This window comes from Lissotriton helveticus, chromosome 2_1 (genome assembly GCF_964261635.1).
Source record: "Lissotriton helveticus chromosome 2_1, aLisHel1.1, whole genome shotgun sequence".
In the NCBI taxonomy this organism is placed as follows: domain Eukaryota; kingdom Metazoa; phylum Chordata; class Amphibia; order Caudata; family Salamandridae; genus Lissotriton; species Lissotriton helveticus.
This window is the reverse complement of record NC_136059.1, coordinates 122,270,784-122,559,141: the sequence shown is the minus strand read 5'-3', so window position 1 is coordinate 122,559,141 and position 288,358 is coordinate 122,270,784. Positions and strand designations below refer to the sequence as shown.

The following is a 288,358-nucleotide window of genomic DNA, read 5'->3' as shown; positions in this document are numbered from 1 at the left end:
GGGAACAACACAGGGGGAACCTCTAGTCCCCAACTACACCCCGTCCGGTACACATTGATGAGGCTCGTACGCAAGCAATCTAAGCACAAGGTCTGATGCCCAATGAGTTGGGTCGCACCGGACACATCAGGTAACACAAGTTGCAAATTCTGTTCCTCCCTGGAAATTAGGCACTCTGAACGGTGCACACTGATGTAGGTTGCACCGGAAGATCCCAGTCACTCACACAGGCATGAGTTCAGCAATATCTCATTAGTTAGAATAGGACCATGCAACAGATACGCCCTCACTTCAGAGGGTCACAACGGGTGACTCGGACACTGCATGCAATAGGCATGCAGTCGGTGGGTCGCGCTTGGTAGATGCCGCAAAAGCAACAAAGCAGGCCTCTTTGGATCCCGCAACTGCTGAATCTGTGCGCCACCAACAAGAAGCTTATGCATGCCTAGGTCCCTGCAGTACAGGCCACTCACCTTAGAGGAGGGCAGGACTTCTGGGCTCTACACTATGTGCTCCGGTCTCAAGGCACGATTCTTAGCTCTGAGCTTACGCCGGGCTGTGCATTGGAATTCAGCAGGCACTTAAGAGTGCACCTCTTTCTAGATGACAAAGGCATGATGGTTTGTTCCCTCGGGGGAGGTCTAATCTTAAGCTCTCCAGGAGAACGGAAGCCCAGCCGACGTGTCTTTGGAGAGCACACTTTAGGGTGCCACACAGCAGCAGTTCGGCAGCCCAGGCCAATCTTTATTCAGGAAGGGTGCCCAGTCCCTGCCAACTGGTAGTTATCTTCCGGACACACAACAGAATCTTCTGGCAGAGTGCACCACGGGGAACAGGTTCTAGGATCCCACATCCCAAAAAGTGGATCTGCCAGTGTTGCCCCTGTAGTTATACTGAAATTTGCTTTTAAAGTCAAAGGTGATTCAGAGGTGTTCCTAATGTGTGTGCGGTGCATTGACCGCTTTAAAGTGGCCAAAGACCTTAGGCTACTGAAGAAATTCAGTAAAACCTAAAAAGAAAAAACAAAAAGGTTAAGGGGAACATGACCTGACAAATATCAGGTCTCACAAGGCACCACTCTTCAGTCCAGAGGAGTGGGCCTCTTTGAGCCAAGTTATTTATTTAAATTTTTCTGGAGATTGCTGTAGTCCCACCCCATACCACAACCTGAATGAGATAGACTTTTGTTTTGAATGAGAAAAGCAAAAGAATTTGAAACTAAACTTACTGTTCTTGGAACAACCTGAAAACAAGAATTTCACAAAAGGAGTGGACCATGTCAATAATTAGGAATGTGAAACCAAGCAAGGCAATCATTCAGGCAGAATCATCCCTCAGGCCTCAAACATTACAAATCAAGTTTACAAATTAGTTATAACACCCTCCCAGCCACAACATGAATCATCGAGCATTCAATATATCACTCGTTAGTGCAATAGTTACCTCTGCCAAACGTGGTTACATCTGTCTATTTGTATCTCTTTTTCCAGGGAAGTGAAACTCAATTGCAGTCTTGCATAATTAATTATCTTTATTGGCAGCCCAACAAAGGAGTTAAAAAAGGAAGGATGTGGACAAGAGACATTCTCTATAAATGAATGGGGAGGCTTTTTTTGTCTTATTGGTCCACTCCATATATTGACTAAATAAATGTGGCTGTGTAAGTCTAAATTCTGCTCACCTCAAATGTCTTAGAGTGCTGTTGGTATTGTAGGGGGCTCTATGTAGGAGCTGATTTCCTTCTAAACTTGGGAACTAACCAGAGATCCCTGCTTTGTTTTTACATAATATATGCAACACTATAAGCCTGAAGGGCATTGTTAACATATACTGGGCGCTCCCTTGTGTCCCTGGCTTTAGGCTGGAGAGGAGTTGAGTTGAACCTGCCCCTGTCTGCAGAGTTACCCCCAACCTTTTTGCCTTTTGTCCTCCATGTTTTGTGTATCTTATTCCTCCTTTTCTTTTTGTTTGGTACTGGAAGAGCTACCCCTGATGATAGAGCTGGCTATAGGGGATCCTTGTTGATTTTGGAGCGGTACTCTCTTGAGTCAGTCATTAGTGTCCAGAGTGGAGCTTCCCAGCTGGCTAGTGAGCAACTGCCTGGGGGAATGTGTAATCTGGCTACTCGGAGGGGATCGTCTGAACTGAATGGATGACAGTCCTGAGGAACTGGTTCAAAACCCAGGAGCAAAAAGGTTTTCAGCTAGATTTGCCATGGTCAGGGTAAGTTCAATACAGTCTACCTGGTGGGACGGAGGGGTGAGCCTGCGAGCCTTAACGATGTCATCCTTTATCACTGAACGGCATCTCCTGACATACCGTATCCAATGAAGGGCTTTATTAGTCAGGGAATCCGCATTCTCCGTGCCTTTTTTGATGTCATACTTGGGCATGTTCACCATAAAGATTATATGGCTACTGGGCGGGTTGGTGGTGTTCTGTTCGGACAACCTGGATTGGGAACTACACTGAGGATGTGGAATTTGAGGGGAAGTGCTTCTGATGTACAATGTTTGGTTCCTTGCTGATGCTACCCTATGAGTATTATTGGGATTGCTTACAATAGGATGTGGTAGGTGCTTGAACATCGGTGATGGTGTCTTTAATTTATGGGACCTAGCCATACCAGAAAGAAAGGGGGGCCGTTGGAGTTAGTGTAAATGCCCGTGGCAACTGATAAAAGTTCAGGATTGATGGCCTGGGAGAGCGCTGGGTAATGTCTTGCCGTAGTGTTAGCTCTCCCTGTGCGTGATAAATCCTCTGATGATAGGAGCTTAACCATAGAGGTTTTGGGCCATATGTATCATTGACCTGATTTGCGATTCCCAAATAGCGATTTTTAGGAAATCGCTATTTGAGAATCGCAAATAAGTATGTATGTACAAAATCGCATTTTTTGTGCGATTTCTTAAACTTCCTTAATTGCGATTAGCAAATTGCGAATCACAATTAAGGAATACTTTCCCATTCATTTCTATGGGCCAGGAAGCCTATAGGAATGAATGGGAAGTTATTCTCAATTTGTGAGTTGCAATTTGCTAATCGCAAATTGAGAGTAATTTCAAGGGTGCAGGGGTGCACCCTGTTGCACCCCTGAAATATGCATGGGTGCTCATGTGGCGCACATACATGTATTCAAAAATTGGCATTTTTTAAGGAATTCGCAACTGACCACCAACTAGAAGTTGGTGGTAATTTGCGATTCCTTAAGGACATTTTGCACATTTTTTTTGCTTCATACATTGCATTTAAGGAATCACAAAATGTGTGATTCCTTAAATGCAATTGCAATATAAGGAATCACAAATGTTGCGATTCCTTGTTTTGCACCACATTTTGCTTAATACAAATACATACCATTTACCAAATTGGCATTCGGCCTTTGCGAATGCGAATTTGCTTGATACATATGGCCCTAAGTCCTTAATCACAGTTCTCATAGGCCCTAATTCCTGCTATAGCTTGTTAACTAGTGGGATCATTTCTTAATGCTCTGAATTAGTCCCCGGCATCTACCTTTTAACTATTAGCAGCCGGTAACTGTGGTAACTGAGCAATCTGGGGCCTTTCTTCCCTATCTGCATTTGTCAGATCCAACAGAGAAATGTATTTGTACATACCCCTGTGATTTACGAAACATAGTAGGGATAGCGGGATGACAATTTGAGCTTCCATTAATGGATTGGGTTGATCTGGGAGGGGACTTGTCGCTGGTAGTTTGTGCCTTAGGCGCTGTCTCGCTAATGAGGGTTTCAATACGGTCTAGAGCACAATTACTACCTGGGTGCATGTGTACCATCCTGGCCTTTTTCCCCTTGCTTTCCAGCCCTGTTACCAGGGTTTGATGCGGCCCTGCAGAGATGTCAGGTGAGCTGATGTAACACCTTCGGATAGAGATCCCACCAGGGTGTTGCTGGTTCCACAAAGTGTCCCAACCAACAAAAAGCACAGCAACCCTTTTTGTGTATCATTTTTGTTGGCCTTAGTACTCTGTACACTTTACCAATGCTAATCAGTGCTAAAGTGCTTTAGCTCACTCCCCAAAACATAGTTTGATAGGCATACATCTAAAGGGCATATTTAGTTCACTCATAAATCCCTTGTAGAGTGGTATACCTTATACTGAGGGCCTGTAAATTCAATGCTACTAGTGGGGCTGCAGCACTCATTGTGCCAACCACTTCAGTAGTACCTTAAAACATGCCATTGCAGCCTGAATATAGTTGTAAACGAATGTGTGGACTTGGCATTTAAACCTCTTTGCCAAGCTTTAAAATCCACTTCAATTGCATATAGAGCACCCCTAAGTTGGCGCTGGGTAGCCCATAGGCCAGGGTGCTATGTAATTAAACGGTTGGACATGTATCATTGAGTTTTACATGTTCTGGTAACAAAAAACCCTACATTCGTGTTTTTGCACTGTATTGAGGCCTACCATTTCCACTGGATAACATTGGGTATTCCTTATTACATTTAACAAACTGTAATTCCTAATTCGAAGGAGGCAGAGATATATTATCTTTGGTACCTATGAAATTTAAAGGTAAAGTAGGATTATTCATTACACTTTTGAAAATGTAATTTTTTAAATAGTTGGCATTTGTATGCCTAAGACTGTTATGCCTGTCTTAGGTCATATGACTAGGTGTATCTGACAGTTAGACTTTGTGAATCCCTCACAGACAGTCAGACAATAGTAGAATTAGGTGTGCCTCAATGGGCCATCTGCTGGCAGGATGGTGGTGGAGCTGAGCATAGCCCCACTTACAACTCAAAAGCCTATGCCTGCCTTCACACAAGGGGCCTGATGACCCAGTATTGCCACTGTAGCCAGCTTGGAGATAAGGTAGAGGAGTTAGGAAATTCCATGCACTCCAAAGAACCTTTCCAGAAGCTCCTCCCACCTTCCAGAAGGAGGACACCACTGTATACAAATTGGACTTTCAGAAATACTCTTCAGTCCACTACAGGAACTGTAGAAGGACTCGCAGAGGAATGCCTGCTGCTGTCACATGCTGTGCATTCTGCCAGACTGTTGTTGTACCTGGAAGGACTGATTTGCTGCATGGAGCATACATTGAGCGCTCTGAAGCCAGCCCTGACCTTAAGCACTGCATCTTCAGCTGTACTTGGGACCACTAGAAGTGACTCCAATGGCTAGTTTGCTGGCCTCCTGTTCAGAGCCATATTGGCACAACAGGCTCCTAGCATCTTAAACTTGCACCTTCACCCAGCCTGAGTCCTGAACCCCAAGAGGTTTCTCCCCAGTCCTGGACCCTTGGTTGTGGTGCTAATGGTGCCCAGATGACAATTTTGCAAAATATAGGGCTTTCATAAAATTTGGAGACCGGAACAAACCTGCTTGCCTATCTGTGAATGGTGCATTGCCATTTGGATTGACTTTGCAGCTTCTCCTTCTACATTCTACTCTGCAGCAGAAAATAATTTTCAGCTGTCCTGCGCAAAAGGGGTATCTCACCTCATCAAACTATATTTGACTACAGCCTTCTGCCTCATTTCACTGTAGTTTTCAACTTCAATTTCGGCAACTAATTCAAAACATAGAAATCTTCACCTCAGCTTAGACTCATAGCCATCAGATGATGAAGCTCCATCCTCAGACACATCCTGCAGCCTTACCGCACTGAACTTTATAGTTGCAGATATTTTTCTTCAAATCTTTTTCTGAGTACTAAGGTAAGCACTGACTGGGTCCGATCCACTTCTTGTACCCGAATCGCACACCATCATGGTCGGCCTTGACTTTCGCCTTTGACCCAGTCTTGCGCAACTAGATGTCAATGGTTCGTGCTTTTATCTTGTAGGCACTATTTTGCAGTTTAAATTTATCTATGGTTCTACTGATTGGAATTTGTACATTTTGGTGTTGAATAGTTTATTTAAATCTACTCTTTTCTGAATTGGTTTGGGATTATTCTTGTGTTGTGTTTTCACGTTATTACTGTTTGTGTACTGCATAACTATTTTACACATTACCTCTTAGTTCTGATCGATTGCTTTTTGGGAAAGCTACCCATTGTTAAGAGCAGGTTCATTTAGTGACTTTATTGGTTCACCCTGCAAGGAATTGTAGCTGTTGCTTTGCCAAGGCTCACTCCCAAGTCACGTACATATAATAGGAGTCAAGAGGGAAAAACAGAACTAGGTCGCCCTCCACTCAGTAAATCAACAAAACCAAATGACCTAGTTCTTTTGGCAATTTACATCCAGATCTGTGAACACATTTGGATTGTCAAATGATCACTCCAGTCACACCTCTAACTCTAGAAATTGTTACCGTGTTCCAGTCTATTGCCATAATAAAAGGTAGCCATGCTCTGATCAACACATTACGAGACAGCACAGTACATACATTCACTAGAAGGACAACATTTGAAAAAATATGTGAATAGCTAGATGGCACCTCACGGGTACCGTAATGGGTTAAATGATGAAATTCCCTGGTCCACTCTGTAAGACATGAATATCTAACAGTCACACTTTCTAATACTGCCTTCTCTGATCATCACATAGCCCTGCCATGATGTGTTACCTATCTAAGTAGGCCTGGCATCAATAAAGGTAGTCTTGAAGTGTAGGTATGGCGCTTGTGTTCGTTTAACCCTATGGACACACCCGTGGGCTAAATTATAGTGACCTCCATGCAGCTTTGCATACAAACACACTGGTCAATCAGGGAATGCCCCATCGCCAATGATGAGTGTTGTAACTCCTTGGCACTTTGTTTATTTTTCTATTTCGCTTATATTACCATATAGCTGTAGGATGAATTACCTAAGTTTCTTCTGTGTTCAGTTGTGAGAACTTTTAAACCCCACAGAGAGATAACCTTTACGATTCCATACGGGACATAGCGGTGTCCGAGTGGAATCTGCCAGCTGATCCCGGATACTGTGCAATTTTTCTACAGTTAACCTTGTACGGGTCCAAGACAGGGAATAGATACAGCATTCTCCCTGGCCTCATAGACACAGATCCTCTATTGGATTGTACCGATCGATTACGGAAAGATGTGTCAAAACACAAGGGATACCAAGGGAACGCACCGCCACCAATGACGAGCGTTGTAATACTCTCAGCTTGCTATTTAACCAATCACGAGGCCGATGAGTGTGTCACGTGGTCGCGGCGGTGAACCAGGCATTTCCTCACCAATCGCTAGGCCGATGAGTCAGTCACGTGGCTGTGGCGGCGAATCAGGTTTCTCCTTTTATGGAGACAGGAAGCAACCGTTTGGTGCCTCCCCAGTCGGTTCAGACGCCGGCCAGGAAGTACCGACGGTTAGGTAAGGCTGCTACCCTTCTCCCTAGCATTCGCGCTAGATACCTTAAGCGACTGACTTCCGTTTTTTCTGAAGTACTGATTGTTAGAAGTTGGTTTAATAATCAGCATGCACTTTATCACGGAGATAGGAGTCTAATCTTCGGGGGAACTTTTATTACATGCTGAATCTATTAAACCACTCCTGGTAGACTCGAGGGACGGGTGTGGAGTTGTTTAATATAACTCTAAATCCTCCTTAGTTAAAAAGCCCCCTTTAGGCTTCTGTACTATGTAGGTGTCTGTACACTTTGGAAAAACATGCCTCTATTCATTTTATTTTTGTTCATGTTTCGTAGAGCGGTGCTTCACTCTACCTCTGAGCCACTGCCAGGTGAGGTGAGGTCTTCACATCTTACAAGCTATGGTAAGATTATATTTGGCATATAAATGATATATCCAGACATGGTATACCGATTACACTATTTCTTTGAGTGTTCCTAGTTAACACTACAGGTGTGACTGAGTTTAAGGTCTATCTTTTTCAGACCTAGCTCGTAAATGAGGTTTTGTGTATGTGGTCAGTCGGTCTGACTTGTGATTCTTTTTTCTGTTCTAAACATTTTTAGTGAACGACATAAGCTGTAAGCCAAAGACAAGAGTCTTCACCTGGAAACTGCAGGTGATCTCTGTACTTGTCTGCTATATTTGTCTTTTAGTTGTCACTTATTATTTGTTTTACTGATGCAGTAGCACTTATTTGTTATAAAGGTCCTGAAGAAAGCAAGGACTATTACCTCCACTTGTTGCTGAAACATGTCGACCCAGTTCCACCTTGAGACAGCGCATTTTTCAAACTGTCTTTAACACATTTTTAATATTGGTAGAGTGAGCATCACCCGAATAAAGTTTGTTCTATGCTTCCTCACCCAATTTTAAAACCACTCCCTTATGTTTATTACTTTTTCACGTTAAAACTTCTTTTGCACTGCACTTTCCCAGACATACCACACTTGACCACTCACCAGTTTCTAGGAGTGGTAAACCATACTATTGCTTGTTCAGCGGAAGGGACCTATTTACATCTTGGTCTCTTTCTGTCTAAACATAACACAACTGCATAGATGGTTTTGAAAAAATCCCAAATGATGAAGGGCGGTTCCGAGTGGTGACTGATGGGTACCTCTGACCATCTCTTGGGTTGTCATTGTATACCATTTTTTATTGGTTTAGTTTAAGAGTCCTAGGTCATTTGTCTGTTTCACACACACGTATAACCTCCTTTCCTTAGTCCCGCTGATAGAATAGAGACACTACACGTGTGAATCGAATAAATCAGGAAAAGTGTGCCGCAACCGAATGTTGAAGCCTGGAATCCCAATAAATCATATTAAACGTGATACCTCACTCGAAAATCTAACTTAATGGTGTGGGAGTTACAATACTCGCATACACAATGAAATAAACAATCACCGAATCCATGTGAATGGAAAGTAAGTCAGTGTTAAAATATCTCTTACCAACCGCTCAATATATGGTCTGCTGAATCCAATGTATGCCCGCTAAACAACACATAAGTAAAAAAAGCAAGAGAACCTACAAAAAATAAACAGTGTTCATTAGTACTAACTCCTGTTATGTCAATGGCCTCTACCACATAAACACCACTGCGTGGTTCATACCAGACTCCTCTTGCGTAAACCTATCAGGATTCACCACTCTTCTTCGTAAATGTATCTAAAAGTAATCATACACACAGACTGGGGTTACTACATTATCAGACCTTACTCTCTCAATTACTCACTCGAAGTCAGAGCGATATCTTAGCAGACACTCACCACAATATGCAAAACGCCGCCATACCGTCTTCTCAAAACTCGAACCGCAACAGGAGTCACGTGATCGGAAGCGTTTGGAAATCTAGCTTAAGAGCTTGAACATCAAGGAGGGACAAGGCATCCAGCAACACTAACATAGGACCACTATACTTAACTGTTCTAGATGGACAGCGGTCCAACAACACTAACATAGGACCACTCATTCCCCTTCTCTATCACAATCTAATGTACCCCTATGGTTCTAAAAACAAGCCTCACCACTCGCACAGTGCTTAAACTATAACCCATACCTGAGCAACACAAAAAACTTGTGAAAGAAAAATATAATGAAATAACCTCTTCATTGACAGAACTAGTCTATCATCTCAATGTATTACTGATTATAAAAAAGAAGTGTCATAAAATAAAAAGAATGAAAAAGAAAATAGACAACGCAGTGCATTCCCTCACAATCTATAGCTGTACATTTAACACTTTACAGGTAACATAAGAGTTCATAGTGATCATTAAGACCTCCTGGTATAACAGTGCCTAATAATTTTATCCAATGGGTTTCCCTACGTGCCAACATTGTGTTTGTGTCTGTACCTGTATTAGATTGAATGCATTCTAAAATTGTATATCGCAATTGTGGAATCGTGTGATATGTTTCTATCCAGTGTCTTACCAAAGAAGAATTAAGGTTCTTGTTTCTAATGTGGCTTTTGTGTTTCACTTTTCGTGTTTTAACCTTCCTGCTGGTTCTTCCCACGTATACTAGTCCACATGGGCATTTTATGGCGTACACCACTTTTTCTGTATTACAGTCTGATGTATGTTTCAACTCGATATTTTTGCCTGTGTGTGGGTGGGTGAAATTCTTCCCCAGGATTACATTACCACATTGTGCGCAGTTGTAACATTTCACCATTCCCTTATATTTAGAGTGGGATGGCTTTTTTGCAGGTTTCAAAAGTTCCCTTAAGTTACTTGCCCTTGTGTGCGCAAACATAGGTATTCCATGAAACACCTGTTGGAAATCCGGTTCATTTTCAATGAGTTCCCATCGGTTTCTGATGATCGCCTTAATTGCTGATCCCTGAGCTGAATGCTTGATGACACAAACTTCACGTTTCATTTTTGATTTGTCTTTCTTTCTTAAGAGATCTTCGCGAGATATTTCAGAAACTTTATGTTGGGCTTCCTTCAGAATTGTTTCCTGATAACCTCGATCCTTATACTCTGTTATTTGTTGCTCAATCAGTCTCTGACATGTTTCCGATTCAGAAGTAATCCTTTTTATGCGCATCATCTGAGAGATGGGTAAATGCTTCTTTAGAGCATGTGGGTGTGCACTTGAGTACAATAGAGCATTGTTCACATCCGTTGGTTTCTTATACACTGTGGTCTCTAAACCCAATGGTGTTTTCTTGATTAGTATGTCTAGGAAATTAATCGATTCCGTGCTAATTTCAAAAGTGAGTCTAATGCTGGGATTACATTGATTCAATTCTTTAATGCATTCCTCCAACAATAGTCTTGAACCTGTCCAGACGACTAAAATGTCGTCATTGTGACTGATCAAGATCTATCATTACAACAACCCAGTACATATTCCGTGCCTCAAACATCCCATCCAACTCCAATGGAGGCAGCAACCACATCTACTGTTACGACATCTTTTTTAGTGGAAGGCCCGGGCCAGGGCAGCTGATTTCGGAGCCCAGGGTTCACGGTTCGATCCCCGGCTCCGGCATAAGCTCAGCTCAGCACCATGTGACTCAGGTCAATAACTCACTTAATTTCAACGACAGCCCCCAGCTCCTTGAGACCCATAAGGGTAAGTAATTTGCGCTTTACAAATACAGATATATATCCTGTAGCCTCACATCCTGGCCATAACTATGCATTCGGGAGTGCTCCCACGCCCATTTTAAAATTGAACGACCACATCTACACACCTCCTTCGCTTTCCTGATACCTGCCTTCTATTGGAGGGTGATCTACTGAATAAATATTTTCATCTGCTCAACCTAACCTATGTGCTGCTGTAACATCCCCCATTCAGAAGGAACATGTCTCAAGCCATCCTCCACTCCCCAAACACTTATGAAACACAGTTAACTCTGCGCCACTGAGTGCCCCCCACTTCTCGCCCTCCTGACAGGGTTTCACACAAGTTATGATGGGTGTTGGTACCCCCACAGACACTGCATTCTTGATCCTTGTGATGTGGGTCTTGTACCTTGGCACATAATGGCTGCGTCTTAAGACATTGTCAACAACCTCCTTCCCATTACATTTCCAAGAGTGATTGAATAATCCCTTTTTGTGTGTGCATGCTAAGGAAGAGGCAGTGCTGCCACTTGGCCACCAACGTCCCCTGGTCAGGCTCCCACCAGCACAGAACCTCCTAATGACTGCGTGCAGAGAGTGGCCTTCCCAACCCTCTACATGGGGCACATTTTGTGAAGACAAAACCCAACTGTAATGAGTTATTTAAGAAGGATGCTTATCACCATTCCTAATTGAGGTGATGTCTTGAAGGCATTAAGGGCCAGATGTATGACCCCTTTATGCATGCACAAACGGGTTTGCGAACCCGTTTGCGCATGCAAAAACATCATGGGACATGTACAAAGCCTATTTAGCGAGTCGCAATTTGTTTGCAACTCACTATATAGGTTTTGCGACTCTCTATTTGGAAGGGGCGTTCAATTCCAAATAGCGAGTCTCAGAACCATGTACTAATGTTTTGAGACCGCGATTGCGGTTGCAAAACACTCGCAATTACCACCTACTAGGTGGAAATGCATTCACAAATGCGAATGCATGCAAAATTATTTTTTAAGGGCAGGCAGTGGTCCAAGGGACCACTGCCTTCCCTTAAAAAATAAAACAAAAACGTTGCTTTTTTTTAAAATGCAGCCTGTATTCCTTTAAAGGAAAACAGGATGCATTAAAAAAAAAAAAACGGGTTTATTTAAAAGCAGTCCTAGACATGGTGGTCTGCTGAGCCCAGCAGGCTACCATCCCTGGGAGGGCTGGTATTCCCAATGGACTCGCAAATTGCGAGAGGATCATTCATTTTAATGAGCCTTGCAATTTGTGACCCCATTGGGAATCACAAACAGTGTTAAAGACACTGTTGTACATTTCATTTAGCGATTCACAATTTGTGCCTCGCGATTTGGGACATGAAATGGTCGTACATCTGGCCTTAAGTCAACAGAATTATGGGCAAGTTAATTATAGGGCTACCAGGCTTCATGCAAAGGACAGCTGGATAACATTTTGCCATTTTGCCACTTTAGGTCAATCGCTGTTTATTGAACCCTTATCAACAAAATAACTACAAGGGAGGAGAGTTGGGAGTATGGGCAGGTAGTATTAGCCTTTGAATTGTATTTAAAAAAAAATGCATGTCTCAAGAATTAATTTGCTCAGTTGGCTGAGATACAGCATTGTGGCATAAGCTATTTCTTACCCATGCCCCGTGTGACCACAAAAACACACATCTAGGACGAGCCAAAGAGCACACAAACACTGCTTGTGATTCAAAACCATACAACAGCAAAACACCTGATGAATAGGATCCTGAAATAACCTGAAATAACCTTATTTAATAAAACTAAATCCAGCCGTGCAATGCAGCCACCAAACTCTTGGTCATGAACATCTATGACTTTTATGCTTTGAAGTTCACACTTTTACAACACAAAATATTATAACATTAGTCCACTAGCAACACTTGCATGTAAACTGTAGCAGCCACAGGAAACACTAAACTCCAGGTTATCAGTTCCTCCCAGAGTATGGTGTAGATTGCTCTATATGTTCAGCAGCATTACTCAAGCGGTTACTCTTCAAGCATCAGTTGGAATGCCTTCGCTCAATGTGATAAAGATAAAACATATTTTAAATTGAAACATGTAAAATGTCATCAGTTTTACCAGGGTGCCTTCTTCATCGAGGGAGATGACTTGCAACTGAACTGTCACAACTTCGAAGAGTAGAAGAGCTTGAGTCATGAAGAAAGCACCTGGCATCTCAAAGCAAGACAGAGGGAAATGTGGGTGGCACAAATGGACAGGATGCACCGGTTAATAGCAGCATTTTCACCCTGAGCACATCAACGCTGGTGCCCAGTAGACATTATGAGCTCAATAACGCATCGAAGCGGGGGTGCTCTATATGTTTGGCAGCCAAAGGTATGTGATACTAGCTAGTCTCAGTGGCTCAATCTGAGTTCTTATGCACAGTATATCACTGAAGCTCATGGCTTGGGAGAGTATCCATTTTCATAAATGTAAGTGAAGCTGAAATGAAGGCAGAGAGAGGTGGCAGGAGGCCCACAACAACAATACTCATCACCCACTTACCAGTTCTCGGTTATTGGAGATGGGACTTACAGGAAGGCCTAGAATCAGCTATCCGTTGGCACATAATTGCAAAGAACGTCAGTGCTGACATGCATCTTGAATATCTCACTGGTGGTGATCTCTGATTTTAATGTCCCTGTTTGAACTTCTAGCCCTAGTGGGGGAAGGGGGGGTCTACCATTTAAAGAGCCCATAACTAAGTGTTAGCCTACTTAAAAAGACCAATAAAACCAATAAAAACAAATAGCCTTCCCCACATCTCTGCCTTCTGATGTGCCAGGTAAAAGGATTGGCAAACATCAAAACTACCACTTTACATTTAAAATGGATTTCCCTGGACATTACTGTTCTTCAACAAACAAGAATAGGTACCTGCAAGTTCAAATAAGTGGGCTTTCCTCTGCTTCTTTGAAGATGATGCCCCTGCTCACATTCATGATGATAATCCAAGCCAAAACCATTACTCTACTTTTGCTGTGGGATAAGGTTTTTGTTTTTGCATGCCCTATTTTCAATAGCACCGAGCCTGGAGAGGCAAACTTTATGGTCTGTAAGTTGCATACCAGAACTTAAGAATTCCAGGCCCTGTTTTTGGGCTTCCTTGTTCTGACCCATAAATAACATATAACTGTATGTTTTCATTCAATTCCTCCTGCTGCACTATGATGCCCCTTATTCACCTTCCATGTACTCTATTCTCACAGCACACTGGCTGTGGAAATATGCAGCAGAAGTTTGTTGAAATGTTTGGCATAGGCTGGACCTTCCCTCGTAGCTTTTCATTTTCTACTTTTCTATCATAAATTGTGAATGTTGGTGCTTGTCATACGTTTGAAAACGTCAATTGTTTCAAAATAGTATGTTTCCAAGTACAAAATGGTCACCACATATTATAATATTAAGATAAATTGCTAATTTACATTGGAAAATTTTTCTTTTGTTACTTCCTTCCCCCCCCCACTTCTGAGTGCCCCCTAGCTCTGCCAATGGCTCTGATACCTGACACTGGAGCATATTACCAAGGGCCTTATCGCCGCTTTAGCGGGAATTTTTCCAGCTAAAGCGGTGATAATTTTATCTCCCTATTACCTAGCTGTCGCGAACACCAGTTACCGACAGCTAGTAGGAGATAGCGATCATCTTGGGGCCCACTTTGCATGTCAGCGATAATTATCGCTAATGACATGCAAAGTGGGCGTGCCAAGATGTTAACAAGTGGAAACAGTCGCTAACATCGCTATCTCCTATTACCTACTTTTGGAAATATTCGCGCTATGCGCGAATATCTCCAAAAGCTAACGCCTGCCCAGAGCAGTTCTTAGCCATGTTATTCAATGGTAGGTGGATAACATGGCTAAGAGCATTAGCTCGGTAATGCATGAATATCGCTGACTTTTCAGCGATATTCATGCATTTCCGCCGATTTTTATCGCTTAGGAGATAAACCTTGATATTAGCAAGGCTTCTAAGCGATAAAAATCGGCGAAGCATAGCGATAAAATTATAGCCGCTAACCAAGCTTAGCGATAATTATCGCTTATTCTTGGTAATATGCCCCACTGTGCCTTCCCTTAGCTCTGAATTATTTTTCCCCCAAAGGACAAAATTGTGATATTGACCAAAATGGCAATTTAGAAGATGGTCAAAAAAAATGATCCACTTCAACAATGAATCAGAATCCTCAAAAAATCAAATGTGGTTACCTGAAATTAGAACTTTTTTTTATTGCAGGTTTAATTGCAATTATATATGAAAGTGTTAATTATTTCAAGCCCACTTCAGCCATGTTTTAATCTATATTACTATAATAAAGTAAGAACTTTCAGGCTTTGAGGCGGGTAAACTCGGGAACCACAGCGCTAATCTACACACCCGATACACTGTTGAAATCGTCAGAGTGTGTAGATGGTTATAGGCTATATAAATGACAAAATAAAATGTTATTTACAATATTTATATATTTTTTAAAAGTAGTCCCCCCCAAAGTAGCACCGGCCGCGACGTGCGTGCTCACGTCAGCACGGAGAGGAGAGGCGTCCAAGGAGCGGCGGACATGGCCGACATGGTGCGGTGACGTGAGGCCAGCGGCGGTAGGAGCAGCGGAGAGGCAGACATGGCGCGGGGGAGGAGCGGCGGCGGACAGGCGGTGAGGAGCAGAGCGGCGGAGCGGAGAAATGAGAACCGGCGGCTGAGGCGCCAAGAGCGGTGAAATTAGGAACTGCGGCTCAGGTAAGGCTCCAGGGACAATATCGGGGCAGGCGGGTGTCGGGCCAGGCAGGGGACGGGAAATTGGAGTATGCTTTCATGTACAGCACAGATCAAAAGCACGCGCACCTTTTGAGTTTGGGCAGAGAGATTTATAATGCAGAGGCATGTTTCTTGTACAAATCATATGATAAAAGTCATACTCGCCTTTGCGTCATGTTGAGAGCCTGAACGTTGCAAAAGGCAAGCACATGACATGCAATAGCAGCAAAACTGTCTTTGTAGATATAGCTTGCACTGTTTCCCCCCTCCTTGCAATGCGCTGTAGTTAATGTGAATAGATTTTCTTTACGATCCACGAAACAGTGCAGATATATTAGAAAATCTAAAGAGTGTGACCTCCCCTGCCTCATTAACTTTGCCCCTATTCAACCCAAATAAAACATGAAGCGCCTGGTGTGATAAAGTGGGCTGTTGGTTAAGGGGGTGTGAACCCTCTTCAATCTTTCATACCCATCAGGATGAACCATCAAAGTCACTAAATTGACCCGTGCTTAACCCTCTGGTAGCTTGGCACAAAACAGCCAGATATAACTAAGAGGCAATAAATAATGTATTTATGCAGCACACAAACAGTAATACAATCCCGCACCGAGTAAAAAAAATAAAGTACACCAAAACAGTAAAATTCCAGTTTGTAAAACCAGATTCATGCAATTGTAAAGAACAAATAATAGCCGGAGTACTGAACAATGTCAAACATTCACCCCCAGTCACAGGTGTGGGTTAAACTCATTGTTTTTTTGCTCACCCTACCATTTCTATTTGGACCCAGCCATGTGCAATTGATCTTGCACTCCATTGGAACAGTTAAGCCAGTACTGCTAGGCCAGGTCCTCCCTGGACAAGAAACAGGCATCCTCAGACCGGGTTTTGGGGGTATCACCCCTCATCAGCCAGGCTAGCTTGAATCCACTGGCAAAAAGAAGAGATGATGGACGCAATGCTGAAACATTATCCTCCAATAAGAGATCAGGGTTAGATCTATTGTTTTTTGGTCTTTGTTTATCTGGTCGTGGTAGACCGTGTCAAAGTCATCAGTTCAGGCAGGCCGCGATGGTGTCACGTCCAGACACACGATTGAGATCAGTTCGCTGACAAAGTACCTTGTGACCTGGGCGTTGAGGTGCAAAGTCCTTGCATCGAGCTGCCTGGGCCAGCACTGCGTAGTCATTCGATGACAAGCTGTAATGCGAGGTCCAGGGCTTGGAAGCATTTCACACCAGCAGAGTTGGTGAAGCTCCAGAAGGAGGATTGCAAAGTGAGACCTTGAGCCATCATCAAGTAAGCTGTCAATAAGAGCTTGCAAGGACATGCATGTTATGGAATTGGCAATGAGTACAAGATGTGCTCGCTGGGCCTATGCTATCATCAAGCTGCGTCAAGGTTGAGAGAGCGGTCCCTTGCACTGTGATGTATTGGCGCCAAGGACATGAGAATAAATGTTGAAGAAGCCTGACATGTCCCTCAGGCTTTGAACAAGGAGCCAGCCGACTGACTCTTGGAGATTTTCTGGACTCCTGGGTCTATACAAGCAGAGAAGATTCAGGAGGGTTGCTCAAAGCACCAGTAGATTCATGGTGCAGCCTCAGCATGCTCTGGGCAGCATAGCAGTCCTTGGGTAGTAAAGTTTTGGCAACAGGGCAGACTTCACAGCTGGGCAGTCCTACTTCCTGGCAGGGTCACAGGGCCAGAAGTGATATGAGTTGGGACGTGAGGGTCTACTAAATATACCTGGTGCCCACTAGGGGTGGGTGTTAAATTCTGCTCCACTGGCGGATTAGCTTAGTTTTGTCCACTATGCGTGTCCTGGGAAAACTCTACCAATCGCTTGCAGAGATTTTTGTTGTGTGCAATGGTATGTTGGTGAGCACGAGCAAGAACTGGCATCCCCTAGTGCGATTCTTTTGGCGCTACGACAGCAACTAGTGAGATTTTCTTAACATGGGCAGTCGCAGGTGGTCATAAAAATCTTTTGTGAGAACACTGCAGCTTGAGTTGATAATCTACTCAAGCTGCATTAAAGAAGCAGTGCCCTTTGGTGCACTGCATAGTGATTTTCATGCTGATTTTGCAGTGCAGTGGAATAAGCTCCTGCCACTAAACATAAGCTTGACAAACCGATTCTGCCTGCTCACACAGTTCAGCGGAATCTCTCAGAGTTCTCATGTAAATCTGGGAAGTGAAACCCTGACACTTCTGCCCACCCCTAATATCTAATTTGAAGTGGGAGAAGCTTTAAGAGTCCTCTCCCTACAGAGGTCTCTGGAATTTTGTTCCTCTCTGTCCAGGCCCCAGCTTGTATGGGGGCACAAATGACTAGTGTTACTCCCTTTCTGAGTGGGCTGAGGCAGAGTCTTTGTGATGTGCAGTGTGGCAGTGGATACTTTGCCCCTTATCCTTACAGAGTTGGCATATCCTAAATACACCTATTTCCCTTCGACTCACTGTCTGGGAGCAATACAGAAAAGACCAGCTGCCAGCTACACCTAGTCATGTGACCCAGGTTACAAATAAATCCACAATTGGAACAGAATCACGTGGGTCAGCAGCAAATGCTCCCTCAAAATGTGCCTTGCTGCCGCCACAGGAACATGGCATAAACTTTTCATACGTAGAAAGAATTCCAGATGTTCAGTGGTCCAGTAAATGACTCAATTCATACTTTCATAAAAGTTTCTATAATGGTAGTGATGTACTTAAGCTACAAAATAAAGGCAGTTCTAGTTCTAGTATAGCGAGTAAAGTAACCAGCATAGTGCTGTCCCAAGATCAGCTAGGAACTGTTAAATAGGCCCTTAAGAGGAGATTGTTATTGTGAAACACATCATTGGTCAATTTGTTCTTGGACAATTATTGTATTGAGAATTCAATTTTCTTTTTGCCCATCGCAATTGGTTAGGATCAGAAAATAACTTTTTAAAGTGGCCATTTTCAGAATTGGGACTTAAAATATAACTTTACCATTAAAGAGGGTTTTAATGTGCAATTCTTTAGGCTCCAAAGTCAACATTTCTACCTGCTAACCATCAAAAGCTAGCACCAACTTAATGTAATAAGGTAACCCAAAGCTGTCCTATGGTAGAGGAAGACCTTACAGTAGTGACAAACAAATGTAAGATGTTTTCACTACGAGCACATATGAAACCTAAAAGTATATGGCCAAATTTTTAATACACTGCACCCGGCCCTTTTGGCTATGTAGGGACACTCTAGGCATGACTCACAGGTACCAAAAAGAAAGGCTCAGGCCTGGCAACAGGTTTTTTTTTCTGCTCAAAACTGTCACATAGTCTTCCATAGAAGGCCTGAGACATGTTTAAAGGCTGTTTAAGCTGGTGTAACTAGGAGGGCTTCAGGCCCACTCAATTTACAGGCCCTGGGTACACTTGGTACACCTTTATTTGTGTCTTACGAGTAAATTAAATGTACAAATTCAGTGTAAGACATTTTAACATGTTTATAAGAGAGAACACAAGCACTTTAGTAATGGTCAGTAGAAGTACAGTGCACAGAGTCCTAAAACCAACAAAAATGAGATCATTAAAGAACGGAAGATGAAAGCAAAGTGTTTGGGGGATGACTACCAAAAGGCAACACGTCTAACACCTTTACCTGGTTTCATTTGCTGTCTGCCTGTAGCATTTCATGCAGATTCATAACACAGCAACAAAGCAATTATTAAATCAAAATTTTACAGTTCCTCCCTTGATGGATCATCAGTACCATGACCTATTAATAGAAAACAAATTCTTCTGAATAAACAACAAATATGGTACTGGTTTGTCAACACAGTGCAAAAGCGATTATTAAATGAAAACTTTTGTAATCCCTCTTTCTAACTCCATACTTGAATATACTAAGTCCAATATACAAAGGGCCTTAAAGCAAGCTCCCCTAAGTGGTACATTGGGGAAACCACTACAGACAACTTTGAGATTCCCAGCGTCTTTAGGCCTGGGTTTGGAATTATTGGGTTAGTTAACTTCAGGCATCACAAATTAGCAACCACAGAAAGAGAGTGAAACAAATGATTTGTATTCCTCTATCAGAAAAAGCATTACATGTGGGCCGCAGTATACAAGACACATCAAAAGCATGCATTCTTTTTTAATTTGTCTGGGAAGAGGTTCCACGAATGGGCGCACATTTATCCAGCCTGCTCTGACAGGTTTTTATGCTGTTGCTCCTCTCTAGTTCTCCCTCTAGTACGTCAACCAAATACCCATTCTCATGCCTGTCCCATCTTTTTTCTTTACTTATTACATTCTGACTTTCCCTTTGTGTTCATTATTTAATATATTTTACATTACTGTGTGTGTTTTAGTGACTTTGTTACTTCCTTTCCTATTCACATCCCTCCCTGCTGCTATGGCAGAAGCATGCAGCTCTGACAACGATGCTGCTGGTAATGCTGCGTCTGCCACCTGCATCACGTGTAGTTATCAACAACCGAAGGGAATGCAGCCTTACATATTTTTTCCTGAGTCGGAGGTGGCTGCAGTCATCTCATGGGTACAGCTCCATCTCCTCTGAATACTAGTAGCAGGTGGCAGGGTTACACCATACAGAAGTGTTGGGGGCTCAGGTGACAATTGTGTTGCTGAATGCTCCGCAACACCGGTGTCCTGCACACTCAACAGCAGCTAAAGTGACGCTGAGCGGGATTCCTAGACTGGGAACAAGTCAACAGTAGGTAGTTAGTTCCAACCTGATTTTCTATTACACAGCTGATTTTCAGTTGCCTATATCTTTAGCTTTAGTTGATGAATCTTCAGAAAATTTTCCCACAACATTTGACACTCACTCTGTTGCTGTTTGGAAAGTTTTGGAGTGGTTCGTCTTGCAGAGGCTGAGGAAAAAGGGGGGCCACAAAATGCTTTTTCCCCCATGTTAAATCCCATAGACTCTTTCAGCACGACTACAGCCCTGAACATTGGCAGAAAGATATCTTTTGGTCGAATGTTTGATCTTTCACTTATTTGGTGTACATTTTTTCAGTAGTTTTAGAGATATTAAGTGAAGAATACATTTGCATATTTACAGGTGCTGATCTTCTGTTGATCAGACAGCCCCTATGCTCAAATGTGATTGTCTGCCAACACTTCAACAAGGAAGTTGTTGGCAGCCGTCAACTCGGCTTGGACTCGGCTCCCAAAATGTGAAAAATAAACCAGGAGGACAGGGTAGAAATACTCTGCCCCCCCAGGTCACACACCAAAATTGGGGAAAAAAATGCTGTCATTTAAGATATGAAGATATGAATCCAGGTGGGTCAGGTTCCGGGTGCCTATTAGGTATGTAAGGGGAGGCGGGCATACCAGGCCCCTGCCCAATAGCCAAAATTTGCCCCAGGATCTGCCACCTCCCTGAGGCTAGATTAAGAAAAGGGGTTACCCTGTGTCCCTCAGAACCTGGGTGATTATGGTTAAATGCAAAAGTGGTTCTGTTGGGTAAGGCAAATCACTTTGTTAATGCTAATTAATGCAAAACATACATATGAGAGCTCTCTGAAACACATATAAAGTGAGATAATGAATCCTCAAGCAAAACTAATAATCAATTTCTTAAAGCCAAGAGGTGATTTGCAATGTATTTATATTGTGAGTCAATCGCGTTACATTGGAATTAATTCATTCAACAATGACAATGACATTAGATATTGTTAAAAAGACTGTCGAACACAAGTGAAAATTATGTGACAATTGGTGACAAGTGCTTAGTGCGTGAAGCAATGTACAGTGAGATCCAAAAAATTCATAGATACAATAATGTACAGGGGTATAGTTGGTCAGAATATATTTCACATCTGAGGAAACCTAGCATTCATTTCAAGGATCCTGTAGTTTTCTGAACCATTGGTGGGCGTCTACCAATGGTTCAGAAAACACCAGGATCCTTGAAATGAATGCTAGGTTTCCTCGGATGTGAATTAATTCCGATGTAACGTGATTGAATCACAATATAAATACATTGCAAATCACCTCTTGGCTTTAAGAAATTCAATATTAGTTTTGCTTGAGGATTCATTATCTCACTCTATATGTGTTTCAGAGAGCTCTCATACGTATGTTTTGCATTAATTAGCATTAACAAAGTGATTTGCCTTACCCAACAGACCCACTTTTGCATTTAACCTCCCTGAGGCTAAACATAATACTAATGCGGGGCGGTCCGCCCGGCCCTCCTGCAGGCCCAGGGACTGCCACCTCTCTGGGGCACGTCAAATAATGTATCTGGTTGGGACCACTGGGCCAATTAACACCCTGGGGACTGGCACCCCCCCTGCAGCCCAGGGACTGCCACCTCTCTGTGGCTATCCATAAAATGAATGCAGAGTGGCCCTTATGGCCTCTTCCGCAGCCCTGGGTACTGACATTTCCCTGAGGCAAAAGATAACATTTATATTGGGGGCCTGTACACCCCCCCTGGATGCCCATGGACTGCCACCTCCCAGGACAAATAAAATAATTTAAGTGGAGGCCGCGCTGCCCCCCACAGCCCCAAGGACCAGCACCTTCCCAGGGCTGAAATACATTATTGTAACAGCGCAGACTCCCATCCCTGGAAACGACCACCTTCCCTGGGCTAAGATGGAAGGGGCCCGTGCGCACCCCTTGTGGAGTCATTTATAGCCCTGGGCCTCTCCATCCCCCAGGGCCGCCTCCTGCTACCTCGTAAGGTGCCCACCCTTGGAAGATAGCTGTTTGCTTTTGCTGACAGCTTCCACCAAGCCAAAACAAAAATAACTCCACTTTCTGCAAGTGGAAGCTGTCAATCAGCTCCTGCTTGCAGAAAGCAGAGTTATCCTCTGTTTCCCTTCATGTACATATGTGTGCAGGGACACAGAGGATACATTGCTCCCACAAGCAGGGAGCTTCTATTTAAAGCAGCTCCATGCTTGAGGGAAGAATCCTAGCTCCTGCAGAAGGCAGGTAGCTGACTGAGTCCTTGAGGTCAACCGCCACAGCACACGGCCAAAGGCCGTGCATGGTTCAGTCTGTATTAACATAATTTAAATTACGTTGAAAAAACCTTTGTAATTCACTGAATGAACCAAAGGTTAAAGGAACATTATAGCTGGGAAATAGAATTTAAAAACAGAGAAATTCACTTTAAAAAAAAAAAAAACATTACAGGAGCGTTATAGTTAGGCTCACATTTTAAACATTGAATACCATAGAAATTCACCTGTTAGAGTTATATCAAGCAACTATAACTTGTGCCCTAAGGTAACTATAACTTGCACCCTTTCATGCACAGCTAATTACACCAGATAGTACAACGCTCATAACATCTTTGATAACATCATTGATAATAACACTATGACATTTTCAGTAACATTATTGATGAGAAAACTGTGCATGGAGAGGATGCGCGTTACAGTTACTTTAGAGCAAGACTTATAGCTACTTGATAAAATTCTAACTATAACTGGTGAATTTCACTGGTTTTGTACGGGTAAAATCTTTTATGTACCTGTAACCTTTGATTTAAGGACGTTATAGTTGTGCTCAGATTTTACTCGTATAAAATCAGTGAAATTCAGCAGTTATAGTTAGCTGGGCTAACTATAACTTACATCCCACAATGCACTGCTTTTGTCTTCACATATTGTATTGTATTGTATTGTGAGTGGCTGTGTAACTGTATGTATCCTTGCTGTGTACAGGTATGTGAGTGGCTCGATGGTTGTATAACTATTAGTGTGAATGGAGGTGAGTGAGTTGCTGTGTGAATGGCTGTACTGGTCAGTGAGTGGATGTGTCAGTGGCTATATTAGTAAGTGAGTGGCGATGTGAGTGGCTCTAAAGGGTGATTAAGTAGGTGTGTGGTGACTATAGGTGAGTGAGTGGTTGTCTGAATGGCTTTATGAGTGAGTGACTGGATGTATAAGTGGCTGTAGGGGTGAGTGAGTGGCTTTTTTAGTGGGTGCTTGGTTAAGGGAGTTGGTGTCTGAGTGGCTGTATTGGGGCATGTGTGTCTGTTTAAATGACTGTAAAGGTTGGTGAAGAGATGTATGAGTGCTTGTATAGATGTGCGAATGGGTATGTAAGTGTGTGCTAGTACTTGTATGGATGAGTAAGTGACTTGAGAGGCTGTATGGGTGAATGAGTAGGTATGGGGGTGACTGTGTAGGTAAATAAGTGGGAGTGGGAGTAACAGTATGGGTGAGTGTGTGGCTTTGTGACTGTCTTTTTTCAGGTAAGTGACTGTCTGAGTAGCTCTATGGGTCAGAGAAAAGTTGTGTGAGTTGCTGTATGAGTGAGGGAGAGGGTGTGTGAGTGTGTATATTGAGGAGTGGGTGTGTGACTACTGGTATGGGTCTGTGAATGGGTACATGAGTGGTTATGTGGGTATATGATTGGGTGTACGAGAGATTATATTCAGGTGACAATAGGTATGTGAGTGGCTCTGTGGATGATGTCATCAGTGATGTCATTTGAGATGTCAGCTTAACTATAATGTCCCTGTAACCTTTGTTATTTTCAAAGAATTTCTGAGGTTATTTAAATTCCATTTACAAAATATACCGTCCCTGTAACCTTTGTTGTTTTAGGTAAATTTCGAAGGCTTTTTTAATTAGGATTAACGTGTGGTGGGGAAAGGGGTCATAGCCTTTCTACAACCTGTCAGCAATCTCACCGTGTAATACTTACTGAAGGTTAAAGGAAGAGTTGTTGTCCCCCAACCAAGAGCCTTCACCAGCCAAGGGAACTTCATCCCCCAAATAGTAGTGTGCCATTTGCAGAGTGGCGGAGAAAGGGGGTGGGCTTCAGACCAGCTCTCAGTGGTCATGCTCTGTGGGACATAATGGAGGTAATAGGAGGGGCACTTGAACCCCAAAAATGTTCAGCATCCAAGGGGACTTCACCCTCCCAACCCGTAATGCACCAGGAGGCACTTTTGCAGAGAGTTGGAGAAAGGGGATGTGACCTCTGAAAAACTCTCAGCTATCTCACTCTGTGGGATTTACTGGAGGTAACAGGGGGGGTTGTTTACCCCATGGACCCTCACAAGCCCAGGGGACTTCATCCCTCAATAAGTAGTGCAGCAGGAGGCGTGTTTGCAGAGCGGAGGAGAAATGGGGCTTGGCCTCTCACAATCTCTCAGCAATTTTGCTGTCTGAGACTTACTGGAGGTAACAAGGGGGGTGGTTGGGCCCCAAGGAGCCTCTGCAGCCAAGGGAACCTCATCCCACCACCAATAGTGCACCAGGAGGTGTATTTACAGAGTGGTCACCACGTCACAACCTTGATGGCCATTCTAATTACATAATTATACAAAGCCAGCTGTCCACGCACTTGTCAAACATGGGCATACTCTATTTATAAAGTCCTTACAATCATTAGAGTGAGGACTTCACCAACAAAGTCCTTGAAGGCAATGCACCTTATTTCATCAGACCTCTGACCTCTGAGCGACCTTTGACCCTGTTCTCAGGTAAGTCACCCCCCAGCCACCGTACGATCCTCCTGTGATGCTGCTCTTGTGCCCCTGCCATTGCCTTGCCCCTGCCGCTGCCTAGTGCGGCGTGAGCCTCCCTGGTTTCGCCACCTGTCTCCTGCCTTGGTTTGTGTCCTTGCACCGATCTGTGTCCTACATTGATTTGTGTCCTTGCCGTATTTTGTGTCTTTTTTCCTTGATTGTGTCCTTTTGATTCTCGCCTTCTGTGCCCCCTTCTGTGCCCCGCAGTGCCCCAGGGACCTATCCCCGCCCTCCCCCCGGCTTCCCTGCTACCACTCCCCGCCGCTGCATCCCTGCGGCCCCGCCCCCCGCTGCTCCCATTCGCCGCCCCGCCCCCGCCTCCCAGCTGCTCCGCCCTACCTCTTCCCCTCATATGGAGGCCGCGCAGCGGCCACGTGCCAAAGGCAAGCCCGTCTACGCCTGGACCGCACCGAGCGCCAGAACCCCTGGACCCTGCGCCCCCGCAACGCCAGACTGCACAGCTCCCTCCACGCACTCAACACCGGACAAGAACACCCCTGCTATTGGGTCACCCCGAAGTGCACCCAAGGGCCCTTCGCCTGCCGGAACTGCAAATTCACCAGCATCCAGCCAACTAAACCGCCAACCAGAGAACCCAACCACCTCCGCGCCATCCTGCTCAATACCCGCTCCGCTCGCAAGCACGCCATCGAACTCTGGGACCTCCTTGCCTCTACCGCCCCCGACTTCGCCTTCCTGACGGAGACCTGGCTGAACGCCGCCTCAGCACCAGACATCGTCATAGCCATCCCACAGGGCTACAAGATCTCCCGCAGAGACCGCACCAACGGAGTGGGAGGGGGAATCGCCATCATCCACAAGGACACCCTCAGAGTCTCGACCAACACCGACGACACCCTTACCACCGCCGAGCACATGCACTTCCAGATTCACACCGACCCCAACACCACCTTCAGAGGAACATTCGTCTACAGACCACCCGGACCACGACCACAGTTCTGCGACACCATCGCCGACCTCATCAGCAACCACACCCTCGCCTCCACGGACTACATCCTCCTCGAGGACCTGAACTTCCACCTCGAGAACAACAACGACGCAAACTCCACCACCCTGATCGCCAACCTTGCCAACCTCGGACTCAAACAGCTCGTAACGACCCCCACCCACGCTGCTGGACACACGCTGGACCCCATCTTCTCCACAAGCCCCTACGTGTTCTTCAACCACATCACCGAACCCCACTGGACCGACCACAGATGCGTCCACTTCACCTTCAGGAAACGCACCACACACCACCGCACCCAACAGCTGCCACACCGCTGCTGGGGCAAGGTCACCAAGGACCAACGGACTACCACCCTCGCCCTGAAACCACCCGCCGACCCCACCGACCCCGACACCAACGCGACCAATCTCAAACAGTGGATCAGCGACTGCACCAACACCCTCGCCGCTCTCAAGATCTCCACAACCAACCACACCAAAAAGAAAGCCACCTGGTTCACCAAAGACCTCCGAATCTCCAAGAGCACCTGTCGGAAGCTGGAAAGGAAATAGCTCCACGACCGAACAATTGACAGCCACACAGCCCACAAGCGCGCCACCCGCAGACACCACCAACTCATCAGGACCGCCAAGAGAACCGCCTTCAAGGACCACCTAGACAACAACGCACACAACACCAAAGAGCTCTTCAGCATCGTGAAAGAACTCTCCAACACCAGCTCCAACACTAACGACATCCCACCATCACAGGACCTGTGCGGCTCCCTGGCCACCTTCTTTCACCGCAAGATCACCGACATCCACGACAGCTTCAACTCCGACACCCCCGCACCCACCACCGAGTCCACCACTCCTGCGACCACCACCCGCACCAGTCGCCTGTCCGCCTAGTCCAACGTCAGCGACGAAGACACCATCAAAACCATGAACTCCATCCACTCCGGATCCCCATCCGACCCCTGCCCTCACCACGTCTTCAACAAAGCCAGCACAACCATCGATCCCCAACTCCGGAAAACAATCAACAGTTCCTTCGCGACAGCAACCTTCCCGGAAATCTGGAAGCACGCCAAGATCAACGCCCTTCTGAAGAAGCCCAAGGCGGACGCCAAGAACCTCAAGAACTTCCGGCCCATCTCCCTGCCTCCGTTCCCGGCAAAAGTGACAGAGAAGATTGTCAACAAACAGCTAACCCGCTACCTCGAAGACAAAAACATCCTGGACCCTTCCCAATCCAGTTTCTGCAGCAACCACAGCACCGAGACCGCCATCATCACCGCCACTGATGACATTAGGATCCTGATGGACAAAGGAGAAACAGCCGCCCTCATCCTCCTGGACCTATCAGCAGCCTTTGACACAGTCTGCCACCGCACCCTATCAGCACGCCTCCACGACGCCGGAATCCAAGAGAAGGCCCTAGCCTGGACCACATCCTTCCTCTCTGGCAGAACCCAGAGCGTCCGCCTCCCACTCTTCCGCTCGAAAACCACAGAGATCATCTGCGGCGTCCCACAGGGATCCTCCCTCAGCCCGACGCTGTTCAATATCTACAAGGCACCGCTGCCACGTCGCACAACAACACAACCTCAACATCATCTCCTACGCCGACGACACCCAGCTGATCATATCCCTCACCGAAGACCCCCACACCGCCAAAGCCAACCTCCACAGACAAATGAAGGCCGTAGCCGACTGGATGAAGTGCAGCAGACTGAAGCTGAATTCAGACAAGACGGAGGTCCTCATCCTCGGACCCACCCCATCAGTCTGGGGCGACTCCTGGTGGCCCAAATCGCTAGGCACAGCCCCGGAACCCACAGACCACGCATGCAACCTGGGGGTCATCCTCGACTCCACCCTCTACATGCCCAGACAAATCAACGCCGTCTCCGCGTCCTTCTTCAACACCCTCCGAATGCTCAGCAGGATCTTCAAATGGATCCCTCCCGACACGAAAAAACCCGTCACCCAGGCCCTCGTTACCAGCAGACTCGACTACGGGAACGCCCTCCACTCAGGAACGACAACCAAGCTACTGAGACGACTACAACGAATCCAGAATGCTTCGGCACGACTGATCCTCAACGTCCCCTGACGCAGCCACATCACACCCCACCTGAGAGGCCTGCACTGGCTCCCCATCAACAAGAGGATCACCTTCAAGCTCCTCATCCACACACACAGGCACTACACAACACTGGACCTACATACCTCAACACCCGTCTCAGCTTCCACACCCCACCCAAAGCCTCCACTCAGCCAACCTCGCCCTCCCCACAGTTCCCCCGTATCCGGAAGACCACCACCGGTGGCAGATCCTTCTCCTACCTTGCCGTCAAGACCTGAAACGCTCTCCCCACCAGCATAAGACAGACTCAGGACCTGCTAGCCTTCAGAAGACTCCTCAAGACCTGGCTCTTAGATCAGTAGCATGCCCCCCCCCCCAGCGCCTTGAGACCCTCACGGGTATGTAGCGCACTTTAGAAATGCATTGATTGATTGATTGATTGAGTGGGGGTGGCCCTGTGTGGGACTTACTGGAGGTAACAGTAGGGGTTCCTGTATTCAGGAAGAAGATGGAATTACATGAGAGGGAAAAATATTGGAGGGAGGCAAAAGTGCACATGCTGTTGGTAGATTTTTGACAGTTAGAAAAGCAACTGATGTTTGCATGGTGTGCAGTTATTGGTTACATAATATACATTTTACAATTTTTGTGAGCCTGATAGTCTGCTATGATCGCGCAAGAGTCTCGTAAAAGTCGTTTATGAGCTTCTGCAGGCAACACTTGCTGTGTGGGATTTTACAATCCAGTGAGACCCTTGCGAGAGTCGCATTGAAATGTTCTAAGTGACCGTGCTGTGAGTTGTCTTTACCATCCTACCTGAGTCTTCTGAGCTTGATTGGCGAGGGAGCTAAATGTATGTACTAGAACAGTGTAGGCCAATCACTGTTCCTTTAACCTCTTATCAAAGTAAATACAAAGGAGGAAAGTTGGAAATATGGGCAGGTAGCATCAGGTGTTTTATTGCATTTATAAAAAAACGTCTTAAGAATGAATTAGTTCAGTTGGCTGAGCTACAGCATTGTAGAAGCATATGCTATTTCATACCAATGCTCCATGTGACCCCAAAACACACCTAGGATGAGCCAAAGAGCACACAAATGCTGTTTCTGTTTCAAAATAAAACAGAAAAACAGCTGATCAGTGAGATCCTGCATAACCTGAAATAAAACAATATTAACACTTGAATTTGAATTACATTACTTAATAAAAACTAAATCCAACCGTGCAATGCATTAAACTCTTGGTCATGAAAATCTATGAATTTTATGCTGCAATGTTCATACTTTTATAATGCAAATTAATAAACAATTAATCCATTGGCAACACTTGCAGGAAAACTGTAGCAGCCTCAGGGACTACTGAGCACAAGGTTATCAGTTCCTCCCATTGTATAAGTATAGATTTCTCTATATGTTCAGAAGCATTACTCAGTTACTATACAAGCATCAATTGTTATGCCATTGCTCAATGTGATAAAGATGCAAAATATTTTGAATTGAAACATGTAAAGTTTTGTCAGTTTTAACATGGTGCCTTCATCATCAACGGGAGATGACTTGCACCTGAACTGTCATGACTGTGAAGAGTTAAAGATCTTGAGTCATGTAGAAAGTAACTTCCATCCCATAAGCAACTGAGAGGGAATGGTGGGTGGCATAATGTGGCAATATGCACCTTGAAATAGCAGTCCCTGAGTACATCATAAGGTGTGAGTCCTTCTGGTGTTCAGTAGTAATAGGAGCTTAATAATGTATCGAAGTAGGGGTGCTCTATAGGTTTGGCAACCAGAGGTATGTGATGCTAACTAGTCTCAGTGGTTCAATCCGAGTTCTTATGCACAGTATATCACTAAAGCCCATGGCTTGAGAGAGTATAATTTGTCATAGCTGTAAGTGAAGCTGAAATAAAGGCAGAGAGAGGTTGGCAGGAGGCCAACAACAGCAATGCTCTATCCTGACCTGATGACCCACTTACTGGACATGTGACTTACAGGAAGGCCAGGAAGTAGCTATCCTTTGACACATAATTGTAGGCAACATCAGTGCTGACATCTATCTAGAATCTCTCAAGGTTGCTGTACTCTGACTTTACTACCCTAGTGGGAGGTCTTCCATTGCTGAGCCTTTAACTAATGGCCCAATTGCACGTTTGGTGGTCCAATTTGACAGCCAAACTCGCGGTGACGGTGGGGCAACGGCCTCACAGGCAATCTGACCACCGGATTTGGCGATCAGACTGCCACAGGACTGCTGCAACCTCTGGAGATCCATGATCCCTCGGCGGTGGCATGGCAGTTTGAGGCCACAAAATGCAGCGGTACCACACCTGCAGCACCACCAAGCAGTACCACCCCTGCAGCACCACCAAGCATATTACGAGTTTTCCCACTGCCAAAGATTTAATGACAGTGTGCCTACCATGAAAAGTATGGTGTGAGGCAATTAAGGGGATCTTACAGAGGGCCCTGTTGCATCAGGGCCAGTAAATGCATGCAAGGGGGCACATGATGTGTCCCACTGTGTGCATGCACCCCCAGTTCCTGCATGGCATTTACTTAAGAGTCCATGCTGTGCAGTAATGCCCTTTATGTGGTCTTAGGGTGATGCCTTGCTAATGTCTCATATAAGCCTTAGCATGGCACTGCAGTAGGACCACCACAGCATTGCCTGCCAGACCATGAGATAAGTGTGTGGGAGTGGTGTGCTGGCATGACAGCCTACTCCCATACCACCAAACTTATAATCAGGTCTTAAGTGTTAGTCTGCTTGACTGAAATAAACAAATAGCATTCTCCAGTTCTCTGCTCTCTGATGTGCCAGGTAAAAGGATTGAAAAGATACTGGCAAAAATCAAATCACTGCAAGCTTTGATAAGTGGGCTTCCCACTGGCTCCTTTGAAGAAGATCCCCTTGCCCACATTCATGATGTATATACAAGCCAAAACCATTACTCTTTTTTTGCTGTTGATGGATACATGTTTTGTTTTTGCATGGGCCTTTGTCAAAAAGACTGAGCCTGATGACAGGCAAAAGTTATGGTTTGTTAGTTGCATACCAGAACAGGAGAATGTCAGGGTCTTTTGTGAGTTTCAGTGTGCTGAACCAACCATAACACACATTATGTTTAATTAAATCTCCAGTTGCATTATGATACACCTTAGTCAGTTTCCACATACTCAATTCTCAGAGCACACTGGCTTCAGAAATGACCAGCAGAGTATTTGAAATGTTTGGCACACCCTTATGTACCTTAACAGGACCTTCACTCCTAGCATTTCCATTTCCACTTTTCTACTGAATATTGTGAATATTGGTACTTCCAAAATTCCTGAAAATCTCAATTGTTTCAAATTAGTACCTGTTTCCAAGTACACAATGATGATCACATATTATGATTTTTTTTTTAAATAGCAATTTTACCAATGAAAGATTTCTAATTTTTACCTCTGTTACTTCCTTTTTCCACACTTCTGAGTACCCCCTAGTTCTATACTAGGCTCTGACACTGTACCTTCCAGAGCTGTGTATAGTTTTCCTCATAGTTTAAATTGTGATATTGACCAACAATGTGATTTACAAGATGGTTACAAAAAGTTATCCTTTTCTTCAGCTGTGATCATAATCTTAAAAAAATTCACATTTCGTTACCAGAATTTGCAACTTAAAAAAATAAATCCCACGTTTAGCTGACTGCATATACAAAAGAGTTACATTTTTCAAGCCCACTTGAGCCATTTGTGAGTCAGTAATATCGAAAAACATCTGAAAGAATGTACACCAAGCAATCAAACACCCACTTTTGGTATAAAGATCACCATTCATGCAAATTTTGGCTTTCATCCAATCTGTTTTAGTTGCAGCAGTGAGAAAAATACCCATGGAAGCTAAAACAAGAAGAAACTTCTTTTCGGCATGTCCTTTAAACTTGTCATTTAGTTCCACCTTACTTATTCTGCATGGACTCATGTATTCCTCCACTAGGCTTAATTTTTGATGGTCTGCTAAATTTCATACTGATTCATTTATCAGTGTCAAAATTGTAATTAGGTGAAATTTTAAGTGCCTGGTTTTTTATCTTTTAACTTTCTTGATGGATCAGCTCAAAATCTGACATGCAAACTAGAAGCTAAACCTCATGAACACATTTAATATTTTGTGCAGATCCATCAAACAATGCTATATTTATTAGCAAATAGACATTACATTGATCTCCCTTTAAATGTGTTCCCCTTGATAAGTTTGCTAAAAACAGGGCATAGCAAAAGTAAGCTAAATGTGCTGTCAAAGATTTGCTAAGCCCCTGTACGATTTCTAAACAATGCATAGTAGCTCCTAATAGTGCACTGTTCTCGATGCAAAACCAGCACAGATCAAAAGTATAAGCACCTTTTGAGATTAGGCAGAGAAATGTGTTGTGAAAAGGCATGTTTCTAGTACAAATCATATGATAAAAGTCAGACTTACCATTGCATTGGGATACCTCAAGAAGCACAGAGATTCTCAGCCTAACCTCTGAGCTCAAAACCAGACACAACCAGCTGCCCTTCATATTTATTTATTTATTTGCAGAGTTTTATGTAGCGCTGGCTAGACCCGGAGGTATCAGAGCGCTTTACGTGAGGATTAGCGAGTTACAAACATTACATCATGAGTTTCTAGAGCGTAGCATAAATTAGACACACATCCTATGGGGAATAGAAGGTAGAGGGTGAAAAGTGAAAAGGGGTTGGAATGCCGATCGGGTCACGCAGACCGGCAAAGGGCAAAGAACTTCAGAGGAACCAAAAAGTCAAAGAGAGTCAATCAATCAAACATATTTGTAGAGCGCGCTACTCACCCGCTAGGGTCTCAAGGTGCTGGGAGGGAGGGGAGCCGCTACTGCTCGAACAGCCAGGTCTGGAGTTGTTTCCTGAAGGAGAGAAGGTCCTGGGTCAGCCATAGGTGGGTAGGGAGGGAGTTCTATGTCTTGGCCGCCAGGTAGGAGAGGGATTTTCCTCCGGCGGTGGCTCTGCGAATTCATGTGACGGTGGCGAGGGCGAGGCTGGTGGAACGGAGCTGGCAGGTGGGTGTGTAGAATGTGAGGCGGTTGTTGAGGTATTTGGGGCCCATGTTGTGGATAGCCTTGTGTGCGTGGGTGAGGAGTCTTGCTGACGGGGAGCCAGTGCAGGCCTCTCAGATGGGCGGAGATGTGGCCGTGACGGGGAATGTCCAGGATGAGTCGTGCAGAAGCGTTCTGTATGCGCTGGAGTCTTTTCTGTAGTTTGGCTGTGGTTCCAGTGTAGAGGGTGTTCCCGTAGTCCAGTCGGCTGGTGACAAGGGCCTGGGTGACCGTCTTTCTGGTTTCGGTGGGAATCCACCGGAAGATCTTTCGGAGCATGGGCAGGGTGTTGAAACAAGATGACGAGACGGCGTTGACTTGTTTGGTCATCGTGAGGGAGGAGTCCAGGATGAAGCTCAGGTTGCGTGCATGGTCCGTGGGCTTGGGGGCGGTGCCCAGTGCAGGGGGCCACCAGGAGTCATCCCAGGCAGAGGGGGATCGTCCCAGGATGAGGACTTCCGTCTTGTCTGAGTTCAGTTTCAGACGGCTGAGCTTCATCCATTCCGCGACGTCTTTCATTCCTTCCTGGAGGCTGGCTCTGGCGGTGGCGGGGTCGTTGGTGAGGGAGAGGATCAGCTGGGTGTCGTCAGTGTAGGAAATGATGTTTAGGTTGTGTTGGTGTGCGATGACTGCGAGGGGGCTCATGTAGACGTTGAAGAGGGTGGGGCTGTGCGAGGATCCTTGAGGAACGCCGCAGATGACTTCGGTGGCCATGGATCGGAAGGGGGGGAGGCGGACTCTCTGGGTTCTTCCGGAGAGGAACGAGATGATCCACTCCAGGGCCTTCCCTTGGAATCCGGTGTTGCTGAGACGCTGTATTAGTGTGTGGTGGCATACGGTGTCGAAAGCTGCTGAGAAGTCCAGGAGGATGAGGGCAGCTGTTTCCCCGTTGTCGAGCAGGGACCTGATGCCGTCGGTAGCTGCAATGAGGGCGGTCTCGGTGCTGTGGTTTGCTCGGAAACCGGACTGCGAGGGGTTGAGGGATCCGTTTGTCTCGATGAAGGCGGAGAGTTGTTTGTTGATGGTCTTCTCGGTGACTTTGGCAGGAAAAGGGAGGAAAACAAACCAGCTGGGGACCAGCAATCACCACATCCTGTGTCGCAGTGACTGTACCAGATGAGAGGGGTGAAAGAGATAAAGGGGGTGTTGACTAGAGGTAAAGGACAGTCAGGCGATGCAGGGAGCAATCCTGCGGCAAGACAATTGGTCGTAGCCGCAAAGATGGTGGTCCCCCATCGGCAGATCATCAGAGAATTTGTCAGAAAGGTGGGGGAGGAAGGAGACACAGCGGAGTGACGAGGAAAGTATGCCCAATGTCCAGCTGGGTAGGTGACGGCCGAGGAGGTGATCCACAGCCAATCTCCTCTATAGCTGACTAGGCATCTCCACCAGGTATCGGCCATGTTACTAGTGGTCCGTGGCCGGTAAAAAATTCACAGTTCTTCAGAGGTTTCGAGATCAAACGCTGGAGTAGGAGAGTCGAAGCACCACAGTTAATAAGAACCCTAGGTGAGTATAAAGGTCAAAGGAGGGGGTAGCTTCAAGGCGATTAGGGCCAAAAAGGCAATCTCTAACCAGGGAGCTCCCTGCCAGAGCTCCTCACCTTGTCTCCTCACCTTGTCTTGTTTCCCCGGGAGCGTGAACACCAGGGAGGTTCCCCTCCTCCGTCATATGGCACAGACAATTGCAGATGCATATGAATGTCTTGCGACCATGGGGTGGGCCCAGGTCTCGACAGAGGTTCCCCTGTCGCTCACTCTGGAGGCCGATGTAGGCCAGTAGCAATCTCCGGGCCATTGGCTAACTTCTCACCTGTCCCTTCCCATGGTCCGCTCACCGACCGGTCCACCCTCAGGGCTGGGCCAGCAGTCTGGCACTGGTCACGGTTTTGATGCAGGGGGGCACTTGCTGCTTAGTGGCTTGCACTCTGCTGGTCTATTTGACGGGAGTGTCCTTTAGACACACCCATTTGAACTTTGGTCACTTATTCATCTGCCCACATGTATCTTCTATGATTAGCCATCATGTGGATAAAATGTGCTGGTCTTCTCTGACATGGGCATCAGATTGCCAGTTGAGTAAGCATTAGTTTGAACAATTTGCTCCTTGATCACCCTTTTAATATATTTATGAATTTGAGTAAATAAGACCTTTCAGATATTGGGTCTCTAGTTGGCAGAGCAATGCATCATGTCCAAGAAGAGTTCACAGACCTAGTCAGGGTAAGTCAGATACATAACCTAAATCAACCTGTGCTCATCCTCTGGTAGCTTGGCACAGAGCAGTCAGGATCAACTTAAGAGGTCATGTACAAAGTATTTGTGCAACACCTAAATTACGGTAACACATTAAAAACACCACAAAAAGACTCCACACCAGTTTAGAAAAATAGAGTATTTATCTGAGTAAAAGACCAAAACGACAAAGAAACTATTCTATGAAGTCGAGATATACATTTTCTAAGATTAAATGCAAAATTGTGCTTAGAAGTCAATAGCGGTCAAAAAGTTACTTGAGGTCTTTAGGTACCAGTGCAACTCCAAAGTTCAGGCCGACTGCAATGGAGGGCAGGCCGGCTACAGAACCCATGCAGGGTCCACTGCAAAAGTACCTTGTATTGAGCCACGCATTGACGCTGATGCTGTGGACACGATGCGTTAATCTCTCCCACGTAGTCGAGTCACTATGTTGCCAACTAACTCTACTGACATACATCGTCAAGCTGCGCAGAGTGCAGTCGTCGGGCCTCGCAGACTGTGAAACCACTGTCATCGAACAGCCTCTGTGTAGGCTTCGAAGGGCAATGCTTCAGATTTTCTCATGCTACCCGGTCAATGTGCTGATTTTTGCAGAAAACAAATGCAGAACCCACATCTTAGTCCCGGTCTGAAGGGGGCCTATCGGGCAAGGGTAGAACTCACAGATGGCAGAGTCAAGCAGCACCACAAGATTTGCAAGGAGTCTTTTCTGATCCTGAAACTTCAGGCCGGCTACAGAACCCATGCAGGGTCCACTGCAAAAGTACCTTGTATTGAGCCACGCGTTGACGCTGATGCTGTGGACACGATGCGTTAATCTCTCCCACGTAGTCGAGTCACTCGAGTCACGATGCGTTAATCTCTCCCACGTAGTCGAGTCACTATGTTGCCAACTAACTCCACTGACATACATCGTCAAGCTGCGCAGAGTGCAGTCGTCGGGCCTCGCAGACTGTGAAACCACTGTCATCGAACAGCCTCTGTGTAGGCTTCGAAGGGCAATGCTTCAGATTTTCTCATGCTACCCGGTCAATGTGCTGATTTTTGCAGAAAACAAATGCAGAACCCACATCTGAGTCCCGGTCTGAAGGGGGCCTATCGGGCAAGGGTAGAACTCACAGATGGCAGAGTCAAGCAGCACCACAAGATTTGCAAGAAGTCTTTTCTGATCCTGAAACTTCAGAAAATAGGAGGGAAGCCCTTACGGAAACCTGGGTTCAAGGATGTAGAGACCAAGTCCAGTTGTTCTTGCTCCCAGGTAATAGGTAGCAGGCCAATGCAACAGAGCAGGTAGCAAAGTAGTAGTCCTACTACAGCACTGCATCAGCAGGCAGCAGACTAACAGAACAATGTAGGTATTAACGTGGCAGTCCCTTCTACAGCACAGCAGCTCTTCTTCCGGGCAGGATGTTCTTGGTTCCAGCAACGTTCTATTTGAAGGTGTAAGGGGTCCAGTATTTATACCAAGATGTGCCTTTGTAGTGAGGGAGACGTCAAAAAGGCCTTTGAGGATCACAAGGTCCCTGCCATTCCTTCGCTGGCTCCATACTCACTACATGGGGGTATGCAGTTGTTTGTGTGGGTACAGGCACAGCCCTATTCAAGTGAAAGTGTCAGCTCCTCCATCCCAATCTACCTCAGGAAGGCTCATTAGTCGGGTGAGGGGCCATGAGATGCAAATATTACCACCCCAGCTCACTTTGTGTGACTATCTAGAGGGAATGCACAAAGCCCAGCTGTCTCCCAACCCACATGTATATTCAGAGACGAGAAGAGGCACAGAAAAGTTAAAGTGAGAAAATGCCAAATTACTAAAAGTGGCATTTTCAGACTTACAATTTAAAATCCAACTTCACCATAAGTTGGGATTTCAAATTGTGAGCCCAGAGACACTAAAGTCCAAATCTCTATCTTTTCCCAATTGGAAGTTACACATCGTAGATGTTGTAAGGCAATCCAATGGGAGTACATGTCCTAGGACCTACTTTAGGGGTAACTGTGCACCCACAGATTTTGTAATTACATAGCTGTGTGAAGTGGGTGGCACAATCAGTACTGCAGACTCATTAGTAACATTTAATCTACAGGCTCTGGGTCCATATGGTGCACTTTACTATGGATTTATAGGCACATTAAACATGCCAATTGTGGATAAGTCAATGCTTCCATGTTTAGAGAGCGAGGACATGTACTTTTGCTCAGTTAGCAAGGGTAAAGTGCCCAGAGTCCTAAAGCACCAAAATAAGGTTGGAAGAAAGGGAGAAGGGAGGCAACAAGACCCTAACCAACAATTGTTTCTCACTTAATACATGAAACATCATCTAAGATCTCAAGCAAAATCTGTACAGTTAGCAGTGCATGAATACCTCTTTTTCTTCATAGAATAAACAAACTCGTTATTGATGCTTCATGACTGTCACACGGTCCAATTTTGGAAGAAAAATATGTTTACAAAGTGGAGCGTCAGTCTAAAATCAGTAGAAAAATCATAAGGCAGCAGAATCATATGACTATAGAAACTTGTAAACTTGCTCTTGCATAAATTTACAGCCAACAACTTTCTGTGATGTTTATCCTGTAATAAATAATATTCATGTGCAATAATAAACAGATGCCTTCTGAGACTGCACGGTGCTACTCAATATGCTATAGATTATTGAAATCCATTCCATATAATATTGATTTATGCACAACAAAGTACAACACAAACCACAAACAACTCCTGTTAGGCGTGTATGATTTTCATGTTTTAATCAACCAATGGTCATCATAAAAGCTAAGGCTGCTACTTGAGGGTCTTGCATGCCACACAATTTTTCAACGAAAGTCTCTTGCACAAATACTATCTGGCAGATGCTTCAACGTAGCCTTTTGCTATTCCTAAATAGCGATTTTAAGGGATCGCTGTTTAGGAATAGCAAGGCCCATAGGAGTGAATTGAAGATTGCATGAGCAATTTGCGAGCCAATAGGTACTCACAAATTGCTCATTCAATTTCAAGGGTGCAAGGGTGTCAAAATGACACCCTGTTGCACCCCTGAAATTGATCTCTGCACATATGTTCCACACACACAAGCCCTAAGGGCATGTGTGTGCGCAACATGAAACTTTGAAAGATGCACAAAAGTGCTTTTTACAAAGTTTTAGCAAATTACCATGAAGTTCAACTTCATAGTATTTTGCTTCTCCTATTAGCGAATTCGCTATTTTTTGACTTTCATGCATTGCATTTAAGGAATCACAATTTGGGACTCCTTAAATGCAATCGCAATTTAAAGAATCTCAATTTAGAGATTCCTTAAATTGCGATTTTTGCATTTGGGATGATGCATCCCAAATGCAAAAATAATGATCGAAAAGGGGCAGATTCTGCGACCGGTATTGACTTTGATGGATATGCCTGTATGTCCTTTCCTGCTCCTTATTTTACTGATCCATATTTTATTAGTTCTGGCTAACTTGAAATTATTTCCTCCACAGGATACTTGTGTCTCTTGATCGTGCTTCAGAATTATGTCATCTGTTGGATATGGAGGTATAGCTAATTAAGACCTTCTTTCAACCTCGATATATATTATTTACATTTCCAGTAGGCCTGGGAAATATTTTAATTATGCTGGAGTACTTTCAGTAATTACGCATTAGGCTTGTAATGCGAAGTTACTGAAATTACATGTTTAAGCCAGCTTGAGTAATTAGGAGGAATTCGGGGCAACAGTCCTTCCACAGAAGCACAGGAACAATAAACTAAGAGAGAGTGACTGCTATTTGTTACCCGTAGCATTTAGTGCTGTTTTCATAGCACAAAAAGCATCCTTTGGCTAATTTTGGACACAAGGGCACATTTTGCACGTAGAAAATAGCCCTAAAATGCTGGGATTACGTTTTGCACATGCTTACGTATAATTACGACTAATTTTTGTGGTAATTACGAATAATTATGCTTTAGAGAATTATTCCAGTTACGCTCACCCCTAATTTCCAGGTCATGTCTAGAGGCAATTGTTTTGTCAACATGTGGTGCAGGTCTTTTTAACTTCAAACCAGATTTGCCCAAAAAGTAGGTGATTCTGAATTGGTATAGATGTTAAAAAAGCTGCCTCTGTTTCATCCAGTTGCATGTCCTCAAACCACTCTTAGGGCCTCATTTATGAGGCTATGCGCCACTTTTACGCCGCTGGTGCGTCACTTTTTGTGACGCACCAGTGGCGTAAAAAATGAGCCTTGTTGCGCCATATTTACAAAGTGACGCATCTAGGTAGATGCCTCACTTTGTAAACCCCTGGGCCACATTATACCTGCGCCAGGTATAATGTATGCAAGGGGGGTGTATTGACGCAAGAAAGAGTCGTAGAAGTGACGCAGTGAAATCTATGTGATTTCACTGTGCCATTTCTAGGACACAAATGCGTCAATTTCTTACGCCTGCCTCACAGCAGGCGTAAGACTGACGCAGGCCCTTTCACATGGGGCTTGCCCCATGTGAAAGGATACATTGCTGGAGTTGCGTCTCTTTTGTGACACACTCCAGCAATGCGTCACTTTTGCACCATACAGATACGTCAGAAAATACTGACGTATCTGTAACTCCTTGCGCAATGATGCGTCATATTGTAAATATGACGCATCATTGGTGATGCAAGGAGGGCGCAGTGAAAAGTAACGCATCACTGTTTTCATGCAGCGATGCGTCACTTTTCATAAATGAGGCCCTTAGTACTTGCACATCCATACCAAGCCTAATATTGCTTAGTTTGGTGGATGTTTGGTTTGGATCCACCAACACTGCAGTGGTGCAGGGAAGATATATTTTAGTTGCCTGGACAAGGGAAGAAGTCATGGCTGTTTGCTCTCACCTGTGACAAAAGGATGTGATCCTTACTGTTGGAAGTGGGTTATTAGTAGTGGTAAATGTGCATCTATCATTGACAATAAGGGTGCTAACTCAGTCTAGAGCTCAATATAGGTCTCAATAAATGATTCCCATGCTCAACCCTTAGTAGCTTGGCTGTGAGCAGGCAGGCTTAACTTAGGAGACAGGTATATAAACACTTAAAAACACCAATTCAGTAACCAATTAAGATTCCACACACAATAATTTATCACACATCAATATATAACAAATAGGAAATATGTGTATCTTTAAAATGACTCCAAAAGTTCAATGTAGGGAACCGGAGATATGAATTTTTAAAAGATGTAACACTATATAGCACTCAGAAACCTGTAGTGCCACATTGGGACATCTGGTCATGCTTGACACGGACAAAGTCAAAGTTTTAGGCCAACCGCGATGGAGCCCTTCTCGGATTCCCCGTGCAGTAAGCCTCCGTTGAGATTTTACCTTTGAAATTAGAACATTTTCTGAAGCTTTTTCTGATGGGACCCACTAAAGCTTGTCACCAGTGCGAGTTTGGTGAGGGTTCAACGGCTTGCTTTCCAGGGAGATCCTAGTCAAATTCTGCAAGTATGACCTCCAGAGCTTTTCAGTGGGACGAACCAGCAGAGCAGGATGGCTAGCGATTGAAGGTGCTCAGCTGGGCTTTCCCGGTTGAGTCGGCCCGATTATAGAGCTTTTTTACAAAGTTGCTCCAAAATTCTCCAAAGTTCTCTAACTTCTTCCTGAAGTTCCTCTTGATGGTCCAAAGTGTCCTAAACACAATTCAAGGGTCTGGAATCTCCATGACTGTTCTTTTTGACATTGGAACTTCAGTTCCCACAATCCACTTGGACAAAACCCTTACAAATCTACTGGACACACTCCAACAGGAAAATCTTGGTGGTGATGGTTCAGGTGAGCTCTGTTAAGTTGTTTATGGTAGCTGCAGCATGGACATGAGCCGGAGAGGGCGCACTTTGGTGTTACCACTGGTACATGCTCAGGGGATTTCTAGTTGCTGCTAAAGTTGTAATCTGACCATTTGCACATAATGTTTCACACTGACTTGAATCTGTCTGAATTTGAAGTTTAATCCAGTAGGATTTAATTGTATTCTTTGATTTGTGCTAAATTGCCTGTTCAAGCACCTGTTCTAATGTTAAATCCTTTTTTAATGTGAAGTGTTTTAAAAGCGCTTGTCTGATAGTTTTTGCCTTCCTACGTACTGCACTTTTCTCCACCTGACCATAGAGAGGATCGCCACTCCTCTCGGTCATGGAGTGGATAGGTTAGCAGTCTAGCTTCACCTGCTCGCCTATTTATGGCAGATGCAGAGCGGACGCTCAGCAGACACGCGCAGCGGGTGCACCGCTGGAACAACGAAGGAGCGCTAAAGGCCAGCCAATCTGCGCCATTCAGTACCCGGCCAGGACCAGAGGCCAGGAACCCTGGTCAAACTCTCCCACAGGATCTCAATTATATAAAGTATAACTCTGATGAATTATGGAAGCTCAGGCCCAATGTACCCCTACAATGTTTAAATTTTATTGAACCTGACAGTCTCCACAGAAACACTGTACACTGCCAGTACTGTGGTCTTATGCTGGGGAAAACCATATTCCACTCTGAGAACACACAGGGAAAGATAGCTCACTAGAAAATGTGGCTCATACATTATTGGTCCCTTCCAGGCCATAAAACAGAGATTGAGCTGTTTTTGGAAGAAGAAGCACCTGCCATTATGTTATGGAAACCTGGTTGAACCAGAGCTCTACTCCTGATATTATCATGGCCCTTCCCCCTGGCTATACCATTAGTAGGCAGGAGGGGGTGGGAAAACCAAGTGGTGGAGTGGCCATCATTTGCTCCATTACACCTCTGACCCTAACTAACTGTGATGCCTTGCAGTTTAGATTGACACTTACCCCCACTACTTCTTACTCTGGATCGCTTCTTTATAGACCCCCTGGTCCCTGTACAACTTTTTTAGACTCCCTGCCAGAGCTCCTTGCCAGTTTTTTCATAGAAAATGGAGCTCTTACAGTACTTGTTGATTTTAATATTCACCTGAATGATCCTGTTAATGTAACTTCCAATAGACTTCAGTCCGATATTAACGATCTGGAACTTCTTGAGTTAGCAAACAGTGCCACTCATGATGAAGGGCATATCCTAGACCATATATTTTTTAATGACCCTAAGATGCAGATGCTCTGCCCGGTCCTAGTCAAATGATCTGACCACAACTATATTCCTTTACACCAAGCCAACCAGGCAGACTGTGACGGGGTGACTTAAAGTCAGGCGGGAAGTGGCCTAAGGTTCCTAAAGTCTGACCCATTATTCCTAAAAGATAATCCCAACAAGGCCAATCTATGCTGGGCTAGACTGGATTAATGACTCAGCGGAAATATGCTTTAAGACACCTACTATGAAAACTCAATGTCATCCCAGAAGAGCACCCTGGTTCTACTGCCAATTAGCCTCCCAAAAGAAAATATGTAAGACACTAGAAAGGAGAAGTGTGGCTCACTGGTTGGAGAAGTGTGGCTCACTGGTTAGAGGAGGCAGACCTGGATGCAGACATCAGCCCGGGACCAGGGTTCAATTCCCGGCTCGGCGGGGTCTTGAGTCCTAAAATGTCCATGGACTTGACAATTCTCGCTCCGGTGCCTACTCGATTCACGGGTTCACACTCTGCGACTCTGGGCAATCGCTTGCTTAATCTCCACAACGGCCCCTCGCGGCGGGATGCCTGGCTTTCACCTTGCGGATACCCTGCCGGGGTTATCTCACAGGGAATACCAGGACGGGTTCCCTAAGCAAGCGCTTAGAAACCGCTTGGTGATTTGCGCTATATAAATTCCTGTACATTTACATTTACTTTTACATTTACAAAGGAACTGGAGGAAGACTTATGCCCTTGAACTTAAGAAGCTGTTCAAAAATGTGATCAGACAATATCACAATGATATTAAGGAAGCTCAGCCAAAATAATATGCAGAACGGATCAATATGGCCGCCAATTCCATCAAAGAGCTTTCTAGAATAGTAAATTCCCTTAATACCATGAAACAGAGCTCCTCCTCCCCCCAATCCTCGTGGCAGAGATGCAATGAGTTTGCCACCTTCTATAAGAATAAAGTGGAAATTATCTATAACTCACTGCACCTGAACCCCTTGACTGACTCTGAAGGTGTGCTGGAAATCGTTGACAGCCCTGGTCAGCACAATAGTCCAGACCTCTCTCCCTACTCAACCACCCCAACTCTTGACTCCTTTCCTGCCTTAGGTACATAACAGATGGATCTTAGCCTTAAGAACATCAAATCAGGCTCACCGCTTGACCCTGCCCTGCCTCATATTCTTCTCCAAGGAGGCGAGCCGGTTTTATCCACAATGGCAGATCTCATTTCGTTATCCCTGTGCTTCGGGATAGTGCCAAACAAATGGAAGCACTCAATTGTAAAGCCCTTCCTCAAGAAACCCCTTCTTGATCCCACCTCATTGGGGAATTACTGCCCCCATCTTGTTGCTCCCCATTCTAGGCAAAATCACAGAGAAACACGTTAATGGCATAATCTCACAATTCCTGGAGGAGAATAATATTCTGCACGAATCCCAGATGGGGTTATGCCCTGAATGCAGCACGGAATCCACTTTCCTCCTAGCTACTGAGAAACTTAAAATGATACTGGAACAGGGGGGTACTGCCGCCATCCTTCTTTTTGATCTATGCGCGGCTTTTGATACTGTTGATCACAGTTTCTTGAAACATAGACTAGGAGGCTGTCTTCCTTTCTAAGTGAAAGAACCTTCCAATGCATAGAATCAGGCCTCTTCTCGGACATGTTCAAGGCCCCATACAGAGTCCCTCAGGGATTGGCACTCAGTCCCACCTTGTTCAATGTTTATATGGGACCCCTGGCAAAATTTGTAGAGGAGTTTGGACTGTCAATTGTATCTTATGCTGATGACACACAATTTGGTAATTTCAGGGTCTGATGTTACCAAATCTCTAAATGGATGGCCAACTGCAGTTTAAAACTTAATGGGGAGAAAACTGAGATAATGTTCCTGGGTAATTGCACAGACCCTTGAAAAATAATCAGCTGGCCAGACAACTGAGGTGCCCCCTCTGACCCCCAAATCCTCGATCAAGAAGTTGGGGATGTGGCTTGACCAGAATATTTCTATGAATGCCCAATCTAAAAAACTTTCAGCCACTTGCTTCGGTATTCTCTGTTTGATTTGTAAGATCATAGACCTTTCCCCAGACCAGGCATGAAGAATGGTGATTTAGGCACTAGTGGTCTCAAGATTGGACTACGGTAACTCATTGTACTTAGGCGTTACCAAATATGTAGTCAAGAGGCTGTAGGTTGTTCAAAATGGGGGGTCCAAGATGAATCTCAAAATTCCCAAGTACAAGTCAGTAAAGGCCTCACTGAGCAAACTACACAGGCTTCCTATCCAACCCAGGGTCAAGTTCAAGGCACTTTGCCTAGCCCACAAAGCCAAGCATTCCAGGGGTCCAGCCCTGTTATGGTCTCTTGTCTCCCCTTATGTACCCAACAGGTCCCTCAGGTCCTCGTCTGATTCTCTAATGAGCACAACAAGAATAAAAAGAGCCAGATGGGGAGGGAGATCCTTCACTAACCTGGTCTCAAAACTTTGGAACTCAATGACCATTGAATTGAGACGTCTGAAAGACCTACGTAGCTTCATGAAGAAACTCAAAACGTGGCTCTTGCCATGATTGCCCCTTCACACTGATCTGGCACTCTCTCTGCAGTGCTTGGAAGCCCTTGGGCAGCTATGCACTCTATAAATCACATAAATATAAACATACATAAACCTGTTGTGGACTGGTACAGGATGTGCCGGAGGAAGGTACCCCTTGGTATATCAACCATACTCCTCCCCACCTTATCTGTACAAAATGCTTTCTCTCCACAGCCAAAGCATAGCCCGACTCTGTTTTGCAGGAGACTGTCGGGCATGAACAGTTAAGAAAAAATTGACCCAATGACCCTGACCCCAATCATAAGGCAACCCAGTGGCCTATTGTAATACAGAGAGGCACCCTTAAAGGGAGAGACACGGAAGCAGAAGGAGAGAGTACAGCAGTCCGTGACCTGGAATTTGCTGCAAAGGGGAACGCAAATCTAAACTGATTTCACTTCTGTGAGCGGAGAACAGGGGTTACTCGAGGGTTTTCAGCCCCGAAACAACATCCTTGGATTACCCGAGCCGCCCACAGATAGCAGAAAGAATGCTGACTACTCCTCCGGATCAGCCTCCTTATGGTCAGACGGAAGTGGAAGACTGTGGCAGAGCCCCTGGTGGAATGCACAGCCCAGCCACATTTCTGGAGAATCGTGGCTTAGTTAGGTACGGGCCGGATCGGGGCAAAGTTTGGGAAGAGGGACCTACAATGTCTATACCCATTAGAAAACGTTCATTACTTTCTTCTCTATCTAACATAAACAATTAGGCAACAAGCACAGCCTTTAACCACTTGGGAGCTAGTAAACAAACCTCCCCAGTGCTGCGCTGTCCATTATCCGGTGCTGAACTGGACGTCCAGCGGTCGCACGCAGCACTGGGGAGGTAGTGCCCGTGACGACCGTTGGCCGACGGCAGCACTTAAGGGGTTAAAAGTACAAAACATGTATCTGTTAGAGATCTTAGTTTGTGCTTAGAGCATGAGGACTTTGTGATGGTTAACAAAAGTCTTTATCTCCTGTCACAATTCTTTATCCTCTTAATAATGGCACACCATGTTACCTGAAACACAGGAATCAGTCTCTTTGGGAGAGAACTCCTAATATAATAGTCTTAGGAAAAACAGGCTTACACTGTTGTCTTTTTTCCACTTTGAAACTGTGGTGTAACCAGGATGCGAAGAACGAAGAACCGGGATGTTGGAAGCCTTGGGGAAAAAAAAGGAAGAAGAGAGGGACAAATAAAGACTGTCTTATTTTCATGCTTATCAAACTTCTGTTGATATAACAAAACAAAATAGCCTAATAAAACGAAGTGATAAGAGATATAGTTGTAAGCATATTAAAATTCCCCTTACTGTGACACCTGTAGCTTGCAGGGAGTCTACTCTTAATTTCTCTTGAAGCAAGGTACATACAAAGGGCTGTAGTTCTAGATAATACAGCAGGCGCATTCAGTCAGAATGCCGGGCTGATGTTGCAAATCAAGTTTCCAGCTTAGCAAGCCTTCTTATTCTCTTAGTTTAAGCAGCAGATCTGAAAGGCTCTGCTCCTCTCACATATTTATTCTGTGTTCTCTGGGTCAAGCACGAGAGCACTCCCATCCAATGAGGTGCAGGAAAACACCCTAGAGCATGACCACTTCCTCTAAACTGTGGCATAACCTTCTCCCAGTAAGCATTATTTATCCAACATTTAGTATGGCTGAAATCTCAGCAGAGGAGCAAGAACTAGTTAAATGAACCTCCAGTATGACTGATTTCCATAGCTCTCCTTCCCCTACCACCTGCAAATTCATGCCGTAAGTCTGCCATCTTGCTAGGTCAGCGAGGCGGGTGGGTAGATGGGCCCGGCATTCCCTGCCTGTCCTTTCCACCTTTGAAGCTTCATGCTTTACGACTCCTCCCCCCTGTTCTTACATTCCTGTGTTACAAAGCTCCCTCAAGATGACCTCTCTATGGGTGAGCCACTTATCACTTCATCAAAGCAGCCTGGCTAATTCTGTTAACTCTGACCAATCAGGGAAGAGGGCAGGAACACAGAATTTTGGCTTACAGGCAAGAAAGTCTCATAACTTCTTTTCTGTATAATTTAGGAACAATTCAACCATAGCATATTGTTGGATTTATCAATACCATTCTCCTATATCCTTGGAGGATTGTTACGTTAATTCCTAGCGATATGTATGCATTAATAAACTATTCACTACAATGAGAAATATGAAATGTATATTTTTTCCATCACCGGGGAATATAAATCGTAGTTTATACAGGTCCTGCTTATAGTTACAAGACCCCCACCCCTGGGTCACCTTGGAGAGACCCTTGGGGTCCTGAATATGCAAGAATAGGGTAGATCCTCACTCCACAGTGCTCATAGCACTAAAGTTGATTTTGGACGGCACTTTACTACAATGGCGGAAGTACAATGTGCAGTTTCTCTATCCCCAGGGCACATAAGGGTCCTCCTTATAATTGCATGACCTCCCACCTCTTGGAACACCTAGGGGAGAGTTTGGGGGTACCAAATATGCCAAAAGATTGTAGTTTATCACTTTTTAAGTGCTCCTACAACCAAAGTCGAATTCGGGCACAATTTACCGTAAAAGCAGTTCTGCAACACAGGGTGCCTGTTAAATATCCTCAGACTCTCACCAGTGCACACATGCAAGTACAGAAAGGGCTGCTGGCCTTGAAACCACCATGCCCTATTATACACTAGGAACTTTAAGGTGGTTTTTATCCTCCTACCCAATTATGTATTAGGGACTGATAGGGTGAGTCATGTCAATTTCAAGTATACCCTAATATAATGTGTACCCGCATGTATATGTGTGTTTCACTGTGTTTTCAACATAGCACTGGCCCTGAGCCGGGTTAGACAGAGTCCAGGGACAGTCAGAGTTAGTTACCACTAGTACCAGTCAGCAAAAAAAGGGGGTGCACAGGGCACACAGGAGGACTTTGCAACACTTACCCATCCCTGCGTAGCACTAGGGAGCGAGGTAATGCCACGAGAAGTAGTGGTGGTGGGAGTGGATAAGAGTGAGTTTGAGCCTAGTAGTAAAATTAGAGTAGGACTAGGCGATAGTAACATGTTTTTGATAACCAAAATGTATTTTCGGTCAAGTAGAAGAGGTGTCTGAATGTAAAAATATGTTCATAATACAAACTGGCTTGACTTTGGTTCAATAGGAAATCGTAGGAAGAAATAGGAAGATACTGGGGAGTTTTTAGAATGGAGGTGAAAGGGTTGAACATTTTAGTCATAGTAATCTATCTAACTGTGGCATAAAGAGCTTTCTGCAGGATTGTGATGCAGTTTTAGTAGGCCAGTAAAGAGGGTATTGACATTATCGAGTTTCGAGTACTACAGTCTTGTGGTTTGTCTCTGAAATAATAATCTAAATTGTCATCTATTTCTTATTAATATGGATGGTGTTGGTGATGTATTAAGGTAAAGCTGAGTATCATCTTCATATTGGCGGTTAAAGTTCTTCAAGTTCTGGTGCAAGTTCTCTAGCAAGGAAGCCTAAGTGTTTCAGCCCAGTTTGAAGCCCAATGGAATTTGTCCAATAGATTGTTATCAAATATGGGATAAATGACATTACAACCCATGCTATTACAACGCATGCCTTTACGACGCAAGTTTTACAACGCGACTTTTACAACGACTTGCGTTGGGGGGCGCTGGGTAGTGAATAGTTTAATTTACTATTCCAACTCCAGTCCCTGTGGATAGTAGGGAAGGTGTTGGAAACTATCCCCTATCCTAGAGCGCCCCAGCGCAAGTCGTTGTAAAAGTTGCGTTGTAATGGTTGCGTCGTAAAGGTACTTCGTTGTAACAGTTGTGTTGTAAAAGATGTTTACCTGAAATATGTATTGCTTTAAATGTAAGGGTACACAATTTTAAATTACCTTGGCAAGAATTTAAGTTATAGAATAAAGGCTAATGAAATTATCTGTATAGTTTGAAGAGTTATTCAACAGTGTAGATGCTTGGCAAATATTAAGGAAATCTGGGGCCTAGATTTACGAGTTCCATCCAATAGGGTAAATGCTGGGAACATAAGTACTTCAGACACTCAAAAGGTGGTGGAAGGAATGCTTGCAGTAGGTTTAACCACTGGATATGAGGTTCCGTGAATTCTGAACCCGTTTCATAAATGTCATCGTACCATGACAATTTTGGTATCAGCAGGCGAGTATAATATGTACGAGTATTTTCGTCATGTTCGAGTGACGAGATCACCATGAAATCAGGGATTCCGTTCTGAACCCTCGGGTTCCATTTTGTGTACGGCAGCCATTTTGTGGTTGCCCTCACATAGGCCGATGACACGTACACCTTAGCTGACTTCTGTGTGACCTGGGCAAGCTGACTCCGTTGCCCGAAGCCAAACCTGTTAGGCCAGTTCTTTTCCCAGTAGCTGGTCGAGATTGAAGATCAAGGCATAGGGCATCATAAACCCTTTTATTGCACACACCTATGTCTTATCTGACTCACATCTGTCTCTGCTCCTTTCTTTATGACCTGTTTACGATGAGGAGGTGCCCGTTTTTATTAGGGGGCCGTCCGATTTATCTGATGAAGAGTGTTGGGCCTTTCTAGGAAATTGATGGTGGGCTGGACAATGAAATGTGAGTTGTCATGTGTTAGACCCGTCTGCTTCTGAGAGTCCCCTCACCACTATGATTTATTTTGTTCCCCTGTACCTCCCAAAATTTGTCGCTTTTTATTTGTCTACCAGGACTTTTTATGTGTTGTCTCATGGGGTTAGATGTTCCTTGATGCCCAGTTGCTCACAAGGTTTGTGGCACCTATTTACAAGGCGCCTGGCCCAAACCTGTGGCATTACAAACTGGGGTTGTCAACCTGTATAAATGAACTTAAAATGGTGGACACCCTTTTTCCTCATGTGAAGTGACTCCCATTGGAGCCTTCATGAACCCTGGCCTTTTGAGGTTTTGGCGCCCTTTGGTTGGCGCGCATTTCTGACAGGAATTCCTTTATTTTCCTCAGGTACACAAAATGGCTGCTCTAGAACCCCAGTACGGTGGCTGTGAGTGTCCTAAATACCCCTCAAGAGTGCCTTGTCATTGTCACAGCCAGAGAAGGTTCTAGAACCTTCTGGCTCGTGCCAGTACCCCAGGGCACTGGCTATATAAGACCCAGTCCCTGGTGGCCATTTTAGATTTGAGGAGATTGAATGAAGGATTAGAAGAGTTCAGACTAGAGAAGAGATTCCAGACTTGACACCAGATTGACACCTGCCCTGTTGACCCCTGAGGTGGCTGGTAGCGCAGGCAGCAGAGCAGCAAAGGGTTGCTGGCGTTGTGTCTGACTGGCGTTCCAGTCAGCTACGTGAGAAGTGACCTAGCGCCTACAGCGCCTGCCCAGCGAGTACCTCATTGCCCCCAAAGACTGTGGCCCGTTTCGTGTGCCTCTCCGCCCCACCGGTGGTGAACTGTGATCGACTTATCGAGTCGCGAGGCGAGAGCAAGTTCGCCACGACAGCGATCGTCAGCTGTGCCCCCTTCGCGACAGGTGTCTCTAGAGGGGAGCTCGGACGTCTCCGAGTCCCACCAGCGTAGAGCGCTTCCTGCGCGGATAGAAGGTGAGGTGGTGCGCCGGGGCGGGGAAAGGCCGGCCTTCGTTGGGCGGGACCAGCGTCTCTGCCACTCCCCAGTGACCCGGGAGCTGTAGCTGTGGGCGGGAACCCCCCTGTATGCGGAAGTCGGAGGGAGGTCCGTGGAGCCCCTGAGAGCCCCGTCGCTAACGAGAGGAGTGCTGTGCCCGACTGAATCGTATCTTGACTGCAGCCGATGTGAGGTGGGCCCGTTTCCTCATAGTGAATGCAGCGTTGTGAAGGAACTGTGAACGGGCATTTATTTGACTGTGCGCGAAGGTTGTGTGACGTCTCCGGCAGCCCGTTCGTCGGTCTATTGACTTTGAACTGGTGCCGCCTGTGCTCAAGTGGTGCTAAAGCCCGTAGGCGCGCATAGACTTCACCGGCAAAGCAGAGATCCTATCCCGGTGACCGCCAAGTGCAAATGATGTATTTACTGTGCTTCCTTGCCTTCTAGCTATACGCGCATACGCCTTGAGTGATTATTAAAGAGTCCCAAACCTTATTTTTTGCTCAGAGAAGCCGTATACCTGGTCATTGAACGCAGCATAAACTGTAAGAGTTATCTTTCCCATTTGAAGCGTATTGCACATGTAATGATTCTAAAGTATTTAATTGGTGGCAGCGATACCAGAAGAAACATGTGGTTGATTATTTAAATGAACCAATATTTATTCTGATATTTATTCTGATATTTATCCTGATATTTATTCTGATATTTATTGTGATTCTCATCCCTGAAGTTATTCTATTTATTAATACTATTTATTACCAGAACTGTATGACCAAAAGAAATGTATATGTGCTTTCCCAGTCAACCCTATTTACAACAAAGAACTTTTATATAAAGGAATCGTATTTTTCTACAGAAGTGGTGTGGTGTCCTTCTTTTTGGTGTGGATGTACAAGGAGTTATTATTGGGTCAGAGCCGGCTTAACACTACAGCCTTCACTTGCCTTGTCACTTGAGCCAAGCTACCCCCTTTGTGCTGGGCTTGCCCATCGCAGGTACAACACCATGCAATACTTTTGTCGTGTACACATGGGATTGGTCAACTGTAAATAAGGAACGTTTGCCTGAAGCACAATATTTGGTATAAAAGGGATGACGCGCTTTGTAAGTTTGAGCAGTCTCCTACGCATATACAACCATTGTACTTCGTGGACCTCTGTTACTGGTTGCAGCCAATAAAATTGATCTTTGACGTCACCAAGAAGTTGCCGCGATTCTGTAATTCTGAGACAGGTGAATCCGGAGATTTCGGGTGTGTCCCCTGACACCGCTGGGTTCTAAATTACCCAGTTCTCCAATTGGCGCCCACCGTGGGGCAACTTAAGCGGTACCGGTCCAAGCCTGATGATCGTGAGGAGCTTCGTGTGAAAATTCTGGAGGAACCACTTCATCGACCCCTGTATGTCGTCGTGGTCCGAAAGTCTTTGCTGCAAGGTTCCCCGCTTTCCGACGGCTACGAAGGACTGCTGCCCTAACTGTCGCCCTGTCTTGGAGCCTTAGACGATTTGTAGAGCGAGATGAAAGACGGGTCTTCTGGTGACGTCATCGATACCTCAGTTAAGTATAAGTGGAGCGTCTCCCAGTCCTTAGTTTTGGGTATCCCTTGGGATCTTTGATTTGGGATCTTTGATTTGAGTTCTTTGATTTGGGTTCTTTGATTTGGGCCTTGCAAGTACCAAAGCCGAGGGACTCGTGTATTCACGAGACTATCGTATTCGATAATCCCTTGAAGTTTGAAGCTAGACTAGTGAGCGAAGATGCCTGGTCTTAGCAGACTTGGAAATTTGTTTTGTCTTGGTTGTAGTAGGGATTCCCGATTGGAGGACTCGTGTCCGGTTCCTCCGATTGGAACTCCGACCTATGAGCTTTATGTGAAGCATGGCGTGGGCCCTATCACGTATAATGAAGTATGGGTTAGGTACACTAGGAAAGATGTTATCCTAAAATGGCCCCAATATGGTAGTTTTGACACAGAAGTTCTAGATAATTTAGAGGTTAGACTTTTTAAGAAAAAGACCGGTCGGCGATGTTTGACTCTTTCCGCTTATGGCGAAAGGAAGCCAAACAGAAGGAAATTAAATTAGCGAAGAAAAATAAAAGAGAGAAGGGTATCTCGATAATGCAAGCTGCTATACAGTTTAAAGATAATGAAGAAGAACAGGCGAGTGAGCAGTTGCACAGGCAACGTAAAATGGCGATTGATGAATGCTACCCGGCTTTGCCGCTTCTTCAGCAAGATGCAGCAAAGGACCTTGAGAAAGATCCCTTAATGTCACATTTGTTGAGTTCGCCACCCCCTTATGCGCAGTGTGCTACAGCACCTCCGCAACCTTTAGTTGTGCAACCTCCAGTTGTGCAGCTTCCTGTTATTCCACAGCCGCCAGCTCCTCTTCAGTTGGCCACTACTCCTCTGGTCCAGCCTCCGCAAGGGCCACTTACTTTGCTACCTGCTCCACCTTTAATTTGTGCGCCGCCTGCGGCTTTTTCACCTGTTCTTGCTACCTCCTCTATTACTGCTCCTACGTTGACCTTTTCTCAGTCCGCTTTATCTCCTGACCTGTCGACCTCTCCTTCTGTTCGACAGAGAATGACCAACACTGTTACTAGTCTTTTGTCTCCTTTCTTTGGGTCGCTTAGTACGACCCCTGTTTCAGAGCGTAAACAGTTGCGTAGCCAACTGCCTGATTCTCTCTCTCGAGAGAGAGAAATATTGGATTATTTGGCACGTAAATGGGTCACTCGTCTGTTAAGATACGATGTAGAGTCTGTTATGGATGTCTTCCATCAATGGGAAGCACCGAAACAGAGATATGTTTTCGATAAAGTGTTTACTTTCCTTCGTGAAGAATGGGAAGATGACGACATGGGACAGACTCCGTCTGAGTTGTTCCATATACAGTCTGAGTTTGCGAAAGGTACGATTGTGGGTTCCGATGTTGAGAAAGCAGTTGCGACGTTGTTGTCATTTAGGAGCGAGTCTCCTTCTCAGCCACTGTTTGAACCTGATCCCTCTGTTAGGAGAAAGGTGCGACAATATCCAATGAGAGAGGTTCCTCCTGTATGGAAGGAAGCAGTTCAGGCCGATGCTGGTCTTAACATTGACGCCATACTGGCTCACTTTCAGCGTGTTTGGGTACATGTTCCATGGAAACGTGCCGAAGTTTTGTCTCTTAAACAGACTTTGCCTGACCCCCGTAAGAATCCTGCAGGGTATTATAAGGAGCTATCACAGACCGCAGACTCATGTGTTATGAATCTAGCTTATATAGACATGTTTGGAAATGTGGTCCCGCAGCCTTTATGGGGATTGATTCGTCATACGGATCATGCGCAAGAGTTAGGTGATTCATGGGTTAATATCGCTGCTGCAGATGGCCGACAAGTTGGTGGTGCTAAACCTGAGCCTTTAGTCGCAGAACTTCCTGGTAACATTGTTACCTACATGAAAACTTTAATGCCTGCGATGCGAGTAAACTGGGACAAATTGTCTGCGCGTAAGCAAAAGAAAGAGGAAACGGTGTCTGATTTCTTCACTAGGTTTGAAGAGACGTTCATCGACCATAGTGGTCAAGACATGAGTACTGAAGGTGGTCAACGCTTGTTCGTTGACAAGTTTGTACATAATTTACTTCGTGAATTATATAAGAAATTGAAGGATTCAGAGAGTTCTTGGGCCGTTTCCTCTTCAGCACAGATATTGGCTACTGCGCAGTACTACGAAAATAGGGATAAGGATGAAAAAGATAGAGCAGACAAAAAGACTAAAGAATTGAAAACGAAGGTGCTTTTACAGCAAGCGTATCCGCCCCGCAATAATCAGCGTGATTATCAGCAGCCTCAGCAGTTTCAGAGAAACTCGCAAAGGTTCGAGTCTCCTCAACAGCGTTTTCTGGTAGGCCCCAATCAGTGTTCATATTGTAAGGAAGAGGGTAATTTCAAATATAGTTGCCCTATTTTGTTACAGCGTATGAATGGTGTTTCGGGCGCAAGAGGTCAAGGTGTTCAGCAAGCTCCTAGAGGTAGGGGACGTGGAGGTTTTCCCCAGAATGCGCGATGAATAGTTTTGATCAGCAGAATAATGCATCTGGTAGAACAACTCAGTACTATGCTGACGACTACTACGTCAAAGGTGAGAATGTGGATGGTAATGATTGCTAGGACAGCCATGGACAAAGAGAGGGAGTTGTTTCAGTTCCAGTAGATCAGAGTGGACCTTATGTTGAAGTCATTACATCAGGTGTGTCAGAGCCTTTTCTGTTGGATACTGGTGCTTCGAAGAGTTCTATTATGCACTCTAAACTCCCTGGCGCACCTTTGTCTGGCTTGACGAATGTTTCAGTAGGTTTTTCTGGCGCCCCTGTTAGAAACCCAATTTCTAATCCTTTGTCTCTTTCTGTTGGACCTCGCGAACTTGAAGCACCCCTTATTCTGATGACAGGTTGTGGTGAAAACTTGTTGGGATTGGATCTGTTGAAAAGATTGTATGCAATGTTGTATTGTTCTCCTTCGGGAGTACAACTCACATTAGGTAAAAAGGTGGTCTCTCCGATGTATTTGTCGAAGGATAAACTTCAGACGGAATTGTCCTCTCTCCCTGATATTCCTTGGGCGACTTGTCCTAACGATGCGGGTCTCCTAGGGATACCACCATATGTTGTGACGTTAAAAGCGAACGTTAAAATGCCACGCATTCCCCAATATAGGATCTCTAGTGATGGTGAAAGGGCGTTGCTAGTGATTATCCATGATTTGATTGAGAACGATGTAATTGAAGAAACAAGAGGTAATGTCTGCAATAGCCCTGTTTTGCCTGTCTTGAAACGCACTGACTCTTCCCAGCCACCTGTTTACAGGTTTGTGATTGATCTTAGAGAGGTGAATAATATAGTTGTGCCACAGTTTCCTGTTGTTCCTGATATCACCGCCTTATTGACGATGATTCCAGCTTCAGCCACTTGGTTTTTGATGATTGATCTGAAGAATGCCTTCTTCAGCATCCCGATTGCCGAGGAGAGTAGAGATATTTTCGGCTTCTCTTTAGGAGGCGAAGCTTCTGGTTTAAACGCGCTCCTCAAGGCTATTGTGAGAGTCCATCAATATACAGTCAGGCTTTGAAAACACAGCTTGACACGATTGTCTTACCTGATGGTGCTGCTTTTCTCCAGTACGTTGATGATTTGCTAGTCGCTGCCGATACTGAGGAAATTTGTAAAAAAGCTACTTGGTCGTTATTGCGTCATTTGTCTGCTTTTCATCACAAAGTGTCTCTTTTGAAGTTACAATATTGTCGACAAGAAGTGACCTACTTAGGTCATCTCTTATCGAAGGAGGGAAAAAGATTGACCCCAGAAAGAATTCAAGCGATTCCGAGCATGAGTGTGCAGATTACACAGAGAGACGTGCGTGCTTTCTTGGGTATCACGTCATATTGCAGACAATGGATACCAAATTTTTCTCTGCTGGCAAAACCGCTAGTAGCATTGACCTGTAAAGATACACCGAATCCCCTCCCGTGGTCTGAAGATTGTCAGAAAAGTTTTTCCGAATTGCGCGACGCATTGTGTTCGGCTCCTGTGTTGGGTACCCCCGACTACAGTAAGCCCTTTACGTTGTATGTCCATGAGAGAGAGGGATGTGCATTGGCAGTGTTGACACAGTCTTTTGGGGACAAGCAGCGTCCATGTGCATATTTCTTGTCGACTTTGGATCCGGTAGCTAGAGCGTTGCCAAGTTGTTTGAGAGCTACAGCGGCAGCAGCTGTTTCTATTCGACAGTCTGCTGGTTTGGTGATGAATAATACGCTGGTTGTGATGGTTCCGCATGCAGTGGATACTTTGTTAAACAGGACCAAAACACAACACTTAACTAGTGCTCGATTGTCAGGTTATGAGTTGACACTTTTAGCGAGTCATGTGCACATAAAGAGATGCAATATGTTGAATCCAGCCACGTTGTTGCCGAAATCAGTAGAGACAGATGTTGTTGAACAGCATGATTGCTTTCTCAGGACAGAGGAAGAAACAAAAGGGAGAATAGATCTTAGGGACACTCCTTTTGCGAAGTGTGATGGTACCTTATGGGTGGATGGTTCATGCTTCAAGCTTCCGAATGGTGATACGACTGCGGCATATGCTGTTACGACTTTGTATACGATTGTTGAAGCTGCACGTATCCCACATAATTCAGCCCAAGCAGCAGAGTTGATTGCACTTACGAGAGCATGTGTGTTGTCAAAAGGAAAGAAAGTGACCATATATACAGACAGCCAGTATGCGTTTGGTGTGGTTCACAGTTTTGGACAATTGTGGAAGGAACGAGGGTTCCTTACATCACATGGGACAAAGATACAGCATGGTCAATTGGTGAATGAGCTTCTGGAGTCACTTACCTTGCCGTTGCAAGTTGCGATTGTGAAATGCAGTGCACACAAGAAGGTTACCGATGATGTTGGTCGTGGTAATGCGTTTGCAGACGAAGTTGCGAAAGATGTGGCGAGGGATGTGATGAGTCGAATGTATGTTTCGGGCCCTGCAAGATGGATTGGTGATGTTGGAATGTGCGAGGACACGATAGAGAGTGTAAGGTCGATTCAAGCTGAAGCTACAGAGAAAGAGTTGAGTGTGTGGAGAGAGAGCACGGGTAAATTGGATGCGAATGGTTGTTGGGTTGAGTTGTCAGAACATCAGCGATGGTTGTTACCCGATGCGTACGTGCTTGCAATGGTTACGATGGCACATGGACGGGCCCATATCAGTGTGAAAGGGATTTGTAAATTGTTGGCTCCAGTATGGCAAAATGCTGGAATTCCTAAGTGTGCTGAGAATGTGGTCAAGAATTGTATGGTTTGTCTGAAGTACAATCCTGGTAAGAGAACTCCAACTCCAGCTGGTCATTTTTCTCCTCCTACATATCCGATCGAGGTTTTGCAGCTAGATTTTATTCACATGGAGAGATGCAACAACCTGAAATACGTACTCGTGGTTGTTTGTGCCTTCTCGAGATGGGTAGAAGCATATCCTCTGAAAGATAATACTGCCTTGTCCACAGCTAAAGCCCTTGTCAAAGAGTTTTTCCCTAGATATGGTTTGCCGAGAATGGTCAGGAGTGATAATGGGAGTGAATTTGTGGGTCAAGTGATGAAGAGAGTATGTGAAGGGCTAGGAATCCGGCAAAAGTTCCACGCTGCAAATCACCCCCAATCAGCTGGACTAGTAGAGTGCTATAATGGCACTCTTAAACTGAAGCTGGGCAAAATACAAGCGAGCTCTGGTCTTAAATGGCCTGATGCTTTGCCATTAGCACTTTTGTCTACAAGGATGACTGTACATTCCCGAGTAGGACTTAGTCCTTATGAAATTGTGTTCAGTCGCCCGGCCAACATATGTGGAGTGCCGAGGCCGTCAAAATTCAGTGAGATTGAACACCCTGTACTGCTTGATTACTTGTATGATTTGACGGCTAAATTGCGTGTCTTACACCAACAGGTTCACGATACACTGCCATCGATCCTGGCTCGTGGGTGCTGATAAAAAACTTACAGCGAACGAAGAACGATCAGCCCCGCTGGACTGGTCCCCACTTGATGCTGTTGTCAACGCGATGTGAAGTACGGGTGCAAGGAAAAAAGAACTGGATCCACGGCGTACACTGTAAGAGGGTCCATTTGCCTCTGCCGTACGACCGGTGGGTCCAGGTGGGTATTGCTGATTCTGAGACTGAGACTGGGCCTCGTTTTCTGCCTTTTAGCGACGGACGTTTAATGGGGCCAAGTTCTGAGCGTGAAAGCGACGATCTTCTGCAAGGAGCCGTGCCACCGTCAGTTGGATCGGACACTTCCGAGCCTGAACTCTTGTTCTGTGACCAGACATTGCCCGGGAAGGGCCGTTATAATTTACGACCAAAGGTCATGGGAGTAATAAAATAATTCCCTTTGCTATTTTTGAACATACAGCTCTCCCATCTGAGAAACTGTTTTGACCGATTTTTGTTTTTCGAACCGCCATCCGGGTTCAGCTGTAGGGTCGCGGCGTCAAGTCTTTGGAGTGCAGCCGAAGACACAAGGTCGACGGTTCTGGTTGGTCCTTGGGCGTTCCCTGGACCGACAGACGCATTCCTTAGCACGGAACACCCTACCTCCGCGAGCAGCACGGTTTGAGGATGGAGTTTTTCAAGATGGAGAGACCTGTTGAAGAAATGAATTTTAAAGTCAAAGGGCCCGATTCACAGAACTAACTTAAGACAAATTCCTAAACGTACTACTTTTGGTATTCACAGAAGTTAGGATTTTGTCTTAAGACAGACTTAAGACAGACTTAAGACAGAATCCTAACTTAAGTCTGTCTTAAGTCTGTCTTAAGACAAAATCCTAACTTCTGTGAATACCAAAAGTAGTACGTTTAGGATTTTGTCTTAAGTCAGTTCTGTGAATCGGGTCCAAAATGTGTACAATCATGAGCAGAAAATGTTTTTTAATATTGTGTCTTTTTATGTTGCTTAGTGTAATGATGTTTTTGATGGGATACATAATATTCTCTTCCCAAGTGACATTTGCACCCACTACACAGCCCATACCTCCTTCTACTGTTTCCTCTCATTCCTTTCACCCTCTGCCTGAACATGAGTCCATTAGGAGATTGGAATTCGCTAATAACTCCTTCGTTCAGCTTCTACACCAACACCAATTAGTAGTGAACACGTCTAACTGTTGGGTGTGTGGTCTTATGCCTCATACTACTGATAGAGGTATTCCGTACCTGGTTCTGCCATCTAGCTACAATGGTTCTGTGTGGGCATACAGAACGATGTTCATCTATGCATGTGAAGTCCACCCCCTACGTTCTGTGAAAGACAATCCGAAGAATAGTGCTCTAGTTAAGGGTATAGTAGACATGATTAGAGGAGCTACTTCCTATGAGACTATCCCAAGAGATGAGACACTAGCATATATTGGATGGAACGTAACCGGATATGGAGTTAGTCTGAGTGAAAACCAACGAACAAAAAGATCCTCTCCGATCTGGATCGTACCCCATCAGGGTCATTACTGTCCGCAGGGTAATGGCAAGAATCCGAGAGCTCAGTTAGGGAAGAGTATCTGCACTGAGACGTATGTTTTTGCATCCCAGACTTCCCCATCGTTTCTAGCAGCTAAGGGTACCTATTTTGTCTGTCACGATAGAGCGTACACATGGTTGCCCCCTGATTTCTCAGGCACATGTTTTGTTTCGTTCCTGTTGCCTCTCACCTATATAGCTGCGGCAGATTACCACAAGACAAGAATTGTTAGAGGTGTCTTCGCTAAGGAAGATACTGCAGGACAAGAATTGGAAGATTTTCTGAAGGGTTTTCTGCCGTTTTGGGGACCTATGGTTAACAGCAGGAACATACGGCAATTGACAAGAGTGGTTGAATCCACCGTAATTGAAACTGCCGGTGCCCTTAGTAACTTGACTGCTGAGCTCCAGTCGGATCGTCTTATGACTCTCCAGAACAGAGTTGCGTTAGACGTCATACTTGCAGACCGAGGTGGGGTATGTAAAGTGATCCAATCCAGTTGTTGTGTTTTCATTCCAGACAACGCTCCGACAGTGTACCAGGCCATTTCCAAACTGCATAAGATCTCCGAATCTATACACGTGGATAAAGGAGATTGGTCGTTGACTGGATGGTTTTGGGAACTGTTATCCGCCTGGGGATGGAAGATTCTGATGGTCATTGGGATGATCTTAGCCATCCTTTTCCTGTTCTGTCTTTGTATACAGTGTGCTCCTGCTATATGTGGCCTCTGTGCTACATCGTGTGTAAGGAAACCTGTATCACGAGACGTGCTAAGTAATAGGATGATGCTACAGCAACACCTCGATGATCTGATGAGCATAGACCTAGATTCAGACTGACATGGGTTTAGGTTATTGCCTATGTAAGGGCAAAAGGAGGGTGTGAGGTTCCGTGAATTCTGAACCCGTTTCATAAATGTCATCGTACCATGACGATTTTGGTATCAGCAGACTGAAAATGGCGAGTATAATATGTACGAGTATTTTCGTCATGTTCGAGTGACGAGATCACCATGAAAGCAGGGATTCCGTTCTGAACCCTCGGGTTACATTTTGTGTACGGCAGCCATTTTGTGGTTGCCCTCACATAGGCCGATGACTTAGGCCCAACGAGTCCTTGAGACACGTACACCTTAGCTGACTTCTGTGTGACCTGGGCAAGCTGACTCCGTTACCCGAAGCCAAACCTGTTAGGCCCGTTCTTTTCCCAGTAGCTGGTCGAGATTGAAGATCAAGGCATAGGGCATCATAAACCCTTTTATTGCACACAACTATGTCTTATCTGACTCACACCTGTCTCTGCTCCTTTCTTTATGACCTGTTTACGATGAGGAGGTGCCCGTTTTTATTAGGGGTCCGTCCGATTTATCTGATGAAGAGTGTTGACACGACAAAAGCATTGCATGACAACTCACATTTCATTGTCCAGCCCACCATCAATTACCTAGAAAGGCCCAACACATGGGATTGGTCAACTGTAAATAAGGAATGTTTGCCTGAAGCACAATATTTGTATAAAAGGGATTACGCGCTTTGTAAGTTTGAGCAGTCTCCTACGAATATACAGCCATTGTACTTTGTGGACCTCTGTTACTGGTTGCAGCCAATAAAATTGATCTTTGGCGTCACCAAGAAGTTGCCGCGTTTCTGTAATTCTGAGACAGGTGAATCCGGAGATTTCGGGTGTGTCCCCTGACACCGCTGGGTTCGAAATTACCCAGTTCTCCAGATATAGCTCGGGTAGCATACCACTGTATCATTATTTTGCCCTACAATGACACATCAGTTGAGACTCAGCCAAATGCATATTAGTCCTGACCCTGCACCAATAGGAACAGTCCATCCGGAACTGCCTTGCCAGGTTTTCCCTGAACCAGAAAACAAGCAACCAAAGATGAGTGTTGCCCTAATTAGGGCTTTTCAGTCAGATATATCTTGCTCTCAGTGGCACACTGAGCACAGAACTGATGTCTAGGCATACCCTTAAACACTTTGGCTGTTACATCAAAAACACAAAAGGTGACTGACAGAATGCTTGCGATATTTCTAACCACTTGAAATCGCTCAGGTTAGCATTCCAACCTCTCATTATTTTGCCCACCATGACACCTAAGTGGGAACCCAGTCATATGCAAATCAGACTCAACCCTGCCTCAATAGAAACAGGCAAGCCCTATTGTGCCAACCACTTATGTAGCGCTCTAAAACATGTTCCAAGCCTGCCATTTTAGCATGAACAAAGTTTTAAACAGCCCTGTCGGCTTGACATTAAAATCACTTGCCAAGCCTTCATTTTCAATTTTATTACATATATGTCACCACTAATGTACGCTCTAGGTAGCCCATAGGGCAGGGTTAAAAGGTTGGACATGTCTTTTTAAGTTTTACATGTCCTACAGTGAGGCCTACCCCTCCTTTAGGATAATATGTGATTCCTTATTACATTTAATACGCTTACATTTCCAATTGAGAACAGGTAGCTACTTCATGTTTGGTGTCTATTTAATTGTAATGATAAACCCTCTTTAATGTATGGGTGGACGGAGTCTGCGGAGTTGCACTACATGGAATTCTGCAGAGTTGCATAAAAGTCTGTGGAATTCTGCGAAGTTCCGCAACACCCTAATTATAGGATTTAAATTAAGTCATTTCCAAAAGGTGCAGTCATTAAAACTGTCCCTAGCCCCTCAGTCCTTCTTTACCTTGTAACATTTGAAATCTGTATCCACGGTGCTCAGCCCAGCAGCATGCAAATGGACAATCATCCAGACAACACGCAGTGGTGGGAACGGGATGTCTGAGAACTGACCGATGCCTCCTGCGTAAGATCTGCGCATGTGCAAGACACAGTAACCTGAGAAACTACACTGTGTAGTAACTCAGGTCGCTGTGTCTTGCTCATGCTCAGATGTCACGCGGTAGGCACCAGCTAGGGATGGTGTTTAATGCCTGTACCTTTAAAAAAGTGCAAAAGTAATCCATGACCCAGAAGGTGATGATGAGCGCGAGAGCGCAGTCCAGAGTACCACCTTTCCCTTCCCCTACTGTTGTCTACACCCTGCTCTCTCCACCTCCGGGCAGGGGGTTGTGCAGCTTGGGCACCCCGAGAACCTGGGCATAGAACCTATTCAATGGCTGTATCTCCTGCCACCCTTTCATTGCTCATTCTTCGGAGGAAAAAGAATGCATAACTTATGAGGCTGACAAGTGCCTCACACTTCATTACAAGGAACAATAAACAGGATATCTGTTATAAAGAGTGGGAATGGATTACGTTCCGCAGGTGAACCAACATTTAGCTCAAGGGTCCGCACGTGCCTAGGAATGGGATACTGGGAGACGGCAGTTCGCATCCGTGCTGACCCATCTTTTTTATCTGTTATCAGTGGAGCATTGTGCTGTTGAAAAGTGGAACTAGAGACAGTGATTTTTGGACCCATCCTGAAGGCATATCAGTGTGGATTCCATAAAGGGATTGTGTCTGTGATCCGGATCCGTGTTTTTCGCTGCCCTGGACACTGTTTGAGTATTTCTATTTATCTGACTAGTCGCCTGAGGATCATGCACACTCCAGCACACTCACGTCCACAGTCCAACAACACCTTGAATTCATTCAAGCAGTGCCCCCGCTCTGCCATGGACGCTGCCCTGTCCCTGGCACTGTGTCTGCTGCCTGGGTGGCTCTGTGCGCAAGGTAAGACTTGGAAATTCCACTCCAACTTTTTTTTAAATTGAAGTTCAGCATCATTGTCAGCGTTGATGGGAAGTATTGTAGGGGTTTGCGGATATTTTTCTCACTGTGGGAGGGTGCATCAGCAGGAGTGGTGGATGGCTACAGGGCAGAAGGTTAGGTGTGTGCCTCTTCTGGAGCAAAGAAGTACCCCCACATCAGGTGTGAGCAGCTCATTTAGCCGCGTTGTTTCATTCTCTGCTGCCTGGCACTTGGGGTATGACAAGGGTGTCATGAGTCATAATTAAAGCAAGGGAAGTGCCACCCCCTATTGGCGAGTAAACCAATTACAATTGGGGTCTACTTGCCCCTCACTTCCCTTAGCCATGATACAGCTGCGCCTGTTGCATTAATAATGTATGTGTTAGCCCGAATTCGATTGTCACTGGCAAGTATTGACAACTTGTATTTTAATCTAAGCTTCCCCACTTGAATAAACGGTTTGCTTCTGGGCAGATTGCTTTATCTCCTTTGTGCCTCCTCTGCTTTACTAGTGGGGACTGGAATATGTCTTATGCCTGCACCGTAAATGATTCATGTACCCCGAGTCTCACTCCTCTGGCCAGCCTCACACAGATATTTCTTTATTGCCTTTTAAAAACAGAAGAAATTATGTCTGAGTTTTGTAAAGCACCAATCTGCTTCCAAGCTTTTACCAGTCCCGGGCACTTTCACTGTTCAGTGAGGATAATGACTGAAAAGATCCATAATCAACATGCAGCAGAGGGATGGCCATCTGGTCCCATGAAGCCAGTGAAAGAAGCGTCTGATTGTTGGGTGCAGGTCCTGCCCGTTGAAGAACAGGGGTGCTCTTAGCGTGGTAAGTTCAGTTGGGAATGCGGTCCCTAAACAGTGAAGTTTTGAGATCCTTACTGTGGGTGATGGATGCCTCACAGGAGGAAGCTCTCAGATGTATTAAGTTATGCCTTAATATGTCAAGTGCAGAGGTAAGTTGCATTACCCCCACTTCTATGATCCAAGAGTGCTCTACTGCTCTAATATTCTCATTGACTGGTGTCAAAATGGAGTGGGGCAAATTCCGCTACATTGCGGATTCAGAACTTTTGCCAGAACTTTGCGCTGTCAACGGAGTGCGGAGTTCATCGCCGACCCTTACTTTAATGGTAAAGTCAGATTTTTTAATACAATGTTGAAAATGCCACTTTTATAAAGTTAACAACACGAAAAATGCCAATACTGACTCTTTTTACACATTCAATTTATTGAACACTCCATTTAATATTAGTGATCACGTGATTAATCTTTTCCACATTTTTCTAATCAGTTTTTAAAAACATTCATCGTATACAGGAGCACATTACAACTGAATCTGCCTAACACCATTCACATAAACCCACCCAACCAACATATACCACAATTTGTACACAAGTAAATCTGAAAAAAATCAAAAAACACTTTCAACTTTCACATCAATGATGACAGTATACACACATTCACAGTTCTGAAATGTTCTTGCATAAGCAGGAAGAAACAGAAGTTGACAACAATTTCAATTACTTTCTATTTCTACATTAATGAGCTACACAACCTTGCAATGCACTATTTTTCCAATAGAGAAACACTTTCTCAGGTTTGGTATTGTTTTCCTGATTGGAATGCTTCACTTATATGCTTGTAGGATACAATGTAGTCGATGTGTTACAAACCCGTGGCTTTATTTGAGGGTTCTCCTCTGAACTCAGAACTGGTACTCACTACAAACATAAAAATTAACAAACTCAATAACTAAGGCACTATTTCTAAAAATTCAGGTGATCATACGTATTACCTCCATACGTATGCTGACACCTGTATGTTTACCTTGAGTTCATCAAACACTTTGCTGACATTTCTTGCAAATCCTTCGTCATCTCTCCAATCGTCTGATCTAAATATAGCAAACATGAGTCCTGATTGGTATATCACCAATAACAGTCAGTAATTAATTCATTTTCAGCACTTCTCTATATTTTTACAACTGTTGCTACCAAGAACCATTCTATTCACATTATTTCTCTGCTCTAGGCAATTGAACAATTAAAGAAGGAATTGCAAAAAATGTTGGCAAAGTGTTTTTCTTACTTTTGGATTTCGAATGAGGAGAAAATGCAATAAAGACTGTTTTTCAATATGGATACAAATTCACTGCAGAATTGTGGTCCAGGCTTGGCTCAGCTGCCATCTAATGAAACTTACAAAACTCACACTTTTCTGTAAACTAGGGGAGTGCATGGTAGTTTGATTTGCATTGATTCCATCATCGTTTCCTACCAGAATGTCCTGTTTCCATTACATGTAAGGAAAGTCAATCAGAGAACTATTGATAGAGTAGTGGAAGCATTCAAACAATGCAAAATGGATGTTGCACCATGTCCAACTGATCTTCTCTGTCTATTATTTAGGGAATATTCAGAATTTTGATTGGGATAGCTCAGCGGCATTCCATTTATTAAAGAAAAGGATAGAGCAAGAGTACAGACTCGGCGTATTTCAGTCTCCATTACAAATATCAACACAGACAAATAGGGAAGGGGGTAAGTACTTGTCGTGACATGACCCAGAACCAACCTGGTTTAGCGTATGCATTTATAGTGTGTTTATTAGTATTACAATACTACTACTAACATACTACAAAGTGCTATTCACAAACATATGTGTGGAGGTCTCCATCTCCGACTCTCGTATCTTTTATAAGCAGAGATCTCTGTCTCAGCTGTGAAGAACTTCTACGCACACGTAGATATACATTTAGTAGTAAACATGGGACAGACAGGAGAGATTGGCTGGAAAACAGAGAATCATTTTTACTAAAGGAGAGGGGTTATGGAACGCATAAGGAGGGGTCATGGGAGAGCTAAGAATGGGTTTAAGGAATAACAAGTACTCTTCTACAAAAGAGTCCACCCATTACTGTTAACAAACTGAATTAACGACAAAAAGGAACCAAAACTGTCATATATATACTCCAGCTCAGAGCTGGAGTAAGCCCAGCACTACCCATAATCTCTCACAGGTACAGCATCACCCTCCCATAGAAAATATTTGACTTAAAATAGGCCGCCCTTAGGAAAACATATTCAAATAAATGAATTTCTTTAAATATGTATAAACATACACATGTATTTTAATGTAAAAACATTTAAAATATATTATAATTTAATATTATTGTATAAAACACAATTTTAACAACATTTTTAATTTAACATGAAATGGAACTAAAATAAAAGAAAAATAATAATGTAAATAACTTGTTTACATAACTTTAGTAACTTATAACACATCTTATATAGATATAAACATATTACCTAATTTTTTAAAGAAATTATTTTAATGTAATGTATTATATGCAAATGTATGCAATTTATACTTTTTAATTTAGTCAATAATACAATAGCTTTTTTTACAAAATATTTGTACATTTAAAATATGAATAGAAAGTTAATTTCCATTATTATTTCACTTACAAATATTTAAATTAATTTGTTTTTAACTTTTACATTTTCTAAATTTTCCTTTATTTTACTACAGAGATATCACAGCCTGATTGCAAAGTTATCCACCAAGTGTGTGAAATATCAAATATGATTGTGAATGTACTACTAGTAGTGCTAACTTTTCAGTAAGTTTGGGCTGAAAATCCGTTCCGTTTGCGGAATTTGTGAATTTTTGGCAATTTTGCGGTCCGCGAATCGCGCGAAAATGTCAAAGAATTCACAATTCTCAAGCTGGTGGATTTTTTTGCTTGGTCGCGCTTCAAAAATACAATCTCCCGCGTGTGGCGTTGACTTACCGTGATTCTGAGTTCGCCGAGTTGTTTCCTCCCGGTTAGCGTGCGCTGCGCCATTTTTGGATCTGGCTGCGTGATCGCATGAGACTTTTCGACCACGAGTACGTCATCGCGGGCCGCCATCTTGCACTGCAAGAGTTTGAGAATGCGACCACGTCATAAGGGCTTGCGATCACACATTGCGGGAGTAAACAATTGCGAACACGTAGATGAAACACGCAGCTGATTTCTGGCGGTAGATTTGAACAGCTCGCTTTCCCGAACTTGCAAAAATTGCAATTCTGCACAAGAAATCCACCGCAGGTAGCATAAACCTTCTGAAAATTATGATTTGGATCAGAACAACTACTCAGATTGACATTTGGCTGCACTTTTTTTGTGCAAGGAGTCCATTTATGGGGGGGTGGGAGGAAGGAAGTACCCCAGAGTTTCCAACTTCCTGTTCCTGTCCAGCAGGCTCCTCCCAGTGCTTTGTCCATGTCCTGGTCACTTTTCATTTGGATATGGAGCTGGAAGGGTTACTTTTTGTGGCTGCTGCTGGATATTTGTATTTGAGGCTTTTTGTTTGGATCACTTTTGGATTACATTTGGATTTGAGATTTTACAAGTAAGTTGGTGTTGTTTGTTTGGGGCATTGCAGTTGCTGAAACTACAATTTTTAAACTTTTTCACAACTTTAAAAAAAATATATTGTGGGTAGCCACAGTATCCAGTAGGCCCAGGGTTAGTCATGTGTGCTTGATACAACTGTTTCTGTGAGTTTTGTTGAACTTAAATATCATTTTGTCATGGAATTGAATAGCTCACTGTTATTTATATGTGGAATTTTCTTTTAATTTTGGTGTGCGTGTAAAGCCACACAAGCCAGTAGGCCCAGGGGTAGTGAGTGGTGCATGGACCAAGACTTTATGTGGGGTTTCTTGAATTGAAACATAATTTAGGGCATGGATGGCATGGATGCATTGGATTGTGGTGATTTGTGTGTGTTTTTTCGATTTTTTGGGGTGTTGTTGGGGCCTGGCCATGTGGGTGGGAGCCATTTTGAGGCCTGGTCCAGGCAGGGCCTGGCCATGTGGCTGGGGGTGAAGGGGGCATTTTGAAGCCAGGCAGTGTGCTTTGTGTCTTTGGCCTGCACCCAGTCTGCCTTGCTTTCATCCATTATGCCCAGGGGTACTCAGTGGTGCATGGACCAAGGCTTTCTGTGTGTTCTCTTGATTTTAAACATAATTTACGGTATGGATGGCATTGGATTGTGTTGATTTTTGTGTGTTTTTCGATTTTGTGGGGTGTTGTAGGGGCCTGGCCATGTGGGCGGGGGCCATTTTGAGGCCTGGTCCAGGCAGGGCCTAGCCATGTGGCTGAGGGTCAAGGGGCCATTTTGAAGCCAGGCAGTGTGCTTTGTGCCCTAGGCCTGCACCCAGTCTGCCTTGCTTTCATCCATTATGCCCAGGGGTACTCAGTGGTGCATGGACCAAGGCTTTCTGTGTGTTCTCGTGATTTTAAACATCATTTAGGGCATGGATGACATTGGATTGTGGTGATTTGTGTGTGTTTTTCGATTTTTTGGGGTGTTGTTGGGGCCTGGCCGTGTGGGTGGGAGCCATTTTGAGGCCTGGTCCAGGCAGGGCCTGACCATGTGGCTGGGGGCCAAGGGGCCATTTTGAAGCCAGGCAGTGCGCTTCTATTAATGTAAACATCCATTTTTGATTAGAAATAATTTCAATTTTCATTTTTGGTCTTTCCGTTTTTGGGTGTGTTGTAATAATAATAAATGCCTAGTTGCAAATATTAATTGAAGCACAACATTTATTTAACTGATGTTCCTCTGGCTTCCTTTGCTTTTAGGTGCACAAAGAGAACCACGAATCATCCTCATCGTTCATCATCAGTGCCAGGAAGAAGTCCTGCTGCGGTGTGTGCACAACGTCACGTGACATCACGTGTGGCCACAGACAACTCTGCAACTCGTGCAACTGTGGCCTGCTGTTCTGACATCTGAAGAAGATGGCCGTAGCTCCTCTACCAAGAAAGTTGCCAGTGCCACTGCCAGTAAGAAGGAGCAGAAGAAGCAAGTGGCACCACTTACCAAGGAGACTGGTGTGCCCACAGACACTTTTTTTGGGGGAAAAAAAACTACGCCTGCAGCAGCGGCGTCTGCCGGGGACCAAGCTGGGAGCAGCACCTCAGCTTCATTGGTCTCAGTGCCACCACGCCAAGCTAGGCCCAAGGCCATGAGTGCCACAGAGGCAGCCACTTTAATTGCTCAATCACCATCGACCAGTGATGTTGGCGTTGACTCATCGCAAGAAAGTCGCATCCAATCAACTGAGGGTGTAACTCATCTGACGAGTGTTCAACCACAGCCGCAACGACAACCACAGGTGCAACATGGAGAGGCGCAAGAAGAGTCACAAGAAGAGGAGCAAGGAGAGGCGCAAGGAGTGGCGCAAGGAGTGGCGCATGGAGAGGCGCATGGAGAGGCGCATGGAGAGGCGCATGGAGAGGCACAACTGCCCACAATGCCTGTTCCTCCAGAAGTAGGGGCACATCAGGAAATCGATATTGAAGCGGAGGTATCATCCGAGGAAGCCACTCTTCCTGATCAACCATTGTCTTCCAGATCCAAAGCAAGAAAAAGGTCAAGGAGGGCTAGTACAAGTTCTTCTTCAAGGCCCCTTCGTTCTGATGATCTAGATGTTGATTGGAACCCACAAATGCAGTCTAAGAGGGAGGCACGCCATGAGTCGACAAAGGTAGCTAAGCCTAAAAGGAAGGTTCCCGCAAGGCTTTTACTTATGGGTGATGACGACGAACAAGAAGTAGAAGTGGTGTATTCTGCTCCTGATGAATGAATGAATGAATGATTACGTATTTGTATCGCGCATGGCTACCCGAAGGCATCCCAGCGCTTTAGACAACGTTCATTCACCAAGGTTTAGACGAACAGCAGGGTCTTCAACATCTTCCTGAAACTAGTATGGTTGCTTTCCATTCTGAGGTGAAGTGGAAGATTGTTCCAGAGTCTAGAGGCCTGTAGGGAGAAGCGTCGGCCACCCATACGCACTCTCCTTATTTTAGGAATTGTTAAGAAGTTTTTGTTTGAGGATCTTAATTCCCGCCCAGGAAGGTATGGGCAGAATATTGATTGCATCAATGCGGGTGCTGTTTTATAGATTACTTTATGGACCGTTACCAGAGCTTTAAATTCGATCCTCTGTTGCACTGGAAGCCAGTGCAGTTGGCAGAGTGCAGGTTTGGCAGATGTTCTCCGTGGGACTTTCAACAGCATGAACCGTCTGACGATGACAACCCAGTCATCACAGTCGTCACTCCAGCCTCAGCGGGCAGGCAGCAAACAGACCTTTTTACCCTATGCCGAATTGCTGCTGAGTGGGATGTGGGCGGTGTGGCACTGGTACCACCACCAACACAGGTAACTACTACACCAACATGACCTACAGCTGCCATATTTTCTGTTCAGAATGGCCGGCAGGGACTTCCATCCAGCTCGACCTCCATTTCCTCAAGTAGTGGTGCTGTAACTGTAAGTGCACAACAGAGTCAAATTCGGCCATGCCCATCCTCCACTTCATCTGCATTGAAAGTAGCACCTCCACCACCACCACCAGAAAGCTCAACTCCCATTTTGGGACTTCTTCAGTATTAGCACAAAGGCGGAAAACCTAGTTATTTGTTCGATTTGTAAAACTGTAGTTAGTCTGGGTAAGCTTGGTACCAACTATGGTACCGGAGGCCAGAGAGGTCATCTCCAAAAACACCACATATCCAGTGGGAGGCGCACCTAAGTAAGATCTGGGCAGCCAAAAGTACAACAAATCCAAATGTATCCATTGATATTGCATCTGATGATGACGAGGGGCTGATCGGGCAGGGGGGAGGTGAAGAAGCGACAGACATTTTTTCTGGTACACACAGTACCCCTGGCAGCGGCACTGCAGTGGTAGCCCCCACACCCTCTACTCCAGCAACATCTATGAGGCACACTAAGAGTCTGGGAGAGACACCAATGCGAAAAAGTACATCAATGGGCCCAACTGGGTTGAAGAGGTCTGGATCCTCCTCATCACATATGAAAACGTTCCAGACCACCATTAAAATCATGTTTTGGTCAGAGGCGCCATTTGAACGCAACCACCCAACGGCACGTCTTTATAATGCAATGCTGGCTAAAATGTTAGCGCTGGACATTTTCCCTTTTTCTTTCGTGGAAGGGGTGGGGTTTTCGAGAATTAGTGGCAACAGTCTGCCCTAAATGGACGGTTCCTAGTCGGTCCCATTTTGCCCAAGTTGCGGTTCTTGCACTACATCAAGATGTGCTGGAGGTGATTGGGGCAGCTTTGCAGAAGAGTCCTGTTCACACTATTCACCTGGCAACAGACATGTGGACCAGTTGACAAGCCCTTGATTACATGTGCATCACTGCACACTGGGTCTCTTTTGCAGGGGTTAGAGAGAAGCTACCTGCAGGTGTTGACTGTGACACAATTGTTCAAGCTACTCGGAAACATGCAACAGTAGCCATGTTTGCCAGGGGGAAATCTCATGCTGCAGTACACATTTTGGAGGAGTTTAACAGTAAGGTTTTTGAATGGCTGCATCCAAGAAAGCGCATGATTGGTTATGTTTCCACGGATAATGGCAGTAATATAGATAGGGCCATGAATGATGGTGGCTATTTCAGAGTGCCGTGTTTGGCGCACAGTATTAAAATTGTTGTTCAAGATTTCTTGAAAAAAGAAAACCCAGTCAGCAAGTTACTGACCACCTGCCAAAGAATCTGCACACATTTCAACCATTCTTTTAAGGCACGGAAGCAGATGAGGATCATTCAACGTGACCGTAGAGTGCCAGTCAAAGGACTCAGCCAGGAGGTGGCAACACGTTGAAACTCAACCTTCTACATTCTTGAGCATCTGTTTAAGCAGTGCTTGGTAATCAATGAGTATGTCTTTGCACTGGGTTCTTCTATGAAAGACATGAGGCTAGAGGTGGAGGAATGGGACCTAGTTAAAAGCCTGACAGACATGCTTCGTCTTTTTGAGGTCTTCACGCGTGAAGTCAGCAGGGAGGACTGTACTTTGGGCAAAGCTATCCCATTGTTGCGCATACTAGAGCACCAACTGAAGGAGGTGTCTTCAACTTTCAAAGATGATACTGACAAGCAAGACGCATATCAGTTGACGGAGAGCTTATTAACCCGCCTACTTGACAATGCAAGGCTTAAAGCAATACATTCAGAACAACATTACATTTGTGCCACTATTCTGGATCCACGGTACAAACAGGCAGTGGCCAGCAATAGATTAATTCCTTTTAAAGAAGCAGATGTTTCAAAGTACAAACATTGGCTAGCTCTGTCAGCCACTCGGTTCGAAAAAGAGCGGCAGGAAATTGAACAAAACGCCACAAGTACTACTGAATCAGCAGGCCATCCAGCATCAAGGACCACTTCTGTGACCGAAGGCAGTCACTTTCCCTCAGAGCCATTACCGACAGCAGCAACCGTATCATCATCATCCTCCTCTCCTGCACCAGGCCCAGCCATAATATTGTCGGAAATGGATTGGATAACTCATCAAGGGTTTGCTCGTTCCAGTGCTGATGCAAAGGCCACAGATGGTACGCAAAGTGGAGCACCCCTGGAATCCCTGGACGGCCTTGAGTGGATGGTGCAGGCCTATCTGGATGACCCAACAAAGGTCTACATTGATTACAACCCATTGATGTATTGGTTTGGGAAAAGGGGTCAATGGCCACTGATCACCAAGCTGGCTCTAAAATATTTGTCTTGCCCACTCGCAAGCATGTCTTCTGAATGTGTTTTCAGTGCTGCTGGTGCCATTGTAACTTCAAAAAGGACCCGCCTCTCACCCAAAAATGTAGAGAGGTTAACAATGATCAAGATGAATCAGCACTTCATACCACCAGATTACAAAATACGTGAATCCACGCAGGAAGAAGAGGAGGACACCGACTTAGGTGGCAGAAGTTCTTCTCTGTTAGCGGACCTACTCCCATTGCAAGTCACAGAGTTGAGGACAAGCTCTATTTCCCTGACACCTAGGTCTGAAATACTGACTTCCTTTTTTTCCGTCCTTGTTCACATTTTATGCCTGTGTGTCTTTCTTTGTTTTGCAACTTTTACCACAAGAAAACTCTAATCACAACAAATCCATAACCAGCAATGTCTTTGTCTTATTTCCTTATTGAAGGTGCTGCTGTCTGCATTCCTGAAGTTCACAATTTCACAACCCAGTCAAGCTCCTCTATCCTCCTCCTCCAGACTCCCCCTATCCATTTCCCTCAAGGCAGATGGCTGGATTACACAGAATCAAGAAACTGTTGCTTCGTAGACGAGTCCCCTCAAAAGAAATGGGACTGGAATTACTGACTATATGCTGATTGCTGATGCTGACTGTTACTTCGGAAATTGGCACGAGAGGCTGCCCTGTGGGGCTTAACTTTAAGAAGAAGATGCGGATAACAAGTGGAACAGGTAATGAATAATAATGATGAGATGGCATGCACTGCAGTGGACAACACTGGCTGTCTGGCTCTGTTGAAAGCAATTTGCAATTGCTGTTTGTTTGTTGTGCATGAAATAAATGAATCATATGTGTTCTGTTAATATTTAATCTTTTACTTTTACACACTAAATCTAACTCAAGTCTACTCTGTTTTTACCTTGTTTAATTCAATTTGTACTTGTACTGTAGGGGCCACTACGTTGCATTCTTTATATGGAAAATGTCCTTGGACTCACTGTGTGTAGACTGTGACTGCATGAACAACATTGAGTCTGGCAATATACCATGATGATGATGAGTCTTGATGATCAAAGTTACATAATATCTTTATTCTTTACAGTCACTCACTGGGATGGATGCTGGATCATCATTGTTGGTTTACGGAAGAACTATGGCCATTTCGTGAGTGGTAAACAGGTAAACAAGTCAACAACAACCACAGCAGAACTACATGTCTGTCTAGTCGTGGTATCGAGTGGTCGAGCCAGTGTAGTGTTGTTATGCCAGAGTCCAGACATCAGTTCATGTAAAATTGCGGGTGTGTGGCTTGCTGTATACAATTAGATATGATTTGTCTGTCAGTGTAAAAGAGGTATGCTACATCAGGTTGGTTCACTCAGTGGTGCCTGCCTTGACTGTCTGCATGGCCCTGGCCTGCTGTGTGCTAATTATATTACTATCCTTGAAAAGGAGACTGAGAGTACCCACTTTAGAAATGATGCTTGTTGCATGTAATACTGTTGCCTCTGAAACTGAAAGTGTTAGTTTTGCACTACACACAGTACCTTATATTTTTTCACTGTGGTGTTTTAATATCACTTCCTGTTTTTCCCTCAATAATTACAGGCCGGCTTTTACCATGTTGCGATGCCCAACGCGAGGTTTAATAGACGGCAAGGTAACTAATACACAGGTTGCTTTGTAGTGTTAGGAGTAGAAAATACGAACAATTTAAGTTGGAAGGGGAGTCTATACCCTGAGGAAGAAAACCTACTTCACGTAACTGCGAGCGACAGGTAAGATCCTGTCTCTTGTATGGAGTCATTAGCGAACTAAGGAAAAGGATTAGAGGTTGGTTGGTCTCATGCCTCCATTGTTTTAAATCCTAATTAGCGTTGTCATTGATTTGTTATCCACAGTAATCTGGCGTTCGCAGGATATATAAGGTATCATTGCCTTTTCTCTCTATGATTTGCACGTATCAAGAATTTCACGGGAGGTTGATTATTGTAATTGCACACTGATCAGTTGATATGTGCAATCACTTACTCACTAAGTGGATTATAAGGTTCATGATTGTAATTAATGTAACCATGAGGGTATAAAACTCAATGTATATAAAAATATTATAAACATAGACACATAGGCCCTCATTAGGATATCGGTTTTTCCGCATCTTCCGGGCCGGCGGAAGAGTCCGCCGGCCCAGAGGATGCGGAAAAACCGCTGCGGAGCCTTCACAGACCCCCCGCCAGATTAGGATGGATGGGGGGTCAGGAAGACCGTCCGCAGCTTTTCCGCCGCCGTTGCTTTCCGACCGCGGCGGAAAAGCTCTAACATGTCTGGCGGTGTCTATCAGACACCGCCAGGCATATTAGGATGTCAGCATTTCTATGCCTTTCCACGGCGGCATGTCCGCCGTGAAAAGGCATACGGACTTTTGTTTGGGGGCCCGTTGCGTGCCCCCAGGGGTGAAGGAGGGGTGGGGGGTGCACATGGGGGGTACCTATGGTACCTCCCTGCATTTGCGTGCACGAAGCGGCAGGCACCTCGAGGTGCCTGCCGCTTTGTGCATGCAAATGCACTGCATTCATTTTTAACCTTGCGGCGGGTGCTGCTTCAAGCAGCACCCGCCGCAATGTTAAAAATACAGGATGTGACCGCCAGGGTGGCGGTCACATCCTAATTGCACAGGAGGGACCGCCGCTGCCCCTGCGGACGGTCCCTCCTACTCTGGGGTGGCGGACGGACGCAGGTCCGTCCGCCATCCTAATAGACCCAATAATATGCAATACAATATTGTGATACTGCACTGGTTTGAGTTATCCCCTTACGCACTTAGAGGGGGATTAGTCGGTTTTTGGTGACTGATGAAATTATAAAAACAAATACAATACAATACGAAACGCATTGGCATAAGGGAGTGGAAGATTGTGATCAAGTGAAAGAAATAAAGAAACATGACAAGCATAATAATTTGGAGATCGATCAGTTTATTGTTGTATTATCAATTTATATATTACTTGGCTTGTGCTTCAGAAAATCATTAAAATTTGTATTCAATCTTTGATTAATTTGGAGGGATTGGGTGTACACTCTCCTTTTCTGGAGGCACAGCGGGACATAGGAAATGTCATGATACTGTTGGCTCAGTAAATATTTGTGTGTAAACTTTACATGAGCGCCCTGAATCTCTTTAGACACCCATTGTTCATTATTTATGACAGGGGGTGCTTAAACGAGGAGTTAGAGGTAGCTGGTCAATCAATCACACGTTTGTTAAGCACTACTATTTACCCATGAGGATCTCAAAGCACTGGGGAGGGCGGTTTTGCAGGTTCCAGTCCATCAAGGAGGGGGTCTGTCGAAGGGCCAGGTTTTGAGGTTTCTTTTGGAGACGGGAGAGATGTTGTCTGTCTGAGGAGGAGAGGGAGGGCGTTTGAAGCTCTGGCCGTGAGGAAGGAGAAGAAGCAGCTGCCTTATTTGGTCTTTCTGGTGAGGGGGACCATGGTGTAGGCAAGCTGGGCTGATTATAGGGTTCTTTGGAGTGCTATTCAGGTTTGCTGGTCCGGAATCTTGGAGGGCCTTGTGAGCGTGGGTGAGTATCTTGAAGGTAACTATAGCTTCGATTGGGAGCTAGTGGAGTCTGCGCTGATGCTGGGAGATGTGGCAGTGTCTTGGCAGGTTGAGGACCAGTCTTGCAGCAGCGTTCTGATGTTCTGTAGCTTGTGTGTGAGGTTTTTGTTTATTCCGGTGTAGAGTGCATTGCCGTAGTCGAGTCTGCTGGTGACCAGGGCAAGAGTGACAGTCTTTCTGTGTTTGAGGGGCATCCATTTGAAGGTCTTGCGTAGGAGGCGAAGGGTGTGGAAGCAGGAGGATGAGATTGCATTGATCTGGCGGTCCATTTTGAGTTCGGAGTCCAGGATGATTCCCAGTTTGCGTCCGTGGTCCGTGTGGGTGGGTGGATTTCTGAGGGCGGGGGCCACCAGGTGTCGTTCCATCGTTGGGGTGTGGGCCCATGATGAGTACTTCTATTTTGTTGGTGTTTAGTGGAAGGCAGTTGTTTTTCATCGATTTGGCGACTACTTCCATGCCTTCTCAAAAATTGTGTCTGCACGTGTTCGGTGCATTGGATAGGGAGAAGATGGGTTGGGTGTCGTCTATGTATGTCACAATGTTGAGTCCGTAGGTTCTGACGATGGGGGTGAGCGGAGCCATGCAGACATTGTAGAGTGTAGTGCAGGTGGTTGGTGTAGGGTCTGAGAGGAAAAGGGGAGTCTGACCCACTGCATCCTGCCGGAGAGAAAGGGGCGGATCCAGTCTAGGTCCTTGACTTGAATTCCTGCATTGTGGAGTCTGTGTATTAGGGTGTGGTGGGAGAATGTGTCGAGCGCCGCTGAGCCGTCGAGGAGGATGAGGGCTGCTGTTTCTCCTTTGTCCAGTAGGGTGCAGATGTCATCTGCTGTAGCGAGGAGGGTGTTTTTTTCTGAAGCCGGATTGGAAGGAGTTGGGGATGTTGTGCTCTTCGATGAATGTGGCGAGTTGGCTGTTGATGGCTTTCTCTATAACTTTTGCATGGAAGGGGAGCAGGGAGATGGGTCTGTAGTTTTTGCGGTCAGTGGGGTCAACTGAGTATTTTCTTTGGAGGGGGTTGATCTTGGTGTGTTTCCAGTCATCAGGGAACGATGCAGTTGCCAAGGAGCGGTTGATGGTGTGGCGTAGCATGGGTGCGATGGTGTCGGTGGCTCTGTTGAAGATGTAGTGGGGCCCCAAAGTGGATTGAGTTCATCGTCTTCAGTGTGTCTTCCGTGGTGAGGGCTATCCAGTTGTTGATCGTTGGCTTTGTGTCGGGGTGGTTGGTGAGCGTTCAGTGTGTTGGTTGTCTTCATCGAAGTAGTCATGGATGCTTTTGATTTTGTGGTGGCAAAAGGTGCTGAGTTTGTCACAAAGGTCTTGTGAGGGTGGTATGTCGGTGGACTCGCTGGTAGGTTGGGCGAACTCCTTGATGATGTTAAAGAGTTCTTTGCTGTTGTGCATGGGTGGAGATTCTGTCTTCAATCACTTTTTCCTTGTTTTTCTGATGAGTTGTTGGTGGACTTTGGTGGCTGCTCTGAAGTTGTTGTGGGCTGCTGTGCATTTGGTGTTCCTTCAGTCCTTTTCGAGGTGGCGGCAGATGCGTCTGGACTCCCGAAGTTCGGTTGTAAACCATCTAGCTTTCTTGGCATGGGTGTTGTTATTTTTCTTGAGGGGGCGCTGTTGGTGATCCATCTGTGCAGGGTTCGGGCAGCGGCATTGGGGTCATTTTTCGAGATTGTAGGGGTGGAGTTGCTGAGTGATGAGGTTAGCTGGTCGTCGGTAATTCTGGCCCAATTTCTTTGTGGGAGCAGGTGCTGGTGTCTGGCGATGGTTGGTGTTCTGACGATGAAGTGGACACATTGATGGTCGGTCCATGAGAATTCAGTGGTGTGGCTGAAGGTGATGGAGTTTCCTGTTGTGAAGAGGGGGTCGAGGGTGTGTCCTGCTGAGTGCGTGGGATTGGTCACGATCTGGCGGAGTCCAATGTTGTGGAGATTGTCCAGGAGGGATGTGGTGCTGGGGTCCAGTTGGTTGTCGAGGTGGAAGTTGAGGTCTCCCAGCAGGCTGTAGTTGGTGGATGCGATGGCTTGAGGGGAACTGATGAGCCCTATTTGGGAGAGAAAGTACTTATACCTTGTAACATAGGAATAGTATTGAGCCATTACTAAATACAATCAGGGACAATTGAGGCAGGTTGGAGTCAATTGGTTATTGGGCAATCCGAAACAATGCTTTTATCCATTCCTCAGGGGAAGGTGTAAAGTGCTCACCAGAGGCATAATGAATACAGCTTAAATGCTCCTAGGGACAGCCTTAGCAATCTGAGATAGTAGGTAAAGCCCATTGATGTAAAAGGTGTCATGAAGGAGAGCTATGGATGGTGATGGAGTGATCTCTGATACTGATTGTTGCCAGTTTAGACTGTGAGCCCTCCAGTATGTCTCTAAGCTAGCACAGTCCTATAAGAAGTCTGAAGTAGATTGCAGGGTCACTGGCCACACTGCTTCCAGTCGAAATAGGTAAACCAGCAGTTTAAAAGGCAACCAGTACCAATTGTGTAAGATTTTTGAAAAAGAGTACTTCAACCTAGTTATGCTCTGAAAATAAAATGGACCAGTCATTAGGAGCGATCTCTTATTTTAATGGAGCTTAAAACTTAAATCTGGAGCTAGGCTGCATTTAATTGGAGCAGAGATAAAAAATAAATACACTACGTAGGCCCACAACATTCCCACAGTAGTTTCCCCATAGAACAAGGTTTTGCATCATACGGGAATCAGATACAGCCAATCCACTTTTACCCAAAGTTTTCTTTATGCTATGCCTGAATTGTCTATACTGTTAGATCTCAGGCCCATATAGGTCATATTCCTCAGCAATGATTTAAGAACTCCATCCTGATAAATTGATCCACAGTGAGTAAACCTCAAGCAGACTGCTTTGCCCCCAACCAAAATCCAAACATAATTCTAGCATTATGTTATTCAGGCACTCTGCAAATTGATTAATCTTGAGCAGCCTTCAGGATGTATGCCATGTGGGGAACATAGCCTTATTTATTAGGTTGCAAAAAGAGTACAGGATAGATTTGTGTGCATATACCAGGATAATGTGCAATGGGCAATGTAGCAGTGTCTTTGCAATGACTACCTAATGGTAATGGCACTTTTGCCAGGGTCATCCCAAACTTTTTGTCTTCCTCCTCCCAGTTTTGCTGAATTCTTTTTTGTTGGCTTTCGGACTCTGGGCAGTTTACCACTACTAACCAGTACTGAAGTACATATGCTTTCTGCTTAATACAAGTCAACATTGGCTTATCCTCAATTGGCATACTTAATTTACTCATAAGTACACCTCATGTGCCAATGGCCCTTAAAGTAAATGCTACTTGGGGGCATGCAACACTGATTGTACCACCCACTTCAGCAGCCATTTAAACAGGAAACATTGTTTACATCGATGTCTTTTTCACAAAATGCCATTACAACAAAGGCATTTTCACGATAGCATAATTATAAATCTTGCTATTGGAATGGAAGTAATTATTACTACTAAGCTGTTGATGAATGACGATCCCGTTCGGAATGGCCCTAAATCTGAATCCAATTCGGAACCCTTGTTTCCAACCGAATCATACACAGTTCCAAACTAGTGATTATGATGCCCAGAAAGCATTCAGACTGTCCGAATCATTTCCGAAAGGCATTCGTACAGATCGAGCCATTCGGCGCCGATTCGTACAGCTCTATGGACACGATTTCCAAGCGAGCAATTACGATGACAGGTTAGGACTGCCGTTCTGAATCGGGATACCTCAGGGAACACTGGGTGGTAGGAAATTTGTGTCAGCCCGGTGATCCCACAACTTTCCTACACACAAACATGAGAAAAATTTGATTTTTTGCAGCTAAATTTGAGGTTTGCCGGGGATTCTGGATAGGAAAACATTGGGGGATCCATAAAAGCCATACCTCCCTGGACTTCTCTGTGTGTCTAGTTTTCAGAAGTGTGTGGGTGTGCTAGGTTTCTCTAGATGGCCACCAAGCCCGGGGCCAAAAATCCTAGGTGACCCCCATTGCAAAACCAGGTCGTTTTGTGATAGATAGGTGGTCACCTGTGTTTTTCGTCCCGGGCTTGCAGAGATCTAGGGGAACCTAAAAGTAAGCATGAGATGATATTCCACTATCGTTTTGTGACCCTTTAGTGTTCAAAATCCCAAGGTAGGTTACTCCCTTAAATGTTCCCCACATGTTCATAGGTAATAGGTGTCAGCAAGGGTGCCTCACATTTTCCACAACTTAATCTGAAGCCCAAGAAACCATAAGGAAGAGGAATGGACCAGTGACATAACAGTGGGCAGGGATTTTTTGAGTTAACTAGCTTAAAAGTATGTCCTTTGCATAAAGAAAAACAACTAGCTACTGACAGATGCTCTACAACCAAAAACAGATGTGGTGACAAGACGCTTCTCTACCATATCCCCAATTCATGCTGATGGCCCTGGATTAGAAGCCTCCTAGCTGAAGGAGGCCACCTGTGAATCATATGAAGCTTGCACCGAGGTCGATCATTATCAATGTCTGAAAAAATGTCCCCATTCATGTTGGTTGAAGGCCTTCTGCTCTGCTAAGTCACTGGCTAGTGCCTGGGAGGACATTGTCTGAAGTTGATTTCCAGATGGCCTCTCAGCAAAAAATAAAACTGATGTCTTATGAATCATGAAGGATGACTTGTTGCAGTCTCGTCATCAGAATCTTGGTCACAATTTTCAGGGAGATTGGGCAGTAGCTAGCACAGTGTAATGGGCCCTTCCTTTTTTTGGGAGCAGCAGAATAATACCTCTATTCATGATAGATCCTATAAACCCTATAGATTCTGCCTCATAATGCATTATATCCCAGAGAAACAATTGCAGAGTCATATATTACATAGACTTAACTTCAGAAGTGCTCCTTGCTGGTGACTTCACGAGGGTAGGTTGAATATGGCCTCTTCAATTTCCTCCCTGGTTATATCCACCCCCTGTAGGACTCTACTCTTATCTCATCACAAGGGTTAAATCAAACAGCACAGAAGACATCTTCTCCTGCTATTTAGCCTGGCTTTTAGGCCACAGACAATTTTTCATAGAAAGAAGCGGACACCTCTACTATATCACGAAAATGGGAAAACAGGGTCCCAGTTGCATCCTGGAAAACCACTATTGAGCACTTGTATTGTTTCTTTCATAATGGTGCCATTAGCAATCTGCCAGCCATTTCCCCATGCCCACAGCATATTTCCTTTAGTTTTACAAGTATCTGTTCAGGGCTTCCAGCTCTCATCTATAGTTGTCCATGGGGATGGTTTGGTATCACATTGACACTGAACAGCTGTTTCAAGGATTACTGCTCTTCTTTCAAACTCTGTTTTACCAGTCTTGTATCCCTCATCATCATTCCTCATCAGTTAGCCTTGTACACCGCCCCAAGTGCCTGAATTGACCCTACAGAGTGTTTGTTGTTTGTGATATATGTAGAAAAATATGACCTAATCATATGCTTGTCAAAGGTATACCTTTACACTGTAGCCCACATGTGCCAATATGCTGGGGGTAACTGTGCAGCTCAAGTCAAGGCTCATCAACATAGGGACGTCATTGGTAACACTACCCTCTGTAATATGACAGTAAGTTACCTTGGACAGGAGATAATTTTGGAGAATGGAATTTTCTATTTTGGGCTGGCATCATTAGGGCACATTTTTAAGTATAATCCCTGTCAGTGGGGTGAAGGACGCAGCTACTGATCTGATACTGGGTCCACCAACATGGTCCTGTAGTTTCTAGTACAAACATCAGGATAACCTATTTTATCCTGGAGATGGTTGGGTGCCAAGTTCCATATTCCACCCACATGACCTGCTGTGTACTGAATTCTTCCATCAATCTTTAGGAAAGAAGATAACCTTGTGCATGTTTGGAGCATTCATTTTTTGAGACCTAGGATTATATTAAATATTTTAGGTTGTGTAACGGCATAGCAATGTTCTGAGTTGGCTCTACCACCAGTGAACAACCTAAGTTTGTAAAAAGGATAGGGGGATGTAGTTATTTGGTGTGTTTACCCAGGCAGTCTAGACTGCCTGATTGAAAAAAGAGATAGCATGCTACGTAACTTTGGACACGAAGCTAAACTCCAGTGAAACATGTAGGCACCAGGGGGTCAAATGCCAGTGAAGTCATGTCACATGCATTGTATGAGGAAAAGTGGCACTGAAAAGAGAAGCCTAGAGACCAGGGAAACGGGACAGGGCCAAGAAACAAAACTATACCACTTAGGATGGTGTCTATATGGGGCATCATTCAAATACATCCACAAATATGTTGAAAGTAGGGAGATACAGCCCAAAAGAAGGTACAATGGGCTCAGTGTAGCATTCAATACCTAGAAGTATAATAGGCACCATCTGGAAACAAGCCATATAACAATACTCCCTTTATCAAACAGTTATATATGAGGAGATCAGCATGTCGACACAGAGCCCTCTAAGAAGTCCTCTAAAAATTGTATGTTGAATCAGCAGTATGTACATCATGGAATAATATTAGAAATATGAATAGCGACAGGTAGAAAGTAGCTGGGGATCCCGCATTATGATAGGGTGGAGAAGATAATGTGAGCATATGAGAGGCAGGTGAGTGATAAGTTGAATAGAATTTGAAAACGGTACTCAGAGTACATCATCATGCCACTGTGTCACCCTTGAGTTGTCCCTGTCCCTGGCCAACATTTCCAAAATCTGGTGTAGTTCTGCCCTGTTGGTAGTCCTGTGAGAAAGGTCTGGTTGAGAAGGCTTGTGGTGTTTACTGGGGCAAAGCCATTATCAAACATTAGGTAGGTCTGTGGGTAGGCATTCATTTGGAGTGACAGTGGTATAAATATGTGGGACATTCAGGACAATAAAGAGGTTCTCTAGAACTCCAGACTCCACATACTCCATATTCCACCACTCATAGGCGATAACCAGTAGTGCTGGACCCACAGTCCTTTGTTCAAAATAAACTAAAAACCTTTTTCATTTGATATTAGGACTGGGTAAAACTTGCAGAGTGTTGCTCCACTGACTTCAGCGAAGTAGCAAAAAAACACCATGAGATTCCACGGAACTCTGTGAGCAGCCGGAAGTGCTCGTCTACCTGTGATAAGTGGCTCTGGAGGAGGAGGCGACTGAGGCATCTGCACCTGCGCCAGATTCCAGTTTCCCAAGTCAGCCGTCAGCACCTCCAGCCTCCCATCAACAATATCGCCATTGATGCCGGCATCCACCCATGCAACTACCACTGCTGCCCCTTCATGCTATAACTGCCAATTTCAATACTGTGTTCTGCACCAGCTGCCCCGGATGAGCCATTAGTTGGCACATCTAAAATAAAACCAGGAGAATCTCTGGACCCGCATACAGAACAGAGAAGGGGTGATTTGTTTGGGTAGTTGGGTGTGCCTGTGCAGGGTAGAGAGGGTGGTTTTTAAAACTTTCATTTATATTGTTGAAAATAAAGGGAAAAATATTCTTCTGATACTTTATGCCCGAAGCATTTTTTTTGTGTTTTATGTTTAAATTGCACTGCTGCCTTTTCGTGCAGCCTGTTTTTTTAATCTACTGCTCGAAGTGTAGGTTGACCTGTTAGTTATAGTGAGTTACACCCTTGTCCTACTACCCTCTGTAACTATATAATTCACCATTCGGGGGTAGGATATACTGCTATTGCCTATATTGCCCACAACAACCTAGATAAACAAGGAAAATCAACTTACATGTCTGCAGTAGAAGTTAGTTACCTCAATAGATGAAGCGATGGCTGCTACCTCTCTTAATCTCCCAAAATTACTGCAGGGTTGCCAAGTGTGCCTTCTTAATGGTGGTGTTAGTAATATTAGGCTAGTACACTAACAGGGAATGCATCACATTCACCACAACAAGTGAGGTCCCACTCCTGTCGTGTGTTTCCTGCATGGCCCCTTGTAGTTCTCCCTATGTTAGCTGAACTATGTGTATTGTAGGCCTAATTTTATTTTTGCAGACGTTACTATATAAACACGCTTGCTTTTGTGCCTCATTGTACTTTCGCACGAAACCTGCATATGTTTTCGCTTTCTATTCTTTTCCTGGGATTTAGTCTGAACAACAACGACAAGGTCAAACTAAAATGCCCCTTGTTATTCTTTCTGGCTAAGCAGTAGCACCTTGACATAACACCAGAATGCAGCTGTTGTTAATGTGCACACATGTCCAATCATATAATCCCAGAGATCTTTCATATATAATCATTTAACTTTAGTAGTAGGGGAGGGGAGTTAGGTCACTCTGTCATATAAAATGGCTTTTCATGGTATATGGACTATTAACCATGCTAACAGTATTTTTATTATGCATTTGTTTTCTAATTGTGGCACATATACTGCATTTCAGAGCACAATATGTTCAATAAATATTCTAAACCTCTATTGTGTCTCCTGGTTATCCTATTGTGGGTAGTTTGAGTGAGAATGTTAAAGGGTGAGTCCTTCTTACCACGATCCATTAGAGGGTCGAGAGTATTGTGTTCTGGGGTGTCAATTCACTTGTTCCTCTGGTAAGGTTAGGAGGGCTAGTGAGGCACTCTAGCTAGTCAAACTTGGACTCATATATACTGAGGTGGTATGGGGACGTAGTCCCTTCATACCAATGTTTTATGGTTCCAAACATAGTTCCTGTCCAGAGCAAAATCCCTTCAACACTCTACTCAAAATTCAACTCTACCTTCAACTAAGCTCCAGTAGCCGTCACTAGTATGGTGACATGGTGCGGAGGAGGGGATGCAAACTAAAGAAAAAATATATAAATATTAATATTACACATACCATCTCTGACAGCCGCCACCTTCCTTACGATCCTCACCTCCAGACGCCCAGGAACTGCTGCACAACGCGCAGACTCTCAGCTTCCAATATCAGTGCTGCTAACATGCTGGAAATGCTACTCCCAGCATGTGAGCAGCCCTGGCATTGGTCTGAATGCCAGACTTGGACTGGGAGCCTGGGTTGTTTTCTCCACCCAGCTGTACAGCACAGGTTGGTGGAGAAAGGCTAAAAGATGATTTAGTCAGACCCAGAGGGCCATCCAAACTGTCATACACACTTGGCAGTGCCCATCACTCTCCCGTCCTATCTGGTTCTGCATCTGCAGCATCAGGATGAATGGCCTCACCCCTCCCTTGATCTGAGCCTGTCGGACAACAAATAAAATGATAATAAAAATGTTTTATTCTGCATTTATTTTTGTTGGTGGCTTCTGCTGGCTTTCAGTAGGGGAGCAACCCTCCTCCGCCATAACTGAGGAGCCGCCCCAGGGCTCCTCTGATATGGGGTAAGAGTAACGTATCTTCGTTGACCGGCTGGGCAATTATTTGTTGAAGGAACTTTGGCCTAGATGACCATCCGCCCAGACTGGGAGGGGGGGGGACTCAGCATTAAACCCAATCAGTGGCCTGGGCGGGAATGGGCTGAGACAATGAACCACCTTAGTACTGAGGGAAATGGAAACTTTATATTACTGGTGGACAGATTAATTGTAAGACCCAAGATGGGATGGGGGAAGAGGTGTAGGGCAAGTATACATTCCCTATGTTTAGTATATTGGGTAGGGTCAACAGGCTCTCTGCTGAGTTGGGGGTGGGCAATTGGGGCATCGTCTGGCAGGGTTGCAGGGTGTGGGGTGGTGGGGGGTGTTACATGTTTTTTCCCTGCTTTGTTGTGCAGTTTTGTAAGTTTCATGGAACAAGGAGATAGTACTCTTCAACACGACCAAGACACTGTGTCCCATACAGGAGGCCCGAAGGTTGCATTGGGAGGGAACATACCCAGCAAAGCCCCAGCGCACTGCTAATGAGAAATACAGATCAGCAGCCATATGACAGGACGAGTGCAGGCTTAAATAAAAGTAATTTCCTGGAACTTAAATGGGCTAGGGAGTAAAGTTAAGCTAAGCATAGTGCTCCAGTTTATGAAGAGACACTCCCAGGATGTGGTTCTCTTACAGGGGACCCATCTTATGGGAAATAGCTTCAGGGCCTTGAATTGCTGGGGTTACAAAATGAAGGCACATGCAGGTTTCACATCTGGATCAAGAGGTACAGGAATTCTCCTAAAGAAGGGATTACCCCTCACCATAGAAAAAACATGGACCCCCAGACTGGGTAGATACGCTGAGATTTCTGGGGTATGGGCAGGAGAAGTAACAAATATCCTGTCAGTATACGTCCCTCCCACGTTAAGAGACTTGACCTTGACGGATCTGGGGCACAAATACTGGAACTCCCAGTGGGTCTTCTATATATGGGAGGAAATTTTAATATGATGGGCTGCGAATTTCTGGGCATAATTCCTATGCCACCCAGGGCCCAAAGCCCCAAGCAAACACGATTGGCAGAATTTCTCTCAGCTTTAGCTCTGATAGATGTTTGGAGATCTCTAAATCCCATGACACCAGAGTGGACTTTCCACTCAGGAGCACATGGTAGTCAATCGCGAATCAACTTCTAGATTTCTCTCCCCACGCTCCTTCCCCACTTTTCGGATGTTTGACACTTAGCGAGAGGTATCTCAGACAACTCTTCCTTTTGAGCAAAATACAAGGTGGGTGGAGCGTGGCACTGAGGCTTGGTGGCAATAAATCCCTGGTACATTAAGGTACCTAAAATAAGAAAGGGTCTGGCGGAAGGCAATAACCCTTACTATCAGGAAAATGTTATTACAGTTACATCGCCACAGATATTATGGGAAGCATATAGTATGGGGATTAGGGGTCAGGCTCTCTCATTTATATCTAGACACAAAAAAGAGAAAAAAGCTACAGTTGTGAAGCTTGAACAGGAAATCCTTGATTTAGAACTTCAAATTGCAAGGAACTACAATGGTGATTTACAACATACGTTAAAACGCAAACAACAAGATGTATGTGGAACCGCTGGCTGCAGTCGTCAGACAATGTGGCCTTACCATGACATCGTATGCCGACGACACGCAGCTGGCGGTGACACTCAGCGGTGATCCCGAGGTGAACGCTCCCAGATTCCGTGCAGGACTCATAGCCGTGGCAAATTGGATGCGAACCAATTGTCTGCAGTTAAATGCTAAAAAAACTGAGGTCCTGATTTTAGGAAAGCAAGCGGAGCTTTGGGGAGACCAGTGGTGGCCTCCAGAATTGGGGGTGACTCCCATCCCAGCTGCCGAAGTTAAGAACTTGGGGGTCTGGCTGGATCCTACACTCTCCTTTACCAGCCATACGAAGAAGGTCTCAGCTACATGCTATGGCATTCTGCGTGGGCTGAGACCGGTCCTCAAATTCTTCGACCCCCCCTACTCGGCAACTGGTGGTCCAAGCCTCCATTCTTTCTCGGCTGGACTATGGGAGTGCGCTGCTGCTCGGAGTGAATCAGGCGGAGGCTACTAGACTGCAAAGGGTGCAAAATGCTGCGGCGCGTGCTATCGTGGGCCTCCCTAGACAGTGTTCTGTCTCTGCAGTTTTGACCTCGATCCACTGGCTGCCGGTCAGACAGAGAATTAAATTTAAAGCTCTCTGCCTGACATTTAAAATCTTGAAGCTCTCTTCTCCCCCAGCCCTTGCTAAGCTCGTTTCCTCCTATGTTCCTACGCGGTCTCTTAGATCAGAATCTCTCCATCTGGCGGTTGGTACACGGTTTAGACTAAGTAGGATGGGAGGTCGCTCCTTTCGAGTATTAGGGGCTGGATTATGGAATTCTCTTCCTGTCCATATCCGAGCCTTGAACAGCCTTACTTCCTTTAGGCGCGCCATAAAAACCTTTTTGTTCCCCACTGCTGACTGAGTTCTCTTCCTTTCCCAGTATCGACTTGTTGTGTTGTGGTACTTGATCAGGCGCCGGGACGCCCCTTGGCTGGGGCAGCTGCGCACCATATAAATACTACTAACATAACATAACATAACATAACATTTGCACAGTAAATTGACCCGCAGTTGGTACAATGGAGGAATCGCTTTGCCACACATCCAAACATAATACAAGCCAGCTTAACTTGCAATCATTAACCAATGGGTCCACCAACTGCTTTAAGAGCCGCCGCACCAAATGGATAGGCTAGTACTGCAACTGAGAAGCCATCTCCACGAACTTTATACTGAACCATGGCAACTCCCTTTGGAAGGTCCCATGGCGGTGACGGTGTGCCAATGGCACTCAGCTCTATCCAAATTAGTGTGTAAGAATAAACTCACCAACGCCACACCACTTTGGGAATCCCACCAGTGGGGTACTTCAGAAATAAGAAAAGGTTTCGCTAAATGGGACTTAATAGGAATCTTGAGGATGGTGGATCTTCACTCTGGGGTAGGTATGGTCTCAATTTAACAACTACAGAAAACACATGAACGGCAAAGACCAGATGAAAGTGGCCTGAGGCTGCTCTGAAGGGCAGACAAATGTGGGTCTGCTTCATTCAGTGGATATTGGAAAGTTAAATAGTTTTATATAAATTATTGTTCTAAGTAATGCACCTTGACAAACATTGGTAATTCGGCACAATGCGTGCCTTGCATTTATTCTCATTTTGCCTGGGTGAATGTTGTTATTGCGTAAAGAACGCTTAACATCTGCCAGAAGACAAACAACCCAAGACCATTTGGCATAAATTTTATGTGTCAGAAAATTTGCACAATCATATGACTCTGCACAATAGGTACCTTTAATGAAGCAAGCAAAGCTTATTATTCTGCGGAGATATGTGCTTCAAATTTGACACTGAAATATTGAAAACTAATTTCAGTCGCAGTGTTTAAATCTAGAACTAGCACCTGGAAAATATCTGCTATGGAACACAGTCAAAATGCTGAGTGTAAATTGACAAATTTATCGGGGCATATTTACGAGCCCCTTTGATTGGCTCTTGAACTACGCAACGAGATTTATGAAACCAACCAAGGCTCGATTGCATAGTCCTGGGTGGCTTCATAAATCTAGAGTAATGCAATGCTGCGCAAATCGCTGCTTTGAATTACTCAGTGCCAGGGAGGCGTTTCACTGGGCATTGTGTGGATGTTCCCACGCAGCATTCATGGTTTTTGAAGCATTCCGAGATTTACCAGAAGGGATAGACCTGGGAATGCGCCAAAAACTCACACTTTTTCAGGTGAGGCATAACAAGGAGAAATATGTTTATTTTTCCTATTTTTATCTGTGCTGCAGAATGCATTGAAAAAGGAAAAAGTCTCAAGGTATTGCTTTTGTGCAGGGGGTAAAGAGAGTTTGAAGGGGGTAAAAAGAGTTGGGACCTTGAAGAAGTAAAGATCCTAAAAAGACTACTCTCTCTCCCACCTTCCTCAGTGGTGCAGGCAGTAAGAGTGGAAACAGGCCTTCCGGCATGGATACATTTAGCACTTACACAGATAATACAATTCTGGATGTGTATAGATAGCGTGGAAACCTCTAAAATCTCCCTGTTTTGTCAAAGGGAGATTTTGCACATTGAGTTAACTTGGGACCCTAGAGTTGGAGAGAGGATTCAAATATTTTGTAGGGAATTAAAAATGAATATTGCAGATGGTACCAATCCGATAGCAGTGAGTAAGGTGGAGCTGAAAAAGAATAACAGAGCATGACTCAAGGGATGAGGATCTTACTTACTTACTTTAAATTTGAGTTGTCATCAGTGATGTCATGAGTGGTGTCACTGACCATGTCATGAGTGATGTAATATGTGACGTCATCAGCAGTGGATTGCGGGCGTGCGAGTTATAGTTTTTTTTTTTATATAGCGCGAACTAGACCCGAACTGAATCGGGTATCAGAGCGCTTTACATAGCACCAGTTACATTACATGAGGACACGCATTCATTTTAGGCACGGGGAGATTAAGTGATTTGCCCAGAATCACAGGAGGTTTTTGGCGTCGTTACCGAGACTCGAACCCAGATCCCCAGGTCCGAGGTCGAGCGCCCTAGACGTTAGGTCAACTCCTCTCCTAAACTAAGCTAACTCCTAAGCTAAACTAACTATAACGGGGGAATTTCAATGTTTTTGTATGAGTAAAATGTCCAGCTAACTATAACATGTGTGAAACCTATGGTTTTTTCAGTGAATTTGCAAGGTTTTTTAAATGCTAATTCCTAACTATAAGGTGCCTAAAACCAATGGTAAACACCCATTTTTATTTGTATTAATTGTTATATTTTATTTTTTAAATTACATTACATATTTTTAATGTAAATTAATAAAATAAATGCTGAAATTATTTTTTTTATTTTATATTTTTTTCAATATATTAAAATTAATTTCTCTATATTTTTTGTATTTTTTTGTAGTAAACGTAGGGTATGCGTACCTTCATCACACACTCCAAGAAACATAGCCACCATTTTAGAATTCATATTTGGGTACGTGTAGGATAAGCGCTCGGCGCGTGGTGTCCTGCCCATCTCTATTTGTACTATATGCGTAACCGCCAATACGTCACAAATACGTTTTGACGTTACGGGTCGCATCGGCGCTTCCGTGTGACATCATATACGTTTGTACGGCGCACGGTACGTGTACCCCCAACATTTTTTAATGTTTAAAAAGATATATGTATGTGTTTAATGTAAATATTAAGGCAAGACTTTACCTTAGGTAATCATGAAAATAGAATTCATTTAATTTTAATAAGCGTATATTACTTTTAAAAGCAATTACGCGAATCGCGGGGTACATCGTATATCCGAGCATCATAAGAGCAGCCTACGCGTACCCCATGTGACTTCAAAACAAGAGATTTGATTAGTTTATAATACTTCCTAGTCTAACTATTGAAGGACCCCACCCATTTTAATCATTCTTCTTTGACCTTCACTGAAGAAACATCTTTTTGTGAAGCAGCTATTTTTTGCAGATCTTTAATATGACTGCACAGCAAGATGTAGATCTTTCAGAACACTCTTCTGATGATCAATTTATTGCAGAAGATCCTGTCCCCAAAAGAAAAGAGGCACTCATTTGGAAGTTTTTTTCCTTTCCTGATGCAGAGAAAAAAGTGAATGCGGCAAAAGGTGACCTGCAAGGTGTGTTCGGCAGTGCTGTCCAGAGGCAATCCAGACAAGCACTACTGTTTTGGGACTGCCAGCATAGTTAAGCATGTTAAAACCCAACATCCCCGCAACTATGCTTGTGCTGCATGCTACAGACTTCGGGATGAGACTCCAGCACCTGTACCCAGCACATCTGCAGGAGCATCAAGTCCTCATCCGGACATCGATCCAGATTTTGGAGTTTTGATTACTTTGTTCAAATTTTGCAAAGAGATTCTTTGCTATGGAGAACAATCCATAGACTTAATATGCAGGTGCAAACAAGAGCACTATTGATCCCACTCTTATTTTTTGTTGTTTATTTGTTCCAGACTTTTTTGTTTCTGCAGTTCCCTTTTTTCCTCTTAAAAAACAACAAAAAAATTGTTTAGAAAAAACCAAATAAATACAAAACAACAAAAAACACACAGAACAAAGTTCTTTTTAGAACTAACTTCACTGGTGAAAAAAGAGTTATATTAGTATAATAGGGTGTAAAAGTTTTTTTTTAATGAATGCGTAGTGCATAATTGAATGATATAATACATTGGTAGTGTATGGTGAATGTATAAGTGCAGAACCTTAAGGAGGTGCTACAGCATACCTCCATAAGGTGTTTACTTGCAGTGTACTGTAGTACTTCCGAAGCACAGGAATGTAACATAAATTTGTTACAAGTCTATGCTTCCCTCTGCACTGCTGGTGAAACTGCCTGGGTGAATTTATAAGTGTTTGTGTTTTGACGCAGTGAATGGATTAGTACATGCTGCTAAATGGATTACTAGAAGAGTGCAAAGGGAGTAACAGTGTGTAGGTGGATAGAAGACTGCATGCATAGTACATAGTGGTTTGAAGCAGTCCATGTCCTAAGGCCTACCTCGCTGCATGAGTACTAGATATTGACTGAATGATTAGAGTACTGTAAGGAGTGTGTGTGAGTGAATCTATGAGTGCTTGAGTTTTAGTACAGTGAATGGATTAGTACATACTGCTGAATGGGTCACTACAAAAGTGCAACAGCAGTGACAGAGTGTTTGGTGGAAGTGTAAAGATACAGACTGGGGAATTGAAGATGTGAACGACAAATGTGCAGGTGGATAGAAAACTGCATGGATAGTGTATAGGGGTTTGTCGCAGTCCATGTCCTAAGGCCTACTTCGCTGCATGAGTATTTGGGTACTGACTGAATGATTACAGTTCTGCAAGAAGAGTGCCTAATTGAATATATAAGTGCTTGAGTTTTAGCACATTGAATGGATTAGTACATACTGCTGAATGGGTCACTACAATAGTGCAACAGCAGTGACACAGTGTTTGGTGGAAGTGTAAGGATACAGACTGGGGAATTGAAGATATGAAACACAAGTGTGCAGGTGGATACAAGACTGCATGAATACTGCATAGGGGTTTGGACCAGTTCTTACCCTAAGGCCTACTTCACTGCATCAGTACTTGGGTACTGACTAAATGATTACAGTTCTTCAAGGAGAGTGCCTGACTGAATTTATAAGTGCTTGAGTTTTAGCGCAGTGAATGGAATAGTACATACGGCTGAATGGGTCACTACAACAGTGCAACAGCAGTGACACAGTGTTTGGTGGAAGTGTAAGGATACAGACTGGGGAATTGAAGATATGAAACACAAGTATGCAGGTGGATAGAAGACTGCATGCATAGTACATAGGGGTTTGGAGCAGGCCATCTGCTAAGGCCTGGCTCACTGCATGAGTACTTGAGTATTGACTGAATGATTACAGTTCTGCAAGGAGAGTGCCTGACTGAATTTATAACTGCTTGAGTTTTTCACAGTGAATGGATTAGTACATACTGATGAATGAGTCACCACAATAGTGCAACAGCAGTGACAGAGTGCTTGGTGGAAGTGGAAGGATACAGACTGGGTAATTGAAAATGTCAAAGACATGTGTGCAGGTGGATAGAAGACTGCATGCATAGTACATAGGTGTTGGAAGCAGTCCATGTCCTCAATCCTACTTCATTACATCAGTACTTGGGTACTGACTGAATGATTACAGTTCTGCAAGAAGAGTGCCTCACTGAATTTATAAATGATTGAGTTTTAGCGCGGTGAATGTATTAGTACATGCTGATGAATGCCTCACTACAACAGTGCAACAGCAGTGACAGAGTGCATGGTGAAAGTGTAAGGATACAGACTGGGGAATTGAAGATGTGAAAGACAAGTGTGCAGGTGGATTGAAGACTGCATGCATAGTACATAGGTGTTTGAAGCAGTCCATGTCCTCAATCCTACTTCATTGCATCAGTACTTGGTTACTGACTAAATGATTACAGTTCTGGAAGGAGACTGCCTGACTGAATATATAAGTGCTTGAGTTTTAAAGCAGTGAATGGATTTGTACATACTGCTGAATGGGTCACTACAACAGTGCAAATGCAGGGACAGAGTGTTTGATGGAATTATAAGGATACAGACTGGGGAATTTAAGGTGTGAAAGACAAGTGTGCAGGTGGATACAAGACTGCATGCATACTGCATAGGTGTTTGAAGCAGTCCATGCCCTAAGGCCTACTTCGCTACATGAGTACTGGGTACTAACGTAATGATTACTGTACTGTAAGGAGAGTGTCTGAGTAAATCTATAAGTGCTTGAGTTTTAGCAAAGTGAATGGATTAGTACATACTGCTGAAAGGTCACTACAACAGTGCAAGGGCAGTGACAGAGTGTTTGATGAAAGCGTAAGGCTACAGACTGAGAGATTGAACGTGTGAATGACAAGTGTGCAGGTGGATAGAAGACTAGATGCATAGTGCATAGAGATTGGAAGCAGTCCATGTCCTAAGTCCTACTACGCTGCATCAGTACTGGGTACTGACTGAATTATTAGAGTACTGTAAGGAGAGTATGTGAGTGAATCTATAAGTGCATGAGTTTTAGCACAATTAATGGATTAGTACATACTACTGAATGGGTAACTACAACAGTACAACAGCAGTGACAGAGTATTTAATGGAAGTGTAAGGATACAGACAGGAGAATTGAAGATGTGAAAAACAAATGTGTAGGTGAATAGAAGACTGCATGCATAGTGCATAGGTGTTTGAAGCAGTCCATCTGCTAAAGCCTGGCTCACTGTATGAGTACTTGGCTACTGACTGAATGATAACAGTTCTGTACCTGACAGAATTTATAAGTGCTTGAGTTTTAGCGCAGTGAATGGATTAGTACATAGTGATGAATGTGTCACTACAACAGTGCAACAGCAGTGACAGAGTGCTTGGTGAAAGTGTAAGGATACAGCTTGGGGAATTGAAGGTGTGAAAGACAAGTGTGCAGGTGGATACAAGACTGCATGCATACTGCATAGAGGTTTGAAGCAGTCCATGCCCTAAGGCCTACTTCGCTGCATGAGTACTTGGGTACTGACTGAATTATTACAGTTGTGCAAGGAGAGGGCCTGACTGAATTTATAAGTGGTTCGGTTTTAGTACAGTGAATGGATTAGTACATACTGCTGAATATGTTACTACAAGGGTGCAAAAATGACGCAATAGAACAATGAAGAGGTGCAAGGGGCTATTAATTACGGTGGAAGGACTAAAATGACTGCACACATTCCAGAAATGCAAATAATGCATTTTAGTGAACAACCATAACTCATTTTCCAAATACAAAAGCAATAACTGGTTTCTAATTCTATCACAACTTAAAAAAAGGATAGGTTTTTAGGCAGTTATGTGTCTGCAAACACAAAACGTATAAAAATGCTTCTCTCGGAATGATTCCTAAATGCACACAGACTCACAGTGTGATTCTAGACAAAAATATTAAACCTTGCATTTTACAAAAACACATTTACTAGTCTAGAAACAGCAAGGTGACTAAACACATTCCATATACATGACTGCTGCATTTTACTATACAATCCTGACTCATTTTTCAAATACATAAGCAATTTGCTGCATTATTGGCGCCAATATTACATCAAAAAAGTGACGCAATAGAACAACAAAGAGGCGCAAGGGGACTTGTAAATCTGCCCGAGAGTGTATGCAGCAGTGTATGTATACTGACTGGGGAATTGTAGATTTGAAACACACGCCTGATTCTAGACAAGCAACACTATTAATTACTCTTGAAGGGCTAATATGACTGCACACATTCCAGAAACATAGGGCCAGATGTATGAAGCTGTTTGCGATTCGCAAACGCCGGAATTCTCAGAATTCCGGCATTTGTGAATCTCAAACTGTGTTTTGGTATGTATGAGCAAAATGGCAAAATAAGGAATCTCCAAAATTGAGATTCCTTATTTTGCTCAAGCATTTAAGGAATCACAATTTTGCGATTGCTTAAATGCTATGCATCAAACATTTTTTTTTGCGAATTCACATTAAGAAATCGCAAATTACCACCAACTAGTAGTTGGTGGTAATTTGCGATTTCTTTTACAAATGCAATTTTTGGCATTTGTAAAGGTGCCATATGGTGAGGGCATGTATGTACGCCATATGCGCACACATGTAAATTTCAGGGGTGCAGCAGTGTGTCCTTAAGACACCCTTGCACCCTTGAAATTATTTTCAATTTGCGATTAGCAAATTGTGAATTGCATATTGAGAATATCTTCCCATTCCTTCCTATAGACTTACTGGCCCATAGAAATGAATGGGAAATTATTCCTTAATTGTGATTATCAATTTGCTAATCGCAATTAAGGAATTTTAAGAAATCGCAAAAAAATAGCGAATTTCTACATACATCCCAAATTGAAATTCTCAAATAGCGATTTCTAAAAAATCGCTATTTGAGAATCGCAAATGATGGTGATGATACATCTGCCCCATAAATACTGCATTTTACTGTACAACCATGAGTCATTTTGCAAATACAAAATCAATAACTGGTTTCTAATTCTATCAAAACTTGAAAAAAGGATACGTTTTTAAGCAGTTATGTGTCTGCAAACACAAAACGTACAAAAATGCTTCTCTCAGAATGATTCCTCAATGCACACAGACTCACAGTGTGATTCTAGACAAAAAATATTAGACCTTGCATTTTAGCAAAACACATTTACTAGTCTAAAAACGGTAAGGTAACTATACACATTCTATATATCTAACTACTGCAATGTAGTGTACAACCCTGATTCATTTTGCAAATACATAAGCAATTTGCTGCATTATTTGCACCAACGTTGAGTCAAAAAAGTGACGCAATGGCAGCACAAAGAGGTGTAAGGGGCTTGTAAATCTGCCCCAGAGAGTTTGCAGTAGTGTATGTATACTGACTGGAAAATTATAGATTGGAAACACAATTCTAAACAAGCAACACTATTAACTACTCTAGAACTGGTAAAGTGACTGCACACATTCTAAATTTTTAAGTACTGCACTTTACTGTACAAAGCTGACTCACCAAACACATTAACTTACCAAATGCTTTTATCACAATGGTTATCCAAATGCAGACAAACTCCCCCCATTATAATAAAGCACATTGCCTCCTACGCGCATCCCATGCTTTCTTTACAAAAAAATGTTTTTTTTGGCCTTGGGGGTTCTTGTAGGACCCTCTGAGCAGGCCTAGGGCGTCAGGGTGTTTCTACCCAGCCCCCTTTTTGCGTTTTTCGCCTTTCTTTTTTTTTTCTTGTGCCTCCGTTCTACCGAAACACAAGATAGCTGCCAACACTTCCTGTTTTGGAGCATTGACAGACAGCTGACAGCCAATTAGCAAGCAGCTCATGCTCGTAAAGCTACGCTCATGATCCTTGGTGGATACGGGTACCCTGCTTCATCCTTAGATATATCTATGATTTTACTTTTGATTTACTCAGGAACTACTGCATGGATTTACACTATTTAACAAAAAGCGTGATCTGTGAACCAAACTCTACCTTTTTGCCAAATTTGGTGTAATTCCGTTCAGCAGTTCTGGCTGTAGCCGCGGCTAAAGGTCCCTATAGAAAATTGCATGGGGAAAACATGTTTTGGGACCCCCTTTTTTCTCAAACCCCGCTTGACGTATCACACCGAAACTTTCAGGACAGGAGCGGAGCGGAGCGCCCCATCTTCTTGGAGAATTTCGCAAAGATTTATCAACCGGTGCCAAAGTTATTCCAAACAGAATATTTCGGATTTCCTATAGAAACTAGATCTTAATACATATTTATATGTATTATCTACTGGCGGTTGCCAGTAGGTAGTTATAGTTAGGACCTATTTTCCACACGAAATCTGCAACATGCTATTTGGTATAACTTTGGCGCCGGTAGACGAATCTTCGCGAAGTTTTCAAAACTAATGGCCAGCTCAGGTCAGCTCTTATCCTGAAAGTCTCTGTATTATTCATGTAGTGGGGGCCGAGAAAAAAGGGGGGTCCCAAAACGTGGTTTCCCCATGCAATTTTCAATAGGGACCTTTAGCCGTAGCTACAGCCCGAACTGCTGAACAGAATTACACCAAATATGGCAAAGATGTAGTCCTTAATCCAGACTCGTGCCTTTTGCTGAAATGATGTACATCTGTTCAGTAGTTTCTGAAAAAATTACAATTAAATGTAAATATATATATATCTATGGCCGCGCAGGATCCGCGCACCCGGAGCGCACCCTGAGCGCACCCTTCTGATCACGCGCTGAATGCTAATTGGCTGTCATGTGGGTGTCAACATTCAAAACCAGCAACTGTTGGCAGCCATTTTGTGTCTCGGTAGATGCGAGGCTGAAGAAGTCAGTGGAACTAGTGTGCAAAATGTATAAAGGGGGCAGGGTAGATAAATCCTGGTCCTTTTAGACCTGCTTATGGGCCCCACAAGGACGCCCATGGCCCGAATTCTTTTTTTTTTTAACCAGCAAGTGGCGCAGGGTGCGCGGATCCTACCGTAAAGAATAAATAAATATAAGGGGATTTCTTATATAATTAGCCACCAGGGGGCCACATCTTGGGGGTAAATTTAAAAAATTTATGTGGGGCCCAGAGGGGCCCCCCAGCCCAGGGGACCGCCACCCCCGGGGCTATAAAATAAATGCCCCCCCCCAGCAAAATTAGTGGTTGGTGGCCTCAATGACCCCCCCAAGGCCCAGGGACCACCACCCCCTGGAGCTTTCTGTATTGTTGGAGGGGGGCTGCGTGGTCCCCCTCCTGGAGCCCTCAAGGGCCCTGGGGACCACCACCTCCTAGGGCCGGCTCCTGCAGTGTCCCGGGGTTCTCACCCCAGGACACTGCTGTTTGCTATGAGAGGGCGGGAGTCTTGTGGCTCCCGCCCTCACGTAGCAAACTTGGTTTAGATTTTAAAAGAAACCTGCTCTCTCCTTCAAAATCCAAACCAAATTACTTTTCCACACGGGGAGATGCATGTTTGCAGCTCCCCATGTGGAAAAGCAATTCCGGCTCCCGAATGACGCGGGGAGCCGGCGGGACAGTGGGGGCATTGGGGCTCCCCCCACAGTCCCCAATGTTTTTTATAAGCCCTGAGGGATGGGGTCCCCGGGGATATTAGAAATTAGTGATAGGGGCTATTTTTTTTTTACAGTAAAATTAGGAGTCTCGCACCCAGCACGGCACACTGGTGTGCACGCGTTAGATGCACAACTCATAAGATGTAGGTTGTGCGACTCCAATGCGTTTGGTGCATGATACCAAACATGTCATGTTTTTTGCAGCCGTTTTTTGGGATAGCATTTTACACGAGCATATAATGCACCTCTACCTATATGTCGGGCTGCAACACATACAAACCAGGAGACTGGTTTCCGAAGGTTGCAGAGGAGCTCTGCTCATGCAGGGGCACCCGCTCACATAAAATCAAGCACCCTGCCATTCAGAATAGGTAAGGCCTGCTATAGGGGTGACCTTTAGATATAGTAAATCTATATATTTCATAATTGGTGCAAGCACCAACTTACACAGGCTGTAATGGCAGGCCTGTAGTTCCATTTTGCATGACCTCTCATGAGTGGCATAATACATGCTACAGCCCATGGAAGGCCTCTGGGGTACGTATGCCCTGGGTGCACGTGTACCATATACTAGGGACTGACAAAGATACCCCAGTATCCAATCTGGAGTGTACCTAGTATATGACATAATCAATTTAGGGAGAAAGCAGATAGACTGGGGTCCTGATTATTAGGATCCCAGTCAGACATCAAGCAAAAAGTGGGGGTAACCATAGGAAGCAGATCCTACTTTCCGACAGTATGTTAAAAATATTAAATTCATCATAACGGGGAAGCCTTCTTAAAAATTACACAAATTAAAAGATCTGAGCTAAAGTATATTTTACTAATGGCTTGGTTCATTTTTGGCTGTAGCAACTCTCGAAGTACAATTTTTAAATAGCACTTTTGTCAGTGGGTGTCTGTAACTCTCTAAACCCCATCTTATCCCTCCCTAAAGCTTGCCTCACTCCTCTAAGCCACACTGTTTAAATAGTATGACGTCTCATTTTTCTAGCCACTCCTCTGGCCCCTCCCACATTCAATACTAAGCTGTAGATACATTTATATGTCTGAAGATGTCCCCTTTATTTAGTAAGTAGTACTTTAAATACCATAAAATGCATTTTGTAAATCTAATCAGGACCTTGGTCTTCAATGTGTGCAATGAAAGCTCAAAAGAGATAATATGAACAAGCATTAGTGTCTGGGCACAACTACCATACTAACACACAAAGGCTCAGATTTACTAAGAGCAAAGTTGTTCTATTGCGTGAACTTGAAAGACCAGACCTGTGCCATACCTACAAAGAAATGTTGCAGTTCAGCTCTCTTCATGCACAGGCACACTTGCACTGTAGTGCTAGGCTGTCTGCATTGTGGTAAAAATTGATTTTGTGGAGAGTGCAGCACACATGCAAATAGAAATAAATGAGGAAAAATAAAGATACTTCTCCTCATTACTCAAGCTTCGGCAGGAGCACCATTTTAGCATAACCCCATGTCTACACCCAGGGGCGTAATGTCGGCCCCTACAGCCCCTCGGGTGCAGTAGAGGCCTTAACCATTAAGGGGCTCCTGGTCTTTTCAGGAGCCCCACATTCAGCTCAAAGTCAATGAATATCGTTGAGATATCAGTGGCTCAGGGGCACCTCTTTACCTTTTGCAGGGAGGCCTTATCACTTTGCATTATGCCACTGGTCTTCAGCTCTTTTTAAATATGGGTTTCCATCACAATCCTTGGGTAGATGCAAGGAAGTCCACCCATAGAAGCCACCCTCAAGTAAAGTAAAGTAAGGCAGCACAATGTACTGCGTTACTTTTTGTTGTACAACATTTGCATTGCTTAAACACCAAAATGGATTTTGCAACAGGTCTCTGTCAAAATAGTGGGGCAGTCCTAACCAAAATCTTTTTAAATTTGGTTTAAAATGTCAATATTAGTATTGCGTTCCACATAGGGTGTTAGAATCTCATTAGTGTATCGACAATGGTAAACATTGATGCTGGTGAAGGAATCTGAAAGACTTCAGTATCATCAATTTCTGTTTCTTGTCTCATCAGCTCCCCTAGCAGTTTGTGGTAATTACTAATCAGCAGTACGGTTTAATATGGTTTGTACTGTTTTCATGTGTCTGAGCTGTGTTTATAAATATGCTGAAAATGCAGTGTTCAAGAACACTCATGTGTTGTTGTTGTGGGTGTTACATTTGTTGTGGGTAAGGCATGACTTTCACCAATGCCAAATTGGACTTCTTTCTGCTGTGATTCATAAAGTGTGTTTTTTAGCAATTTTGCGAACATGCATTGCTGATGTTTTATTTGCTGATCAATATCAGAATTTGGGTTGTTGCTTGGTACAAAAGCGGTCAGGCTTAACTTAGAGGCAATGTGTAAAGCATTTATGCACCACACAAACAGTAATAAAGTAAAAACACAACAAAAGAAAAATCCCACACCAATTAAACAAAATAGAGTAAATTATAAAAAAATATTTAATACCAGAAGATCAAAAATCCAATTAGAAGATCCGGAGTTATGAGTTTTCAAAGTTTAAAAACTAGTGCCTTTAAAATCAAAGCACACACCACAGACATCTAGTCCTGTGAGACTGAGTTAAAATGTGGCAGACCTATATGGAGCGTGGGTCACATACAAAGAGTGGATTGGGCAGCACTTACCTTTGGAAATTTGAAGAAAAATGTTCTGAAAAGGTAAAGCTCATTGGGGCATGGCTGCAAGTGGTGTCTGAAGAGGGAGCATCATTGTTGAGGAGCCACTGGATGATGCTTTTCATTTGGACGTAGTCACTTTTTTGGAACTTAAACATCTCCAGCGGAACAAGGCTGTAGCCGACAAGAGTTTGATGAGGCCGGATACTTCTTTGCTGAAGGACCGCATTTCAGAATTTGCTTCTACAGAGAGGTACGTAGTGGCAGCTGCTGTGTAGTCAGGCAGGCCTGCGAAGCACCGTGGGTGAATAGACAAGCAAGTTTTCTCTTTATTCTCTAGGTTCTCAGGGTAGTTTTAGTCAAATATACCCACGTTTTGACTTTTGGCTATCTGACTGCCTTTAGCGTTACCACCAAGGGTACAGGATAAGAGGGGGAAACACTAGGAGGGGCAGGAAGGTTAGGACTCACTCAGTCTGGGTCCAGCTGCAGCTTTAAGATGGCTGGAGCCTTTCCTGTCCCTGCGGCTCTGATAAGGAGGACAGCTAACCTTTGGAGTCACTCTGGTAGCCCTGGGTTTAAAAGCAGAGCAATGGTCAAACAGTGGGCAGGCTTCTGAGGGTTCAAGGCAGTTTTCAGGCAGCAAAGCAGTCCCTCCAGTTATAGAAAAGCAGCCTGGTGAAGTGCACATGAGGTCACAGCAGCAAGCAGTTTGTAGAGTATTTCTGCACGTCCAGAATATGAACTGAAGACCAAGTCTGAGGATCCTATTGGTATGCCTGGTACCTTCTTTGAAGTAGGATATGTGTCATAATAATTTCCAATGAATGTGCTGCTTCCTCTGCCCTGGCTCCAAGCTGGAGGCATGAACAATGCAGGGCGGCAATTCCTTTGTATGAAAGCAGAGAACAGCTTATTCAGTTGTAAGTGGTGCTGTATCAACTCCGCCCACCTCCATTCCTTTATTTTTCTTTTTTTCTTTTTGATCTTCATACTATCTCTCACAAGCTATCGTCCTCTTGATCTCCACTGACCCATGTGCTTGTATCAGGGTTCCGTTCTCGCAGATGTTTATGCTGGGTGGCGCCAGCTCCTCACACTACAAACTGACCTACAGGTTTATTCATAGGACTTCGTGCTATTCTGTTAAATTCCAATAAATTCCACATTGACTCAAGTCCAGCCTTTCCTTTTATTCATATTCAACTTATGAGCCAGGTCCCTGTAGTAACACACAGATTTTGGTTTGCTCAAACGCTCCGTCCATCATCCCCTTTTGTATCGCTTTGTTGGCCCTAAGTGTGGCAGGGTATGCTCAGACGTGAGTCCCTTCCTTACTTGGCCATAGGATTCAAGATAGCCTGGCTGATGAGGATTATGAATCCGAAACCGGTCCCAGGATGCTTGTTTCGGTCCAGAGAAGACATGGCTTGGCAGTTCGGGCTGGACTGTTCCCATGAGGCACAGGGTCAGACTGATTTGCATATGGCCATGTCTGAACTGGGGTGGCCGAGTGAGCTAAAGAATGGTGATGGATTAAACGCAGATCAGTTGACTGAGGGTGAGTGTTTGATTTGCTCAAACGCTCCGTCCATCATCCCCTTTTGTATCGCTTTGTTCGCCCTAAGTGTGGCAGGGTATGCTCAGACGTGAGTCCTTTGCTCACTTGGCCACTGGATTCAAGATAGCCTGGCTGATGAGGATTATGAATCCGAAACCGGTCCCAGGATGCTTGTTTCTGGTCCAGGGAAGACATGGCTTGGCAGTTCGGGCTGGACTGTTCCCATGAGGAACAGGGTCAGACTGATTTGCATATGGCCATGTTTGAACTGGGGTGGCCGAGTGAGCTAAAGAATGGTGATGGATTAAACCCAGATCAGTTGACTGGGGGTGAGTGTTTGATTTGCTCAAACGCTCCATCCATCATCCCCTTTTGTATCGCTTTGTTGGCCCTAAGTGTGGCAGGGTATGCTCAGACGTGAGTCCCTTGCTCACTTGGCCACTGGATTCAAGATAGCCTGGCTGATGAGGGTTATGAATCCGAAACCGGTCCCAGGATGCTTGTTTCCGGTCCAGGGAAGACATGGCTTGGCAGTTCGGGCTGGACTGTTCCCATGAGGCACAGGGTCACACTGATTTGCATATGGCCATGTCTGAACTGGGGTGGCCGAGTGAGCTAAAGAATGGTGATGGATTAAACCCAGATCAGTTGACTGAGAGTGAGTGTTTGATTTGCTCAAACGCTCCGTCCATCATCCCCTTTTGTATCGCTTTGTTCGCCCTAAGTGTGGCAGGGTATGCTCAGACGTGAGTCCCTTGCTCACTTGGCCACTGAATTCAAGATAGGCTGGCTGATGAGGATTATGAATCTGAAACCGGTCCCAGGATGCTTGTTTCTGGTCCAGGGAAGACATGGCTTGGCAGTTCGGGCTGGACTGTTCCCATGAAGCACAGGGTCAGACTGATTTGCATATGACCATGTTTGAACTGGGGTGGCCGAGTGAGCTAAAGAATGGTGATGGATTAAACCCAGATCAGTTGACTGGGGGTGAGTGTTTGATTTGCTCAAACGCTCCGTCCATCATCCCCTTTTGTATCGCTTTGTTTGCCCTAAGTGTGGCAGGGTATGCTCAGACGTGAGTCCCTTGCTCACTTGGCCACTGGATTCAAGATAGCCTGGCTGATAAGGATTATGAATCCGAAACCGGTCCCAGGATGCTTGTTTCCGGTCCAGGGAAAACATGGCTTGGCAGTTCGGGCTGGACTGTTCCCATGAGGCACAGGGTCAGACTGATTTGCATATAGCCATGTCTGAATGGGGTGGCAGAGTGGGCTAAAAAACGGTGATGGGTCAAACCCAGATCTTTTGACTGGGTGTGAGTGTTTGATTGGTTCAGATGCTCTGTCCATCACCACCCCCTTTTGTAACGCTACGTGATTAAGCACAGTTGCACATACCCTACTCCACCATCCCCTCCCACTATGTTAGTCCACAGATTTTCAGGGGTAGTGTCAGACAGTCCCACACTGGTGCCTACTCACTAAATTAAGGAATACCTCACAGAGATCGTCAATGGTACCACATTTTTTACTGCGGCCTTCAGAATCTTTACCCTGATTTTCTTGAAGAATTGAGGAGCTCTGAATTTGTGCATAAACCCTCCTCTGATGTATTAGCCAGCGTAGCACAAAACATGTAGCCCACTAAAGTATTAACCGGCTGGTACGGAGGCATTTTACTATTCTTCATCCGATATGCCCTACAATAAAGTTGAAAATCCGGGAGCCCCAGTCCACCACTTCCTAGCTTCTTAGCTTCTTCCTAGAAAACCCTACCTCCATTCGGACAGTTGATGGCTCATCCAGGCACCTTTAATCCCTCTATTTTGTGGCTCTCTGGGAGGAATAAACAAAGTCCAACTGCCAACTCCCAGTCAAGTGACACTGTAACAGGCTGCAGGCACGAAATAGGGCAGGAAAATGCCAGCTCTCTAAAGCTGGCCTTTTCAAATTTGTAACTTAAAACTCAACTGCACCATTCAAGAGGATGTTTTATTACAATTTCTCAGAGATCAAGCAGTATATAATTATCTGTTCCTAATCAAAAGTTAGTACTTATTAAATGTACTAAGGCAACCCAATGTTATTCTCTGGGAGACATAGAATCCACAGTAGAAAAAAATAAATTTAGGAGTTGTTCACTATCAGGACATATAAAACTTAAAGGTACATGGCCGACCTTTGAATTACAGTGTACTCTGGGCTACCTAGTGCCTACCTTTGGGGTGACATATATGTAATGAAAGGGGAGTTTAAAGCTTGGCAAAGGTTTTCAATCGCCTAGTCGTATTGGTAGTTTAAAACTGCATTATTGCAGACCTGGGACATGTATTCAGGGACTATTAAGTGGGAGGTTCAATAAGTGCTGCAGGCCCAATTGTGCCATTTGATTTAGAGGCCCTGCGTATATGGTAAGCCACTCTATTAGGGACTTTTAAGTACATTAAATATGCCCATCAGGTTTAAGCCACAGAGAACACATACAATTGAGCACTGGTTAGTGGACAGAGTTCTAAAACCAACAAAACGAATTTCAGCAATAAGGGGGGGTAAAGGAAAAATGTTTGGGGGAAGACCATCCTAAATCTGACAGGTCTAACAACTGCATATGCAGGATGTGTTATACTTGATGTCAGTATGGTGTGTGATTTGTCCATGCATCATTAGAAGATACTTTGTTAATATTCATGAGGATTGCCAGCTTTATTGTTTTTTCATAAAATAATTTCCGTACGTGGCCCACATAGGAATTATGTCTTGGATTTGAGTTGATAAATGTGGACTTCACCTAATGCTGAAAAGCGTGTTTACATTTTATTTTCACAAACATACTAAGATGAGATCTGGCCTGGCAATTCAGACTCTGATGAATGGGGCAGTATAAAGCCTGATTTGCATACAGCTGGTCGCCATCTGAAGGGGCATATTGAGCAAAAAGTGTAATTTGCCCATAATGTATTGCCATTGGCTGAGAAGTTTGCAAGCATTTCACCTATTATCATTATGTTTACATTACATTATGTTTTAGTGCTCTAGTTGTGTGGGTCATATGCTGCAGGGGTTGCTGATGGCAGAGCCCCAGCTTCCTTATTGTAAGTGTGCCAATTGTTTTTTTTGCTGTTCGACAACTTTTTTGCATTTTATCTTTGTGCAAACTAGAGGTCACAGCTGCGACCCTTGACTAACTCCAAATGGCGTTCATGGGCTTATGGTGATATTCATTGTAAATGGATGGAAACACTTGGGAATATATTTACGAGCTCCTTGCACTGCTGTAGCATCATTTTTTTTTATGTCCCAGCAAGGCAAACCACGTAATCATATTTATGAGGCCATGCAAAGCCACTTTACCTGGCTTTGAATGGCTTCATAGATATGAAGTAAGGCAAGGCAGTGCAAAGCACTCTGTTGCTGTACTCTGAATCAATCAATATGCATTTATAAAGCACAACAGCTACCTTGTTGGAGGTGTCCCAGCGCTAGTGCCGACTTGCGAATAATCAGAATAGAAAAACGACATCTGTGAGAAAATCAGAGTCTTTAAGGCCTTCCTGAAATCTAGCTCTGACTTGTTCAGGCGCATATAGGGGGGCAAGGTGTTCCAAAGTTTGGCTGCCCTGACCAAGATGGACCTTTTCCCTTGACGCTCTTTGGCATATCATGGCACACGGAGCAGACTTGAGTGCCTAGATCTCAATATGCGATCCTAAGGATACATGCTAAGCCTCTGCTTAAGATAGCAGGGTCCAAGCTTCTTATAGTTCTGAAAGTCAGCATCAAGGCCTTGAACTCAATGTTCTTGGTCATCGGGAGCCAATGTAACTGTCTCAGGTGAGGGGAGATATGATGTTGAATTGGCATCCTGCAGATCAGCCGGGAGCCCAGTATACAGTTTGTTTGCATAGTCCATCTGGGAGATACCCAGGGCATGTATGATGATCTTACGGTTCTCCTTGGGTAGATAACGTATGATTTTTTCTCAATGACCGTACCTTTCAGAAGCATGTTGCTAAAACCTGTTGGATGTGTGTCATAAACCTGAAACCCAAATTTCTCGTGGACTCGGCGGGCATTGAAGGGGGATTCAATTCCTCTGGCCACCAGAGATTAGATGGTGGTGGAGAGATCTGATTGAAGAACAAGACCTCTGTCTTATCCGCATTCAATTTCAAGCAATTACCATATTACCACGAAAAAATCTGCTTCATACATTGTTTCAATTTATTTAATGCTACCAGGGAGTGCTCTTTGAAGGAAAAAAACAGCTGCGTGTCATCTGCGTAGGCCACTATTTTTACACCCCAGGATGGAATATTAGTGGATAAAGATTAAAAAAGCAGCAGGCTTAAAGTCAAGCCCTGAGGCACAACACACACCAAAGTTTTTTGGTCGGGATGTGAAAGGTTGTAATAAAACTTGTTGAGAGCGGCCATCCAGATAGGAGAGAAGCTATGAGAGTGCTTGTCCCCTCACGCCCATATGATATAAATGCACCATCACGATTCAATATGCAGCCACGCTATCAACCGACTCTTGCACTGATTCGAAAATTTCCAACAGTGCGGTTTCTGTGCTATATCCTGCTGGGGAGGCATTCCATGGACATTGTGGTGGGTGTGCCCACGCAACACCCATGAATTTTGATGTTTACCCTGATTTACAAGACCATGTGGCACACATAGAAAGATAAAAAAGCCTCCAAGGGTGACGGCATTCGCTCTAGGCTGCTAAAAAGGCACCAGGGCAGAGTGGAAGGACAGAAATGTTGTGTATGCCATAGATACACTGCATTCCTACCCTTTCCCTTTGACGCAGGGCAGCACAGCAAGGTGACTTGCTGTGCTACTCTACAATAAATCCCCATAAATGTTCCCCTTGGTTTGAAATCTCTGCTCGTAACTTTCTACACTTTTGAGCAATCTGTATCAACAATCTGCTGTCAGGGTGAACAACAGAAAGTCGCTAAGTTAATCTCTACTTAACCCTCTGGTAGGTTGGCACAAATACAGTCAGGCTTAACTTTGAGGCACTTTATGAAGTATTTATGTAGCACTGAAACAGCAATAACCAGAAAACACAACACAAGAAAACTCCCACACCAATTTGATAAATATAGTACATTTTCATAAACTATTTGACACCAAAACAACAAATGTCCAATCAATAGAACCAGAGATATGAATTTTTACAGTTTGAAGTAAAAAAGCACCCAAAACATCAAAGTGCCAATCGCAGACATAAAGTCACAACTAGACTGGAGTTAAATATGTATGTGATTGTATTGTTATCATTTTGTGATGTCAAAAAGTGTGTTTTACAATATTTTGCCATGTCTGTCGATGCATGTGCTGTATATTTTCAATAAATGTATTGTGATGTTTTCTACTGAAAATTTCTTGTGATGTTATCTGTTTACGGCTTGCTAAATAGTTTTTTCCATTAATAATTGATATTAATATATTGTTTTAAAAAAATGAACATATGATTTATGGTTTAGGGGGTTATTTATTTGTTGTGTATTTTGTACAGATCCCTCCCCCTTATTCCAGTATATGGATTTAACTCTCTAAATATGGCATTTTCAAAGTTGTGACCTAAAATCCAACTTTACTACTAAAGAGGAAGCAAATTACAAATCTTTAGACATCAACCAACCATGGAATTCCCACCTGCTCCTAAATAAATGTTGTTGCGTATTAAATGTATTAAGGTAATCCAATGTTATCCTATGGGGAAGCTAGCCCTCACTGTAGTGAAAAAACTAATTTGGGAGTTTTTCACTACCAGGACATTTAAAATTTAAAAGTGCATGTCCAACTTTTTAAATACAATGCACATAGCCCTATGAGATGTGTAGGGACTGAAAAGTATAAAAAAGGGGAGTTTTCGGCCTAGCAAGAAGTACAGTTTAAAACTACACACAAGATGAAATGGCAGGACTGAGATATGTTTTAGGGGGCTACTTATTTAGGCGGCATGATAAGTGCTGCAGATTAACTTACCATCCCTAAGGCCAACAAAAATGATTTCAGCAAAATAGGGGCGAGTAAGCAAAAATATTGGGGCAATACCACAATAAGGTTGACAGGTCTAGCAGTGCTCTTTCACCTTTTGGCTCATACTGGTCAGATATGGAAAAGAAATACATTAGGAAATCAAAAGTGGGTTTCACAATGTGTTGTGTCACAGATGACATTTTCAAACTACCTTCCAAGCCACTTCACTATCATGGAATTGTTGATAGGTTTCTCCTATCAATGGGAGGAAAAATTCCTTTCCATAGTGGGGATGGGAAGAGAATGCACTCAAAATACAGGGTGATAGGGAAAGGAGTTATGATCTTGTGTATTATATTTTTCCAGAAGATAAATTCATTGTGCCATTTACAAAAGTGATACAACTTCAACAGGAATAGTTTTAAATCATAGAGAATTACTCCAACTTAAATGCTAGTGCCCTGACAGGTCGAAAAATAAGTTTACGTCCTTGAGGAAGGCAAGCAATGTACATTTCTTAGGAGGGGGACAACACCATTCTTCACAGCCTCTGTGCCAGGATGAGAATGATTACTTACTTGTAATATCCTCACTGTGTGGCAAGGATGGTGTGTATTTGTAACTCTCCCCGGCCTGGGCACACAACAGTTGTGTTGAAAAGTAGACACCTGCTTTTTACTTAATACCTTAGTAGTAGCCAAATGTGACACCCCTAGATAATCAAATCATTTCTTTTTGCGAGACACAATTCATATGTGTGACTGCATTTGAAAATACCCAAGGGCAAGTGTTTCCTTTTGGCAAATGCCATGTTTTCATTTTACCCTAAAAGGGGGCACAAAGTAATCCACAACCTCATCTTATCTGGAACTGTGAGTTTTGAACCCCTCCGTCCCCTTTGTCCATGGTGTCCTTTGCAGCCATTCCACATCACTCAAAAGGGGGGATTGCTAATGTCATGCTCAGTGGCGATGGTATTACGGGTCATCCACCTTAAACAATTGTGGAGGTTTCTGTTGTAATAATGCTCAACTAGTCTATATCAGGTGTGGCATCCAGAGTTGTTTGTACTTTCTAAGTCCGAAGATCACAACCTTGCCTTGCGCAAGGGTAGAGGGCAACCTTCCTTAAGGGAAGGCTGGGTTTGGTACCCCACCATGCAGTCCAGCTGAGTAGTAGTGGCTGCTTTGATCGACTCATCAACCTCTCAATGATGGGGTGATTCAGTATCCGGCACCCTGACCTTGTCCAAGGGCATGGTATGCATTTTCTAGATTGTACCTTGAATAGGGGCATAAGGGTTGTCAGGTCGCATACGATTCCCAAACAAGGGATAATTTTGGTAACCTGCCTCTTCTGCACCTTAATGTAATGGAGTGCATGTTCTAGTCCTCACCTTGCTTAAGGGCGAGGCATGTACATTGTGCAAAGGGCAGAGGCAGTATGCGTTTCCACTCCATCGTGTAATTGCTGTGGTACAGCTCCCTTCCCAAGGATAGGCAGTATTTCTTTTGCCCTCTATATTGCAAAGGTCGGTGTATATTTAGGGTCACAAGGGAAAACTGGTTATGTCCTATTCCTTTGACTTGTTTAAAGGTAGAGTGCATATGTTGTGGTCTCCCATAAATTCCTGATGGCCATGGTGGCATTTTATGCCGTCTCACCATGCCTATGTGAGTAGGGCCACATTTTTAAACCCCTTCTTTCATAGGGCAGGGAGCGAGCAATGTCACCTTGTTTTCTGTGTAGCAATGATTCACCTTCTTCTATGGACAATGTTCCCGCACCAAGCCACAAAGACCAGTAGTCAACTATTCCTCACAGGTTTGGCACTCAAACTGGAGTGGTATTATAGGGATGAAGTTGACCAAGGATGTTTATAGCACCACAAGCGATGCACACGAGAATTGCCAATATTTAATTTAGATGAGGGCTTCTGTCACCAAAGGGCTCTCTGGAGCAAGGCAGGGTTTGTAATATCTCTTAGCTGGCCTCAGGCAAGCCTGGCAGAGACTGCTGTAGGTACACTGTGGCTTCTTAGGAATATGTTCTCCAAGGAACTTCTCTCATTAACCTGGATAAGAAGAGATTTTGCCATGAAAGTATCATTTCTGTGTCTATTCTTGTCTGTTGGATTTCAATAGCGGAGCCCCTTTCTTTATGTGGTATAGGTTTCACCTTTATCCAAGAAGAGGTATGTGGTAGATCTGGAAACTTCTTTGTGAACTGTGCACACTACTGTGTACACATTTTAACAGTTTTTAAGACAATGCAAGTCTATGCATGTCATTATTTATTTAGGAGTTTTCTATTGAGCAGGCCACATCCATGGGTGACAGAGTGTTTTACACGGGTGTGGTTTCACATATATGAGATTCAGAGAATAACAAGAAATACATACACATATCGGTCCTCATTTACAAGCCGCTTACACCACTGGTGCATCACTTTTAGTGACATCGGCGGCGTAGTGTGCCTACCCATATTTACAAGGCCACGTGAAGTCACCCTGCATGGCTTTTCATGGCCTTGTAAATATGGCCCCTTTCACACATTACTCTGCATGAAAGGGACGTTCCATGGAGGTTGCTGTGGGTGTTTCTACACAACATCCAAGGAATCTGACTAATTCCCAGAATTACAAGGTTTCGTAAACTTGAGAATGTGTCATGTTTCTACCCCTTCACAGGGGAGGCATAAGGGAGGGGCAACAATGAAAAATACCTTTATTTTTTTTCCTTGCACACATAGGAAGAGGAAAATGTCTCTCGCGATTGTTTTTGTGCAGGAAGGTATGCGCCAGCGCTGCGGATAAGGACAGGAATGAGCCATATCTCATAGATAAGGCACATTCCTGTCCTTTTCTTTTGAGGCAGGGCAGCAAAAGTCCTTGCGGCACTGCCCTGGCCAAAACCTTGTAAAGGAGGCATATAAAGTGTCCTACAATGAGAATATTTGTAGATCACTGTTGGATGACCTCACTACTAACATTCCTTAGCCAAACACATATGAAAGGGAAGGAGTGCCCTTGTCGGGTAAGGGATTGTAAGGATAGTGTTGAATATCCTGGTGAAATACCATGTCCAGTCAAGACTCAACAACAATACTTTTCCAGGTCTCTTGAGTGTTCTGGTCAGTGTTGTGGTTTTCTGCATGACTGCTGCTCAGAAGGGAAGTGTGGCAGAGCTGCTCAGTTGGTGCTGACGTCCTAAGACATGCAGTGGGCGAGCAAGGTATTTTGGGGTGCCCCTCTGGACTGCCTTATCTGGGGTGCCTTCCAGTTGCAAGATATTCCTTCAGTTGCAAACACTTGCGGGGAATTTAGGAAAGGGGAGATGGCCTCGAATTTTCTGGTCGAATGTTGTCCAATTTAGGTCAATTTTTTCATCTAATCAGCTAAAAAGTGTAATTTCTTTTATAGGTGATTTTTGAAATTGCTGAATTTGCGTGAGCAGCTTGGATTGCTTTTCGTTCTGTGTGTCACCTGACATGCGAGTCATGAGAAATGGTGTGTATTTACTCAATGAAACTCAGCCAACTGCATTAATTAAAATGTTTATCTATAAATGCAGTGCAGCACCTCATACCAGCTATCCACGCCCTCAGAGTGCCTGTGCAAGACTTCTACCCAGAAGAGAACAGGCTAAGAGAGACTCGCAACAATGGACACCTTAGGTAAATACCTTGCTTTTTAGCCTTACAGAAAAATTATATATTTTTAACTTCTTCACAACACAGGTATGTAGTTAATTTCATTATATATTGCAACAGAAAATGAAAATATGATTTAATTCATAATAATTGTTCCATATTTTTGGAAATTAACTTTCTAATTATTTTGGGCCCGATTCACAAAGATAAATGTAGTCCAAAATTCTAAGCTCATGACTTTTGGTATTCACAAAGAAAAGTTGCAGGGAGTATCTTTACTCCTCTTTTTTTTTTAAAGGAAGAAAAGTCACAAATAGAACATAGTTGGCCTGATTCACAAAGGTAAAAGTCTAACTTTACTTCTTTTTGGTATTAACAAAGGTAAGTTCTGAGTAGTGTCTTTACATCTGAACTCGGGGTGGAGTTTCCGCACTTGGGTGGAGTTTCCGCACTCAGGGCGGAACATCTGCACTCGGGGCAGAACCTCTGCACTCGGGGCGGAGACTCCACCCTAGCGCAGATGTAAAGATACTACTCAGAACTTGCCTTTGTTAATACCAAAAAGAAGTAAAGTTAGAATTTTACCTTTGTGAATCAGGCCAACTATGTTCTATTTGTGACTTTTCTCCCTTTAAAAAAAAAAAGGGGCTCATTTATAAAAAAATAAACATGCAGTGCAGCGCAGCATGTCACCGTGCTGCCCTGCACTGGATGACAGGGAAAGGGCAGGAATGCACCATATTTAAGGGGAAATGGCGCATTCCAGTCCTTTACAATGCACTGGAGCACAATGGGCTGCTAGCGCCAATGCAGTCACCCTTGCCCCATGGTGCAGGGGTGCTTGCCAAGCATGCAGGATTGTTTTTTGTGCTGGAAAGAACACCTTCTTGCACTAATACAATCCTGGGAGGTATATTCCTCTTTCTCTGTGTGCGGCAGAATGCAACACACATAGTAAGAGGAAGAAAGGAAGAGGAATCGAGTTATTAATCCTGGTTATACCTCCCCTGGGAAAGTGTAAGATTTTGGCACATCCCCAAGTTTACAAGTTCTTCTAAAATCTGGGGATGCGTCAAAATTCATTGGAGTAGCGTGGGCAAAACCATGGACCACCTTCCAAGGGCAGAGTACCGCGATGCAGAGCTTAGCTCTCCACTTTGTTACTCCAGGTCTTTGAAGCCACTCAGAGACATGCAGAGTGGCTTTGTATGGCTTCAAGAATCTGACTTAGAGGTTTGGGTCACACAACTCCCACTTTGCATGGTACATGCCTCTCGTAAATAAGATCCTAAGAGTTGAGACTGTAGGATGATTGGCTGAGCGCCTGTTTTTATATGTCACTGAGACTTAAGCTCAGTGATTTGATCACTCAACCATCAGCAAATATAAAGAGAGGCATAAGGTGTCCGATGCAGGGACTAGTTTATGCTCACACTCTACTCTCCAACAGCAGCACTCAGGGCAACAATAAGGGATTTGGGGGAGCACTCCAATAGCAGCAAAAGTACAGGGAGGCAGAAGGCGTCCAAAGCAGGTCCAGACTGATGAACACTCCCCACTCTAACAGAAACCACAGGCCCACATTCAGTGATTTGAGCTCTCCAATGGCAGCAAAATTACATTGAAGCAGAAGGTATCTCGGGCAGGTACAGGTTTACACACATTTCCCACTCACCCACATAAGCACTCAAAGCCACATAATTGGGGGAATGCTTCGATGGCGGAAAAAGTAGAGTGAGCAAGAGGGCATTCAATGCAGGTCCAGGTTTACATGCAGCCCCACACTTCACTCAACCATATCAACACTCAGGACCATAATCAGTGCTTCTTGCGGTGCTCCAATATAGATTGAATAAATAATTTTCAACCCAGATTCAGGTTTTTCCAGAACCCCGCTTAGCCACAATAAGGGATTTGGTAAAGAGTTCCAATGGCAGAAAAGTAAAGTGAGTCAGAGAGTATCTGAGTCAGGGCCAGGTTCACTCAAACCCCTCTACTCACTCACATAAGATCCCACTATCAGAAATGTAAGCACTCCAACAGCAGCAAACGTACAGTGATGTGGAGAAGTTCTGCATAAGAATACGTTTACACAGATCCCCTACTCACCCACGTAAGCAACCAAGGCCACACCAACAGCTACCAAAGTACAGTAATGCTGAGGGTGTTCTACTCAGGTCCAGGTTTACGCAGCACCCCATACAACCACGCCATAACTCAGGGCCATATTAAAGAATTTCAGAAAGAACTCCAAAAGAAGCAAAAGTAGAGAGAGGTGGAGAGTATCGTACAAAGATCCAAATTTGTGCACACACCCTATCCACTCATATCAGCAGTGAGGGCCTCAATCTGGAATTTGAGGAGTAAGCCATTGGCAGCAACATTTGAATGAGGCAAAGGGTGTCTAATGAAGGCCCAGGGTTATGCACACACACCCATTCACTCATATAGCCACACATGACCACATTAAAGGATTTGATCACTCTGACTGCAACCAAAATACAGTGAGATGGAGGGTTCCTGACACACACCCCAGTCATCAATATCAGCACTCAGGAACAAAATCACAGAATTGGTGCTTCAATGGCATCCGAAGTATAGTGAGGAACATGGTGTCCCACGTAGGTCCCGGTTCATGCACACACATAAATTACCCACAGCAGCCTTCGGGGCAGAAATCATGAGCTTTTGGGCAGTGTCAGGACGTTGCGCGATCGTATGCGCTCGCGTGCTTCCTGGTGCGCTTACCCAGTGCGTCATATGACGCATCACGCGGCTACGCGAAACGTCACGATGTTGTTTCCGTTCGCGGGAACAGCGCTAACGGGACGCTCCCCGGTACGCGCCCCGGGGCGCGCCGCAACATTGCGCTTACCCGTGCGTTCACAGGTACGCGCCCCGGGAGCGCCCCAGGGCAAAAAAAAAAAAAATAATAAATAAAATTACATAATTATACAATATAAAATTCGTTATAAAAAATATTACTTTTCATACCTATAGAGATTTGCTATTAAAAAACCATTGAAATTCACTGAAAAAACCATAGGTTTCACACCAGTTATAGTTAGGAATTAGCATTAAAAAAAACTATGAGTGATGTCACTGACCATGTCATGAGTGATGTAATATGTGACGTCATCAGCAGTGCATTGCACGCGCAAGTTATAGTGAGTCCAACTAACTATAACGTGGGAATTTCAATGGTTTTATGCGAGTAAAACTTCCAGCTAACTATAACTGGTGTGAAACCTATGTTTTTTTCAGTGAATATATATATATATATATATATATACAACAGTAGGGAAAGTGTTGGATTGTGGAAAGGTGAAATTTACTATTCCCACTCCAGTCAGTGTAACAGTAGGGAAAGTGTTGGATTGTGGAGGAGTGACATTTACAATTCCCACTCCATTTAATTTAACAGTAGGGAACGGTGTTGGATTGTGGAGGTGCTCAACTTACTACTCCCACCTGGGGAAAGGAGTTGGCCTAATGGTCAGGGCGGTCAACCTCTAATCTGGGAAACTGGGTTTGAGTCTTGGCAATGATGCTGAACATCCTGTGATTCTTGGTAAATCACTTAATCTCCCATGCCTAACAATAATGAATGTGTCCTTATTTAACGCAACTGGTGCTATATAAAGCGCTCTAATACCCAATACCTTTGGGTCAAGTTTGTGCTATATAAAACTCCATAAAAGAAACTGTAGAAGGGTAAAATTAACCATTCCCACTCCAGTTAGTGCAACAGTAGGGAAGTGTTCGATTTTGGAGGGGTAAAATATATTAATCCCACCCCAGTATTTACAACAGAACAGACAGCGTTAATTTGCACGGGGTGGTGTGGTAAAATTGACTATTCCCACTAGAGTCACTCTTTACAACATTATATGCACAGTAGTTCACTTTAAAAAAAAAAAATGTAATAATTAAATGGAAAAATGATATATATAACTCTATTTAAAAAAGAAACAAATTACAAATTACAGATTACATACAATCTTTAATCCATAAATTAATACAAATATTGTAATTAAAATACCAAACAATTTTTCCATAATTATTACAACAAATAAATGCAATATTTGCACATCAAGTCAAGTCAAGAGATACTTTATTTCGGCATGTTATGACCATAAATGCACAGGTAAAACATATAAAAAGACAATAAAATCAATATGACTTTTTCAACATTAAAATTAGGTGTACACATTAAGATATTTGATTGCTAAAAAATTGTAGGGTATGATAAATATTCTAAACAAAGACAAGTATCTCAATCATTCTATACAAACTCATATATTAAAAAAGAGAGATTACTGATCATAACCGGGAAAGAGAGTGAGTTAATTGGATCTTAAAACTGCTCGGCGTGCACACCACATAGAAAACAGATAGCGGGACACTGAATAAACAATAGGTGTACTACAATTATGTTTTAGGATCTCAAATGCCTGTGAACAATCAGAAGTTCCAAGATTCCTACATAGCTGTCGTAGCCAGCGATGTCTTACTTCCTTACATCCTGGACACAAAATCAGGACATGTAGGTCAGTCTCCGTACTATTATTACAGGTAGGACAATTTTTTGTGGAGCTACCCCTCCAATTATGAGTGATGGCAAGTAAGGGAAGTGCACCATGCCTGAACAGCAAATAACGTTTTTTGGCAAGAGGTATATCGTCTATGCTCGGTTCTAAACTATATTGCAGTTTACCTTCTAGGTAGGATGATGTAAGTGTACCTATCCTGGGACCTCTCAGTAATAGGTAAAGATTATGATCCTTGAAATTCTTTATCAATAACTTCTTAGGTGTTGACAGACAGCTAGCTTTGGCACTGTCCCATAAATCTCTCATTCCAAAGGATATCAAGGAGTTCTTAATGTGGGTAAGCCAAGATATTTTACTTACGCCATTAAGGTTTGCCACTTCCCTCAATTCCTCTCTATATATAGATAGTTCTGGAGTGCTCCATAAATGGCGCCAGTATAGCAAGGGTCTGAGGGCAACCTCCAGTGCAATTGGGCTAACTTCAAGATACATTCGGAGCGGGGTGAGTGGTGTGCTTTTGGAAAGTCCTACAAGTTGTCTGAGGAATGAGTTCTCGGTCTTAACAAGTTGTTCAGATGACCGATGGCTCCATATTTCTGCCCCATATAAGGCCGCTCCTCTCGCTTGTGCCTTATAAATTTCCAGGACCTGCCCCAGCCTCATATGAACGCATTTCCTCTGCTGTTTCGCTAGCCCCCTCATTTTTGTGCTAATCTTAGACAAACTTTCTTAATTTGAACACCCCACTCCATTTTCTTGTTTAGAGACAATCCCAAGTATTCACTCACAGGGACTTTCTCTAAGAGTTTGTTGGGTCGTTTAGATTGCCCTGTGTTGAAAACCATGTATTTGATTTTCTGGGTATTTATTTCCTGACCCCTATTCTTTCAAAATGAGTGAAAGATGTCCAATGCCCTTTGTATGCCCATCGGTGACCTCAACAGCAGGAGGGTATCGCCTGCGAACATCAAGGCAGGTACCTTGTGGCCCGCTAACTTGGGAGCATCTATGTCCCCTCCTGCTGTCAGGGCCCCCACTATACCATTAATGAAAATACAAAAGAGTGTTGGAGCCAGAACGCACCCTTGCCGCACACCTCTCTCTATAGGTATGGGATCAGTGAGCTCTCCGTTCTTTCCATATCTGATTTGGGCGAAGTTATGTCCATGCAATCTTCTAAAATGTGACATAAGTACTGGGGCACTCCCAAATCTTATAGAATAACCCATGATTTCTGGTGACTAAATTAAAAGCCGATTTTAAGTCCACAAAGATCATATAGAGTCTGCCACCTTCCAAGATTCCTGTTTTCTAGTCGAATAATTTCAAACTGAAAACTTGATCGATTGTGGACATTTTTGCTCTAAAACCGACTTGATAGGGACTTAGAATGGAGAATTCTTCCAGCCAGTTCTGTAAACAGTCTAGGAACACTTGAGCAAGAATTTTCTGTGCGACATCAATGAGGCTAATGGGCCGATAATTTGCAGGATAGAAGGGTGATCCCTTTTTAAAAATCTGGATGACTTCCGATATTTGCACATAACAATTAACACATAGCATAATAAAAAACAAAAAATGCAAATATTTTTACATTTTTTATTACTTAAATTACTTACTACCCTATACCTATACAAACTACACAACACACACCTAAAAAATATTTATTACACATTTTACATAATTATTTATAAATTAAAACATTACTAATATTACCTAATAGTACATTATTTATAATTACTTCCCTTCCTGCACTTTATCCCATGAAAATAAAGAATCCACACCTAATATATATATTTAAAAAAAAAATCTTAATTAACTTGATTAATTATCAATTAAACAATTAATAATCATAAACGAATAACAAAATAATTATATTTAATTACCTCCCCACCCTTTATCCCTACAAATACATCTGACACCTAATATATTACACAACCAATATCTTAATTGCAGAATTACAAAAGTAATGAACAATTAAATAATTTGTATTTATTAACATTATTTAAATACTATAATTGATTTCCTGCATACCCTTTACCCTTCGAAAAACAATAAGCTTTACAAAATAATTTTTTTACACAATTTACATAATTATCGTTTAATAAAGTAATTATTATAATAAATAAGTATGAATTAATTATAATTCATTTACTTCCCACCCTATACCCCTACAAAACCCATAACCGGCACCTATACTTTAAATTAAAAAAATTGTGAATATACAATTGAGCTATAATGATAGCGAAACACTTGTCAGGGAATGCTTTTAGTTATTCCAGGATGGCTTGTATGGCATTTTACAAATCCAAAGCTAGTATACTGTGCCTGGAGTGGTAAAAGGTTTTTTTTATTTTACAGCTCGGTGTGGATGGCACTATGCCAATCCTATGCTTAAAGACTTTGCTGTAGAAATAGCAAAAGACTTTGGGCATGGTTAGACATTTTGGCAGTGCCGAAACTCACCTTCACCCGCCTGCCAGATTACGAGTATGTTTGTGCTATGTGGGCAGGCAGCGTGGTGGTCCCACAGCGGTGCAGTTTAAAGGCACATGGTGACCCTTAAGCTGCACCAACGGGGACCGACTGTGCACGTTCCTGCACAGGAAGGAATGCACGAAGTTGTGCATTCCTTCCTGTGCAGGAACTGGGGGGTAAAACTACAGGGGGGTACAGCATGTGCCCACCTGTATGCACCCCCGTGCCCAGGGGAAAGGGGGGCCTGCAAAGCCCCTTTCCTTTCCTCTCTTTGTCAGCAGTTTCATGGAGGAAGAACATCCATGAGACCAGACCGGTGGCGGTGAGTAAAGTCATGATATGCTTGGTGGTGCCTGTATATATATATATATACACATAGTAATCCTGGATTTATCCGGCAATATGAATTGGTGCCACATTGTGATTAATGGAACTACTAGTGGCAGTATGTTTTCACTTTTTATTTATGTCACATGACACATTACGTCACTGTGAGAGGGTGTTCCCTTCTAACACTGCATTTAAAAGTAGCATTCTGTCTTATATGCATGTTGCGGCGTGATCAAGGGCATAATTTGCCAGAAACACGTAGCTGCTCTGTGCATAAAATAAAATCCTGCTGATGCTGAATTATCGTGGTCCGTCTCCCTTTGTTTGCTGGCGTGCGAGGCTGTGCTGGGTCTGACACGCCGAGAGATTCGAGGAGGAGTCACGTGGTATATATATATGAGCGGAAGAATTTATACATTCGCTAAAAAATACGACCAAATAAGAAAACAACCCCCCAAACCACATACAAGTGAAACGAATTTGACAATGGTAGTGAGTGAGAATGAAATCAGCTCTGAGTATGAAACTGATGGGGAAAGCAACTACAGCACCGGCACTAGTTCAGTGGGCCCACCACCAACTCCGGCACAAGAACTGGCTTTTTTACGAACACAGCGCCTCAGAACGCTGAGGCCCCGTTTCCCATCGAAACAAGACTCAGGAACAGACAGAGGGAAAACACACAACAAAAACCAGAAACAAAAACCAAAAGCCGGAGAAGAAAAAACCGACGGTGGAGAAAAACAAGGCCAAAATCGACAACAGAACAAACAACAAAACAGACGACACAGACGCCGATAATGGAAGTACAAAATGAAATAGACAATACAGTCATCAATCTAACAAATATGGAATTTAATGCACAAGAACTCTCAATTTTATCCCTTGGACTTTCGTATTGCTCTAACACAAACTTTGATTATGCTCAGACTCGCATTGATTTATTTCAATATGTTCGTAAACTGAAACTGCAAAAATATTTTATCAATACTAAAAAACGTCCAATCATAACAGCACAAATGGAAGACTCAGACCGAAATCTATCAGTGGCTAACATGGAAGCTCTACAAACTTTAATTGATTTGGAACAAGAAACAGTAGGTGATGGTATCACACCAAGTGGAGCAGCCGCTAGGTCAGAACTTAACATATATGAGGCAGTCAAAACAACATTCAAACCCAAATCACAATTTATGCCTTTGATGCCCAAAGACAACTTAGATCTATTCTCAGACAATGTCATAAAAGACCTCAAAGACCTGTCACTACAAAGCACAACAGAGTATTGGACAGAAAATGAAGACCACAGAAGGAAATACAACAGCCTCATGACAAGAATCAAATCAAGATCAGATGTCGTGGTCAGATGGTCAGACAAGGGGGGCAATGTAGTACTGTGGCCCCTACAAATGTACAACATGGAAGCCCTTCTTCAACTCCAAGACAAAGACTGTTACATGCGGGTAAGCCCCACCCACAACGTGGGCATTCAAGAAAAGTATCACAACGAACTTTACAGATGGAAAGGAATGGGCCTCATCAGTAAGGAAGAGTTTAATTACCTGAAGAATGACTACCCGGTGACACCTCAATTGTACTTAATTCCCAAGGTCCATAAAAATGAAGAAAAACCACCCGGGAGGCCGATAATATCAGCAATTGGCAGCCTCTTTGAAAAAACCAGCATTTTCATTGACTCTTTCCTACAACCTGAAGTAAAAAAGCTCCCGGCCTACATTAGAGACACGAGTGATTTTTTGTCTAAAATCTTTGACATTGAATGGCATGACAACTACAACTTCATGACTTTGGATGTCCAATCGCTGTATACCAGCATCAGACACAACGATGGACTCAAAGCAATGAAATACTACTTGGGCAATAGACCTATTGAACTATATAAACACACAGAAATGCTTTTAGAAATGGCTGAGTGGTGTCTAACAAACAACACGTTTATCTTTGATAGATTACACTACAAACAACTACAGGGATCAGCCATGGGAACCTGCTTCTCTCCCAGCTATGCGAATCTGCATATGGGCTGGTGGGAGGAGCGGGTACTAAAAGTCCAGCACGCAGAAACTATGACTAACAATGTAATGATGTACAAACGATACATTGATGACATTTTTATCCTATGGCAGGGCAGTGTTGATGAGGCAGAATGTTTCGCTTTGGCGCTAAATGAAAATGCCCTAAATTTGAAATTCACTTGTAACATCAACGCTGTAAGTATCCAATTCCTCGATCTGGAGCTATATGTGCACAACAACAAAATACAAACACGCACATACAGAAAACCTACCGCAGGAAATTCCCTACTACATGCGCACAGCTTTCATCCCACACCACTCAAACAGTCCATTCCCTATGCCGAGTGCCTGAGAATGACTCGGAATTGCAGCACCACTGAGGGACTATCCAGTGCTAAACAAGAACTTTTTTCAAGACTCAGAAAGAGGGGATACACAGACAGCACTTGCCAGAGGGCCGAAGAGAAATGTAAAAACTTAAACAGGAAAGACCTAATTTTCCCCAAACCTGTGGCGAAACTAGGGGACGAGAACAACAAAAACCCCCCAAGACTCATAACTGGGTACAACAGATACCATAGTAACCTAAGAAAAATCCTGAGAAGACACTGGCCACTAGTTCGTAGTGATGCAAGCATAGGGGACATAGTGGGAAAAAGCCCCTCAATAACATTTCGAAAGGCAAAATCAATGAGGAATGAGTTAGTCTGCAATGCGCCAATTCTCAAAAAACCGAAAAATTGGCTAGATTCTCAGAAAGGGTTTAGAAAATGCTTTAAATGTAAGGCTTGCACGCATGGCATCAACACCACCACAGTGCAGGTTCCATTTAGGAAAAAACCTTTCAGCCTGAGGGACTCATTCACATGCAAGACAGACTTTGCAATATATGTGCTGGTATGCACATGTGGCAAAAGGCATGTAGGGTCTACAATTCATCCAGCTCATGTACGGATTTTACAACACTTGAGAGCGATCGCCAACAATGATCCGGCGTATCCTGTGGCTAGACACATACATGAGGCTCATCAAGGCAATGCCAATAACATACAATACTTTGTTATTGATAGCATCCCCAGAAACCCAAGAGGAGGCAATCGCCCATTGGCGTTACGCCGCCTGGAGTCTAGGTATATCCTACTCCTAAACTCCAAGATCCCATTCGGCCTGAATGCGGATGAAGCCCTTAGTGTCCACCTGTAATAACGGCATCACCCTATAACCTCTTCTCTCCTAGTACCATTCGTAGAACATCTGCAGTTCACGTACTAACAATCTCACGGGTTTACACTTGGGCGCACCAGAGCACACTACTAGTTATGTCCATGCTAGTAGCACAAATCACATTTTTTACACTCACTTACAATTATAATTTATTTAGATCCACGACCACGGCTCTGTAATTTCCACCACCCCATGTCCCATAGCTACCTAGTTTTTAATGAGAACTAACCCTAGAGAACTTGACTCCCGAACATGCCCCTCTTTGTCTTCGCCCACTAGGGCAGCATTTAACGTTATGTTTGCTTCATGAACTAACGACCCAGAAGTAAGCCTTTATGCAACACGGCTTCTTTTTCTGGTGCCTTTGTGAGTAATAATCATTGAGGTAAACACACAAGCCACGCATCCACTGGCAGCGGCTCTCTAACTTAGAGGCATGAATAAACAACTGTATACATAATACTCAGTACAATGTTAGCTAATCTACGCGCACTTGCACATCAGCCAGCTACTTAAAGAGAGGGAAACCCATCATGTCAAAGGGGACCGCACGCGCTAAACTTTCCCGGTACACTTACCTTGTCTCTTGAGACACGCACTCAGCGTCCACACGAGGCTTCAGCGCTACACTGGCATACAGGCAAACCAGATGGGCTACCACTAGGGGACCTTTATTGGGAACAACTATGGGAAGCAAAGTATGTTAACTGTAGCATGTTGTGGTAATTATTACTTCTATTTTCCGTTTCACTAAGTAATGTCACTGAGGTTGAAATAACGACCTTATGTCAGCTGTGAAGTGAACATGCTGTACAAATAGGTCATAATTATGATGACACACAAGGGTTGGGTGTTAATCGTAATAGTAGTAATGTGTATAAAGCGAAAAATGAATTCTGTAAAAAATGCTCGTCTTGATGCAAAATGTTAAAAAATTATAAAATGTAAAAATATAAAAATGCAACATGAAAGGCACAAGACAGGTTTGGCCACATTGTAACCATGGCAATATCCAGTCTCAACCTGTACTGTAATTGAATGACACGCCCATTATTCAGTGTATATATAAACGCCCTAAATTCTAATGCAGATGTAGTGAACAAGGCGGCAACGCCGAAACGCGTCTAAGCAGACACTGATCAAGAAATAAAAAAGTTTGGATTCAGACCCACGGAGTCAGCGCCTTCTTCAATCGCACGAGTTTGGTTTAAAGGAATATATATATATATATATATATATATATATATATATATAAAACCTACTGGCGGTCGCCAGCAGGTAGTTATAGTTAGGGCCTAGTTTCCATAGGAAATCTGCAACATTCTATTGGGAATAACTTTGGCGCCGATTGATGAATCTTCACGAATTTCTCAAAGAAGATGGCCCGCTCCGCTCTGCTCCTTCCCTGAATGTCAAGTGGGGGCTGAGAAAAAAGGCGGGTCCCAAAACGTGTTTTTCCCATGTTATTTTCCAATGGCTGAACGGAATTACAAGAAATTTGGCAAAATGGTAGAGTCTGATTCGCAGATCACGTTTTGCTTAAATGGTGTAAATCCCTCCAGTAGTACCTGAGAAAATCAAAAGAGAAAAAATATATATATCTATTAGCGCGCACCGTACGTATACTGTACGCGTACCGTACGGTACGCATACGGTACGCGTACCTTCGCTTGCACGAGCTGCATGTTGATTGGCTGCCACTGTCTGTCAACACTCCAAAACAGAAATTGTTGGCAGCCATCTTGTGCCTCGGTAGACTGAGGCACAGGAAAGCAAAAAAACAAACGTGCACCGTACGTGCGCCCCGCGATTTTTGAGAAAAGAAATAGTTTTGGGCCTTGGCGGTCCTTGTGGGACCCCCTGACCAGGCCTAGGGGTCAGGGTGCTTCTACCCTGCCCCCTTTTTGAGTTCTAAACCTTTCCGAGCATGAGCCGCATGTTCATTGGCTTTCAACACTTCAAACCAGGAAGTGTTGGCAGCCATTTTGTGCTCGGTAGACCGAGGCACAAGAAATCAGAAAAACAAATGTGTAGAACACAAAAAGGGGGCAGGGTAGAAACACCCTGACCCCCTAGGCCTGCCCAGGTGGTCCCACAAGGACCCCCAAGGCCCCAAAAATGTTTTTTAAAAATCTGGTCTGTTTTATTTCAAATTATCCCCCGGGGGGACCACATCACGGGGGCATAGTGATAAAGAAGTGTGGGGGGGCCCCAATCCCCCCCCCACTGCCCCAAGGACAGCTGCCGCCGGGGCAAAGCAACGCAGCCCCCTGGCCCATACTGGAGGCTCCTGGTGGCCTAGTTGGCCCCCAGAGACCCCCAGTATGCAAGGGGAATTAGTTCCCCCTCTGCAAACGCGCCATGGGGCTGCATTGCAGAGAGGTGTAAAAAGAGGCTTTGCCTCATTACACCTATCTGCAAAGCAGCCCCCTGGCGCATACTGGAGGTTCCAGGTGGGCTAGTTGGCGCCCAGGGACGCCCAATATGCAAGGGGAATTAGTTCCCCCTCTACAACCATAGGTTTTTTCAGTGAATTTCAAAGGTTTTTAAAATGCTAATTCCTAACTATAATTGGTGTGAAAGCTATGTTTTTTTTCAGTGAATTTCAAAGGTTTTTAAAATGCTAATTCCTAACTATAACGTGTGTGAAACCTATGGTTTTTTCAGTGAATATATATATCAACAAATCTTTGACAGAGCCCCAAAGCCTCGGATAAGGGAGGTAACATCGTGGTCCAAAATATTGCAGATTATGTGGAAGAAGCTAACCGTCAATTGGAAATTGGAGAACATTATGAACTCTTGAAAGATGATCCCAGTGAAAAGTGGATGGAATAATATCACACCCTCTTACTGGGATGGAGAGAGAGGGAACTAATTGATTTTGACGAATATGTGTACTTAAGAACGGCTAATCCCATCAAGGCAACAATTTGCTTTCTACCGAAAGTACACAAATCAGTAAACAAACCACCTGGCAGACCTATAGTTAGCTCGATTGGCTCCCTACTAGAAACAACTTCAAGGTTCATAGACATTTTCTTAATGAATTATGTGAAGGAACTACCCTCATATCTACGAGACACCATGGACTTTGTGAATAAGTTGGATAAAATAAAATGGGACACGGGCTACCTAATGGCAACAATAGACGTCTCTTCGCTCTATACGTCTATACGACATCAGGACCGTATAGATGCGGTTCAGACCTTTCTAAAAGAAAGATCAGTGAGCTTTCTGGAACACTCTGCCATGTTAATTGAGATGTTAACCTATTGCCTGACACATAACATCTTCCTCTTTCTGGGCAAGCTGTACTTACAGCGACAAGGGACGGCGATGGGGACATCATTTGCTCCCACGTATGCAAATCTACTCATGGCCATCTGGGAAAAAAGGTGCTATTGGAAGAAAATAAAAAACATTGAAAAATTAAAAGTTTGTGTCGCTACATCGACGACCTCTTTGTAGTCTGGGACGGGAACCAAACAGAACTACAGGCATTCATAGACTCTCTGGAGAACAACGGGTACAATCTACACTTAACATAAACCACCAGCAACACCTGTGTAATTTACTTGGATGTGGAAGTAAGCATACGGAAAAACAAACTATGTACCGCAAAACGACATCCTGTAATAGCATCCTCCATGCCAACAACGGTCATCCCTCAAATTTAAAATGGAGTTTACCGTATGGAGAGATGTTAAGAGCAAAAAGAAATTGCTCGGAAAAAGAAGATTTGGATGCAGAAATAGAGAGAATGTTTAGCCGGTTCCTAGCTAGAGGATATCGGCTAGAAGTCCTGATAACAGAGAAATCCCGGATGCATCTGAAGAATTATTATTATTATTATTATGTGGGTTTTATAGAGCGCGTAGAAACCCGGTAGCATCCCAGCGCTAGAAAAGAGCCAAGGCAGCACATAAGGTGGGGGGACAAAGGAGGGGAAAAAGAAAAGGGAGGTTCAGGGGAAGAGGTGAGTTTACAGTAGTTTCCTGAAGCGGAGATGATTGGGTTCATTCCTAAGTTTGAGAGGTAGGGCGTTCCATAGTTTAGCCGTGTTCACCGAGAATCGCCTTCCTCCTGTGCGTGTCTTTTTTACTCTGTGGACAGTGATAAGGTGTTCGTGGTCTGAGCGGAGGGGTCTTGTGGCTTTATAGGGCGTGATAACGTTTTTGAGGATGGGGGGGCCCTTATCCTGAAGAAGTTTATGTGCCAGACAGAGGGCCTTTAATTTTACTCTTTCTCTAATGGGGAGCCAGTGTAGGAGCTTCAGCGCTGGCTTGGCCGAAGTTCTGGCCGGGGTATTCGTCAGAAGACGGGCCACGGCGTTCTGGATACGCTGTAACTTATTGAGGGTGGCTTCGGGTGCTCCCAGGTAGATGGCGTTACTATAATCTAACCTGGAAAGAACAGATCAGATCTCTTGATTTCACGGAAAGAACAAAAACGAGCGACGGGGGGAGGAGCTTGGCGGGCATCCGTGATGGCCGCGTGAGCACAGCGCTCTCCGGACCCCCGCCACTCCCGGCATGATATCCTGAACGTATCCTGATTAATTACAAGGACTCTTGTAGAGGAACCTGAGCTGATCTTTATACTGCTTTTGGATTTCGAATTGGACCAGGGGCACCGAAGCTACGTCGACTCGAACTTTCGGGGCCCGCCCTGGTGGTGTGCCCGGGACTTGGTGAGGCTCTGTTGCCGTGTCTGAGTTGAACAACAGCGGCAGGGGGATTCGACTTGTGGGTCCCCCTCTAAACTTTCGGTTTCGATTTGACTCGGACTACATCTTCCAGCGGAGGTGTCTGGCCGGTGTTGCGATCAGCGGCGCGAGGTCGCAGTTGCACCTTTTGCCTGCTTTGTGTCCTCCAGGCCGGTTCACACCTCGATGTGCCCTCGCGGCTGACTTTTGGTTCCGGCACACTATCTTCCTGCGGCCATTTTTACCAGGTCGCGTGGGTCCCTCGGGGACGCGGTCTCCACTATGACTGGCAGAGGGGACCAAGAGAGGCGAAAGACCAAGACGCCCCTTCGCGGGGGCCAGGTCCAGTCTAATATCATGGACCGGTACACACAATCGAAGGGGTCCCCGGGAGCCGCCTTGCCTGGCCCAAGTGCAGTGGGGCACTCTTTGGAAGCTTCGGCGGAGCCGTCCCTGCAGGACATCATGGGCGCCAACTCTGGCATGAGAGAAACAATCGGCCAACAGTATGAAGCTCTGGCCCACAAAATCGATACTGTGGCTATTGACGTGAACTTGATCAGGGCCGACTTATCTAAAACCAATGAGAAGGTGAAATCGTTGGACCTCAAGTCATCTAGCCTCACGGCCGACGTCTCGGAAATACAGACGGAGATTGGCAACCTCAGAAAAGCGAATGATTTCATGACTCAACGCTTGGAGGATTTTGAAAACAGAGCACGGCGTTGCAACGTGCGTGTGGTTGGTGTTCCGGAAAATCCTGACCCACATTCTGTTGATCTCCTGGTCGAGGACTTGATACAAAACTACCTTTCTCCATCTGGATTGACCAAATTCTTTGCGGTGGAGCGTGCCCATCGCGTTCCGGGTGGCCAGGGCAAGCCGGGCGCCCCTCCAAGGCCCATTGTTGCAAAACTTTTTCACTATAGGGACCGAGACGCTATCCTGCAGGCCTCGCGAGTTAAGGGCCCGGTGGCCTTCGAAAATGCCACGGTGAACTTTTATCCTGATTTCTCACAGCTTGTGCAGAGACAGCGAATGGGCTTCCGTGGAGTCAAGAAGCGTCTTCGGGACTTGGGACTGCGATATGCCATGCTTTTTCCTACCAGGCTGCGAGTTGAGTACAATGAACGGACCCTTTTCTTTGATCGGCCTGATTCGGTGAATGACTGGCTGGACTCTTTGCCGGGCCGGCCTAATTTGACTGAGCCCACCGAGCACCCGGGTGGTGCCGAGGGTGGCGTAGAGAGCTGAACTTACTGTCTGAGCCCCTGTTTCCATGTAATGTGATTCTTCCTGGGTTCTATACTTGAGCGCCTCTATTTTCTGTGTCTTCTCTTCTCTCTTTATCGCTGTCGGGGTGGCGGGTGGGGCAGGGCCTTTTCCTCCTCCGGGGTCTTTTTGTCGAACGGGGGTTTCTGGGCGACAGGCACACTGCATGTTGGGGTGGCTTTTTTGCTTACTGCAGGGGTGCAGGGTGGGGGGTGTTTTCTTGGATGTTGGGGGGTGGATTGGTGGGGTGTTTGAGGTTCGTGTTTTGTTTTTTCAAGGCGATTCTATCTTGATAATGGAATTTTCAGTGTCATGCTCATTGGGGGATGGTTCCTGCATCACTTTGTGGGATGGGGGGTAGCGGGTTGAAGTTTATTTCATGGAATGTCAATGGTCTAGGGGATCGTATAAAGCGGGGGGTGGTGTTGCGATGCCTGCGACGTTTGTCTCCCGATATTGTCTTTCTGCAGGAGACACATCTAGTGGGTAATACTTGTCATGCAATGAATAGGTGGGGCTATCGTCTTGTTGCGCATTCAGGGTTTACTACGGGTTCCAGGGGGGTGGGCATCCTTGTCTGGACTTCCCTTCCCCTTGCGATAGATGATGTAATCCTCGATGATCGAGGGCGTTATGCCGTCCTCGTGGGACGATATGAGGGGCAAACCCTTTCTCTGTTCACCGTCTATGTGCCCCCCGGCTTACAGACCTCTACCTTCTCCGATTTGGGCCGAGTGCTGTTGGGACTCCCTGATGGTGCTCTTTTCATGGCTGGCGATTTTAACTCTGTTCTCTCCGGCCTGAATGATCGTTACCCCCCTAGGGACACTCCTTCGGCCCAATTGTGGCTGGGTGGCTTTTTGGATACTTTTGGTTTGGTGAACTGTTGGAGACTTATGCACCCCACTCAGCTTCAATACACCTTTCATTCTGGGGCCCATGGGAGTTTGTCTAGACTGGATTACTTCCTCATGCCAGCTGCACAGTCAGCGGCTGTCCGGGAGATTAGACACCTTCCCCGGGGCATCTCGGACCATTCTCCGCTCTGGCTTTGTTTTGATGTGGGGGTGGAGGCGGCGGGCCGGGTGGCCCCTATCAACCCTTGGAACTTGACTTCCCCTGAGACCCGTGGTCTATTGATTAAGTCCCTGGACAACTACTTCCTAGATAACGAGGGATCTGTCTCCTCTGCGGTGTCCCTTTGGGAGGCTTTTAAGACAGTAATCCGTGGGCAGGCCCTGTCTCTCATTGCTGAAACTAAAAAGGCGAGGAATCGGGAGGTGGTGGAACTTGAAATGGAAATCCTTGAGCTGGAGGCTGACCTGGAATCGAATGTTACTCATGACAAACTCCATGCCCTGTGTCTGAAGCAATTTGCCTATAGGTCTCTGGTCACAGATGCGGCTAAAATGATGTTTCGTGAGCAGCAGGGTCGTCTGTATGATGTTGGGGACAAAGCGGGTAAATTGCTTGCCTGGTTGGATAAGAAGGAGAGGGCGAATCGAGTAGTGCCTGTGATTCAGACTTTGAATGGTGTGACTGTGACTGACCCAGTTGAAATAGTGGACTGTTTTGCTGACTATTTTCGTGCGGTTTACTCCCCAGTGTCGGAACGGGATGCAGACGACTCTCGCCTCTTGTTGCGCGACATAGCTTTGCCCTGCCTCTCTGACTTGGAGCGGGTCTCTATGGAGGCCCCGCTCTCTACGGACGAAATAGCGATTGCAATTCGCTCTCTCCGTTCGGGCAAGGCTTTGGGCCCGAACGGTTTGCCAATCGAGTTATATAAACTGTGTCCTGATAAGATTGCGCCCTATCTTCGGACAATGTTTTCGGAGTCCCGTGAGCGGGGCACTCTCCCTTATGACCAACGCCTGGCTACGATTGTTGTAATTCCTAAAGATGGTAAGCCCCGGGATCTTTGTTCGTCGTATAGACCCATTTCCCTGTTAAATGTTGAGCCCAAGGTTCTTGCCAAGATCTTGGCTACTCGCCTCCTAACGGTCATTAGTGACTTGATTCATCCGGATCAATCCGGATTTATCCCGCACCGTAACACAGCTCTGAATCTGCGTCGCCTCCATGGAGCCATCGCGAGGGCGGGGCTTCTGACAGAGCCGGCCATTTTGGCTCCGTTAGACGCCTCGATGGCCTTTGATACGATAGAGTGGCCCTACCTTTGGGCGGCTCTTGAGAAGTTTGGTTTTGGCCCGGGGTTTATTGGATGGGTGAAGCTGCTGTACACCGACCCCCTGGCGCAGGTTGTGGTTAACGGTCGAGTTTCTGTTCCCTTTTCCCTTGGTAGGGGGACCAGACAGGGCTGCCCCTTGTCTCCACTACTGTTTGCTCTCGCATTAGAACCGCTGGCTGCGTGGCTTCGCTGGGAGCCTTCTCTCAAGGGTATACGTTGGTCCCCGGATTTTGAGGACAGTGTTTCGCTTTACGCGGACGACATTCTTCTTTACCTTACTTCCCCGCGTAAATCTTTGAATGTCTTATTTGATGTTCTCACCTCGTTTGGCAAAAATTCTGGATTGGTTATTAACTGGGCTAAATCCTGTGTTTATGTTATTTCGGGTGATCTGCCCCCATTGCCGCATAGAATTCCTATCCAGGTTGTTCAGTCCGGGTTCAAATATCTGGGGATTTTTATTACACTGGATTCGTCGCTCCGGTTTGAACGTAATCTCCTTCCCCTACTTCTTAGACTGAGGCTGGACGTGGCCCGCTGGCGTAAATTGCCCTTGTCGCCGCTGGGCTGGGCCGCCCTTTTCAAAATGATGTCCCTACCGCGATTCCTTTACGCACTCCAGAATTCCTATGATGATATCCCCGCTACCTATTTCCGAGAGGTTGAGAGTCTGCAGAGGCAACTGATTTGGGACGGGCGTCCACGTGTCGCCCTTGCGAAGCTCACCATCCCTTGGTATGACGGGGGCATAGCACTTCCTGATATCAGGAGATATTACTGGGCTACCCAACTATCTGCCATTAACCACTCAATGTATTCCCCAGGTCGGGACCCGGCCTTTGAAATGGATAGACTCCAACTGCCGGGTGGGGACTTTAATAGAGCGCTTTATTCTAGGTCGGCTGGCCGCCATCTTACGGGGCCTACCAGGATCGCGGTAAGTGTATGGCGCGCTGCGAATGTAAGCCTGGGGTGGGATGAACGAGTGACGCTTGCTACTCCGCTCTATGCATCTGAGCGTCTGGGATGTCTCTGGACGACGAAGGGGTTTGACTGCTGGGACATGATTGGTATTTGTAGAGTGGGTGATGTATGTATGAATGGAGCAGTGAAGTCCTTCGAGGCCCTTCGGGATGAATATGAACTGAGTGATAGAGAATTTTTTAGATATTTGCAGGTCCGTCATGCCCTCGCTTCTGTTCTGACTTCTAGTGCCGCTATCCCCGAGTCCTCCCCCCTCGAAGATCGTATCCTGGATGGCCATCTCCCCGATAGCACTATCTCCTTGATTTATAAGAAGCTGATTCACAATCGCGCCGACTTGCTTGTTCGACTCAGGGAGGCTTGGGTCGACGACGGGCTGGAATTGGATGACGAGGATTGGCAGTCGGCGCTGTCTTCTCCAAAAGAGGTCGCCATTCCTGCCCGCCTCCGTCTGGTTCAGCTTAAGATCCTCCACCGGGTGTACATTACTGGTCCTCGTTTGGTTGTGATGGGGTTTTCCCCGGATGGCCGATGCAAGCGTGGGTGTGGGATGAGTGCTACGTTTCTTCATATTATTTGGGAGTGTCCGAGGGTGGCTGCCTACTGGACGGAGGTGCTTGCGGTGATGACTGACGTGACTGGAATTGCCCTAGTGCCAGAGGCCCGGAGATGCCTGTTGAATGTGTGGGAGCCTACCGACTATTCGGTGGCCCAGACTAGATGGGCGACCCTGGCATATATGATTGCGAAGCGAGACATAGCGCAACTCTGGGGCTCGCATAGGCCCCCCAGTGTCTCTGTGTGGGAAGACAACATGGATTGGTCTATGTTCCGCGAGAAGACTGTTTACACAGCCAGGGGCAGACCTAGGGCATGGGCGAAGATCTGGAGTCAGTGGAATGCTTATCGCGGTGATATTTGTGCTCCTCCATTGGCTGAAACCCCTGATGTTACCCTGTCTCCCTAGGCCGACGTTCCTGAACTTTCTTATACTGTCCTTTGATTTGATTTACCTCCCCGCTGTCCCCCCCTGCCTTGCCTTATCCTACTGATTGTGACTTCGGATTCCTGATTAGTGGGGTTCCCCTCCCCCTCCTGGGCTGACTCAGTTTATTATGCATTCGCCTTTTTGATGTTTGTTATTTTTGTATGTATAAAAAAAGAAAATTGTCTTCTCCTGTTCTATAGCGTGGGTGACACCCTGTATCCGGTTTGTGCCTGCCCACCGGAGTGGCTATCATTGTTTTTATCACATTGTGCCTTGTTCTTAGCGGCCAGCCCGTGCGGTTGTAGGCCCATCTCTGTGAATTTGATTTTGTTGCTCAATAAAAGTTTTTAACCAAAAAAAACAAAAAAACGAGCGACGGAAGCTCAAGCGATCGTGAAAGATCTACAGATGGAAAAATCAGAAAACATAACACGTCTCATTATGGACTTTGACAACCAGGGCCAAAATCTGAAGAAGATGCTAAAAAAGAATTGGGATATTCTTCTATTAGATGAAACTCTCAAGGAACATCTAACACCCTACCCGATTATCACCTATAGGAAGACATCGTCCCTAAGAGACATTCTGACACAAAGCCATTTGGAGAATAAGCAACCAGAAAAAGAAAAAATATTGTGGTTGAGTACACCAGGCTTTTGGAAATGTACCAAGTGCAAAGCTTGCGAGCATGGCAAGAACATCAAAGAATATACTTTGCAAAATGGGAACATTGAAAAGATCTCAGACCACATCACCTGCGAATCAAAGTTTGTAATTTACAGAGTTGGATGCCCATGTGGAAAAGAGTATATTGGGAGCACCATCAACAAACGAAAATAGGGGATCCTCCAACACCTGCGTGCGATAAAGAACAACGATTCGAATTACCCCATGGCAAAACATTTCAATGAACAACACAAAGGGGATTGCACTAAATCAACATATTCGGGGTTGAAAATCGCCAAGATATCTGAAAGAGGAGGGGACCGTACTTTGAAATTAAGAAAGATGGAAGGAAGGAGGATTCTCTGAATCCCCACATGGTCATAATTTGGATGCAGAGTTACATGTACATTTGGAGAAATAAAAGAACAAATAACTCGCATAGTTCAACCAATAACACTTGCAAGCCAATTCCATCGAAAACAATGTACAATGAATGTACTCACCTTTCTTTCCCCTGTCTTTGAAATGGAAGCGAAACAGAAAGAATCTCACCAACAACAAATCCCTTAAGAAGTGCATAAATAATGTGAATATTTAACAAATTGAAAAAGACCAAAAAACTGGAGTATAAGAAGTGATAAGTGGGACTGACATGAGCGAAGAGCTTTTTTTGTAACAGAACACATGGCTGGAAACATTCTTGAAAAGAAATAAGAAGGAAGTGATCTTGAGTGTAAACTTTGCAAAAGTGGGAAAGAGCATAATGATCATTTTTCCACATTATGAAATGAACCACAATGAAACGATATAATATAAAAAATTTTTTTAAAAAAAGCAAAAACGAAGAAGACACTCATCTAAAGCCATTTTGAACTCCAGAAAAGAACAATAATTTCTACTTGGACTCCGGCTGACTTTGATCAGAGTCTGATTGAATTAGTTATTCCCAACATTCACCATTCTTTTCTTTTGTTCTTTTTCATCACTTTTTGTCATTCTTTGCTATCATTTCCCATGTCATTAAATAACTTACACCTCATAGGAATTCGAGTAACTACAAGTTCACACACAATTGTATGAACTTTTTTGGTCTTGACATTGATTGCACTACAAATGTGACATATGGTATATCTATGAACACACACAAAAAAAAGAAAGACATACACAAAGAAAATTCTTTGTATTATGCACTCTGCACTTTCCTAGTATGTCCTAAAGTCATACTTTACTAGAGAGAGAAACAACAACAATTTTTATCTTGAAAAATAATTAGGAAATTGTGCAATTGCATAACAATGATGAAATAGATTTTAGTTGCCGTAGACCAGATGATTGGATGATTTAATCACACTTTTATTGTTTACTTGTAACATATACAGATATGAAAATCATGTACTTCACATGAATTTGAAATTAAATGTATCGATGGTTGTAACATATGCAAGAATTCTGGAAATAAGCACTGAGCACTTTAATATGAGTAATGGGAAATCAAAGAATGACTTCTTTCACATTTTTGCACTTTGCACTTCATTTCCTTTCCGTATACATTATATAAAAGTACACAAGGATGTTTGGAATTGAAAATCAAGTGCAAAATGGCGTTGACAATGTGCCTTGTACATATGCTCAGGATTGGTAGTCTAGTTGTATTTTTAAATGTATGGAAACTGACGACGAGGGTACTAACACAGAGCACAGTATAAATTATCTATACACATAGGACTCTATGGTCCAGTTAAAGACTAAGTATAGTCGAAACGCGTAGGCCATCCTGTTGCTAATGTACATGGTGTTGTAAAGAATAAATATTTTAAACTTACTGCTGCTGTGGCGCTGTGACTTCTGTGAACAAATGTGGAAACCAGGAGATTCGAAGTAATATATATATATATATATCAAAACAAACCCCTTTCAGGCATAGAGTGACGCATAAATTATTCAAAAAAGAAGGAGAGAACTCTGGGTAGTTCTCAAGTTTAGGTGGAAAGCAGCTCCTGTTAGAGCCCTCTCAACATTAGCGACACTCTAGATCTACTCACCTCAAATGTCTGTTTTTCTATCAAAGTCTTTAAGCATAGGATTAGCACAGTGCTATCCACGCCGAGATAGAAAATGACAAAGTCTTTTGCTATTTATGCAGCAAAGTTTTTAAGCATGGGACTAGTACAGTGCTGTCCTTGCCGAGCTGTAAAATAAGAAAAGCCATTTATCACTCCAGGCACACTATTACAGCTTTGAATTGGTAAAATACCAACTCAAGCCAACCTGAAATGAGTAAAAGCAACCCCTGACACAGTGTTTTGCTCTAATTAGAGCTCTTCAGAGAGGTATAGCTTTGTCCAGACACAAGGGAGCACCCAGTATAAGTCAAAACAAAACCCTTTCAGGCATAGAGTAACGCATAAATTATGCAAAAAAGCAGAGAACTCTGGGTAGTTCTCAACTTTAGGTGGAAAGCAGCTCCTGTTAGAGCACTCTCAACACCAGCGACACTCTAGATCTGCTCACCTCAAATGTCTGTTTTTCTATCAAAGTCTTTAAGCATAGGATTAGCACATTGGTATCCACGCCGAGATAGAAAATGACAAAGTCTTTTGCTATTTATACAGAAAAGTCTTTAAGCATAGGACTAGTACAGTGCTGTCCTTGCCGAGCTGTAAAATAACAAAAGCCATTTATAACTCCAGGCACAATATTACAGCTTTGAATTGGTAAAATACCAACTCAAGCCAAAATGAAATGAGTAAAAGCAACCCCTGACACAGTGTTTCGCTCTAATTAGAGCTCTTCAGAGAGGTATAGCTTTGTCCAGACACAAGGGAGCACCCAGTATTAAGTCAGAACAAAACCCTTTCAGGCATAGAGTGACACATACATTATGCAAAAAAGAAGGAGAGAACTCTGGGTAGTTCTCAAGTTTAGGTGGAAAGCAGCTCCTGTTAGAGCACTCTCAACATCAGCGACACTCTAGATCTGCTCACCTCCAATGTCTGTTTTTCTATCAAAGTCTTTAAGCATAGGATTAGCACAGTGCTATCCACTCCGAGATAGAAAATGACAAAGTCTTTTGCTATTTATACAGCAAAGTCTTTAAGCATAGGACTAGTACAGTGCTGTCCTTGCCGAGCTGTAAAATAACAAAAGCCATTTATCACTCCAGGCACAATATTACAGCTTTGAATTGGTAAAATACCAACTCAAGCCAACCTGAAATGAGTAAAAGCAACCCCTGACACAGTGTTTCGCTCTAATTAGAGCTCTTCAGAGAGGTATAGCTTTGTCCAGACACAAGGGAGCACCCAGTATAAGTCAAAACAAAACCCTTTCAGGCATAGAGTAACGCATAAATTATGCAAAAAAGCAGAGAACTCTGGGTAGTTCTCAAGTTTAGGTGGAAAGCAGCTCCTGTTAGAGCACTCTCAACACCAGCGACACTCTAGATCTGCTCACCTCAAATGTCTGTTTTTCTATCAAAGTCTTTAAGCATAGGATTAGCACAGTGGTATCCACGCCGAGATAGAAAATGACAAAGTCTTTTGCTATTTATACAGAAAAGTCTTTAAGCATAGGACTAGTACAGTGCTGTCCTTGCCGAGCTGTAAAATAACAAAAGCCATTTATAACTCCAGGCACAATATTACAGCTTTGAATTGGTTAAATACCAACTCAAGCCAACCTGAAATGAGTAAAAGCAACCCCTGACACAGTGTTTCGCTCTAATTAGAGCTCTTCAGAGAGGTATAGCTTTGTCCAGACACAAGGGAGCACCCAGTATTAAGTCAAAACAAAACCCTTTCAGGCATAGAGTGACACATACATTATGCAAAAAAGAAGGAGACAACTCTGGGTAGTTCTCAAGTTTAGGTGGAAAGCAGCTCCTGTTAGAGCACTCTCAACATCAGCGACACTCTAGATCTGCTCACCACAAATGTCTGTTTTTCTATCAAAGTCTTTAAGCATAGGATTAGCACAGTGCTATCCACGCCGAGATAGAAAATGACAAAGTCTTTTGCTATTTATACAGCAAAGTCTTTAAGCATAGGCCTAGTACAGTGCTGTCCTTGCCGAGCTGTAAAATAACAAGAGCCATTTATCACTCCAGGCACAATATTACAGCTTTGAATTGGTAAAATGCCAACTCAAGCCAAACTGAAATGAGTAAAAGCAACCCCTGACACAGTGTTTCACTCTTTTTAGAGCTCTTCATAGAGGTATAGCTTTGTCCAGACACAAGGGAGCACCCAGTATTAAGTCAAAACAAAACCCTTTCAGGCATAGAGTGATGCATACATTATGCAAAAAGGAAGGGGAGAACTCTGGGTAGTTCTCAAGTTTAGGTGGAAAGCAGCTCCTGTTAGAGCACTCTCAACATCAGCGACACTCTAGATCTGCACACCTCCAATGTCTGTTTTTCTATCAAAGTCTTTAAGCATAGGATTAGCACAGTGCTATCCACGCCGGGATAGAATATGACAAAGTCGTTTGCTATTTATACAGTAAAGTCTTTAAGCATAGGACTAGTACGGTGCTGTCCTTGCCGAGCTGTAAAATAACAAAAGCCATTTATCACTCCAGGCACAATATTACAGCTTTGAATTGGTAAAATACCAACTCAAGCCAACCTGAAATGAGTAAAAGCAACCCCTGACACAGTGTTTTGCTCTAATTAGAGCTCTTCAGAGAGGTATAGCTTTGTCCAGACACAAGGGAGCACCCAGTATTAAGTCAAAACAAAACCCTTTCTGGCATAGAGTGACACATATATTATGCAAAAAAGAAGGAGAGAACTCTGGGTAGTTCTCAAGTTTAGGTGGAAAGCAGCTCCTGTTAGAGCACTCTCAACACCAGCGACACTCTAGATCTGCTCACCACAAATGTCTGTTTTTCTATCAAAGTCTTTAAGCATAGGATTAGCACAGTGCTATCCACGCCGAGATAGAAAATGACAAAGTCTTTTGCTATTTATACAGCAAAGTCTTTAAGCATAGGACTAGTACAGTGCTGTCCTTGCCGAGCTGCAAAATAACAAAAGCCATTTATCACTCCAGGCACAATATTACAGCTTTGAATTGGTAAAATGCCAACTCAAGCCAAACTGAAATGAGTAAAAGCAACCCCTGACACAGTGTTTCACTCTTTTTAGAGCTCTTCATAGAGGTATAGCTTTGTCCAGACACAAGGGAGCACCCAGTATTAAGTCAAAACAAAACCCTTTCAGGCATAGAGTTATGCATAAATTATGCAAAAAAAGAAGGAGAGAACTCTGGGTAGTTCTCAAGTTTAGGTGGAAAGCAGCTCCTGTTAGAGCACTCTCAACACCAGCGACACTCTAGATCTGCTCACCTCAAATGTTTGTTTTTCTATCAAAGTCTTTAAGCATAGGATTAGCACAGTGGTATCCACGCCGAGGAAAGAAAATAACAAAGTCTTTTGCTATTTATACAGCAAAGTCTTTAAGCATAGGACTAGTACAGTGCTGTCCTTGCCGAGCTGTAAAATAACAAAAGCCATTTATCACTCCAGGCACAATATTACAGCTTTGAATTGGTAAAATACCAACTCAAACCAACCTGAAATGAGTAAAAGCAACCCCTGACACAGTGTTTCGCTCTAATTAGAGCTCTTCAGATAGGTATAGCTTTGTCCAGACACAAGGGAGCACCCAGTATTAAGTCAAAACAAAACCCTTTCAGGCATAGAGTGACGCATACATTATGCAAAAAAGAAGGAGAGAACTCTGGGTAGTTCTCAAGTTTAGGTGGAAAGCATCTCCTGTTAGAGCACTCTCAACACCAGCGACACTCTAGATGTGCTCACCTCAAATGTATGTTTTTCTATCAAAGTCTTTAAGCATAGGATTAGCACAGTGCTATCCACAGCGAGAAAGAAAATGACAAAGTCTTTTGCTATTTATACAGCAAAGTCTTTAAGCATAGTTACGGTTGGGCGAAGGGTTATTCGTTTCCAGAAATTAGATGGCGCACAACATGTAGTGGTTGGGTAGTTGCAAAAAGGTAGTTGTGGTTGGTGCTGCTTGTACAGAGAGAACCCTAAAACTCTGAAACCAAAGGGTGTGAGAACTAGCCCTTATGATAAGTTAAACAACCAGTCAAACTCACACAACAAATGTAATGCTTTGAGTGTTCAAGGTATGATGTCGAAGGATAAGATCACACACGATGGTCTTTCTGTTGTAGTTTAATGGGTATGTGAGTGGTCCTCCTGTCAAAGGAGACACCACCAAGAAAGCGAACCAGCCGACACGTGTTTCGTCAGTTAGGGTGTTAACCCATTGACTCTTCAGGGCTGGAAGTGATACAAAAAGGAAACTGGAAAAGGGTTCGGGAATAATACCATAAAATTGCGAAAGAACACATTGCAACTCTAAATTGAGCAAGGGGAAGGGGTACCTAGTGTGAGTGGAAACCAGAGAAAGAAAAGGTGAAGGGACGAAAGAAGTGACTTTCAAAGAATAATAACCACCTAAAGTGCGAGAAAGCAATATGGTTAACATGTGGTGATTGGTGTCTTGGTAAGTGAAACATTTTTTTGGGGGGGTTAAAACAGCGTATTGAGTATGGAAAAAAAGAGAAACAGAAAAACACGGTTGGAAGAAACACATTGGATCCTAGGAAACTAGCTTAATGTTAACCGCGGACCTACTGGAGTACCTGTAAAAGAAGGGGTAAAGAGTAGAACAAGGAACATTTTATGGATCTCAAATGCGTGCGGTGATGTGGTCCCCAGTGACAGAATCATTTAACTGACTGCGGCGCATGTCATTGTAAAAACATTCTTCAGTAAATATAGTATTGCATTGTCGAACGAAAGACCTGCCGCCCTGGGAGAAAGAAGGAAAGAAAGAGTGTATGCATTTAAATCACTTGAATGCACAAGTAGTGTTGGTACATATACATATGGCATAATGTAAGCTGACGATTATCCATGATTCTTCCACCTAGTTGAGGGGAGAAAAAAAACAAAGGAGCCTGTACTCTTTTTACAGCTAGGCTGGTAGGTTGAACTTTTGGCAGATGAAGGAGAAAACATTCAGTACTGTCCCAGTTTACACATAGTAAAAAAAGCGCATTTCGTGTACAGTACCGAAAAAAGGGGACAGCAAAGAGTCACAAGTACAGGGATAAAAGATGAGGAGAGTGGTGTCAAAGAAGTGTAAAAAAGAGAGAGAAAAAGTCTTGTAATGAAAGGGGTACCTGAGAAAGTGTGATATATCGTCGTGTCTGTGGGGGAAAAGGTGAAAAGGGCCGCATTATTAAAAGGAAGGAAGCACAATGTAAATTTATGCTCCTGCGTTGTATCAGAACCACAAGAACAAAAGGGAATCTGACTCACCCGGGGACCGGTGATAATTCCGACCCGGTCCTGATCGGGTGTTTACGGAAATTGTGCAGGTCAGCACAAAGTGTATTTCGTAAAGGGGTAAAAAGGCTCGTCTTGGTGAAAGGCGGGTAATGCCTGGTGTCAGGAAGACGAGCGGCTGCAGGGAATAAAAAATATGATGTTGGGTCAGTAAACCCAGGTTAAGGGCGTCTAGGGAAACAAGTCCGAGAGAAACACTTCGAACCAGTCTTACCGGTATGCTGACAAGTAGTGATGACGGTATTACCGGATACAGGAAACACCCCGAGTGATGCTAGGAGCGTCATATATACTCAACTAGCAATGCGTCAGAGGAGAGAACTAGAGCGCTAAACACTGCAAGAGTGCACTCAGCGAGGGTCGAAAAATAGAAATCAAGAAAAGACTGGGCCCGGGAGTTGCGAGGCCAGTCGGGGGAATGAGGGCTTAATGATTAAGGTGTTTAGTAAACAGAGTAAAGGAAGAAAAAGGGGAGAAAGAAAGGGGAGTGGGGGGAGAAAAGGCATGTAGATGGAGTCACGGAGTCCCCTAAGGAGAAACTTGAAAACGTATTATTAGAAACAAGAGAAAGTGTGGGTTAAAGCTTTAAGGGCACAGAGTCACAGCATATCAAAATTGCAGCAAGAGAAGAGAAACAGGAAATAAAGATCACATGGAGTATTGGAGTATAGACAATAAGAATGTTTTTTACGGATTTGATCAAACAGTGTTTCTAAGGTGGAACAACCAAATGTCTCATTTCTTTTTAGATTATGGTCCTAAAAAATAATGAAGCTCATCATCAGTGTTCTGTCCGTGCTTGACTGTATGAAAGCGCATGATCCACGTTGCCTCCTGACGTCTTAACCTTAGTTCTCGATTACCACCTCTCATATTCGCATCTGTTACATCAATTCCAAAGAAGGTGAAGTTCTTAGTTGTTCTTTGTGAGGGGCAGGTGGCCATGTGTGTTGACATTGGTTAGCGGACATCTTGTTGTAGAATGGCCCGTGCATGTTCTCTGATTCGTTCTTTCAAGGGTCGGATGGTGCTTCCAACGTATAGACTGTGGCACATGCATTGAATAATATATACCACATATCTGGTATTGCAGTTTATGTTAGTGTTGATGGTAAATTGTTGATTGTGGAAGCCACTGAAGGTCTTTATGCCATGGTTGGCCCATCTGCACATTCCACAATTTACACATTTGTAGAAGCCCTTGGATCTTTCTGTTAGCCAATCTGTGTTACTCGTGCCATGTGGAACTGTAGGGCATAGTCTATTTCTGAGGTTTCTTCCTCGCCGATAGGTGATCTGTGGTCTAATTGAGATCGCATCTTTCAACGTGCTGTCAGCTAGTAGGATGCCCCAATGTTTGTTGATGCTTCTTTTTGCTATTGAGCTTACATCATTGAAGTCCATTACTAATCTCACTGGTTGATGTACATCCGTTGGCTTCTTTTGTTTAGTAAGAGTCGCATCCCTGTCTATTCATTTGATCCTGTTTTTTGCTTTGTGTAGTACTTGCGGTTTGTATCCTCTTTTGGAGAAGCGTCTGGTCATATCTTGGATGCATGAATCAAATTCTATATTGTCACTGCAGTTTCTTCTGGCACGGATGAATTCTCCATATGGGATAGCGTTGATCTGATGAGGAGGATGAGAGCTGCCAGCGTGTAACACCGCATTGCAAGAAGTTTCCTTTCGAAACAGTCGACTGTGAAGAGCATTGTTTCTGATGTAAAGTTCCACATCCAGGAATGTGACATTGGTGGTGCTTATATGGCTGGTAAATTTCATGTCCATGTTGTTTTCGTTCAGATATTGACAGAAATCTTCCAGTTTTTTCTTTGTACCGGACCAGATGAGTAGACAGTCGTCGATATACCTGCCCCAGTACACAATGTGGTCTACCCAGGGCAGGCCTTTGTTGCCCCAGATGAATTCTGCTTCCAGGGCTCCCATGTATAGGTTAGCGAAGGAAGGGGAAAATCTAGACCCCATAGCTACTCCCTTGGTTTGCCTGTATCATTGTTTATCATAGAGAAAAAAGTTATGCCTGAGTATGATGTTCATCATGGACATGAGCATTTTGGTGTGTTCCCATAGAGTGATGGGTCTGCTTTTCAGAAATTTGTTGACTGCTGTAAGTCCCATTGTCGGATTGATGGAGGTGTAGAGGGAAACTACATCAAGGGTGGCCATTATCAGATCTGGCTGCCACTCCATGTCAATGAGAATGCTTAAGATGTATTTGGTGTCCTGTATGAATGACGGCAGGTTGCTGACCCTTGGTTGAAGAATACATCCACGTATTGTGATATTCTCTCAGTTGGACCTCCAATACCTGATACTATCGGCCTACCTGGTGGGAATGTGCCTTGTTTGTGAATTTTAGGCAGAGTATAAAGCCAGGGATAAGTAGGTCTTATTACTTTCATGTACAGAAGTTCATCATCATTAATGAGACCTTGCATGTTCCATTCACAAAGGTGTTTGTTAATGAGGATTGTGAGAGGTCCCATTGGGTTGTGGTCCAGTTTAGCGTAACAGCTGGTGTCTAACAGTTGAGTAAGAATTTCGTTATGGTAGTCAGCTTTGTTCATGACCACAACATTCCCCCCTTTGTCTGCTTCTCTAATTATGAGGTCATGTTTGTTGCTTAGAGACTTTAGTGCCAGTCTTTCATCTCTAGATAGGATGTCAGTATGTCTGAATTTGTTTGTATTCAGTTTTTTTCATGTTTCTCAATGTCACTAAGGCCTAGGTTATAGAATATGTCCACTGGGTTGCCTCCTGGTAGAGTTGGAGTCCATTTCGACTTCTTTTTGAGACCACTCTCAATTGTCTGCTGAGTATCTAATTGTAGATCGTTAAGTAGATTCTCAAACGAGTTCGGCGGATCGTCAAAGTCTGTTAAGGAGAGCAGTAGATGGGTTGCTTGCACATCACTTATAGTGAGTGCGTTGTGGAGATCATTTTGAGGTGGACTGGAAGACCTCACTGGTTTGTCTTGTTGACCAAAGAAGTGTTTCTTTAGTTTGAGTCCTCGTACAAATTTGAAAAGATCAATCTTAACCCTACAAGGGTCCCCTTGTTCCTGGGGGTTAAAACTGAGACCTTTGCTTAGGAGTGAAGTCATGTTAGGATCTAATTGTTCAGAGGAAAGGTTGACAACTTGTACTTCTTTGTTGTTATCACCTTTTATTTCTTGTTCACTGAGCGTAGCTTCTCCCTGTAGTTGTCTTTTGCCTGCTCTGTTGCCTCTCCGGGTCCTCTGACCATGGTATTTGGTCGTGAGCGGGTCTCTCGTCTTATCGTTTGTATTTCCCGTAAAAAATTGTTTTTAGAAGATACTGATGGGGTAGTGCTGGATCCTGCGGCATTCGTGGGAGTGGTCTGATTCTCGTTTTCACTATCGCTATTAGGGATGCTGTTGAGTGAGGTCAAACTAGAGGAGATTGATGAGACTTCTGCTCTTGCGCTCTGATTGGAGCGTGGTGTTTTCTTGATGAGTGGATCATATTTTTTGGCGAAAGTGAATACTCGCCCTTCACGGTAGTCTGCCTCGTCCCTCTTTAGTTGTCTTGCTTTGCGTTCTTTTATTTCATTTTGGTGTTTCAATAGGATATCATTCATTATTTAATGATTTTTTTCAGTTGCATCTTTGAGGTCTAAGTCCTCGATTTCCTTTTCCAATTCAGTAATCTCTACCTGCAACTTTGCCATTTTGCGCTCTGCACTCTCGATTAGAATAAGTATTAGGGTATTAGAATTGTTAGTTAGTGTTTCTTCCTATTTGTTTAATAAGTCGTCGTCCAGATCCTCAAAGGTGGGAAAGGTTTGTGAGCGTAGTCCTCTTGGTACTCTATGGAGCCTGAGATACTGTTTAAGAGTGGCACTGTCCCACCATCTGGAGTTTTCGTTTTTTTTTAGTTTTTCTAGTTTTATGAATTTTTCTTTCAGACCTTGTCTGCTTTGTTGGTTTCCACTGGAAGGGGTGCTTGTTGGTTGGGCACCACTGGCCAAGTTGTCAAACAGTTCTGAGGCGACCTTATCCCTATCCATTTTTTTTAAAACAATTAAGTATATATCGTGTTTACCACTGTGGCTGCCTTTCTGAGACAAATGAGTTACGGTTCGGCGAAGGGTTATTCGTTTCCAGAAATTAGATGGCGCACAACATGTAGTGGTTGGGTAGTTGCAAAAAGGTAGTTGTGGTTGGTGCTGCTTGTACAGAGAGAACCCTAAAACTCTGAAACCAAAGGGTGTGAGAACTAGCCCTTATGATAAGTTATGATAAAATAATGAAGCTCATCATCAGTGTTCTGTTCGTGCTTGACTGTATGAAGGCGCATGATCCACGTTGCCTCCTGACGTCTTAACCTTAGTTCTCGATTACCACCTCTCATATTCGCATCTGTTACATCAATTCCAAAGAAGGTGAAGTTCTTGGTTGTTCCTTGTGAGGGGCAGGTGGCCATGTGTGTTGCCATTGGATAGCGGACATCTTGTAGAATGGCCCGTGCATGTTCTCTGAGAGAAGCACGGACAGAACACTGATGATGAGCTTCATTATTTTTTAGGACCATAATCTAAAAAGAAATGACACATTTGGTTGTTCCACCTTAAAAACACTGTTTGATCAAATCCATAAAAAAACATTCTTATTGTCTATACTCCAATACTCCATGTGATCTTTATTTCCTGTTTCTCTTCTCTTGCTGCAATTTTGATATGCTGTGACTCTGTGCCCTTAAAGCTTTAACCCACACTTTCTCTTGTTTCTAATAATACGTTTTCAAGTTTCTCCTTAGGGGACTCCGTGACTCCATCTACATGCCTTTTCTCCCCCCACTCCCCTTTCTTTCTCCCCTTTTTCTTTCTTTACTCTGTTTACTAAACACCTTAATCGTTAAGCCCTCATTCCCCCGACTGGCCTCGCAACTCCCGGGCCCAGTCTTTTCTTGATTTCTATTTTTCGACCCTCGCTGAGTGCTTTCTTGCGGTGTTTAGCGCTCTAGTTCTCTCCTCTGATGCATTTCTAGTTGAGTATATATGACGCTCCAAGCATCACTCGGGGTGTTTCCTGTATCCGATAATACCGTCATCACTACTCGTCAGCATACCGGTAAGACTGGTCCGAAGTGATTCTCTCGGACTGGTTTCCCTAGACGCCCTTAACCTGGGTTTACTGACCCAACATCATATTTTTTATTCCATGCGGCCGCTCGTCTTCCTGACAACAGGCATTACCCGCCTTTCTCCAAGACGAGCCTTTTTACCCCTTTACGAAATACACTTTGTGCCGACCTGCACAATTTACGTAAACACCCGATCAGGACCGGGTCGGAATTATCACCGGTCCCCGGGTGAGTCAGATCCCCTTTTGTTCTTGTGGTTCTGATACAACGCAGGAGCATAAATTTACATTGTGCTTCCTTCCTTTTAATAATGCGGCCCTTTTCACCTATTCCCCCACAGACACGACGATATATCACACTTTCTCAGGTACCCCTTTCATTACGAGACTTTTTCTCTCTCTTTTTTACACTTCTTTGACACCACTCTCCTCATCTTTTATCCCTGTACTTGTGACTCTTTCCTGTCCCCTTTTTTCGGTACTGTACACGAAATGCGCTTTTTTTACTATGTGTAAACTGGGACAGTACTGAATGTTTTCTCTTTCATCTGCCAAAAGTTCAACCTACCAGCCTAGCTGTAAAAAGAGTACAGGCTCCTTTGTGTTTTTTTTCTCCCCTCAACTAGGTGGAAGAATCATGGATAATCGTCAGCTTACATTATGCCATATGTATATGTACCAACACTACTTGTGCATTCAAGTGATTTAAATGCATACACTGTTTCTTTTCTTCTTTCTCCCAGGGCGGCAGGTCTTTCGTTCGACAATGCAATACTATATTTACTGAAGAATGTTTTTACAATGACATGCGCTGCAGTCAGTTAAATGATTCTGTCACTGGGGACCACATCACCGCACGCATTTGAGATCCATACCATTTTCCTTGTTCTACTCTTTCCCCCTTCTTTTACAGGTACTCCAGTAGGTCCGCGGTTAACATTAAGCTAGTTTTCCTAGGATCCAATGTGTTTCTTCCAACCGTGTTTTTCTGTTTCTCTTTTTTTCCATACTCAATACGCTGTTTTAACCCCCCCAAAAAAATGTTTCACTTACCAAGACACCAATCACCACATGTTCACCATATTGCTTTCTCGCACTTTAGGTGGTTATTATTCTTCGAAAGTCACTTCTGTCGTCCCTTCACCTTTTCTTTCTCTGGTTTCCACGCACACCCTTCCCCTTGCTCAATTTAGAGTTGCAATGTGTTCTTTCGCAATTTTATGGTATTATTCCCGAACCCTTTTCCAGTTTCCTTTTGTATCATTTCCAGCCCTGAAGAGTCAATGGGTTAACACCCTAACTGAGGAAACACGTGTCGGCTGGTTCTCTTTCTTGGTGGTGTCTCCTTTGACAGGAGGACCACTCACATACCCATTGAAGTACAACAGAAAGAACATCGTGTGTGATCTTATCCTTCGACATCATACCTTGAACACTCAAAGCATTACATTTGTTGTGTGCGCTTGACTGGTTGTTTATCTTTAAGCTTAGGACTAGTACAGTGCTGTCCTTGCTGAGCTGTAAAATAACAAAAGCCATTCATCACTCCAGGCACAATATAACAGCTTTGAATTGCTAAAATACCAACTCAAGCCAACCTGAAATGAGTAAAAGCTGGTGTTGAGAGTGCTCTAACAGGAGCTGCTTTCCACCTAAACTTCAGAACTACCCAGAGTTCTCTCCTTCTTTTTTGCATAATTTATGCGTCACTCTGTGCCTGAAAGGGTTTTGTTTTGACTTAATACTGGGTGCTTTCTTGTGTCTGGACAAAACTATACCTCTCTGAAGAGCTCTAATTAGAGCGAAACACTGTGTCAGGGGTTGCTTTTACTCATTTCAGGTTGGCTTGAGTTGGTATTTTACCAATTCAAAGCTGTAATATTGTGCCTGGAGTGATAAATGGCTTTTGTTATTTTACAGCTCGGCAAGGGCAGCACTGTACTAGTCCTATGCTTAAAGACTTTGCTGTATAAATAGCAAAAGACTTTGGGGCATATTATCAAGGGGGTTTATCTCCGCTTTCTTTGCTTTAAAAGCCAAGAAAGCGGAGATAAAATTATCTTCCTAATACCTATCTGTCGCTAAAACCCGTTAGCGACAGCTAGTAGGAAATAGCGACCATCTTGGGCCCCGCTTTGCATGTCAGTGATATTTATCACTAATGACATGCAGAGTGGGCGTGCCAAGATGTTAGCGACTGGAAACAGTCGCTAACATCGCTATCTCCTATTATCAACTTTTGGAGATATTCGCGCTAAGCGTGAATATCTCCAAAAGCTAACACCTGCCCCTGAGCAGTTCTTAGCCATGTTATCCAATGGTAGGTGGATAACATGGCTAAGAGCATTAGCTCGGTAATGCATGAATATCGCTGACTTTTCAGCGATATTCATGCATTTCGGCCGATTGTTATCGCTCAGGAGATAAACCTTGATAATAGCAAGGTTCCTAAGCGATAAAAATTGCCGCAGCTCGGCGATAAAAATATCGCCGCTAAACCAACATAGCGATAATTATCGCTAGTTGTTGGTAATATGCCCCTTAGTCATTATCTATCTCGGCGTGGATAGCACTGTGCTAATCCTATGCTTAAAGACTTTGATAGAAAAACAGACATTTGAGGTGAGCAGATCTAGAGTGTCGCTGGTGTTGAGAGTGCTCTAACAGGAGCTGCTTTCCACCTAAACTTGAGAACTACCCAGAGTTCTCTCCTTCTTTTTTGCATATATATATATATATATATATATATTACCTACTGGCGATAGCCAGTAGGTATATATAGTTAGGATTGTTTTCCATAGGGAAATCGCAACATTCTATTGGAAATAACTTTGGCGCCGGTTGAGGAATCTGCCTGAAATTTTCCTCAAATTTGCCTCGCGGCTCTCCGGGGGATTCGTCAATCGGGGGCCGAGATAAAAGGGGGGTCCCAAAACGTGTTTTCCCCATGTTAATTTCCATAGGGCGGTTGGACTCACTTTTAGCTCGAACGGCTGAATGGTTTTCCACCAAACTTGGCAAAATTGTAGGGACTGGTAGCCCGATGTGCCTTTGCTATGTCTCAAGATATGTGCTCCAGTGGATTTTGAGTAATTTAGGTTTAAAAAAATATATATATCTATAGCAGCTTACCCGTGAGCTTACCCGTGCGCTTACGGTACGCGTACCGTACGCGTACCGCACGCGCACCAGCTGCATGCTGATTGGCTGCCACTGTCTGTCAACACTCTAAAACAGAAATTGTGGGCAGCCATCTTGTGCCTCGGTAGAGTGAGGTACAGGAAAAGCAGAAAAACAAATGTGTAGAACTCAAAAAGGGGGCAGGGTAGAAGCACCCTGACCCCGTAGACCTGCTCAGGGGGTCCCACAAGGACCCCCAAGGCAACAAAATTTTTTTTTTTTAAAAGTCGCGGGGTACGAGTTCCGTACGTGCACGGTACGCGTACCCCGCGACTTTTTTAAAAAAAACATTTTTTTTTTGCCTTTGGGGTCCTTGTGGGACCCCCTGAGCAGGCCTAGGGGGTCAGGGTGCTTCTACTCTGGCCCCTTTCCGAGTTTCACACCTTTGCTTCACTGCTTTCTTGTGCCTTGGTTCTAACAAGGCACAAGATGGCTGCCAACACTTCCTGGTTTTGAGTGTTGACAGACAGTGGCAGCCAATCAGCATGCCTTCCCGAGAAAGCTGCATGGTCATTGGCTTTCAACACTTCTAACCAGGAGGTGTTGGCATCCATCTTGTGCTAGTGTTGACAGACAGTGACAGCCAATCAGCATGCCTTCCCGAGAAAGCTGCATGCTCATTGGCTGTCAACACTTCTAACCAGGAAGTGTTGGCATCCATCTTGGGTCTTAGTAGACTGAGGCACAAGAAAGCCGAAAAACAAACGTGTAGAACACAAAAAGGGGGCAGGGTAGAAACACCCTGACCCCTTAGGGCTGCTCAGGTGGTCCCACTAGGATATTAATATATTTAAACATTATCCGCTAATAGAATTAGCATTTAAAAAACCTTTGAAATTCACTGAAAAAACCATAGGTTTCAGGCCTTATATAGTTAGGAATTATCATTTAAAAAACCTTTGAAATTCACTGAAAAAACCATAGGTTTCAGGCCTTATATAGTTAGGAATTAGCATTTAAAAAAACTTTGCAAATTCACTGAAAAAACAATAGGTTTCAGGCCTTATATAGTTAGGAATTAGCATTTAAAAAACCTTGCAAATTCACTGAAAAAACCATAGGTTTCAGGCCTTATATAGTTAGGAATTAGCATTTAAAAAACCTTGCAAATTCACTGAAAAAAACATAGGTTTCAGGCCTTATATAGTTAGGAATTAGGCACAAGAAAGCAGAAAAACAAACGTGTAGAACACAAAAAGGGGGCAGGGTAGAAACACCCTGACCCCTTAGGGCTGCTCAGGTGGTCCCACTAGGATATTAATATATTTAAACGTTATCCGCTAACAGAATTAGCATTTAAAAAACCTTTGAAATTCACTGAAAAAACCATAGGATTCAGGCCTTATATAGTTAGGAATTAGCATTTAAAAAACCTTTGAAATTCACTGAAAAAACAATAGGTTTCAGGCCTTATATAGTTAGGAATTAGCATTTAAAAAACCTTGCAAATTCACTGAAAAAACCATAGGTTTCAGGCCTTATATAGTTAGGAATTAGCATTTAAAAAACCTTTGAAATTCACTCAAAAAACTATAAGTTTTAGTGGTGTTATAGTTAGCTGGACATTTTACTCATACAAAACCATTGAAATTGCTCCTATATAGTTAGTTGTACTAACTATATTTCGCGCACCTGCAATCCACTGCTGATGATGTCACATATTAGATCATTCATGACATGGTCAGTGACATCACTGATGACATCTCAAATGACATCACTGATGACATCATCCACGTGACAATCACATACACCTTTTTATACACTATTACAATTTTTCATCACTCTTTGTAAAATACAGAGTATCATATTTAAATCCATTGTCACAGCAATACAAGTATCTAAAAATCCACTCAGTGATTCATAGATGTATACACACATCTAATCACTTACCTATGGATTCACTCATACATGCTGTCAATGAACAATAGAACACTATCAAAAATACTTATACATCTATATCGACATTAAACAACAGCACGCATCCTATTCACATATGAAGTCATCCTACTCACTTATGCAAACAATGGATCATATTTACATATTTACTTAGCAAAACACTTATACAAACACCACTTCTTCTATTCATTTAGATAGTAAGTCATACTTAGTGAATTATAAAATCATTATTACAAGTATACAGTTATCCATACAGTCACTCACACAATCATTGTGTCTTATGTATACTTATTTATATACAACAACTGACACATACACTGCCTTTTATTTTTCTAGTTTGTTGTACCTGTACCTTTGAGAAATATATTTGCTCATCACCACACCCATAAAGAGATTCCCTCACCCAAACTGTTAGAACATGTAGTTTTAACTTCATATATCTACTGAATCAACTATTCACACATCTTTGGACAGTCACACCCCCCCACCGAACCACACACACTTTCAACTCCCATACAAATACTCAGTTAACTAATCAATAACTAATATAGACTTTCACATAGCTAGTAACCAACTGTAGAATCAGTTTACACAACAACTGACAAAGTGATACAGATATTCACACAGTTTAGTCACTATCCACTATATTTAGTGAGACATTATAAATTGGTCAAGTAAACAGTCAATTACACTGCTACTAAATACTCCATCCAAATATTTATTTATATATATCCACTCATTCTTTAATGTAAATTGCTATATATATAATGCATATTTAAATAACGAAGCAAACCACATTCACTGGATGATGTCATCAGTGATGTCATCAGTGATGTCATTTGAGATGTCATCAGTGATGTCACTGACCATGTCATGAATGATCTAATATGTGACATCATCAGCAGTGGATTGCGGGTGCGCGAAATATAGTTAGTACAACTAACTATATAGGAGCAATTTCAATGGTTTTGTATGAGTAAAATGTCCAGCTAACTATAACACCACTAAAACTTATAGTTTTTTGAGTGAATTTCAAAGGTTTTTTAAATGCTAATTCCTAACTATATAAGGCCTGAACCCTATGGTTTTTTCAGAAAATATATATGTATATGTATATATATATATGTATATAGTTATGTTAGTAAATTATTTAAAAAAGTGAAAATCATGATATAAATGAAAACATATATTTTTAATATTAGTTTTACATTATATATATATATATATGTATATATAGTTTCAAATATTATATTACATTATATAATTTACATTATATTAATGTTACATGTTAAAATTTTTAATATTTACTATTTTTAACTATAAAGATATTTTAAATGACATTTTTGTAACATTTTAAATGAGATTAATCTACAAATATTTTTTGTTGTCGATATTTTTGTACTTACCTGTTTTTGTACTTACCTGTTTAGGGAGGGTATTGGGAGACATTATTTTTTGCATTGATGTTTTTCACAAAATATTTTGGGAGATAGATATTTGTGGTGTCGATATCATGTCATTGATCCATCGCTGTAGCAAGTCTTGCTGTTACATAGAGAAATAGTGGAATGCTGTATTACATTTATTAATGCTATGTTCAGCTAGGAAATCCTTAGAAATGTAATTATTTGACTCTTAGTAATATTTCTAAAATGCCAAATTCACGGATGAAGTCAGATATTTTAATAAATATAAAAAAAGGTATTTTTAGAAAGTTAACTTTTCCCTGTCTAAAGCCTTAGGAGGCTATTTTGCATTGGCCTACAATTGCAGCCCTCTGAGTGCTCACCCTTGACTGTAGTATAAAAACCTACTTCCAGAGTACAGACAAAGGCTTGGGTGTAGGGTGGTGCTTCTGTTACTCCAGCTAGATGACCATTTGGACAGTGCTCAGGAACCTATTCAACGTCAAAGTGAGCTCCCGTTCCAGGCATACGTCTTCTGCACAGGCCTCTTCTTTGATTCTCCAGATAGGCAGGCTCCAATCACTTTGAGAAGGGACCTAACCCTATAATTGGTTTGGAATGATCACACAGGAGGGACTGCTATTTCCCTGATTGCACATCAGGTGAGTACACAGGTTGTGGGTTTCACTAAGGGGGCTCTTTAACCACTTGACTGCTAAGGCAATTCCCCCCCTGTGCTGATTTTACTTTTTCTCCATTGTTCATGACAAGGTCAGCTCGTCATAAGCACACGACCAGTGTACTGCATGACGAGCTGAGCTCGTCATGAGCATCGAAGGGGTTAAAGTAGGATGCACAGAAGATGCTGTAAGAGTAGTCAGAGTAACCCCTAGGAACTTGTAACCCATTTGTTAGCGAGATGCCAGGGGTCACCTCCACCCTCAAGCTAGTATCTCCCATAAAAGCGACATCCTCAATTCCTTCCTTACAACACCTATTGGACCTGAGGAAGACCAGAAGAAAACTTAACTATCTACGTAGGACCACAATTGAAATGAGTACTGAGAAACTAGACCTGGTCTCTGTCTTGCACTGAGGCGGAGAACTGGATTCCAAAGATCAGAAGGCTGACCTCTTGTTCAAACTACATGGACACAACAATCTAGAGAGACCTTTTCTGTAACAGCCCAGGTGACCAGTTCCAAGTCAACCTGCCATGGATTCTGCTAGTGGCTTCTGGTGTAGTGAGTCTTGACCCTCAAGTGTTGTTCCTGAGGTCCTAGAGCCCTGGACTGTGACCAAGTGTACGCCTCCTATTAGCATCATGAGAATTCTGGGACTATTGTCTCCAAAAACATCTGCAAGACCAGGACTAATCTGCCAATCTGATCCGACCAACGTGCTTTGCTGCTTGACTACAAGATTCACATTTTCCTGCACCAAGCTTATCCACAGCAGCAAATCCAATTCCAATGGGCCTCACAGAGAAGGTAATCAGTCTCATGGAGCCCTCTTCGGATACTGCCTGCCATCTCTCCTCCCTGGAGGAATATGAGCTAAAAAAGTGAATAAGATCAAAAGAAGAACTCTTGATCAGGTGTAGGCCCCAAAAGTATCCCGCTTGCACAGGACCTTCCTTGGTCTCAAAATTTCAATTTCTCCTTGTCCGAGCTTTTCCGTCCATTTTCAGCAAATTCACCAGGACCTTGCCCAGCAGTTAGCCGATGTCATGAAGCCCTCTTTACACACAGCCTGCTGCCTCGCCCACTGAGGATTGTTGACATATATTTCAAAGACTAAATACGAAGGTAAGACTGTCAACCAAGTTGAACCTAATTTCTTTATTTGACCCATGTTCCATATCAATCTTCCTGAACTTGCATTTAGGTATCAGGCAAGTGCAACCAGATGACTGTGATTAACTTTTTTGGGGTTTATTTTTAGGCTTGAGCGTGAAAAATTCATACCTCTGATTTCCCTTTTTTGATTTTTGTCTTTTTATTTAATAGAATGCACTCTATTTGCCTAACTGTATTTATCATCTTTCTTTTGTTGCATTGTGAGTTTAGTACTGTTTGTTACTGCATAAATTATTTACAGATTGCCACTAAGTTAAATCTTTCTGCTATGTGCCATAATTAGGAGGTGGTTGAGCTCAGGTTCATTTAGTGATTCACCCTGACAAAGACAGTAGTTATTGCTAATGGGTATTTCTTAACTAAATCTGCATTTCTTAGACACTTTACCTCTGGTGGTTCTCTGCATACTTGCTGGCAGGACACCATCAGACCACAGGCTAACAATTGTAAACAACAAAAAACGAGACATCAAGTCTTTTACATTTCTGCTGCGAGGATATGGAAAAGCATCACCTTTTACTCATCAGGACTGCCTCAACAATGCTCACCTCTTTAAAAAAAACTCTACATTATAATTCATCAGCTGTCCAAAATCCAGTTTCCTCTCCTATTAATTGTTACCTGTATGCTTGTCTTTGACCATGTACAAAATTCCACAGCCATTTGGTTTGGATCGTACAAAGAAATACAATATACATACATATATACATCTCCCAAGTGTGTCCAAATAACGAGGACTCACTCACAATAGGTGGCTCTTTGCTGAGCTCTTTATTCATTACTTGTGAACTGCCATTTACAATCAGACAATTGCTCTGCCTATCTGCCTATTGCACAATCTGCTCAATATAATCTGTGTGATCACCACCACCACTCTACTTAGTTATGATAGATATTGGGTTCGCCAATTGTGAAGGTACTGTATTATGGTATGAAAGATATGTTTCTTTTTTCTCCATGTATAGTTGGTGGCATAAATCTCTGCTTATTTAAGTGTTTGTGTCAACTGGAAGAAGAGGGAGATGTCTGTTCAGTGGGTGACAGTGGTCAGTGTGAATCATATATGAAGCATTTCTGATTTGTTGAGAATACTTTGAAGCCAGAGACCCTTCCATATATTGCTAGGGTGACCGGGATAACAGAAGACTCAATGGCATTCCATTAATGAGGGGTGTTGTCTGATTGTTGCTGCCAGTGATTCTACAGTGAGGGTGAATAATATGGGGGATAGAGGGCACTCCTGTCTGTTTGCTCTAGTTATCGCAACACTGACAGTTTGGTTGTTATTGACTGGCACTCTAGCACAAGGATTTTGGTAACTAGTTGCAACTCATTTCATCATATTTGGACCCACACCTATTGCCTAGAGAACCCAAATCAAGAAGTCCCAAATGACTCTGGCAAAGGCCTTTTTGAGATCTAAAGAGAGGAGATCCATAGGTTTCTCACCAATGTTAGCTTTCTCTACCAGGTGTAGAATATGATAGATATTGTCTGCTTCTTGTCTTTGGGGAATGAACCATGATTGATCAGGGTTGATCAGGAAGAGCATGTGTGGTTTAACCATATTGGCCAATATTTTTGTATAGATCTTAGTGTCTTTGTTTAGTAATGCAGCAGGACAGTAAGTTCAGCAAGTTTACCTAGTTTGTGTATGATCTTTAACATAGAAGTCGCTATCTACTGGGATGCTGTGCAGGATGGTAACAAGGCCAGTAAGTGTGGGGGCGGGTTTGCACTAAAATATTTGTAAAATGTATTTGTGAGCCCATTAGGTCCCAGGACTTTCTCTGGCAGAAGTTCATTGATCACACTTTGAAGGTTTACTGCCGAAACAAAGCAATAGACCTCCTCCAAGTCACCTCAAATTAAGTCTGAATAAAAGTTATGGAGTGGTTTCAACTTGTTTAGATTTTTACAAAGAATCTCCCCTCCTCCCCCAGTCAGAGTGGAGATTCTGTGAGTTACTGCTCATGCGTTGAGACAACTAGCAAGAAGAGAATTCATCTTGTTTGCTTGTTCATAGAAATGTTGTCATAGAAACAACATAGACTTCTCCAACCCTTCGGTGACTATAGGTTGATCTGGCCTCTCACCTGTCGCAGTGCTTTAACAGACCCAAGGTCATGTCGTGCTCAGTCACTTGCTGCAACTCTTATTACAAAAGTAATTTTTGTCTCTTGTGCATCTGGCTTTGTCTCACTCTTTCCATGATGCATTGGCCTTTAAACACTGCCTTCTCCTATCTTGCTGTGAAGACTTGGAACTCCCTGCCTCTGCACCTCAGGCAATCGCCATTGCTGTGACAATTCAGGAACGATTTTAAGACCTGGCTGTTAACTGAACCGCAGACCTACCCCCTCCCCCACTTAGCGCCTTGAGACCCTTACGGGTGAATAGTCACACTTTATAAGATTACTGAATGATTGGAGGCATCCCACAAGATGTTCATCTCAACCTCACCTGTGTGGTTCTCCTGTAAGCATACTGAAATAGTGTTTCTGAGCTCCTGTGTGATCAGCCATTATTTAAGAAAGGATGTATTAAATGAGTAGGGACTACTTTTATTTTGGTTCCTCTTACTTTTTCCTTTTAACAACATCGCTGAATGGTCTAAGAGTGTTTTTGTGCCTTGAGATAGTGAGGTGGTATCTCTGGGAACTCTGCAGTGCCCCACATCAATTCTTTCCTTGAGCATAATCTATGAGCACAGGAAAAAAGCCCTCCTGGCTCTCCATGTGTCCTTCAGGCTCATGTCTCCTATTTTCTGCAGAAAAGTCAGGGACATAGATCCCTGGGTTTGTATTTCATTGGAATGTCTATCCAAGGAATTGCAGGGCACTATATTAAAGTGATACAAAAGGGGATAATGGACGTAGCGTTTGAGCAAATCAAACACTCAACCCCAGTCAACTGATCTGGGTTTAATCCATCACCATTCTTTAGCCCACTCAGCCGCCCCATTTCAGACATGGCCATATGCAAATCAGTCTGACCCTGTGCCTCATGGGAACAGTCCAGCCCGAGCATACATGCTCAGATGTGAGTCCCTTGCTCACTTGGCCACTGGATTCAAGATAGCCTGGCTGATGAGGATTATGAATCCGAAAACGGTCCCAGGATGCTTGTTTCCGGTCCATGGAAGACATGGCTTGGCAGTTCGGGCTGGACTGTTCCCATGAGGCACAGGGTCAGACTGATTTGCATATGGCCATGTCTGAAATGGGGTGGCTGAGTGGGCTAAAGAATGGTGATGGATTAAACCCTGATCAGTTGACTGGGGGGGAGTGTTTGATTTACTCAAGCGCTCCGTCCATCATCCCCTTTTGTATCGCTTTGTTCGCCCTAAGTGTGGCAGGGTATGCTCAGACGTGAGTCCCTTGCTCACTTGGCCACTGGATTCAAGATAGCCTGGCTGATGAGGATTATGAATCCGAAACCGGTCCCAGGATGCTTGTTTCCGGTGTGGTTCTCAAAAATCCGGACCCTGGTGTTTTCCCGATATCGAGGTCCGATACCCGTGTCACAAAACCTCAACGTACCATGACGATTTTGGTGTCTATGAACCGATAATGATTAGGACATCATTCCTATGTATTTTCGTCACAATCGAGGGTTGCCAACACCCCATAATCGTAGTTTCCGTCCCCATCCCTTAAGCTCCATTTTGTGAACGGCATCCATCTTTCATCTTGCCCTCATGATAAGTCAATTAAAGGTCGAGCTTGATCAAGAGGGACACGTCCACCTTTTCGTGATTTCCCCCTGACCTGTCCCAACTGACTCCATTGCCTTCGGCCAAACCTGTTTGGGCAGCTCCTCGCCCAGTGGCCGAATGCGATAGCATCAACACATAACATTCCACAAACCATTCACGACATACAGACCATGCTTTCTGCAAACATGCACCTGTCCACATTCCTTGTTTATGGCCAGTTTTATGACTGGGTTGTACCTTTCTTTATTAAGGTTTCATCGATATCTGATGGGAGTTCCAGGCCTAACTGGGTAATCTATCAACAAACTGGACATCTAAAATATGGGCTTGCTTACATGACTTTGCTCTTTGTATTATTGTAGAAATATGTGTATAGCCATATCATAAACTCAGGAATTCTTGCTTGCAGCTATTATTTTTGTATATAAGGAGACGGCTGGTTCTGTAAAAACGAACAGTCTCCCAAGAACATACTCTCCGTGCAGTGTACTTCTGGGACACGTGTTACTTGGTAGCTACCAATAAAACTTGATCTTTGACGGTAACTAGAAGACTCCGGGTTTCTGTGGTCCGGAACAAGGGAGAACTCAGAGGTGTTATCCCCTGGCACCACCGTGTTCCTAAAAACCCGGCACCTCAGTTGACGCCCAACTCGGGGCGATATCAAGCGGTGACGGTCCAAGCCAGATGTTCGTGAGGAGCTTCGTGTGAAAATTCCGGAGGACGGCCAGCCACTTCAGCGACCCCTGTATGTCGACGTGGTTCCGAAGGTCTTTGCTGCGAGGTTCCCCGCGTCCCGACGGCTACGAAGGACTGCTGCCCTGACTATCGCCTTGTTTTGGACCCAGTGATCCTTGGTAGAGCGAAACGATAGACGAGTCTTCTAGCGACGTCACAGATCTTCAAATACTTCAGTTAAGTATAAGTGGAGCGTCTCCCAGTCCTTAGTTTGTCCTTAGTTTTTGGTATCCTTGAGATACACTTTGATTTGGTACTTGCAAGCCCCAAAGCCGAAGGACTCGTGTATTCACGAGAAATATCGTAACAGATAATCCTTTGAAGTTTGAAGCTAGACTAGTGAGCGAAGATGCCTGGTTTTAGCAGACTTGGAAACTTGTTTTGTCTTGGTTGTAGTAAGGACTCCCGATTAGAGGAATCTTGTCCGGTTCCTCCAATTGGAACTCCAACGTATGAGCTCTATGTAAAGCACGGCGTAGGTCCTATAACATATAACGAAGTATGGATAAAATACACCCGCAAGGATGGTGTTTTAAAATGGCCCCAATATGGTAGTTTTGACTCAGAAGTTTTAGATAACCTAGAGGTCAACCTATTCAAGAAGAAAGCCCGACCGGCGATGTTTGACTCTTTTCGCTTATGGCGTAAAGAGGCCAAACAGAAGGAAATTAAATTAGAAAAGAAGAATAAGAGGGAAAGAGGTATTTCAGTAATGCAAGCCGCGATAAAATTTAAAGACAACGAAGAGGATCAAATAAGTGAGCAGTTGCACAGGCAACGTAAAATGGCAATAGATAAATGCTATCCCGTTTTGCCATCTCTTCAGCGAGAGACAGTAAAAGAGCGTGAGAAAGATCCATTAATGGCTCATTTGCTAAGTTCGCCACCACCCTATGCACAAAATGCCACAGCACCTCCGCAACCTTTAGTTGCACCTCTGGTAACTGTTATGCAGGCTCCTTTACCGCACTCACCAGCTACTCTTCAGCTGGCTCCTGTTTCTCTGGCGCAGCCTCCTCAAGGCTCACCGATCACATCTACTTCTCCTACTGTTCCTTCTAAAATTTCGCCTAGCACATCTTCTAGTCTCTCTGATACTCGTTCTACGAACATTTCTGTTTCTACTTTGCGTGACTCTGTTCTACCACCAGTTATTCCCCCACTTTCACCTTCTGTCTGGCATAAAATGGCCAGCATTGTTACTAACTTTCCTTCACCACTTTTTCGGTCGCCTAAAACGACCCCTAACACGGAACGAAGACAATTACGAAGCCAAATGCCCGATTATCAGGAAAGGGAATCATTGAATAAGTTAGCACGAAATTGGGCTATGGACACAGCAAGATATGATGTAGAGTCTGTCATGAACGTTTTCCGTCAATGGGATGAACCAACGCAAAGATACGTCTTTGAGCAGATGTGTGTTTTTCTGTGTGAGGATTTGGTAGATAATGGTCAGAAGACCAACGAGCAAGAGTTGTGTAGTGTACGATTTAAATTTGGGGAGGGTATGATAGTTGGTCCCGACGTTGAAAAAGCAGTTGAGATATTATTATCACATAGAAGTACGGGTGGTAATTCTGGGTCATCCTCTGACAGTGGTACATCCAACAGGAAAAGAGCGAGACAGTACCCCATGAGAGAGGTTCCTCCGGTCTGGAGGGAAGGTGACGCAACTGCAGTTCCACCGGTTCTGCCTCATTTCCAGCGTGTATGGGTACATGTCCCCTGGAAAAGATCCGAAGTTTTAGCACTCAAGCAGACACTACCCGATCCCCGTAAAAACCCGACTGGGTATTATAAGGAGTTGTCCCAAACTGCCAGCTCATGTATAATGAATTTAGCGGATATAGACATGTTGTTTGGGACCGTTGTTCCACATCCTTTATGGAGTAAGATACGTCATACAGATCATGACCAAGAATTAGGTGACTCGTGGGCGAACATTGCGACTACAGATGCTAGACAAGTCAGTGGTTTCAAGCCTGAGCCGTTGATAGCTGAACTTCCCGGTAGAAATATTGCGTACATGAAGACAATTATGCCTGAAGTACGCGTAAACTGGGACAAGCTATCCGCGTGCAAGCAGAAGAAAGACGAGAATGTGTCTGACTTTTTCACGAGATTTGAGGAAACTTTCACTGACCATAGTGGTCAGGATATGGCTACCGAGGGTGGCCAAAGATTGTTTGTAGACAAGTTTGTACACAATTTGCTTCCCGAACTGTGTGCTAAACTAAAAGATTCAGAGAGTGCTTGGGCTGTCTCTACGTCAGCGCAGATTCTAGCAACAGCTCAGTACTACGAAAACAGGCGCAAAGACGAGCTAGACAAGGCAGACAAAAAGACGAAAGATTTAAAAACTAAAGTTCTTCTCCAACAGGCCTATCCACCTCGTATGGCTAGCCAGCCCAATTATCAACAGAATAAGCAGTATTCTAGAGACGCGCAAGGAAACGAGTCTTCCCACCAGCGTGTTCCGTATGGCCCGAATCAATGTGCGTATTGCAAGGAAGAGGGTCATTTTAGGAATAATTGTCCGGCTCTTGCGCGACGCTTAAACGGTGTTTCCGGTGTAAGAGGGAGAGGTGTTCAACATGCCCCCAGAGGTAGGGGCCGTGGAAATTTCTCCCAGAACACAGTTTCTTTTCCGCCTCAGAATTCCATGAATAGCTTTGACCGACAGAATAATGCATCGTCTAGGTCAGCTCAGTACTATGCTGACGACTATTACACCGAACACGACAATGAGGGTAACGATCGCTAGGACAGCTTTGGACAAAGAGAGGGAGTTGTTTCAGTTCCAGTAGACCAGGATGGACCTTATGTCGAGGTAATTACCTCAGGAGTGTCAGAGCCATTTCTGCTGGATACTGGTGCTACAAAAAGTTCTATTATGCACTCAAAACTTCCTGGCGCACCTTTGTCTGGCGAAATGAATGTCTCAGTAGGCTTCTCTGGCACCCCTGTTAGAAACCCGATCTCTAGTCCTATATCGCTTTCTGTTGGCCCCTGTGAATTGGAAGCACCCCTCATTCTTACAACAGGTTGCGGTGAAAATTTGTTAGGATTGGATTTGCTAAAAAGGTTGTATGCAACTTTGTACTGTTCTCCCTCGGGAGTACAACTTACCTTAGGGAAAAAAGTCATTTCTCCAATGTATTTGTCGAAAGAAGGTATTCCAACCGAATTATCATCACTTCCTGATATACTGTGGGCTAATGGTTCCAATGACGTAGCTCGTTTGGAGATAACACCATATGTCATAACTTTGAAAGCCAACGTCGGATTGCCACGTATTCCCCAATACAAAATATCTAACGAATGCGAGAAGGCGTTGTTAACGATCATTTATGATTTGATCGATAAAGATGTTATTGAAGAAACAACAGGGAACGTTTGTAACAGTCCAGTTTTACCGGTCTTAAAACGTACTGATCCTTCACAGCCCCCTGTGTATAGGTTTGTGATTGACCTCAGAGAGGTAAATAAGGTAGTTATCCCACAGTTTCCAGTTGTCCCCGACATTACTGCTTTATTGACAATGGTTCCAGCTTCAGCAGACTGGTTCTCGGTGATTGACCTGAAGAACGCTTTCTTCAGCATCCCGATCGCCGAAGAGAGTAGAGACCTTTTCGGCTTCAATTTAGGAGGACGAAGCTTCCGCTTCAAATGCGCTCCTCAAGGCTACTGCGAAAGCCCATCTATATTCAGTCAGGCACTGAAAACACAACTAGACACAATCGTGCTGCCTTATGGGTCCACTTTGATCCAGTACGTAGACGATCTACTGATCGCCGCAGACACTGAGGAGATTTGCAAACAAGCCACGTCGTTATTATTGCATCACTTATGTGACATGAAGCACAAAGTCTCCCTTTCAAAGCTGCAATTTTGCCGACAAGAAGTAACCTACCTAGGTCACATCTTATCGAAGGAGGGAAGGAGACTGACACCAGAAAGAATACAGGCAATTACAGAACTAAGTGCCCCAAGGACACAGAGAGAAGTTCGAGCCTTCTTGGGCATTACATCGTACTGTAGACAATGGATACCGAATTTCTCACTACTAGCTAAACCCTTGCTGGCACTACTCCGCAAAGACACGGCTAATCCTATGCCTTGGTCTGAAGATTGTCAGACGAGTTTCCACGAGTTGCGTGATGCATTGTGTTCGGCCCCTGTGTTGGGAAACCCCAACTACAGTAAGCATTTTACATTGTATGTGCACGAAAAGGAAGGTTGTGCATTATCAGTCTTAACGCAACACTTTGGGGACAAACAACGCCCATGCGCGTATTTTTCGGCAACTCTGGATCCAGTGGCTAAGGCACTACCAAGTTGTCTAAGAGCAACCGCCGCAGCAGCTGTCTGCATTCGACAGTCTGCTGGATTAGTCATGAATAACACTCTGATCGTTATGGTTCCGCATGCAGTTGACATTTTGCTAAATAGGACCAAGACACAACATCTTACTAGCGCTCGACTATCCAGTTACGAACTTACTCTGCTAGCAAGTCACATCCACATAAAGAGGTGTGATACACTCAACCCCGCTACGTTATTACCCATCCCGACAGAGACAGACAAGATTGACAAACATGACTGCTGTTTCAGGACAGAAGAAGAGACAAAAGGGAGAGTAGATTTACAGGACACTCCCCTTCCCGAATGCAATGATACTTTATGGGTTGATGGTTCATGTTTCAAGTTGCCGAATGGTGATACGACCACAGCATATGCCGTAACGACATTACACACCATTGTAGAGACTGCACGCATTTCCCACAATTCTGCACAAGCTGCAGAGTTGATTGCGCTTACTAGAGCATGTGTGTTGGCGAAAGGAAAGCGAGTGAATGTGTACACTGACAGCCAATATGCCTTTGGTGTGGCTCACAGTTTTGGGAGATTGTAGCGTGAACGTGGGTTCCTTACGTCCCATGGTGCGAAGATACAACATGGCCAGCTAGTTAATGAGCTCCTTGAGTCACTCACCTTGCCCCTACAAGTCGCCATTATAAAATGCAGTGCACACAAAAAGATTCAGGATGATGTTGGCCGCGGAAATGCATTGGCAGATGAGGTTGCGAAAGAAACTGCAAGGAACACAATGAGTCGGATGTATGTTATGGGTCCCGCTAGATGGACTACTGATGTGGGAATGTGTGAGGACACCATTGAAAGCGTAAAATCGATACAAGCCGAGGCCACTGAGAACGAGGTGAATGAATGGAGAGCAAGCACAGGTAGATTGGATGCGAATGGTTGTTGGGTCGAACTATCAGAACACCAGCGATGGCTATTACCTAATGCATACATACTTGCAGTAGTAACGATGGCTCACGGAATTGCGCACATCAGTTCGAAAGGAATCTGTAAACTATTGGCCCCAGTATGGCAGAATAGCAATATCCCAAAATATGCAAAGAATGTGGTTAAAAAGTGTATGGTGTGTTTGAAGTACAATCCCGGTAGGGGAACCCCAACTCCAGCTGGTCATTTTGCGCCTCCAACGTACCCGTTCGAGGTTTTACAGCTCGACTTCATCCACATGGAGAGGCGCAACAACCTAAAGTACGTGCTCGTTGTTGTCTGCGCCTTTTCAAGGTGGGTGGAAGCGTACCCCCTTAAGGACAATACCGCTTTATCAACTGCCAAAGCACTCGTCAAAGAGTTCTTCCCGAGGTTCGGTATGCCTAGAATTGTCTGGAGTGATAACGGAAGTGAATTCGTAGGATGCGTGATGAAGAGAGTGTGTGAATGTTTAGGCATCCACCAAAAATTCCACGCTGCAAATCACCCCCAATCAGCTGGATTAGTAGAGTGCTACAATGGCACTCTAAAACTCAAACTAGCCAAGATCCAAGCCAGTACAGGTCTTAAATGGCCTGACGCACTGCCTCTAGCGCTTTTGTCAACCAGGATGACTGTCCACTCCAGATTAGGACTTAGCCCCCATGAGATCGTGTTTGGCCGCCCAGCCAACGTCTGGGGCGTGCCAAGACCCAAGAAACTAAGTGAGATAGAACACCCCGTACTACTTGACTATTTGTGCGAATTGACAACTAAATTGCGTGTTTTACACCAACAGGTTCACAGTTCCTCTCCACCAGCCTCTGACGATCCAGGTCACCTCATCGTGCCCGGTTCGTGGATTTTGGTGCGAAATTTCCAGCGCACCAACAACGGACAGCCGAGGTGGACCGGACCGCACTTAGTGCTGCTTTCAACGAGATCTGCTGTTCGGGTGGAAGGCAAGAAGAACTGGGTACATGGGACCCACTGCAAACGGGTCCCTCTACCACTTCCATACGACCGGTGGGTCAACAAAGGACTTGCCGACTCCGAGACAGAATCCGTACCTCACTTCATCCCTTTCAGCGATGCACGTTTGAAAGAAACTAGTACCGAAAAAGAGAGTGATCATATTTTACAAGGACTTGTGTCGCCGTCTATGCAATTGGACACTACCGAACCTGAGACGCTGTTTGAAGACCACACCATACCTGGGAACCAACGATACGACCTGCGGTCTAAACAAAGAGACTAATAAACGATTGACCTAATGTGATTTCCCTTTTCCCCTAATAACTATTTCTTTTGACTTTTCAGCTCTCTCGTCCCAAAGGGAACTAGCTCATTTTTGATTTTTCGAACCGCCATCCGGTTCTGCTGCTAGGGTCGCGGTTGAAGTCTGGGGAGTGCAACTGGGAAGTTCTAGGTCCACGGTTCTGATTGGTCCACGGGAGTTACCCCGGACTGAGCAGAGCGCGCTCCCTGGGAGAATCAATCAACCACCGCGGGCAGCAACTAGAGGATGGAGTTTCCAAGGGTAGAGAGACCTGTCAGACTCACGAACTTTGGAAAACAGTTAGGCACAATACTGTCCAAAAGAAGATTCCTGATACTATGTGTTTTAATGTTATGTAGCATACTTATGTTTTTTACTGGTTATACACTATTCGTATTTAAAGTTACCTTTTCGAATGACACCCAGCCACCATCTCCTCCCACTATTTCTCCACACTACTTTCACCCTCTACCTGAACACGAGTCTGCCCAAAGACTCGAATTTGTAAACAATTCTTTCATTCAGCTCCTACACCAACACCAGTCCATAATGAACACATCAAACTGTTGGATATGCGGACTCATGCCACACACAACCGATAAGGACTCCCTTATCGGGCAGCAACTAGAGGATGGAGTTTCCAAGGGTAGAGAGACCTGTCAGACTCACGAACTTTGGAAAACAGTTAGGCACAATACTGTCCAAAAGAAGATTCCTGATACTATGTGTTTTAATGTTATGTAGCATACTTATGTTTTTTACTGGTTATACACTATTCGTATTTAAAGTTACCTTTTCGAATGACACCCAGCCACCATCTCCTCCCACTATTTCTCCACACTACTTTCACCCTCTACCTGAACACGAGTCTGCCCAAAGACTCGAATTTGTAAACAATTCTTTCATTCAGCTCCTACACCAACACCAGTCCATAATGAACACATCAAACTGTTGGATATGCGGACTCATGCCACACACAACCGATAAGGGAGTCCCATACTTCATTTTGCCATTCAGCTACTATGGTTCTCTGTGGGCTTTCCAGACCATGTTCCTATTCGCCCTAGAACCATACCCGACCCGTTCCACTACGAGCGATTCCAATAACAAGGCACTAATCGCAGGGATAAGAAATATGAGTAGGGATATCGACACATATCTGACAATGCCCAAAGACTAACTCAGTCCCTACACCCGTTGGAACGTGACTAAACATGGGGTTTACCTGGTCAAGAGCCAGGCAGCAAAGAAATCCCGCCCAGTTTGGATAGTGCCCCACCGAGGTCGCTTATGCTTACAGGGTATTGGTATTGGTAGGGACCCCACAGCACAGTTAGGAAAGAGCATTTGCACGGAAACATATGTATTTGCTTCCCGAACTTCCCCTCTACTTTTGCCAGCCAAAGGCACGTATTTCATTTGCCACGACCAAGCCTACACGTGGTTGCCCCCTGATTTCTCAGGTACATGTTTTATCTCATTTCTGCTGCCTCCCACCTACACGGCCAGAGCAGATTACCATCGGACAAGGACAGCTAGGGGTGTCGTGAGTAAAGACGACACTGCGGGTCAGGAATTCGCTGACTTCGCAAAGGGTTTTCTGCCATTTTGGGGGCCTATGGTGAACAGCAGGAATATTCGACAGTTAGCGAGGATAGTTGAATCCGCCGTGACTACGACGGCCGGAGCACTTGGCAATCTGACAACCGAGCTTCAGTCGGATCGACTTATGACCCTTCAGAACCGAATTGCCTTAGACATCATACTCGCCGATCGTGGTGGTGTGTGTAGAGTCATCCAATCCAGTTGTTGCATAGTCATCCCTGATAACGCACCAACAGTATACCAGGCCATCTCCAAACTACACGAAATATCTGGTTCCCTTCACGTTGAGAAAGGGGACTGGTCCCTGCTGGGGTGGTTCTGGGAGCTGATCACTGCCTGGAGATGGAAAATTTTGATCTTCATTGGGATGACCCTGGCACTTCTGTTCATGTTTTGCCTATGTATACAGTGTGCTCCTGCACTATGTGGCCTCTGTGCTACCTCGTGTGTACGGAAGCCTGTGTCACGGGACGAGCTGAGTAACAGAATGATGCTACAGCAACATCTCCACGAATTTCTTCATACCGATTTGGACTTAGATTAGCATGAGTTATTGCCTTATATGAGGGCAAAAGGAGGGTCTGTGGTTCTCAAAAATCCGGACCCTGGTGTTTTCCCGATATCGAGGTCCGATACCCGTGTCACAAAACCTCAACGTACCATGACGATTTTGGTGTCTATGAACCGATAATGATTAGGACATCATTCCTATGTATTTTCGTCACAATCGAGGGTTGCCAACACCCCAAAATCGTAGTTTCCGTCCCCATCCCTTAAACTCCATTTTGTGAACGGCATCCATCTTGCATCTTGCCCTCATGATAAGTCAATTAAAGGTCGAGCTTGATCAAGAGGGACACGTCCACCTTTTCGTGACTTCCCCCTGACCTGTCCCAACTGACTCTATTGCCTTCGGCCAAACCTGTTTGGGCAGCTCCTCGCCCAGTGGCCGAATGCGATAGCATCAACACATAACATTCCACAAACCATTCACGACATACAGACCATGCTTTCTGCAAACATTCACCTGTCCACATTCCTTGTTTATGGCCAGTTTTATGACTGGGTTGTACCTTTCTTTATTAAGGTTTCATCGATATCTGATGGGAGTTCCAGGCCTAACTGGGTAATCTATCAACAAACTGGACATCTAAAATATGGGCTTGCTTACATGACTTTGCTCTTTGTATTATTGTAGAAATATGTGTATAGCCATATCATAAACTCAGGAATTCTTGCTTGCAGCTATTATTTTTGTATATAAGGAGACGGCTGGTTCTGCAAAAACGAACAGTCTCCCAAGAACCTACTCTCCGTGCGGTGTACTTCTGGGACACGTGTTACTTGGTAGCTACCAATAAAACTTGATCTTTGACGGTAACTAGAAGACTCTGGGTTTCTGTGGTCCGGAACAAGGGAGAACTCAGAGGTCTTCGGGTGTTATCCCCTGGCACCACCGGGTTCCTCAAAACCCGGCACCTCACCGGTCCATGGAAGACATGGCTTGGCAGTTCGGGCTGGACTGTTCCCATGAGGCACAGGGTCCGACTGATTTGCATATAGCCATGTCTGAAATGGGGTGGGTGAGTCGGCTAAAGAAGGGTGATGGATTAAAGCCAGATCAGTTGACTGGGGGTGAGTGTTTGATTTGCTCAAACGCTCCGTCCATCATCCCCTTTTGTATCGCTTTGTTCGCCCTTAGTGTGGCAGGGTATGCTCAGACGTGGCCACTGGATTCAAGATAGCCTGGCTGATGAGGATTATGAATCCGAAACCGGTCCCAGGATGCTTGTTTCCGGACCATGGAAGACATGGCTTGGCAGTTCGGGCTGGACTGTTCCCATGAGGCACCAGGTCAGACTGATTTGCATATAGCCATGTCTGAAATGGGGTGGCTGAGTGGGCTAAAGAATGGTGATGGAGTAAACCCAGATCAGTTTGATGTGTACAGGCCTCAGCAAGGCCTGTGAGTGCGAAGGCTTCACCTTCTGTGCACGAAGTCCTCAGACTACACAAAGAAATTGGCACGGAAACTGGAAATACAAAGACATAGTTTAATAAATCTTTAAAGGTGGTACTACAGCCCACACAACACTCTACAGCATTGTGCAAGGTAGCACAAAGAACACGAGTACACAGTCCCCTTTTATACACAAATAAGGGGCTCATAAGTAGGAGGGTTCAATTCAGGACATGATTTACGACCATATAAGGACATTTTTGAACATGGTTGGTACATGGGCGGAGCTAACGGTTCTTGGAGCCCACGGAAATGCACATTCCTATCTGAGCTGATCAAACACAGATGTGGCTTTCACTGAGCCTGCGCTAGATGCACAAAGGATCATTTATAGCCTGTTGCTGGGCAAACTTCCAGAGGTGACTGGCACAGAGGTAGGACTCGCCTCATGACGGGCACATGGCAATACGTAGCAAACAAAATGGAGGACAGAAAACAAGATGGAGTCTGGCCCAGAAGAGATTTGGGCAGTAAAACGCCACAAGTAAATCTCGATCTCATGTCTTCAGCTAATGCTTAACACTTATCGCTGTTTTATTTACAACAAGTTGACTGGGGGTGAGTGTTTGATTTGCTCAAACGCTCCATCCATCATCCCCTTTTGTATCGCTTTGTTCGCCCTAAGTGTGGCAGGGTATGCTCAGACGTGAGTCCCTTGCTCACTTGGCCACTGGATTCAAGATAGCCTGGCTGATGAGGATTATGAATCCGAAACTGGTCCCAGGATGCTTGTTTCCGGTCCATGGAAGACATGGCTTGGCAGTTCGGGCTGGACTGTTCCCATGAGGCACAGGGTCAGACTGATTTGCATATAGCCATGTCTGAAATGGGGTGGCTGAGTGGGTTAAAGAATGGTGATGGATTAAACCCAGATCAATTGACTGGGGGTGAGTGTTTGATTTGCTCAAACGCTCCGTCCATCATCCCCTTTTGTATCGCTTTGTTCGCCCTAAGTGTGGCAGGGTATGCTCAGACGTGAGTCCCTTGCTCACTTGGCCACTGGATTCAAGATAGCCTGGCTGATGACGATTATGAATCCAAAACCGGTCCCAGGATGCTTGTTTCCGGTCCATGGAAGACATGGCTTGGCAGTTCGGGCTGGACTGTTCCCATGAGGCACAGGGTCAGACTGATTTTCATATAGCCATGTCTGAAATGGGGTGGCTGAGTGAGCTAAAGAATGGTGATGGATTAAACTCAGATCAGTTGACTGAGGGTGAGTGTTTGATTTGCTCAAACGCTCCGTCCATCATCCCCTTTTGTATCGCTTTGTTCGCCCTAAGTGTGGCAGGGTATGCTCAGACGTGAGTCCCTTGCTCACTTGGCCACTGGATTCAAGATAGCCTGGCTGTTGAGGATTATGAATCCGAAACCGGTCCCAGGATGCTTGTTTCCGGTCCATGGAAGACATGGCTTGGCAGTTTGGCTGGACTGTTCTCATGAGGCACAGGGTCAGACTGATTTTCATATAGCCATGTCTGAAATGAGGTGGCTGAGTGGGCTAAAGAATGGTGATGGATAAAACCCAGATCAGTTGACTGGGGGTGAGTGTTCGATTTGCTCAAACGCTCCGTCCATCATCCCCTTTTGTATCGCTTTGTTCGCCTTAAGTGTGGCAGGGTATGCTCAGACGTGAGTCCCTTGCTCACTTGGCCACAGGATTCAAGATAGCCTGGCTGATGAGGATTATGAATCCGAAACCGGTCCCAGGATGCTTGTTTCCGGTCCATGGAAGACATGGCTTGGCAGTTCGGGCTGGACTGTTCCCATGAGGCACAGGGTCAGACCGATTTGCATATAGCCATGTCTGAAATGGGGTGGCTGAGTGGGCTAAAGAATGGTGATGGATTAGACCCGGATCAATTGACTGGGGGTGAGTGTTTGATTTGCTCAAACGCTCCGTCCATCATCCCCTTTTGTATCACTATATTAAAGTTACACACCCACAAAAGATTGTCCAGTCCCCAGTCCCTCTAAAGTGCAAGAACGGGTTAAGAGATAGGAGTCTTGTACCTTTTCTGGGTCATCTACAGTCAGAATTTTGACACTATTTCCTTGGTGACATTCCTCCAGATATATTTCTATGCCCTCAAAAGTGTGCCAAAAAACTCTATGTTCAAAAAATTGAAAGTCTTTGTATAGACCAATCATCACCCACCCCTTATTGTGGGATGTTTCTGCATAGTATTGTGTTGGGTATAGTTTATTTGCCATTAGACATGTATCAGCGCATTTAAGGTTTGTCTCTTGTAGGCAAACACAGCCTGGGAGTACTTTCCTAATATCCTTCTACATTATGTGTTTTATTAATTGGGTAAATAAGGCCTTTAATGTTTCAAGATATTATCTTAACCATTGGCCCTGAACTTAAAACATAAATCGGGAGCTTTCCCCTGAGATCTTCCCATCTGCTACTCTATAGGTGATGGGTCGTATGCACTGCATTCCTTTATCCCGCCTGGATCCTCCCCATTCAACCCTGTTCCTCCTATCACACTATGCCCACCCATTCCTGCCCTTTCGATCATGGAGCCTGTTTGGGTCCCCATTGTCCTTAAGGCATGTGTCACGGATGCACTAAATGTCCTTGTGCCTTCAAATCAAATACCACTTTAGCAATATCCTACCAGTTATGAGCCATCAAGTGTCAGTTTTAATGTGCCCATCACTGCATGAGGTTACCTCAATTACGGCTTCACATCACACTCGATTTATGACAAACAATTCCTGACACTCAAATGGTACTAATAATGGGGGATGTAGGGGAACTCTTGGTAAAGATGCCCCCTCTTTCCTCAGCTGTTGAGCATCTTTCATATGTCTTCGAATTCGTTGCCACCAAATATCCAGGTTGCCCACATCCATGGGGCAGTTTCTTTGTGTGTCACCCGTCAAGAAGTTTTGGTTTTCTCCCATTTTTCCTTTGGTTTCCATGGTTGTTTTGTTTCCTTTGGATGAGATTGAGGGTGCTCTTTTGAGAGACTTAGACTTTTCTGTGCTTGTTCAAGAGTATGAATAAGTGAAAGAGTTAAAAGCGAACTTGACTCATAGGGCAGAGGGGCCCAGCCATCATGTACCAGCTCTGCCTCCAACGCAATTCTGCCATTATTCTTAGGATAAGGTGTGTTACTTATTTAAAGTGCCCTGGAAACAGGTCTTGATACATTTCAAAGACTGCTCCTGAAACCTAAGCTGATCCCCACTCCTGGCTTCTCCAAGCATCCTGCCTTTCAGGAAAGAAGAGCTGAATTTGGCTACATTGTCTCTGGGACTAGTTCCTGGGTCAGTTTGCGTACCTTCAACTCTGCACACCCTAATATTGGAGACTGTCAATGGATAATCCGCTTTTACTATTGCACAAACCATCTCTTGAAAGTAATGTACAATAACATCTCCGTATTCCATCTCACAAACGTGTCTTATGCAAACATTATCTCACCTTGATTTGTTCATGATGGTGTAGAAAGCACTTAACTTCTTCCTCTAGTCTCACATTTACCTGTATTACTTTCTCCAGCTCTTGACTTATTGGGCTGGTGTTATTTTTGCTGGTGGATACACTGTCACCCAGAGACAGTATTTCTTTTGTGACCTCACCCAAGTCTGCGGCTAAATCACATTTCAAGGCCTGCATCTTTGTGGTCACAATTGTGAATGTTGTTCAAGCATTCTTGGAGATCTCCTTTTGTGAAAGGAGCTGTTGTATACCCTGTGTTCCTCATCATAGTGCTTGGAGGCACTTGATGTATTAGATCCAGTGGTTGAAGCTTGTTGGATCAGAGGGGGCACATGTGCCCATGCTTTTTTGATTTATGAAAAACCGTTCCCCTACTTTTTGTAGAAAGACAACTGTCCCAGAATGGGTAATTTTTTTAATAGTTTAAATGCCTCCGCTGAAGTGCCATTCCATGAGCCTCTGTTATATTCCCAGGTTAGGCCCGTGTTACGAAACAGCTTATGTCTTACATTGTCCTCAGGAATATCATTTCCAGGCTAAGACTTGCATACGTTTTCGCGCACGACAATGTTGGATTATTTTTTCTGAAACTGAACTTGTTTTACATCTAGCTTAGCACAGAATTATCACAGCGCCCTAAACATCATGTACAAGGTCTTGTTCCTACTATCGTCATCCACGAGGCAACAGGGCTATCTACATATCCACAACATCACTAATTTATGTGTATATCGCAAGGCTACTTGCTATTATAAGATGAGCATCCCAATAGATTAGTAGAGGAAGTACTACTGCTTATACAGAGGGTCCTTGCATTCTGAGAAATTACCACGCAGTGTTTTGACATCTCATGAGCGGTATCCAGTTTGTGACCAAGACAGGGTATTTCCCTCTATTCCATCAGGGATTGTCCCTTGGGGGGAATTCTTAGCTTCACACCTACACACACTCTGGATACACTTAGAGTAGGGTTTGCATCATAGGAGTACTCATTATTACCACCTTGTTTTATATGCCTGCATGTATGCATTGCTTTAGCACCATGGTAGAACCCTACCTACTATTTAAGCTTTTGGTGCTTATAATGACGTTTATCTGCTTCTGTCTCCTAATCATGTTATGCCAGAATAATGTTGGCTCAATAAATATTAATGAAAACACCCCATAGTGTATTCTCTCTACTTCTCTGAGAATAAGTGAGCACGAGTGATTGAGTGAGAGGTTCTATAATCTTTGCAAGATCCCTGAGGGAACAGGGTTGTCATGTTCAGGAGTTGCCAGAAACCATTCACTCCCTGTTGGGTTTGGGGGGGGGGCTTATGGTGGCACTGTGAACTAGCTGGTTTATAGGCCAATCCTGCAGGGGTGTCTGGTATCTGACTTGACATAAAGCCCTTAGTTTATATTGTTCGAACAATGCGCAGATCCTACGTATTAGAAGGAACTACACCACATCTCCTGTGCTGTGAAACCAAAACCAGGCAGACAGCTAAGCAAACCTTCCTGCCAAGGTGCCTGTTGCCTAAAAGAAATGCAAATGTGCGCAATGAGTTAATTCTGCAAATGTAAAGGGTAGTCAGCAAATGTAAATGATGCTTGGAAGCCGGTACTGGTTTTATTTGATTGTATCACTTGAACCTTTGTGATGACAAAAATTATTCTTTTTGATTGGCAGTGCAAAGAGTTAAGAACTGAGCTGTGAAGTACATGCTTTTAACTGTAATTGCTTTAATATAAGACTTACTACCCCAGAAGTGTTGAAGGAAGAGGTATAATAAGGTTGCATTACGTACAGTCTGGCTATTACTGAAAATCTATATTTTCGAAGGTCCATTACATCCTAAACCTTTTTTGCACATTTTGCAGTGGTGTATCTTATACTGTGTATAATGAAAGTTTAAAATAATGGCACACATATTCACAGTGTTTTCTGTCATGTGTTGTGACCTCATAGCACTAAAACTACACAAGTCAATCTTCTCCACTGCAGCAACCAAGATTTAATTCTGTGGATCTATGCTTACACACAGAGCTCTGCAGTGCATTAACTAATAGAGGTTTCATAATATACTATAGTGCATTTCCCAACTAGTAACATCTTTTTTTAAATGTATTTTCATTTATGGTGTCCATTGTTTTCTATGTAGCTATCTGATGGTGAAAGACCAAAATACATATTTTGTTTTTTAGTGAAGCCCTTGACCCCGTTCCCACACTCATTGACCCCTGACACATTGCCGCAGTGTTGGGAAAAGATCCTTTAAGCAGTTGAAAATCATTTAATCACCACATCTGCAACAAAAACAGTACAAATAGGTTTATTACATGTGCCAGAGTAAAACAGCCGGGAGAGCGACCATGCTCTAAGAAAAGCATACGTCGGTCAGAAATTACACACACTTTATCATGCTAATTTTGGCCAACTTCCATAACTTTAACACCATGTGAACATTGGAAAAAGCTTCCTGCTTTTCTGTTATGTCCCACCCATATTACACACATTTATTTTAAGAACAGCTCTTTCCTGTGTTTGTGACTTCTCACACTACACTTACAGACTACAATTGGAACATTCTTGCTGCTCCGAATTTCCTGTTACATATGCAAGACAGGAAGTTTCTCAGCAAACATACAATGAGAAGAAAAAACACTTGAGCCAGACCGCATTTAGACCTTTTTTTTTAAAAACAGGCTATAGGTTATTTCCAGATACAAATGTGCAACTTAAACATGCACTTTTAACCACACATTTTAACCACATAATACTGTTTTTCTTTCTTTACATGATATTTCACAATTTGTGGGCAAGGGATAGGTAAAACAGAATAATTAGGGCCTAAATCTAAGTTAGTGTTTGGATTCCTTTCAGCAGCATTACAGTTCCTATCCTTTTTTAAAGCATTTGCTAGATGGAATTTTGGTAAAGATCAATCAATCAATCTAACATTTGTATACCGCACTAATCACCCGTGAGGGCCTCAAGGCGCTGAGGGTGGGTGCAGCTACTGCTCAAACAGCCAGGTCTTGAGACTTCTCCTGAAGGTCAGCAGGTCCTCGGTCTGGTGCAGTTGGCTGGGGAGGGTGTTCCATGTCTTGGCGGCGGGGTAGGAGAATGATCTGCCACCGGTGATCATCCTGTGGATGCGTGGGACGGTGGCGAGGACGAGGTCAGCAGAGCAAAGCTGGCGGTTTGGGGATTAGCAGGTGAGTCTTTTGATGAGGTATGTTGGACCGGCGTTGTGGAGTGCTTTGTGAGCGTGGGTGAGGTGCTTGAAGGTGATCCTCTTGTTGACTGGTAGCCAGTGCAGATTCCTCAGGTGGGCTGTAATGTGGGTGTGGCCGGAGACGTCAAGGATGAGGTGTGCGGAGGCGTTCTGTATACATTGTAGTCTTTTCCAGAAGTTTGCCATAGTTCCTGCATAGAGGGCATGGCCATAGTCTAATCTGCTGCTAACGAGGGCCTGGGTGACCGTCCTGGTTTCAGTGGAGATCCATCTGTAGATCTTGCGAAGCATGCAGAGGGTGTTGAAGCAGGAGGAGGAGACAGCGTTGACTTGCTGGGTCATTGAGAGCAATGAGTCCAGGACGAACCCCAGGTTTCATGCGTGGTTGGTGGGTGTTGGTGCCGCTCCCAGAGCGGTCAGCCACCAAGAGTAGTCCCAGGCGGAGGGGGTGGAGCCGAGTATGAGGGCCTCCGTCTTGTCTGCGTTTAGCTTCAGGTGGCTGTTCCTCATCCAATCATGGTTGTTCATCCAGTTTTGCTCCGGCAAGGTCTCTACATGAGTTGCAGGGTAGGCGGCACAGAGTCAGCAGTGTCTAGTATGCTAGTCTCCTCCTCCTTTTATGTCAATTCCCACCATTGCAAAAAAACTATGGGAAGTATCGATAGCTAGTTCTGGGCTGAGCAAAATTGCTGTAGCATCGACTCAGAGTCAGCTGCATCCAGCTGATCTCATCAGTAGGGTTGCATGGATGTGCTTGTAGCGCTTAGCGATTACCCTGTTCATGTAACTGCTTCCAGTGTTCTGATGGCATCGGCCGGGTGTTTATGATACTATGGGTTGGCCTAGTTTTTGATCCTTTACAGCAATGTAGGCACCAAGATGGCATCTGCGTTCAGCGCATCAGGTGGGGTTTACCAGACATTTCCCCTTCCCTGGCTGCAGCTGTTGGCCATCCTTATTGTGGTTTTTTGAACCCACTTACTTCCATGGGATGAATCCCCGGTTTCAGGCGCTCAGACTGGTGTCCTGGGCATGTGGGAAAGCTATCACCATATCCAGAGTTGAACATCTTACTCGTCCGGCTGCAGACAAAGCCCCTCATGAGACAAGGTTTAATGGGTTACTCAGTGGTTTAAATGGACTGATACTGTCCGGTACAGAGTACTGACACTTTTTATTTTGAGAGGGAGAGTACTGGCACTTCTCAAGAGAAATGCTATACTTTTAATGGGAGAGTACCGGTGTTGTATAGCATTTTAGGACCCTAGTGTAATTTTCCTGATCCATGCCCTTATATAGTTATAAAGTACCGTATCCTTATATAGACATAGAAATCATACCCATTTTAAGACATAGCTCAAGTAGTCCTAATACGGCTTGGCTACTTCCACTAGTTCCGAAAATCTACAACGATTTCTTGGAAAAACCCGCCTTCAGAAGTCAGGGACTTCCCCCTGCATGAATATTAATTTATCCAAGAACTAATGGAGTTTTCAGAGAATTAAGGGGCAGATGTATCAAGATACCTATTTGCGATTCTCAAATAGCGATTTTTTGAGAATCGCTATTTGAGAATCGCAAATGGTATGTATCAAAAAAATCGTAATTTGTTTTGCGATTTCTTGATATTCCTTAATTGCGAATTTGCAAATTGCGAATTCACAATTACGAAATACTTTCCCATTCATTTCCATGGGCCAGGAGGCCCATAGGAAGGAATGGGAAGCTATTCTCAATTTGCAATTCGCAATTTGCTAATCGCAAATTGAGAATAATTTCAAGGGTGCAGGGGTGTCCAAAGGACACCCTGCTGCACCCCTGAAATTTACATGTGTGTGCATATGGCGCACATACATGCCCTAAGGGCATGTATGTGCGCCACATGGCACCTTTACAAATGCCAAAAAGTGCATTTGTAAAAAAAATTGCAAATTACCACCAACTACAAGTTGGTGGTAATTTGCGATTTCTTAATTGGAATTCGCACAACTTGGGTGCCTCATGCATAGCATTTAAGGAATCGCAATTTTGCGATTCCTTAAATGCTGACGCAAACTTAAGGAATCGCTAATTTTGCGATTCCTTAATTTTGCGATGCGATTTCCATGTTCATTGCATTTTCAGTTTTTTTCTCACAAACGCTACTTTTTTGCGAATCGCAGCGTTTGCGAGAAAAAAAAACCAGATGATACATCTGCCCCTAAGTCTCTAATGATGTTATTATGTCAAACTCGGCACCTTCAAGGTATAAATATGCCCACATTTGTCCAAACAAACACACGGGGGTTTGGAGCATTTCGACTATGTACTTGCCCGACGCGCCCTGCTGCAGCAAGTGCCGAAGGAAGCCGACCCTCCAGCTGAAGCACTGAGAGACGCTGTACTTTCTCCAGTCGAGAAATCCAGCTCCAGTGTTTCCAGGCTACCCTTGCGGGGTGCTGGGAAATCGAGTCCTCAGAGAGAGATACCAGACCTCCTACAGTCTATAACCAGGGTATGGAGCTGATTAGACCCTAAGAGAATTCTTGGATTAGATTCTTGGCAAAGAATACTGAAACTAAGCTATACCTCAATTACTTCTTCCCTTGTACTAGACCTAGGTTAGGTACACCGGGGCAGACAAATTTTAGAAGCACCAGTTGAGTACTTTTAGTCATTATTTATCATTGTATGTGTTTTATGTATTGTATGGATTAGAAACCATATCATGCTTTTACAATATTATTTTATAATACTCTTCGTACTGTACGCTTTGTACTTTACCACAAGTATTACGATTGCAGCAGTTCATTTCTTATGCTTGAGAAAGAAGACTGTTCAATAAAAATAATTTATTGAAAACGCCCGTTTCTCTATTTCTCTGCACCTCTGGTGAAACGAAGCATGCACGATTGACTGAGTAAAATAACTATCTATTGTTTCCGCTACTCTAGAGATATATTTCTTATTCTTGGGAAACAAAGTTGTCATGTTTTAAGTGGTTGTCAAAACTAATCCCTTTTTGTTCATTCGAGAAAGTTTCTAGTGACCTCTGAGCTAGCTGGCACACACACAATTAAGTCTAGTACATTCGGTAGAGACCTAGTAGACCTCAGTCCTACATCTAAACTACAGTATATACTATTCCAATGCGCAGAGCATATTGGGAATATAGGAACTACACTACACCGGAACTTCTCAGAAACAAGTACCTGTTTGCAGTTTCAAGCACTGGGGTTACTGTAGTGTGTGGCCCAATGAGTGATACAGGCACACTAGGAGAATATTAAATTACATGCCCTGGGCACATGTATTACCATATATTAGAGTCATATAAGTACATTAAATGTGGCACTCAAGCTGAAGCCAATGTTATCAAGTTTTAGTGTGGAGGGCACAAGCATGTTAGCAGTGGTAAAGTGCAGAGAGCTCTAATGTCAACAAAAATGAATTCAGAGGACAGGAGGGATGAAGATAAAAAGTTTGGGGATGACCCTGTGGCGAGGACCAAGTCCAACACTTATAAAAAGACTTTGTAATGTAAATGACTGGACATCTAATCATACCACTCAGACCCATGGATGGGTGGTCATTAATAAAGCAGCCTATTCAATGGCAAAATGGAGACTGGCAGCACTAGGTTTGTGTTACTTAAAGAAATAGTAGACTTATATGACTTCAGCACAGACAGCTTTAAAAATGTTATGCAATAGTTGACGTAGTTAGCATCTTCCTTATGTAGAAGGATCATTAAAAGTGAATTCAGCACAGAGAAAGCCAAAAGGCATATGAAGTCATGTGGGGACGATATTTGAAGGGAGCTAAAACAAAACTGAACAAATAAATGGGAATAAACATGAAGAAAATGAATTAAAGTGAATAAAATGGAATTAAGCGGAGCCAAGGCGGCACATTTTCGCAGTGCGTTTGGTTTGGGGCGGAGAATACGTCCCACTTCTCAATTCTGTTAACTATTCAGTGTCCTTTGGGCAGGACACTGCAACCTAGCTGCACGCAAAAGGAGTACATTGAGATAAACCGAAATTAAAAGCAGTACGAACAGGAGTGCATTCCACACCCCCTTACATTGTTTATACCAATGAGTGATACAGGCACACTAGGAGAATATTAAATTACATGCCCTGGGCACATGTATTACCATATATTAGAGTCATATAAGTACATTAAATGTGGCACTCAAGCTGAAGCCAATGTTATCAAGTTTTAGTGTGGAGGGCACAAGCATGTTAGCAGTGGTAAAGTGCAGAGAGCTCTAATGTCAACAAAAATGAATTCAGAGGACAGGAGGGATGAAGATAAAAAGTTTGGGGATGACCCTGTAGCGAGGACCAAGTCCAACACTTATAAAAAGACTTTGTAATGTAAATGACTGGACATCTAATCATACCACTCAGACCCATGGATGGGTGGTCATTAATAAAGCAGCCTATTCAATGGCAAAATGGAGACTGGCAGCACTAGGTTTGTGTTACTTAAAGAAATAGTAGACTTATATGTCTTCAGCACAGACAGCTTTAAAAATGTTATGCAATAGTTGACGTAGTTAGCATCTTCCTTATGTAGAAGGATCATTAAAAGTGAATTCAGCACAGAGAAAGCCAATGATTTCCTGTGGCATATCAAAATACCAGTGTCACCCAATGAGTTAAACTTATGTATTTATGTGTGAAACATACAACTATATTTTAAGACGAACAAGGGATTACCTTAGGATGTGTGGTTAAAGACAAATATGCATATTAAATTAGAAGGGGAACATTTATATTTGAATATAGACACACAGAAGGGCCATGGCATACAATTGATGTAATATGGGAAGACAGTATTAGTCATGAAATTCCTCTGTGTACTCCTGAGCAAACTATAATTTATGTACAGCTCATGTGTGCTTGTAGTTCTGTTAGATGTCATGGGTATTCTGCTATTTTTAAAAGCTAAATTACTCCTGTTAAACATACAATTGTAAATTCTGTATTGTGTATTATATCAGTTCATAAAACAAATGTTTGTTTATGTTCTTTTTCAGATGTTCTTTTCACTGTTGATAAAGGAGATACCTGTAGAATAGGCTTGCCTCCAAAAGATGCAACAGATGATTTTCATACAAGAGCCATACAATTTGGAACATTTGAAAAAGCTAGCCACATCTTCTTTGGTCCAGACGACAAGATATATGTTGTGCGTGGAGCAGAACTGTACCAAGGATCTCTGCCAAGATCTAAGGGGGCTGATTGGTTTAGTGAGGCCAAACTTATTGGGGAAAGTGGTTGGGATCAGTTCAAATTTGTATTATTCCACCCTAAAGGGAGAATCTATGCTGTCACTCATGAAGGGCACTTGTTCAGAGGTGTACCACCCACTCCTGATGACCAATCCTGGATTGATAGGAAGGCAAAGAGGCTGGACGGAGAGAGATGGAATGAGTTTAGCGCTCTCTGTTATGATCCTGTGGGAATGTTGTACGGAGTGGCTTCAGGAAAGTTAGTAAGAGGCCTTTATCCCAGCTCAACAACTAGGAGCTGGTTGGATAACGCTGAAGAGATTGGCAATAGTACAAGCTGGGAGGTATTAAGTCACTTCATGGCTTTCACCCAGGATGGCAATTTGTGGTGTGTCAACAAATCTACCGGAGAGATGTTGACTGGTCCACCACCCACCAACAGCACCGAAAACTGGGCGGATAGTGCCCAAAAGTTGGGTAGTGGCTTCCACGTTTACAAGCACTTAGCACTGATGCGGGATACAACCCTCAATACAATTCAAAATCTCAATTTCCTAGTAAATATTGGAGAAACAAGTGACCAGCAAGTAGTGGAAGTGAAAGAGCAAAAGTATGACAACAAAGGGGGAAGTGCTGGCTTGTCATGCACGTTGGAGTAAGTACACTGCTAAAACCTTTTGCGGTACATGATGGGGTATTGTTTGATTTTTTAATATTTGTTTTTTTCATCTGGTATAATATAACTAATTGCTTTCATTTCACATATCATTTTAATGCTAAGCTGCTAGTGCATTTACCAAGAAATATAAACAAAATCTAAAGAAAATATGAAAGAAGAACTGTAAACCAAATCTGAAAGTACCTTGTGTTCTTTGGAGAGATGCAATAGAAAAACCCTGCTGGTCTTACAGATGGTTGCAGGATTCTTCTGAAGAAAAGTTTGTAAAATGCATTTGCACTAACAAAGCAACTGCCTAAGCTAGGCAGTATTAATTCTATTTCATGGCTATTACCCAAGAGGCCAATTTGTGGTGTGTCAAGATATCTAACAGGGTGCTGTTAACCTGTCCACCAATTAACAATAGTACAGATCATGGGGATGACAATGACCTACAATTAGTTAGTAGCTTCCTGGTTTCAAACCAATGATCATTTATGAAGACTAAAACTCTCAGTCTGATTCATGACCTTACATTCCTGCTCAGCTTCAAAGGGTTGTACTGACCTCAGTTCACTGCTAACACTACAGGCTATATTCATCCCTTCCGCAGTTGGTCCAACCAGCTCTCAGCTGCTAGATCAAAAACCAAACTACTAATGGGAGTACTTGACCCAGAAACCGGTGTAAATACCTAAAAAGAAAATGTTGACTTTTAACAGCTCATCTTTGACATTACAGAGGAGAACAATCTTATGCATACCAGTCCAATTCTACTGTAGAAGAAGAAACATACCTGATAATCAACCTTTGTCTCCCAATTGCAAGGAGAATCCTGCATTGCACAAAACGTAGGAGTTGGTTGAGCCAGCGAGAAGCAGGTGCCCATGCTCCCCACATTTCTGGACTGGTTCTCCGACCAGTAAGACCTCTTTCCAACACAGAGCTCCGCTGCACCAGCAACCTCTTCCTCCTTTTTCCTTAGCCACTCCCCTTCACATCTGTGCCTGCTTCTCACCTTATTGCTTTTTCTCTTTTCGGCACTTTTTTCAGCTCCCTTTGTCACCTTTTTTTGCCACTTTTGATTTTTACTGCTATTTTTGCTGTCGTCTTTTTTCTACTTTCGCCTCCTTTTCTGAGTACTTTCAACACCTTTTCCTGCTATTTTTGTCATATTTTCCAGTTACTCTCACCTCCATTTCTCTGCTACATTTGCCCCCTTTTTTCTGCTACTTTTACCTCTTTTTTCTAAATATTTTCTCTGCATACTTTTGCTACTTATTTTTGATACCTTTGGCACTCTGTCTATGCCCCCTCTCTCCCCCCCAAAGCCTTTTCTTCCATTCCCTTATGTCTCTCCTCCTGCCTCACCCCGCTCCTGCTCTGCTGCAGTTCTTCGCTCCTCTTCTTCCTGTCTCAGGAAGCCCCAATCACTGTTCCCCTCCTGCCTCCCAGAACCTACTTAATGGTGGCTGCAGCATGACCTAATTGAGAAGATGTACAAAAGGAGGTGGTGATGGACGTAGCATCTGAATCAATCAAACACTCACACCCAGTCAAAAGATCTGGGTTTAATCCATCACCGTTCTTTAGCCCACTCTACCACCCCAGTTCAGACATGGCTATATGCAAATCAGTCTGACCCTGTGCCTCATGGGAACAGTCCAGCCCGAACTGCCAAGCCATGTCTTCCCTGGACCGGAAAGAAGCTTCCGAGGACCGGTTTCTGGCATTCCAGCCGTCTTCAGCCCGGCTTGCTTGAATCCAGTGGCAAAGTGAGCAAGGGACTCGCGTCTGAGCATACCCTGCCACACTTATGAGGGCCAAGAGCGTACAAAAGGAGGTGGTGATGGACGGAGCATCTGAATCAATCAAACCCTCCCACCCAGTCAAAAGATCTGGGTTTAATCCATCACCGTTCTTTAGCCCACTCTGCCACCCCAGTTCCGACATGGCTATATGCAAATCAGTCTGACCATGTGCCTCATGGGAACAGTCCAGCCCGAACTGCCAAGCCATGTCTTCCCTGGACCGGAAACAAGCTTCCGAGGACCGGTTTCTGGTATTCCAGTCGTCTTCAGCCCGGCTTGCTTGAATCCAGTGGCAAAGTGAGCAAGGGACTCACGTCTGAGCATACCCTGCCACACTTATGGCGGCCAAAAGCGTACAAAAGGAGGTGGTGATGGATGGAGCATCTGAATCAATCAAACACTCACACCCAGAGAAAAGATCTGGGTTTAATCCATCACGTTCTTTAGCCAACTCTGCCACCCCAGTTGAGACATGGCTATATGCAAATCAGTCTGACCCTGTGCCTCATGGGAACAGTCCAGCCTGAATTGCCAAGCCAAGCTTCCGAGGAACGGTTTCTGGCATTCCAGCCGTCTTCAGCCCGGCTTGCTTGAATCCAGTGGCAAAGTGAGCAAGGGACTCTCGTCTGAGCATACCCTGCCACACTTATGGCGGCCAAAAGCGTACAAAAGGAGGTGGTGATGGACGGAGCATCTGAATCAATCAAACACTCACACCCAGTCAAAAGATCTGGGTTTAATCCATCACCGTTCTTTAGCCCACTCTGTCACCCCAGTTCAGACATGGCTATATGCAAATCAGTCTGACCCTGTGCCTCATGGGAACATTCCAGCCCGAACTGCCAAGCCATGTCTTCCCTGGACCGGAAACAAGCTTCCGAGGACCGGTTTCTGGCATTCCAGCCGTCTTCAGCCCGGCTTGCTTGAATCCAGTGGCAAAGTGAGCAAGGGACTCACGTCTGAGCATACCCTGCCACACTTATGGCGGCCAAAAGCGTACAAAAGGAGGTGGTGATGGACGGAGCATCTGAATCAATCAAACACTCACACCCAGTCACAAGATCTGGGTTTAATCCATCACCGTTCCTTAGCCCACTCTGCCACCCCAGTTCAGACATGGCTATATGCAAATCCGTCTGACCCTGTGCCTCATGGGAACAGTCCAGCCCGAACTGCCAAGCCATGTCTTCCCTGGACCGGAAACAAGCTTCTGAGGACCGGTTTCTGGCATTCCAGCCATCTTCAGCCCGGCTTGCTTGAATCCAGTGGCAAAGTGAGCAAGGGACTCACGTCTGAGCATACCCTGCCACACTTATGGCGGCCAAAAGCGTACAAAAGGAGGTGGTGATGGACGGAGCATCTCAACCAATCAAACACTCTCACCCAGTCAAAAGATCTGGGTTTAATCGATCACCGTTCTTTAGCCCACTCTGCCACCCCAGTTCAGACATGGCTATATGCAAATCAGTCTGACCCTGTGCCTCATGGGAACAGTCCAGCCCGAACTGCCAAGCCATGTCTTCCCTGGACCGGAAACAAGCTTCCGAGGACCGGTTTCTGGCATTCCAGCCGTCTTCAGCCCGGCTTGCTTGAATCCAGTGGCAAAGTGAGCAAGGGACTCACGTCTGAGCATACCCTGCCACACTTATGGCGGCCAAAAGCGTACAAAAGGAGGTGGTGATGGACGGAGCATCTGAATCAATCAAACAGTCACACCCAGTCAAAAGATCTGGGTTTAATCCATCACCGTTCTTTAGCCCACTCTGCCACCCCAGTTCATGGATTAAACCCAGATCTTTTGACTGGGTGTGAGTGTTTGATTGATTCAGATGCTGCGTCCATCACCACCCCCTTTTGTACCGCTTTTGGCCGCTATAAGTGTGGCAGGGTATGCTCAGACGTGAGTCCCTTGCTCACTTTGCCACTGGATTCAAGCAAGCCAGACTGAAGACGGCTGGAATGCCAGAAACCGGTCCTCGGAAGCTTGTTTCCGGTCCAGGGAAGACATAGCTTGGCAGTTCGGGCTGGACTGTTCCCATGAGGCACAGGGTCAGACTGATTTGCATATGGCCATGTCTGAACTGGGGTGGCAGAGTGGGCTAAAGAACGGTGATGGATTAAACCCAGATCTTTTGACTGGGTGTGAGTGTTTGATTGATTCAGATGCTGCGTCCATCACCACCCCCTTTTGTACCGCTTTTGGCCGCCATAAGTGTGGCAGGGTATGCTCAGACGTGAGTCCCTTGCTCACTTTGCCACTGGATTCAAGCAAGCCGGACTGAAGACGGCTGGAATGCCAGAAACCGGTCCTCGGAAGCTTGTTTCCGGTCCAGGGAAGACATAGCTTGGCAGTTCGGACTGGACTGTTCCCATGAGGCACAGGGTCAGACTGATTTGCATATGGCCATGTCTGAACTGGGGTGGCAGAGTGGGCTAAAGAACGGTGATGGATTAAACCCAGATCTTTTGACTGGGTGTGAGTGTTTGATTGATTCAGATGCTCCGTCCATCACCACCCCCTTTTGTACCGCTTTTGGCCGCCATAAGTGTGGCAGGGTATGCTCAGACGTGAGTCCCTTGCTCACCTTGCCACTGGATTCAAGCAAGCCGGGCTGAAGACGGCTGGAATGCCAGAAACCGGTCCTCGGAAGCTTGTTTCCGGTCCAGGGAAGACATGGCTTGGCAGTTCGGGCTGGACTGTTTCCATGAGGCACAGGGTCAGACTGATTTGCATATGGCCATGTCTGAACTGGGGTGGCAGAGTGGGCTAAAGAACGGTGATGGATTAAACCCAGATCTTTTGACTGGGTGTGAGTGTTTGATTGATTCAGATGCTCCGTCCATCACCACCCCATTTTGTACCGCTAATTGAGAAGATGGCCTGGCTCCTCACCTAACTCGACTGGTCCCCAAACCAGTCAATGACCTTCAGACCCAATGCTCTGAGGCACCAGAAACCGCTGCCTCCTCTCTCCTCCTCCGCTTCTCTTCACCTCTGTACCTGCTTCCCACTTTTTCTCTTTTTGCCATCTTTCTTGATTCACCCTGCCACATTTTTTTCCACTTTTGCCTCCATTTTTGCTACTTAGACTGTCATTTTTCTGCAACTTTTACCTCCTTTTTTGATTACTTTTGCCACCTTTTCCTACTACATTTACATCCTTTACTCTGCCACTTCTTCAAGAGTGTTTCTGCCACTTTTACATCCTTCTTTTCAGCTATTTTTGCCTCCTCTTTGCTGCTAATTCTGCTGCTTTTTCCACATACTATTGCCTCCTTTTCTGATTACTTTTTCCACCTTTCACTGTGTAATTTTGTTGTTTACTTTTTCCACCTTTGTCACTCTGTCTTCGCCCCCTCTCTTCCCCCAAAAGCCCTCTCTGCCATTCACTTATTTCTCCCTTCCTTCCTCCCTCCCCGCTCCTTAGCTGCTCTCCTACGGGTCTTCCTGCCACTTCTTCCTATCTCAGGAAGCCCGGATCACTGCTTGCCTTCCACTTCCCAGAACCTACATAATGGTGGCCGCAGAGTGACATCATTGAGCAGATGGCCGGGCTCCTCACATACCACAACTGGTCCCCAGACCAGTCAAGACCCTTTTGGAAACAGTGCTCTGCTGCACCATAAAACACGGCCTCCTCTCTCGTCCTCCACTTCTCTTCACCTCTGTACCTGCTTCCTACTTTTCTTCTCTTTGCCACCTTTCTTGGTTCACTCTGCCACCTTTTTGTGCCACTTTTGCCTACTTCTTTTGCTACTTATACTGCCATCTTTCTGCAACTTTTGCCTCCTTTTATGATTATTTTGCCACCTTTTTCTGCTACTTTTTACCAGCTTTCTGCTACTTTTGCTTAGATAGATAGATAAATAGATAGATAGATAGATAGATAGATCGATAATATGGTTTATTATTAAGTGTAAGTAGGTACCTACTACCAGAAATAAGGTCACAATCACAATATAATGCCCAGTCAAGGGCTCAATAAATTATTTCCTACTTAACTCTTGGTATGTGCCTGCAAGCAGGCAGGCTTAACTTAGGAAACAGGTGTGTAATGCATTTAAAAACACCAATACATTAAACTAATTAAGAAAATTGGAAATATCCCAATGTAGGGAACTGGAAATATTAATTTTTAAAGATTATATACTTATATAGTGCCTAAAAATGAAAAGCGCCAACTTGGGACATTTGCTTGCACCTGACTCGGACAAAGTCAAAGTTGAGGCCAACAGCGATGGAGCGCAGGTCAGATACAATGAGAGGTGAGGACAGGTCAAGTTTGTACCTTTGGACGTAGTAATTTTTCTGGAGTTTTTCTTTCATCGTCAAGCAAAGCACTTTGTCAGGCCGGGAATCAGTTTTTCGATGGCTGCTTTTTCAGTGTGAGGCCTCAGCGCTCTGGAGCTTTCAGCGAGACACATCGGAAATCCAGGTTGGGTCGGGGTTTTATGTTGGTCGTTTGAATCTCGTCGACGGGTCGTCCAAGTTATGGAACCTTTTGACAAAATTTCTTTGAATCTTCTCAAACCTTGCGGAGATGCTTCTGAAGGTATTTGTGGGAGTTCAAAGCATCCGCATCACAAATCCAAGGTTCCAGAAGCTCTGAGTTGCTCCTCAGATGTTGGGACTACAATTCCAACTCTGCATCTGACCAAATCCTTTAAAGTTCAGCTGAAGGTGGTCAGCTGATTTCTTGTTGGTAGAAATGATGCAGGTGGAACTCTTTCAACCTGTTGCTTTCAGGGAGTCCACTCCTTAAACTTTTATTCCAAGGCAAGGTCCTTTTCTTGCTGTAGGTCCAAAGTGTGCAGAGAGTGCAGTCTTTCATTGTTCACTAATATTGGTGCAGGCCAGGGTTCATCAGGGCAGTTCTTTATCTTCTTGTTTCTTCCAGGCAGGGATCTGAGTTGCTGTGCAGTTCTCCCATATTTATCCAGTATTCTTGGGTGACAAGCAGGGGTGCACCTCCGACCAATGGGGTACAGGCTGCCTCCAGATGTATGACTGCTTCCTCCAAAGTGTGGCATATTCTTGTACCAAAAAGCACTATTTCACAAAGTCTAAAATGAAGAAACTTTCTTGCGGAGGTTAGGATCCACATTAGCAAACCTAACGGCATGGTTTATTTTCCCTAATGCTTCCCTTCCAGCTTCTATGCTAATCTAATTGCTGGGGCTCCCATCTGGCGAGGGAGGGGGATATTGGAAGTGGGTGTGAGCCTGTGTCATATCCTTAACTGCCATCCACTCTTTGTAGACCAGTTAGGCCACTCTACTGCATCTTCCTTTCGCTCTATTGCTGCCATTCACCTCCCACCAGATGTCCTTTTTCTCTATGCAGGCCACTCCACACCTCATCAGGTCAGGTTGGCTAAGCCTGTCAAAGGCTGGCCAATCAGGAGAGGCTGCTATAAGGCTGGATTTTGGCTCAAAAGAAAATAAAGTTCTATAACTTCTTTTCTTTATTAGTTATAAAAAATCGAACAGTTTTTGGATTTATCATTACTAAAACATCTTTGGAAAAATATTTCAGCTTACTGCTGTCAATAGTTATACTTTATTGAAATACTCCTATGTTATCCTATGGAGCTAATGTGCTTCAATGAGGAAAATGACATTGAGAGTTTGGTTCTGCACCAGGGCATATACAACATCTTTTAAAATGTGCCTGCTCATTTTTTGTACATGCCCCAAACCTTGGGGACTTGGATTAGACCTTAGGGGTAACTTATATGTGAAAACAAGGTAGTTTAATACTTTTGAAGTATTCTAGATCCGATTTAATTCTAGATTTGTATTCAATCACGTTCGAATAATTAGAACCAATACATGGCAATACATTTTCACTTAAAATAAAATAATACCTACTACAACCAGACTGGAGATTCAAGAATCTAAAAACAATGGCTACTATATTATTTCATAGGTATAAAAAGAGTTAAAACCAACCCTACATTTTTAAAGTAAAAACAGCGTCCAATATTTTGCAGATAAAGAGGTAAGGTGCAATATGCCACGGGCAAGCTAATAGGGCGTTCTGCTGGTAGGACAGAGGTTACTAAAATTTCAATACCCCAGAATATTTGTGTGAAGCAGAAGATCATGTTTTCTGGGTTGACAGTCCCCATATCCCAGGGCCACATGACCATGGAGGACACTGCACATGTCCCTTGAGTTTGTCAGTTCCAGTTGGTGGCTCTCCTAAGAGTTAGCTAATGGATGCTGTTCTGGGTTCTACTCCTACTTACAGCACTTTGCGCCTTTTGAATGACATAGCGGGAGGAGCAGGCAGTTTCGTTCCTCCAACAGCGGAACAACAGATGAAGCCAGGATCCGTTTCGGTAGTTACATAACCTGCATGAGTTACCTCATGTTTTCGGGCCAAACTAGAATTAAAGTATGTAATTGGCAGTGCAGTTAGCCCCTTAAAAATCATTTTTGTACAGGCCTGGAATGAGAGCGCTTGTTTAAAGCCTTCCGAGAGATTGCATCATGCCTCTCGGCCAGGGTGCTAGGTCAAAGAGTACCAATGTCCACTTCAAAGGACCTAAATTGCGCTGGGCGGTTTACAACTTTTTCGAAGCAGAGTAAGGAATCTCTTGGAGATACAGGCTGTCTGTCCTGATTTTCAGAGTGCTGATTGCTGTTGCTAGCTGTAGCCGCCAAGTAGATCCTGCTGCATGGAAGATGGCTTTCAAGTGATATTTGAGCGAGGACTCTGGGGCATGCAAGACCCTGAGATAGAACTTTATCAGATCCCCTGGCCCTCGAGGTTAGGGGACTCGAGGCCCAGCTCCAGCCTCAACCTTGTTCGTCTTGCTTGTCGAGGGGCGAGTAGAATTCTCTTGTATGCCTTAATCTGGGAATTTATAAATAAATATGTCAAAGGTGCTGGGGAACGCCAAATAACCAGAATTTAGGCCAGGATTAGTTTTGCTTTCATAATAGTCAACATGGGCTCTGCAGTTGAGCTTTGATCTTGCTTAAGCCCGTTATTGGTAGGGACACAGGTGGTGACAGGGGTGGTGCCTGTTTTAACCAGAAATCATGTTCCCTCATACAAATATATGTTTGCTTTGAAAAGCAGGAGCAAGATCCCCCCCAGGCAAATTTCTTCCCCCATAACTTGCCCCAGTCCACCCTGTCAAAGGCAGTGCTGTAGTCAATCAAGCAGCAGAACAAGGGTGGATGCTTCATCCTGGCTGCGTGTGTTGATCGGTGAGCCAGAGTTAAGATGTTATCTATTGTTGAGCTGTTGGCAATAAACTATGATTGGTAAAGTGGTAACATACGCTTTTCCACTACCCATGTTTCTAGCTCATTGAGAACAATACAGGCATAGGGTAATTGGCTGGGTTAGATCAAATTCCCTTTTTTGGAATGGTAAAAAAGAATGTAACTCCTGGAATCCGATTTGGGCCTGGGTCAATCAATCAATCAATCATGACGCTTGTATAGTGCACTACTCACCCGGAAGGGTCTCAAGGCGCTTGGGGGGAAGGGGTCCGCTACTGCTCGAACAGCCAGGTCTTGAGTTGTCTCCTGAAGGCGAGGTGGTCCTGGGTCAGCCGAAGGTGAATGGGGAGGGAGTTCCATGTCTTGGCCGCCAGGTAGGCGAAGGATCTGCCTCCGGCGGTGGCTCTTCAGATGCGTGGTACGTCGGCAAGGGCGAGGCTAGTAGACCGTAGCTGGCGGGTGGGCGTGTAGAAGGTCAGGCAGTCATTGAGGTACTTGGGGCCCAGGTCATGGAGAGACTTGTGTGCGTGGGTGAGGAGCCTGAACGTGATCCTCTTGTTGACGGGGAGCCAGTGCTGGTCCCTCAGGTGGCCGGAGATGTGGCTGCGTCGGGGGATGTCCAGGATGAGTCGGGCGGAGGCGTTCTGGATGCGTTGGAGTCTTTTCTGTAGCTTGGCTGTGGTTCCGGCGTAGAGGGTGTTTCCGTAGTCCAGTCATCTGGTGACGAGGGCCTGGGTGACCGTCTTCCTGGTTTCGGTCGGGATCCATCGGAAGATCTTGCGAAGCATGCGAAGGGTGTGAAAGCATGATGAGGAGACGGCGTTGACTTGTCTGGTCATCGAGAGGGAGGAGTCCAGGATGAAGCCCAGGTTGGGTGCGTGGTCTGTTGGCTTGGGGGCGGTGCCCAGGGCTGGTGGCCACCAGGAGTCGTCCCAGGCGGAGGGCGATGGTCCCAGGATGAGGACTTCCGTCTTGTCTGAGTTCAGTTTCAGGCGGCTGTTCTTCATCCACTCGGCGACGTCTTTCATCCCTTTGTGCAGGCTGGTTCTGGCGGTGTCGGGGTCTCTGGTGAGGGAGAGGATCAGCTGGGTGTCGTTGGCGTAGGAGATGATGTTGAGGTTGTGTTGGCGTGCGATGGCAGCAAGAGGTCTCATGTAGACTTTCCCCATCTTTCCTCTTTTTCTTGATTGTGACATTTACTGTGCCTGATGTAAGTATCATCCCGTATTGGGATCCAAAATCTGGAGTTGTGAGGGGCAGAGAAGAGACAGCTGCTATTGCTTTGCTGGATGAATGTAACCTTTCCACATGGCTAATTCACTCCTTTTCCGCCACTCCATTTTCCATTGTGAGTCCTTGATTGCCCAGACAGTTTATGTACAGCCACAATCTAGTGTGCCTTTTTTCTTTTAGTATCATGAAAACTCTGAGCCACTCTGCCTCATTGTGCTCCCTTTAGTGCTGCAATATTTTATACTTGTAGATTGCCCTAAGGTAAGAGATAGTGTGATCTTTGCCTGGTGTACCGCCTCTTCTTCAGGGACAAAATTGATGAAACAACCGTGGCAGTATTTGGGCAGCTAGAAGGTTTCTTTTTAGGCTCCATGGGAGGCAGAGAGCAACATTTTGTGTTTGTTATTTATTTGTTTATTTATATGTTGTGATTCCCTAATATGCCTTTGTACATTTGGAAGGGCAATTTAACATTTCTTAATGGAGCGAAATTGTGATTTAGTCCTTTAAGAAATGCTAAAAAGAATGGCCCTAAGTCTTTGTTTGTACCATAGACCTTTCATACAATTTAGATGTGTATTGTAATTTAAATAAGTATTATACATTAGTCTCATAATAACGCATTAAATGACAGCGTAAAAAGTGAACACGATGCCGCAATGCAAAACACGAATGTGAAAAAATCTGCGATGTCCCAAACGGCGATACAAAAATCTGCGATAACCAGCGACAGGCCTGCAATTCCCATGCGTCATTTGGGAAAATGCACCATAAAAGCTGAAAAAGGAAATGTTGAGATGACAATGTACAAGTACAATCTCACATCCGTGTTGTAGAACAAATGTCTATTGTCCTGCATCAAATAGGCATCACCTCACAAACAGTCACAATGTACATTGACATGTAGTCTGTATGTAAACTGTGCCAATGCGTAAACATACATGAAATCCACTGTGAAACAGCATCTCCCATTCACATTGCAGAGGGACAATCAACACCTCCTGCATACAGATGTGACATGTCTATGACCAATCAAGTATGAAAGCATGGACAAATGTAGGGGAAGTGACTCCCCCTTACGTATATGTTGCTCATGTTGTGAGACTTGAGCCACAAGGTGCATCCCTGCATCATGGTGGTATAAATGTGACCCCAAAAGAAGCCCTGTTATCACTTGTAGGTCACAAAAGACAGTCAATATGTAATGATGTGGGACACATGTGAAACACCGAAGAGTGGGTTACATTATTCTCAGTGACACACAGAAATGGCATTTCGAATATGTGACACACCAAACAGCCTCTCTGTACAGAGGTGACACACCCACCAGCTATTATCAAATCATGAAATTGTTAGCACTATATGTTGCACTTACACTTGTCTGAGTGATGTGTTTGTACAGATGAGCGACATGCACTCAGTGAATGTGTGTTGGAATGCATTTATTAACATATGCTGTGCCTGTGATCATTTTATACTGTCCCATGATTGCTAAGGACTGTCACAATGTGACGTGCTCATGTGAAGAAATTGGCAATGATGGTGTTCCTATGGGCCATTCCAGCTGTGGCTGCAGTGGGGTGTGGTAAACCTGCCTCATCTTCATCATCATAGTCAAGTGCATCTGGCACCTGTATCCATGGGGCATTGGTGCGTACACACATGTTGTGCAACACGCAAAATGCAACGATCTTCTTGCACACGATGTCCGGGCTGTACAGGAGCCTTCCACTTGTGATGTCCAGGCACCTGAAACGTAATTTCAACACGCCAAAAGTGCGTTCCATAAAGTCCCTGGTGCGTTTGTGGGCCAAATTGTACTGCCTCTGGACCTGTTTGTTCCAGGCTCGGAGGGGTGTCATCATCAAAGCGCAGAGTGCATATCCCTGATCACCTGTGATGGTGCAGAGAGACATGAGACAATAGTTGGTTATGCCTCATTGCTGCTTCTCCAACCCCCCCGGCCTATTCACTAGCGTGTGTAGCATGATTGCATCAATTGAACCCCTTCTGCACACCATTGTCATGCCTGTCTGTGCATGTCCGTAAGCCTGACAACAACACTGTGATGTTGTTCGCCAAAGGTGGGTGGCCACGTGTGTATTGGCCTTTGGTAAGGATAGGGTAGACACAAATGTACAGTCCATGGCTGGCTGAACTCGCCATGCGGTTGAGGGTAGACCTTATGCAGCGGTAATAGCGACACACACAACAGTTGGCATGTGTGAGCCCTGTCCCCGAGCGGGCTTGGGGTCCCACATTTACCCCTTACGCCGAGCACGCACTCCGGGGGTATGCTACATTGCAACATTGTCCATTGGCTGACAGGTGACGCCAACACTACAACCGAGACACACACAGTAACTTCCTTGGCAAGGCCAAAACTTAACCATGCCCAGAGTCCCGGGTTGATAATCCACACCCCTACGCTTGACTGTCGTAAGCCAGTCGACACCGCTTAAGCTAACAGGGGGGTACAAGACTGCTACATGTCCCAGGTCTACCCCACTGCCTGAGGTGACATGGTTGCGTCCTCTGTACACAGCACAATGTAATGTGGTAGGACCCGGTGCCCTCATGCATACATTATGACCACACGGACACAATTAGATAGTGCCTGGGACTGGCTACGGGCACATTCGCCTAGCCCCTTTTATTGCCAGGGTCAAATTTTCAGTGACTCCTGTGCTGGATGGGTGTGGGGTGAGTGTAAGCCCCCCATTAGGGCAGAGGGCTTCAAACTGTTTGATGCTGAGACCCCCTTGTCAAACTGTTTTAGGAGGAAGGACCACCTCCTGACAAAAATTTCTAAAACATGGTACTCCTCATCATCGACTACCATTAACGTCCCCAATTCCAACAGCAAATCATTTTTACAGTGGGGAAATAATGCTAAACAGTGTTTAGCAAACCAAAGGTTAGTTAGCGTAGCTAAAAACAAAGGGCCTTATTTATGAGGATTGGCGTAGGGCAGCTCTGCAAATCTTCTTGCGTCACTGCCCTACACCAATGTGAAAGGGAAGGAATGCACCATATTTATGAAATACAGTGCATTCCTGGTATTACCCCTTGCGTTGTTGCACAAATTGCTGCCTTGCACCAACATAGGCATTTTCTGCTTTCTATGTGAGTTGCAGAATGCAGCACACATGGAAAGAGGAAAAAACAAGGAGAAATAAAAATATGTCTCCTCCTTATGCTTCCACTGGGGAGGCGTACAATTTTGGCCCAGGTTTACATAATTTTGTAAATATGGAGTAGCATCAAAATACATGGATGTTCCGTGCGAACCCCCACGCAACGCCTATGGAACACCTCCTTAACGCAGAGTAAGGCTACACAGTGACTTGTGGTGCTTTGTCCAACTCAATATCCATGAGGCCATGCAAAGCCATGCAGGGTAACTTTGCGCAGCCACATAGGTATGGTTGAGACACTTGTGCTGCTGGTGCGTCAAAAAAAGTTATTCCCTGGTGGCGCAAGCCCCTCACAAATAAGTTCCAAAATATTCTGTACGTTTTTAGGTCTTTCACCATCAAGTACCTACATATAAATTAATGGACAGCGTAAATGAAAAATATTGAAAAAAAATTGTTACTCAGTGGGAAATGCACTATAGAACATTATGAAATGTATATTAGTTAATGCACTGCAAAGGTCTATGTGTAACCAGAGAGGCACAAAATGAATTCTTGGTTGGTGCAGTGGAGAATGGTGACTTTTGTATTTTTAGTGCCACGAGGTCACAGCCTGTGACAAAAAGTACTGTGATTATGTAAGTCATTATTTAATATTTTTACACACAGTATAAGATAGACTGACACAAAATGTGTAAATAGCTTTACAATAAAATGGTGCTTCCAAAATGTAGATTTTAGTAATACCATGGCTTATATAATGCCATTTATTTGTATTTATTTATTTATTTTTTATTTAGAAGTTTTCTATAGCGCTAACAAGACCCGAAGGTAGCAGAGCGCTTTACAGTAAGCGGAAAGGCATGGTGAGCAAAAAGATACGTAACACATAAAGGCAGTCCTCAAGACAATGTTGGGGGAGGAGAAGTTCGTAACAGTAGGCCTTTTGGTAGAAGGATACAGAGATAGCGCATAGTTCAGAGGGAGATCCTCGTTATCTAGGACCCAAGGAACGGGTGAGGAACAAGGATTTGAGTTGGATCTTGAAGTCCGGATAGGAAGGTAGAGTTCTGATATGAGGGGGGATAGAGTTCCATATTTTGGGGGCATTTCCAGTGAAGGAGCAGTCCGTAGTTTTCTTCTTTCTGGTTTTTGGTGGGATGAGCAGCAGGGAGTTGGAGCTTCTCAAATATCTGCTTTGGCCTGCTTTTTTGAGCTTGTTAGCCAAGTATTCTGGTTTACCGGTGTGGAGGGCCTTGTGTGTTAGGCAGGCCGTTCTGAAGGAGCTACGCATTTCCACCAGGAGCCATTCAAGTTCTTTGAGTGCTGGGGAGATGTGGTCAAATTTTTTGCATCCTGTGATCATTCTTGCTGCCGCGTGTAGTGTTGTTTTTAATGGAGCCAAGTGTGATTTGGGTATGCCTGTAAGGATTGAGTTCCCATAGTCCAGTCTAGATAGAACTAGAGATTGGGTGGCTAGTTTGAGGTCTTTGTTTGGAATAAAAGGTTTTATTTTGTTCAGCAGTCTGAGGTTGAAGAAAGCACTTTTTGCCGAGTTCTTAATGTGGTTTGTCAGGGTTAATTTGGGGTCAAGGGTGAAACCCAGGGATTTGACGGAATCAGTTGGCGTGAGAGAACCTTTAAGAGCATCGATCGACTTCAGCCATTCAGTGATTTGAGGATTGTCTTCTTTGTTTGAGATGAGAAGAGTTTCGGTCTTGTCGGGATTGAGTTTCAGGTGGTTTTTTGTTAGCCAGTCTTGAACATCTTTTAAGACAGCATTTAGTCTGTGGATGTCATTAAGCGAGGAGGTTTCCAGGTAGATCTGCGTGTCATCCGCGTAGAGGTGGAAGAGGATATTGGCATTCCTGAGTAGTTTGGCGAGCGGTTCCATATAAATGTTGAAGAGCTGAGGAGAAAGTACTGATCCTTGGGGGACACCTTTGTTGACTTGCTGCGTTTCAGAGGTGAAGTTTATATATAACTGTCCCTTCAGCACCTTCTTAGGGGTACTAAGGGCTGTGTAAATAGAGTTAGGATTAAAAGCACTTCACAGCTGAGTTGTTAACTCTTTGCACTACCACAAGAAAAAAAAATCTTTGTTATCACAAAGGTTGGAGTGATTTAGGGGGTCCCAAGCACCCATTTGCAATTGCAGATTAACAAACATTTATTTTAGGTGACCAGGCACCCTTGCACAAAAGCTTTACACAGCACAGGAGAGTCAAATGAAGTATTTTATTGAGAGAAATTAGCTGTCCCAGAAGGGCTGTCTTTTTCCAAAACTAAAATAAAAGTTTTGGAATCCCATAACTCCAGGGCCCACCTGGGGGGTCGTGCCCCACAGATTGAAGACCTCTGCCTTAGGGGGTGGTTGGTGCTGGCAACAACTACAACAGTGATCAGACAATAAGAAGTTAAAAGTTCAAACAGCAAGGGTCAATGACTTGAGCTGCACAGAGTTAGTGGCCCTAGATGCACTTCTGTCGGCATGGGCACACCACCACGGGACGCAGACTTGCGGTGCACTCAGGTAGGGCCACGCAAGCTGAGCGGGTCAACGTTGATGTCCAAGGGGAATGGCACAAAGGGATGCCGGGGACAGTCGAAGGTGTTCTTCCAGAGCATGATGCAGCAGGCAGAATCAAGCAAAAATAGGCAATATGGAGGAGATAAATGCTACAGACTCATTGTTACCACCAAGTCAGTATCAGCTACATGATGATGAGGACAACCCCCAGACCATATACTCAGACGCCACCAAAGTTCAACCAGTGAGTGTCCATGTATGTCGGGGAACAGACTTAGTGGCACTGGAGCTGAAAGGGTAAGCATTCTGCGATGAGGCCTGTACAATGATATACACTCTGCCATGAATAAATTAAGGCTCAGTTCCACATGTGTGACCTAATCAACTGCAGTGTAGGCCGTAGCCAGCGGACAGCAGGGGCACACAGCCACGTGTCGTTGGCTTGCGATGCACACAGTTAGTGACACCAGAGCAGTTGTTGCCAGTGTTTCATCACCTCCATGACGATTAACCTTTTTTCCTCCGGACTGAAACTTGTCTTCCTCTTACACCTCTCCTTGCGTGCAATGATATGAACTCTGCGATTGAGAAATCAAGACTCATTTCCAAATGTGTGACCTACTGGACCGGAGTTGGGGCCGATGGCAGTCAAGGAACCACAGACCGGTGTCGTCGGAATGCTATGTACAGAGTTGGTGGCACCACATCGAAGGGGGTATAGTGATATAAATGCGGCCATTGACATATGAACTATGCCATCATGATATGAAAACTCAGTTCCAAATGTGTGACCTACTTGACCGTTGTGTAGGCCGGAGGCAGCGGTGGAGTACGTAAACGAGAAAGGAGTACTGTGGACCTGTGTCGCAGAGGCGGTGTTGGTCGGAGGTGGCTGCCAAGGTCGCGTGCCTCGCGCTTGGAGCTTGTACCAGCACGTGGTGGGCCCTTTTTGACACACACCGGTGTCCGCAGGTGAGCAGTGAGACCTGGGTGCGCAGGGGCAGGCAAGATGGGTTCGGGGACCAGCGGCCCGTGGTGTAGCAGGCGCACAGGATCACAAGCACCACCGCTCACAATGTCGGCCTCGTGGCGGAGTGAAAGGCGCCACCCTGGCAGATATGTTGGACATTCAGGAAGAGAACCACGCCCAGAGCTATGTGCTTTTTCTTCACACCCCTACGCTGGCCTGGCATATGCCCTGCCAGCCCACTCTGCTCATGCTTAAAGGGGGGGTGTAACAAGCTACATTTCCGCGATCTTCCCCACTGGCTGGGTTGACATAGTTGCATCCAATGTCCACCACACTCCAAACACCAGCAGTGCACGTAGACCTTGACATGTCAGTGGTCTGCATACTGCAGTCTGGCCAACACATCCATGCCACACTTAGCATTGTGTATGTTCTCATTCATGGGTAACTTGCCTCCTACGCACATGCCTGGTTCCCACATCTACCCACTATCTGCTATTGTGTGGGTGAGGTGACATGCCATTGATGTACATGGCTAGCCCAGGTTACCACAGTAAGTTGTGTTGTCATGTATGGTGGGTGGTCATGTTGTTTGGCATGTTGTATGTGAGTTTGTAACGTGTGCATTCCCAGAATTGTGAGTTGCATGATTGTGGAGGTGGGGTGTGTGGTGTGTTCATTTGGATCTTACCAACGAGCAGAGCATTTCAGTAGGTGCCATCCTAGAAACACTGGTTGATGATGGACAGTCGGAAGATGTAGGAATCATGCACACTGCCTGGGGAGTTGGCAATGACATTGGTGAAGAGTCCCCGGTGGTCCACTATGGCCTGCACATTGATGGAATGCAAGTGCTTTCTGTTGCGGTAATTGTGTGCAGTGTCTGCACACAATCACTGTGAGGGAGACAGGAGCAAAGGGGAAATCACTGTGAAGAAGTCAGGAGCAAGGGACAATCACTGTGGGGAGACAGGAGCAAGGGGCAATCACTGTGGGGAGACAGCATAAGGGGAAATCACTGTGGGGAGGCAGGCTCAAAAAGCAATCATTACGGGGAGACAGGTGCAAGGGGCAATCACTGTGGGGAGACAGGAGCAAGGGGTAATCACTGTGAGTGAGACAGGAGCAAGGGTTACTCACTGCAAGGGAGACAGGAGCATTGGGTAATCACTGAAGGGCAGACAGGAGCAAGGAGCAATCACGGTGGGGAGACAACAGCAAGGGGTAATCACTATGGGGGAGACATGAGCAAGGGCCAACACTGTGGGGAAACAGGAGCAAGGAGCAATAATTGAGGGGACACAGGAGCAAGGGGCAGTCACTTTGGGGAGACAGGAGCAAGCAGCAATCACTGTGGGGAGTGTGGGGGAAGTAAAGGTACTGGGGTACCAAGCTGAGGATGGCATCCAAGACAGTTGTGAGGAACTTTGCAGGGGCTGGCTGTGAGACTCCTCCGACTCTGGCAGTTATTGGTTGGAAGGTCCCAGAGGCCAACAGATGCAACACATCCAGCAGCTTAAATTAAATCCTCTGGTGTTAGGTCTGTGAGGTTGGTCCATTTTCTGAAGGTCCGCTGTCTTTGTGTGCGCTGCCTCCGTGGTAGTCTGGGGGGCCGATGGAGTCCGGGGGGTGGCGGGCCTGGTTGTGGTGACGGTGGGTGTTGTGGCACTCTTGGGGCTCCGAGCTGCATGATCAGTAGCTCCATGGCATCTGTTGATCTGGTGTGGCTCTGGGCTGGGCTCCCTTTTATGGTGCAGGTGGTCATCCGAATTTATACATGGTCAAAGCAGGTATTAAATTCCTCCAGCTAATGTGCCTGATTTTCTGTTTTGGGATCTTATTGCCGATCTGGCTGGTCATTGAGAATGTTGCGGAGTGGTGTGGTTGCAGTTTTTTGCATGGGAGCGCTTACTCTGCATCTCATTAACGTTAATTGCCAGGGTCATCTGTGGCAGTTTTTTTTTGCGGATCCTATTGGAGGTAAATTAGTGATATGGGTTGTTAGCACCAGCTTGTGAATGGGGCGATACATTTATCGCCACTTTGGCTGCGATAAAGTGCTGATAACTTGGCAATAAGTCCTTGAAAATATGCCCCTTTGTTTTTTGTTCCTGTGTGCCTATATTAGGACTATTTCTCCTAATTACTCTCAATTTCTCAATACAGGGTAATCATGCAATTTTTGTAATTTCGAATCACAAGAGTATTGAGTAATTACTGAAATTACTGAACTTCAACTAGTTCAACTATTTCTTTTCTTCAGTATACAATATAACATATAATACACGTTTTAATGTGTTTGTCCGATAGACATGACTGCAGAAACTTTCAAGAAATTGAAGTAAATGCTATCTCTCATTCTGCATCCGAAAAATTGATTGGACCAACTAGACAACATTTTGGAAACAAAGGGCAATATGTAGGTAGCTTAAGACCGGTCTGTAACTGCCGATAATCGGTAAATTTGCCGTTACTGACCAGTATTTAGCTTTTCCTAATGTAAGTGGCTTGATTTTAGGATTCGGTAATTTACCGATTCGGTAATTTAAGGGTTCGGTAAATTACCGAATCCTTTAAATACCGAATAGGTAAATGACTGAATCCTAAATTCCCATGTAGGGAGCACTCAAGCGAGTGCATTGTTTATTTAAGGATTCGTTATTTACCACCAACTACAAGTTGGTGGTAAATATCGAAAACCTTTAAAAAAGCAATTTTGTGCTTTTTTAAAAGTTCAATGTGGCAGACATACATGCCCTTAGGGCATGCATTTGTCCCACATGTGCACACATGCACGATTCAGGGGTGCAACAGGGTGTCAATGTGACACCCTGCCACCCTTGAATATGTTCCCCCTATCGGTAATGGTGAATGGCTTCCCATTCATTCCTGCCTGGAGGCCCATAGGAATGAATGGGAATTATGCTGAATGCTGAATATTACCGATTCTTAAATACTGAATCCATAAAATTCGGTATTTAAGGATCGGTAAATAGAGATTACCTACATAAGGCCCAAAGTACTTATTTTAAGGAAATAAATTGCGCTTTTAATCTTCGACTATATCAATTTTGGCAGTTTTTACCAACCTGGTGTAGGGAAATTCTACATAACTGGTTTAAATTTCATATGATTTCTCTACCTGGTAACTAGTTGGAATGATTTTATATATCCTACTATATTTAATTGCCCATTATAGGTATTTCCCTTCCAGACTGAATCATCACAGAAGAAAGCTTGAATGTGTACATTTATATTTGTATCTTGAGTTTACTGGAAAAATCCAAATAACTGCTCTTACAACTAACAATGGGCCACATGTATTTAGCAGAATTGCATTCGCAACCGCCGAAATTTGCAGAATGCAATGTAAAAAGCACAAAAAAAGTGCAATTTGGCCATAAGGAATCGCGACTTAGCACCAACTTCAAGTTGGTGGTAATTTGCAATTTCCATGAAAAATTCACTTTTTTGCATTTTTCAAAGTGCAATGTGAAGCACATACATGCCATTAGGGCATGCATGTGTGCCACATGTGAATCCATGCTTATTTCAAGGGTGCAACAGGGTGTCCTTTTGACACCCCTGCACCCTTGAAATTGCATTCTCAATTTGTGATTCGTTAATTGCTAATCACAAATTGAGAATGTCTTCCCATTCATTCCTATGGGCCTCTAGGCCCATTGGAATGAATGGGGAGGTATTCCTTAATTACAAATCGCAATTTGAGATTTGCAATTAAGGAGTATGTAGGATTCGCAAAAGTTATTGCAAATCCTACATAGATAGCATTTTGCGATTCTCAAATAGAGATTCGCAAAAAATGGCTATTTGAGAATCGCAAATGGAGATGTTGATACATATGGCCCCTAAATTATATACAGAAAGCTTGACTTGTTGCAGTTAAACTTGGGTGCTTATTTATGGGGAATTTACTTAGGGCAGAGCTGCAAGACTTCTTTTTCGGGGGAGGGAGGGGGGGGGAGTTTAATATAGCAAAAACTAGACCCAAAGGTATCAGAGCTCTTTACATGAGAATCAGTTGCATTACAGACGGACACGTTCATTTTTATTAGGCACAGTGAGACTAAGTGATTTGCCAAGAATCACAGGATGTTGAACGTCCCTGCTGAAACTCAAACCCGGTTCCCCAGCTCCGAGGGCGACCTCTCTAGCCATTAGGCCATATCCTGTGATGCCCCATCCCAATGTGAAAGAGCAGCAATGCACAGTATTTATGCAATGCAATGCATTCCTGTCATTTCCCCCTGCAATGGCACACAATGAGCTGCGAGCGCCAATGCAGGCAACCTTGCAAAGGGTGCCTGCATAGCATGCAGGATTATTTTTGTGCAGAAAGGAACAACTCCCTGCACAAAAACAACCCAGAGAGGCATTTTCCTCCTCTATGTATGTGTGCTGTGAAAACATCACATTTGGAAAGAGGAAATGATGAGGAGAAATACAAATATTGATAAGTGATTAAGTAAATCTGGAGCAACATCAAAACCTGCAGGTGTGAGAAAACCCACCTCAACGCCCATCGAACGCCTCCCTTTCACAGAGTAAGACAATGTAGCGACTTGTGCTGCTTTGTCTTCCTCCATATCTATGATGCCATTTAAAGACACTCAAAGTGGTTTCTGCATGGCCTCATAGATATAGTTGAGAGGTTTGAGCCTCCGGGGCCTCAAAAAACGAACCCTTTGGCAGAGCAAGCCTCTCTTGAATATGCCTCTCTTTATGTACATCGGTGTATCTACCTAGTAAAAACCATTGTAGAAGGGTCTTTTCCAATGCATGTGTCTTTTTGTTGTGAAATCTTTGCTTTGTCAGGTTTGTAGGACAATGCATTCATAAAAAGGTTCTTATATTCAATAGGCCAAACCTCAATTTCTCGCCGGTATTTACAAATTTGTCAAGGAGATCAGGGGTTTTCCTCCCATTCCAATACAAAATGTAGCATTTCCAATTTAAAACTTATTAGGTTATAGAATCTACATCTCATTATGAATTAATGTGATCTTGGGAGGGAGTTCACATCATTACTAACTCCTATTAATTTCATCCATCTCAAAGACACCGGACAAAGGCCACTTGTATGACCGTTTTTAATGTGCATAAATGGAGAATCGGGCTGTTTGTAACTGCTAAAAAGCCTTGTGGCATGTACTAATCCTACTTTGTGAGTCTGCAACCCATAACAGACTCGCAAAATAGGGTTTGCGAGTTGTATTAGGAAGGGGCGTGTTGAGGGCATTCCCTGCTAATAACAAGTTGCAGGGGGGTCTATGTTGCAAAACATTCTGTTGTGTAGTTCTTAAAAATACATAGGATCTGGACGTTTGTTGGACAACAAACTAAGGGATTGGTGTCTAGACTGATTCCGGACAGGATATGCCCGCCTATAGACCAGCTAGGTCACAGTGCCACCATAAGCCCCATGACCTTACTAAGAAGCGATTCGTTTCTGCCAACCATCGACCATGACAACCCTTGACCCTTCAGGGCTTGTGGAAACAGTATAGTACTTTTTGCTCATTCAATCATGCTCACTTAGTCTCAGAGAGAGATACAGAATAAACATGGGGTACTGTTTTCAATAAGCATTTATTGAACCAGCGTAATTCTAGTATAAAACATGTTTGCTGCAACAATCAATAGAAAAAACCTAACGCAAGAGATTACTAGCGCCAACTGAGTAAATATAAGGTAGAATTCTACCATGGTGCATAAACAGCAAAAATAAGCAGGCAAATAAACATGACAGTAATCAATTGTACTCCAAGTATGCGGACCCTACCTAAGTGGAAATAAGTCTACCTAGCATGTATGTGGGTATAAAGCCATGTATGCCCTAGGAACGAATCAACCCCATGACCTGATGGGAGAGAATGAAGGACCCAAGTCACAAGTTGAACACACCACAAGGGATGTTGCACCACTGCATGCTAGAGCTTCAGCATGCAGGGACCTCAGTGTCTGTTTCAGCATGGAAGCATCTCCTCTAGTTAAAAAAGGTAGCCTCAGGTATTCTACCACAATCAAAATGATGTGAGCAGGATTATGTAGATGAGCCTAAATCAAAAATTCTAATTCTGCAAAGAAATCTTGTTGGCATAGGATGAAGAAAGGGATGACTTTTAAACAGAGTATGTTAATACTGTTATGTACATCATCTGTAGTGGATTTTAGTAAAAATTCTTATTCATGATAAATTATGCTAGTTTCAAGGAAACCAATCGACATTTATTCAGCACATAACTGGGCAAAAGGTCAGTGCTAGAACCGTTATGCAGAGCAAGGTAGGACAAATGTAGGTAAAATGTTGCTTTGCAAGTTAGGCCTAGGTTAGGGAACATTTGTGATTTTGGACCTGAAACTTTTTTATTTCTTAAAAAAACTATTTTTCTTTTTCTAATGCATCCCTTTTTGATTTAAGGAAAACAGGCTGTATTACAAAAAAATACTTTATTTAAAAAGCAATCTCGTACATGTCGGTTATGCTTACCCCAGTAGGCCACCATCTCTGTGAGTGCAGGCCATTACCAACAAGTTGTAAATTGCGACCTGCTTCATGAATATTGATGAGGAAGGTCTCCAGCAACCCATTTGAGAATCACTAACAGTGTTTTAGACACTGTTGTACATTGCAGTTTTGCGAGTTCTTATTTGCGAGTCTCAAATACTGGCAATTAGGAACTCCCAAAATGATTCATGGACTGGTGTTCTTGAGAGCATAAAACCAATCCCAATAGCCTGGATTAACCAATAAAATCAGGATTATGCACTACTCGTGGGTTCCGAAGCAGTACGCTACCAGACGCTAACGCCTTGTCAACGTTGGTGAGCTCTATTTAAATGGAATTACAATACAATTCAAATATAATTTGATTTTTCCCCAAACATGTTTAAAAACCTTCCATTTTCCTACCTCCTTTCTACTTTATCTCCTTTATAAATGGATCTAAATTGTTGTCTCTCTATTTTATCCTTATTCCTACTCATTCAAACCTTTTATGTAAAGCCTTTGACTGCTTATTAGAGCTGTATGCGTACTTTATAAATGTATAAAATAACACATGCACACACCTGTACTTTGAGGGTCCCTCACTGAAGTAGTTTAAGAAGTGAAAAGAGAAACCATTTCCAACGTTCATTATGGTGCCTTACATCAGTGACGTAAAGCAACATTATGGGATCTCCCTGCAGAATGTGAAGTGGGCCCATATCAGCAAATATTAATTGGCCTTAATCTCAATGGGGCCCCTTGAACTGTTGGTGGGGACTCGGAGAGCTTACCCCCCCCCCCCATGCTGAAGGGCCTGCATGGTCCTGCTTTACACCATTGTCTTAGGTGCTACCTCTTAATATTAACATTTCATGGATCTGTAAACCAAAACTGGCAGTGTGTGATGGCAAGCAGTTTATTTTTACCATGCTCTCAAGAATAGAGACTTTAACAGGCTTGTTGCTTTTCCTGGTAGTTTGGATACATCTTACACAGAACACTATAGCTTTTCCAAAGAACATGGATTTGAAGCTGGAGTGGGAGCTGATCCAACCTTTACAACAGGAATGCCAACGATTGCAGAAGATGGGTGCAGTATTTTTATAAAGAAGAACATCCGACACAAGTGGAATATCACTGAAATCACTGAAATTCAGGTATGGTATCACATTTTCTACTTTGAGGTGATTTGCACAATTGTGCTTTGTCTGTCTTCTGGTCACTGTATTCATGTCTTTTTACAGCCTTATACACCAATGAAGCCCAAAACCCTCCTCTTGTGATGGCCATGCATGCATATCTGCATGCTCAAATGAACCCTATCAAATTACATGATTGGTATAACTTGGTGGAAGGGCACCAACAGTGGTGTGAGTTCACTGTAGTACTATGGGGAATGTTTATAATGACAACACAGGAAATTACATCCCATGAACTTTGAGCTGCATGGGAAGTCATACTACTTCTCGCAGATTATCTTGTTTGAAAACTTTCAGTTGCCACATTAAAATAAAAAGGGGTTACTGTCAAGCATGACCCAGATTACATTTACTACTAAAAACTAGCAGCCAATGAAACACTTATTTAAATATAACAGTAGTCACCCTGGGTAATATCAGATATTGAAAAGTAGTCTACAGGCATTCCAGATCCACAAAACAAAGTAAACTGGGGAAGTGACATAATTCCGATCAATAGAAAAGGGCAGAGATATGGTGTTAAGCAGCATATACAAATGTTAGCAATTGTTTTGCATTGCAAATGAGCCCCAAAATGTGCATATAAAACAAATAAATCATTTCTTTATGTAAATGGACTCAGTAGATGGATATACTAGAACAGATAGTGGTTGAGTCTTCCTGTGATGTTAGAGAAGTGTACTTCAAATCCCACCCTGCCTCTTACTAAAAAAAAGGAGGTGTACATAGCTATATTTTGTTCTTTGTAGACAGCTTTTTTAGGTCGAGCTTGACAGATCATAGGCTATCTCTTCGAGGTTTGCTGTAACCAGGCAGTGGACTTCAAGTCTATCCCCTTTCTTGCCATTGCTTTTCATTTGTCTATGTCAGCGTCCTTTAAAAACCCTTGCTTGCTAGTGGTCACTCTTGCCTCTTTGCCACTCCTATCTCTCTTCTGTTCCTCCCACAGAGCAGGGACTTAGTACTGTCTCATTCCGCTATGGGTCTTTATCTGATCTTTGGGGGGACTCTTTTCTTCTTGCCTTCCTGCTCTGTTACTACTTGACTGTGTTTAGCGTCAGTAACCTAGCAGCTTACATTCAAATATAGCATCCTTTCTCCCACCTCCTCTTAATGCCACAGTTGTGTTTCTGCTGCCTTTTTTTACTGCTGCTTCCCCCACTACGGCTCATGCTCCTGTTGCTTGTATTATTTTACTAGCATTTTTGCACTTTTTGATCTCCACTGTAAGTTGGGCTATTTCTAGTAGGACAGTTGCTTGGTTTGGGCTTCAGTTTTAAGGGGTATTAGGCATGGTTTTTATGTATGACCTTGAAAAGATTTATATCCCGCCCCCTCGGGGACTATTGTGGACAACCCCCAGGACTTTGGGCATCCATGGTGAGCGGCTGCATTAAATACAGCAGAGAGAACGGGGGCCCAAAGTGATGTCTTTGATTTAAAAAGGTCTGGAGGCACACCATCGGGCCCGGGTGCTTTCCTGCTGGTTAAACCCATGATGCCCTTCTCCACCTCACAAATGTTGAAACGCAAGGGTTTAATACCTGGGACACCTTTGTCATATATAGGTTGTGGTATATCACTATTAAAAATACAACTAAAATGAGAGACCCAATCATCTTCTGAGATGTTGGTACCTAGGGGGGAATCACCTGTGGAAGCAAAGAGAGGTGTATTTATAATGCCCCAGAATTTAGAGCTATTACCAAGTATTTCTGGATCTAACAGATTTTCTCAAATGGCCGCTTTTACTTCTGCTTTGCGTTTAACCAGAGCCCTTTTACAGGCGAGCCGAGCTGCCCTGATGTTTACCTGGTCCCTTGGACTGGCCTTAAGGGCTGACTTTAGGTCACGGCTTGCCTTAGAGTAAACATTGTCAAACCACTTTGGCGCATTACAGATCCGGCCTGTAGGGGCTACTGTTAGCATACCCCCAACTTTAGTAACTATGCCGTAAAAGGCTAATAAAATTTCCTGTGCTGATGGTATGGGAGATACGCAGGTGGATAACTCCGTGTTACATGTCCTATTGATCTTTTCATAAAGTTCGGCCGAGTTCACCCTTTCCCACTTTAAACTTCTATTACCGTCCATACATTTTATGACCCCACTGTCTGGCCTTTCTTCTAGTACATTGAGGAGCGTCCCTCCAAAATAAATACAAACAGGATTATGGTCACTCAGTAAGTTCTCTAAGATTTTAAAGCCAGATATACAGGGACTAAGGTTGCTGGAATAAAGTATGTGATCGATGTAGGAACCCCCCACGCTGCCTTTAAAGTTAGGGATTTCATATAAGGTGTAATCATACACCTGAGACATGGCGGTAACTAAGTCGAAATCATCCATGAAGGCATTCAGCGAATTTCCTCGAGGGGTATGATCGAAGTGAAAGCCTTCAAGTCTATTGCAACCCATTAAGCATCTTGGGGTAATTGCTGGGTTCCCACAGGGGTGTACATTCAAGTCACCTACAATGACAACCTGAGGTGGGAGTCTCTCCATATTATCCCTTAAAAAACGATCTAGATCCACAATCTTGCAACCCCCTTTAAGGTTAACAGCGTTGTAAAAATTAATCAATGCTAGAGTCTCTTTCCCCTTTTTAATCAGTATCTGGATTTCGCTGTTATTGAAGGGAAATCTTTTAACGGAGCATGATAGTGCTAAATCAATATACAAAACAAGGCGCCCTTTGGCTCTACCACTCCTTGAGGGTTCGGCTGGCACAAAGAAACTTTTATATCCTTCTATAAATGCGTTGTTTCCTACCAGCCATGTTTCCTGTAGACAGATTATTGGATATTATTTTATAAAAGACACCCAAGATGGATCATTGATTTTACTAGTTAACCCAGCAGTTCCATGAAATTACATCATGCCTCGCTACTTTTGACACCTCTGGGACAGGAACTTCACCCATTAAGGCTTTGTTGTCAGAGTTGATAGGACTTGACTCTGGACTGGCCGCTACCACTGATCTTAGTTCCATATTGCAACTCCGTTTGCTTATGTGGATTTGAGGGTGTTCTTGTAATTGTGGATGCCCAATGTTATCAGGCTCGCTATATGTCGGCAGTCCATTAGTTGTCAACAGGTGTCCCTCGGTGACAATTGTATCCTTGTGTATATCCTTCAGCTGATGGTTAATGGTAGCCCCTGTGTCGATGTAAAGTATCTCGACTTCCCGTGTCGTCCCCCTGTTATCTGCGCTTTGTCGGGGGTGTGGGGGGGCATCTACTACTAGTATAGAAGAGGTATCATAAAGTCAATCCACTCCCTCGAGGCCTTCCTGCTGGTAGAAGGCAGCAAATCGATTAAAGGTGGGTACCCTGTACTGGGTGTCAAAGTAATCAGGGTGCCCATGTCCAGAAATGTAATTGGCGTGCATGCTTCCATATGCCATTTGGTGTGGGGTGTAATACCTAGATCTATGTGGGTATTGTCGGTTTGCATTCCCTAGCAACGTGGAGGGTGGCTGGTAGAAATAGCTAAGATCTACAGTTTGTATTCTGCTTTCTAGATCACCATCCCTCCAACCACTAATGTAGTTAACCACCCGCCGATCTTTAAAGTTTATAACAATGCAGTCACCCTCATAATCCTTTTTCCTGTGTCCCACCCAGTTTATTCTTCTGACCTGAAGAATTTGACCATTTAGGGCTTGGGGAATAGTGAAGCCAGGAGGGGTGGTCAGACGTGAGTCCCTTGCTCACTTGGCCACTGGATTCAAGATAGCCTGGCTGCGGAGGATTATGAATCCGAAACCGGTCCCAGGATGCTTGTTTCCGGTCCGTGGAAGACATGGCTTGGCAGTTCGGGCTGGACTGTTCCCATAAGGCACAGGGTCAGACTGATTTGCATATAGCCATGTCTGAAATGGGGTGGCTGAGTGGGCTAAAGAATGGTGATGGATTAAACCCAGATCAGTTGACTGGGGGTGAGTGTTTGATTTGCTCAAACGCTCCGTCCATCATCCCCTTTTGTATCGCTTTGCCAGCCCAGTCTCCTCGGGCCTCTGAGGGCCACATTTGCGACCCCGCGACGCCTGAGGGGCTCTGTTCTTTTTGTGCGCCTCCGGGCACGCCTGACACCGTCAGTGGGCAGGGCCTGGTGGAATTGTGGGGGCTGTAGTCCCCCCGCTCGGCGGCCGCGGTTTGTGTGCGGCGGCGGGGGGGGACCAAGTGCCCGTATACAGCTATCCCCAGCGACCTCTCCACGGGTACAACAGGCTTGGCGGCAAGGCAAAGGGATCCCTCAGGGTCGGCAAGGTTTGTAGGACGCTCTCGCTCCTTAGCTGAGCTCTGTTCTTTTTGTGCGCCTCCGGGCACGTCTGACACCATCAGTGGGCGGGGCCTGGTGGAATTGTGGGGGCTGTAGTCCCCCCGCTCAGCGGCCGCGGTTTGTATGCGGCGGCGGGGGGGACCAGGTGCCCGTGTACAGCTATCCCCAGCGACCTCTCCGCGGGTACAACAGGCTTGGCGGCAAGGCAATGGGATCCCTCAGGGTCGGCAAGGTTTGTAGGACGCTCTCGCTCCTTAGCGGAGCTCTGTTCTTTTTGTCCGCCTCCGGGCGCGTCTGACACCGTCAGTGGGCGGGGCCTGGTGGAATTGTGGGGGCTGTAGTCCCCCCGCTCGGCGGCCGCGGTTTGTATGCGGCGGCGCGGGGGACCAAGTGCCCGTACACAGCTATCCCCAGCGACCTCTCCGCGGGTACAACAGGCTTGGCGGCAAGGCAATGGGATCCCTCAGGGTCGGCAAGGTTTGTAGGACGCTCTCGCTCCTTAGCGGAGCTCTGTTCTTTTTGTGCGCCTCCGGGCGCGTCTGACACCGTCAGTGGGCGGGGCCTGGTGGAATTGTGGGGGCTGTAGTCCCCCCGCTCGGCGGCCGCGGTTTGTATGCAGCGGCGGGGGGGGGGACCAAGTGCCCGTATACAACTATCCCCAGCGACCTCTCCACGGGTACAACAGGCTTGGCGGCAAGGCAATGGGATCCCTCAGGGTCGGCAAGGTTTGTAGGACACTCGTAGACATCTGCAGGTGACTGAATTAATCAATAAGGTTCCATAATACAAACAAAAGTATTTCCTACAGATTACTTTAACTTGGATTTCACTTATATTTTAAACAGGCAGTGCACCTTTATTTCATATGCTGTTACCTGAAGGTGAAGACAATTAAAACTGATTGATTAAACATTGAATAAACATATTCTGACCTTTCAGCTATGTCTTTAACTTCCTGCCTCTTCCAATCCCCTTCCGGCCTGGTGTTGCCCCCACGGCAGCACTCAAGTAGAGTGATCAGGTGCATTGGACTCAACTGTGGTATCCTGAAGGTAATGCCAGGCGAAGCCTGCAGAGCGCTTGGCCAAACCCACTGTGGTAGACTAGTCTGCAGAAATTGCTGAGGTTACCTACATGCCCAAGGACTGACAGACAAGCGTTCTCTTTGACCTCCTTAGTCACTGTCCCTTGCTGTTAAACTGGGTGCTCCTAGGGGCTGGTTAGCAGTGCCACCTTTAAACTGTACCCACCACTGCCCACTGGATGGTCTACATGGAACCCTCCATGATCTAAGGCCTGGTGCAGGTGAGGGCTAAGTTGCTTGCTATTTTTAGGTGGACTGTCCTTGGGCAGAATTTGGACTTTGCACAGCAGAAAAATCTCCCTAAGCTGTGCCAACTGCCTGCCAGCAGTACAACCATAGAGAGCACACTGTGAGAGTCACACAATGCTGTTTGTGTGGCGAGCATGGTAACAGTAAAGCAAATCAAAATCCAGCCACTGGATTGGATAATCATTGCAGGCTTTCTGATGATGGTATAGAAGAGCCGGATCCTGGCTGTTGTGTATGTTCTGCAGTGACACCGGATGGAGGACCGGGCCTGGTGCAAATTTATTTTAGCTGCAGGGCGGAAGTCATATGTGTGTTTTCAGAGCCGTTTTTACACTATAGGTCACAACGCTGCTCCCTAACGTCCAGAGCAGAGTCAGTTATACATCCCTAATTGAGGGGCAGGACAACCAGTAACAGAGCAGGTGCTGGCATAGGCTGCTTTTGTTACAATATGAAGCGCCTTGTTGTTATTCTACCAGGAGCTATAGTATCCATGACTAATTCATTTTAGTGTGGTGATGCGGACATCAGTACAAAAAAGCTTTAATCCAATCCCTGATGAGTGGTTCCTGGCAGCATTGTAATATGCCTGCTGCAAAGAACCTGGGCAATGCACATCAGAGACAATATTCAATGTGCACAGCTAAGTGGGTTACTGCTTTCTGTTACTGTGCAGTTCATAAGTTACATTAGTAATCTAGTACTGAGAGCTATGAACTGCCATCTAAGACTTGCATCGTAAAGGTAAGAAAGTTATGTTTGTGCCCAGTATTCTATCCTGATGTTGCTTAGAAAGGTTTGATTTGGTAGAAATACATTCTTATTAAAGTTGACCCTAACCACTGTGTTTCATTCTGAATCCCAAGTGTGTCCTTCTCCAGACCAAGCACTCTTAAAAAGTGGCTACCAGTATAGGTGGCATGTGAATTTGACACCTTTTGTTCTCCTTTGCCTTATGCAAAATGTTCTATACACTGATTCACAAATGTATGATACATTGTATGCGTATGTGACGGATTTTGAAAATGTGGAAAGTTTTGCTTTACGACCAGTGATTAATGGAGTCATTTTTAAATGTGGACTGTAACATCTGGATTTTTAAAACAAGCATTCAAGCCTTCCAGCATTCTGGCTGTTAGATAAGATGTTTGTTGCTGATGCGGTATGTTTCACAAAAATTTCCCTATGAGGCACACTATGTCATATTGCCTTTAATTCTAATCTGCTTTAGAGGCACCATGTTTGTTGAAGAGACCTAGCATGGTAGGACAGCACATGCAAAGAAGATAGGACTATGATGGATTTTTTTGTTAAAAATGCACTGGAGAAAGTTTAATATTATACATTTTGAATTAATGCATGATGATGTATAAAACACAATAATGTATGAGATACCATACATACTAGAGGGTACATCTGCTGTGAGAACTCATGTAGAGTCGGTCTCCATATGCTACTCACACACACACACTCACACCTCCCTAACGAGGTGCCTTTCTGCTTCCATCTTTGTCTCATGGCAGTAATAGTTATGGATGTCTCTCAGCCTCCCCAACTGCATTATCCCATACATATTAGATGATACCTCCACCTTGACACTCTTATGTAGGGGCAATTACCCTATGCCATTCTGTTTGAGCCTTCTTTCTCCAAGGACAGCACCAAGCAGCAGTGTCTCAGAGCTTAGCCTGGAGCATTCTTCCATACACATTAAATGGTACCCTTGCTTTGAGAGATCTCATGTTTAACATGCACCATACATTGTTTGCACACTCAGTACTCCCTAGTGCAGGCCCTATTCCGCATGCTGTATCTTTCTCCCGGTATAGTAGCGGGCAGGTGTGTCTCTGAGCTTAGCTAGTAGTATTCTTCAATCAATTCTAAATGTAAAACATGCACAATAAGCAGTATGCAACTCTTTACCCCCAAGAGCTACCCCCATTCTGTTTGCATTTAAACAGAACAAAGAGAACCCTAAATGCCCACGGGAACCTCTAAAATTGTATTATATCCCAACAATAGTCCTGTGGGACTAATTTTGTATATTGTACTTCAACCTTATTTAAAAACAAATGTGTGTAGATTCAATTCTATTAGTCAGAAGAAAGGTACAGGACACCTTCTTATTTGAATAGAAGAAAATGTGTTGTCTAGGAACAATATAGCTCATGAATCGGAAAATTGAAAATATTCTTAGGTAATAAAAGATGTAATGAAGATAAACTGTAAACATCTACATCTACATCATTAATGCAGTGCTGTGTACCGTAAACATGAACTGCGTTGCTGGCATGGATTACCCTATGGTTTTATGTTATGGCCATTATTGAGAATGGTGTATATCTTTGTTTGTTTACACTTCCTGCATTTATGAGAAATTGATCCATACATATGACTTGAAATTTAGGGACCTGAATGCAGAGCTCATTAGTGATCCATTGCAAAGTTAGTTTTAGGAGCTTCTCTGCTTAAAGCCATGAGTGGCTGATAGGTTTAAAGTAGTTGCACAGACCTAATGAGATTTCACTAATCAATGGTGATATGAGAGACCAACAGTGCAAATGACGAAGGGGAATGGAACTGAATGGGACAAGTACAGTGATGACTGTGTCGTCTGACTTCAGGGAGCATTACTGTTGTGATGTTAAGGAAGGGTATTACCTAAGGTTTTGGCAAAGAGGTATTTTTCCTGTCCACTCCAGTTGATTTCATTTGGTCCCCACACAGACTCAACCGCTTCTTGCTAAGACTGGGGCCTTTAGTCAAGCCTTTGCTGAAACACAAAGGCAATGACATAGGTTCTGTTTAAGTTTTAGTGTCACAGTAGATGATCACGGTAAAAGACATTAAATTGGAGGGCAGGCAGTTTTCAGAGTAAGTGACTCTCAATCAAACAATAAAGAATTTACTTACTTACTTACTTACTTAGACTCTCCTATTTGGCCTTTGTACATTTTAACTGGAGGGAGTGGGTCTCTCATCGCAGCTTGCCAAACAAGTTGTTCTGAAATTGCTTCAATGCCAAAGTGGTTACTTTATATGTGCATCATTGTGAGGTGTTAACCCTGTGAGATCCGTGAAATGCATTAAATGTCCTGTTTGAGGAGCTACATGACATATAGTTTCAACTTTTCAGCCCTTCAACTTATCTAAAATGAGTTACAGTCTGCTCTTGTTAAGTTTGTTCATCAATGCCAGGTTCAGGTTTGGATTTATGTTGAACAAAGCAACAGGTCCTAATGAGACCAATCTTCCAAATTAGTGGTTACTAACCGAATTGGAAGATGATTGCAGAAGTGCAGAGGTGCCCTTTGAACCTCCTTCCCTTATAAGCATGTTGAATAGAAATTAGGATGATGCATAAAATGTTTCCTGAAGGCTGATTTTGCATAAATTGAGGGGGTAACTTTGGGAAGGTTTTTGTGCTGAAACTGGTCTACGTTGGGCTGAATTTGGAAATTAACATTATAAACGCACCCTTTTTTCACACCCCTATTTCTCTGTCCTCACTGTATGCATCACCCCCAAACTGTCCATGACACACAGAACGTACTTTGACACTTTTCTGGGAAAATTTCATGAAGTTTGGTCAAACGAAGCTAAGGTTATAGGCACGTCAAAAAATGCTTTTCCTGTGGAAACTAGATCCTAACTATAACTACCTACTGAAGACTAATGATATGAGCCTTACCTGTGGAGCAGCAGCAAAGGATTTAGGATGGGCACATTTGCGGAGGACCATCTGAGGGGTTTAAATGCATTCCAATAGCAAATTCATGTGCATCCATTTGTGGATAGATTTCTGCCAAAACTATACTTCCCATAATGCCTCGCACTGACTCATATAAGCTTGCCCATCAGGGCCGTGCCATTTCTGCATCATTAAAAGAGGGAACTGTAACCAACATGCACTTTACTGTTTTCATCAGCGTCTGAGGAAGAAGTTTAACTTTGAAAAGTGTCAGGCTGCATTGACGAGTCAGCTGTTTAGGGAATCGGCAGGCTTAGCGCCATCCATACCCAATAAAGGCTGGTTACAGCATGCTGCTGACTCGAGTGCTGCTTACTGTTGGGACAACCTTGGGAGCATGGAAAATAAATATATATATTATATATATATATATATATATATATATATATATATATATATATATATATATATATATATATATATATAGGTATATATAGTTAGGACCTAGTTACCATAGGAAATTCCAAACATTCTATTGGGAATAACTTTGGCGCCGCTTGAGGGATCTGCGTGTAATTTTCCCGAATTTTGGCCAGCTCCGCTCCGCTCCTTCCCTGAAAGTTTGGGGGGATTCGTCAAGCGGGGGCCGAAAGGGGGGTCCCAAAATGTGTTTTCCCCATGTTAATTTCCATAGGGACATTCTGACACGGCTACAGCTCGAACGGCTGAATGGAATTACACCAAGCTTGGCAAAATGGTAGGGACTGGTATGCAGATGTGCCTTTGCTATATTTGGTGAGAATCCCTCCAGTAGTTCTTGAGAAAATTGAATTTGAAATTTTCAAAATGTCATTTTCTATGGGACCTTTAGACACGGCTACAGGCTGAACGGCTGAACGGAATTACACCAAACTTGGCAAAATGGTAGGGACAGGTATGCAGTAGTGCCTTTTCTATATTTGGTGAAAATCCCTCCAGTAGTTGTTGAGAAAATTGAATTTGAGCAAATTATATATCTATATGCGCTCACCGTACGCGTACCCTTACGTGCGCGAGCGAGTTTCTGATTGGCTGGCAGTCGACTGTCAACATTCTAAACTGTCCAAACCAGGAAGTGTTGGCCACCAAAAGGGGGCAGGGTAAAGACCCCCCAACCCTCTAGCCCTTCTCAGGGGGTCGCAAAAGGACCCCCAAGGGCAAAAAAAAAAGAATCGAAAAAATTGCGGCGTACCGTGCACGTACCCCGCGATTTAAATTTTTTTTTTGCACTTGGTGGTCCTTCTGGGACCGCCTGAGAAGGGCTAGGGGGTCAGGGGGTCTCTACCCTGCCCCCTTTTCGCATTTTCCACTCTTGTTTTGAGCTCTCTTGTGCCTCACTTCTCCTGAGAAACAAGATGGCTGCTCAGGTGGTCCCAGAAGGATAATAACATATATAAACGTTATCCGCTAATAAAATTAGCATTTACAAAACCTTTGAAATTGATAAAAAAAAATATAGGTTTCACGCCTGATATACTTAGGAATTAGCATTTAAAAAACCTTGCAAATTCACTGAAAAAAACATAGGTTTCAGGCCTTATATAGTTAGGAATTAGCATTAAAAAAACCTTGCAAATTCACTTAAAAAACCATAGGTTTCAGGCCTTATATAGTTAGGAATTAGCATTTTAAAAACCTTGCAAATTCACTTAAAAAACCATAGGTTTCAGGCCTTATATAGTTAGGAATTAGCATTTTAAAAAACCATTGAAATTGCTCCTATATAGTTAGTTGTACTAACTATATCTTGCGCACCCGCAATCCACTGCTGATGATATCACATATTACATCATTCATGACATGGTCAGTGACATCACTGATGACATCACTGATGACATCTCAAATGACATCACTGATGACATTTCATTTGACATCACTGATCACATCACTGATGATATCATTCATGTGATAATACGATGCACCTCCTCACACTCTAATATAACCTTTGATACACCCAGTGTTAAACACAGACTACCATTCTTGAAACCATTGACACACTAATACCAGTTACTACATACGCACTCACTGATTCCTAGGTCTACACACACATTCACTCATTCACCCATAGAATCACTCATACATACAGTCACTCATCAAAACAACACTATCTTATGCACTCATACACCTATACAGACACTCACACACTGTCACTCATCCATGGAGTTACTCACACACCTAGTCAGTCATGCAAAGAATCAATCACACTTCCTTTTCCTCAACTATACAGTTATACACACAACACCTTACTTATTCAAACATATACTAACACATACTTACTCTCTTATACAATCACTGATACAAGTACACAATGATCCATACAGCCACTCGCACATTCACTGGCTCTCATGTATAGTCATTTATATATGCCAACTCTCACATGCACTGTGTTTTACATATGTACTTACTTGGACATGTAGCACTGAGATATCCATTCACTCACCAACACACCCCTGCACACAGTCAACCGCCCATATAGCTGTTTCTACATGCACTCTTGAACTCATATAACTGCTCACACATCTATGCACAGAGTCACACACCTCCCAGCCACCCACACACACACTCAGTCTCCCATTCAAATACTTGGGCAACCAATCAATAACCCATATACCCACTCATATAGCTACTGATCAACACATGCAGCAGCTTACACAACAACAGACATACTGATGCACACATTCAGACAGTTTAGTCACTAACCCATGCATTTAGTAAGACACATTTAATCACTCACTCATACAGTCAGTCACGCACCTACTAAATCCTTCATCCAGACACTTATACACCCACTCATTCTTCAATATGTAAAACATATTTAACTTTACAGACACACACAGTCACTGGATGATGTCATCAGTGATGTCATCAGTGATGTCATTTGAGATGTCATCAGTGATGTCATCAGTGATGTCACTGACCATGTCATGAATTATGTAATATCTGACATCATCAGCAGTGGATTGCGGGTGCGCGAAATATAGTTAGTACAACTAACTATATAGGAGCAATTTCAATGGTTTTTTAAATGCTATTTCCTAACTATATAAGGCCTGAAACCTATGGTTTTTTGAGTGAATATATATATATATGAAAAACAATATATATCTATATCTATATATATATATATATATATTACCTACTGGCAGTCGCCAGTAGGTATATATAGTTAGGATTTTTTCTCTATGGGATTTTTGAAAATTCTATGTCTAATAACTTTGGCGTTTGTGGACGGAATTGGCTGAAATTTTCAGGAAAATTGCACATTTTGTTTCTGAGCAGCCCTTGAAAATTTGGGGGGGTTTGTCAAGGGGGGGCCGAGAAAAAAGGGGGGTCCCAAAACGTGTTTTTAACATTGAGTTTTCCATAGGGCGGTTGGCCTCACTTTTAGCCCGAACGGCTGAATGGATTTGCACGAAACTTGGCAAAATTGTAGGGACTGGTAGCCCGATGTGCCTTTGCTAGGTCTCAATATATGTGCTCCAGTGGATTTTGAGAAATTAACGTTCAAAAAAAGATATATATCTGTAACAGCGGACCGGGCAGCGCTCCGGTTCGCGGACTTTTCGCGGTACGGAGCTTTGTGAAGCGAAGCTGATTGGTTCTCCGGCGTCTGTGAACATTCCAAACAGTCCGTAGCGGCCGCCATCTTGTCTCTCAGTAGGATCGAGAGACAAGAGGAGGCCAAAGCGAAGGGGCAAATGACCATAAGGGGGCATAGTAGATCCTCGCTGACCCCCTAGGTTTGATGTGGAGGTTTTAAAAGGGCCCCGCGGGGCAAAAAAAAAAAATAATACTAATAATCGAACGGCTGAATGGATTTGCACGAAACTTGGTAAAATATTTGGGACTGGTAGCCCGATGTGCCTTTGCTAGGTCTCAATATATGTGCTCCAGTGAATTTTGAGAAATTAACGTTCAAAAAAAGATATATATCTGTAACAGCGCTCCGCTTCGCGTAACGGAGGTTTGCGAAGCTGATTGGTTCTCCGGCGTCTGTAAACATTGCAAACAGTCCGTAGCGGCCGCCATCTTGTCTCTCGGTAGGATCGAGAGACAAGAGGAGGCCAAAGCGAAGGGGCAAATGACCATAAGGGGGCATAGTAGATCCTCCTTGACCTCTTAGGTTTGATGTGGAGGTTTTAAAAGGGCCCCGCGGGGCAAAAAAAATATTAATAATAATAATCGAACGGCTGAATGGATTTGCACGAAACTTGCAAAATTGTAGGGACTGGTAGCTCGATGTGCCTTTGCTAGGTCTCAATATATGTGCTTCAGTGGATTTTGAGAAATTAACGTTCAAAAACAAGATATATATCTGTAACAGCACTCCGCGGAGATAAAATTATATCTGTATTACCTAGCTGTTGCTAACACCAGTTAGCGACGGCTAGTAGGAGATAGCGACCATCTTGGGCCCCACTTTGCATGTGGGTGATATTTATCACTAATGACATGCAAAGTGGGCATGCCAAGATGTTAGCGACTGGAAACAGTCGCTAACATCGCTATCTCCTATTATCAACTTTTGGAAATATTCGCGATAAGCGCAAATATCTCCAAAAGCTAGCACCTGCCCTGAGCAGTTCTTAGCCATGTTATCCAATGGGAGGTGGATAACATGGCTAAGAGCATTAGCTCGGTAATGCATGAATATCGCTGAGTTTTCAGCGATATTAATGCATTGCGGTCGTTTTTTATCGTATTTGCGATAAACCTTGATAATAGCAAGGTTTATCTGCGATAATTTCTGACGATGCTTAGCGGTAAAAAAATCGTTGCTAAGCATCGTTAGGGATAAATATCGCTTAACTTTGGTAATATGCCCCAACGTCTGTTAACGTTCGATTCGAAGGAAATCAGGAAGTGTTGAAAAACATTGTCTGCGCCATCTTGCCTTTTTTCAAATGCCACACTCTTGTCGTGCACGGCAGTCATTTTAGATGCCTTGACCAGACCCACTCTGTGCACGCTGTCGATCCTTAGCATGGCTCCCCACCCTCGCAAGCATCTCCCCCAGGCAGTGGTCACCCCTGCTCTCTGTCTTATGCATGGGTAATAAACCACCCCCCATCTGCGCTGCTCTTCCCTGAGAATCACACCCTGTGCCCGCCCGACACCTCCCTTTCGCCCTATTCACTACCGCACCCTCTGACACTCCTTTTCCTCTGTGTCCGATTGTCCAGGCCGGTCCTAGGGTATCAGCTAGCCCTGCAGATGTCGTTTATGGCCCCAGCTGTAAAGAATCACCCCTCTTCAAAGGAGTTATAGTAGATCAAGGCCCACACTCGATGAGATCCGTCACAGCAGACGCGTTCCTATTATCTGAAAACCATCCTGTATTGTGATTGGGGAGGGGACCGAGCCTGAAGCGGAAGATTCCAGGGATGACTCTTTGTACATCAAAGTTTTTACAATTATGTGTCACATTAAAAATATATAGCACTCCAACAAAGTAGTAAGATTATAAAACTTTAATAACTTATAAATATATACAAGAAAACAAAAACAGTAATAACATATAAACATTTCTAGGGAAAAACAACGAAGTAGCGGTCGGCTGTGCGAATAGTCCCAACGCAGCACAACGTCCAGATTTCTGGCGTGGGGCGTCGCGGGGGGTGGGTCATCAGTAGCAAACTGTTGTGCGAATAGTTCCAAGGCAGCAGAACGATGGCACCAAGGTGATGTCCAGTAAGTTGCCGCACTGGTTTTGGTATCCTACAATGCTGCTCCGAATAACGGCGTGGGGCGCCCCGGGGGAGGCGGCGTGAACGGGCCTCTCCAGGTGGAGTCTCGTCTGTTGTAGTGGGGCGCCCCTTTACCGTTTCAGTTGCCATTCCGTCCGCTTTTGGTCCACTGTGTCAAAAGCCGCAATTCAGCTGAGTTGCGCCCACTCTTGCGGTGCAGCGATAGGCGGCTGTCACAGGACTCTCAAAATGGCGGCAGGCTGTTTCCTTTTTGGGCCTGGTCCACTGAAATGGCCCTGGGACACCTTGGAAATCGGACGCTTGTCTGCTAGGTCTTGGACCCCATTCTCGAAAGCGTCCCCTCCGCCTTGAGGATTCATCAAAAGTTTTGGGGGCCCCCGACTCCTGTAGGCTTCTGGTGGGGAGCGGCTGCCATGATTGCTCGCGGAATGACCACGACGGAGCTACGAGATGGTGGTGCTCTCATGCTGACGCCAGCTTCAGTCTGAAACATCCAGAAACAAGGTGGGGCTTTCATCGTTTGGGAAAAAAAAAAGTTTTCATCCAATGAAAAGTGTTGTTTTTAGGTCATATGATCAAGCCTTCCATCATTAGGAAACCAAAAGTAAAATGAACCAATGAAAAGTTTTATAAACAAGTCACATGACCTGTTATGCGGCATAGGGTATAAAATGCGGAGAAAATACGTTGGCACGTGAGGCGGCGTCAGTAGCGGACCGATGTGCGAATAGGCCGAAGGCAACACAACGCGCCAAGATCCGGATGGCACCGAGGTGGTGTCCAGCAAGTTGCAGCACTGGTGTGGCCATCCTACAATGCTGAAAGTCGGCGTGGGGCGCCCCGTTGGCCTGTGAGTTTGCGTCAGTAGCGGACCGATGTGCGAATAGGCCGAAGGCAGCACAACGCGCCAAGATCCGGATGGCACCGAGGTGGTGTCTAGTAAGTTGCCGCACTGGTGTGGCCATCCTACAATGTTGAAAGTCGGCGTGGGGCGCCCCGTTGGCCTGTGAGATGGCGTCAGTAGCGGACCGATGTGCGAATGGGGCCAAAGGCAGCGCAACAATATTTTCTGACTAGAAGACACCACAAGGCGCTGAGATGCCAAGATTCGGATGGCACTGAGGTGGTGTCTAGCAAGTTGTGGTACTGGTGTGGCCATCCTACAATGGTAAAAGTCGGCGTGGGGCGCCCTGTTGGCCTGTGAGATGGTGTCAGTTGTGGACCGATGTGCGAATGGGGCCAAAGGCAGCGCAACAACATTTTCTGTATGGAAGATACCACTAGGCGTTGAGATGCCAAGATCCGGATGGCACCGAGGTGATGTCTAGCAAGTTGCTGTACTGGTGTGGTCATCCTACAATGCTGAAACTCGGCGTGGGGCGCCCCATTAGCCTGTGAGATGGCGTCAGTAGCGGACCGATGTGTGAATAGGCCGGAACCAGCACAAGGCGCCAAGATCCGGATGTCACCGTGGTGGTTTCATAGTTGAGAGGCACTTCATCTGCAGTGGGGCGCCGAGATCCGGATGGCACCGAGGTGATGTCTAGCAAGTTGCTGTACTGGTGTGGTCATCCTACAATGCTGAAACTCGGCGTGGGGCGCCCCATTAGCCTGTGAGATGGCGTCAGTAGCGGACCGATGTGTGAATGGGGCAAAGGTAGCGCAAGAATATTTTCTGAAGAGGAGACACCACAAGGCGCTGAGATTCGGTTACCACCGAGGTGATGTCTAGCAAGTTGCCGCACTGGTGTGGCCATCCTACAATACTGCTCCGAATAACGGCGTGGGGTGCCCGAAGGGGGGGGGGGGGAGGCGGCGTGAACGGGCCTTCCTAGGTGGAGGCTCGTCTGCTGTAGTGGGGCGCCCCTTTACCGTTTCAGTTGCCATTCAGCTGAGTTTCGGCTGCTCTTGATGCTACAGCGACAGGCGGCTGCAACAGGACTCTCAAAATGGCGGCCTGTTCTTTGGATTTGGGCCTGGTCCACTAAAATGGCCCTGGGACACCTTAGAACTCGGACGCTCGCTTTTTTTTTTCTTTCCTGTACATGCAAAAAAAGGTAAATGCCCGGTACGTTACATGCTTCATCTGCCACGATTATACTCTCCAGAGGAACCGAAAAAAAATATAGTTATGGTAACTATACCATGCATCGTCATATGGAGAGGTGGCACCAATTAATTATAGTGCTGCATAAAAGAGAGATTTGGAGGAGAACCCCTGACCTGCTAGTACATTCATCAAAGAAGTGGCACTGACAGCATCAGAGGCAAGGGAAACGGTCCCAAAAATTTAGAAGAACTTTGGAAAGATTAAAATGACATGTTTAGATTGTGGCAAATTAATTTCATGTGGACAGATGAGTGTTACTCTAATAAATACAGCATATGAACATCATCATAGTCGATGGTTGGTAGAGACATTTTGACTATATCCTGGACCTGCCCGTCCTCGCCCAAAATGGCGCCGGAATAAATGGGACTCGTAACTCCTTGTTGTGTACTGGTTGCAGAACCTTGAAATCACGAGATACGTATGCAGTTTTGAAGCACATGGCGGGCAGGGACGAGAATTGATTGAATATTTCGACATCCCTATTGATATTAAGTTCTGATGTGTTATTGATTACTGTACTATTGAAAGTTCGAATTAACGTCACCCATGGTACTTGCCCGCAAATGTATATCTAGATAATTTTATTGTAACTGGCCCTGTCGTATTTTAATTATAAAATGTACGTCCACCGATTCCGTAACTGTTAGACACCTTAGTTCTTGCAACCTAATGGCCCGCCCGTTACGTTCCTCTACAGTGTAAATGTCTACTCATCATATACGATTACAGTTTGCTCCGTGGCCGGCCCACGTGGTTATAGGCTCGTATTCGTATAATGAAATTTTCACAATAAAGGTTTTTAAAAGAAAACATGGTAGTAGTATATACATTGGTAAAGTTTTTAATAATAGTCACTGTTTTAGAATCATTAAAAGGCAAGTGAAATAAAGCAGACCAATTACATGAAGGGTAAAAGGTATAATTCGAAGGAACGCAGTAAAGATAAATGGTCAAGGGCTGTTGTGTTTTCTACTCCTGCAACATAAAGTGATCGATAAGAATCTCATATTCAGGCGTATCGGCGACTAAGACAGCAGGTCGACCCTCTTTTGCTCAACGGCTCCATCATGGGACGAAGAAACGCTCTTTTTCTCGAAAAAAGAATATATTTTACTTGCAGGACAGTTGTAAATTTTCCGGGAAAGTACATTAGCCTGGAACATTATAACATATATTTAAGAAAAAATAATGTTCGGAAGTAATAAAAAGCGTAATTTTTAGGTCATATGACCAAGCCTTTTATCATTAGAATAAGAAAAGTAAAATGAACCAATGAAAAGTTTTATTAACAAGTCACATGACTTGTTATGCTTACGTTACGCGCTGCGCGCCCCGGATGACTTCTGGATGCGCTAACGCGGCGCGTCATATGACGCATTACGCGACAACGCAGGTCCAGAATATAGTCAAAATGTCTCCACCAACCAGCGGTCGGAACACAACCCCTTTCAGCAGGCTAAATAGTTCTGTTAAATGACAACAGAAGGGACAGGCAACAAGAACCATCAGTCAAAGAGGGGAGGGCTAGTTCTTCTCTACCGGGTTACATTGGGGCGCTACCGGAACTGATCGAATTGGTAGTCTACAGTGTTTCTGGATGTTTCAGACTGAAGCTGGGGTTAGCATGAGAGCAGCACCATTTCGTAGCTCCGTCGTGGCCATTCCGCAACCAATCATGGCAGCCGCTCTTTATCGTTATTTTGGGCGGGGTGGGTGGCGGAGCCGAGCTGTTTTGCAGCCATCATTGTGTGGAGTTCAGTTCATCTCACTAGTTTTGTATTTGTTATGAGGGGTTGTTCCTAATGTTTCTATTTTAGCGAGGTCAAAAAGAGATCCCATTAGTGGCCTACTGATTTTGCTCGATTCCTTTTCTTTTTTTTTTACACGATTTTTCGTTATCTGCAAAGACTAAACAGAGTATTGCGACTCTGTGTTTGTTTGTAAATAGAGAATGAACCAAAGAGAACCAATTCTAAAACAGTAAATACTTGGATAACAATCAATCAAATTTAGAGAGAAGCAGGCACGACGTATTACAACGGGGGCAAAGGCCTGCGTTAACTACCCTTCACTATGTGCAAAGAGAGAGTACTCCTAATAGAAATGAGGGGGGGGGGGGCACCATTCAAAGCAGATCAGTGTGCATAAACACGAAAATGTTTTCACTTACCACGTACTTGACATTCGACAGCTTATGATATTTGCTATTAAAAAACCATTAAAATTCACTGAAAAAACCATAGGTTATAGACCATATATAGTTAGGAATTAGCATTTACAAAACCTTGAAAATTCACTGAAAAAACCATAGGTTATAGACCATATATAGTTAGGAATTAGCATTTAAAAAACCTTATTTTACTCACACAAAACCATTGAAATTCCATATATAGTTAGTTGCACTAACTATATATCGCGCACCCGCAATCCACTGCTGATGATGTCACATATTACATCATTCATGACATGGTCAGTGACATCACTGATGACATCACTGATGACATCTCAAATGACATCACTGATGACATCACTGATGACATCTCATTTGACATCAATGACCACATCACTGATGATATCATTCATGTGACAATACAATGCATCTCCTCACATTTTAATATAACCTCTGTTTCACCCAGTGTTAAATACAGAGTATAATTTTTGAAACCATTGACACACCAATACTAGTTACTACATACGTACTCACTGATTCCTACGTCTACACACACATTCACTCATTCACCCATACAATCATTCATACATACAATCACTCATCTTTACAACACTATCATATGCACTCATACACCTATACAGACACTCACACTCTGCCACTCATCCATGGAGTTACTCACACACCTACTCAGTCCTGTAAAGAATCAATCACACTTCCATTTTCTTGTCTATACAGTTAAACATAGAGCACCTTACATTTTCAAACATATACTAACACATACTTACTTTCTTATACAATCATTGATACAAGTACACATTGATCTGCACAGAGTCACACACCTCCCAGCCAGCCACACACACACTCAGTCTCCCATACAAATACTTGGACAATCAATCAATAACCCATATAGTTAATCATATAGCTACTGATCAACACATGCAGCAGTTTACAGAACAACAGACATAATGATGCACAAATTAAGACAGTTTAGTCACTAACCCATGCACTCAGTGAGACACATTTAATCACTCACTCATACATTCAGTCATGCATCTACTAAATCCTTCGTCCAGACACTTATACATCTACTCATTCTTCAATATGTAAAACATATTTAAACTTTACAGAAACACACAGTCACTGGATGATGTCATCAGTGATCTCATCAGTGATGTCATTTGAGATGTCATCAGTGATGTCATCAGTGATGTCATCAGTGATGTCATCAGTGATGTCATCAGTGATGTCACTGACCATGTCATGAATGATGTAATATGTGACATCATCAGCAGTGGATTGCGGGTGCGCGATATATAGTTAGTGCAACTAACTATATATGGAATTTCAATGGTTTTGTGTGAGTAAAATAAGGTTTTTTAAATGCTAATTCCTAACTATATATGGTCTATAACCTATGGTTTTTTCAGTGAATATATATATATATATATATATATATATATATATATATATATGTAGAAATATATATCGATATAGCACAGATCACTGAAGATAAAGCCACAAAAGGTTCATGGTACCCCTCTACTCTCTCTACATTGGCAATGAAAAGCATATCATACTTTCAGCTATATAAATGATTTATGTCATGTCATTTTCCATGTATTTAATGAAAGCAAAGATTCAAGGGGTTAACTTTATGAGTCTATCTGAAATAACTTGAAGAAGCCTCATGACTGATAGAACGGTTTCGCTGTGTAAAGTAATTGTAACATGCTTTTGCAAAGAAGGTAAATAGCATTTTCCCCATTCCATTGTTGCAGTATTGCTGTACTGTGGTATTAAAGTGAAATTTCACATTTGCTCTGTACAAATGTGTAGTGAAGACACTTACATTAAAGTGAAATTGATCTATTAATTTCATAAACTTAACCGGATAGCATATCCAGTGGCTACAGCACAAAGTCAGGATTCACAATGCCCCACAGCACCATTTAACATTTGAAACATGCATGTAACAGTATTACCAGTATGTGCCTAGCACGAGGTAGACAAGGCACGCGCGATGGTTGAATCCAAACAAAAACACTCTGAGGTCTCTGCTTGTCCACGCGCTCCACCAGAGGGTTGCATCGCGAGGACAAGCAGACACTACACATCTCCTCCCCTATAACAAAACACAATTTAAGTACAAACATAATCATTCAAAATAGCCAGACGTCTAACCATTCTTTTCTCCCTGGCAACCTGATGTTTACTGGGAGAAGACATCTGTTCTGCAATGGTTCCATCACATGACCACTGAGTAGATTTTGAACCATATGTTTTAGAAGATTCAATTCTGTTATCAATATTAGAAGAAGGACTGTTGCACAATGTTACTCTTTTGAGGTTCCAACATTTCCTATCATCTAAAATAACAGCATTTTTCCTAAGGGCAATAACACGTTTGAGATCACTGAACCTGCTTTCACCCTTCTTAATGAACCTGGGTTTCTTAAATTTGACCCATTGTCCAACATTTAACTTCACTTCTTTAGTAGAATGCTTAGCATCATAGAACCTTTTATACTCGTCATGTTTTAAATTGAGATTATCTTTTACCTCCGTTGAAGACCAGTAAACTTCACTATGGTCTTTAATCCATTCAGAGTATGATTTTGACCGAGGTTTCCTCCCTCTCATTAACTCAAAAGGAGAACAATTGGTGGAGTAAAGCAACCCTGTAATCCCACAATGTTTTCATTATCTGAATTTCCCAAGAAACGTTATTTTTACATGCTAATTGAATTGCCCCCTTGAGGACTCTATTATACCTCTCAATTAGGCCATTACCACTTGGGTTATATAATGAAGTAGTTTTATGAATGACATCACATTTTGCCAAAAAACTCACCATAGCATCAGAAGTGAATTGCACACCATTATCACTGATCATGGTAGCAGGAGTACCTTCTGAATTGAAAACTTCATCAAAGAATGAAATAACCTTGTCCATATCCAATTTTTTGATAATCCTAATAACAGGCCACTTTGAAAAAAACATCCATCATAGAAATGACAAATTTCACTGAACCACCAACCGGACCCATAATGTCAACTGTAACACACTCCCAATGAGCATTAGGACATTCAAAATTAGCCATAGGAGGTCTAAGGGTTTTTAGGGTTTTGTCAGCTGAAGAATATAGACTGCAATCTCTGACTATTCTTTCTGCTGCAATATCTTCTCCAGGCCACAATAATGTACTCTTGACAATACATTTGGTCTTAAAAATGCCTAAATGACCTTCATGACACAAAGCTAAAATTTTCTCACTCAAAGAGGAAGGCGGAACAAATGTATCCCCTCTCATGAGATTTCCATCAATTACCGATAACTCATTCCTGAGCTCCCAGAATGGTTTAACATCACCAACCCCCATTTTTTGAGGCCACCCATTAATGACATACTCTAGTGCAGTACTTAAATTAAGATCCTTAGTAGTAGCATCTTGTCATTCCTGTCTGGTAAAGGACTCACAACCATTGTCCCAAATCAAAGCTACTTGAGACTCATCCATCAGATCATCTTGATTCTCAACCATTTGTACCGGAAGCCTAGAGAGAAAATACGCCACTGCATTTTTCCTGCCAGGTAAATACTCAACCTTATACACAAAATCCAGCAACCTCATGGAAATACGTTCTAACCTCTGAGACACATTTATTATACCAACATTAGATAACACCTTAACAAGGGGTTTGTGATCAGTACTTATGATGATTTCTGAACCACAAACAAACGTGCAGAAATGCTCTAATCCCCATGCGCACGCTAGAGCTTCACATTCAATAACTGCATAACATGATTCAGCAGGGGACAGAGACCTGGCAGCGTACACAATAATAGACTCATTGCCATTTTTGTCAATTTGCGAAAATACCGCACCAATCCCAGTGTCACTGGCATCTGTGGTGATAATATTTTTTTCCTGGGTATCAAAACCTTGGAGAGCTGGTGCTGATATAATGGCATTCTTAATGTCCATTAATTCCTCTTCACATGTTTTGGACCATGAGAATTTAGTTGTGGACTTCATTCATTCTCTAATGTTAGAAGTTCTGCTAGAAAAATCTTAAACAAATGTAGAAAATAATCTACTAACCCTAAAAATGATTTCACTTCCTCTTTGTTCTTAGGGCTAGGAGCGTCAGAAATGGCAGACACCAATTTTTTTGATGGATAAATTCCAGCAGCACTAATTTCGTGTCCTAAATATGTAACACTGTCAGCAGCCAACTTAAACTTGGAGGGTTCAATGGTTAACCCAAACTTACTCAAGAGGCTTATAACATGACACAACTTCTCTTTATGATCCATGTTGTCCTTTCCCATGACCAAAATATCTCCCTAAAAAATTAGAACATGTTTTAGATCACCAAATATGTTATGCATTAAACGTTGGAAAACCGCAGCTGCGGATGCGGGGCCAAAAGGCATTCTACGGTAACGAAAACACCCTATATGTGAGATGAAGGTGGTTAAGTCCCTGCAGGATTCCACAAGGGGAATTTGATGGTAAGCTTGTGACAAATCAATTGTAGAAAAAACTTGCATACTTTTGGTTCTCGTGATCATTTCGTTAATTTGCTAATGTTAAAAGTTCTGCTAGAAAAATCCTTAACAAATTTCGTGTCCTAAATATGTAACACTGTCAGCAGCAAACTTAAACTTGGAGGGTTCAATGGTGAACCCAAACTTACTCAAGAGGCTTATAACATGACACAATTTCTCTTTATGATCCATGTTGTCCTTTCCCATGACCAAAATATCATCCTGAAAAATTAGAACATGTTTTAGATCACCAAATATGTTATGCATTAAACGTTGGAAAACCACAGCTGCGGATGCGAGGCCAAAAGGCATTCTACGGTAACAAAAACACCCTATATGTGAGATGAAGGTGGTTAAGTCCCTGCAGGATTCCACAAGGGGAATTTGATGGTAAGCTTGTGACAAATCAATTGTAGAAAAAACTTGCATACTTTTGGTTCTCGTGATCATTTCGTTAATTTGCTAATGTTAAAAGTTCTGCTAGAAAAATCCTTAACAAATTTCGTGTCCTAAATATGTAACACTGTCAGCAGCAAACTTAAACTTGGAGGGTTCAATGGTGAACCCAAACTTACTCAAGAGGCTTATAACATGACACAATTTCTCTTTATGATCCATGTTGTCCTTTCCCATGACCAAAATATCATCCTGAAAAATTAGAACATGTTTTAGATCACCAAATATGTTATGCATTAAACGTTAGAAAACCGCATCTGCAGATGCGAGGCCAAAAGCCATTCTAGTGGAACGACAACACCCTATATGTGAGATGAAGGTGGTTAAGTCCCTGCAGAGTTCCACAAGGGGAATTTGATGGTAAGCTTCAATTGTAGAAAAAACTTGCATACTTTTGGTTCTCGTGATCATTTCGTTAATTTTAGGTAGGAGAAACTGATCTACCATTATATTATCATTTAAATGTCTCAAATCCATGCATATTCTGAGTTTCCCATTGGGTTTTCTGGCTGTGACCAATGGAGAAACCCATTGTGAAGCTTCCACATGTTCAATCACACCCTTTTCAACCAAATTTAACAATTCCTTCTCTACATCATCTCTTAAAGCAAAAGGAATGTTACGTAACTTGTGAATTTTAGGAGAAGCATCTGGTTTAAGACGAATTAGATGTTCAAAATCACAGATTTTTCCTAATGTACCTGAAAATACTTCAGGGAATTTTTCACACAACATTTTTTATAATGACTCTCCTGCTCAATGCCATTAGGATCTAGAATTATATTTAGTTTCCTTTGGTCTCTCCACCCAAAAACTGAAGGGCCTTTTTTTTAAATATATAATTTAAATAGAGCAGATCTGTTTTTGAACCTGAACATTAGACTTCTGTAACCAAGGAGATCTATTGGTTCCCCATTATAGCTCACAGGAGCAATGTCCAGTTGAAGCAAATCTTGTCCTAATTTAGTGACAAATGTTCCCATCCAGACTGACTCATTGACAATGGTAAATGGAGAACCCGAATCAGCTGCAATATGAATGTTAACACCTCCAATAGATAAATCACACATTGGTTTACTCGAATCATTATCTTGTAAAATGTTAATCACCACCCTATTCATAGAGTCATATAGTTCATCATCCGTGTCATCATTATTTCAAGAAATGGAACCTTCATCAATGCACTTAACTTTTTCTTTCTTAAAATTCCTAGCATGGCATACCTTTGAAAAATGACCCACTTTCTTGCTAATGGAGCATATTTGCTTTAACGTTGGGTATCTTCTATCATTTGCTAGCTGATTCTTACTATCACACCTGAAACACTTTAATGCTTTATCATTACTTGGAACTTTTTTATTCGTAATTTTTTTTGAGTATTTGTCTTTGTCTCTGTTAGAAATGATCGTAGCAACAGTTTCCCTTTGACTAATCTCACCATATTCTTTTTTAAGCACTTTTGCGCAATTGCCAGAAAGTTCTGCTTTCCTTGCCACTGCTAAAACATCCTTTAACGCATTGTCCCCACTGACCCACAATCTATCTTGTATTGCAGAATCATAACCACTTGGTCCCTGATTAGTTCTTCCTCTAAGGAACCAAATCTACAATCAATGGGCAATTTTTGGAGAACAGTTACAAAGTCATCAAAAGTTTTGTTTTTTTGTTGTTTCCTTTTAAAGAATTTGTAGCGGGTGACACCTATACAGACCTTAGGAGAAAAATAATTGTCAAGTTGTCTTATGGCCTGATTAAAAACATTTTCATCCCCTGACACAGTATCCTTGTTGAGTTTACCACAGATCCTTAAACCTTCAGGACCTAAACTATGCATTAAAAGACCCTTCTTCCTGTCAGCAGACAATTTGTTAGCATGGTCGATGGTGAATACATAATTTAAAAAGTACTCTTTCCATTATAACCAAGGAACAGGGAAGTCACCCTGTACACATAAAAATTATTTTGGGGGATTTATAGTTATGTTTGCTACTGGTGCAGCCATTGTTAAGTGCTAAAGGATAAAGAAATGCAAAAGACTGAAAAACCTGTGACGAAATACAATTATAACCTTGCAGATATAGGTAAATTTAAATTTCAATTGTCTTAAATAGTGCCCACTTTGTTAAAATGTAAAACTGCACTTAGAAAGACTGTAATACATATGAATCAACACACAAACTTGAGGGTGCATCTAAAAATCCAACACAAAATAGAAAGAGTGTTCCGTAGATACCACCAACAACCATTATATGGCACTGTTGAATGCAGAATGTTCAATGCAGAACAATGCTGAACTCCGTCAAATTGAAGAACGTATTCTTGAGAAGCCCTGTACTGCCAAAGACAATTATATCATGTAGAGTCTGTTGAAATGTATAAATCCTCCAAAAGTCAATGGAAAATAAAGAGCAGATATAAATACTTTAGTCAGTTTTAAACTCTTTGTGCAAAAACTTAGTAAATGAGGTCCATAAAAGTCTTAAATGAACAGGAATGTTCCTATCCTCAGCACAGCGCGTACTTCACACTACCGAGGAACTCACCATTGAATGCAACACTCACCACCCTCTGGTAACGGAATCGCTGGTCGGTGCACAATCTTCTGAGGCTCTTGTCCTCTTGTCGCTCACAGTGTGGTGTTAAGGGTTAACGCGTCATGAAAAGCATAACCAATCGCTACCACAATTAAAAAGAGCGTCGGAGGGAACCGTTTAAATGCAGAAATACCATTCGGGGCGGGACATTTATGTATTTATTTATTTATTTATTTTTTGCAATTTTTAAAAGCGCAAACAATTACCCATACGGGTGTCTCGGCGCTACAATTCATAGAATTCACTTATGTTTAACGGGGGAATTAGCAGGTGGAAAATAGCCATGTCTTGAGGCTTTTACGAAATTTTAGAAGCGTGGGGGCAGTTTTAATATGGAGAGGTAAAGTGTTCCACAGTTTGGCTGTAGCAATAGTGAAGCATCTATCTCCCCAGTTGGCCCTTTTTGTCCGGGGGACTTTCAACAAGAAGGCTGAAGACGATCGTAGAATCCTATGTTGTTCAACTGGACGGAGAGCTTCTTTTAAAAACTGTGGCCCTACATTGTTCAGGGTTTTATAAGCTATACACATAGCTTTAAATTTAATTCGGCTCCTGATAGGGAGCCAATGAAGTTTTCTAATGTGCGGGGAAATGGATGTAAATTTAGGAATAGATAGTAGAGTTCTAGCTGCAGCATTTTGTACTGTTTGTAGTTTGTTGAGAACTCCTTCCTGCGCATTCAGAAGAAGTGAATTGCAGTAATCGGTTCTTGAAAACACTAAGGTGCTGATGAGTGTTTTGCCAGCTGATTGTGGTAAGTAAGGAAGCAGTTTTTTTATTTTTTTGAGGGTGTAGAAAGCAGATGAAACAACAGCATTGGCGTGGTGGTGAAAAGTCAGCTTATTGTCAAAGATGACCCCCAGATTGCGGACCTTTGCCACCGGCTGGGGAGGGGGCCCCAAGTGAGGTGGCCACCACTGAGGGGACCATGCTGGACGTAGGCTCCCGAATGTCATCACCTCCGTTTTATCGGAGTTAAGCTTGAGGCAATTTGATGACATCCAGGAGCCTATCGCCTTCATTCCCTCCTGAAAGTTGGCTGCAACGGATGCTCCGTTGTTGTGCACCGATAATACTAGTTGGGTATCATCGGCGTACGTAGTGAGGGCGATTCCGTAAGATTTTATCACCCTCGCCAAGTCCGACGCATAGATATTGAACAGCGTCGGACTTAGCGAAGAGCCCTGGGGAACACCGCATGGGAGGGAGAAGGTCTGGGAGGTGAAATTGCCCATCTTGATGGTCTGAGGGCGGTTAGCTAGGAATGAGGCAATCAGATCTTTAGCTTTGCCTCTTATTCCTAGAGCTGAGACACGGTCGATCAGAGTGACATGATCGACCGTGTCAAATGCGGCCGAAAGGTCCAAAAGTATTAGGACTGCCGCTCCTCCCATGTCCATGGTTGCTCTGATTTCATCTGCGGCCTTTAGTAGTGCTGTCTCCGTCCCATGCCCCTGTCTGAAACCAAACTGGGACTCATCAAGAAGGTTGTTATCATTGATGAATTTCGAAAGTTGGATGTTCATAGACTTTTCGAAAATTTTGGCTGGGAAAGGGAGACAGGCGATGGGTCTGTAGCTAGCGGGGAGTAGAGGGTCCAAGGTAGGCTTTTTTTAGAAGGGGCTTAATGATAGCCTCCTTCCAGACTGAGGGATATATGCCAGATGCAAACATGGCGTTACAGATGGTAGTCAAAGCAGGAGAGATTGCATCAGGGATGCGGTTTAAAATAGCAGGAGGGCAAGGGTCAAGTGGGGATCCGGATTTTATGCTGGATACCAGGCGTTGAGTATAATCCTGATCGATAGTGTCAAAGGATAATAGGGTGGGCGAGGTATTAGTGGGAAGTGCCTCAGTAAGGGGTGCGGGGGCGGAATGCGTAAAGGTGAGGAAAATGGATCTAACTTTTTCCTCAAAAAAGTTGGCCAGAGCATCCACTAACGACTGAGAGCCTTCTAAGCGCGGGGGAGGGGGGTTGGCCAAAGTGGTGACCACCCGATATAATTCTCCTGCTGAGTTTTTCGCATGCTCGATTTGAGAAATGTAGTAACGACTTTTTTCAGCAACTATGAGTCTTTTATAGATGGCCAGGGCGTTTTTATAGGTCGTTTTATCTGCAGGACTATAATTGCGGCGCCAATGCCTTTCAAGATTCCTGCAGTGTTGTTTCTGCATCCGTAGGGTTTCATTGAACCATGGGGCTGATGGTATTTTCCTATTCCGATAGGAGGTTTTGATGGGGGCCAGCTTATTACAGGCCCTGTTTAAGTTCCTCAGATAGATGGAAGACGCTATAGTTGGGTCATGCTCATAAGGATTGTAATTTTCTTGCATCATCTCGGCTAGGTGAGCTAGATTGATGTTTTTCCAATCTCTATATGAATATTGAGAGGGGGCTGTGAATGTGGGTTTTGTAGGGTTAGTTTCTACAGTAAAGAGGATCGCTGCATGGTCTGTCCAAATGAGAGGGATAATTTGGGTAACAGTTACTAAGGGACTGTTGGTAAACAGACCATCTAGTGTGTGGCCTGTCTGGTGCGTGGGAGAAGTTATCAGTTGGGTCAGGCCAGCAGCTGCTAGGTCTGTCAGTAGCTGTGAAGTATCGTGATTGTTAAGAGCTTCAAGGTGAAAATTAAAGTCACCTAGTAATGTAAAATGAGAGGAGTCTGCAGCTGCTTCTATTAAGTTGCCTATATTGGCTAGGAACTTGGCTCTTGAGCCAGGCGGGCGATAAATTAACATGCCCTTAAAAGAAGATTTAGTCGAGAGGCATAGTGAAAAAAGGAGAGATTCGTATTCAGGACAGGCTAGGTGTTTCGTGGTGTGTTTAAAGTGGTCTTTATAAATTATCGCAATACCACCGCCCTTCTTTATTGGCCTATCCAGTCTACATACATTGAAGTTGGCGGGGGTGGCTGCTCTAAAGTCAGGTCCTGAGGCTTCATCACCCCAGGTCTCTGTAATGAACAGGAGATCGAATTTGTGCGCATCGATCAGGTCTGCGATTTCTAGTTTGTGTTTGGGGAGCGATCTGGCATTTATTAGCGCTGCTTGGACCAGTAAAGGGTTAGCTGTACCGGGTTTCAAGGATGTTTTAATGCAAGTTGGACATCGGATTGGGCCTAGGATGGAGTTGGAATATCCTAGGTGAGGGGGAACATGGGGTAGAGCTGCATTGTGCCTAAGTTCTAGTAAATCAGCAGTTGAGTATTTTAGTCTCACCGTATTCGTAGGTGGTCTTGCTAATTGTGCAGCAGGGGGGGTGGCCCCTGGCCCGTCCTCGGCGCGGACGAGCGCAGACGAGCTTGCCTTATGCGCGCCTTCGGCGCGCATTCGGCGCGCCCGCTGCGCTCGTCCGCTGCGCTTCCGGTCACAACACATGATTTATTGCCCTGCGTGTGCCATGGGAAGGGGGTGTGGTCAGCGCGTGTGGGCGTGTCCGCAGGATGAGGAAGGCGGCGTTGCCCTGGCAGCGGTGTACCGCGTCAGCCCTAATTCGGCTGGCCGGTATGTTGTTCCTCGAGTGAATGAGGGGAATTTAGCAGGTAAAATCAAATACACAGAGTAAAAACAGTGCTAACTCCCGGCTTCCGCCTCAGGAGTGAATTCTAAGAACGCTCGCTCGAAGTCAGCGCTCGCTCTAATAATCAGGTGAAATCAATAGTCAGATAAAATCAAATACACAGAGTAAAACAGTGCTAACTCCCGGCTTCCGCCTCAGGAGTGAATTCTAAGAACGCTCGCTCGTAGTCAGCGCTCGCTCTAATAGTCAGAGGGGGCGTGGTCAGCGCGTGTGGGCGTGTCCGCAGGAGGAGGAAGGCGGCGTTGCCCTGGCAGCGGTGTACCGCGTCAGCCCTAATTTGGCTGGCCGGTATGTTGTTCCTCGAGTGAATGAGGGGAATTTAGCAGGTAAAATCAAATACACAGAGTAAAAACAGTGCTAACTCCCGGCTTCCGCCTCAGGAGTGATTTCTAAGAACGCTCGCTCGAAGTCAGCGCTCGCTCTAATAATCAGGTGAAATCAATAGTCAGATAAAATCAAATACACAGAGTAAAACAGTGCTAACTCCCGGCTTCCGCCTCAGGAGTGAATTCTAAGAACGCTCGCTCGTAGTCAGCGCTCGCTCTAATAGTCAGAGGGGGCGTGGTCAGCGCGTGTGGGCGTGTCCGCAGGATGAGGAAGGCGGCGTTGCCCTGGCAGCGGTGTACCGCGTCAGCCCTAATTCGGCTGGCCGGTATGTTGTTCCTCGAGGCATGGCAAAAGAAGTAGTAAACCAGTCAGGAAGATCGAAACAATGACACCGGAACAAATCCTCACAGACAAAACATGCAGTATTACCAGTATGTGCCTAGCACGAGGTACACAAGGCGAGCGCGATGGTTGACTCCAAACAAAAATACTCTGAGTTCCCTGCTTGTCCACGCGCTCCACCAGAGGGTTGAATCGCGAGGACAAGCAGACACTACAAAATGTATAGGTGTTTTTTTATGGAAGACACGTTTTTTTCTCTTTGAATATTTTCACTGTCTAGGCATAAACATATCTGTTATGTTATGTTATGTTAGAGAGGCTTGTATAGCGCACAGCTGCCCCAGCCAAGGGGCGTCCTGGCGCGTTCAGCTACAAGATATGAGAGGCACAGTGACCGGAAACAAAGCAGCAGACAGAAATACCAAAGTTAGACTAATGGAAAGAGGAAAGTCTTGACAGCTTTTCTGAAAGCGAGTAATCAGTCTGTACCATGGATGAGCTCCGGCAAAGAGTTCCACAGCCTGGCTGCCAAATAGCGGAAGGAATGCCCTCCCGCCCGGCTGCGCTTAACCCGAGGGACAGCGACCAACTGCTGATCTGCCGACCGTAACCTGCGTTTGGGAACATACAGAGTGAGCAACTTGCTCAACAGACCAGGGTGGGCTGATTTCACAATTTTAAACGAGAGGCACAATGCCTGAAATTGAATCCTACTCTTCATAGGAAGCCGATGCAGTTTAGTTGTCAGCAGCAGAACAGAATCGTGGAAGGCCTACAAGCACTCTTGCGGCGGCATTTTGGACGCGTTGTAACCGACATATTTCGGCCTTATTAGCCCCAAGCAAAAGAGAGCTGGCATAGTCAAGGCATCAAAGAATAGTAGCCTGTATAACCATCTGACGTGTAGTAGGATAAAAAAAATTCAGAAGGGGCTTGAAACCCCGCAACAGGCTGAGACAGGTACCGGTAACTTTCTTAGTGTGATCCCGAAAGCTGAGGGAAGCGTCCATCCAGACCCCAAGATTTTTGACCAGGGTCGTAGGTGTGGAGGCTGCACCCACAACGGTTGGCCACCACTGCTCGTTCCAAACATTATTGTTCTTCCCATCCATTGAGTTGCAAACAGTTGGAAGCCATTCAGCGAGCCACAGCCGTCATCCCATCTCTAAACCTAGAGGCGTTAGGAGCAGAACCTTCCGCCAAGGTGACAACCAACCGTGTATCGTCGGCATATGAGACCATCACAAGATCCCATTGCCTAGCGACCGCAGCCAGGGGTTGGATATAAAGGTTAAACAAAACCGGGCTCAAAGCTGAGCCCTTGGGTACACCCTGGTCAATAGGCTGGGCTTGGGAAAGAAATGGAGGAGCGGACACTCTGAAAGATGTCTCGGTCAGAAAAGATCTGAACCATACCAGGGCTGACCTGGTCACACCAGCTTCCTCGAGCTGCTGTAGCAAGATGGTACGTGAGACCATGTCAAAGGCGGCACTAAGGTCTAACAGAATGAGTGCCGCACTTTGACCGTCATCGAGAATGGACCGCAGATGCTCAGAGGTGGCCAAAAGAGCAGTTTCCGTACTTTGTCCAGAGCGAAACCCATCTGAGAGACATCCAGGATATCATTGGATTGCAGGAATTGAGTGAGCATGTTATTAACATGTGCCTCTGCGACCTTCGCCGCCCAAGGGAGTAGGGAAATGGGCCTGAAATTTTCCGGCTTGGACGGGTCCAATGTGGGTTTCTTAAGGATGGGGGACACACAAGCCTGTTTCCAGAGAGCAGGTACAATAGCAGTGGAGAAAGAGGCATTGATTATATTATGGAGAGGGGCCTGAAAGAAGGAGAAGGACTCTCTAAATTGAGAAGGCCTTAAGGGGTCAGCAGGAGAGCCAGTTTTAATTTTACCGCTCAACCGGGTGAGCTCCTCCTGAGACAGATGAGGGATGGCTGACAGCGCCCGCTGCAGTCCAGTGCCTGAGGGCACAGGAATAGGACTGGAGGGGGCTGGAGGGAAGGAGTGATGGATGGCACGCACCTTTTCTACAAAAAAGGTGGCTAACTCATCACACTGCTGTGCCTATGATAAAGCAGGCCTCGAGACCTTCTTAGACCTGAGATCTTTAAGAATCTTGAAGATACATTTTGCTGGATTAGGGCTCAGCTTGATTTGGCTCGCATAGTAAACAGCCCGGGATTTACAAATGGCTTTATGGTACTGCTTGATAGTGGCGAGATAACCCAGTTTTTTCTCAGGATCATAGGGGCAGATGTATCATCACCATCATTTGCGATTCCCAAATAGCGATTTTTTAGAAATCGCTATTTGGGAATTGCAAATTGGGATGTATGTAGAAATTCGCTTTTTTTTTGTGATTTCTTAAAATTCCTTAATTGCGATTAGCAAATTGCTAATCGCAATTAAGGAATAATTTCCCATTCATTTCTAGAATGGGAAGTTATTCTCAATTTGCAAATCGCAAATTGAGAATAATTTCAAGGGTGCAGGGGTGTCCAAAGGACACCCTGTTGCACCCCTGAAATATGCATGGGTGCACATGTGGCGCACATACATGCCCTAAGGGCATGTATGTGCGTCACATGGTACAGTGAAAAATGCAAAAATTTGCATTTTCAAGGAATTCGCAACTTACCACCAACTATAAGTTGGTGGTAATTTGAGATTCCTTAAGGGCATTTTGCTAATTTTTTTTTGTTACATACATTGCATTCAAGGAATCGCAAAATTTGCGATTCCTTAAATGCAATTGCAAAATAAGGAATCGCAAATTTTACGATTCCTTATTTTGCACCAGATTTTGCTTCATACATTCCATTTAGCAAATTCGCATTCGCAAAGGCCGAAATTCTGCGAATTTCGGCATTTGCGAAAGCGAATTTGCTTGATACATCTGGCCCATAGTCCCTTCTCCACTCACGTTCAGCTTTCTAACATATTTTTCTTAGTGCACTCAAAGAATCGGTGTACCAGGGGCTGGTGGTAGAGGGTCGCCCCTTGAACCATTTAGCAGGAATTAAGGAGTCAAGACCGTGTTTTATCCAGTCACAGGAAGTGCCATAGTCAGATTCTGAGTCGGATAGCAGGCCCAGAGGCTTCCTGGCTAAAAAGTCATGGAACTCCTCGATTTTCAATTTACGCCAAGGACGTTTGAAGACCATTTTTACAGAATCATTTTAACAAGGCTCTGTGAGCGGAGCAGACATGACAACCAAAGCGTGGTCAGTCCAACCCATGGGAATAGGCAAATCCACCTTGTATGACTGAATATTTGAAAATATGGGGTCCAACAAGTGTCCTGCAATATGGGTGGGACCGCATACCTATTGATTCAGCTGAAAAGCTGCCATATCGGCAATGCAACTGCAAATTTCACTATCGTGTATTAAATCAAAATATACATTCAGGTCCCCAAAAATACTAAAATTGGCCGGACACACAACAAGCGAGCTAATTCTTTCCAGGAGCGCATTTTTAAACTTGGCTGCCAGCCCAGGGGGCCGATATATCAGGAGTCCTGAGAGGGTAAGGTGGGGGCTCACGGAAATCCTAAAACAGGCACACTCACAGCCTTCAATGGGTTCCTTAGTGAACAAGCAGGAGTAACATGATTTAAAGATGACTGCAATGCCCCCTCCTCTGGATACCCTATTGACCGTGCAAATAGAGTATCCGGTAGGTAAGGCTAAATTTGGCTCCGCTACCAGATCCTCATTAAGTCAAGTTTCACACACAAAAAACACATCAGGGACTTCCTCAGTGATAAGATTGTGAATTTCCAGGTGATATTTAGCCAACGACCTCACATTAAGCTGTAACATTTTCAGCCCAATCTGAGGCTGGGTAACAACAAGCCGGGCATCTAGTAGAGTCTTCCCCCAAGTTAAGTACACTTCCTCCACAGCAAACAGACCCCAAATTAATAATCAAGAGTTCTTCCCTACCGTAAGAGTGCAAACCAAGCAGCTTCCGACCATGGGTACTGGCGAGAGGCGACGTACAGGCGCGGACGGGCGCAGACGGGCTGTCCTTCGGCGTGCCGCCGGCGATCCCGCACCATAGCCCCCTTAAGAAAAAGTGTTCAAACAGCTAGACCGCCGACCGAATTGACGGCCAGCTGAAGAACCGGTAGTGAGGACTTCCGCGAAAACGTTCAGGACGTCCTCCACAACAATCAGCCTAAATGGCTGCGGTGGACCGGGGTGTCTGGAGCAAAATAAAAAATGAACAAAGTAAGGTGTAGATAGCTCCAGGCAGGTACGATTGAAAATTACGGGTACAAATTTTGCATGACATGAAGTGCACGCAATAGAGGACAAAAGATGGCAAGTTTAAAAACAAAGGTAAAGATGTCAAACAGACCTCACACGTAGCAGTAGGAGCACAATCAAACAGCTGATTAAATACTGTGGATGCTGGGGGAAGTTCAAACAGCTAGACCGCTGACCGAAATGGCGGCTAGCCTAAGAACTGGAAGTGAGGACTACCCCGAAAGCGTTCGGGATGCTAGAGAGAAATAGAGCGCTGAACCCAAGGTCAATGCAATTATGAGTCATGCATGGCTTATACAAATGTTGTTGGTAAATATGTAAACATTTCTAAACTCTCAGCTCTTTAATTCTTTTTTTTCAACAGACACCTTTCAGACTATCCATGCCTTTTGAGGTTCCACCAGGCAAAGCAGTAACACTGAAAGCGACGTTGCAAAAAGCCACAATGAAGGTACCTTACATTGCCAAAGTTCGCACCATGATTGGCAACAATTCAACCATCTCCGGTACATTAACAGGGGTCGGTTACTACAATCTGCAGATTGAACAGGCAGAAGAATGAGAAGCACACCTGCCAAGGCTGAAAAAACATGGTTATTACCTGAATAAAATTGATTTAGAGAAGTTACTGAGTGTTTTCTAATTTGGCACATTTTAGCATTTAATATAAAGTAGCATTTTAATGAAGATATTCTTACATTTTATGATCTGTGATTCTGCATTTTCTTTATTTCCTCGCAAACAGTCGAGATACTGTCTAAATCGTTAATACAGTCATTCTGACAGCATCAATTCCCCAGAACATCTTCTCGAACGTTCCCATTTTGAAACCATGATTACTGATATTGTTGGTGGTGTTTAAATACCAGGAAAATTGTAAGATCCATATTTACTGCAATATTGCCCAATACATTTTTGATGTTGATAACAGAATGTAAAATAAATTAAATACAAATTACTGACAGTTCTCCTTTCTTAAAATTGATGGTTGACTGGTGAGCCGGTATGCTATGTTGTCACAATGCGGCTTGTGGGTGAGGGGTATCACTCTGCCCAGTGCTCAGAGGGCATGCAGATCTGCAAATCTTTGATTATCCTGCCTAATTAAAAGGGCAGTCAGAGGTTTAGAAAAAAATATCTATTTCTCCAAGCGGCAACTCGAGAAAGAACAAATGTCACTTAAAAAAATATCAGCTGGGCCCTAGTAAACCTTCAGAAGAATTTGTGGAGCGAGATAGCTGCCTCAGCATGAATATATCACAAAAGCAGTTTAAGCCTGTTAAAAATATGCTCCATTTTACTCTGTTCAGTTGATACAAACCACATGTGATTCTTACTTCTTTGATTTAGGGTACCCTACCTTACCACTGTTTAGCACCATTGTTTGGAGCTTTATTAGTATTATTATTTAATTTTATAAGGCGTACAGCTACCCGGGGGTTTCCCGGCACCATTGGACACAAGCAGAAAGAGAATAATCTATTAATTGAATAACCACATTATTAGACCTTTACGAAAGTTCATCTAGATGGTTTCATTCCGAAGTGACGTGGGGAGAGAAATCCACAGTAAAGGGCCCAGGTAATAAAAAGAGCGGCTATCCACACCCTACGCGACAGTCTGAACCTTGGGACAGAAAATTTGGCCTGAGTAGAGGATCGAAGAAGGCGCAGGTAGGGATGGGCTAAGGCACTCAGATACTGTGGTGCTGTGCCCGATTAGATTTTATGCATATAACTCCGGGCCTTGAATTTTATGCAGTTCTCCACTCTAAGCCAATGAAGGTCGAAGAGCGAGCTTGAGATGGAGGCCCTTCTAGGCACCTGGCAAAGCAGTCTGGCCACAGATTTCTGTACTATCTGCAGTTTTAAAATCCCCTCCTTATTGGCTCCTAAATACAGTATGTTGCCATGGTCCAGTCTGGAAGTAATACGGGCCTGGAGCATTGTTCTTTGCGTGTGACCAGGCAACATCCACAGTCTTTTTTTTGCCATTTTAGGATGGTGAAGCAGGTTGATGCAACCTTTACTGCTTTCTGCCTCATTGATAGCTGGTCATCAATGATTAGGCCTAGATTGCGGACCATCTGCACCGGTTGTGGAAGAGCCCCCTTTTGAGGAGGTCAGTGCTGGGGGCCCCAAAGATCTTTGTTTTCCCCAAGAATAAATACTTTAGTTTTTCCACCTTTAAGTTTTAGCAGGTTGGCATTCACCCAACCTGCTATGTTTTGCAGCCCTCCATGGAGAGATGATTCCTTAGATGCCTCATTGGTGGAAAGGAGGAAGATTAGATGAATGTCATCAGCGTAAGAAAAAAAAAGACAAATCAGCCTCTTCAGCTTTGTGGCCAGAGGTCTGACATAGAAAGTAAATAAATATAAGCTGAGTATAGAGCCCTGCGGTACTCCATAAGGACAAGCATGGGGCTTAGAACTTGCTGACGGGGAAAATACCTGAAAAATACAATCGGTCAAAAAATCAGTGAGCCATGTGAGTGTTGTCCCGACAACGCCCAAAGATTATAAAGCTTTTATTAGGGTGGTGTGTGACACAGTGTCGAAGACAGCACTCAAATCAAGCAGTATGAGTGCCACAGTTTCACCCATCTCAAGGCGTTGACACAAAGTTTCTGTAACTTTCAAAAGTGTGGTTTCGATAGAGAACCCAACTCTAAAGCCAGACTTGGGCATGTGATCACTTTCCAACAGTACCTCAAATGTGGAATCAATAACAAACTTAGTCAAGCACATCTTTTTGAGAATGTGAAAAATGCATACAAATAATTGGTTGTCAACCTTCCCTCTTTTGACTGGAATATGGTGCCCAAACCTGCTTCAATGTATAACTTGCTTGTAGCAGGCAGTGAATGGGATCAGCTGCTTTGTTGTGGCCTCTGTGTGGGTAGTGATGTGGAGAAAGACAATAGCAGGTGAAGTGAGAATTGGAGGGAGCAATTGGGTTACCCCGTATTGCAGAAGCTGGCCTGGTGGGTGCTGCTTCCTGCACCCCAACTAGCACTCAACATTGATGGTATTTGCAGACTCTGTCATTGTGGCCACAGAAACTGTGACAGCTATAATAGTCCAGAAAAATATGTCTACATGGATACCACTACAGGACACTTGGAATGAGAGCCATGAATTTAACCACACACCTTAAACTACTGAAAGCACACTCCAATATGATGTGATTCCTTTTACTAAACATGGCTCAAATATCCTTGCTCCCATAGGCTGCACCACACAGCACATCAATTCTGCATAAAAAGTGATGAGGTCTTGCATCAACCATAAATCCTCCCAGTCCTGCAACCCAGGCAAGAACACCAAGCTCAACTACATGGAGCTGCTGCCTGAAATTCCATTTCAAACTTTCAGCAACATAGTCTGCTACATTTCATCTCATGTGTATGCCTTCTGGACAGTACAAGGACTTCCTCACCATCTCAGCCATGAAAAATGTCACCATCACCCTTATCCGAGACTTTAACTTCTCAGACAACTCAAGAATGAAAATAATCCTCATTCACCCAATTCACTCAATTTGCTTCACAGTGTCACCCAACCAAGTACATCCAAAACTTTTGGTTTGTGTGAGAAACCTGGGCTTTTTGCAGTGTTCCCCTACTTGTTACCCCCATTTTGGCTACTAGATGCTGGGTTTCTGACTCTGATTGTGCCCAAGGCTCTGCTAATCAGACCCAGGAATTAAACTCTGATTAAAAGTGCATGGTAATTAGGTGCAATTAGAATTGGTACTGACAACCTACCTCTCAGTCCCTAGGATATGATATGGCATGGAGGTTTAGAGGCCCAGCAGATTTAATGCGCTTAAGTATTTACTGTTGTGTGGCCTGCTGCCAAATTTAAAAGTCTGCCCTGCTTTGCAGGCTGATTTTTAAATTAAATTATAAGCAAATTTGACTTTGTAGTTAAAGGTCATTCCAAAGTCTTAAACTACCTTAGGTTTACATACAAGTCACACCTAAGGTCTCCCCTAGGTGCCTCAGGGGCAGTGGGCCTTGTAACAATAAGCAGGGACATTATAAAATATATTGTATATGCCCTAGTGAGGGAAAAACTCCCAATTGTGTTTTTCCACATTGTAGAACATTGACTCTATAGGCTAACACAGGAATACTGTAATAAAGTATAACTATTGATAGAAGGGAGCTAAATATATACTTATAAGTATTACAAAGATAGAATAAATGTAACAACTTGCCAAGGTTAAATTTATTATAACTTTCACAGAAAAGAAGTTATAGAACTTGCTTTTCTGATTAACTAAAATTCAGCCTTTCCGCAGACTCTCTTGAGAGGCCTGTGTTTGACAGGCTGAGCCAAGCAACCCTGATGAGGTGTGACGTGGCCTGCATAGAGACATAGGACATCTGGTGGGAAAAGATTTGCAGCTGCAGAGCTAAAGGTAGGATGGGGTTGAAGTAGCCAAACTGGTCTTTAAAAGAGGGAATGACAGTTAGAACAGGACACAGGCTCACCCCACATCCTGCACCCCAAGCTAGACCGGAGCCCCAGTAATTGAATTACCTAAGGGCATGAAAAGCTAATGTTAAGGAAACGTAGGCACACCAGTGAGTTGGTGTAGCCAGATCTTAAGCACCAGAAGAGAATTTCTCCATTTTGAATTTGTATTAGAGATACCTGGTGGGCTAGTTGGACCCCAGGGATCTGCAGGATTTAAAGGGACTTAATCCCTCAACTTAAAACTAGCCACGTGGCATGTTTGCAAAGTGGTGAAGGCAAGGGGCAGGGCCTGATGGGGCCTGATGTGACAAGTGTGCAAACGCGCTCCATGGCATGTTTTAAGTTAGGGGATTAAGTCTCATTGTATCCTGAGGGTCCCTGGGGGCCAACTAGCCTACCAGGTATCTTCAGTAAGCCCCACAGAGCTGTGTTGCAGAGAGGTGTAAAAAGGGGCGTGGCCTTGGACCATCTCTCTGCAACGCACCTCTTTGACGCTTACTGGAGGTACCTGCTGGGCTGTTGGCCCCCAGGGACCCTCATGATTCAAGATGAATTAATCCCCCAACTTAAAACCTGCCAGGGGACCAGTTTGCACAGAGGTGAAGAGAGGGGGGCAGGACTGATGTGACATGTGTGTACTTATCCTATCACTCTGACAAAACCCAAGCACTTATAAATTAACCATGCATTCTCCTCGCAGTAGTCAAGTTAAAGTCAAGTTAAAATTTATATAGCGCACTACATACCCAGAGGGTCTCAAGGCGCTTGAGGAAGGGGGGGGGTTTACTTATCGAATATCCAGCAGTACTTTAATCATCCAGTCAGTACCCATGCACTTGTGCAATGACCCATACACAAACTCATGCACTGCTACAATGCCCTGAGCACTACCCATGTAGTCCAGTCATTGCCCTGTCAGTACACATGCACTCATTAAATCACCCAGCCAGCATGTACTTATCCAATCACTCCACCAAACCCAAGCACGTATAAATTAACCATGCACTCTCCTTGCAGTACTCTAATCATCCAGTCACTTTCCATGTAGTCATGCAATGATCCAGGCACTAACACATGCACTGCTACAATCCCTGTGTACTACCCATGCAGTCCTCTAACCATCTACAAGCTTCTCATTTGCTGCTTCAATTCTCCTGGTAGTACCCATGCAGTCCAGCAATCACCCTGTCACTCCCTGTGCAGTCCTCCAGTCATCCAGCCACTATCATGTACTAATCCAAACACTCCGCCAATACCCAAGCACTTATAAATTCACTCAGGCACTCTCCTTGCAGTATTCTCAACTTTCAGTCAGTAGCTATGCACTCAAGCAATGATCCGGGCACTAACTGATCACTGTTACAATCCCATATGCCCTACCCATACAGTACTGTACACCCATGTACCCACTTCTCATTTGCTCCTTCAATTCCCTAGGTAGTACCCATACAGTCCCGCAATCACACTGTCACTTCCTGTGCACTCCTCTAGTCACCCAACCTCTACCATATACTAATCGAAACACTCCTCTAATACTCAAGCACTTATAAATTTACCACATACTCTCCTTGCAGTACTCCAATTATCCACTCAGTATCCATGTACTCATGCAATGACCCAGTCACTAACACATGCACCGCTGCAATACCTTGAGGACTACATATGCATTACAGTAATCTCCATGGTACAACCTATGCAGTCCTCCGATCACCCAGCCAATCCTATGTGCTTATCCGATCACTGTGCCAAAACCCAAGCACTTATAAAATCACCATGCAATCTCCTTGTAGCACTCTAATCATCCAGCCACTACTCATGTACTCATGTAATGATCCAGGCATTGGCTCATGGGAAATACAGAGGAGGTCATGCTAATCACAGGGGTACCCCAACACATAGTGTTCCCTAGTTTATGCACTCTATTCTAAGTGTCTTTTAGCATAGCACTGGCTCTAGGCCTGGTCAGTAAAAGTCAGTTACCACCAGTACCCATCACCAAAAAGTTGGGGCACAGGAGGATTTTCTGCAAATCTTTTCTTCTTCCTGTACTTTTCTTTATCTTTTGGTAATTCTGTTGCCTCTTTCCGCATTTGTCTTGCTTCTTTCTGCACTTTTCTTCCTCTTTCTTCACATGTCCTACCTTTGTAGGCATAGTTAGAAATTAGCATTTAAAAAAGCTTAGGAATTCACTGAAAAAAAACATAGATTTCAAAGACGTTATAGTTAGAAATTAACATTTAAAAAACCTTTGAAATTCACTGAGAAAACCATAGGTTTCATGGTACCCCGCAATGGGGGCACAAGTTATAGTTAGGTCTACTAACTATACAGCCGAATTTCTATGGTTTTGTTCAAGTGAAATCTCCAACTAACTATAACGTCCCTGAAACCTATGGTTTTGTCAGTGAAATTCTAAGGTTTTTAGAATGCTAATTTCTAACTATAACATCCCTGAAAAATAAGGTTTTTTTCAGTGAATATATATATTAACTACTGGCGGTCATTAATCTTTCTGAAATTCTCCCCCAAAAAAGTATATCCAGGTCTGCTCCTATCTTGAAAGCTTGGGGGTGATTCATCAAGGAGGGGGCTGAGAAAAAATGGGGGTTCCAAAAGTAATTTTCTCCATGTTAATTTCCATGGGAAATTTTGCGAGGATCTACAGCTCGAACTGCTGAACGGAATTACCCCAAATTTGGCAGGAAGGTAGAGCTTGGTTCATAAAGCGACCTTTCTTTTAAATGGTTTAAATCCGTTCAGTAATTTTTGGGAAATTCAAAAAATAAGAGTGAAAAAATAATTTTCCCGTAGGAAACTTTGTGCAAGGCTACAGCCAAAAAAACTGAACGGAATCTACTCCACATTTGGCTGAAAGGTAGTGTTTGGGCCAGAAAGCAACCTTTTTAAAAATAGTGTAACTCCATTCGGTAGTTGCTGAGAAATTCAAAAAATAAAAGTTTTGATATCTGGGGGGAGCCTACCTCGTATGCTCGAGCTTCACTGTGATTGGCTGCTAGCACTTCAAACCAGGAAGTGTTCTCAAACATCTTGTGGCTCTGTAGAAGAGTGTCACCTGAAAACAGAGAAACAAAGGTATGAAATAAGAGAAGGGGGTAGGGTAGAAAAACCTTGACCCCCTAGGTTTGCTCAGGGGGTTACAGAAAGACCCCAAGGCCCAAAAAATCATTAAAAAAAAAACATCACAAATTAGCACTGGGGTCGCGGGTTCTCACGTTTCATTGTAATGCGGCCCTTGGGTGGGCTAGGTTCCGGGGGTATTTCCTAAAAAATAATAGATGGGGCTCTCAGGGGTTGCGGGGGTCTGCGCAGCCCGGGGCTTCACTTTTGTTGGGAGGGGGATTGTGTGGACCCCTGTGGAGTCTTCTATGTGCTTGTAACCTTGGTGTTGTATGACAAATCTTTATGAAATTATCTAAAAAAATTCTCCCCCTGTGCTAGCCGGATCACAGCTGTCACTCTGCGAAGCAATATTGGGAATATAAGGCAGCTCTGAAAAGAGCCATGTGTTTATTAGTTGGAGCTAAATAAAAGGGCGGATGCACAGCTTCAGGGTATTCAGAAAAACTCGATTTCCCTGGTCTGTGAAGTGTACTCCATCACTTCTGTAGGTATCAGCCATATCAAAACATATGTTGTTGTTCTTGATCGACCCCATTCTATGGTCTCTGAGGTATGCAGAGACAGCTTTGTTGACATTCTTCCTAGATTTTTCAATCTAAGGACAAAATTGGTTTGACCATTTCCACTTCTGTCTTGGACATATATTGAAATATTCAAAGACAGTTTGAGGCAAAAGCAACATCAATTGCCGAAAGTTGTCCCTCATTAGCATTTCCAAATTCACCCCAGTCAATTTGCCTAGGTCGTTTCCACCACAGTGCACAATCATAAGGTCAGCATGTTGGAGATGCAAACAGGTTTTAACCAAAGGCAACAATTAGTGCCATTTCAATCTTCCCTGTCCAAAACATTTAATGTCCACATTTCTCTGTTCTGCATACCTCCTGCACCAGAAAACATAGCTATGTCCTATGATCCACACTATCACTTTGAAGGTATGGCTGGGCGGAATGGATAGATGTCTGTAGCTCATGCAGTCCAATCGTAGAATTAGAGACATGTTTAAAGATGGGGAACTACTTTTTTTTGCCATACAAAATGATACCTGATATTGGAGATGAAAAACATCGTTTTTTAAAAGTAGGGTGCACATTCGTTTTGTGGAAAAGCATCTTTGTGATTGGTTAAGAAAAAGCAGTTTCAACATGGAGTACATATCATAGGATAAAATTTGCTCAACTCAACCACACCTGCTACTAGCATTTTGAAGGAACTGTTCAAAAAAAAATTGTGAACTTTTAACCTGCACGTGCAGTAGAATGTTCTAGAAAGTGTGTTGATAGAACATGTTGCACTTCTGACTTCTATGTGTCCTTGAATATAAAAAAAAAACTGTTTATATGGAAAATTTAAAAAAAAAAACAATAGAGAGGAGTTTTGAAACGTAAAAGAATCAAGGAACTAATCTAATTTGTTCATCACATGTATTTATGTGAGGAGCAACACAATAACAGACACAACAGCACCAGGAAGAGGAAGAAGCATGGAGCGAGTGAAGGGGGATATGGGCACAATGGCAACATGCACAATTATGTACATCACAACTATAGACAAACCATGGTCAAAATGAAACACACCAACAAGGAGCACAAGTCACACAGCCCACCAACATTTCACCACAGAACGAGCATAGAAGTGAAAACCAGACTGCCTGAAAGGTAGAAGGGTGAACAAAAACTCACATGAATGGACATCTCACACATATTACAGCACACACACATACGAAGCAGAGTACATCAACATCCAACACAATGTTGTCTAAACACAAACATTCGCATGGATAAGCGTCTGAAAGTGTTAGTATGAAAGAGGCACATGAGTACGCATAGGTACAAAGCTACAGTCTGGATGTGGTAGCAATTCACATATGGCAGGAGCAAGAGACTGCGTGACACACACATTGGCATGCAAATCAAGACACAACCCATTCGGAGACAAGTGAAAATGTGGAAACTTTATAAAAAAAAGTGTGTGTCAGTACGGCAAGAGTAGTGCCACAATATGTAGACAAATGCAGCAGCATGCCTGAATATGGAACGTAGGAAAACTTCCATGTTCACCTCATTGTAGTCCATCACCAACACATGTCAGTGTCAAGCAGCGTTGGTTATCTGTGCCTCTGACATAATTGGACGCCAATGCAGCCATGTCCACTGTTGTTTTGGGACATGTGACCAGATTTACAATGTGCAATAATGTGACAGGACACGTGCAATGTGGCACATCGAGTCTTGGATGAAGGTACCTTGTCACTTGTCCATGAACACAAGTGCAGCTATGTAAGCCACTATCTCTAATGAGTGATGGGTGGCCACAATATTCGAAATGTCGTAGACGTAATAAATCAGGTGGCCGGGACAGATGTGCTGACTCCAAACACTGTACCCAATGTTCACCAATGCAGAATCGGAAAGTGGGTCAATTTGGTCACTGCTTACTACAACATGTTAGTAATAGCATTTAGGGGAGAGGAGTTGGCCTAACGGCTAGGGCGCTCGACCTCGGACCTGGAGGAACTGGGTTCGAGTCTCGGTAACGACGCCAAAACCTCCTGTGATTCTGGGCAAATCACTTAATCTCCCCGTGCCTAAAATGAAAGTAACTGGAAAACGTAAAAATGTAACGTAACTGAAAAAATATGTAAAGCGCTCTGATACCTGATTCGGTTCGGGTCTAGTTCGCGCTATATAAAACTCTGCAAAAAAAAACAAAAAAACATGTGCAATCTCCCAGGCCCTGTTCCCAACATGCATGCCAAACATCCATGCATGCCATAACCGGGCATCATAATGACACTCCTGGTTGTGGGCCAACGAGGGGCGCACACATCCACCATAATCCATGTCAGCTACCCACTCGTTAGAGAGGCACAAGTCCATGCACCACTCGGGTAGGCATGTGTGACATTGCAATACAGGTTGAACGCAGGTGACGTCTGCAATGCGGAAGCTCAGCCGGTAAGTGATTTGCAGTACTGCCAAAGGCAGTGCACCCAGGACATGCAGCAGACGTGCAAGGTATAGGTGGACGTGAATGGAGTTGACCATGTGTTCGGGATGCCCTGCCATTGCGTCAGTGGCTCTCCTTGTAGCTGCACTGGCTTGCCGTGTGCCAATGTTGTGGATGAAATGGCACAGCTTGGTGCAATGAGCCGGGTGTTTGTGCACTGGGTGCAGGGCAGGGGTGTGGTGGGAGTATGTGTGAAGGCCATTTCACGCACTCTACCTACTGCGAAGGACTTTTGAGTGTAGGGGCACATCATACCATGTATCCCCAGGCCCAGAGGCACAAGGGGGCCCTGTAGGGCCTCCTATTTTCTCACTGCCATACTTTTCACGTCGGGCTCACTGCTGTGAGGTGGGCAGAAACAAGTATTATGTTTGGCGATCCCGCAGCGGCGGCTGTGAGGTGGGCAGAAACAAGTATTATGTTTGGCGATCCCGCAGCGGCACTGTCAAGCACATTGCAGCCTCCGGGCCACCTCTGAAGATTGCAGATCCCCAGTGGCTGCGGCAGTCCACTCATGGCCCCATTGCCACACTCGTAAAGCAACAGTCGGACCACTGGAGCGGCAGTCCTTGACTGCCACCACACCTTCACTACAGGTTTAAGGGTCCTACGGACAGCCTAACTTATAATCAGCCCAAAATGGCAGAGAGGCTTCTTAGTTCATTACTTCACAGAAAGGCACACAATTGATATCGCACATGGATTACATATACAACTCGTACGTTTTTATTGTAATATGGTTTAAAACCTGGTTACTCACCACATAAATGTGTAATAGACTTTGAACAGTCAAATATGCTAACACTATCATAACTATACCTACACATACCCATACCAGTCTGCTATTACCAGTTCAGCCAAAGCTTTTGGAGTCAAACATCTGCACTAAGGGGGTTATCTACATGAGACCTGTGCCACCAGATCATCACTTTTTTGATGCTTCAGTGGCACAGGCCTGCCATTCAGGTCTATGAGGTGACGTAAAGCTACCCTGCATGGCTTTGCTTGGCCTCACTGATGTGAAGTAAGGTAAGGAAGCGCAAAGCACTGCATTACCGTACTCTGCTTCAAGGAGGCGCTCCACGGTCATTGTGGTGGGTGTTCCTATGAAACATCCATGGATTTTGCTGCTGCCCCAGATTTAAATAATGAGGTAAACTTGGGGCAGCGCCTTAACCTTATGCCTCCCAGAGCAGGCATAACGAGGAAAAATATTGTCATTTCTCCTTGTTCTTTCCTCTTTCCATGTGTGTTGCTTTCCCCTTCACATGGCGGCCTCTGTTGGGGCCCATGGCGATACCCATGAGACCCCTCTTCCCAAACATGCACTGTGTGGCAGGCACCATGGGATGCCCACCACAAGGTGTACGGTCTTCCAGAACCTCTGCTTTTTTCAATGCAAGCCTGTGTCATCGGTTGGAACACAGGCTCCCATTGAAGTCAATGGAAGTCTGACTGAGCAGTGTTCAGAAACATCGTAATTGGTAGGTTGGACCCCCCGAACCCTAGCTGGTCATAAATGATTCCAAAAAGGAGCTGGGTGTACTTCTTTTATGACCGACATCGAAATGAGGCCCATAATGTGCAAGAATATGTTTGCAAATTGTATGTTTTGCAACAGTACTAATCACAACTGTAAAAACAATATTATTTAGCACAATATTTTAGAAATTACAATAGTTCAGTAATGATGTTCTTGTATAATGATATTACATTTTCAATATTCTCTCCAAAGGTTGATGTGTTCAAATACTTTATGGCAAACATAGATTTTATAGATCAAAACCTTTTTATTGAAATTTTTCATGAAACAAGTAATTCATAAAATAATCCAAAAAGTTGGCATGGCTGTCTTACTAAACTTAAAAGTAATAGGCAGAGGTGTATGTGGTATCCTGCGGGTATCACATTCTTACATAGAACTTTTATATGTCATGTTAGAAAGCTTGGAGCATGAAGTCAGGACGTTCTATGTGATGATTTGTAAGTAAACTAGGACAGTTATTCTACAGCTGACCTGCTAGTTGATGGATGAGATTCTCTATGCCTTAAATTTAAGAAGAAACTTACCAACCTGTTTCCAGTCTTTAATTGGACCTACTTCACTGGCATAGTCGGCAGCGAAAGGAATCTCAACACAGAAGATGGGTGAGGAGCATTTTCTGATTTAGAGACATAACTTGGATTTTAATATGTTTGAATAAGGCAAGGGATTGGGAGCATCGCCGCATGAATACCCTAGGAGTTGTTTTATATACCTTGATGAATTATTGAATTTCGATGCAGGCTCATCCTGTGTGGTATTTTCAAGTTATGCTTCTCATGCTTAAAGAAAAGTGGAATTCCCATCTCGAAGACTAGCAAAGGTTAAGTCATTCTGGCACTGTACCTTGAGATGTAGCTAAGTAAAACCGAAAGGTAAGAGGAGATGGGGAGAGGGAGAAGCGAGGGCCAGTATTCTGTTTTAGGTATGGACTGTGCGCACCAATCTAAGGATTCAGGTTGTGGATAATTATGTGGCTTGAAGGTGTGATTGCAGTGCAAAGACTTAGGCTAAATATGGGCAGTCTGATTGTTCGTTAATTGCGTAGAATTGTGATTATGAGAGTGAAAGGGAGAGTCACAGCCGAGTGTTGTGGTAATATATTGATGCGAGTGAGCAATTGTGCGCTCTGTATGTAGTAGAGGGTTCTATCTATATCTATACTACTATAATAAAGGAAGAACTTTCAGCTTGGAGGCGGGTAAACTCGGAAACCACAGCGCCAATCCACACACTCGATACACCGTTGGAATCGTCAGGGTGTGTAGATGGTTATAGGCTATATAAATAAAAAAATAAAAAAACGTTATTTAAAAAATGTACAGTAAAAAAAAGTAGTCCCTCCGAAGTAGCGCCGGCCGCGACGTACGTGCTCACGTCAGGAGCGTGGGGAGGAGCGGCGTCCAGGAGCGCAACGAGGAGCGGCGGACATGGCGCGGGGGAGGAGCGGTGACGTGAGGAGCAGCGGGCAGGCCAGCGGCGGTGCGAGCAGCGGACAGGCTGGAGGAGCGGCGGCTGGGGTAAGGGAGCGGCGGACATGGCGTGGGGAAGGAGCGCTGACGTGAGGAGCATCGGACAGGCCAGCGGCGATGCGAGCAGCGGACAGGCGGGAGGAGCGGCGGCTGAGGTAAGGGGACCCATGTCGGTGCAGGCGGGGGACGGGCTGGGCGGGGGCCCGGGCTGCAGGAGAGAAGAGAATGATCCCGTGTTTTTAAGGTTAAACAGCAATCAATAACACACCTCTAGGCCAAAAAGATTAGCTATGATGTAAGCTTTCCCAGCCAATGTACACTCTGTAGAACGGATTGGTCAGCTGTACACCTCTGCAAAGAAGTACAGACATATTTAAAGCAGTATATCAGCAGCTGACAGGCGGGAGGAGCGGTGGCTGAGGTAAGGGGACCCATGTCGGGGCAGGCGGGGGACGGGCCGGGCGGGGGCCGGGCTGCTGGACAATGTCGGGGCGGGCGGGGGTCGGGGAAGCCTGTTGCTCCCGGACAACGTCGGGACGGGCTGCTAGTATGAGTATATTTAAGGTGGTTTATTTATGGCAAAGTAATTGTCCAACGTGTCCCAGATAGGCTTAGAAGGAGACCTCCATGGAGAGTTTTGTAGAGAAGTATTGTCTGCGCCTCTCATGTGAGTGATCCACTTAATCCAGCAATTAAACAAGGTGCTGTGTGTATCTTTCTAATTATTTAGGACTATTATTGTTGCTGACGTACGTAGTAAGTCCACTAAAGCCCTATCTGCTGGGTTATCCAGGTTTGTGTCAAGAAATCCTGCAATCAGAGATGCAAGTTCTTTTTTCAGGTGGCAATTAAATAGACTTGATGAGAATAAGAACACTTTGTCCCAGAAGAGTGATAAGGATTTGCAGTGAAGAATGAGGTGAGCAGGGGCATAGCTAGCAGCCAACAGGAACGGCTGCACACTAGCAAGGCTCTATAGCCCTCACTGAATATCTTTCACAAATCCTGTTAATAATCCTATGTAATACCCTCGCACGAAGGAGACCCCGGCCCAACCGCAAGGGTGCTGTCTTGCGGGCAATTTCCGGCTTGGGAAGGTGACAGGCAGAGAAGACGTATAGGTGCGGCCGGTATACCAGCAACATGGCAGTGAACCCTTATCCAACTTGGTGATGCCGTGAGAGCAGTGGTATGCCGGACCTCACAGAATATGCAGGGGAGCCCTCCACCATATTCGGCGGTCACTGGACCCCAAAGGTGAGCCACCGCACGCACTGGATGAAGACTTCCAGTGATTTCTGTATGGACGAAGTGAGCCCCTCCAATCGGGCAGGCCGATTGGAACCCTAACAGAGAACCCGGCGTACAGGGCCTAGCGACCATCCTCACTGGCAACCTGGGAGCAGTGGAAAACTGATTAAGACCACAGCCGTGAGTACACTAGATGAGCCCTAACCCCGGGCATGGTCTCTGGAAGGCCTATGGGATGTGAGCGGCTGGACTAAATCCCGGAGCATGACAAAGAAGCAGCTGGCCTCACCCACAGGTAGATAGGGTTCCTTTTTGGGAGTACTGAAAATAGTGACTGCCAGTACAGGGACCGTCACCTGAAGCGGGGCTGCTGGATAGAGGTAAAGCGATACAAAAGGGGATGATGGACGGAGCGTTTGAACAAATCAAACACTCACCCCCAGTCAACTGATCTGGGTTTAATCCATCACCATTATTTAGTTCACTCAGCCACCACAGTTCGGACATGGCTATATGCAAATCAGTCTGACCCAGTGCCTTATGGGAACAGTCCAGCCCGAACTGCCAAGCCATGTCTTCCCTGGACCGGAAACAAGCATCCTGGGACCGGTTTCGGATTCATAATCCTCATCAGCCAGGCTATCTTGAATCCAGTGGCCAAGTGAACAAGGGACTCACGTCTGAGTATACCCTGCCACACTTAGGGCGAACAAAGAGATACAAAAGGGGATGATGGACGGAGCGTTTGAACAAATCAAACACTCACCCCCAGTCAACTGATCTGGGTTTAATCCATCACCATTCTTTAGTCCACTCAGCCACCCCAGTTCAGACATGGCTATATGCAAATCAGTCTGACCCTGTGCCTTATGGGAACAGTCCAGCCCGAACTGCCAAGCCATGTCTTCCCTGGACCGGAAACAAGCATATAGCCATGTCTGAACTGGGGTGGCTGAGTGAACTAAAGAATGGTGATGGATTAAACCCAGATCAGTTGACTGGGGGTGAGTGTTTAATTTATACAAACGCTCCGTCCATCATCCCCTTTTGTATTGGATAGAGGTAAAGGGCACAGCAGTATACCCCTACACAGTTAATGGCAGATTAGTGCCATAGTGTAACCCCGTACTTATGAAGGGAGTAATAAAAAGCCCGGGAAAAAGACACTGGCAGGATAAAACCCTTCTCTAATGGGTATCTGGCAAAGTTCTGAATCCCTTGGTATTGGTTCTTGTAACAGCGGGATAGAAAGCCATACTACCCTACAGGCAGCGAGGGTCACCTTTGGGGCAGAGAAGCCGGGGTCGCCACTTCCCCTATCCCGCCAGAGCCTAAGACAGACGGGGAAGGGAATGAGGAGGAGGCCTGAGCGGTCATGATTAGTATGTAGCAGGAACTATGAGAAGAATATATTTTCTTGCTTTGCACAATACTTTACTCTCCACCCTCTCTTCTACTAAGGGTAGTCAGAAGGCCAGGAAACCAGATAGGCCGCCGGAGGGTGGTAGCCCCCCTGGAGATTACTGGAACTGATCCCTGTCCGAGTGGGTATCATCCCCACCTTGCCGATAGAACATGGTGAGCGGGAGGGGGGCCAAGACAACGGCGCAAAAGAAACTGGCTAAATCGGACGCAAGAGTGAAAGAAGTGGAGGATGCCACAATGAATCTAAAAAAAGTCACTGCCTTGCTCAAACACAAGTTAGCCAACTACAAGAACAGCACACCAAAATGGAACAGCAGCTTAATGAGTATGAGGATAGGGCGCGCAGAAACAATGTGCGTATCCTAGAGGTACCGAGTGCTTAGAATGCCCTGCGACAGATTTAGTTGTTGAGGACCGAATTCTGAAACAGCTTCAACCAAAGAGACTCTTGCGCTACTTCTCTATTAAGCGTGCCCACTAAGTCCCAGGAGGGAGGCCTAAACCGGAAGCACTCCCATAACCGATCATACACAAATCTTTAATTTTAGAGACTGCCACATCATTCTTCATATTGCCCATGCCCACATACCAATCAAACTGGAAGATAGTGTGGTCACATTTTTCCCAGACTTTACCACAAAAGTCCAAAACCAATGTCGCAGCTTCCTTGCGGTCAAGCTTGCATTGCGAGAAAAAGACGTGAAGTACGCCATGCTTTTTCCAGCAAAACTCAGAGTAGAATCGGACGGCAAGGTATGGTTCTTCTCCTCCCCTGAAGATGCCTGGGATTGGCTGGAAGGCTGGTGCAGAGTGGAGAAACTGCACAAGGACAGGAATGGAGGACCCCGGACTAACAGGAGTGAACTTAACGCGGGGCAATGCGGTGATCCTGTCATGAAGGGCACAGACTCAACATCACGCAGCTGAAACACCTACACTTCTGGGGCGACATTACCGCACTTGCCACAGATAAGTGACTCTGATGTGGAACAGTGGTACTAGTAGTAACTCCTCTAATACACATTTTTGCGTATGGGACCCTGATGTCTTTACCCAATGTTAGGGAACTTGCTGCACGATGTGTTAGTAGTTAAATTACGAGAGGGGGCCGGGATCTGTCCTAAAACTTTTGCTTCAGTAATGTCACTTTTAGACTTAGGCTGGGGGTAGGGCTGTGAACCAAGCACCTTTTAAAAAAGGGAAGGGGCGACAGGCACTCTGCCTTGTTTTGGAGTGGGTAATTTGAAATCCGATGGCAGGGGGCAGGGAGGGGGGAGTTGTGGGAGGGGGCAGTAATGTTTTTTGTGTGTTCTCGAATCACAAAGCCTGGGGGGCAGATGGGGGCAGTGTAATGGGTTGAAAAGTATTGATGTTTTCTGTTGATTTTGTCATCTTTGTGTTGGTTTTCAAAACCCTTTACAGTTAAGTCTTCTCTACCACAACGTCTCTGAAGAGATTACAAGCTTATCACAAGATCATTACATCTGCTTGACAATATGTTTTCAGCTCAGTTTGAAAAGGAAACTTATTTTCGTGGTTTTCACCATACCACTGTTGAAAGCTCTCTTTGTGTACAGGCATCACATACTCGACACCCATAGCTGTCAGGCAGAGGCAGGGAGCCCTCATAAATCTGATTTTCCCAAAGTGGGAGAAATAACCTTTACACCCTAAAGGCTTTTGACAGCTTGCTCAATTTCATGGGCAGAACAATTCAAGGTATCTATGAACGTTAACAGCATCAGTTTGGAGTCATGGGTAACAATTTCTGCATGCATTTTTTCACTAATCACATTTTGCAAAATAAAGAATGAGTCAAAAGCTTTTGAGTTGTGAGTCATTAGGATGTGCCCTTTCAACTTTTGCTGCGTGAAAGTATTGAGGAAAATGTTCACGCATAAATGGCCTTAAGACTACCAGTTGTCATCAGAATTTAGATGATGAGCGTAAATATAGTTAGGCTGGTGCATACTCGTGGGACACCATATATCAAACACTATGTAGTCTTCTGTTTTGGTCTGGGGCCTTCCTTTAACCATGTAAACACACGTGTTCTGTTCCTGCCTGGAAAGACGCAGTAGATCTGGGACATTTCATGTCTTTACAAACATGATTGATGGCTACGTAGCGCCCACATTCCCTACAGTCTATTTTAAGGTTGCCCCAAACAAACCGGTTGTGTATGCTTAAGCAGTTTTGCAAGTGTAAAAATTGATAACGAGTAAGATATCTCACAATCTGATTGGCGACGACGATGCAACCTTCCATTTGACACATTTGTTTAGTGCATTTCACAATGGTGAGTAGAATGTGCTTTGTAAATATGGTCGCAATGGTCACACAGGTTCTTGGCTCCTAGAAAAACAGTTCAGGTTCAAGATGCCATTAAAGTGGTTTTTATGATGGAGAACATAGCATTGTTTTTCACATGCTATCCAATTGTGAAGTACTTCCAAGAACCTTTGTGGTAAAGAACTTTCACCATAATGGCAAAATAGTTCCCAAAAAGCGCAATGTCCACAAACCCAACCAGTCTGTTGTGCAGTATTTCAAGCAAAGTATGTGCTTCGGCTGTTCTAGACATAATATCCAAATCGGGGTTGCTGTGATCCAGCAGTAATCCAGAGATGCTAACCACCAGACACGTGTTGGACATCTTTCTAATGATTTTACTGTACAACACAAGATGTTGTGTGGCGTTTGTTTGGTAAACAAGGATTGTCAATGCCTTGTCCCAGAAAGCGAAATTGAAAGAAATCATTAGGCCCCTCATCATGTAATAACCACTTTATGAGTGTTTCTACAGCCTGGTGAACAGCTAAAAACCTTTGATCAGAGGAGTTTATGGTCTTTAGGCTAACAAACCTGAATGCATCATAATGCTCTGTAGCGTTAAATCTCTCTACAGTGTGCCTGTACCTTTTGATGCTCTCTTAAAACACAGGTTCTGAATCCTCAGATTGAGAGATTGTGTTGGATGGCAAGCCCTCCTGCAAATCATTTTGGGGTTGTTGACACTGGTTCTGAGTAGTTGTATTTTTAAGTCTCCTTGTAGCACAGATTTTGGCTTTCATGAATTTACTGATTAAAAGCCTGTACTGCATGTCGCTATTAACCCACTTTTGTTTCTTACTGGGCCATCCACTTTTAGACAGCTCCACACAGCCGGTTTAAACTAGCTCAGGAGTATTTGTTGAACATACCCTCACTGATTCTCTAACTACAGACCCAGCATCAAGATCTTTGGGGTACTCAGGGGCATATTATAAAGGGGGTTTATCTCCGCTTTTTTGGCTTTAAAAGCCAAGAAAGCGGATATAAAATTATCTCCCTATTACCTAGCTCTCGCTAACACCAGTTAGAGACAGCTAGTAGGAGATAGCGACCACCATGGGCCCCACTTTGCATGTCAGTGATATTTATCACTAATGACATGCAAAGTGGGCGTGCCAAGATGTTAGCGACTGGAAACAGTCGCTAACATCGCTATCTCCTATTACCAACTTTTGGAGATATTCTCGCTAAGCGCGAATATCTCCAAAAGCTAACACCTGCCCTGAGCAGTTCTTAGCCATGTTATCCAATGGGAGGTGGATAACACGGCTAAGAGCATTAGCTCAGTAATGCATGAATATCGCGGACTTTTCAGCGATATTCATGCATTGCGGCTGTTTTTTATCGCATTTGCGATAAACCTTGGTAATACCAAGGTTTATCTGCGATAAAAATCACCGCAGCTCAGCGGTAAATTTTTGTCTCTAACCAAGCAATAGCGATAATTATCGCTATTGCTTGGTAATATGCCCCTTAGTGTTTTAGGGGCTCTCAACTTCACCTAGTGAGCGCCTAAAACGTCTTGAGCTCCAGCGGTTCTCTACTAAATTTATGTTTTGGGTTCTAGCAGGGGCTGATTTATATGACGCTGTGAATTTCTTTGGAACTTTTAGGCCTTGGTTGAAGGGTTCTAACTGTTATTTGTTTTTGAAGACTCGTAAGATCTGATGGCCTTTAGTAAGTATATCTTATACCTTCATTTTATATCGGTACCTTTATTAATAAATGTGGATCTGTCGCTCTTTAGGGAGCACATAGGCCTAATCATGATGGTATAACCCCAGTGTCTCCAGCGGCTGATCCACAAGCTTGAAACACCTCTTGTCATATAGCTACTGTATATCTTTATAATGTGTTAAGTTAGCAAAGGCTCATTAAATGTTTAAACGCCAATTTTCCTTTTGCTGCTTCTGCACACAACACTTAATTGTTGATTTCAACCTAGTAGTTCGTTGTGGTTTACATGAGAATAATATGTTATTACTCTGATATCAGCTTTGCTTAATAAACTATGTCTGTACAGAGAGTGCTGAAGCTTCAGAAACAACACGATACAGAATTGTTATGAGGTCTGATCTTCGCGCCTTCATAGACATAACATAAGTGCAGCTTCTGCCAACTTTGGGCTTTAGGCGGGTTTTTATATTGCTTTGCTTGAGGCACAAAAACACACTTGATGCTGTTCGCATGCAGAGAGAGCTGGTGTATGCTGATGTGATCCCTTCATGCTAGGACACTGAGGTATGGGCCCGCCCTAATTCAACCCAAAGAGACCTTCTTAGCTATTAATATAATATGTGTGTTAGGGAGGGTGAGAAATAAGTGGTGTTAACTCTTATTCATTACAGCATGTTAGCATGCTGTCACCGTTTGCTTTCTATGGACTAGTAACTATGCTGGTAACTTTGCTTCTGATAATATGTTTACTTGTATTATCTAAGATACTGCGCCTGAGAAGACGGCATTAGTAAATAAACATTTCAAATGCTCACGTGTTCTTCTTTACTCCATGTTCTGGTTTGAAATGATTGTATAACGAAAGAGTGCTCATGTGTTCCACGTAACCTGAAGTATTGTAAGCTCATGTTCTGGTTTGTCTAAACATTGGGAGTTTGTTATGACCAATGAGACACTGTAGCTAGCTCGGTAAGGGGTTTGTTGGGTACTAAGGTGAGTTTTGGGTCACCCTAATTCGCTGAGGTTCCAATCCTCTGTGCACAGTTCTGTGGGAGAACAGAAACCCTGCTACATGGCGCCCGTACGTTGGTGGTCTTATATCATGACACTCGAGTAGTATATCGTTCAATCCTTAACCCCTTCACTGTCGTTTCCTGAAAACGGTGGTGTCGGTGAAACCTACCTATTTTTGAAATAGGTCTTTTCAAGCTTGAATCTATCTAAAACGGTTTCCTTGAATTACTACCCAGTTGTGCTACAAAGTTTTCTTTGTTATTCAGTAGTTCCGGTGATATCATGGCTGTGGCCATTGCGCAGCATAGTCGCATTGCGGTGCGCAACCATTTACAAACTTACCAAGTCCCTTTGGAAGGCATGGCTGTGATTTTGGTGGTGTGTGCGGATCCGGCGTACCCTTTCGAGCTGTTTTACTCGTGGGTCACATTTCCGGAGGTGGACGCGAATTCTCAAGTGTTCCTCCACTACACTCCATCCCCTGTACCGGCTGAGTACACACCGTACAGGGCACTGGAAATACCTATTGATCATTGGCAGCATCGCGTTTGGTTTGATGGCGCCCTACCCCACTCTTTGTCCGCTGCGAGGTTGGGTCCACTATCCATTCCAGGTTCAAATTGGCTTGCATTGGGTGGCTTCACCCCGCACCCGAATCACGGCGCTTGTCCACTAGTGGATATTCGTAGACTACACGTAGTCTTGATTGCCGTGATTCGTGCATTAGTGCAATACATTGGTCGACATCTCCCGGGAGGTCTCCCGGGGGGTCCGGCCGTTCAAATGGAACGTGGTGGTTTACGGCTCAATCCGGTTATGGTCAATTCGGTTTTTGGTCAACGCCCCGATAATAAAGATCATTTTCCTTTTTGGCTGGCCGAGAAATTTGACCAACTGGAAGCCGTGTTTCCGAATTCTACTCCTGCTGATAAACATAGAATGTTGACGATTACTTTACCAAAGGATATAACTCCCGAGCTCGTTGACTGTGAGAGTTGGGGTAAAACTTTTCCAGCTGTTTATGCGAGGTGTTTCGGCACCCCATCTATGGCTGTACTGCCTACGATCATAAAACGTGTTCAGGATGATCACGGTCCAGAGGCAGCGGTTGAATTGGGTTTGCGCCTGTGTGGTTCTTTTGAGATTGTAAGTGATCTCATACTCTCCAACATCAAAGGAGATGCGGTGAACTTCCAGGTATTTAATGCTTTGGCTGCGTTACCCGATGCCGAAAAGCCCCGCCAGTTGGCGAAGATTGTGGTGGCCGCTTATAAAACAATCGGTCGCACAAGTAAGGGTTTGAAGTACTTCGCAGTTAAGGAGAAGAAACAACCACAAGTGCAATCTGCTGCGGCGGATGTACAACCCAGGTCCAAAAAACACAATTGGCCTCAGAAACAGAAACAGGGGAAGCAACAACAGCAGACTCAGGATTCTTATCCTGCGCCACAGGTTCCGGCTGAGAAAGGTTATGATTTGCGCGACCGCGCGATGATTAAATCACCTGATCGATTTCAGGTTTCTGATCAACGCTCTCCTCGTTCCTTTCAGGACTCATCGGCCCCGAAGACCGGTGGAGGAGGAGGCGGGAGGGGACGTGGTGGCCAACAAGGACGTGGCCCGCCCTGCCAGACAGAAGGCGCGGGGAAGCAGGAGGATTCTACGCCGAAGAGACCGCAGTTTGCAAAAAAGAAAGTCGCAGCCTTAACAGCGCATCGATATGCCACAGATAGTGAGAACGCGGCTTCGGAATCTGACTTGGGCTCTGACCTTGCTGGACAGCGCGGCGGAGATTACCATAGTGAGAGAGGCGCTGCGTCCACTACTGAGGGTGACAGCGACTGATGTCTACGTTGTAATAGAAACTGCCGATACGAGACTTGCTCCCCCTGAAAGACTTTATGAAATTGTCCTGTTAATTGAAGGTGACATACAACGTACCGTTAAAGGGGTATTTTGGGAAAATCTTTCTTCTACGTATGACATTTTGCTTTCGGAGGCTGACTGGCCCCCACCTTTTGTGCTCGCGGCGCCGCGAGGGGAGGAGGTGATCCTCCCCAGTTTCGCGAACACTGTCTCGAAAGAGCATGCGCAGCATTTTGCAGAAGAGTGAGCTCGGGCTCTCGCACCGGCTCTGTACCGTAACCAATGTGGTTGGGATAAATTGTCCCCTTGCCACGAAATTCCTTTGCGGTCTCAGCCGCAGCCTCAACCTCAATATCCCTTGCGACGTGAAGCCAAGGCTTCCGTCGCGGAAATCCTTGAACAATTAGAATATCAGGGAGTTATTGAAACGTGTGTGTCACCGATGAATAATCCTCTTTTTACTGTGACCAAACCTGACGGATCATATCGTTTGGTATTGGATTACCGGCATTTAAACTCGCATTGCCGTAACTGTGCAGTACAGAATACTCACGGCTCTGCCCTGGTGGATAGTCTTGTGCGTAAGCGTTTTAAAACAACGCTTGACATTTCCAACGGTTTTTATGCCCATAGTTTGGATGGCTTAAGCTCCCAATGGACCAGTTTTACGTGCGCTGGGGTCCAAAAACAATTCCGGCGTCTCCCAATGGGCTATAAGAATAGTCCTGGTATTTTTACCGCACGCATTGTCTCTCTTTTGGAGAAAATCGACCCAGATGCTTGCTCGTACGTGGATGACATATATCTCACAGACGACAAAATTTGGAAGCATCTGTGTCGTGTCAATACGATTATTTGTACCTTTGCAGATATGGGTTACAAATTTAACTTTGCAAAATCGCACATTGCTGAGTACACAGTGTTGTTCCTGGGCTATGAGCTCAACAATGAAGGTAGAGGTTTGGCTCCTCACTTCTTGGAGAAATGCGCCCAGTTGCGCGCTCCAACAACTCTGAAAAAATTACAGTCTTTACTGGGCTTTTTAAATTTCGGGAGGACATACATTCCGGAATATGCCCAGCGTATCAAGCCTTTGTATGCATTGATACAACCTACTTTTTCTAAATCATGCTGGCTGCCTGAGCAGTCAGCCATCTTGCAGTCCTTGCAGGCTGATCTGCTCGCTTCTAAATTCTTACTGACTCGTGATAACCACACCAACCTGGTGATAAGAATAATTCCGGGGACGGTGGGTTTCACGTACCTCACTTTTAATGAAGGAGACACAGTACCTATTGCTTACAAGTCACACTTGTACACTTTGGCTGAAATGCGGTTTCCCACTGTGGAAAAGGTTTTAACAGCTGTGCAGATGGCTATTCTTAAGGAACGAGCTCTGTCACAGGGGAAACGCATGTTGGTTGTTACACCCTGTCCTTGCTTGGAGGCAGTCACGAAAGCCAGTGTACCTAATTCTAAAGCTTTGCACCCTCGGTGGATTCAGTGGGCTGCGTCCTTGACGTCCACAGATGTCACGTTTATTTTTGACGCCTCGTTGCGGTCGCAAGAGTACTTGCAGTATGAGTTTGTTCATCCTGCTCCTCTGGCTAAGCGACCTTTGGAGGACTTCCATTGTATCATTTACACTGATGGTTCGGCGCAGGTTGAGCATGGCTCTAATCATGCCTACGTTTCCCCATGCGCCATTGTGGTCGGTGCTATGTTGAACGATGAGTTCATCTCCAGGGAAGTGCACATGTTGCCACTGGGTGATTGTACCGCACAATTGGCAGAGCTTCGTGCTCTCTTACTAGCGTTGGAGTACGCAGAACCTAGTGTTACTACTCTTATTGTGAGTGATTCTTTCTACTGTGTCCAGTCTTACAATGAAAATTTGTTCTTTTGGATTCAGAATGATTTTCGTGATTCCAAGGGTAGCATAATAAAACACAAGATGATCTGGGTTCGAGTGGCAGAGCTTAAAGCTCAATTGCCGCTTGTTTTTGTAATTCATACTCTCGGCCACCAGCGTCTAGGAGTTCACGCTGTCGGTAACTCACTTGCTGATGAAGCAGCGAAATTAGCGGTGTCTACATACTTAGTTGCAGCAGTTACACGGTCCAGAAGTAAGATTGATAGTGACATCTTGGCGGCAATAGCTGCCACTGAGAAGGGAAGTAAACATCCTACGGGGTTCCCTTCGAAGTACACATACCACTTAAGTCCAGAAAAGGTTCCTTTTGTGAATATTCCTGAAGTTGGAGAACGCTTGATTCCCAACTCGGATCGCAGGGCTGACTTGATTACGGCAGCTCATGAAGGTGTGGCGTCTGCGCATGCGGGCGTCTCAGCCACTGTAACTCAATTACAACAACGTTTCTGGTGGCGGGGACTGTACAAACAGACGCGTGATTATGTCAAATCAAATCAAATAAGACTTTATTTCGGTTAATATTGAAAACCATAAAAAGTACATGCATTGATTACATTTACAAAATTGCACAGCAAAACATTATACACAATATCGTTAAAAATCATCATGATTGTTAGTTAGCAAAGGTGTCCTACTGGTCCTGATCATAAATCTAAGCAAGTTCTTATTCTCAGTGCAAGTTTTAAAAACGACAAAACATGGAGTACACAATCCTGGTGCAGGAGCTGCAAATAAATGAGGGCAGGTCTAATTTGTTTAAAATCCAATGTTCTCAGCAAATCAACAAGAAAGTAACGTCTGGGATAATCATAAAACCTACATAAAAATATAAAATGTAGCATATCCTGAGGAGACTTCCCGTCGCAGCCACAGGGAGCTACATGTTTACTAAAAATGTCTGATTTGGGTCTTATTAAGAGCTGCTGAAAAGTGTTAAATCTGAACCTGGTCAGCAAGAACTTTTCATGTGAGCTAAAGGCGCAGGCCAGGTAGGGCTCCATTCCACCACACGACTTTAGCATGATAAACTTTCTGACACTTGGTTTCAGCACTTCCACACTTTCTCTATCCACCAATTTAAACTTGAGAAAGGCTCTTTTGACCGCTGTTATGTCCCCCTTCACAATGCCACTCGGATGGGAGAACAGTTTAGGGCACCCCAGCATTTCAAAACAAGATTTCAAGTATTTTAGCCAGGGGATGCGCATACAGCTATCCTGAGATGTTACATCCCGTACAATCTGGTGAGTGAGTGGTATCTCTTTGTTAAGCCACAGAGAGACCCAACAGATCAGGGGCTTCAGTGCAAGATTATCGCATAAAAACGGTGTCCCTAACTCCTCATGCACAACAAGGTTCGGGGTACTCGCGGGAACACATAGTAATCGTTTAAAAAAGGTGTTTTCGATAACCTGTAATTGAGTATTTGACACATAGCCCCACAGTTCACTACCGTATACTGCCGTCGCTACAGACTTGGCATTATATAACTTAATCATTGCAGTTATTGGTTTCTTTCCTATCTTTTTCGCAAGATTAAGGATAGTTCCATTAACCCTCAACATATCATTTTTCTTCTTCACCAGATGAGGGGCCCAACTTAACTTCGAGTCAAATAGCACACCCAGATAGGAAAAAGTCTCTGTTACCGGAATGGGGCTGTCATCAAGCTTAAATACAAAGTTCTTTCTTGGGCGTTGGCCAACCTGCATTATATAGGACTTGGAATTATTGACCATTAAATCCCTATCAGACATAAAAACATTAAAAGCAGTTAAAAGTGTCTGAAGCCCTTTCTCCGTACGCGAGATTAAAACCGCGTCATCCGCGTATAACAGCACAGGGATGCCCCTTCTTCCTACTCTAGGGCAATCAGCCTGTATAGATTGTAGAGCTGCATCCAAATCGTTAATATAAAAATTAAAAAGAAAAGGGGCAAGAATACATCCCTGACGTACTCCTTTATTTATCATAAACTTGTCAGTGGTGTCCCCATTAGATGAATATCTTACATTGGCACTAGTTTGATGGTGCATATCCACCAGGAAGTCGACAATCCCAGTGTCAACTCCCCTCGCCCTCATGTATTGCCACAGCCTCCCCCTGTTAACACAGTCGAAGGCTGACGACAGGTCCATGAAGGCGAGGTGGATTGTGCCCTTCTGGGCCACCGTGTATTTACTGAGTATGAGGAATAAATTAAGACATTGAGTAATCGTGGATCTGCCCTCACAGAATCCATATTGAGATATGGACATAATATTATTTGCAGTTGCCCAACTAGTGATTCTCCTCAACAGAACTCTCCCGATAACTTTAACCTTTGAATCAATTAGGGAGATTGGACGGTAGCACGATGGGCTACCCCTGTCTCCCTTTTTGAAAACCGGGACAATGGTTGACAACCCCCAGGTCACTGGGCACCCTACCACTGTGGCAGCATTAAAAACCGCCAACAAGATAGGGGCCCAGAAGTGTGGTCTGGACTTAAATAAATCAGGGGGGATGCCATCTGGGCCGGGAGCTTTGTTTGATGTCAGACCTTCTATGGCTTCAAACACTTCGCCACACTCAAACCTGAGTACTCCTTTAGGTTCACTGGGATAGCTCTCACCCATACCAGGGTCGGCTGAAAAGTACAGAGATTCAAAGTGACGAAACCAGTCCTCTTTCATTATACAGCACTCCAACCCATCCCCCGGTTGTTCTGACAGGAATGGTTTTTTTACTAACTGCCAGAACTTCGTGCTACTATTTAAAGTTTCTGGGTCCAAAAACTCATTCCAGGCCTCCACACGCAAAGTCTCCTTATGTGTTTTAAGGGAAGACTTATAAACTTTGCGGCAGAGTTGGATATTCTCCTGGTTCCGTGGTACATCTGCCAATGCTGCCTTCAAGTTACGGGCAGCTTTTGAGCACTCTTGGTTAAACCACCTTGGCCCGCATTTCTCTAAGTTTCCCTTAGATGGTTTCGTGAGTAACCCTGACACTTTCCCCGCCAGAGCTTGATAGGCATTAAGAACCCCCACCGGATCTGTCCCTGTACAGTTAACAATTTCATCTGCACAGGATTCCTCTATAGTTTTATACAGAAGGTCTGGGGTAATAGTTGACCACTTTAATCGCCGCCTCCCCTCAGTCGTAGTCAAATTGCTTTCATGGCGTAGGGGCATGACATCTGAGAGGCCAAAACCCCTGAGACATACCACAAGGGGGTTATGATCACTAAACTCACTTTTGCTAATATCAAAGGATTCTAAGAAAGGCAACAGAACTTCAGAAAATAGCATGTGGTCAATAAAGGTGCCTCTACCATGCCCCTTAAAGGTCGGAGTGTCAAAGCTTTTACCATGATCTCTAATTTCCATGCCCATTGTTAATACTAAATCATTCATCATGGAATTACAAAATTCACCCTCTGCTGTATGTGCAAAATGTAGCCCATCTGCTCTATTACAGTTTAGATCCCGTATACATTTCCTAAGGGGATCACCACAGAGGTGCACATTGAAGTCTCCCATGACCATTAGATTAAGGCTGTGTTTCTTCATGGAGACATTAATATATTCATCTAGTACAGTCAGTTCGTTAAGGGCTAGGGTTGTATTAGTAGCATTGTAAAAATTAACCAGTCCAACCTTGTTACTTTTAGCACACAAAACAATACCCTGGACACATAAACGTTGAACATTAATGGTGAGGATACTTGAGGTTATCAGAACAGAAACAAAGATCACCAATCCTCCCTTTGGTCTTCCTCTATTAGATGAAGTTGCTGGCACAGAGAATGCTTTATAACCTTCTAAGAACATTTCACACTCCACATCCCAGGTCTCTTGTAGACAGATAACCTTAAATTGTTTAATGAAGGAAACCCATTTTTCATCTGTCATTTTAGTTGCTAAACCCGCCACGTTCCAGGACACAATATTCATACATTTATTAGGCTCCTGTGGGTTGGTAGAGTCAATATTGCATGTAAGTTCAGCTACATTTAATCCATCCTTGCCCACAGGTACTTTATGTCAGTCACACATATCAAGACCGGACAAGAGTTCGTATCTGTTATGTGTGTTAACGTTATAGGCCATCTGGCGTTGCCCACCAATATCAATTCTGTTCCCTGGGTTAGATGAAAAACCTTGCCCGCCAGATTTAACTACATTGTATGTAAATTGCATCCCATTATTCCCAGTGATCGGGGTCAGAGTATCAAACCGAGATGTTGGCCTACTCAGTTGTGGGGATGCCGTACAAAGGTGAGCATAAAAATAGCCCAGTGGACGAACAAATACTACCCTCGTTGTAAACCAAGGATGCAGCTCTCAGCAGCACAGTTGCCACGTGTTGGGGGTGTCTAAAATTAACCACAATGCAATCCCCATTTCCCACTTTGTTAGAAGGCCCTACCCAGTTTACCCTTCTAACTAGCGTTATCTGATCTAAGTACCCAACAGGGAAACCACAGTTCTTATTCAGCCATGAGACTGTCTTGTTTTTTAGTGAGTCATATGACTCGTCATATGGAGATGCCGGATGGGTGCCAACTGCAGGGACATTTGTTAGGACCACCACAAAAGGCGCACAATCCGGAGGAAGATTTAAATAGCGGTTTCTTCTGTCAGGTCTAGGGTATAACTTGTTACTTATAATTGGCGGTGAGCCTACCCGTGGCTGCGGGTTTCCTGTTTTAGGTTGGGGGAGACTAACAGGGGCTAGCCGCTGGGGTCTAATCCCTAGTGTATTCTGTGCACCTGCCGAATTGACTACTGGTGGCACATTTTTCCCTTGTACAGCATGGGTGGACCTTATTTCTTTAAGTATAGTGCTAGTATCTCCAGTGGCCTTTTGCTGCGCGGAGAGAAGCCCCCCAAGCCTGTCTACTTCTTTTACAAGGGAATCGATTTTTTCCACTAGTGGTTTGAGGGCCTCCTCTATCTTCATCCCCAAGCTGGTCTCCATAGTTGAGATTAAGGCAGTAAACTGCTCATTAGTAATGTTAATACTGGCATTCTGCTTGGGGGGGCCTAAATCAGCTCCCGTGAACACAAAGGGATTGTTAGCTGCTGCCCAGATGTTATCAGTAGTGTGGGTAGGGTTTGCTCCCGCTAAATTGCTAGTTGGTTGTCCCCCTTTGCGAGATGCCGTCTTTCTACACTGCCTGACTGGCCTCTTCTTGGGTGATACCCCCTCGCTCGCCTCACTATTTATATCGGGTTGCTCCCTCTCTCCTGAATGTACCATTGCCACAACATTTATAGTGTTGGGTGTTTGTGTCAGCATACATGTTGGTGGGATGGCTGGTGGCTGGTCATGTGCCCTCAGAGGGGGCATTTCTATACAGGACAGACTAGCCCTGTTAATAGCCTCTGTGTCTTGTACATCAATCAGGGGATCATCCTGTGAGCATACTGTAGTGTCTCCTCTCCCCAATGAGGCACGTCGATCGATATTTATCTGGGCGACCTTTTTAACCATATAGTTATCAATGGCAATCTGTCCCAATGGCATGTTGCCTACTTTGGCCTTTGACATTGAGCTAGTAAATGCACACAATAAGAAGATAAACAGTGCTAATTCAGAACCATACCAGTTATAGGCACAATGTTTAAAATGTCTCAGTTGCTACTGGGAATCAACAAACAAAGAGAAAGGGGCCTACCCAGTCCAGGCAGCGTTTCTGGCCCAGACCAGACTCCTCATGCCTCGGAGGGCCACAGAGGGCCCGCCCTTTGCCCGGGCTTAGCCTGGGCGCTCCCGCGCGCGTCTCGCGGGGCGAGAGGGGGTGTCAGCCTTTATCCGGCGCCTCCGGCGCTCACTGCGCGTCACGGGCGCGCTTTCCAGCAGAGGGAATGCTGGGGAGTGTAGTCCGGTCTCACGGGACGCCTCCCTCGCCTCCCGGCATGTACCTCCGCTCCTTCGTTGCTCCGGCCGTTCCCCTCACGGCAGTGCCCGTCGGCACGTTAGTCAGGTAAGCCTGGTGTTCCCCCACTGAGCTCCCGGGGGGTCAGCCTTTATCCGGCGCCTCCGGCGCTCACTGCGCGTCACGGGCGCGCTTTCCAGCAGAGGGATTGCTGGGGAGTGTAGTCCGGTCTCACGGGACGCCTCCCTCGCCTCCCGGCATGTACCTCCGCTCCTTCGTTGCTCCGGCCGTTCCCCTCACGGCAGTGCCCGTCGGCACGTTAGTCAGGTAAGCCTGGCGTGATTATGTCCTTCTTTGTGTCATTTGCCAGCAGATTAAACCTTCGACTGCTGCGCGTCCGCCACAGACACAGTTGCACATTTCTAATAAACCACTAGGTTGTGTTTTTTTAGATCACTGCGGTCCATTTTCATCTAAAACTGCTTATAAGTACATCTTAGTTGCAGTTGATTCATGCACATGCTTTGTGTGGGTCTGGCCCCATCGCAGCGCTAATTCACGGACTGTCATTAGAGATTTGCGCATCTTTGTAGGGATTTTTGCCTGTGGTACCTTCCATTCGGATCAGGGTCCGGCTTTCGCCTCTAAGGCGTATAAGGATGCCATGAATTCGATGGGGGTCCAAGTCAAGTTTTCGTCTCCCTACAGACCTGAGGGTAACAGTGTAGTGGAGCGAATGAACCGTGATTTAAAGCAATCTTTGACAGCTGGAGTTATAGGCACTGGCAGAAACTGGCTAGCCCACCTCTATGGCGTGCAGCGTGCTCTTAATAATCTCCCTAGAAGGTCTCTGGGTGGGCGGACCCCATACGAAATGCTCTTTGGCATCAAGATGTACGTCCCTGACCTTGACGGTCTAGACTGTGTGGTTCGCGCCACTTCCTTTGACGCAGATGAACATTGCAATGTTTTACAGAATCTACAAAAGACCAGAGACAGTCTTGCAAAGGAACATTTGCCCTCCACGTCGGATTTTGCGTTGCAGTTCCCGGTAGTCGGCTGGCTACCCCAAGTTGGAGAACTGGTTCGGGAGAAGATCGATAACAAGAAAGAGTTTGGTCCTTCCTATCGAGCTCGGTTCCAGTACTTGGAGTGAAGGGCACAAGAACAGTCATTTTACCACCACTTCCTGGTCGTAAGGAGAACAGGTTTATCTCAATTGACAATGTCAAGATACACAGAGTGGCCAATTCTTCTTAGCATGACACCGGCTGTTTCCTGTCCTTCCATTGTGAGAAATTCAGTTTTGCCCACTGCTTCTGATCGAGAAACTGAGGTGGCCATAGAATTACCTGCATTTTCCAGTCCTTTATTAAGTACTTTGCCCGGTACAGACCATGATGAATTAGACTATACTTACCCCACTGACTTGTCCATGCCTGACCTGCAAGCACATTTGGCCACAGAATCCAGATTTTCTTTTGACACTGTTTCCAATGGCTCAAAGAAACCCTCACGTTTTGCAGTTTATGCCAGCTTATTTAAAAAAAAATTTTTAATTCCCCCTTGGACATACATTTGGCTGGCGCTTTTTTCGATTTACCTTTTTATGTCAATTGGATTTGTGTTGTATTTCTTCCGCTTGGTAAATGGACACTATGTCGAGGAAAGAACATACATTCGACATCTCAATGGAACAGTGGCCCCCCTGTCCTCATCGCATTCTGCACACAGACTGAGAAGAGACTTGACTTTTGTTAACATCACTGCTTGGCCTGTCCTTGATGGGATAGTGTGGGATGCCGTTAGATTTCAAATTCATGGGCCTACTGAGGTTGTTAATGTCCCTAATGTGCTTAGAGTTAATATGGGGGATGTGATGAAACAAAACATACGTTCTGATGATTGGGATGTTCAGGCGGTAGAGTCTTTGTTTTCTGATTTGAAATACTATGCTGCCTTTGATGCTGAGGGTTTATACTTGGAATCTGCTAATTATGGTGATTTGTTTTGCTTTCAACATTTTGGCAATCACTTCTTGCATAAAACAGCATCCAGACGGAATACTGTAAATTATACACAATGGGAACATTGCCCAGCTCCTAGACCCTAGAGGTTGGCTGGTGTGGCACAGGAGTGCTGATTCGTGCCATCACCGTTTTCTGGGTTTGTCTGATGGCTTTACACAGGTCAGACCTGATCCACGTTTTGAAACTGAACATTCTGTCACAACTTACTCTATCGGTAAATTGTGTCAAGGTTGGCTGAAACATTCTAAATTGTCTGCAGTTAAATCACATCTTGCAAAGCTGAATGATGATGTTGATTTAAATGATTTCATAAAAGGCCCGGCTAGTGGTAGATCAAAAAGATGGATATATGCTATTTACAATGAAATCTGGAAGACCTCACAGATTGAGGCAGCGACACGACTTAGAGCTATAGATCAAGCAAATCTAGAGAAAGTGCTTGCTGTAGTTGACAATAGTATTAACACGCTTTCTTCCCGCATTTACACTTTAGATAACATTGTGTCTTCTGTAGTGGATATTGTGCATGATGACGTTTCTGTGTTGTACCATGGTCAGAATCAATTACGTTCTATCATGCAATTTGCATGGACCCTTCAAAAGTTAAAATCTGGCAAGGTGCCATGGACCTACATGAATGTTTCTTCTCTCTTTGCCCCCTTTAATTTAACTGACAAACAACGCTTGCTTTCTATGCGAGATGCTTCTTTTTCAATGTTACATATTGAGAGATTGGAGTCCTTGCCTTTTTCGGTGGCAGAGGCCTCGGCTGCAACGTGGCTTATCCACGGATTAATAACTTTACCTTTTGCTTTGTATAAGTTTACAAATTGTATGAAATATGTTGCCATAGGTCGCTATGAGCCTTTAGGTAGTGCATTTCTCCATGAAGTATGGTCCCTTCCTTTCACTTATAGATGTTGAAAGACGGCCAGGAAGTTTATCTGAATGGGGAGGAATGTACAGAAACTCCAGATCATTCGTTAATGTGTAGGCACATACAATTACACGGTTCTTGTAACCAGGACAGACCAAACTTAGCTTGTGTTTTAAAAGGGACTCCCGTCCCAGCAATCACCCCGACTTTTACCTTATTGGGGAACGGAAGTTATTTACTTTTAAATAATGAAGATTGTTGCGGGTTAATTAAAGGTGTAGCTTATGTGGTAACCGTAAGTGAACGTGTCGTTTGCTGCAGAAATGTCCTGTACCCACCCACACATGAAAATAGGGAGGTTTCCATTTGGCCACGCATCCCAACCTTGAAAGCACAGTTCAACGGCATGAGCAGACTGAGGGCTTTATTGTCCCAGAAAGAAGTGGCCTTGAGTTCGGCTCGGGAAACTTTCGTGCTTCACATAGCTAACACCCGGACGGAGGTTCAGGCCCTTTTAAATACTGATTTACCGTTGCATTTTGGCGAAATTATACATTCTATCTTTAACGCGTCCTCCACAACTGGGCTGGCGCATTTTTTCAAAACAGTTAGCAGCGGCCTTGTGACTTCATTTGAAAAAATATTTGGAGTGATCCCTAGTTTCTTTCATTCCATCTTTTCGAGTCTGTTTGGTGGATTCCCGGTTTTACTGGCACTAGCGGCAGGCGTCCTAATTGTTCTTTGCTTCCTTAAATACGGATGCCCAACATGTGGAAGAACCCGCCCAGCTCCTGTTGCCGCTGTTTCGCAACCGGATGCTTGAATATTTTGGCACACTGCCGTTGGCGATTTTGAGCACGGCATATGGATTATCGTTCCGATTTTCCTACTTCACCTGTGTCCAGCCTGTATTTCACTGCCTGAGCTGTGATTTTGATTGGGCCATTGATTTGTGTCTCTGCAGACCGGTTTCTCCTGACGTCGATTTTAATCAGCTGATGAGTCCTATCGCTACTCACGAGTTGGTTTGTTCTGACGAAAGGATTATGGCCTTGGCAGCGATGCATGGACTAATGGGTCCCTGGAAAGTATTCGCAGCAGCGCAGGAATTCTTGGAACTAAGCTTTCTTGAGAACCCACCGAGTTGTCCTCTGATGGTAATAGAGGCACCGATACTTGAGGAACACGTATGTTCTTTTCCGCTTTTGAATTGGATGGCTGAACTGTTTTCGGATGAAGACGGTGATTTCATGCTTGAGGCTGTTGCTGCATATTTTGCTTATACGGTCTTGTCTTAAAAACTTTTCCATGGTTTAAATCCTGCCACTTGACTTTCAGCTTACATATTTTTGCGATTTTTGCGATTTTTAGTACACTGATCAATTTCCCAGACCTATTGACTTGAGCAAAAAGTTCAATTTTTTTACAGTACATTCATGGCTCACAGTTCTTGAACTCTGCTTTCATGAAGTTGCCCTTATCTTATCTTATCTTATCCGTCCTCGGATCATGGGGGGGTGTCATATAGCTACTGTATATCTTAATAATGTGTTAAGTTAGCATAGGCTCATTAAATGTTTAAACGCCATTTTTTCTTTTGCTGCTTCTGCACACGACACTTAATTGTTGATTTAGCTTTCAAGCTAGTAGTTCGTTGTGGTTTACATGAGAATAATATGTTATTACTCTGATATCAGCTTTGCTTAATAAACTATGTCTGTACAGAGAGTGCTGAAGCTTCAGGAACAACACGATACAGAATTGTTATGAGGTCTGATCTTCGCGCCTTCATAGACATAACATAAGTGCAGCTTCTGCCAACTTTGGGCTTGAGGCGGGTTTTTATATTGCTTTGCTTGAGGCACAAAACACACTTGATGCTGTTCGCATGCAGAGAGAGCTGGTGTATGCTGATGTGATCCCTTCATGCTAGGACACTGAGGTATGGGCCCGCCCTAATTCAACCCAAAGAGACCTTCTTAGCTATTAATATAATATGTGTGTTAGGGAGGGTGAGAAATAAGTGGTGTTAACTCTTATTCATTACAGCATGTTAGCATGCTGTCACCGTTTGCTTTCTATGGACTAGTAACTATGCTGGTAACTTTGCTTCTGATAATATGTTTACTTGTATTATCTAAGATACTGCGCCTGAGAAGACGGCATTAGTAAATAAACATTTCAAATGCTCACGTGTTCTTCTTTACTCCATGTTCTGGTTTGAAATGATTGTATAACGAAAGAGTGCTCATGTGTTCCACGTAACCTGAGGTATTGTAAGCTCATGTTCTGGTTTGTCTAAACATTGGGAGTTTGTTATGACCAATGAGACACTGTAGCTAGCTCGGTAAGGGGTTTGTTGGGTACTAAGGTGAGTTTTGGGTCACCCTAATTCGCTGAGGTTCCAATCCTCTGTGCACAGTTCTGTGGGAGAACAGAAACCCTGCTACACAATCTTCTACTTCTTTCCATCCTCTGAATTATCTCCCTCTGGGCATCCCTCAAGGGACTCTCCTTGTTTCCTGCCTTCCCATATTTTAAGGTCTCAGAGTTCAGATGGATTTTAGCTTTCTGACACTCCGTTGTTTGTCTATGATATAAGTCCCTTGTACAGTTTTTTGGTCTCAAACCCCATATTCCGGGCATTAGCTGTGACAATTGGGGTGGGATGTACATTAATACATAGCACATCTAGTACAGTTCTCTGATTACCAATTCTGGGTCCCAATGTGAGTGCCAGGGTTTCCACCGGAGGACAGTTTCCCTCTAGACGCTGCTCCAAAGCTCTGATTTTTATATCCACTCCAACCTATACTACTGTCGGGGTTTGTTGAGGTGGGTAATGTACACTTGATGGGGCAGCTGGTGTGATTGTAGGCTCCTGGATGTATAACCGGTCACATTGGATGTGCGAAACTTAAATGTTGGTGGTAATAGCAGAGGGTCGCAAAGCTGTAGGAGGTACGGGGACTGGGTAATGTTGACTGCGGCAGGTCTACACTACATGGTCCACTGTGTGCAGATGCTGCAGTTGTTTCAGAACTCTCTACCAGCTCTGTCCAAGGCCTCTGGTTGTTAATTTTAGACGGTTTTGGGGGTGATCCTTGGGGATCACATCTACATTACACACTTCAGACGTTTAACATTTACAGGCTTGGCGATTGTGGGGGCCTGCCTGAGGTGTAACACAATTTTTTAAGGATGGATCTGTTTGTTGCTCCTAGACCGCCAGGTTTGTTTTCTTATTCTTTACGGAAAGGCGTTTCACTTTTGTTTTTTTTGCATAACTTGTGATCCGCCTCAATGGTTTCACACAACCCTTGCTGTTGTACATCTTTGGCTGAAATTGCGCAACCTTTGGGGTCTTCAGCCCTAGGCAGAAATGGAGTTCCTGTAGAAGTCTTCAATGTGCTGGTTGTAGGCTTTACTTGGTAAGTGGTGTATGGGTTAAAGTCAGTACCGGGTCTATACCAGTTATTTGCAGAGCCAACGCCTGGCTTGTCCTGACACACAGTGCAGTTCTCACCGGTTGTTGATCTTTGACATTTTGACGGGTGTGGGTGATGTCCTTCAGAGACGTCGAAGTCCCCTTAGCCTTACAGGGGACTTCTCCACAGATCTTTAGGGATGGCTCTACGATGTAAACACTAAAACATATATATTAGAAAAAATAAATAAAAAGGAGCATGTGCAACTGTTTTACAGTCCCAAAATTGCACCCCTATTGTCTAACTTCTACATCACAGTTTGCGCCCCTTACTTTATGCTGGAGGAACAAGCTGTTTGAGAGAAAAAGACATTAGGGATGTTTTGACTCTTGTAAAAAAAACACACCTAATATGTTCCTTTGCAGCACTCCTTCCTTTGTAGTCAGACTGTCTTTAGGCATTTTACACTTCCTTTTTTGGAATCCTCTTTGAACCCCTCTTCTTGGTTGCCTCTAGAGGAACTTTAAAGAAATAACCGTCACATTTTACAGGATAATACAAGGACTTGACCCGCACTGAGGACGCCTCCTATAGGACCTCTTTAGGATTATGGACTGTCAGGGTTGATGCTTACATAACATTTACACCAAGAACAATTGTGAGTTAATTGAAAGCACAGGTGCACCATAGAATAAACAGGTTTTCAATAATCACTTCACAAATATGAATGTCCAGAAAGTCCGTTTTGTTTAGATGATTTATTTTTCAATAGAGTGAAAATAGGACAGCCGACGCGTTTCATCCCTGCCGGGACTTCTTCAGGGCAGGAGATAAATAAATGTCCAGGATAAGGTGTAGAAACCAATTGGGTTGCAGACCGCTCTGTCAATCTCTATTTCCAATAAAAATAGTGAGTATCCACGTGGATGTTCATGAAACAATTCAGTCATGAAGTGTCATGTGTATACGGGGTCTTGGCAAAAGTAAGCGGATATCCTGACATCAAAAGAAGTTATTCATGATTCCTCCTCCTTAGTTCTCGGAGAAGATGGAAAAAGCGGGAGATAACCGCCCAAACGAAAGGTCAAGTCAAGTCAAGTCAGAGAATTTATATAGCGCACTACATACCCAGAGGGTCTCAAGGCGCTTAGAAAGGGGAGGAGGATTACTTGTCAAATATCCACGTTTTAAGTTGCTTTCTGAATGCTAGGTGGTTCTGGGTAAGGCGAAGGTAAGCGGGGAGTGAGTTCCATGTTTTAGCAGCCAGGTATGAGAAGGATCTGCCTCCCATGGTGGTCTTGTTGATGCGAGGTACCGTGGCGAGGGCTTGGCTGGAAGAACGTAGTTGGCGGGAGGGGGTGTAGAAGGACAGTCGTGAGTTGAGGCATTCTGGTCCGATGTCGTAGAGTGATTTGTGTGCGTGGGTTAGCAGTCGGAAAGTGATCCTCTTATTGACGGGTAGCCAATGGAGGTCTTTAAGGTGACCAGAGATGTGTTCGTTGCGTGGGATGTCTAATATGATCCTGGCAGAGGCGTTTTGGATTCGTTGGAGTTTCTTCTGGAGTATAGCGGTAGTGCCTGCGTAGAGGGAGTTTCCGTAGTCCAGTCGGCTCGTGACCAGAGCATGGGTGACTGTTTTCCTTGTTTCGGTGGGGATCCAGCGAAATGTTTTTCTGAGCATGCGAAGAATGTTGAAGCAGGAAGAGGATACGGCGCTGACTTGTCTGTTCATTGATAGTGAAGAATCCAGGATGACGCCTAGGTTCCGTGCGTGGTCTGTCGGGATGGGTGCTTTTCCGAGGGCTTCCGGCCACCAGGAGTCGTCCCATGCAGAGGGGGATGTACCTAAGATGAGGACTTCTGTTTTATCTGAGTTCAGTTTCAGACGGCTTTGTTTCATCCATTCGGCAACTTCTTTCATTCCTTCGTGTAGGTTAGTTTTGGCGGTGCTGGGGTCATTGGTGAGAGAAAGGATTAGTTGAGTGTCATCCGCGTAAGAGATGATTTTGAGGTTGTGTTGGCGGGCGATGGCCGCGAGGGGGCTCATGTATACGTTGAAGAGGGTGGGGCTGAGTGAGGATCCTTGTGGTACGCCACAGATGACTTCAGTGGCCTCGGACTTGAATGGTGGGAGGCGGACTCTCTGGGTTCTTCCGGAGAGGAACGAGGTGATCCATTCAAGTGCTTTTCCTTGGATTCCGATGTTATTGAGGCGTTGTAAAAGGGTGCTGTGGCAGACTGTATCGAATGCTGCAGAGAGGTCGAGGAGGATGAGGGCGACTGTGTCTCCATTGTCCAGTAGAGTTCGAATGTCGTCTGTTGCTGCGATGAGGGCGGTCTCAGTGCTGTGTTTTGCTCGGAAGCCGGATTGTGAGGAGTCGAGGGATTTGTTGGCTTCGAGGAAGGCGGCGAGCTGGTTGTTGACAGCTTTCTCGATGACTTTGGCCGGGAATGGAAGGAGCGAGATGGGGCGGTAATTTTTGAGTTTGGTGGGGTCCGCTGTGGGTTTTTTCAGAAGGGCGGTGAGTTCAGCGTGTTTCCAGTCTTCCGGGAAGGTGGCGGAGTTGAAGGAGCAGTTGATGACGTCTCGGAGGTGCGGTGCTATGACGGAGTCTGCTTTGTTGAAGATGTGGTGAGGACATGGGTCTGTGGGGGATCCTGAGTGGATGGAATTCATCAGGCGGATTGTGTCCTCAGTGGAGATTGGGTTCCAGTCGTTAAGGGTGTTCACGGGGGGAGAATGTTCAGCAAATGGTAGGGTGGGTTGGTTTCCGGGTTGGTTGTCGAAGCTGTTGTGGATGTCTGCAATCTTGTTGTGGAAGAATGAGGCTAGGGAGTCGCAGAGGGCTTGAGAGGGGGTGATGTCGTTGGAGTTGGCCGAGGGATTGGAAAATTCCTTGACGATGTTGAGAAGTTCCTTGCTGTTGTGGGCGTTGTTGTCAAGTCGATCCTTGAATGCTGTCTTCTTGGCCTTTCGGATTAGTTGGTGGTGAGTGCGGGTGGCGTTTTTGAAGGCGTCCTTGGTGCTAGTGGTTGGGTCTTTTTTCCAGGCCTTTTCGAGGGAGCGGCAGAGTTTCTTGGACTTCTTAAGATCATCGTTGAACCATGAGGCTCAACGAGGTCCCCTCAGTATGAATAACGCCTGCCCTGAAGAAGTCCCAGCAGGGACGAAACGCGTCGGCTGTCCTATTTTCACTCTATTGAAAAATAAATCATCTAAACAAAACGGACTTTCTGGACATTCATATTTGTGAAGTGATTATTGAAAACCTGTTTATTCTATGGTGCACCTGTGCTTTCAATTAACTCATGTTTTAGTTCTGTTCTGAACTGGCATTGTGTTGGCGGGTGTTGTATCGGTGTGCACATGATCCCCACCTAAGGGTTTAGATAAGGGGAATTTTTCACAAAAGTGGCCAATTTTTGTATCAGGTGCATTTGTATCAAGGTTCCGCCATGCTTTAGAAAACCAAGAACAATTGTGTTTACCTGCAAGAGCCGGATTATGCGGTACATGGGTCGCTGCATCTTGAGCTTCTAGGATTGCTGTAGCGTGTCGAACGCCAGGTGTGATTCAGCGTCATAACAACACACATACATAAGAAAACATTATTAGACAATAAAACATTAAGAAATTAGACATTGTTGTTCATACAGGAAAGTTGGCATTGGTATCAGAAGAGCTCTAAATATCTGTACCTTGTTGAAAAGCAACCATTTCCACATGGGTCCTTGTTATTTCTGTGAGAGCCTGTGGGGATAGAGCAGACAAATTTGCTTTAAAATTAACTGCAACAAACAACACAATGCCACTCTGTCTCCTGAGGCACAGCCGGGAGAACGCTTGCAATTATTTAAAAAATTTGTTGTGATACTGTGTTTTGACTTTTAACTCCCCCCTCCCTGGGCACTCACTCTTCTTCACCTCGCTCTGGGCATCCCCGCGCAGCCGATATCATCGCTGGCGCGGGCTACATTCTTGACGCCATTTCCCTGATCCACAGGCGACGCCCACTGCATCAGGCCACGCCCCCCGCCGATGGTATTTAAAGCGCGCTGACTACCAGCGCGAGTCAGTGGACACTCTATCTCCTGAGGCACAGCCGGGAGAACGCTTGCAATTATTTAAAAAATTTGTTGTGATACTGTGTTTTGACTTTTAACTCCCCCCTCCCTGGGCACTCACTCTTCTTCACCTCGCTCTGGGCATCCCCGCGCAGCCGATATCATCGCTGCCTCGGCCACATTCTTGACGCCATTTCCCTGATCCCACAGGCGACGCCCACTGCATCAGGCCACGCCCCCCTGCCTCCTTTTCCGATATATAAATGTGTATCTCTCGGTCGTGCCTAAGGCAAGCCCGTCTGCACCCGTCCGAGCCTGGACTGAGCCTAGGGCCACCCCCCCCTGCCAGTTTCCCGAAAAACAGCCCAAAGGTGACCTTGACTTACGATTTTAAGCAACTTTATTCGTTAAATACACCCCTTCTCCTTTGCCCTCATCTTGAACTTGCCAACCAGCCATACTCCCTCCCTTATGTTTGTCCTAGCTGTTCCTTTGTTACTAACAACTATCGCCACTTACCGACAGTCACCCCCTGCAGGAAGAAAACACTGTCTAAACCTTGTATGGCGTCATTAATAAATGCACGTTCCCTGCCCAAGCACAAATATGAAATTCTGAGTTTTATTGAGGACCACAATCTTGATCTTCTTTTCTTAACCGAAACCTGGGGTGATCCCTCCTGTGGACCCGACTTTGTCACTGCAACCCCTGACGGATTCTCGAACATCAGAGTAGACCGACCACCTCCAAAAAAGGAGGTGGCCTGGCTATTATATATCGTAACAATTTAATAGTACGAATGGAGGTTGTCCCTACCACCAGTTGTGAAGCAATTACTTTTACAATTGCCACTCCCCATGCTTCCCCTTTTAAAGGCACGCTTATCTATCGTCCTCCAAGACCTCGTGGTGCATTTCTTGCTAATTTGGAAATTCTATTAGAACCACTGGCAGGTGAAAACCAGTATACCATTCTGGGTGATTTTAATTTTCACCTAGAGATGTTGGACAACCTTGACACTGCAGCTTTTTTATCCGAATTGGAAGTAATAGGACTCCCACAACTAGTTTCTGGCCCCACCCACACTGCGGGCCACCTTCTGGATGGTCTCTTTTATAGTCATACGTCACTCAGGATGAGAGATGTTCTCCCCCTGACATGGACCGACCACTCGGCTATTCTTTTTGATTTTTTACTAAAAGATACTCCCTCCCCAACTAAAAACCCCTTATCCATTAACCAATTTAGAGCTTGGAAAAGTATTGATATTCTTGCATCTCAGTCATCACTACTAACCTCGCTGCCATCTGCTGTGACTGATCCTGAGTTGGGAGCTAATAATTACACCAACTGGATTCAGAACACAGTGAATAGGACGGTCCCTTTAAAGAAACAATCTATCAATAGGGCTTCTACGTCTGCGCCTTGGTACAATGATGTCCCCAGACAGGAAAAGCAAAAATGTAGACGTCAGGAACGTAGATGGAGACGAGACTATGACCCAGATCAAAAATCCTACTACAAGATCATGATGTCTAAATATAAACTATTAATCGTTACGGAAAAAAGCTAATTTTACTGTACCCAAATTAATCTTGCACATGACTCTGTGAAACAACTCTTTCAGGTAGTCACACGTCTCTCTGGTCAAGCGACATCTACCCCCATCATAGCTACTCAAGAGCTATGTGACTCCTTGGCGGACCACTTTCAAAGTAAAGTGACTGACATCTATACTTTATTTAAGGCACACACAATTAGTACTGGACATTCATCTTCCACTCCTAAGGATCATACGGACTTGGCGTGGTCAGATTCTATCCCGCCTGACTCAACCTTCCGTCCTTCCTTTCAGAACTTTACTCAGGTTCCGTCAGAACTGGTATCACACTTACTATGCACTACCAATTCTGGCTCACCGTAAGATCCATGTCCCCCTTCCATTCTTAAAATGTTTCCTGACATCATAGGTCCCAAACTCACGGAAATATTCCATGCTATGTTTTCCGCTAACATCTTTCCCTCCATCTGGAAGAAAGCGACTATTAAACCTCTCATTAAGAAGAGTTCCTTAGATCCCTCTATAGTTGCCAACTATAGACCTATAGCCTGCCTCCCTCTCCCTGCCAAAATTGTTGAAAAGATCATGAATATCCAAATTTCCGATTACATAGATCACAATATTTGTTTGGATAACTCGCAATTTGGATTTCGGAAGGGACATGGGACGGAAACCGCGCTTATCAAAGCTACGGATGAAATCAGGATGACACTCGATGGGGGAGAATCGGCAGTGCTTATCTTGTTGGATCTATCCGCCGCGTTTGACACGGTCGATCATTCCATCTTGATCGACCGTGTCTCAGCGGTGGGGATCACACATGGTGCTAGGGATCTTATTTCCTCCTTTCTTGCCGATCGAGTACAATCCGTCACCTTTGGCAATTTCACTTCACCACCTTTTACTCTCCCATGCGGTGTCCTCCAGGGATCCTCGCTAAGTCCGACACTATTTAACATCTATGTGTCGGAATTGGCGAGGGTCATTAAATCCCATCACCTGGCGGTGACATCCTATGCTGATGACACCCAGATTGTCTTGGCTATTAATAAAAACGGAGATAAAGTGGCTTCTAATTTTAATTCAGGAATGCTAGTGTGGCCGTTCGAGCGGATTGTCAAATAAACTCACGGACAACGGTGTTCTGGGTAGTGAGGGTTTTATTGTTTTATATAGCCGTCTCTTCTGGACCGGCACTCTGTAAAAGGGTAGCGGGTTTTCAGTGTCTTCTGCCGCTTGTTTTGCAGGTCCAAACCACCGATGCTCCCGGGGTCTCCTGGGAGTTGTAGGTCTTGCTTCTGCCGTCTCGACTCCCGTCAGTTACGCCGCCCAGAAGAAAAGAAACCAATATTTAGGCACAGGATATGCTGGTTGTGTAGGGTAGGGGAGTGAGGGACCACACGTGCTCTCAAAAGTATAATGTGACGATAAAGTGCAGGGTGGGGTTTTGGGTGCACCGAGGGTCGGGTGTTCCGTCTCACTGTGGTTTTCCCCACTTACGTCCCGCCCACCCCGTGAACCTTGACCGTACCTGCTCGAGCCACACTTCGTGGGAAGTGTGGCTGGGCGATGCGCCTTCCCGTTGGCCTCCCGGCTTGTCGCGGTCGTCGCCGTTCCTCCTCCCTTCTGTTCCTCGGGTCTGTAGGTCGCGGTCCTCCTCCTTCCTTGCCTCCGCCCTCCGCTGTTCCTCTCCTGCCTCCTCCTGCCGATGGTATACGCTCTCCTCTCCCGTCCTCCTCCGCTGTCCTCATGTCTCCTCCTGCCGATGGTCTACGCTCTCCTCTCCCGTCCTCTTCCGCTGTCCTCCTGCCTCCTCCTGCCGATGATCTACGCTCTCCTCTCTTGATTCTCCTTCCTCCGTCCGCCAGTCTGCTCCTTCCTCACGCCACCACTCTCCACTCCCTCTGGGTGTAACACACACCTGAGTGGGTTCTGGGCGTTGTTTTACCTCCGGCTGGTGGGCGGGACCAGGGTCCAGCTCCGCCCAGTTAAAGTAACACGGCTCCTCCGGTTCCAGTGCAGGGTTGTAGGAGTCGTCAGCGGTCTTCCAGGCGCTGGTATGCTGTGCAAAAAGAGGGGACACAGGTAAAGGTAAACCAGGAGGGCCCGAGTCCGGGTCCTCCTCGTCACAGCTAGCCATAAGTGACTGGATGTCCACAAACTGCCTGAAGCGTAACTCCGATAAAACGGAAGTGATGGTGTTTGGTAATCTCTCCCCAGTTTGGTCACCCACTTGGTGGCCTGCTGCTCTTGGACCACCTCCGTCCCCAGTGGCCAAGGCAAGAAATCTGGGGGTCATCCTGGACACTAAACTTACACTTATACACCATGTTAATGCTGTGGTGTCATCCTCATTCTATACTATGAGAATGATCATAAAACTCCTCCCTTACCTTCCCATGAGTATGGCCAGGACTTTGGTCAGTGCATTAGTGATATCTCGCATTGATTACTGTAACGCGCTCTTGGTCAATGCTCAGGAAGGAGTCATAAGAAAACTACAGCTGGTGCAGAACGCTGCGGCCAGATTGATCACTGCGACCCCCAAGTTTACCCCTATTTCCAGCACTATTGAACAGCTT

The 288,358-nt window shown here is 44.3% G+C and overlaps 1 protein-coding gene across 1 annotated transcript; it reads left to right on the top strand.

Annotated features, from left to right (window-relative positions):
* The first annotated feature begins 113,143 nt into the window (after positions 1–113,143).
* On the top strand, positions 113,144–243,759 carry LOC144817779 (uncharacterized). Its single transcript, XM_078674593.1, has 4 exons — positions 113,144–113,218; positions 181,836–182,685; positions 207,096–207,276; positions 243,166–243,759. Exons 1-4 carry the CDS (start codon positions 113,206–113,208, stop codon positions 243,361–243,363), a joined length of 1,242 nt encoding a protein of 413 aa, XP_078530719.1. The 5' UTR covers positions 113,144–113,205; the 3' UTR covers positions 243,364–243,759.
* The last annotated feature ends 44,599 nt before the right edge of the window (positions 243,760–288,358 follow it).

What these genes read in the sequence shown, in the direction of transcription:
- LOC144817779 (XM_078674593.1), top strand. An exon ending in GGCTTGTCATGCACGTTGGA is followed by an intron (nt 182,686 to 207,095) that starts GTAAGTACACTG and finishes TTTTCCTGGTAG; the next exon opens with TTTGGATACATCTTACACAG. An exon ending in CTGAAATCACTGAAATTCAG is followed by an intron (nt 207,277 to 243,165) that starts GTATGGTATCAC and finishes TTTTTTCAACAG; the next exon opens with ACACCTTTCAGACTATCCAT.